This window comes from Halichoerus grypus, chromosome 10 (genome assembly GCF_964656455.1).
Source record: "Halichoerus grypus chromosome 10, mHalGry1.hap1.1, whole genome shotgun sequence".
Lineage (NCBI taxonomy): Eukaryota > Metazoa > Chordata > Mammalia > Carnivora > Phocidae > Halichoerus > Halichoerus grypus.
Window position 1 is genome coordinate 65,908,335 of NC_135721.1, and position 288,358 is coordinate 66,196,692.

The 288,358-nt window shown below is 37.4% G+C and overlaps 1 pseudogene; it reads left to right on the forward strand.

Annotated features, from left to right (window-relative positions):
- Positions 1–3,095: 3,095 nt before the first annotated feature.
- LOC118548211 (large ribosomal subunit protein uL24 pseudogene) lies at positions 3,096–3,598 on the forward strand (annotated as a pseudogene).
- The last annotated feature ends 284,760 nt before the right edge of the window (positions 3,599–288,358 follow it).

A 288,358-nucleotide genomic window follows, 5' to 3' on the forward strand; every position in this document is an offset into this window, starting at 1 on the left:
GGGTCTCTTTAAAATATGGATATTCATACCTTGCTCATGGGTTATTGTGCAGCTTACCTAAGATAATGTGTGTCAGGTGCTTTATGAGTCTCTGGTATATAACAAGGGACACAAAAAATTTTAACCTTGACTTTTTCTAATCTGTGTTAGTATTTCTCGACATAGTAATACTATGGCATGTTGTTTGTTGGTTCCACTTAGCACATTTATTTTTCTGCCTTTCATGATTAACTATTTTTTCCTCTGCATAAACTTTATTATGCCTAGTTTGTAAATTTCATAAGGCCTGTTTTATACTGTGTTTCTCTCATTGTCTAGAACAGTGCTTTGCAGTACACTGATTTATTTCCTTCCTTTCTTTTCCCTGAGTTTGTCATCCATGTTTATGCTGCTGTGACTGAGTACTTTTCTGTCAGTTTTTCATTTCATTCTGAACCTATTAATTTTTTAATTCTTTTTGGCTCAGCCCTGAGCATCTCAGTTATTCATTCAACAGATATTTATTGAGAGCCTACAATATGCTAGGCACAGTGCCGTGCTCTGAGGGTACATTGATGAGCTAAAATCAATATATTCTCTGACTCATGGAATATGCAGTCTAGTATAAGAAAATAGACATTTATTACATGCTTACAGAAATAAAATCACATGGCTTCATGAGAAAACTTGACATCAAATCCCACAAAGTTACATGACATAATGAGCAAGTATAATAGGGAAATTTGATAATTGATGGAAGAAATAAAGGTCATCTGGATGAAGAGATGATGGAGGGGCATGTTGTGGGAGGGAATATGATGACTAAAATCAAGGGCAGAGCTGGGCTCTAAAGTTAGGTGAATGAGCCTAGGGGTGGGCCAGGACAGGAGTGGGGAGGTGACATGTGAGATCCACTTTTTGTTTTTTAACACATATCATCATCTTGCTTTTATTCTGCTTTCTTTTATTAAAATCTTAATAATTGACCTATTACCTAAAAATAGTTGAGAAGGTACCTATTTTGGAGAATGTATTCAGGGGAGCAAGCACACAATCTGCTGCCTCCGGCTATAGTTAGGAACAACAGGAATTAAAAGACTCTAGTGTAGCTGGACCTGAGAGACTAGTGGAACCTTGGGAGTAAATGTGCTTGGAGAGGTACAAGGGACCAGATCACACAGGGAAATTATATACCAGGTTAAGGAGATTTATCCAATGGGAAACTGCAGGGTAGTTTTAAGCTGGGGAGTTATGGAATCAGATTTGTATTTTGAGTTATATTTTTGGCCATTATGGGGAGGCAGAGGACTTCCCTGAATCACATTTGTGTAACTCCATTTTGTGTGAATAAGATGTTGTTATATAACTAATGTTTATTTTAACCTACCTCATACTGTTGTATTATCCCCCATTCAACTATATGCTACATTAATTAGAATTTGATTTGCTATGAGGATCAGAGGTGTCTGAAAATAACAGCTTGAAACAAATAGAGGTTTGTTTTTCTCTTACATAGAGGAATCTGGAGGTAGGCATTTCAGGATTAGTATGAAAGCTTAAGAGTGATCAAGGAGGAGTGGTCTTCTTTCTTGCTGTTCTACCAGCTTTGTGTACATTGCCTCATGGCCTAAGAGGACCACTTGAATTCCAGACATCACATTGGTTTCCAGTGAACAAGAAGGAGAAGAGAATCATGAAGAGAATGTTTCTCCCTTTAAGGACACTTCCTGGAAATTACACAGGATGTTTCCATGTTCTGGAACTTGATTACATACCAACACTCAGAAAATGGATGCTGGGTTATATAGTCAATTTTCTGTGGGGCCATGGGCTTAGCTAAAAGTGGAATATGCCATTCCTTTGAAAAAGAGGAACATGAATATTGAGGACAAATTTGGTCAAACTCTATTCCTTCTTAGAAAGGCAGCCCTGAATCCCATTAAATTATTAATTCCATTTCAAAGTCCAGGATCTTTGAGAGAGAGGCAAATCTCTCCAGCAGATCTAGATATGACTCCTCTGTTCTGGTGATCAATAAACTAAAAGACAAGTTGTCGGCCAGAAACCTACCCAACATAAAATAGTAGAGAAGGAACAGTCTATTTTCAGTAAAAATCTGACTCAGAAATGGGGAGAATGGGAAACATCAGTCACTGGACCCTAGAAATTCTAAATTCCCTATAGTAGGAACAGTATAGGATAAGTTCCTTGATTAGCCACCTGGATACCTAGGTCTTTGGGAGGAACTCCCTTAGCCATTATCCTCTCTGGTTCTGGCTTTGCTTCCGGAAAGTTTTTTCATTTCCGTTTTCTTCCTAGGATACCTCTAAGGGCAATGGATAGCAAACCCTTCTTGAAGGCTTTGGAACTTTTGAGCGTCACTTAATATTTCTGCTGTTTTGGGGGGCCCAGGAATTGTATTTTGAAGACCAGTTACAGATTTGTATTTTCCAAAGATGGCTGTAACAATATCTCCCGTATCACCAGTTCTCACAATGTGACCTGGCTATTTACCCATCAAGAGGTAGAGTCTATGTCCCCTCTACTTGAAACTTGGACCTTTTTGATTTCCTCAACCATTAGAGTATGGCAGAATGGCACCATGTGACTTCCAAGCCTAGGTCCTAAAAGGTGATACAGCTTCTACCTGACCCTGTAGGGTGCTGGCTCATTGGAAACTGTGTTATGAGGAAGTTGACGCCACATGGAGAAGTCATGCATAGTGTTCTGGGTCATAGACATAGCTGAGGTCATAGCCAGTTGCCGGTATCAATCACCAGACATGTGAATGAGGAGTTGTTAAAATGATTCCAATACCAGTCGTTGATTGCAACTGTGTAAGTGTGAACCACCTAATTAAGCACAGTCACCTCCCAGAACTGTGAAGGATGATGATGATGATGATACAGGATTGTCCCACTTTCATACCACTAAGTTGGGAGTGGTTCGTTATGCAGCAAATGATAACACAAGGCTTTTTTAGGTGCAGCAGGAAGGTTTTGGCAATACAATTCACTAAAAACAAAACAAAAACGGGCTTTCACTTCACTTCTGGTCAGTTCCATGTATAAGTAACTGCAATCAAAATTCTTGAAAAAACATAGGTTTTAGGTCAGCGGTCAAAATGAAGTTCAATCCCTTTGTGACTTCTGACCGGAGCAAGAACCGAAAACGGCATTTCAATGCACCTTCCCACATTTGCAGGAAGATCATGTCTTCCCCTCTTTCCAAAGAGCTGAGACAGAAGTACAACGTTTGATCCATGCCCATCCAAAAGGATGATGAAGTGCAGGTTGTGCGAGGACACTACAAAGGTCAGCAGATTGGCAAAATAGTCCAGGTTTACAGGAAAAAGTATGTCATCTACACTGAATGAGTGCAGCGAGAGAAGGCAAACGGCACAACCGTCCATGTGGGCATTCACCCTAGCAAGGCGGTTATCACCAGACTAAAACTGGACAATGACTGCAAAAAGATCCTTGAACGTAAAGCCAAATCTCACCAAGTAGGAAAGGAAAAGGACAAATATAAGGAAGAAACAATTGAGAAGATGCAGGAGTAAAGTAATCTTAGATGCGACTTGAAATAAAAACTGTTAAAATGAAAAAACAAAACAAAACATAGGTTTTAAGATTGTAAAAACATAGTTTTTAAGCCTGTAATCTTTTATTTATTCGTTTCTTTGATCTTCCCATACTCCTTTCTCTCATGTTATTGGTGACTGTCTTGTGACTATCTACATAATGCATTTGGGGGTGAAGGAAACACCCTTAAACACCATCTTTGCGAGTATGTTCAGTCTTTGTATGGTAAGGCATAAACGTAATCTCCTGCTAGAGTTTTTACATGTCAGCCCCTGCGCCACCCCCAGCCTCACCCTGCTGCTTCAGAATGAGATAGTGATGCTGTGAACTTGTTCAACCTAGAAATGTTCTGAATCATCAGATTCTAAATAAACCTGGATTTTAGGCGTTAGGCAGCAGGTACCTCCCTTAGTATAGTTGAATTCCCTTCTACCTCTGCTTGCAGACTGGGTAGTTCTGGCCAGAGTTTAACTATTTCTTAGAGAGTCTTGCTGAAAGTGGGAAGAAGCCAACAATCACCAACCAGCATTCTGAATCTTTCCCACCATCTTCTCTAGAGCTACAGCCTTGTTGGTCATGTGGTTTGCTTTGCAAGGTAAACCAACTTTAGCTGGATCAAGAATTTTGCCCAAAAGCTGTGCCATCATGTAACAAGGTTCACTAGATTTACTCTGCAATAAGTAGATCCTTGTCACTAGATGCCTATCACAGGCACTAAGTCACTACCTAGGGTTTTTTTGTTTTTTTTTTGTTTGTTTGTTTTTTTAAGTTTTATCATTTGCAGCACCCACTTCCAGGTACATACATTCTGAATCACTTTGGATTAAGTTCTGCTATGGGTAATAGATAAATCAAAGTAACATGACTTAAATAAGGTAGAAGTATATTTTTATCTAACATGGAATAGTCTAGAGGTAGGCAACCCAGTGTTGGAATGGTAGTTGCCTGGTTATCTAGATTCAGATCTTTTTATCTTGTTGCTCCAACAGTTTTAACCTGCTGTCTCATGGTCTAAGATAGCTGCTTGAGCTATAAGAATTGTGCTCACTTTGTAGCCAGTCATAGGAGAAAGGGAGCAAGGAAGAGCATGCCTACTTCATTTAAAGGTGTATATTAGAAGTTGCACACAGAGCTTCCATTTATATTCCATTTTCCAGTAATTAGTCACCTGGCTACACTTAACTGGGAGGGAAAGTGGAAATGTCTTTATTGTGGGTGGTCATGTGCCCATTGAAGCCCTTATTTCCATTTTCTTTAAAATCACTTAGCTCTGTTTTATATTACATAGTTTTCTCATAAATTTAAGCTTTTAAATGAACTGTGCTATATGAAGAAAACATGAGAGGACTTAATCAGAAAGGGAGTATTTAGGGATGATAAAGCTAAGAAAATCAAGCCTTGCATGTGTCCTTGGGATCTGGACTCCTAGGACTTCATTCACCCCTGGAAACTACATCCCCCATACTGACCCTCATTAACCATTCTCACAGAAAGCACTGGTCCTCCCAGAAGGATTTATTATTTGAGTTTTGGGGAAGCAATTAAGAGTTTATAGTGAGATTTAAATTTGATAAGAACCCCAGTGGCCTATTCTGTATTTCAGCTCAATAACCAGACCAAACCCCCCCACCCCCCCACCCAGTTTAACAAACTTTGACAAATTTGACACTAGAAAAATAAGCTCTGTTTGCTCAAATGAAAACTTTTTGTTTATCAACACTAAGGTTTATGGGAGGTAATGATTTTTCTCTCATATCTAACAGGAGGATTAATGAGGTATTCAGGTGATAAAAAGTCACCAAAATCATTTATTCACAATATTAACTGAGAACCTACACAATAGACACAGCACTGGTTTTTGGAATATGGTGATGAACAAAAGTAGTTACGGTATTTACTGTGGTAGGCTGACTAATGACTTGCAAAGAGAGCTAGTCCTAAGCCATGGAGCCTGTGACTATGTCACCTTACAAGGCCCATGTGATGAAGTTAAGGAGCTTGAACTAAGGAGATTATGTTAAACCTGTCTGGGTGGGCTCTAAATGCATTCACAAGTGTCCTTACAAGGGGGAAGGCAGAGGGAGTTTGAGAGAAGAGGAAGGAGGCAATGGGATGATGGAAGCAGGTGTGGAAAAGATGATGTGATGCACAGCCATGATCCAAAGAGGGAGGACAGCCTCCAGAAGGGGAAAAGGCCATGAGAACTATTCTTCCCAGAACCTCTAGAGGAAGTAGGTCCCTATCAACACCTTGATGGCAGCCCAGTGAAGCTGATGGCTGACTTCTGATCTCCAGACCTGTGGGAAAATAAATTTCTGTTGTAAACCATCGTGTTTGTGGTACTTTGTTACAGCCACAAGAAACAAATACACTGCCTCCTACAGAGTTTATAATCTAGTGGGTTAAAAGGCAATTAGAATGAAGTATGAAATGATATATAATCAGAAACTTGAAAAAGCAATTCAGGGTAATTTGGGTAAGACAGTGGGGAAGGGAAACCAGATAGCTGCGAACACCAGGTTTTAAAAAATCATTCTGTCTCTTTCAGGTGGAGAATGCTTTAATGGAGGTGAGGGAGTAGTGGGAATGTTGTGGCAAGAAATGAGGCTGAATGAACCATTAAGCAAGTGCTAGGTGATGAAGGCACAAGTCATGCTAAGGAGTGTGGGCTTCATTCCTATAGTCTGGGGAGCCATTTAAGAGTTTTGAGTACGGTTGTGGCATAATTAGATCTGCATTTTAGAAAAACTTCTCAGTACCTAAGGTAGGTTAGTGACAATTCTTAAGTACTCATCACTCGTTTCAGGACCCTTTCTTAGACTTCATGGATTTACATATATTTAGACATTTTGTATTATTACTTTGTTTCTTTTCCTAAAAATCAACTTTTAATTGCAAGATTCTTTTGGTTTCAGGGGTGACTGGGTGGCTCAGTCGGTTGAGCATCTGACTTCGGCTCAGGTCATGATCTCGGGGTCCTGGAATTGAGTCCTGTGTTGTGCTCTGCACTCAGCTGGGAGTCTGTTTCACCCTCTGCCCTTCCCCTTGCTAGTGCTCTCTCTCTCTCTCAAATAAATAAATAAAATCTTGAAAAAAAAAGATTCTCTTGGTTTCATACATTGATACTTCTTCAGCTCTCTCTCCTCTTCCTAAACTCTATCTAGATACATATGTCTACTTAACATTTCCACTTGGATAGTAATGTTTCTCAAATTTAACATTCCAAAACTGATCTCCACATCAGTTCCATAGATCTGTTCTGCATCTCAATAAATGAAGACTCCTTTTTTCAATTTTAAGGTCTTACTTTTTTAGAGCAGATATAGGTTTACAATAAAATTAAGAGGGAGGTACAGAGATTCCCATATACTCCCTATCCCCTTACATGCATGGCATCTCCTATTACCATCACTTACCAGAATTACACATTTTTTACTAAAGAATAAACCTATATTGACATGTCAAAATCATCTAAGTCTATAAGATTTCATTCTTGGTGCTGTATATTCAATGGCTTTAGACAAATGCATATCAGCATATATCCATCATTATAATATCACAGAATATTTTAATTGCCCTAAAAACTCTGTGTTCTGCCTTTTCATCTTTTCCTCCCTCTCCTCTGCCCCTTCCCCAGCACCCACTGATCCTTTTACTGTTTTTGTAGTTTTGCCTAGCTAGAATGTCATATAGTTGGAATTCTACAGTGTCTAGCCTTTCAGGTGGGCTTCTTTAACTTAGTAATATACACTGAAGGTTTCTCTATATCTTTTCATAGCTTGATATTTCTTTTTAGCACTGAATAATATTCTGTTGTCTTGATGTATCACAGTTTACTTATCCGTTCACCTACTGAAAGACATCTTGGTTGCTTCCAACTTTTGGCAATTATGAATAGGCTGCTATAAATATCTATGTACAGATTTTTTTGTGTGGATATAAGCATTTTTTAAAAAAACTTTAAAGATTTTAATTATTTATTAGAGAGGGAGGGAGCACGAGCAGGGGGAGGGGCAGAGGGAGAAGCAGACTCCCCACTGAGCAGGGAGCCTGATGTGGGGCTCAATCCCGGGACTGTGGGATCATGACCTGAGCCAAACGCTGATGCTTAACCAACTGAGTGAGCCACCCAGGCGCCCCTGGAAATAAATTTTTGATGCCTTGGGCAAATACCAAAGAGCACAGTTGCTGGATCATATGATAAAAGTATGTTTAGTTTTGTAAGCAATCACTAAACTGTCTTCCAAAGTAGCTATACCATTTTGAATTTCCAGCCAATTTAGGAAAGTTCCTATTGTTCTACAACCTCATCAGCATTTGGTGGTGTCAGTGTTCTAGATTTTAGCCTTTGTAACAGGTGTGTAGTGGTATCTCCTTGTCTTTTTTTTTTTTTTTTTTAAAGATTTTATTTATTTACTTGACAGAGAGAGACACAGCGAGAGAGGGAACACAAGTAGGGGAGTGAGAGAAGCAGGCCTCCCGCTGAACAGGGAGCCCGACTCAGGGCTGGATCCATCATGACCCGAGCCAAAGGCAGACGCCTAACAACTGAGCCACCCAGGTGCCCCTCATTGTCATTTTAATTTGAAATTCCCTGATGATGTATTATGTTGAACATGTTTTCATATGCTTGTCTGCTATCTGTATGTCTTCTTTGGTGAAGTGTCTGTTAGGGTCTTTGGCCCATTTTTTAATTGGTTTGTTTGTTTCCTTATTGTTGAATGTTAAGAGTTCTTTGTATATTTTAGGTAACAGCCCTTTATCAGATGTGTTTTACACAAATATTTACTCCTGGTCTGTGGCTTGACTTCTATTTGTTTTAATATTGTCTTTACAGAGCAGAAGTCCTTAATTTCATTTTCTAGTTTATAGATCATTTCCTTGATGGGTCATGTCATTGGTGTTGTATCTAAAAATTCATCGCCATACCCTAGGTCATCTAGATTTTCTCCAATGTTATCTTCTAGGAGTTTTGTACTTCTGAGCTTTACACTTAGGTCTGCGATCCATTTTGAGTTATTTTTGTGCAGGGTTTAACGTCTGTGTCTAGATTCATGTTTTTGCCTGTGAATGTCCAGTTGTTCTGGCACCATTTGCTGAAGGGAGTGTCTTTGCTTTATCATATTGCCTTTGTTCCTTTGCCAAAGGTCACTTGACTGCATTGATAGGGGTCTATTTCTGGGCTCTCTATACTGCTGTGCTGATCTGTCTATTTTTTATCAATACCATACTTGTTGGGTTATTATAGTTTTATATAGTAAGTCTTGAGTTGGACATCATCTGTCCTCCAGCTTTGCTCTGTTTCAGTAGGTGGCTCTCATTTTAATCGTTGAAGTCAGACACCTTGGAGTTGCCCTTCACTCCTGTCTTTATCTCATACCCTATATCCAATCTAATAGAAAATTTTGGATAGGAAACAGATTCAGAATCTGATCACTTCATGCCCTCTACACTGCTATTTCCATGGTCCAGGCCATCATTACTTTTGAGCTATATTATTGCAGCTGCCTCTGAATTAAATGGTCTCTCTGATGCTACTCTGCCTCCTTATGGTTTATTCTCAATGCAAATAAGCGGAATGATCTTAAGACTTAACTCATGTCTCTTTTCCTCTTTTTACTTCCAGTGGATGCCTATTTCATGTAGAGCAGAAGCCAGTGTCCTCTAAGGCTCCACTGGATATACTCCCTGCACCCTATGTGGAGATGTAACTTCATCCTTGATTGCTTTCTCTCTTATCCATTCTGCTTCAGTAACAGTGGCCCCTTGCAGTTACTTGAAAATGCCCTGTATACTTTCACCCCAGAGTCCTATGGTTTCTCTCTCTGTAAGCATCTCCTGGATATTCACAAAGCTGTTTTCCTCAGGCCCTTCAAGTCTTTGCGCAAACATCACCTTCTCAGTGAGGCCTATTCTGACCACTGTATTTAAAATTGCAAACTCCCCCAACTTTGCTCCACTCTAGGGCTCTTTATCCTTCTTAATCCTTTTTCTCCATAACACATATTATACTTCAATACTGTATAATTTCTTTATTATTTAAACAAAATTTCTTTCTCCGTGGAAGTTAAATTCTGTGAGGGAAGAAATTTTATTGGTTTTTGTTCATTGTTTTATTCCTAGTGCCTAAAACATGTTCTGGCACATAGTAGGTACTTAAGAAATACCACTTGAATGAGTGAGTGAGTGAATGCTGTGTTGATGAGTTTCATTTGGAGACCTTTCTGTATTTCACGCTCAGGTTTGGAAGCTCATTGGACATTCACACCATGCCTACTGAGAACCATTTAGGTCTGCTGCCCTGTTCCATTTTAGCCATGAGAAAGGTGAGACACTGAAAGGCCAGTGGATAAGCAATGCACATCAGTACACGTAAACATACACTGAAAGAATAAACTTAGACCTGTTTAAAATTTTGTTTACCCCATATCCTAGAACATCTTACCAGGTTCCCTGTGCATGATAAGATATTCATCGTCTCATCCCTCAGGAAGCTGGGGTGAATGGAAACTCTTCAGGCAGCTGTCTCTGGAGGGAGCAGTCTTGTTTAGGGCTTCTCAGAGGGTGGCCAGGAGCAGATGATCTGTCAGCATATTCCCCACATACGCCGAGGGTGGTGAAGGACTTCAGTACTCATTTGGTCTGGCTGCTCTACCCGGGCATGCCTACCTTTTCCAGATCTCCTCCAGCAGCCTACTGCAGAGTGTTCTGCTGCCCATTATGCATATGAGGTCCATGCACTCTTGGATGATCTCATACTGTAGATGCACAGGCCAAGGGTACAGATAAACATGATGCCAGCTAGGGATGGGGATGGGACTGGGAGCCTGAGCAGGGGTTCCTTGTGACAGAAATCCAGGAACTTTCTTGTCATCTACCACATACTTCTGTCTATTTTCTATGGATGGGTCTTATTACCTGTGTCCAAACTAACTGCCGCGTTCTGTTTTACTAATACATGTGTTCTACAAGTCAGAGCTTCATCATTATTTTGAAATAGTTTATAGGAAAGGTTCAATTGGATTTTAAATTTCTTCATGTTATTATAAGAAATTGCACAGTAACACTTGTCACAGGAAGAGCTCTTAAATTCTTTAATTTCAACTGTTTAAAATTTTGAATGGTTGCATAAAAGGATTCACATTTTAAAAAATCGTCTAGTAAAATTGTCTGCATATAAAACAATGATCTACTAATAAAGTCTCTCACTGATGGTACCCATCAAAAATTTATAGAGATCATCATTAAAATGTCTTGAACAGGAATTGAATAAAACTATTCAAACTACCACATGTATATAACATGTTAATTCAAGTTTTTTTTTAATAGTTAAAATGGCTTCCTTAAAAATATTGAAAGGTTTATAATTGGAAGTTTTATAAAAATTCTATGTATAATACCTTCTCTAACTCTGTATTTTATTTTTCTTATCTTAATTATATAAGGAAGGGGTAATGATTTTTTGGGGGGGTTCCCTTTTTTTTAATTTTAAGTTCAATTAATTAACAATAGAGTGTATTATTAGTTTCAGAGGTAGAGTTCAGTGATTCATCAGTTGCATACAACACCCAGTGCTCATTCCATCACGTGCCCTCCTTCATGCCCACCACCCAGTTACCCCATCCTCCCCCCCTCCTCCCCGCTCCAGCAAGCCTCAGTTTCTTTCCTATGCTTTAGAAGTCTCTTATGGTTTGTCTCCCTCTCTGGTTTTGTCTTGTTTTATTCTTCCCAGGTTTGGTTTTTTTTTTTTTTTTTTTTTTTTTTACTAACCAGAATCATACTGTATGTATTGTTCTTTGATGTGCTTGTTGGAGATGTTCTCAGCCTAGCACACTCCTTTTATCCATTCTATATTCCACAGAAATAGTTAGATGTTTGGGTTGCTTCATTCTGCTGTTATAATTATGCCCACTTTTGTGCACAAACTTGAGCACAGGGGCTGGAATTTGAGGGGAAGAGTGTCAATTTGAGACCTTAGCAATCTGAGGTGAAGGCGTGTTGACTTGGCATTTAGCAGGTGGCAGGCCGTGCATGCTGACTCGGGCAGGAGGGGGCTGGACTGTGAATTTGGGACCCACAGGCCGATGGCATCATGTGTGACAGGGACGTGGCTGGTTTTGCTTTTTTGTTTTTCTGGGAAACTCGATCTCTCCCTCTATTCTAAATGAAACCCTTGCTGGATAGAGTATTCTTGGCTGTAGATTTTTTCCTTTTAGCAGTTGGAATTTATCATGCCACTTTCTTCTGGCCTGCGGAGTTTCTGCTGAAAAACCCACTGATAGCTGTATGGGGTTTCCCTTGTATGTACCTGCTTTCCTTTCTCTTGCTGCTTTTAAAATTCTCTCTTTATCACTACTTTTGGCCATCTTATTTACTTTGTGTCTTGGTGCAGACCTCTTTGGGTTGGTTGTGTTGGGGACTCTCTGTGCCTCCTGGATCTGGATTTCTCTTTCCTTCACCAGATTCAGGAAGTTTTCAGCTATTATTTCTTCAGACAAATCTTCTGTTCCCTTTTCTCGCTTTTCTACTTCTGGGATCACTATCATGCGACTGTTATGCCTGACAGTGTTGCTGAGTTCCCTGGGTCTGTTTTCATTTTGCGTATTTTTTCCCCGTCTCATCGGCTCGGCTTGATTGCTTTCCATGACTCTGTCCTCCAGGTGGCTGATCCTTTCTTCTACTTCCTCTTGCTTGCTATTTATTCCAGATGGTCTATTTTTATTTCCATTTAGTGAGTCCAATAGCTCTAACTGGTTCTTTTTTATGTCTCTATCTCTTGGTGGAGGGTCTCATGGAGGTCCTGCACTCCTTCCTCAATTCTAGGGAGTATCTTTATGAGTGTTACTTTAAATTTGCTATCAGACATATTACTTACCTCCATTTTGCTTAGGTCTCCTGCTCTGATTTTGTCCTATTCTTTGATTTGGGACATATTCCTCTGTCTCCTCATTCTGTCTCTTGCATTGTCTGTGTTTCTGTGTTAATTAAGTCAGCTATGTCTCCTGCACTTGAAAGTAGTGGCTTTATGAAGAAGAGGTCCTGCAGTGCAATGTCTGTTCCCCAGAACCTGGTGCTTCAGGGGGTGTCTCCTATGTGTGTTGCTCCAGGGGTGTCCTACCATTGTGGCTGGGATGTGTTTGCCTTCAGTCCTGTTGTCTGCGATGGCTCTCTGCCTGTTGTGGGCAGAGTCTGGTGCCCGTGGTGTTAGTGGGCTGCTCCAGGGCTGCCTTGGGCTTGAGTTGAGTCAGACCAGGCATTTGCCAGAGATGCAGTAGCACCAAACTGCAGGCACTGTGCTTGTGTAGTCCCCTGAGAAGCTTTTGTTGGTGGGTGGGGCCTGCAGTCAGACCCACTGCCTGCCCCAGCCCACTGCTGGGGTCACAGTCAGACTGGTATGTGGTTATCTTCCCCTCTCCCTGGGGCAGGACTCACTTTGGAGTGGTGCTGGCCCTTGTCTGGGCTGCATGCACGCTGCCAGGCTTATGGCACTGCTTTGATGGGATCTTGCCAAGAGCGATTGGAGGGGGTGGATCTGCTTCACTGTGGCCTCTTGTCTATGCCAGGCTGTGGAGAGTTTGTTCTGCCAGTTTTTGGGCTGCTTTCTGGGTTATTTATGCCAACGTGGGTGCTCTCTAGGCGGCCACGTGGCAAGAGGTGAGCCCAGGGACGTCTTACTCCGCCATCTTCCCAGCAGCCTCCGGGGTAATGATTTTTTAACCAGGCCCCTTATTGAGGCTCCTCAGTCTCCTTCACATTACCTCAGTGTGCTATATAAATATTAGCATTCTCTCAGTGTCCTTTGGCATGAAAAAAGTTGGGCAGCATTACCCCATGCTATCTGTTCCCTCTTTTCTTGGCCAGATATATCTCTGATGTCAGCAAGGAGCAACTGAACTCAGCCCATGAAAACTGACAGGACAGTTGGCTCTGCCATCTCTAGGTAGGAGATGTTGCCAGGCAGGACAGACAAAGCCATTTCGACTCATGACATGTTGGCTTATTCATACTATTTACAGCCTGGCTAATGAAAAGCAGACACCATGCCCTCCAAATTCTCAAAATTCATGGATATAACCTATCTGAAAAAAAAAAAAAATTCTAGCCTATAATGCAAACCTTTTATTACATGATCTTGGTAATTGTCCTCCATATTAACTTATCCCCAGTGCCTCTTCTTCACTTGTGATTATAAGGATATTGAAGCTGAACACTTGCTTCCTTTTTATCATGCCTCATTCTCTTTAATGTCTGATTGACCAACACATGTTCTTCTTCATGGCTGAAGCATGCTTGTCTAATTCTACTGATAAAACACATTATAATTTTATAAAAGAAAAATGCAAACCATCCCCAAATATGCTTTGTCTTACGGCTCTGCCTTTTCTTTTAAAAAAATCTCTAACAAAAAGCATTTTGTATATTCATTACTTAATGTAATACATTCACTTCTCTTGATCAGTCCATTTTCCTTTGATTAGTGCTGCCAATTTTAGGCCTGGGGAAGGAGAAATCTGGATCCTGGTAGTATTCAGAAGTCTAGTATAATATCCATCATTTTTTCCTAGAGTTGTATTCTGAACTTGGTAATTACAATATAAAGAGAATCCAAAGCAAAAGATAGGCAAATAACTTGGTGTGTAGCTACTAATTTTTTTTTTTAAATCCAAGGATAATCTCTATTATTCTCATTTGAGTCTCGTTTTTTCTATCTACATAGACCTTGTTCCTCTATATCAGACTGACATCAGTTTCATAAAGTAGCCTGTCTCTAATTACACCTAAATGTTTGACAAGATTAGAATATGTTCTCTCTTCTCATTACCCATGTCTGAAAGGAAAATTCACTTTATGAAATATGTAGTTTTATTTTTTCCTTTGAAGGAGCAGGTGAAAATTCACTGAAATGTGGGAGTGACAACATAATTTTCTGTTATGTTACCTAGACAGCATTTGTAGCTAAATTACAATTCTGGATAGTTTTACTCACAAAGGAGACCATGGGTTGCTTTTCACATTTTCAGCACCTGGTAAGCTGTGGTGTTCCCCAATGCATTGCTAAGAGAATGAGTACAAGATCCAGTCCCTTTAGGCAGCACCCCACCCGCAGAGCAGTTCTCTGTGGAGGAAGCCCTTTGTTATGTGGTGTGGACATTGGAAAGCAATTGATTGGTGACAGCAGAGCCTGGACATGGAGATCTGATTCCTAATGGTTTGTTTGGCTTTCTTCCAACTAATAGGAGCAGCGCTGACTTACAGAAAGCAGTTTAGTTGGAGGCTTATTATATCACATCTGAGGGTGACCTCTCCACCGTTCCTCTCACTGGGGTCCATGGACCATGCTATCCCAATCACCGGGAAGTGTTTGTTAAACACACAGATTACCAAATCCCATTCCAGACTGAGTGAATGAGCCCCTTTGGGGGTGGGTCTCGAGAATCTGCACTTTTAAAAGCATTTCAGGGGATTCTTTTAAAAAATGGTGACTTTTTATTTTGAGATAATCTTAGATTGACATGCATTTATAAGAAATAATAAAGAGACCCTCTGTATATTTTCCCAGTTTTGCAGAACATTTTGCAAAACGATATGACGACTGGGGTGTTGACACCGATACAGTCAAGACACAGCACTTTTCCATCCCCACAGGGATTCCTCACGGTTCCCCTTTAAAGCCACATGTACTTGGCTCCCAAACCCTCCTTAACCTCTAGGATCCACTAACCTGTTTTCCCTTCTTAAAGTCTCATCATTTCAAGAATGTTCTATAAAGAAACCACATACTGTGTATCCTTTTGAGTTTGGATTTTTAAAAAACTCGTTGTAATTCTCTGGAGATTCATCCATGCCTTGCATATAACAATATTTGTTCCTTTTTATTGGGAAGTAAGTGTTCCATGGTATAGATGTACCACAATTTGTTTAATTATTCATCCACTGAAGGGCATCTGGATTGTTTTTAGGTTTTAACTATTAGGAGTAAAGCTGCTATAAACATTAGTATAAGTTTTTTGTGTGAACATAAATCTTCATTTCTCTGGAATGAATGCCTAGGAGTGCAGTTGCTTTGTAGTATGGTATTTGCAAGTATAGTCAGGTTTGTTTTGTTGGTTTTGTTTTTAAAAGAAACTATGAAATGTTGCCAGAGTGGTTGTATAATTTTATATTCCCACCAGCAATGTATGAATGACCCAGTTTCTTTGCATCTTTGCCAGCATAGAGTATTGTCATTATTTTTTATTTTAGCCATTTGGTGTGTAGTGACATATCCCTGTGGTTTTAATTTTGCATTTTTCTAATAGCTAGATGTTGAATCCCTTTTCTTGTGTTAATTTATCATCTGCATATTCTCTTTGGTGAAATATCTCTTCATGTCTTTTGCCCATTTTCCAATTGGAATTTTGATGACATTATTATTTTTTAGAGCAGTTTAAGGTTACCAAAAAATTGAAGGAAAGGCACAGAGATTTCCTGTAAATTCCCTGCTACCACACATCTCAGCCTCCCCTAATCAACATACTCAACCAGGGTGGTACATTTATTACAACTGATGAAACTACATTGACACATCATCATCCAAAGTCCATAGTTTACATTATTATTCACTCTTGGTATTATACATTCTATGTGTTTGGACAAATATATAATGACATGTATCTATCATTATAATATCACAAAATATTTTTACTGTCCTAAAAATTCCTCCGTGTGCTGCCTATTCATCCCTCTCCTTATCCTCCTACACTCAGCAGTCACTGATCTTTTTACTGTCAATAGTCTTGCCTTTTTCAGAATGTTATACAGTTGGAATCACAGGGTATGTAGACTTTTCAGATCGGCTTCTTTCACTTAGTAATAAGAATTTCAGGTAATAGCTCATTTTATTTTTTTAGCACTGAATAGCATGTCATTGTCTGGATGTATCACAGTTTATCCATTCACTAACTGAAGAATATCTTGTTTGCTTCCAACTTTTGGCAATTATGAATGAAGTTGCTATAAACATCTATGTACAAGTTTTTGTGTGGATATAAGTTTTTATCTCCTTGGGTAAATACCATGGAGCACAATCTCTGGATCATATGATAAGAGTATGTTTAGTTTTGTAAGAAGCCACCAAATTATCTTCCAAAGTGGCCATACCATTTTGTATTCCCATCAGCAAGATAAGAGAGTTTTAGTTGCTTCATCTCCTCACCAGCATTTGGTGTTGGTAGTGTTCCAGATTTTTGCCTTTCTAATAAATGTGTAGTTGCATCTCATTTTAATTTGCATTTCCCTGATGACATGCAATGTAGAGCATTTTTTCATATGCTTATTTGACACCTGTGTATTTTCTTTATTGAGACATTTTTGGATTGTTCTTTTCCTGTTGAATTTTGAAAGTTCTTTATATGTTTTATATAGTAGTCTTTTGGTTTGCACATATTTTCTCCCAGGCTGTATCTTGTTTTTCTTTCATCCTCTTTCTAGGATCTTTCACAAAACAAATGTTTTTAATTTTGATGAAGTCAAACTTTTCAACTTTTTCTTTTATTGATCTTGCTTTTGGCATTAAATTTAATAACTGCTTAACACTAGATTCTGAACATTTTCTTCTATGTTTTTCCTAAATGTTTTATAGTCATGCTTTTGATGTTTGTCTCCAGTCCATTTTGAGTTAATTTTTGTATAAGGGGTGAGACTTAGGTCAAGATGCTTTCGGGGATGTGGGGCCTATGTATGCATCATTTGTGGAAAAGACTATCTTTCCTCCATTAAATTGCTATTGAACTTTGGTCATTCAGTTGAATATGTTTGTGTGGGTCTGTTTCTGGGTTTTCTATTTTATTCTAATGACCTATCCCTGTCCCTCTGACAATCTCACACAGTCTGGATTGCTATAATTATATGTCTTGAAATCAGACAGATTACTTCCATTTTAGTCTTTCAGAATTGTTTTAGTAGTTGCAATTTTTTGGCCTTGATATATAAATTTAGTCTATATTTATAAAAATATCTTGCTGTAAATATATATTAATTTGGGGAAAATTGACATTTTTACTGTTCTTTTTTTTTTTTTTTAAAGATTTTATTTATTTATTTGAGAGAGAGAGAATGAGAGACAGAGAGCATGAGAGGGAGGAGGGTCAGAGGGAGAAGCAGACTCCCTGCCGAGCAGGGAGCCTGATGCGGGACTCGATCCCGGGACTCCAGGATCATGACCTGAGCCGAAGGCAGTCGCTTAACCAACTGAGCCACCCAGGCGCCCAACATTTTTACTGTTCTGAGTCTTGCAATCCATGACCACATTATGTCTCTCTATTTATATATTCATTGAGTTCTTTCAACAGCATTTAGTAGTTTTCAGTGTGCAAGACTGTATGTGTTTAGTTAGATCTATACAGTTTTTTTTTTTTTAGTGATTGTAGATGGTATTGAAGTTTTGACTTTGTTGCCTACCTGTTCATTGCTAGTATGTAGACATGCTACTGAATTTTTTTTTAAATTTTTTATTGTTATGTTAATCCGCATACATTACATCATTAGTTTTAGATGTAGTGTTCCATGATTCATTGTTTGTGCATAACACCCAGTGCTCCATGCCGAACATGCCCTCCTCAATACCCATCACCAGGCTAACCCATCCTCCCACCCCCCTCCCCTCTAGAACCCTCAGTTCGTTTTTCAGAGTCCATCGTCTCTCATGGTTCGTCTACCCCTCTGATTTCCCCCCTTTCATTCCTCCCTTCCTGCTATCCTCTTCTTTTTTTTTTTTTTCCTTAACATATATTGCATTATTTGTTTCAGAGGTACAGATCTGAGATTCAACAGTCTTGCACAATTCACAGCACTTACCAGAGCACATACCCTCCCCAGTGTCTATCACCCAGTCACCCCATTCCTCCCACCCCACCCCCCACTCCAGCAACCCTCAGTTTGTTTCCCGAGATTAAGAATTCCTCATATCAGTGAGGTCATATGATACATGTCTTTCTCTGTTTGACTTATTTCGCTCAGCATAATACCCTCCAGTTCCACCCACGTCATTGCAAATGGCAAGATCTCATTCCTTTTGATGGCTGCCTAATATTCCATTGTATATATATACCACTTCTTCTTTATCCATTCATCTGTCGATGGACATCTTGGCTCTTTCCATAGTTTGGCTATTGTGGACATTGCTGCTATAAACATCGGGGTGCACGTACCCTTTCGGATCCCTACTTTTGTATCTTTGGGGTAAATACCCAGTAGTGCAATTGCTGGATAATATGGTAGCTCTATTTTCAACTTTTTGAGGAACCTCCATACTGTTTTCCAGAGTGGCTGCACCAGCTTGCATTCTCACCAACAGTGTAGGAGGGTTCCCCCTTCTCCGCATCCCCGCCAACATCTGTCATTTCCTGACTTGTTAATTTTGGCCATTCTGACTGGTGTGAGGTGGTATCTCATTGAGGTTTTGATTTGGATTTCCCTGATGCCGAGCGATATTGAGCACTTTTTCATGTGTCTGTTGGCCATTTGGATGTCTTCTTTGGAAAAATGTCTGTTCATGTCTTCTGCCCATTTCTTGATTGGATTCTTTGTTCTTTGGGTGTTGAGTTTGATAAGTTCTTTATAGATTTTGGATACTAGCCCTTTATCTGATATGTCATTTGCAAATATCTTCTCCCATTCTGTTGGTTGTCTTTGTTTTTGTTGACTGTTTCCTTTGCTTTGCAAAAGCTTTTTATCTTGATGAAGTCCCAATAGTTCATTTTTGCCTTTGCTTCCCTTGCCTTTGGCGATGTTTCTAGGAAGAAGTTGCTGCAGCTGAGGTCGAAGAGGTTGCTGCCTGTGTTCTCCTTTAGGATTTTGATGGACTCCTGTCTCACATTGAGGTCTTTCAACCATTTGGAATCTATTTTTGTGTGTGGTGTAAGGAAATGGTCCAGTTTCATTGTTCTGCATGTGGCTGTCCAATTTTCCCAACACCATTTGTTGAAGAGACTCTTTTTTCCATTGGACATTCTTTCCTGCTTTGTCAAAGATTAGTTGACAATAGAGTTGAGGGTCCATTTCTGGGCTCTCTATTCTGTTCCATTGATCTATGTGTCTGTTTTTGTGCCAGTACCATACTGTCTTGATGATGACAGCTTTGTAATAGAGCTTGAAGTCCGGAATTGTGATGTCGCCAGCTTTGCTTTTCTTTTTCAACATTCCTCTGGCTATTCAGGGTCTTTTCTGGTTCCATACAAATTTTAGGATTATTTGTTGCATTTCTTTGAAAAAAGTGGATGGTATTTTGATAGGGATTGCATTGAATGTGTAGATTGCTCTAGGTAGCATTGACATCTTCACAATATTTGTTCTTCCAATCCATGAGCATGGAACGTTTTTCCATTTCTTTGTGTCTTCCTCAATTTCTTTCATGAGTATTTTATAGTTTTCTGAGTACAGATCCTTTGGCTCTTTGGTTAGATTTATTCCTAGGTGTCTTATGGTTTTGGGTGCAATTGTAAATGGGATCAACTCCTTAATTTCTCTTTCTTCTGTCTTGTTGGTGTATAGGAATGCCACTGACTTCTGTGCATTGATTTTATATCCTGCCACTTGACTGAATTCCTGTATGAGTTCTAGCAGTTTTGGGGTGGAGTCTTTTGGGTTTTCCACATAAAGTATCATATCATCTGCAAAGAGTGAGAGTTTGACTTCTTCTTTGCCGATTTGGATGCCTTTGATTTCTTTTTGTTGTCTGATTGCTGTGGCTAGGACTTCTAATACTATGTTGAATAGCAGTGGTGATAGTGGACATCCCTGCCGCGTTCCTGACCTTAGGGGGAAAGCTCTCAGTTTTTCCCCATTGAGAATGATATTCGCTGTAGGTTTTTCATAGATGGCTTTTATGATATTGCGGTATGTACCCTCTATTCCTATACTCTGAAGAGTTTTGATCAAGAAAGGATGCTGTACTTTGTCAAATGCTTTTTCTGCATCTATTGAGAGGATCATATGATTCTTGTTCTTTCTTTTGTTAATGTATTGTATCACGTTGATAGATTTGCGGATGTTGAACCAACCTTGCAGCCCAGGGATAAATCTCACTTGGTCGTGGTGAATAATCCTTTTAATGGACTGTTGGATCCTATTGGCTAGTATTTTGGTGAGAATTTTTGCATCCATGTTCATCAGGGATATTGGTCTGTAGTTCTCCTTTTTGATGGGGTCTTTGTCTGGGTTTGGGATCAAGGTAATGGTGGCCTCATAAATGAGTTTGGAAGTTTTCCTTCCATTTCTATTTTTTGGAACAGTTTCAGAGAACAGGTATTAATTCTTCTTTAAATGTTTGATAGAATTCCCCTGGGAAGCCATCTGGCCCTGGGCTTTTGTTTTTTGGGAGATTTTTGGGAGATTTTTGATGACTGCTTCAATTTCCTTAGTGGTATAGGTCTGTTCAGGTTTTCTATTTCTTCCTGGTTCAGTTTTGGTAGTTCATACATCTCTAGGAATGTATTTCTTCCAGGTTATCTAATTTGCTGGCATAGAGTTGCTCATAATATGTTCTTATAGTTGTTTGTATTTCTTTGGTGTTGGTTGTGATCTTTCTCTTTCATTCATAATTTTGTTGATTTGGGTCATTTCTCTTTTCTTTTTGATAAGTCTGGCCTAGGGTTTATCAATCTTGTTAATTCTTTCAAAGAACCAGCTCCTAGTTTCGTTGATCTGTTCTACTGTTCTTTTAGTTTCTATTTCATTGATTTCTTCTCTGATCTTTATTATTTCTCTTCTCCTGCTGGGTTTAGGCTTTATTTGCTCTTTTTTTCTGTAGCTCCTTTAGGTGTAGGGTTAGGCTGTGTACTTGAGACCTTTCTTGTTTCTTGAGAAAGGCTTGTATTGCTAGATACTTTCCTCTTAGGACTGCCTTTGCTGCATCCCAAAGATTTTGAATAGTTGTGTTTTCATTATCATTGGTTTCCATGAATTTTTTAAATTCTTCTTTAATTTCCTGGTTGACCCATTCATTCTTTAGTAGGATGCTCTTTAGCCTCCATGTATTTGAGTTCTTTCCGACTTTCCTCTTGTGATTGAGTTCTAGTTTCAAAGCATTGTGGTCTGAAAATAGGCAGGGAATGATCCCAATCTTTTGGTACCGGTTGAGACCTGATTTATGACCTAGGATGTGATCGATTCTGGGGAATGTTCCATGGGCATTAGAGAAGAATGTGTATTCTGTTGCTTTGGGATGGAATGTTCTGAATATGTCTGTGAAGTCCATTTGGCCCAGTGTGTCATTTAAGGTCTTTATTTCCTTGTTGATCTTTTGCTTAGATGATCTGTCCATTTCAGTGAGAGGGGTGTTAAAGTCCCCCACTATTATTGTATTGTTGTTGATGTGTTTCTTTGCTTTTGTTATTAATTGCCTTATATAATTGGATGCTCCCATGTTAGGGGCATAGATATTTACAATTGTTAGATCTTCTTGTTGGATAGACCCTTTAAGTATGATATAGTGTCCTTTCTCATCTCTTATTACAGTCTTTGGTTTAAAATCTAATTTGTCTGATATAAGGATTGTCACCCCAGCTTTCTTTTGGTGTCCATTAGCATGGTAGATGGTTTTCCACCCCCTCACTTTCAATCTGGGGGTGTCTTTGGGTCTAAAATGAGTCTCTTGCAGACAGCATATCGATGGGTCTTATTTTTTAATCCAATCTGATAGCCTGTGTCTTTTGATTGGGGCATTTAGCCCATTTACATTCAGGGTAACTATTGAAAGATATGAATTTAGTGCCATTGTATTGCCTATAAGGTGACTGTTACTGTATATTGTCTGTGTTCCTTTCTGGTCTATGTTGCTTTTAGGCTCTCTCTTTGCTTAGAGGACCCCTTTCAAGATTTCTTGTAGGGCTGGTTTCGTGTTTGCAAATTCCTTTAGTTTTTGTTTGTCCTGGAAGCTTTTTATCTCCTTCTATTTTCAATGACAGCCTAGCTGGATATAGTATTCTTGGCTGCATATTTTTCTCATTTAGTGCTCTGAATATATCCTGCCAGTCCTTTCTGGCCTGCCAGGTCTCTGTGGATTGGTCTGTTGCCAATCTAATGTTTCTACCATTTTAGGTTACAGATCTCTTCTCCCAAGCTGCTTTCAGGATTTTCTCTTTGTCTCTGAAAATCATAAGTTTTACTATTAGATGTCGGGGTGTTGACCTATTTTTATTGATTTTTGAGGGGGGTTCTCTGTACTTCCTGGATTTTGATGCCTGTTTCCTTCCCCAAATTAGGGAAGTTCTCTGCTATAATTTGCTCCATTATACCTTCTGCCCCTTTCTCTCTTTCTTCTTCGTCTGAGATCCCAATTATTCTAATGTTGTTTCATCTTATGGTATCGCTTATCTCTCGAATTCTGCCCTCGTGATCCAGTAGTTGTTTATCTCTCTTTTTCTCAGCTTCTTTATTTTCCATCATTTGGTCTTCTATCTCACTGATTCTTTCTTCTGTCTCATTTATCCTAGCAGTTAGCACCCCCATATTTGATTGCACCTCATTAATATCCTTTTTGATTTCTACTTGGTTAGATTTTAGTTCTTTTACATCTCCAGAAAGGGTTTCTCTAATAACTTCCATGCTTTTTTCAAGCCCAGCTAGTATCTTTAAAGTGATGATTCTGAACTCTAGATCCGACATCGTACTAATGTCCGTATTGAGTAGGTTCCTGGCAGTTGGTACTACCTCTTGTTCTTTTTGTTGAGGTGATTTTTTCCGTCTTGTCATTTTGTGCAGAGGAGAATAGATTAATGAGAGAACAAAATGCTAACAGGGTAACAGCGTTCCCAGAAAATACACTCTAAACAAATCAGAAAAGACCTGAAGCAGTGGGAAAAGAAAGGGAAAGAAAGAAAAAAGAAAAAGAAAAAAAAAGAAAAAGAAAAAGATAAAGATATAAACAAACAAAAACAGAACAAAACAAAAAAAACCCAGAATGTAATCAAATATGATCAGGCTGGTATATAGATCAGTGCCACACACTAAATTTTGGGTGTATTTTGGTCTGTTAGAAGAAAGTGCCTCCCAAAATTTTAAAGAAAGAAAAACTTATATATGTACAAAAATAAGGGTTGATATGATGAAGGGATGGAATATGACTGTAAAGATGGAAATTATAAAAAATTTTATAAAAGGAGATGATAAGTTGTTTGAAAAAAGAAAGAAGAGGATTTAAAAAAGAAAAAAAAGAAAAAAAAAGGGAGAGAATGTGATCAGGCAGGGGAGTAGAAAAAAACCATACACTAGAGATTTAGGGTATATTTTGATCTGTTAGAAGAAACTATCTCAAAATTTTAAAGAGAGAACAACTTATATATATATGCCCAAAATACGGGTAACTACTATGAAGGGATAGAATATGACTCTAAAAATGAAAAATAAAAATGAAAAATAAATTTTTTTTTTTTTTTAAAAGGGATTGATAAGATGTTGGTTGAAAAAGGGAAAAAGAAAAATTCAAAAAAAAAAAAAAGAAAAGAAAAAGATAGTTAAAAAAAAATTAACTTTGAAAGACTAAAGAATCATGGTAAAAAAGCCATGGATTCTATGTGCATTTCCCCTAGCCCTGGAGTTCTGCCGTTCTCATTGATCAGTAAACTTGGTCTTGGCTGGCTGTTCTTGCTGATCTTCTGGGGGAGGGGCCTGTTGCCGTGGTTTCCAAAAGTCTTTGCCAGAGGCGGAATTGCCCCGCCCTTGCCCCTTCCGGGCTAAGTAATCTGTTCGGGTTTGCTCTCCGGAGCTTTTGTTCCCTGCAAGCTTTCCGTACAGCTTTGGAGGCGGAGAGTGAAAATGGCGGCCTCCCAATCTCCACCTCGGAGGAGCCAAGAACTCGGGCCCCGCTCCTCAGCGAGCCCCCAGAGAAAAGCAGTCAGTCACTCCTGTCTCCCCTGTCTCCGGCCGCACTCCGTGCTCACCCGGCCTGTGACCGAGGGTTTCTATCTCTGGCACCCGACCCCGGGTGGAGTCTCCAAACCCAGCAGATCCCCGCGGTGCGCTCCCGCACCTCTCCTCCCAGGGGAAGAAGGTGAGTCTCCCCGGATCTGCCGCTTGTTGGGTCCCTGCTGGAGGAGCAGTGGCCCGACTGTGCCGCGGATCACGGTTTATGGCAACCCCGAGCTGAGAGCCCACTCCTCGGCTCCATCTGTGCAGCCGGCTTCCCTGCTCCGATACCTGGGAGCTCTGCCGCACTCAGGCACCCCCGGTCTTTCTGTGACCCCGAGGGTCCTGAGACCACACTGTCCCACGAGGGTTCCACCCCCCGCTTAGCCACTGGAGCGACGTCCCTCAGTGGAGCAGACTTCTAAAAGTTCCGATTTTGTGCTCCGTGGCTCTATCACTTGCCAGAAGCGGCTGACGGAGGCCCCTCCCCCGCCGTCTATCCTCCCGAGTATCGCCTCGGATTCACTTCTCCGCACGTCCTACCTTTCCGAAAGTGGTCGCTTTTCTGTTCAGAGAGTTGCTGCTCTTCTTTTCTTCCATCTCCTGTTGAGTTTGTAGGTGTTCAGAATGGTTTGATCCCTATCCAGCTGAATTCCTGAGAGGAGACGAAATCCAGGTCTCCTACTCCTCCGCCATCTTGCTCCGCCCTCTGGTACTGAATTTTGTATGCTGATCTTGTATCCTGTGATCTTACTGAACTCATTTGTTCTAAGAGATTTTGTAGATTTCTTAATATTTTCTCTATATACAATCATGTCATCTTCAGATAGGCACAGTTTTATTTTCTTCCTTTCCTTTTTTTTTTTTTTTTTAAGATTTTATTTGTTTAGTTGAGAGAGACAGAGAGAGAGCATGAGCTGAGAGAGGGAGAAGCACACTCCCTTCTGAGCAGGGAGCCTAACTAGGGGCTTGATCCCAGGACCCTGGGATCATGACCTGAGCCAAAGGCAGATGCTTAACCGACTGAGCCACACAGGCGCCCCTATTTTTTACTTTCCAATCTGTATGCCTTTTATTTACTTAATTCATTGGCTAGACTTTCCAGTATTATGGTGAAGAAGAGTGGTGAGAGTGGACATCCTTATGTTGTTCTGCATCTTAGGAGAAAGCATTTAGTATAGCACTATTAAATATAATGTTTATTAAAGGCTTTTTGTACATGCTCTTTATCAAGTTGAAGAATTCCCTTTTATTCCTATTTCTTTGAAAGCTTTTATTATTAATGGATGTTGAGTTTTTCCAAATGCTTTTCTTTCTTTTTAAGAACTGATATCTAATTGACATAAAACACTGTAATCAAATGCTATTCTTCATTGATTTATAGGATCATTGGGATTTTTCTTCTTTAGCTTGTTTAAATGTTAAATTATATTGATTAGTTTTCAAATATTGAATCAGCCTTACATCTTGTTATAAACTCCAGTTGGTCTTGGTGTTTAATTCTTTTTATATTGTGTTACCTTCTATTTGCTAATATTATGTTAAGGGGTTTTGCATTTATGTCCATGAGAGATACTGGTCTTTAGTGTATTTTTTCTTTTTTGTATCCTCTTTGTCTTGTATTGGTATAATGGTAATACCAGTTTCCTAAAGTGAATTGGGAAGTGTTACCTTCTCTTCGACTATCTGAAAGAGATTGTGTAGAATTGTTGTTAATTCTTCTTTAAACATCTGGTACAATTCTCCAGTGAAAACACCTAGTCCTGGAGATTTCTTTTTTATGAGTATTTGAATTCTGAATTCAATTTCTGAAGTTGTTACAGAGCTAGTCAAATGATCTCTTTCGTATCAGATATGTTGTGGTAGTTTGTATTTTTAAGGAAATCAGTCCATTTCATTTAAGTTGCCAAATTTACATGTATAGAGTTGTGTGTAGTATTTCCTTAACATCCTTTTTGATGTCTTCAAGGTCTACAGTGATACTCCCTGTTTCATTCCTCACATTCATAATTTGTATCTTCACTTTGATTTATCAGTCAGTCTTGCTAGAGGTTTGTCAATTTTATTGATCTTTTTCAAGGAACCAATTCTTTGTTTCATTAATTTTCTCTGCTTTTTAAGATTTCATTGCTTTCTGCTCTTCATCATTACCTTCTTCCTGCTTGCTCTGCATTTATTTTGCTTGTTTTTTCCTAAGTTCTTAAGGTAGGAGTTTAGATTGTTGATATTAGACTTGTTTCATTTTCTAATCGATGCATTTAATTTATAAATTTGACTTTCAGTTCTACTTTGATTACTGGTGCCCCACAAAGTTTGATATGTTGTATTTTCATTAAGTTCAATGTATATTTTTAGTTTCTTTGAGACTTCCTCTTTACTTACGGATTATTTATAAATGCATTCATTAGTTTCCAAGCATTTCAAGGTTTTCCTGTTGTCTTTCTGTTAGTGATTTCTAATTTGATATCATTGTGGTCAAAGAGCATACGTTGTTTGATTTCAACCCTTTTAAATTTGCTGAGGGTTACTCTATGTCTGGTTACAGGGTCTATCTTGGACCATGGTCACTGAAAAATAGTGTGTATTTTGTTTTGGTCGGGTGGAATGTTCTGTAAATGTTCATTAGATACTGCTGGTTGATGATGGTGTTGAGGTTTTCCATATCCTTGCAAATTTTATGTCTAGTTTTTTTTTTCTTCCACTGTTAAGACACAATGTTGACATCTCCAACTATAATTGTGAATTTATCTCTTTTTCCTTTCAGTTCTACTTGTTTTTGTTTCACATATTTCACAGCTTTATTCTTTGATGCATATAATTTAGGATTGCTATGTCTTCTTGGTGGACTGACACTTTATCATTATGTAACGTCACTCTCTTTGGTAATTTGCTTTGGAGTCTACTTTATTTGACATTAATATAGCCACTTGTGCTTTCTTTTGATTAATATTTTCATTTTACATATTTTTCCATTTTTTCTACTTTAACTTTGCCTATATACATATATTTAAAGTGAATTCCTGCAGAAATTTACAGCAGTTCAGAGATTCACAACATATAGTTGGGTCATGTTTTTAATCCACTTTGTCAATTTCTGTCTTTAATTAGTATATTTACATAATTTACATTTAACATAATTATTCATGTGTTAGGGCTCAAGTATGCTATTTTAATTTTTGTTTTTTTCTTTATTCTTTATAGTTTCTTTCTCATTTTCTATTCCTTCATGTAGTATTTGAGCATTTTTTAGAATTCCATTTTGATTTATCTATAGTGTTTTTGAGTTTATTTATATAGCTCTTTTAGTGGTTGCTTTGGTATAAGATTATATATATGTAGCTCATCAGAGTCTACCTGTCATTTTACCACTTCTAGTGCAGTTTAGAAACCTTACTTTCCTTTATATTTTTTAGCCTCCCTTGTTTATAATAACCTGAAAAAATTAATATACATTGAAAACCACATCAGGCAGTGTTATAATTTTTATTTCATCCATCAAACATAATTTGGAACTTTAGAAGAGAAAGAATATCTATTATATGTAGCCATATTTTTGCTTCTCACATTATTTCTTCCTGATTGTTTTAGTTTCCTGTTGCTGTTGTAATAAATCACAAATTTACCAAAAGAAAACAGCACAAATTTATTAACTTATAGTTCTGGAGGTCAGAGGTTTGAAATCAATTTCACTGGGCTAAAAACCCTGAGGTATTAATAAGGCTGCATTTTTTCTGGAGGTTCTTTTCCATCTTTTAGAAGTCACTTGCATTTCTTGGCTTAGGACCCATTCCTTCACAGGAATTGTCTGTTCCCTGGCCTCCATATCCAAATGATTCATATCGTCCCATATCCAAAATACATTCATCCTATCCTAGCATACTCAAAAGTCTCAACCCATTACATCATCCATTCCAAGTCCAAAGTGTCATCTAAATCTCATCAGCTCAAAAGCCCCAGACCTCATCATTTAAGTCAATTCAGTTAGGTATAGATGAGACTCTAAGTGTTACGCTCCTAGGGGCAGAATTCCTCTCCACCTGTGGAGAGGACCTGTGGACCTGTGAAACTAGAAAGCAAGTTATCTGCATCCAAAATATAATGGTGGGACAAGTATACAACACCAATTATAAAAAACACCCATTAAAAAAGGGAGAAAATGGAAGGAAAAAAGGAGTCACCAGCCAAAGTAATTTTATTCAGCAGGGCAAACTCCATTAGGTTTCAAGACCTGGCAATAATACTTTATGGCTCTCACCTCTACCCTCTGGGCCGTTCTTCTCTTTATGTACAGAAATTCTGAGATTTCTTCTTGTTTCCTTCCTGTTCAGAGAACTTCTTTGAGCCATTCTTTTAGGGTGTGTCTGCTGCCAAAAATTCTTAGTTTTCATTTATTGCAGAATGTCTTGATTTCCCCTTCATTCCTAAAGGAAGTTTTTGCTAGATAATGGGATTTTGAGTTGACAGTTATTTTCTTTCAGCACTTGAAAATGCTGTGCTACTTTCTTCTGGCCTCCATGGTTTCTGGTAGGAAATCTGAAAATCTCTTTTCCCTTCTAGGTAGAACTATGTTTCTAACACCTTTCAAGGCTTTCTCTTTGTTTTTAGTTTTCAGAAGCTTTACTATGATGTGTCTTGGTGTGGATTTCTTGGACTTTATCCTGTTTGGTGTTTACTCGCTTGAATTGGTCTTCTTGAATCTCTAGGCTTGTGTCTTTTGCCAAATTTGAGTTTTCTGTCATTAGTTCTTCAACTACTTGTTCAGTCCTGCATTTTTCTCTTTTTTTTCTGCTACTTTGTTTATATGAATGCAGAGATCTTTTGGTATGGTCCCATAGGTCCGCAAGGCTGCATTCGCTTCTCTCAGCCTGTTTTTTCTGTATTCAGAATGAGTAATTTTTATTAATCTACCTTCTAGCTTCTTCTTTTCTCTGGCCTCACCATTCTGCTGTTGAGCCTATCCATTGAAATTTTTTTGCTATTGTATTTTTCAGTTCTAAAATTTCCATTAGGTACTTCTTTATGTCTTCTGTTTCTTTATTTTATAATTTTCTATTTCTTTGCTGAGACTTTCATTTGTTTCAAATATATTTCACAATTACTCATTGAGTCATTTTTATAATAGTTGCTTTATGTTATTTTTATTTTTTTATTATGTTCAATTAGCCAACATATCATTAGTTTTTGATGTAGTGTTCAGCGATTCATTAGTTGCATATAACACCCCATGTTCATCACAACATGTGCCCTCCTTACTACCCATCACCAGATTATCCCATCACCCCATCCTCCTCCACTCTGTAACTCTCAGTTTGTTTCCCAGAGTCCAGAGTCTCTCATGATTTGTCTTCCTCTCTGATTTCTTCCCATTCAGTTTTCCCTCCTTTACCCTATGGTCCTCTGTGCTATTCCTTATATTCCACATATGAGTTGCACATAATAGTTGCTTTAAAATGTGTTTCAGATAATTCTAACTTCTCTTTCACCTTGGTATTGGCATCTGCTGATTGTCTTTTTTTTGTTTTTCATTCAGTTTGAGATCTTCTTGGTTGTTGGTATGAGAAATGATTTTTCAGTTAAAACCTGTGTAGTTTAGGTATTTTATTTTGAGGCTCTAGATTTTATTTACACCTGTCTTGTCTGGCTTCTTCTCATACTGTTCTAACAGGAAAAGTGAGTGCACTGTCTCGTTATTGCCAGGCAAGGTAGAAGTATGGGTTCCTATTTGGCTTCCATTGGCACCCACCTTAGAGGACATTTTATTACTTCTGGGTTGAGGTAGGATTCTGCTTATTCATGTGATTGCCACTGACGTTGCAGGAGGAGGGGGCTTCTTATTGCTTGGAAGGGATGAAAATCTTAGCTTTCTCCTCAGCTTCCTGTGACACCACCCTGAAGGAGGTGGAGGGGTTGGTGATGGTTGGGATGCCTTGTTACAGTGCAGTGAAGGTATAAATCTAGGGTCCCTGCTTGGCCTTCTCACTATCCCAATGAGTATGGTGGAGGTGTCTCCTCTCAGCCTCACAAGGGATGAAGTCTAGGCTACCCACTTAGTCTTTGTTGGTGGGGGTGGGAATGGGGCAGAATCTTTTTCTGTTATATTTTGCTGTAGTGGAGTGGTTATTGCTAAAAGATTGAAAAATTTTGCTAGACCTCTCTTGGTCCTTTGACTGGATAGAACAGACTTTCATTGTAGGTTTTTTTGAGGGAGTGAGTTCTGTCTATTGGTACTTCTGGGTTGCCAGCTTTAGATCCAAATCTGGTAAATAAGAGAAACAAAGAAAACCCAGGAAACATAGTGTAGTCTTGTTCCTTGGGATCCAAAAGTCACTAGCCATTCTGCCTTCTTCTTCTTTTTTTTTTTAATTTTAAAAAATATTTTATTTATTTATTTCACAGAGAGACACAGCGAGAGAGGGAACACAAGCAGGGGGAGTGGAAGAGGGAGAAGCAGGCTTCCCGCCAAGCCGGGAGTCTGATGTGCGGCTCAATCCCAGGATCCTGGGATCATGACCTGAGCCGAAAGCAGACGCTTAATGACTGAGCCACCCAGGTGCCCCACATCATTAGTTTTTGATGTAGTGTTCCATGATTCATTGTTTGCGTAGAACACCCAGTGTTCCGTTCAGTATGTACCCTCCTAAATACCCATCACTGGGCTAACACATCTCCCCACCCCCCTCCCCTCTAAAACCCTCAGTTTGTTTCTCAGAGTCCATGGTCACTCATAGTTCGTCTCCCCTTCAGATGTCCCCACCTTCATTTTTCCTACTATCTTTTTTTTTTTTTTTTTTTTTTAACATATAACGTATTATTTGTTTCAGAGGTACAGGTCTGTGATTCATCAGTCTTACACAATTATCAGTGCTCACCATAGCACATACCCTCCCCAGTGTCTATCACCCAGCCACTCCATCCCTCCCACTCCCCACCACTCCAGCAACCCTCAGTTTGTTTCCTGAGATTAAGAATTCCTCATATCAGTGAGGTCATATGATACCTGTCTTTCTCTGATTGACTTATTTTGCTTAGCATAATTACCTCTAGTTCCAACCACGTCATTGCAAATGGCCAGATTTAGTTTTTTTTTTTGGATGGCTGCATAATATTCCATTGTATGTATATACACCACATCTTCTTTATTCATCTGTTGATGGACATCTTGGCTCTTTCCATAGTTTGGCTATTGTGGACATTGCTGCTATAAACATCGGGGTGCACGTGCCCCTTCGGATCACTACATTTGTATCTTTGAGGTAAATACCCAGTAGTGCAATTGCTGGGTTGTAGGGGAGCTCTATTTTCAATTTTTTGAGGAACCTCCATACTGTTTTCCAGAGTGGCTGCACCAGCTTGCATTCCCTACAACAGTGTAGGAGGGTTCCCCTTTCTCGGCATCCTTGCCAACATCTATCATTTCCTGACTTGTTAATTTTAGCCATTCTGACTAGTGTGAGGTGGTCTCTCATTGAGGTTTTGATTTGGATTTCCCTGATACTGTCAACTCAACTAATTCTGATTATGAATCACAGAGTAGGAGACCCTGAAGCCCCGACAATCTGAATTCTACCTCCTACCCCAACATTTGCCAAGATCTCCCAGCTGTGCTTCCACATCATGCTTGTGTCATAATTCTGACCATGCTGTGTTACAATGATACACTGACCATATTATAAAACACTCGAGTGCTGGGAATATGTCTTATTTATTTCTCTATTTTCAGTGTCTAGTATAGGGTCTGCACATTTTACATGTCCAGCCAGCGCTTGTTGGCCTGAGCTGTTGCCTGGTTTCTGTGAATTATGTTTTAGATTATCCTTACTTATGTGTTGTTATGATCTTTCCCAAGTCTAATACTTTCAGACCCTAATGCCCACGACTCAAATTTTATTTCTACAAGTAGCTACAAAATTGGGAGTTAGAGTCTAGAGACCTGAGTTCTCCAGCTTGGCCACTTGAAGTTATGTGCATATAGAAAACTTATGTGGTCTCAGTACCTCAGTTTCTTAAATTATTTTTGTTGTGGTAAAAAATAACACACATGCAGAAAAATGCATTGACACATAGATTTACCCTTATCAAAACAAAAATTCTTTTGTCTCCACCACAAATGCGGGGAAATAGAGCATCACCAGAAGCTACTCTTCTGTCCTGTCCTGATCACAGCCCTGCTGAAGATGTCAACAGGAGGATGTGACCACTGGTTGATTTTTGAGCTAAACCTGGGCAGTCAGAGGCTCTTTACCCATTTCTGCTGTCCTTGGAATGTATGTTCTCTTCACTGTTCCCCATTTTCAAGGACATGGCCTTGAGAGAACAGTGTGTTACATGAATGAATGCCATTAAGGCCTTTCTATAAACTCTTAAGTTTCTGGTAGATGGATACAGAAATCTATCATCCTTGTAGCTGCCCAAGATAAGCCTCATAGGTAAGTTCTCTTTTATTAAACCTGCCACCAACCATTATGGAATGGTCTGCTTTTTTGTTTGGTCTCTCCTTGCTCTCTGTGCATGGGGGTCAGTTTCAAATTTTACCAGAGAAACTCCTGAGTTTGTGAACCAGTAAACCCCTCTCTCTACACTTAAAGTAACCTTGATTCTGACCTTATTGATAATCACTTCTGTACTTTGATTTATAATTTTATAAATATAATTTTAGAAATGTTCATAAACATAGATATATTTTATAAATATAAAATTATAAATATAAAAGAAGTGTACATTCTTACAGACTTTAGATCAGTTTACCCTCCTTTAGTACTTGATGCAAATGGAAACATACACTGCACGTTATTGTGTGTATGGCTGGTATACAGAAGTAGACTTAATTTTTTTTTTATAGTGGTAAAAATATCTAAAAGTTACCATCTAAACCATTTTTTAGTGTACAGTTTAATACTATAAAGTATTCTCACAATGTGGTGAAACAGATCTCTAGAACTTTTTCATCTTATAAATCTGAAACTTTTTAATTTTAATTTTTTAATTTAGGTTCAATTAATTAGCATATAATGTATTATTAGTTTTAGAGGTAGAGGTCAGTGATTCATCAGTTTTTTTTTTTATTTTATTATGTTATGTTAGTCACCATACAGTACATCATTAGTGTTTTTTTTTTTAAAGATGTTATTTATTTATTTGACAGAGAGTTTCTGATGTAGTCTTCCATGATTCATTGTTTTCATATAACACCCAGTGCTCCATGCAATACCTGCCCTCCTTAACACCCATCCCTGGGCTAACCCATCAGCCCCAAACCCCCTTCCCCTCTAAAACTCTGTTTGTTTCTCAGAGTCCAAGGTCTCTCATGGTTTATCTCCTCCTCCAATTTCCCCCCCTTTATTTTTCCCTTCCTTCTCCTAATGTCCTCCATGCTATTCCTTATGTTCCACAAATAAGTGAAACCATATGATAATTGACTTTCTCTGCTTGACTTATTTCACTTAGCATAATCTCCTCCAGTCCCAACCATGTTGATGTAAAAGTTGGGTATTCATCCTTTCTGATGGCTGAGTAATATTCCATTGTATATATGGATCACATCTTCTTTATCCATTCATCTGTTGAAGGGCATCGTGGCTCTTTCCACAGTTTGGCTAAGCAGACATCGCTGCTATGAACATTGGGGTGCATATGGCCCTTCTTTTCACTACATCTGTGTCTTTGGGGTAAATACCCAGGAATGCAATTGCTGGGTCATAGGGTAGCTCTATTTTTAATTTTTTGAGGAACCTCCACACTGTTTTCCAAAGTGGCTGTACCAACTTGCATTCCCACCAACAGTGTAAGAGGGTTCCCCTTTGTCCACAACCTCTCCAACATTTGTTGTTTCTTGCCTTGTTAATTTTTGCCATTCTAACTGGTGTAAGGTGGTATCTCAATGTGGTTTTGATTTGAATTTCCCTGATGGCTAATGATGATGAACATTTTTTCATATGTATGTTAGCCATTTGTATGTCTTCTTTTGAAAAGTGTCTGTTCATGTCTTCTGCCCATTTTTTGAGTTGATTATTTGTTTTCTGGGTGTTGATTTGAGAAGTTCTTTATAGATCGTGGAAATCAGTGCTTTGTCTGTAGTGTCATTTGCAAATATCTTCTCCCATTCTGTGGGTTGCCTCTTTGTTTTGTTGACTGTCTTTTTACTGTGCAAAAGCTTTTTATCTTGATGAAGTTCTAAAAGTTCATTATTACTTTTGTTTCCCTTGCCTTTGGAGATGTATCTTGAAAGAAGTTGCTGTGGCCAATATTGAAAAGGTTACTGCCTATGTTCTCTAGGATTTTGATGGATTTCTGTCTCACATTGAGATCTTAGTCCATTTTGAGTTTATCTTTGTGTATGGTGTTAGAGAATGGTTGAGTTTCATTCTCCTGTATATAGCTGTCCAATTTTCCCAGCACCATTTATTGAAGACACTGCCTTTTTCCCATTGCATATTTTTTCCTGCTTTGTCGAAGATTATTTGACCATAGAGTTGAGGGACCATATCTGGGCTCTCTATTCTGTTCCATTGGTCTATATGTCTGTTTTTGTGCCAGTACCATGCTGTCTTGGTGATCACTGCTTTGTAATATAGCTTGAAATCAGGCAGCGTGATGCCCCCAGCTTTTTCTTTTTCAACATTCCCTTGGTGATTCAGGGTCTTTTCTGATTCCATACAAATTTTAGGATTGTTTGTTCCAGCACTTTGAAAAATGTCATTGGAATTTTGATCGGGATGGCATTGAAGGTATAGATTGCTCTGGGTAGCATAGACATTTTAACAATGTTTATTCTTCCGATCCATGAGCATGGAATATTTTTCCATCTTTTTGTGTCTTCTTCAATTTCTTTCATGAGTGTTCTGTAGTTCCTAGAGTATAGATCCTTTACCTCTTTGGTTAGGTTTATTCTGAGGTATTTTATGGTTTTTGGTGCTATTGTAAATGGAATCGATTCTCTAATTTCTCTTTCTACAGTTGCATTGTTAGTGTATAAGAAAGCAACTGATTTCTGTGCATTGATTTTGTATCCTGCTACATTACTGAATTGTTGTATGAGTTCTAGTAATTTGGGGGTGGAGTCTTTTGGGTTTTCCACATAAAGTATCATGTCATCTGCGAAGAGAGAGAGTTTGACTTCTTCTTTGCCAATTTGAATACCTTTTATTTCTTTTTGTTGTCTGATTGCCATTGCTAGGACTTCTAGTATTATGCTGAAACAATAGTGGTGAGAGTGGACATCCTTGTCGTGTTCCTGATCTTAAGGGAAAGGCTCTCAGCTTTTCCCCATTGAGGATGATATTCGCTGTGGGTTTTTCATAGATGGATTTTATGAAATTAGGGAATGTTCCCTCTATCCCTATACTCTGAAGAGTTTTAATGAGGAAAGGATGTTGTATTTTGTCAAATGCTTTTTCTGCATCAATTGAGAGGACCATATGGTTCTTCTCCTTCCTCTTATTAATGTGTTCTATCACACTGATTGATTTGTGAATGTTGAACCACCTTGCATCCCGGGATAAATCCCACTTGGTCGTGGTGGATGATCCTTTTAAGGTATTGTTGGATCCTATTAGCTAGGATTTTGTTGAGGATTTTGGAATCCATATTCATTGGGGATATCGGTCTGAAATTCTCCTTTTTGATGGGGTCTTTGCCTGTTTTGGGGATTAAGGTAATGCTGGCCTCATAGAATGAGTCTGGAAGCTTTCCTTCTGTTTCTATTTTTTGAAACAGCTTCAGTAGAATAGGTATTATTTCTTCTTTGAATGTTTGGTAGAATTCCTCAGGGAATCCGTCAGGTCCTGGACTCTTGTTTTTTGGGAGGTTTTTGATCACTGCTTCAATCTCGTTACTGGTTATTGACCTATTCAGGTTGTCAATATCTTCCTGTTTCAGTCTTGGTAGTTTATAGGTTTCCAGGAAGGCATCCATTTCTTCCAGGTTGCTTAATTTATTGGCATATAGTTGTTGATAATAATTTCTAATAATTGTTTCTATTTCCTTGGTGTTAGTCGTGATCTCTTCAACAACTTCAACAACTGTATGCCAACTATTCTCCCTAGGGTAAACGAGTTCTTCTGCCTCATTTACCCTAGCTGTTAGAGTATCTAGATTAGATTGGATCTCATTGATAGCATTTTTAAGTTCTGCCAGTTCAGCTTTCATTTCTGCCCTTAGAGACTCTATGTTGCCATTAATCGATTTCTCCATTCTAGCTATCGTCTTCATAACTGTTACCCTGAAGTCCGTTTCCAATATCTTGGTTATATCTGTATCCATTTGTAAATCTGTGGAATAAGTCACAGTCTCTGAGTCTTTCCTATTTTGGGGTTCCTCCTCCTAGTCATTCTGTTGAGGGGTGGTTGAGGGAGTGTACAGAGTCCAAATTATTGACCACAACCCAAGCAAGATGCACCTGTTTTATAGGACCATAAGGCTGCTAGCCTCTTGTTCTCCCATCCTGTCTTCTGGGGGAGGGGCCTGCCGAGCTATCACTCATGCAACCCTGTTTGGGTAGAGTTGTCCTGCCCCCTGTGGGCGGGGGGGAATGGGCTCAGTGAAAACTGTTTTTTGGGTACTTTTGTTCTCTGGCAGCTTTCCCTGGTGGCTTTCCACGTTTCTTCCGAGAGTCAGAGCAGAAGAGACCATTTCCAACCCTCTGCCTCAGAACAGGGAGATTGCAGTCTGTTCTTTAGTGAGCTCTCCAGGCCACACTATCTCTGTTTCTGTCTGTGCTGCTGTAGACTGCAGTGTTCTGGGTTGTGCCCCCCTCAGCAATGCTCACAGTCCTCGCCTCCCTGTCGGGGCATGTCTCTGCCCTTTGTGCTTCTAAAACTGCCAGCTGCCCCCAGTTCACAGGCACAGCCCCGCCACTCTGGGTTTCAGTCCAGGGGGCTGCCCTAAAGCCCTTTCCCCTTCGCTACTGGTCTGCAAGTCTGTGCCCCGTCCCCAGCATGGGAGGCTATTGCTCACCAGTGGTGCAGAATCCCCATGGCTCCCTCCCCCTTCCGTTTCTCTTCCAATATCTGCCCGCAGAATCACGGTTCCCCGCTTCATACCTCAAAACCAACCAGCTGCGATATTCTGTTTGTAGAGATCCAGATCTATCTTCTTACATCTCAGGCTGATTCTGTGGGTGTTCAGAGTGGTCTGGTAGATATCCAGCTCAATTCAGGGGACCAGTTGAAATAAGGTCCCCTGCTCCTCTGCCATCTTTTTTATCTCCCCAATTCATCAGTCTTATATAATACACAGTGCTCAGTACATCACATGCCCTCCTTAATGTCCATCACCCAGTTACCCCATCCCCCACCCACCTCCCCTCCAGCAACCCTTAGTTTGTTTCCTATGATTAAGAGTCTCTTATGGTTTGTTTCCCCTCTCTGATTTCATCTTGTTTTATTTTTTCCTCTCTTCCCCTATGATCCTTGGCACTGTTTCTTCTATTCCACATATAAGTGAGACCATATCATAATTGTCTTTCTCTGTTTGACTTATTTCGCTTAGCATAATACTCTCTAGTTCCATCGACATCATTGCAAATGGCAAGATTTCATTTTTTTGATGGCTGAGTAGTATTCCGTTGTATATATATACCACCTCTTTATCCATTCATCTGTCGAGGACATCAGGGCTCTTTCCATAGTTTGGCTATTGTGGACATTGCTGCTATAAACTTTGGGGTGCTTGTGCCCCTTTGGATCACTACATTTGTATCTTTGGAGTAAATACCCAGTAGTGCAATTGTTGGGTCATAGGGGAGCTCTATTCTCAACTTTTTGAGGAACCTCCGTACTGTTTTCCAGAGTGGCTGCACCAGTTTGCATTCCCAACAACAGTGTAATAGGGTACCCCTTTCTCTGCATCCTTGCTAACATCTGTTGTTTCCTGACTTGTTAATTTTAGCCATTCTGACTGGTGTGAGGTGGTATCTCATTGAGGTTTTGATTTGTATTTCCCTGATGCTGAGTGATGTGGAGCATTTTTTTCATGTATCTGTTGGCCACAAATGTGAAACTTTATATTCACCAAACAACTTCCCATTCCTCTTTCTCCTGGCTCCTGGCAACCACCATTTTACTTTCTATTTAGATGAATTGGACTACTTTTAGATGCCTCTCATAAGTGGAATCATACAGTATTTAATTTTTTTGTGTGTGCATCAGTATTCTGTTTTTCATTTTACTTTGAATGGTGTCTTCAAGGTTTATCCATGTTGTAGCATATGATAGGATTTCCTTCCTTGTGAAGGCTGATTAATATTTCATTGTATGTATATAGCTCATTGTGTTTATCCATTCTTCAGTGCATGGACATGTGGGTTGCTTTCACCTCCTGGCTATTATGAATATAGTGCTGCCATGAATATGGGTATGCAAATAGTTCTTCGAGATTCTGCTTTCAGTTCCTTCAGATATATACCACAAGTAGAAATTTTCATCATTTTCTTGGTATGGTTTAGTTTTATAGTTTCTGTACAAGTAAGTGTGTTACAGAACAAAATAGCCTGACCACTAATTTATTGATCAGTTTAATGGTCTACTTGCTAGCAATTAGAGTGGGGTACAGTCAACTATTAGCTGGATTTCAGGCAGCAGAGATAGCTAGGATTGGCTGTTCTCATTTTCAAGTTTGATGGGTTTTGTAAGTAGACAGGAGACATACTGGGAAACACTAGGAGAGATTTAAGGTCATGTGAATCATGCAAAGAATAGGAGGGTAGGTCTGCTGTTCCTAAATTGTAGTCTGTGGACTCTTTGGGGTTACTGAGACCTTTTTCAAAGGTTTGTGAGGTTAAGCCTACTTAGTACTAACAATACTAAGATATTATTTGCCGTTTTCACTGCACTTCTGGTGCAAAAGGAACAATAAAACTACTGGTAGTGAACTGTATTTTCCACTACCGTACATATGTTATTAAAAGGAAAAATGAAGCAGTAAAAAAAACACTAATTTTATTAAATTTTGATTCATGAGTACATGTTTGTTTAAAAAATTTTGTGTTAAAAATGAATGGATGTATGAAGCATTTCTGTTGCCTACTGAAGTATGATGGTTGTCTGAAGAAAAGCATTTGTGTGATTGAGTTGCAAGCTGAACTATCCACTTATCAAGGATCACCATTTTTACTTGAATGAACTACAAAGTATGGTTATTCATACTCATGCATTTGGTAGATAGCCATTTTCATGAAAATGAATGAAGTATGTTTCTTAAGTAAATAACTCATGGCAATTGTTGCCAATGATGAAATTTGAGATTTCAAGTGAAAATTAGAATTTGGAAAAACTGTATTTGCCAATGTGAGCTTCAAAGTTTCCCAATACTTGAAAAGCTTTTTTGATGAGTGGTAATACATAATTAAAGTTTTAATTTTAATTCTAATTCCAGTTAGTTAACATATAGTGTTGTATTAGTTTCAGGTGTACAATATAGTGATTCCACACTTCGATACAACAGCCAGTGCTCATCACAAGTGCACTCTTTAATCCCCATCACCTATTTAACCCATCCCCTCACCACCCACTTCCTCTCTGGTAACTATCAGTTTGTTCTCTATAGTTAAGAGTCTGTTTCTTGATTTGTCACTCTCCTTTTTTCCCCTTTGTTCATTTATTTCTTAAATTCCACATATGAGTAAAATCAGATGGTATTTGTCTTTCTCTGACTGATTTACTTCTCTTACCACAATACTCTCCAGCTCCATCCATGTTGTTAACAAATGGCAAGGTTTTCTTCCTTTTTTTTTTTACTGAATATTCCATTGTGTGTATATATATATATATAAATATATACACCATAGATCTGTGGTAATATTAACAAAATTGATTTTTTGATATTGTATAATGAAAGGTGTCAACTTTTGAAAGATAGGCATAACTCAATGAACCAACATTTTCCGAATAACCAAAGCATGATACACAAAATCATGTGTGCATGAAAGATCCATTCAAAACACAAGACAGATTAACAATTTTAATGTAACAGAGTATGAAAAGGTCATTGATAAGGTTCTAAATTTGAAATTGCAACTAAACTTTAAGAAACTATAGATAAGTTGGGATATAGTATAAAAAAGTAATATTCACGTATGTCTGAAATGGCTATTAAAATACTCCTCCTCGTTTCAGCTAAGTATCTGTCTAAGGTTTTCTCAATATCTTTCAACAAAGAGAGCATACTTTAGTAGATATGATGAGAAACCAATAGTCTTCTGTTAAGCCTTTTATTTAAAATACATTTGCAAAAATGTATGAATGTCACCCTTCTCATTATTTCTGTGTTTTGAAAATAAAGCTATTTTCATAAAAATATCTCTGGTAACATGTTAAGGGCTACTACTGTTTCTGAAAAAAATATTAAATAAGTATATTTAAAACTTTGAATATGGTAAATATCCTAGATATAACCCACAAAACCAAAGCTTTTTGTGGTCTTTAATGATTATTAAGAAAGTATAGTTGTCCTGAGATGAATGTATTTGAGAACCACTGGTCTGGGGCTTATTTCTTATTTCTTTTCAGACATCTCCCTGTAATCTCAGAAATTCTGAGAACTGTATCTAGCCCAGGACAAAGGTTGTGTGAACATACAACCTAGGGCATTTAGAATGATAAATAGCAAGCAGTTTTTTTGTGAATGCAGTAAACATGTAAAAGAGATATTTTTGCCACTGTAGACCTTTTATCAACTGTGGATTTTCTGGAGCCTGTTGGTAAATGGGACCCTGCTTTCTGGCAAAGTATGTGGTGAAGGGCAATAGACTCAATGAATTTTCCAAGTGATGTAATATATCAACAGGGATTTTATACATTTATACCAACATACAACATCTGTTTTCAAGTATTTTTTTAATGGGGGGACTTCTTTGCAGCTTGCTAACAAGATTCTCAGTTTTTATCAACTAGGTAGCATCATCTCAAATATTCAAGAAAATTTTATTACTTAATCTTTCTTCTTGGCCTTCAGATTCCAAAGCACTTGGACAGAGATTTGACTTTTACTCTTTTCCCTAGAATACTGATTTTGTGTTTAACCACCTTTCAAGTAAGGTTTATTTTTATTTATGGCTTGAAGATTTTTTAGATGCATCACAAGAATTCCTGGAATATTTCATGAGTATTAGAGAGGTGCTTTTATTTCTTCACTAAATAAAAATCTGGTAAAATTCACTGTGATCTAGTCCTACCCTAAATGTGAAGTATTGCTAACTAGCACATTAGAGAATGAATCTCACAATTCTACCCCAAAATCCACAGTTTTTTTTTCTTTAGAAAGAGAGAGAACAAGAGAGCCCAGGCATGTACTTGCAAGTAGGGGGAGGGGCAGAGGAAGTGGGAGAGAGAATCCTGAGCACGCTCCATGCTGAGCGGGAGTTGGGGCTCCATCTCCCACAACCCCAAGATCATGACCCTGTAATCAACACCTGAGCAGAAACCAAGTCGGATGCTTAAACAACTGAGCCACCTAGGTGCCCCCCAAAACCACAGTTCTTAGAGGGCTTATATCTAGATCATTATTTAATATCTGTGTTAAGTTTAAATTCTTCCTATTACCATTTTTGAGAGGTTTTGTGATACCAAGGTATGTATTTCTGTAGCTAACATATGCACTCTCATAGAAAGAAACTTAAAGAAATGAATAGGAAATAAAAGTGGTATATGAATGAAATATTTGTGCAAATGAATGCAGGATATATCTATTGTTTACAATTTTATTTTCTGAGATTTAAAACAGAAACCTTGAAGCAATACTAAAATATAAAGTTTATCATTTAGGTTTTACTGTTTGAGAAAACAGAAACCACCAATCTAACCATGTGCTTATCAGTGCAAGCTATTGAAATTACTACCTACTTCTAAGTTTAAAACATAAATTAAAAAAATTCCTTTATCTAAAAACTATATTTTTTACACCTATAAGAACTGTCCCAGGAACTTAGATAAATATTTTCTGTCTTTTAAAATTTTCAATTGCAAGTGCTCAAAACACTGTTGCCTAAAGTCTTCATGAAATTGTCCTGGCTTCATCTTTCCCCACTCCTCCAGGTATACCCAATATTCTAGATATATTAAACTCTTCGATATTTCCTGAATGCACCATTCTTTTTCTTTATATAAAAACCCACTTTATATATATTGCTCTCTCTGCCCAAAATACCCCTTATACTTTTCTTTCTACCAACAGCCAATCATTTTTCAAAATAATAATAATATGACCTAATGCTTATATGTGCTTAGTATGAACAAGGTACTGTTCTAAGCACTTAAACGTATTTTTATTCATTTAATTGTCACAGCTACTCTGAGATAAGTACTATTATTGCCTCCATTTTACAGAAGAGGAAACTGAAGCACAAAGAGGTTAAATAACTAATCCAGTGTCACCCAGCGTATAAATAGTAGGCTGTGATTTGAACCCAACTTGTCCAGCTCCAGAGTCCATTATTACATAATACTGTCAATTTTTCTAGGAAGCCTTCCATGTTGTCTCTGGGAAGAGAAATGGTTTCATCTCTGTTCCTGGTTCATACTTTGGTTACAGCACTTTATCATACTGTTGCCATAATTTGTTTTTCATTTCTGTTTCCCTTACAGTAGACAGTGACACAATGAAGAGCAGGAATTGTGTTTTACTCAACTTGGTAGCTTCACTAGATTACCTGGAGGAGTGTTTGCAGAATAAATGAAATGGCCAGTTGGAAGAAAACAATATTAAACATGTCTTCCCTACTTTGAAATTTGTCCCTAGAGCTCTAAACGCTTTTTACAGACTGTCTTTTTAAAAATTTTTTAAAAGTAGAACTTCAGTTATCTAATCTGGTAGACTTATTAGAACTGAAGACAATTGGACATCTATCACAATTTATGAATATCAGAATGAATAGCGTCAGAAGCAACCATATAAAGCAGAATGTCTGCCATTTTTTTTTTTTTTTTTTTTGTAAAGAAACTGAGCCACCTGAATGAAGAGAGTTGCCCAGTGTCAGAGATTTTTTAGCAAAGTAGGGATGGGAATAGATCTTCCTGACCCCCAGAGTGAATTTTTTAACAGAAAAATATGAAACTTCATCCATAAGCTTTACAGCTGTAAGTTAGTATTCTCAGTCTCTGAGCTCAGGTCTTGTTTGAGCTCTATGGTTAATGCAATATGTGCATTTTTAGAAAATAGTTCTGAAGGATTGGGTGTTTGTTTTTTGTTTTGTTTTGTTTTTTTTTTTTACAGGTCAAACCTGCTTTGTTAAAATTTTCCCTTTTGTCAAGCAAGTTCTACATTTACAAATGAATTCCTTTTTGATTACACAGAAGTGCTTCCATGCTATCTCATTAAAGATGAATATTTCTCCCTTTAAGTTTTAAATGCAACTGGAAGGTGAACTTCCAAAATTCTGAAATGCTGTTACAGGAGTGGATTTTCTTTAAATTCGGGCTAAAATAGAAAATGCTACCTTTTTTGAAAAAAGGTTTTTTTTCAAGTTACCATTTATAATTAATTTCATTAAAGTCTTTACTAATGGGGATACTTTGGGCAACTAAAATATTTCAGTAAGAATGTGTAAAGACTAGAAGGAAAATGGGAGGGGGTGGTAAGAGAGAGAAAGCTGGAGAGTTTTCTGTCTATACTAAAAGGAGAACTATTGGAACAGATTGTAAATTAAATAATGGCATAGATTAGAAGGTATTATTTGAAAAGCTACAGCTGCCTTGCTGTCTATGAAGGCCACGGTTAATTCAGTGGCTATAGTCGCTCAAGGTAACTTGATTAGAATGGGCAAATATATGATTTAAAAGAACTAAAATACTAAGGTGCCATTAAAATGTTCATGAGAGTTTGCTCATGGTACAAATCCTCCTCCCTACCACTTTAAGTGATCCAAAAGCCTTAAATTCACCTTAAAAATCTGATAGGTTTTGATGTAGTAAGAGGACTGTTTCTCTATATATCTAAGAAATCTGAAGAGTGTTTAGGTTCTTTATTAAAGAAGGAGAGAATAAAGTCAATTGCAATGTAAATCCCCAATTTTTACGTGCATATGCATATTTTCCAGTTTTAGTACCCCCCCCCCCCCCCCCCAGTCAGCTCTTCTCAACTAAATGTTTTCAGCTCCTGGGTATAAGAAGAGGTAAAACATTTTCCTTTTGTGTTCATTCAAATAACACCTTTGTTTGAAGACACAATCATTCCAAGTGGAAATCCATGTGTGTAATTGGGATTTGCAGTAGATAAGATCTCTTTCACTTGAATTATTTAATCTTGTGGCTTTTTAAAAGCTGCTTTCTCTTTAACTTCTTTTTCTCAAGATAATAGTGGAGTCCCTTTAGGGACAAGTCTGGTCTATATTTCCATGGAGAGTCTGCTATGGAAAGTCAACAATGTATTTTCAGTGCAATCTCATTACCTATGGACAAGAAATAACATTTTCAAAAATTTTTTTGAAAGATACTTTTTGAAGGAGGGATTGGGATTTTCTCTACATACTGTATTTTGTAAAAAGGCACAGGTTCTTGCTGTTAGAGATGGAAACTCCTACAACAGGCAGAAAAATACAGATATACAGCCAAGAAAAAAAGTGAATGAATCTTGCTGGTTGTGTAAATAATTCAGTCAAAATTCATCTGTACTTACTGAGTGCTTTCTATTGAAACAAGGAATTCCTCATTTTAACCCTGCATGGTCTGCACTGAGCTGTAGAAATATGGGAACCAAAACAAGGAGTTGTAATATGGGAATAAAAAAGAAATAGTGAAGAGGAAAAGAAATGAGAAGACCGGGGCTTACCCCTTCTTTCACCATTCATGTAACTTTAGGCCTGTCTGTGAAGTATATAGATAGTCGTATTTACTATACTCATGTCATGGATTATGGTAAGGATAATATAAAGAGATACTGTGTATTGAAAAAGAAACAACAGTCCTCAAATGGAGTCATTTGTGCTAAGTCCCACATCAGCATACCAAGACTTAATACCTAACCTAATTGCAGTTTCAGTGCCTCCCAGGAATGTAATCTTAACTAGGCAGTCTGTACTTTCCTGGTTGGCACTAGTGAGGTAATCCACGAGATAGGCCCTGTCCATCCTCCAGAGGTGAGATAATCTACTTTTTCTTTGTCACTGCCACCCTTCTGCCTATAGAGGACTTGTATTTTGTACAGCTTATTGAAGCTCCTTTCTATTTGCTAGATGGGATGCTGCCTGATTCACAAATCCTTGAATAAAGTCAATTTGATCTTTAAATTTACTCAATTGATTATTTTTTAACACCTGAAAAATTAGTGATAGAGTATAATACTCTTAATTATTATTTGTTAGCTATACTTTGTCCATTACCTTTCAGTGATTTGAAGAACATAAAGTCAGATCCCGTTTCAGGAAATCTTGTGTATAACCAAAGATTTCCAATGCCCAGATAATGATCACCACAACCTGATTCCAGGAAAACCTAATTCTGGCAGGATTTGAGCTGTAAAAGCAAAAGTATATAGCACTCAAGAGCGGGCAACTTTTGCTGACTTCAATTCTGAAGTGGACATGGACATGTCTCCTAAGCTTTCTCTGTACTATGCTGATCTATTTCAGGACAGGGTAAGTGTGCTCAAGATTTCAGCAGCTTTAGTCTCTTATCCTTATGGCATTGTTTCTAGTTGCCCCTGTTGTTTAGTCAAAACTGTCGATTAAAGTCACTTCTGGAAGATAGGCGGATAAGGCAGTAAAAGCCAGGACCATTATTTTTCAGAGACTCTAGACTGTTAGAAAAAAGGGTAAAATGGGTAACCCAATGTGCTTTTTTATAGCCCAAAGCTAGATGGTTTCTTCTTGATCTGATAGGAAACAATGTTTTCTGCCTTTGAATTTCTTTAGAGTTTTAAGCATTTTAAACAATTGTAGAATTACGAAGAAAAGATTTTTTTTTTTAATACATAAGAACTTGAAAGAAGAAAAATGGAAAAAAAAAAAAAACATGCTTGAGGGACTTTTGTATATATCCACTTATGAGCAAACTTGTCCTTTCTGATAGGGCACCATAAGTCAAATTATCTAGCAGGGCAAGTAGATCATTTCCAAGAACTGAAGACAAAGTTACGAGGGAGGGGAGGAAATGCATCATACTTTTAGATGAAAGGAAAGTTAATGTAATCTTTGTAATAGTCTTAATCTTATAGATTTCTCTTAAGAGAAATAAACATAGAAGATACAGGCTCAGGACGAGTTACATGAACTCTAGGTTCAGGGATTTGAGAAGACTGGACAGGGAGAATTCTGATTGTTAAAATTAATTCAAATAGATGGTACTGAATGCCTGTCTCTATGTGCTATCTCATTATTAACTAATTTTATTAATGCTTTTATGAGCTAAAGTAGGACAGCCAAGGAACATTATTACCATAGAATGAATTAGGAAACAGAATATATAACACGGTAGACTGGAGGAATTGGTGCTCTTATATAAAGACTAGGTTTTCAGACTAATTTTTCTATGTAATTTCTTCTTTCAGCTCAAGTTGCTTCATCTTTAAAATGGGATTGAAAATGTTTTTCTTAATGCAGAAGGCTCCCTCGGAAGTGTTCAGGATTATAACTTTCATTTCTATGATCTATTTCATGTCTGAATCTGAGCAAAAGGTCATTTTCATTATGCTACAATTAAATGAGATATATTAAGAACTTTTTCCCAGACCACAGTCTGAGTAGAACTCAAGTTAATATAGGCCCACTTCAGGGATATTGCAGGTTGGGTTTCAGACCACTGCAATGAAGTGAATATTGGAATAAAGTGAGTCAGATGAATTTTCTGGTTTCCTAGTGCACATAAAGTTTATGTTTATACTTGGACTCTAGTCTGTTAAGTGTGTAATAGCATTATATCTAAAAATGTACATACCTTGATTAAAAAATACTTTATTGCCGAAGTATTGCTAGTGGAGGGTCTTGGCTAATGCTGATGGCTGCTGAGTGATCTGGGTGGTGATTACTGAAGGCTGGGGTGGCTGTGGCAATTTCTTAAAATAAGATAACTGTGAAATTAGCTGCGCCAATGGACTCTTTCACTTGAACACGTAGAAGCTATTGTAGGGATATTGATTGGCTGAATCTCAATATCATGAAGATATTGAAAGGAGAGGCCAGAGGAGAGGTAGAGAGATGGAGAACAGCTGGTCAGTGGAGCAGTCAGAATACAAACATTGATCAATGAAGTTCACCACCTTCTATGAGATGGTTTGTGATGCTCCAACAACAATTACTGTAGGAAAGTCAAACATCACTGATCACAGATGATCATAATAAATACAATAATAATGGAAAAGTTTGAAATATTGTGAGAATGACTCAAATGTGACACAGAGACACAAAGTAAATAAATGCCACTGGAGAAATGGTGCCAATAGACTTGTTTGATGCAAGGTTGCCATAAACCTTCAATTTGTGGAAAATGCATTATCTACGAGGTGCAATAAAATGAGTAATGTCCTTAGTCTCAGCTGGAATAAAACTGTAGATCTTTGGAGTCATCTGCCCTAAGTACATCAGGCTTCTCTGGCTGATGCAGGACTTGTCTTTAATTATATACTGGTGGAATATGATTCTTTAAGTCCATTTCCAGACAGCTTGTGGTTAAAACCTATTATAGTTAGGCATTGTTTTAAAAACTGCCAGTTACAGATTTGTCCATTTGTTTATAATTCTTTGATATACTTGAACTCCTTGAAACTTTAGAAAACACAGAGAAGGTGACAGTTCTGTGTGGAAGTGTGCTCACTGCACTTGTAAAGCACAGTTAGCTGGTTCGTTATTAAATGAACTATGCACAAAATATTCAAAAGTCTTGTTCAAGCTCAACAATTAACAAAGAAAATTGTGTAACATTTTATTTTAACCATTTGATAAAATCTATTTCTTGGTTACTATGCTTTTTATTGTAGTATTTTCCTTTGGTGATTTAGTGTTTCAATATCATTTTTTTACTGGTAATAATTGACAGTTTTGAGTTGAAGCAGGATCCTTACCTTTATTTCTTCATTAAGTGATACATTCTACTGTACCAAGTAATACTTCTACCAATAGCTCATGAGGGGTCTTTTTTCTCTACATCCTCGCCAACACTAGTTATTTCTTAGCTATTTGAGTCCAGACATTCTGACAGGTGTAAAGTGATCTCATTGTAGTTCTAATTTGCAGTTCCCTGATGATTAGCCACATTGAACATCTTTTCATGTATCTATTGGCCATCTATATGTCTTCTTGGAAAAAATGTCTATTTGGATCCTTTGCCCATTTTTTAATCAGATTTTTTTTGGGTGTTGTATGAATTCTTCATATATTTTAGATTAATCCTTTATCAAATATATTATTTGCAAATATCTTCTCCCATTCAGTAGGTTGCCTTTTGTTTTGTTCATGGTTTCCTTTGCTGTACAAAAGCTTTTTATTTTGAAGTAGTCTCCGTAATTTATTTTTGCTTTTGTTTCCCTTGTGTTGGGAAATGTACCTAGAGAAATGTTGCTATGGCCAAAGTCAAAGAAATTACTGCCTATTTTCTCTTGAAGGATTTTTATGGTTTCAGGTCTCAGATTCTTAATCCATTTTGAGTTTATCTTTGTGCATGGTGTAAGAAAGTGGTCTAGTTTCATTCTTTTCCATGTAGCTATCTAGTTCACCCAGCACCATTTATTGAAGAAACTCATTTCCCCATTTTATATTCTTGCCTCCTTTGGCATAGATTAATTGAGCATATAAGGGTGCATTTATTTCTGGGCTCTTTCATGTTCCATTGATCTATGTGTGTATTTTTGTTTCAGTACCATACTATTTTGATTAGTATAGGTTTGTGGTATATCTTGAAATCTGGAGTTGTGCTACCTCTAGCTTTGTTCTTTCTCAAGATGGCTTTGGCTATTCTGGGTCTTTTGTGGTTCCATGAAACTTTTAGTATTATTTGTTTTAGTTCTGTGAAAAATCTTACTGGTATTTTGTTAGGGATTGCATTGAATCTCTAGATTGCTTTGGATAGAATGGGTATTTTAACTATATTAATTGTTCCAATCCATGAGCATAGAATATCTTTCTATTTGTGTCATCCTCAATTTCTTTCATCAGTGTTATATAGTTTTCAGAGTACAGGTCTTTCATCTCCTTGGTTAAGGGAGATTCCTCAAAAAAAAAAAAATAAAAAGAGAAATACTGTATAACTCAATAGTTCTACTAACAGGTATTTACCCCCCAAACATGAAAGCATGAATTTGAAAAGATATGTACCGCTATGTTTATTGCAGCATTAGTTTTATATATATATATATGGCCAAGACATGAAAGCAATCTAAGTATCCATTGATAGACAGATGAAGATGTGGTATATATGTGTGTACATGGATATGTATATACATACAATGGAATATTATGCAGCTATATAAAGATCAGATCTTGCCATCTGTGACAATGTGGATGGACCTAGAGGGTATTACGCTAAGTGGAATAAGTTAAACTGAGAAAGACAAATAACATGATTTTACTCATATGTGGAATCTAAAAAACACATGAATAAACAAAGAAAAAGCAGAATCAGACCTATAAATACAGAGAACAAACTGATGATTGGCAAAGGGAAGGGAGGTAGGGGATGGGCAAAATGGATGAAGGGGAGATACAAGCTTCCAGTTGTGGAATGAAAAGCCACAGGAATAAAAGGCACAGCCTAAAGAATATAGTCAATTATATTTTAATAGTGTTGCATGGTGACACATGGTAACTACACATACATTACATGGTAACTACGTAAGCATAGCATAACATATAGAGATGTATCACCATTGTATACCTGACACTAAGATTCATTCTGCCTTTTACTTATTAATTCACTTATTATAGTGAAGACATTCTTATTAAAAACTATGATCCTCCATTGTGCTTTCCTTACTGACCTAGAGTAACCCTGGATGGGGTGGGGGAGCATTCCAGTTTATATACAAATGTGCACCCACACACATACATACATATGTATATATGTGTATATTTTTAAAAAAGAAATGCTTATGATTTGCATTTTTAAATGATGACTAGGGCTTGGAAACATTGCTATTTTAGAATATACATACAGATGTTCAGTTCTTAAAGAACAATCCTATTATATATTGCACCGTTAGACTGTTACTGTTTTCAAGAATATTTCAGGCATCTCTCTTCAGGTTAATGCATACAAAATGAATGCCTCATAACTGATGTAGTCATTCACCTGTTTAAGGGATAGTTAAGGTTTTTCCAATTTTTACTGTTATGAAATCTTTTTATATGCTTCTTTTTTTACCAGGTGGAATAATATTTGGGATAGATTACTACATGTAAAAATAAAAGATAAAAGGCATGAGCATTCTAAATTATGTTAGATAGCGCTGTGTTGTTATGGGAAGGGCTTTATTAATTTACATGCCCACCCATAGTGTGTGAGAATGCCTGATCCCCACATCCTTCCTTTATACTAGACATCATTGGTCATCTTAATTTTTGTCAACCTGCTACAACAAAAATGATGCCTTATTGTAGTTTTAATTTACCTTTCCATAATTACCAATAAATTTGAGAATCTTTACCTTTTTTATTCTGTATATTACCTTTTCATAACATTTGTTTATCTTTTCTATTCAATTATCTTTTTGATTTAGAAGTTCTTAATATAATTCACATCAGTTTGATACTTGTTTTTAATTTTATAAATGGTGTCTTTTAAATCTCAAGTAATCAGCTCTTCTCTGGAGTTTGTTTTTGAGCATGGTATTAGAGGTCTAGGTATAGTTAGTATTTTCAGATGTGGTTATTAAGTGTGCTGTGTTTTGTCCACAGATTGATTCTAAAAACGAAAATCCAGTAAGCACGTTTTACAGTATTAGGAATATGTAGGTGTTGGTTCACTGTCAAATGAGTATATTTGGGCTCTTAGGAAAAGAAATGGAATCTGTTGATACTAACCTCATACCTCTCAAAGGAATGTGATATCAAGCACAAAGAATTCTGTCTCTCTTGCTCCCTCTTTCTTTATAATATTCCAACACTTGCTCAAGAGTGATACTACATTTTTGTTTGCTTCATAACCTTTAGTTTTTGTATAATTCTTTATTTTTCTTGATGTTTTTAATTGTCTCTCACATGAAAACATTACTCTGGTTATCAGTAGAATAGAAAGGAAGACAAGTAGTCAAAATTAAAGCAAATTTAACTTTGAGATACCTGACTTTAATCTTTATATGCCTATCATCAGGACTCAATTGGTAGATGTATATGAAGTATTTTATTTGCTAAGATGTTAAAGATTTTGGATCTGGAGGTACACGTTGGAGCTAGTGTTGTTAAAAGCAAGTCAGGGGGGGCCTGGGTGGCTCAGTTGGTTAAGCAACTGCCTTCGGCTCAGGTCATGATCCTGGAGTCCCAGAATCGAGTCCCGAGTCAGGCTCCCTGCTCAGCGAGGAGTCTGCTTCTCCCTCTGACCCTCCCTGCTCTCGTGTTCTCTCTCTCAAATGAATCAATAAAATCTTAAAAACAAAAACAAACAAAAAAAACCAAGTCAGGGTCCTCAGTTCATCTTAATCTCATCTTAAGAACTTTTTTTTAACTTTTGGATCTTTGCATGTGAGCCCATTGTCAGTAATTCCTTCTGAAACGGGGTTCAGGTAGAAACTGTCTTGCATTCTCACTGAAAGGTGAGCTCTAAATTGGGTGGGATCCTACAGAAGCTGTTTGTTTCTTGGTGGGGCATAAGGAGAGGCACTGGGAAAAGTAATTCTCCCCAGGTGGCTCAGAAAAATGAGGAGGACATTTTTGAAAAAGCCATTAAATCTTTGAAAAGGCTTATCAATACAACAACGTGACTTTTATGTGTGGCACAGAATAATGTATAGTAAGGCCTTTCAAAATCAGGCAATTGCCACAGTTAGAGTTATTTTAAGATACTGGAGACTTTCTTAGGTTTCTCAATGCAGCATTATTTTTAAAATGATAGATTACACGTTTTTAGAATTGGGGCAGGTGGGGAGAGAAATGGAGCATATATTGAGTAGAAAAGTATTTATAAAAGGTCTGCCCTGAAAGATGAAATGAACTAACATGCTAGTTGGGGTCATTTGCTGCAATTTTCTCCCTTGGTTTCCTGTTACTGAAGGGTCTACGAAGCCTCTTTCCCACCTGTGGATTGGAGATCTTTGCCAATATTCCAACACAGGGGTCAGCCCTCACCTCATTTACATCTCTTTCTTGCTTAAAACAAACCAACAAGCCACAAACCCTGAATTGAAATTCATTTTATTTTGGATGGGTTGTGAATTCTATGTCCAGTATCCATGACAGAAATCCACACATCTTGGCATTAATGACTACTAAGAATAAAGCCTGGATCCTAAGCTTAATTTCAGTATGTTATAACTCAGCATGATTGTTATCATTCTCTGTTAAATAAATCTGCAAGCCATGCTGAGGGCCGGGTGCACTTGAATAGCAGTCATAAAAATTAGACTTTATGAAGCTAGAGTGATGGTCATGGTTATCTCTGTTCATGTATTTATTAAGTACTGGACAAGCCACCAATAACTGTGTGCCTCTGCCATTTGAAGTAATGCCAAATTAATAATCTAGGGGAGGAGTAGATAAGGTTGATAATACACTTTAGTTAATAAATAGTTCATTTCAGCATGTCCTCTGAGTTTAAATACTTGGGTTTGGCTATGATTGAAATTACATATCAGCAGGAATGAAAATATTTTCTGTAAAAAAATGATTTGCTGTGACCATTACACTAGTTTTTATGAGAGAAAATGTGTATTCTCTCACAGAGACCACGGTTGATCATTTTAAGAACAACCTGAATAATGGAGTAACTTGTCAAATTTTTATAAGTTGACATTTAGGGGTATTTTTGATTTAAGGGTGACAATTGAAAGGTGGTTTAATGCCATGTTAGGAAAAAATGGAGCCTCTGAACTTATGCTATGAAGGATTACAGTTATGGAAAAGAAGATGACTTGAAATTATACAACTAATTATGTTCACTTTCAGACACTCTCTGGGGACAAAAAAAATGTAAGCACTGGAATTCTTGGGTTTGAATAACTGAGAACCAATATGTGAAAATTAAAATGACCAATTACCGTATATTTTTCTCATCCAGATACTAACCGGCCCAACCCTGCTTAGCTTCTGAGATCAGATGGGATCAGGCATGTTTAGGGTGGTATGGCCATAGACTTACCCTATATTTCTACTTACAACTTCTACACATGATTTTTACCCCTTTAAAAATACTTAAAGTTACCTGCAAACTTAGCATTGCAGAAGAATTTATTTAGCCTCACATAATTAAATATTATTGGAGCTGTTTACAGTATTATTATAGCTGCTTACAAACGATGATTGTCTGTACAAGGTACCTACTCATTATGGTTTACTTGACTGCCTCTCTCAGGTTGTGAGATAGAACCTGTGCAGTCATATATGGAAGCCGTGGTCTTCCCTCCACAGTAGACATTTGTGTGAAATCACCTACCTTTTGGGCTTTGGATATGGTTGGTTGTTGGGTTGATGTCTAGAGTGATGGTAGCCATCTTATGATCTTGATGTGACAAACTTGCAGATTAAAGCAACATTCTGAAAATGGCAAAGTAGAGAGCACTCAGGTCCTTCATGATGTGATTATGTTACTAAATTAACCAACTCTGGACCAATCTCTCTACAGATTCTTGTTATGTGACATAATAAGTGCTTTTAGCTTTTTAAAAATTTAAGAGTTGACATTCAATGTTATATTAGTTTCAGGTGTACAAAATAGTGATTTGATAATTCTGTACATTATACCATGATAAGCTTTTTATTTTGATGCAATCCCAGTTGTTTATTTTTGCTTTTGTTTCCCTTACCTCAGGAGACATCTCTAGAAAAATATTACTAAGGTTGATGTCTAAGAGATTACAGTCTACTTTTTTTTTAAAGATTTTATTTATGTATTTGACAGAGAGAGAGCACAAGTAGGTAGAGAGGCAGGCAGAGGGAGAGGGAGAAGCAGGCTCCCCACTGAGCAGGGAGCCCGGCGTGGGGCTCGATCCCAGGACCCTGGGATTAATGACCTGAGCCCAAGGCTGCTGCTTAACCAACTGAGCTACCCAGGTGCCCCACTGCCATTTTATTGTTTCAGGTTTCATATTCAGGTTTTTAATCCATTTTGAATTTATTTTCATGAAAGTGTTAGATGGTGGTCCACTTTAATTCTTTTCCTTGTAGTTGTCCAGTTTCCCTAGCGCCATTTATTAGAAGAGACTGTCTTTTTCTCATTGTATATTCTTGGCCCTTGTATTATAGATTAATTGACCACACAAGTATGCATTTATTTCTGAGTTCTCTATCCTGTTCCATTGATCTATGTGTCTATTTTTGTGCCAGTACCAAACTGTTTTGATAGCTTTGTATCTTGAAATTGATATCTTGTGATACCTTTGTTTTTCTTAAGATGGCTTTGGCTATTCAGTCTTTTGTGGTTCCATATAAATTTTAGTATTATTCTAGTTCTGTGACAAATACTATTGTCATTTTTGATAGGGAGTGTAATTGCTGTTAAAATTTAAATTCTGTTGCTTGTTACAGTGAGCATTTTCTTTGTCTGTGGACTTTTCCCTCTACCTATGCTAATTTTGTCCTATACATGATGATAGCACAGTGTTGTTTACTACCAGGTAGTGGCATGCCTTGGAACTCATCTCATTTGGAATTGGTTTCATACATTTGAGATGAGAGGGTAGTATCACTGATAGCCCTTGAAAACATTGCATCATGAATTTCAAGTCTTGTGAAACATGTGTTCTATTAGCTTTTACCAAAGGCAGATTTGGTGTAAATGCCAGGTTGCAGGATCCACTTTTCTTCCATGAGGTGCCATGGGAGATATGGCAAAGACATCTGGATTTTGAAATCTTACTTGCAACTCCCACATTAAGTCTTTCCAGCTCTATGAGGTCAAAGAGCTTCTTTAAGCTGTTCTTCCAGTTGGGTGATGTCCTCATTAACCAGAGCAGCTCAGATTGTGTGTGATGGAAGGTCAAAACCAAGCTGATTTTCTAATTTTTCTTCCTCCCACATTATTTTTCAAACAAAATTGGATCTAATCATTTTAAGGAGTTTAATATGTTTTAGTAAGAGTTTTGACTCACCAGAAGTAATCAGGGATTCATACACTGACAAACTCCAAAGTTGACTATGATTATACAGCATAACTAACACAGTCAGTCATCATCTCCTAATTATTTAACTTTTAAGTTCATGTAATAATGACAAAGTTATCTTTGTTCTTTTTTTAAATTGTTATGTTAATCACCATACATTACATCATTAGTTTTTGATGTAGTGTTCCATGATTCATTGTTTGCATATAACACCCAGTGCTCCATTCAGTACATGCCCTCTTTAATACCCATCACCAGGCTAACGCATCTCCCCACACCCCTCCCCTCTGGAACCCTCAGTTTGTTTTTCAGAGTCCATCGTCTCTCATGGTTCATCTACCCCTCCGATTTCCCCCCCTTCATTTTTCCCTTCCTACTATCTTCTTCTTTTTTTAACATATAATGTATTATTTTTTTCAGAGGTACAGGTCTGTGATTCAACAGTCTTACACAATTCACAGCACTCACCATAGAACATACCCTCCCCAATGTCTATCACCCAGCCACTGCATCCCTCCCACCCCCCCCACTCCAGCAACCCTCAGTTTGTTTCCTGAGATTAAGAATTCCTCATATCAGTGAGGTCATATGATACATGTCTTTCTCTGATCGACTTATTTCGCTCAGCATAATACCCTCCAGTTCCATCCACGTCATTGCAAATGGCCAGATTTCATTCCTTTTGATGGGTGCATTAATTTCCATTGTATATATATACCACATATTCTTTTTAAATTAATTTATTTATAAATTAATTTATTTTTATTATGTTAATCACCATACATTACATCATTAGTTTTTGATGTAGTGTTCCATGATTCATTGTTTGCATAGAACACCCAGTGCTCCATGCAGTACGTGCCCTCTTTAATACCCATCACCAGGCTAACCATCCCCTACCCCCCGCCCCTCTAGAACCCTCAGTTTGTTTATCAGAGTCCATAGTCTCTCATGGTTCGACTCCCCCTCCGATTTCCCCCCTTCATTCTTCCCTTCCTGCTATCTTCTTTTTTTTTTTTTTTAACATATAATGTATTATTTGTTTCAGAGGTACAGGTCTGTGATTCAACAGTCTTACACAATTCACAGCGCTCACCATAACACATACCCTCCCCAATGTTATCACCCAGCCACCCCTTCCCTCCCTTTCCTGGAAACAAACTGAGGGTTGCTGGAGTGGGAGGTGGGGTGGGAGGGATGGGGTGACTGGGTGATGGACACTGGGGAGGGTATGTGCTCTGGTGAGCGCTGTGAATTGTGCAAGACTGTTGAATCTCAGATCTGTACCTCTGAAACAAATAATGCAATACATGTTAAGAAAGAAAAAAAAAAAAGAAGAAGAATGTAGCAGGAGGGGAAGAATGAAGGGGGGGAAATCGGAGGGGTAGACGACCCATGAGAGATGATGGACTCTGAAAAACAAACTGAGGGTTCTAGAGGGGAGGGGGGTGGGAGGATGGGTTAGCCTGGTGATGGATATTGAGGAGGGCACGTTCTGCATGGAGCACTGGATGTTATGCACAAACAATGAATCATGGAACACTATATCTAAAACTAATGATGTAATGTATGGGGATTAACATAACAATAAAAAAATTAAAAAAAAAAAGAATTCCTCATATCAGTGAGATCATATGATACATGTCTTTCTCTGATTGACTTATTTTGCTCAGCATAGTACCCTCCAGTTCCAACCTTGTCGTTGCAAATGGCAAGATCTCATTCCTTTTCATGGCTGCAAAATATTCCATTGTATATATATACCACATCTTCTTTATCCATTCATCTGTTGATGGACATCTTGGCTCTTTCCATAGTTTGGCTATTGTGGACATTTCTCCTATAAACATTGGGGTGCACGTACCCCTTCAGATCCCTACATTTTTATCTTTGGGGTAAATACCCAGTAGTGCAATTGCTGGGTCATATGGTAGCTCTATTTTCAACTTTTTGAGGAACCTCCATACTGTTTTCCAGAGTGGCTGCACCAGCTTGCACTCCCTACAACAGTGTAGGAGAGTTCCCCTTTCTCCACATCCCCACCAACATCTGTCGTTTCCTGAATTGTTAATTTTAGCCATTCTGACTGGTGTGAGGTGGTATCTTATTGAGGTTTTGATTTGGATTTCCCTGATGCGGAGCGATGTTGAGCACTTTTTCATGTGTCTGTTGGCCATTTGGATGTTTTCTTTGCAGAAATGTCTGTTCATGTCTTCTGCCCATTTCTTTCTTTCTTTTTTTTTTAAATTTTATTATGTTATGTTAGTCACCATACAATACATCATTGGTTTTTGATGTGATCCATGATCCATTGTTTTCATATAACACCCAGTGCTCCATGCAGTACGTGCCCTCCTTAACATCCATCACCGGGCTAACCAATCCCCCCTCCCACTTCCCCTCTAAAACCCTATTTGTTTCTCAGAGTCCATAGTCTCTCATGGTTCATCTCTCCCTCCGATTCCCCCTCCCTTCATTTTTCCCTTCCTTCTCCTAATGTCCTCCATGCTATTCCTTATGTTCCACAAATAAATGAAACCATATGATAATTGACTTTCTCTGCTTGACTTAATTCACTTAGCATAATCTCCTCCAGTCCCATCCATGTTGATGTAAAAGTTGGGTATTCATCCTTTCTGATGGCTGAGTAATATTCCATTGTATATATGGACCACATCTTCTTTATCCATTCATCTGTTGAAGGGCATCGTGGCTCTTTCCACAGTTTGGCTAAGCAGACATTGCTGCTATGAACATTGGGGTGCATATGGCCCTTCTTTTCACTACATCTGTGTCTTTGGGGTAAATACCCGGGAGTGCAATTGCTGGGTCATAGGGTAGCTTTTTTTAAAAATATTTTTGAGGAACCTCCACGCTGTTTTCCAAAGTGGCTGTACCAACTTGCATTCCCACCAACAGTGTAAGAGGGTTCCCTTTTCTCCACAACCTCTCCAACATTTGTTGTTTCTTTCCCTGTCCATTTTTGCCATTCTAACTGCTGTAAGGTGGTATCTCATTGTGGTTTTGATTTGAATTTCCCTGATGGCTAATGACGAACATTTTTTCATGTGTCTGTTAGCCATTTGTATGTCTTCTTCAGAGAAGTGTCTTTTCATATCTTCTGCCCACTTTTTGACTTGATTATTTGTTTTTTGGGTGTTGAGTTTGAGAAGTTCTTTATAGATCTTGGATACCAGCCCTTTATCTGTAGTGTCATTTGCAAATATCTTCTCCCATTCTGTGGGTTGCCTCTTTGTTTTGTTGACTGTTTCCTTTGCAGGGCAGAAGCTTTTTATCTTGATGAAGTCCCAAAAGTTCATTTTTGCTTTTGTTTCACTAGCTTTTGGAGATGTATCTTGAAAGAAGTTGCTGTGGCCGATGTCAAAGAGGTTACTGCCTATGTTCTCCTCTAGGATTTTGATGGATTCCTGTCTCACATTGAGGTCTTTCATCCATTTTGAGTTTATCTTTGTGAATGGTGTTAGAGAATGGTCGAGTTTCATTCTTCTGCATGTGGCTGTCCAATTTTCCCAGCACCATTTATTGAAGAGACTGTCTTTTTTCCATTACATATTTTTTCCTGCTTTGTCAAAGATTATTTGACCCTAGAGTTGAGGGTCCATATCTGGGCTCTCTGTTCTATTCCATTGGTGTATATGTCTGTTTTTTTGCCAGTACCATGCTGTCTTGGTGATCACAGCTTTGTACTATAGCTTGAAATCGGGCAACGTGATGCCCCCAGCTTTGTTTTTCTTTTTCAACATTTCCTTGGCAATTCAGGGTCTTTTCTGATTCCATACAAATTTTAGGATTGTTTGTTCCAGCACTTTGAAAAATGTCATTGGAATTTTGATCGGGATGGCACTGAAGGTATAGATTGCTCTGGGTAGCATAGACATTTTAACAATGTTTATTCTTCCGATCCATGAGCATGGAATATTTTTCCATCTTTTTGTGTCTTCTTCAATTTCTTTCATGAGTGTTCTGTAGTTCTTAGAGTATAAATCCTTTACTTCTTTGGTTAGGTTTATTCCGAGGTATCTTATGATTTTTAGTGCTATTGTAAATGGGTTGCAGATTGGATAAAAAGACAGGACCAATCCATATGCTGCCTATAAGAGACTCCTTTTGAACCTAAAGATACATCCAGACTGAAAGTGAAGGGATGGAGATCCATCTTCCATGCCAGTGGACCTCAAAAGAAAGCTGGGGTAGCAATTCTTATATCAGAAATATTAGATTTTAAACTAAAGTCTGTAATTAGAGACACAGAAGTACACTATATCATTCTTAAAGGGTCTATCCAAGAAGAAGATCTAATAATTGTAAATATCTATGCCCCCAACATGGGAGCATCCATCTACATAAGCCAACTGTTAACCAAAATAAAGAGTCATATTGATAACAATACATTAATTGTAGGAGACCTCAATACTCCACTCTCAGCAATGGACAGATCATCTAAGCAGAAAATCAACAAGGAACAAGAGCTTTGAATGATACACTGGATCAGATGGACCTCATAGATATATACAGAACATTCCACCCTAAAACAACAGAATACTCATTCTTCTTGAGCGCACATGGAACTTTCTCCAGAATAGACTACATACTGGGTCTCAACTGATACCAAAAGGTTGAGATTATTTCCTGCGTATTCTCAGACCACAGTGCTTTAAAACTGGAACTCAATCACAAGAAAAAATATGGCAGAAATTCAAACACTTGGAAGCTAAAGACCACTCTGCTCAAGAATGTTTGGGTCAACCAGGAAATCAAAGAAGAACTTAAACAATTCATGGAAATCAATGAGAATGAAAACACATCGGTCCAAAACCTATGGGATACTGCAAAGCAGTCCTAAGGGGGAAATACATAGCCATCCAAGCCTCACTCAAAAAAATAGAAAAATCCCTAATTCACCAACTAACTCTACCCCTTAAAGAACTAGAGAAAAAGCAACAAACGATGCCTAAGCCATGCATTAGAAGAGAAATAATTTTTTTTTTAAGATTTTATTTATTTGACACAGAGAGAGAGACAGCTAGAGAGGGAACACAAGCAGCGGGAGCGGGAGAGGGAGAAGCAGGCTCCTGGCTGAGCAGGAAGCCCGATGCAGGGCTCGATCCCAGGACCATGGGATCATGACCTGAGCTGAAGGCAGATGCTTAACGACTGAGCCGCCCAGGTGCCCCTAGAAGAGAAATAATTGAAATTAGAGCAGAGATCAATGAATTAGAAACTAGAAACACAGTAGATCAGGTTAACGAAACTAGAAGTTAGTTCTTTGAAAGAATTAATAAGATCGATAAACCACTGGCCAGACTTATCCAAAAGAAAAGAGAAAAGACCCAAATTAATAAAATTATGAATGAAAGGGGAGAGATCATGACTAACACCAAGGAAATAGAAACAATTATTAGAAATTATTATCAACAACTGTATGCCAATAAACTGAGCAATCTGGATGAAATCGAGGCCTTCCTGGAAACCTATAAGATGCCAAGACTGAAACAGGAAGAAATTGACAACCTGAATAGGCCAATAACCAGTAATGAGATTGAAGCAGTGATCAAAAACCTCCCAAAAAACAGGAGTCCAGGGCCTGATGGATTCCCTGGGGAATTCTACCAAACATTCAAAGAAGAAATAATACCTATTCTACTGAAGCTGTTTCAAAAAACAGAAACAGAAGGAAAGCTTCCAGACTCATTCTATGAGGCCAGCATTACCTTAATCCCCAAACCAGGCAAAGACCCCATCAAAAAGGAGAATTTCAGACCGATATCCCCAATGAATATGGATTCCAAAATCCTCAACAAAATCCTAGCTAATAGGATCCAACAATACCTTAAAAGGATCATCCACCACGACCAAGTGGGATTTATCCCTGGGATGCAAGGGTGGTTCAACATTCGCAAATCAATCAATGTGATAGAACACATTAAAAAGAGGAGGGAGAAGAACCATATGGTCCTCTCAATTGATGCAGAAAAAGCATTTGACAAAATACAACATCCTTTCCTGATTAAAACTCTTCAGAGTATAAGGATAGAGGGAACATTCCTCAAGTTCATAAAATCCATCTGAAAAACCCACAGTGAATATCATCCTCAATGGGGAAAAGCTGAGAGCCTTTCCCTTAAGATCAGGAACACGTCAAGGATGCCCACTCTCGCCACTATTGTTCAACATGGTACTAGAAGTCCTAGCGACAGCAATCAGACAACAAAAAGAAATAAAAGGTATTCAAATTGGCAAAGAAGAAGTCAAACTCTCTTTTTGCAGATGACATGATACTTTATGTGGAAAACCCAAAAGACTCCACCCCCAAATTACTAGAACTCATCCAGCAATTCAGTAATGTGGCAGGATACAAAATCAATGCACAGAAATCAGTTGCTTTCTTATACACTAACAATGCAAGTGTAGAAAGAGAAATTAGAGAAATGATTCTTCTGCCCATTTCTTGATTGGATCATTTGTTCTTTGGGTGTTGAGTTTAATAAGTTCTTTATAGAGTTTGGATACTAGCCTTTTATCTGATATGTCATTTGAAAATATTTTCTCCCATTCTGTTGGTTGTCTTTTTTGTCTTTTGGTTTTGTTGACTGTTTCTTTGGCTGTGCAAAAGCTTCTTACCTTGATGAAGTGCCAATAGTTCATTTTTGCCCTTGCTTTCCTTGCCTTTGGCGATGTTTCTAGGAAGAAGTTGCTGCGGCTGAGGTCGAAGAGGTTGCTGCCTGTGTTCTCCTTTAGGATTTTGATGGACTCTTGTCTCACATTGAGGTCTTTCAACCATTTTGAGTCTATTTTTATGTGTGGTGTAAGGAAATGGTCCAGTTTCATTCTTCTGCATGTGGCTGTCCAATTTTCCCAACACCATTTGTTGAAGAGACTGTCTTTTTTCCATTGGACATTCTTTCCTGGTTTGTCGAAGATTAGTTGACCATAGAGTTGAGGGTCCATTTCTGGGCTCTCTATTCTGTTCCATTGATCTATGTGTCTGTTTTTGTGCCAGTACCATACTGTCTTGATGATGACAGCTTTGTAATAGAGCTGGAAGTCCGGAATTGTGATGCCACCGGCTTTGGTTTTCTTTTTCAACATTCCTCTGGCTATTCGGGGTCTTTTCTGGTTCCATACAAATTTTAGGATTATTTGTTCCATTTCTTTGAAAAAAGTGGATGGTATTTTGATAGGGATTGCATTGAATGTGTAGATTGCTCTAGGTGCATTGACATCTTCACAATATTTGTTCTTCCAATCCATGAGCATGGAATGTTTTTCCATTTCTTTGTGTCTTCCTCAATTTCTTTCATGAGTATTTTTAGTTTTTTGAGTACAGATTCTTTGCCTCTTTGGTTAGATTTATTCCTAGGTATCTTATGGTTTTGGGTGCAATTGTAAATGGGATCGACTCCTTAATTTCTCTTTCTTCTGTCTTGTTGTTGGTGTATAGGAATGCCACTGACTTCTGTGCATTGATTTCATATCCTGCCACTTTACTGAATTCTTGTATGAGTTCTCGCAGTTTTGGGGTGGAGTCTTTTGGGTTTTTCACATAAAGTATCATATCATCTGCAAAGGGTGAGAGTTTGACTTCTTCTTTGCCGATTTGGATGCATTGTATTTCTTTCTGTTGTCTGATTGCTGTGGCTAGGACTTCTAATACTATGTTGAATAGCATTGGTGATAGTGGACATCCCTGCCATGTTCCTGACCTTAGGGGGAAAGCTCTCAGTTTTTCCCCATTGAGAATGATATTCGCTGTGGGTTTTTCATAGATGACTTTTATGATATTGAGGTATGTACCCTCTATTCCTATACTCTGAAGAGTTTTGATCAAGAAAGGATGCTGTACTTTGTCAAATGCTTTTTCTGCATCTATTGAGAGGATCATATAGTTCTTGTTCTTTCTTTGATTAATGTATTGTATCACATTGATTGATTTGCGGATGTTGAACCAAACTTGCAGCCCAGGGATAAATCCTACTTGGTCGTGGTGAATAATCCTTTTAATGTACTGTTGGATCCTATTGGCTAGTATTTTGGTGAGAATTTTTGCATCCATGTTCATCAAGGATATTGGTCTGTAATTTTCCTTTTTGATGGGGTCTTGTCTGGTTTTGGGATCAAGGTAATGGTGACCTCATAAAACGAGTTTGGAAGTTTTCCTTCCATTTCTATTTTTTGGAACAGTTTCAGAAGAATAGGTATTAATTCTTCTTTAAATGTTTGGTAGAATTCCCCTGGGAAGCCATCTGGCCCTGGGTTCTTGTTTGTTGGGAGATTTTTGATGACTGCTTCTATTTCCTTAGTGGTTATAGGTCTGTTCAGGTTTTCTATTTCTTCCTGGTTCAGTTTTGGTAGTTGATACATCTCTAGGAATGCATCCATTTCTTCCAGATTGTCTAATTTGCTGGCATATAGTTGCTCATAATATGTTCTTGTAATTGTTTGTATTTCTTTGGTGTTGGTTGTGATCTCTCCTCTTTCATTCATGATTTTGTTGATTTGGGTCATTTCTCTTTTCTTTTTGATAAGTCTGGCCAGGGTTTTATCAATCTTGTTAATTCTTTCAAAGAACCAGCTCCTAGTTTCGTTGATCTGTTCTACTGTTCTTTTGGTTTCTATTTCATTGATTTCTGCTCTGATCTTTATTATTTCTCTTCTCCTGCTGGGTTTAGGCTTTATTTGCTGTTCTTTCTCCAGCTTCTTTAGGTGTAGGGTTAGGTTGTATATTTGAGACCTTTCTTGTTTCTTGAGAAAGGCTTGTATTGCTATATACTTTCCTCTCAGGACTGCCTTTGCTGCATCCCAAAGATTTTGAACAGTTGTGTTTTCATTTTCATCGGTTTCCATGAATTTTTTAAATTCTTCTTTAATTTCCTGGTTGACCCATTCATTCTTTAGTAGGATGCTCTTTAGCCTCCATGTATTTGAGTTCTTTCCAACGTTCCTCTTGTGATTGAGTTCTAGTTTCAAAGCATTGTGGTCCAAAAATATGCAGGGAATGATCCCAATCTTTTGGTACCAGTTGAGACCTGATTTGTGACCTAGGATGTGATCTATTCTGGAGAATGTTCTTTGTTTCCTTCAGTTATATGAAGACTTTCTTATCAGGGATTAAAATATTGGTCAAGTAGAGATTTAGTTATTCAGTTTTTTAAAAAGATATTGATTCCTGATTGTGTTGGGTTGGGTTACACTGAATAGTCAGGAATCATCAGACCTTTAACAGTGATCATTTATTGAACATGATCTTTCATTCTCTAAAACTCCCTGTTCTTTTTACCAAGGAATGTTCTCCTACAGTGGGTCCAATTAGAAATGTCTTATTTATCCTTCACAACTTAAAGTTAGGGTGTTGTCTTTTAGATGGAGATTATACCATTTCCCCACACTATGTTATGATATCATATGACATATGATATGACACACAATATGACATACAATACGACATATGATATGACACATGACATATGACATGATATCATATGACATATGATATGACTAATAATAGTGATAAATGGTATATGCTCAACAGCAGCTACTTCCTCTGCTCCAAGTAGACCTGACCCTTGTTGAGTGTGGGAGTATGGTCTTATTTCTTGATGTTTAGTAGATACTTTACAAATATTTGTTGAATGAGTTAAGAAAAACGGCCCTGTATACACATCCACTTTGAATTCCTGTAACGTACTACACAAAGTGATTGTGATGAATCAAAACAACTGTCACGTTTTCAGTTGTGCGCACACCATCCTCTTAAGTCAGGCAGTAGTATGTGGGTGGGTTTTAACTTCTGGATTGGTGGAGAGTCAACCAATTGATGACCTTAATGAACTCAGTCTCCCACAAAAATAAGGAAAATATGTGAAAACAACAAAAACAACCATTTCAGAACTCTGGAAATTAACCAAAGACATAAAACAAACTGGCAGGCATATATTTAAGAGAAAATACCGGTTTTAGGTAAAAAAAAAGGAGGGTCCTTGATATTTTAACCTGAAGCTATTTCCATCCTCTCCCCTTTCTTAGCTTAGTGGCATGGTAGTTGCCAGCAACCATGCAACCAATGAGGATTGATATCTTTTGGAGCTCTGTTAAATGTTTTATCCCCAGAACACAGTAAATATTTCCCCCCCCCCAAATTTGTGGTTTCCTGGAAAACCTCTTTTTCCAGGGTATTATGGCTGTTTGATTTAACTTAGAGCTCAGTTTGATGGAAATGCTCTGTTCCCAAGATTTCACTGAAAATAGTAGCAATCTGCTAGTAACATCACAGTTATATAAGGCTGTGGTTTTAGCAGATATAAATGAGATCTTGAGTGGAAAATTAAAAAGATTATAAACTATGACCTACTGGGATTTATTCCAATAATGCAAGGCTGGTTTAACATAAAATCAACATATAAATAGAAAAAAGGACAGAAACTACATGGTCATCTCAATTCATGAAAAAAAAACATTTGATAAAACCTAACATTCTTTCATAAAACACTGAGTAAAGTAGATACAGAAGGTGAGTTCCTTAATCCGATAAAGGATGTCTTCAATAAACCCCAAATTAAGATCACACTTCCTGTTGAAACCCTGAATTCTTTCCCACTAGGATCAGGAACAAGATAAGGATGTTTGCTCCCACCACTTCTAATCAATATTATACCATAGGTTCTAGCCAGGGAAATTTGGCAACACAGGAAATAAAAGCCATCCAGACTGGAAAGGAAGAAGCAAAATTATTTCTATTTGAAAATGACATAATATTGTATATAGAAACTCCTAGGGAACCCACTAAAAATTGAACTTACTTACAAGCTACAATCAAACAAACAAAAAATAGTAAACGTTGGCAAGCATGTAGAGAAATTGGGACTCTCTTTATTGCTGTTGGAAATGTAAAGGGGTATAGCTATGTTGGAAATTATCCTGTCAGTTCTTGAAAATTTTAAACATAGAGTCACCCTATGTCCCAGCAATTCTACTTCTATGTACATACTCAGGACAAATGAAAACCTATATCTATTCAAAAACTTGTACAAACATGTCCATAGCAGTATTATCTATAGTCATTAAGAAATGGAATTATCCCGATTGTCTATGAAGTAGTGAATGGATGAAGAAAATCAAATATATCCATATAATGGAATATTATTCAGTCAAAGCAAGGAAGGAAGTATCTTCCTTAATACATGCTACAAAATGGATAAACCTCGAAAACAGGTTAAGTAAAAGAAGTCTATTATAGAAGACCACATATTATATGATTACATGTCTGCAAAATGCCCAGAGTAGGCAAAGTCTTTGTTTTAAAGTCTATTTTGTCTGATAAAAGTGTTGTCCATCCAACTTTTATTTATTATATTACTTCCAATTACATGGTGTATCTTTTTCCTTCCCTTTCAGTCTGTATCTTTAGTTCTGAAGTGAGTTTCATAGTTAAGTCTTGTTTTTTTAATCTATTCAGTCATCCCATGTCTTTTGTTTGGAGTATTTAGACCATTTACATTTAAAGCATTTGTTGATGGGTATATACTTATCACCATTTTGTTAATTGTTTTTTGTTTGGTTTTGTAGTTCTTCTCTGTTCCTTTCTTCTTTTTCTCTCTTCCCTTGTTATTAATAAACTTCCTTTAGTGTTATGCTTCGATTCCTTTCTCTTTATTTTTTATCTATTAAAAGTTTTTGGTTTGAGGTTACATAGGGTTTATATATAATATCCTGAATATAAAACTGTCTATCTTAAGTTGATAGTCACTTAAGTTAGAACACATTCTAAAAACACTACATTTTTTACTACACCCTCTCCATGTTTCATGTATATGATGTCATATTTTACACCTTTTAATTTTGTTAGTCTCAACTAATTTTTAGATGAAACTGACTTTATTTTTTTTGTCTTTTGACCTTCCTACTAGCTTTATAAATGATTGATTTATGACCTTTATGTTTGTTTTTACTGGTGACATTTTTTTCCTTTCATATGTATATATTTTTTACTCTCATTATGGCTTTTTTTTTTTTGCTTACAGAAATCCCTTTGGCATTTCTTGTAAGTCAGGATTAGTGGTGATGAACTTCTTTAATTTTTGTATGTTTGGGAAACTTTTTAGTTCTTCAATTCTAAACTATAAACTTGCCAATTAGAGTATTCTTTATTATAGGCTTTTTTTTTTTTCTGAACCCAGTGCGTTTTTATTAGAAATAAAGAAAGAAAGAAAGAAAACCAAAGGAAGACCTCATAATTTTATAAATTTGAATATAGTCCTCAATAATACGGATTTATATTCCACAAAGCTGAACTGATGGCAAACACTGCTAAGGGCCCTCTCTACCAAAGTAAAGACAGACACCAAGCCCCAGATATGGAATCACTGCTTTGAGGGCCACAAACTAGCTGGTGGCAGGTTGACTCCATGGGCCATTTCCATTATAGTGGGGCCCGTATACTTACTTTCAATATGGGTTTGACTTCCATGCCTGCTATATCTCTTCCAGGATTACCACTGTAAACTTATGAAATGGATTATAGACTTTTTTTTTTCAGTACTTGGAATACATCATGCTACTTATTTCTGGCCTGTAAAACTTCTGCTGCAAAATCTGCTTATAGCCTTATGGGGCTTCCCTTGTATGTAACTAGTTGCTTTTCTATTGCTACTTTAAGATTCTCTCTTTATCTTTGATGTTTGGCATTTTAATTGTTTTGTGTCTTGTTTTGGACCTCCTTGAGTTCATCTTATTTTAGGCTCTCTGTGCTTTATGGACTAAAATATCCATTTCCTGCCTCAAGTTGGAGAAGTTTTCAGCTATTATTTTTTCAAATAAGTTTTCTGCCCCTTTCTCTCTTTCTTCTCTTTTTGGGACCCCCCCCCAAAATGCCAGCGTGAGTCCACATGATGTTCCAGACACCTCTTAACCTATCCTCATTTAAATTTTTTTGCTTTTTAGCTTGAACACTTTCCATACCCTGTCTTCCAGATCACTGATTTGTTTTATTTCTAAACTGCTGTTGATTCCCTCTAGCTTATTTTTTTATTTCAGTAATTGTATTGTTCACCTCTGATGGTTCTTTTTAAATATTTTCTACCTCTTTGTTGAAATTCTCACTGAGTTCATCCTTTCTTAAGTCCATTGAGCATCTTTATGGCCTTGGTTTGAACTCTTTATCAGGTGGATTGCACATCTCTGTTTTGTTTAGTTCTTTTTCTCAAATTTTGTCTTATTCTTTTGTTTGGAGTATATTTCTCTGTTTCCTCATTTTTTTTTTTTTAACTTACTGTGTTTGTTTTTATCAATTAGGCAGAAGAGCTACTTCTCCTAGTTCTGAAGGAATGGCTTTGTGTAGTAATATCCTCCATGTAGACTGCATGTACTTGGCAGCTTTGGCTGGCTGGCTGGAGCTATAGGGTGGAGCAGGCTGGGTTTTCTGGGGTACTTTGTACTGGGGCTACCCTGGTAGGATGGCTGGAAGTGAAGGCATGGGCCATGGGATTCCAGGGTTCCCCACACAGAGTGCAACCTGGCAGATCAGCTGAAGCTTAATAAGGTGCAGGCTGGGGTTCTTGGAAAACTCAAAGGGGGCACCCTGGCAGGATACCTGGAGGTGAAGCAGATGCTTGCTAGGGGTCCTGGCATGGTCTGCTCAGGAGGCACTCTGGTGGGGAGGCTGGAGATGAAGCAGGCACTGGCTGGGTGATCCTGGTGTGATCCATGTAGGGGGCTCCCTGGTGGGACAGAAAGAGCTGAAGCAGGAGCAGATCACGTGGTCCAATGGCACTCCATACAGGGGTACCCTGATGAGTCACCTGTAGCTGATATGGATGTGGGCCTGGGGTGTTCTGGGGTGTTTTGTCCCTGTGCCATCTTGGCAAGATGACTGGAGCTGTAGTGAGTGCTGTCGGGGGGGGGGGGGAAGTCCTGGTGTGTGCTGCACTGGGTCTGCCTTTATGAGATGGCTTAAGCTCTAGTGGGTGCACATGGCAGGGCTACCTTGGGGAGTTGGCTAGGGCTGGTGTGGCCTAGGGGCCTGTGGCTCGCTGAGGTAGCAGGCTGGTTAGGGCACTCAGACCTTGCTTCCATTTGCTTTATCAAGGTGGAGTGGGGGTCATAGACAATGGTGCTTGCCTGCCCCTCTGACCTCACAGCTACCTCACCCTTTGGCAGATGCTCTGGATCTTTTCCTTTATATTCTAGTTTCCCTTTTACACTGTGGCTTTTTTTATGTGCTCCAGGGCAGGTGAATCAGCTCAGCATCTCTTAGAACCATCCCTCCTCACTGCAGTTCCCAGAACTGGGGGTGGGTTTCCTATGGTTACCATACCTCTGTCTCTCCTGCCATTCTCTTTGTGGTCCCTCTATCCTTTGTTGCATAGAAGTTGTTCAGTCAGCCCTCAGTTCTTCTTCAGGGGGGAATTGCTCTATATGTAGGTGTAGATTCAGTGTGTCCATGGAGGAGGGAAGTTCAGGGTCTTCCTACATTGTCATCTTACACACTCTCTAAGTTCTTATTTATTTTTCTTAGCTTTGTGCTCCTATTATATTATGCTGATCATTGTAGTTTTATAATGTCTTGATATCATTACAGCAAGTCATCGAGTTTTTGAATTTTAACTATTATGTTTGGCATTTCTGCAAGTACTTTGGACTTTTTATTCAAATTTGCTAGTCATTCCTTTGGTCTTTTGGTATTTGTTCATATTTTTCATAATTTTAATGAACATACTAATTATATTTCATAATCTATTTTTGATAATTATAATGTTAGATGACTTTTGGGTCTGATTCTGCTGTTGTTTCTGTTGGCTTTCACTCATGGTACCTTGTTTCCTTGCATGTTGTATGATTTTTGACTTTGTTCTCATGTTTCTGAGAAGTTGATCTGTGGAAATCTTTTGAGGTTTGTTTCAGGGTGGGTTTCTCTAAAGATTTGTACCATTTTTCTCATTTCTCTACTTTGTGATCACCCTTTTTTTTTTTTTAAGGTGGTATGAATTCAGGCTGGAAAATCATAGGGAGGGGTGCCTGGGTGGCTCAGTCGTTAAGTGTCTGCCTTCAGCTCAGGTCATGATCCCAGGGTCCTGGGATTGAGCCCTGCATTAGGCTCCCTGCTCAGCGGGAAGCCTACTTCTCCCACTCCCACTCCCCCTGCTTGTGTTCCCTTTCTCGCTGTCTCTCTCTCTGTCAAATAAATAAATAAAATCTTTAAAAAAAAATCATAGGGAGATCTCTTTGGGGTAAAAAATACTCAGTACCAACTTTCTTTTAGGGTTTCCTTACACTCCCTGGTGGAGCAGTTAATTTCTACTCAGTATTGAATAAAGTACAGCTTTTGGGGATGTCTCATTCTATTAAATTTTATATTTGGGCTTTGTCTCCATTCCTTTGATATCTGTGAGATGTTGAAAATCCAAGTTCACTTAGGTTCACTATTGCCTTCAAGGCAAAGACTAAAAACTTTTGTGAAGGAAAACTTTAAAACTATTTTTATCTTTTTTTTTTGTCAAGTGAGTCAGGGTATCTGATCTGCCTTGCTACATGAAACAGAACCCCCCCGCCCCCATATACAGATTTACCAACATCTTTGTGAAAATAACTTATTTTTTGATAAGTTTTTATTTAAATTCCAGTTAGTTAACAAACAGTATAATATTAGTTTCAGGTGTACAATTTAGTGATTCAACACTTCCGTACAATACCTAGTGCTCATCACAAGTGCACTCCTTAATCCTGATCCCCTATTCACCCATTCCCCTGATCACCACCCCTCTGGTAACCATCGGTTCTCTGTTACAGTTAAGGGTTTGTTTCTTGGTTTGCCTTTCTCTTTTTTTCCCTATGATTTTTTATTTTTATTTTTTGATTATACATACGAGTGAAATCATATGGTATTTGTCTTTCTCTGACTGACTGATTTTGCTTAGCATAATACTCTCTAGCTCCATCCATGTCATTGCAAATGGCACAATTTCATTCTTTTTTATGGCTGAGTAATATTTCATTGTGTATGTATATATGACTTCTTTATCCATTCATTAGTTAAGGGACACTTGGGCTCTATCCATAATTTTGAAATTGTTGATCATGCTGCTACAAACATCAAAATGCATGTATCCCTTCAAATTAGTATTTTTGTATTCTTTGGGTAAATGCCTAGTAGTACAATTGCTGGGTTGTAGGGTATTAATTTTAATTAATTAATTAATTTTAATGTTATTAATTTTAGCCATTCTGACTGGTGTGAGGTGATATCTCACTGTAGTTTTGATTTGTTTTTCCCTGATGATGAGTGATGTTGAGCATCTTTTCATGTGTCTGCTGGCCATCTCTATGTCTTCTTTGGAGAAATGTCTATTCATGTCTTCTGCCCATTTTTTAACTGGAGTATTTGTTTTTTGGGTTTTGAGTTTGAGAAGTTCTTTATAGATTTTGGATACTAACCCTTTATCAAATATGTCATTTGCAAATATCTTCTCCCATTCCATAGGCTACCTTTTAGTTTTGTTGATTGTTTCCTTTGCTTTGCAGAAGCTTTTATCTCAATGAAGTCCCAATAGTTTGTTTTTGCTTTTATTTCCCTTGCCTCAGGAGACATATCTAGTAAGAAGTTGCTATGGCTGATGTCAAAGAGGTTACTGCCTACATTCTCCTCTAGGATTTTAATGGTTTCCTAGTTCACATTTAGGTCTCTAATCGATTTAAAATTTGTTTTTGTGTAAGGTAGAAGAAAGTAGTCCTGTATCATTCTTCTGGATGTGGCTGTCCAGTTTTCCCAACACCATTTGTTGAAGAGACTGTCTCTTTTCCATTGGATATTCTTCCCCGCTTTGTTGAAGATTAGTTGACCATATAGTTGTGGGTGATTTCTGGGTTTTCTATTCTGTTCTATTGATCTATGTGTCTATTTTTGTGCCCGTACATACCGTCCTGATCACTACCACTTTTTTTGTAATATAACTTGAAATCTGGAATCATGATGTCTCCAGCTTTACTTTTCTTTTTCAAGATTGCTTTGGCTAATCAGGGTCTTTTGTAGTTCCATACAAATTTTAGGATTGTTCTAGCTCTGTGAAAAATGCTGTTGGTATTTTGATAGGATTTCATTAAATGTGTAGATTGCTTTGGGCAATATAGACATTTTAACAATATCTGTTCTACCATGAGCATAGAATGTTTTTCTGTGAAATTAATTTCTACTAGGCTGCACACAGTTATCGAAACATAAAAAATAGCTCTCATGAGTAGAGTGACCATTAACTTTTTTACCTTAACTAGGATACTCTTTAGAGTGAAAGAAGCCATGAGAGGAACTATAGGCATAATATGGGACTATCCTAGGCCACCAAGACATAGTTCATCCCCTTTATTGGTAGAAGTCAAATCAGGGGATCATGGGTGAATTAATTTCTTCAACTGTGTAATTTAATGCAGAATCTGTGGACTTGAACTTTGTAAAGAGATTGGAGGTTGTCCAAAGGAGGTGATAGAGCATAATTAATCTAGAGTTATATTTGGTTTAAATTCTGGTTTTGCCATTGACAACTTGTTTGTTTTTAGATGAATTATTTTACTTTTGAGATCTAATTTTCATGTACATCATATATATATAATGTGAGAATAATAACATGTCTCATGATGTTTTATGAGGATTATGTGACATGCCTGATAGAGTACTTCTCAGCCTCTTAAGATAGTAGCTATTTCTTTATAAACATGATTTTTCTTTTCCTTTTTTTTTTTTTTTTTTTTTTTTACAAGATATGGCTTATAGACTCAATATTCAATATTATAATTTCAAACCTTACAGGTAATGTGGAGCAAATGTCTCAGGAACTTAAATGTGACATAATTAAGAAAGAACATACAACTGTTTAAAGCGAGGCTTGTGATCAGTATTATTAAAGTACGGGTAGAAGTAATTATAAAACTTCTGATTCTTGTAATAAAAACTGCCCATTTATGGGGTGCCTGGGTGGCTCAGTGTGTTGAGTGTCCAACCCTTGATTTTGGCTCAGGTCATGATCTCAGGGTTGTGGGATCAGAGCCCTGCACTGCGGAGAGTCTGCTGAAGATTCTCTCTCTCCCCTGCTCTTCCTCTGCCCACCCCCAATGCGTGCTCCCATGCGCGTGCTCTCTCTCAAATAAATAAATAAATCTTAAAAAAAAAAAAAAAAAAAAAAAACCCTGTCCATTTATAGAGTCCATTTATAAGAAGTCATTCGTTTCTGTAGATCATTGCTTTATAAACTACTGCTGGGTCTTAGAAGGAATATTATAGTCTTTTTTTTTTTTTTAAGATTTTTTATTCATCTATTTGACAGAGAGAGACACAGTGAGAGAGGGAACACAAGCAGGGGGAGTGGGAGAGAGAGAAACAGGCTTCCCGCCGAGCAGGGAGCCCAATGCGGGGCTCCATCCCAGGACCCTGGGATCATGACCTGAGCCAAGGGCAGAGGCTTAACGACTGAGCCACCCAGGCACCGCAAGGAATATTATAGTCTTGAGGCAGCAGAAGTTTTCATTAAAAAAAAAATGGTGCCCTCATCAAGCTGCTAATCTGATTTGAAAAATTTACATGTCTTTTCCCTGAATCCTGAATATTCATGACTTTTACTAGACCTAGATGAAGTGAGTGCTTAGAGAAACTTACTGTAGCACATATTCAGGCCCTTTGGATTTTCAAAGCTTCTTTATCTCTTTGCTTCAGGATATAATAAAAGCATAAGAATATCAGGAAGAGGTTAATACCAAGCTCTACAGTATGTCTCAAAGCAGTAATTTGATAAAGTTGTAATTAACAATAGTTAATTTAAGTATTTAAGAGTGTACTGATGTCATTGGGTACTTCAAAAAAATTTTTTTAAAGAAAATATATATTGTATGAACACAAAAACAGTAATAAGAATTTTAAAATGAATTTATTCACTAATAGATTAACATATTAATGTTTTTAATAATATTTGCAGCCTTTTTACACCCCTGTGTAATCTTTAGATGATGTAATTAAAGAAAGGGTAGACAGTTATGTATTTCACACTGTGACACAGTATAATTTCTAATTACCATGTGACCCTTTCTCTATTGTGAAAGGAGCTTTATCACGAAAAGTGTCTCATCCTCACTAGCAGAAGATGTCATGTGTCATTTCAGGGATCAACTAAACTTTAAACAACCAACACTGCCTTAAAAATGGAAATGATTGGGGTTAATCCCATCAGTCTCTGTAAAATAAATTACTAGCTCTCTCTCTCAAACACAAATGACAAAACAAAACATGCTAAATGGCTCTTGCAAGGAATAAAAATAACTTTGCAATACGGTGTATTTTGCATACATACTATGCTTCCCAGCATCTCTGTTGCAGAATCAGGAAAAAGAAAACTCACTAAATCATTTAATTTTTTTAAACAATAAGCTGGTTGCTAGGATCTTGATTGAATAGTAATGTGATTCAAAGTGACCATAGGGGAGGAGAAATGGCTTGCTTTTCCCATCTAGTTTCCTATCCCAACTGGCAGTGTTGAATGCCAGATGCATCTAGGAAAGGATTAAAATTCCATCAGTATACCCACTTGTCCAATCCTATACAACAGTAATGGCTGGAGTATGTAGTGGTAATAATAAAAATAAAAAAACAAGCTAGTAATCTCTGTGTGAAACCTGAGGCTGAGAAACAGTGCTCTTCTCAGTAATGAACCCTTTGAGCCCGTAGCAGTTGAGGCAAACCCAGTGCATGTGGTTGCTACATCCTCTTCTCCACCACCTCCTTTTAATATCTAAGGATTTTACCCTTATGATTTTATCTTCTTTAACCTCTCAAATACATTGTTCTAATTTGTACTGAAAGGCTATTCAGTACTTCTGGGATTCTTGTGAAGGCTCTGTAATACCCAGTGGGTGTAGTAAGGCTCTCACATTAATTACTATGCCTTGCATTAAAAAGAAAGGTTCTTTTTATTGGCTTTACATTTAGTATCATCTCTGTTCTTCTCAATGTAGAGACAACCAGGAAAAATCTTAATAAATTCCTTGCCCATCATTTTGAGATGAACTTTTTCATGTCACCAAAGATTGAGCTTTTGTGATTAAACAATCATTAGTTGTTTTCTAATAAATAATTTATTGCCTTATTTTCTCAAAAATAATACATTTCTCGATTAAGTATATCTCTTGCTACATCACAAACCACTCAAAACTTAGTAGCTTCAAACAATGATGATTGTGTGAGTTGACAGTCTAGCTAGGCTGAGTTGGTCATGGTTCTTTTCTGAGCCTTGTATTTCATACTGTGCACAGCTGGTCTGGCTCATGAGTCTAAATTCAGCTCTTGTGGCTGGGACTAGCTGGTTTCCTCAGCTTGGTTGGCTGGGATGACTGGGGCTTTCTCCATGTGATATTGTTCTCCAGCAAGCTAGCCCAGGCTTGTTCCGATGGTGACCAGCAGCAAGCATGAGACAGTAGGAAAGAGAGAGGAGAAGCTCACAGTCTCTCGAGGCTGAAGAGACCCCAACACACCAGAATGGTATAAAGATTATTTAAAACTGAAGAAACCTGAGGTACAGCATATATATAAAGAAGCTTCCTAAGCCTGCCTTATCTGATTAAATACAGAATTTTCTGAAAATGAAACTGCCATAAATCTCTCTGAGGGAGCTTCCAGCCAGGAAGGAGACTGACCATTAGCACTGGGATGAGAAATTGAATAAACAAACATTATCAGAAGCTTCCACGTCTTCCATTTGGTCCCCCTAGAAGTGTATGTTTCTCAAAGAAGCCCCATCTCTCCCACCTTCCCCTATTAAGCTGGTATCTAAACCTTTACTCCTAGCTGTTAGGTAATCCATTCCTTATCAAGTGATCCAACATGCATGTGAATTAAATTTTTCTCTTGTTAATATGTATGTTGTCAATTAATTCACAGGCCCCCAAGCACCTTAAATTGGTAGAGAAGGTTTTCCTCCCAATGAGGCCTAGGTTTATGCCTTTGTTTTAAGTGGGAAAAGAGGTAAACTGGTACAGAAATTTCCCTCCTGGGGTGCCGGGTGGCTCAGTCGGTTAAGCATCTGCCTTTGGCTCGGGACATGATCCCAGGGTCCTAGGATCGAGCCCCATATTGGGTTCCCTGCTCAGTAGAGAGCCTGCTTCTCCCGCTCCCTCTGCTGCTCCCCCTGCTTGTGTGCACACTCTTTCTCTGTCAAATAAATAAATAAGAATCTTAAAAAAAAAAAGATATTTCCCTCCTACTTTGATTTCTACTTCACATGTAAATGAGCCCTCACATAAAATGTAAAATTTTATGTAATATATGTGACCATATTCAAAGGTGATAGAATGTGCATAATCTAAATTTAGAAAATCTGTCACTGTCCAAACATCAAACCATAATAGGACCCTGATAACTGATAATGTACCCCCTAAAAATATATTTCCTTTATGTGGCTGACCTCAATATCTTGCATGAGAAGTTCATGCATGCAACAATTCTTTGGAATCCTCACACCAAAAAGGTACCTCCAGCTTAAAAAATAATGTGAACATTCCAATGCAGTGTTACAGAGGGATTGAACCTCAGGTCTCTGGGCTGGATGACAATGAATACAGCTGGGTATAAAAATTAGGTCCTTTACTGAGAAAAGGATAATCACAAATCTGCATTTAGAACAGTGCACCCTCTAGTACCCTGACTCCTTTGAATCCTAGAAAATGGTCTCCAAGTTTACTGTCCCAGAAAGAGATTGAGGAGTCTTCCCTGGGGAAATGCCTGACCTCAAGAAAAATAGATTGATATTAAATTTTGGAGATCCTCTAACAAAATAACCTAGTTACTCGGCTTCACAAGACTCACCCTAGAAGAAATATATCTATCATCCAGCCCTGTCTGAACAGTGAGCTTTCCATTATTTTTTTTTTTTAAGAGATGGATGGGGGCAGGAGCAGAGGGAGAGGGACAAAGAGTATTTTGGGCAGGCTCCATGTCCAGCACAGAACCCAACACAGGGCTCGATCTTCTGTCCCTGAGATCATAACCTGAGCTGAAATCAAGAGTCAGACACTTAACCAACTGAGCCATCCAGGCACCTCAAGCTTTCCATTCTTAAATATCAATGGAGACTAGAATCAGGAGATATTTGAGATGCACCTCTCACATAAAGCAGAGACTAAAACAAACAAAAAAGGAACAGCAATGACAGTGGCATTGAAAACAGAAAAAAACTTCAAAAACAAAACTAGTGTTATAGTTGGAAAGGGAATGCAATATCACTAAATGAGAGAGAGAAAGAAAGAGGAGATTTAGAAATGCAAAGAAAGCCCTGAGAAATTTCAAAATATGATGCTAGATAATTACACAACAAAATTAAGATTTAAATATAACACTGAGAAAATCTCCAATAAAGACAAAATGAAGACAGAGTATTCAGAAATAATATCTTTTCACCTAAGATATGAATACCAAAGGATATTGCAAGGTAGTACAGTATTTGAATAACAAGAGTTATAGAAAGAGAGAACAGAAAAAATAAGAGAACTTTTCATGGAAGCAATTCAAGAAAGTTTCCCAGGTCACAAAGTCGTGAATTTCAGATTGAAAGGGCTGACAGAGTGACCCAAAGTATAAATTTTAAAAGACCTATATCAGGGCATGTAATCATGAAATACCAAGGCACCAGGAAAAAGGGAATATTCTAAAAGGTTGTAAAGAGAATTTAAAAAGCATAAACAAAGGATTAGGAATCAAAATGGGAAGAGAAATTTTGGCAACAAAACCAGAAGCTAGAAAACAATGAAAAAACAACTTTAAGCTCTGAAGAAAAAATTATTTCCAACACATTTCCATAACAAATCAAGCAGGCTATCAAATTTGAGCACAGAATATAAACATTTTCAATTATTCTTTTTTAAAAAATCTTTATTGTTATGTTAATCACCATACATTACATCATTAGTTTTTGATATAGTGTTCCATGATTCATTGTTTGTGCATAACACCCACTGCTCCATGCAGAACTTGCCCTCTTTAATACCCATCACCCAGGCTAACCCATCCTCCCACCCCCCTCCCATCTAGAACCCTCACTTTGTTTTTCAGAGTCCGTCGTCTCTCATGGTTCATCACCCCCTCCGATTTCCCCCCTTCATTCTTCCCCTCCTGCTATCTTCTTTTTTTTTCCTTAACATATATTGCATTATTTGTTTCAGAGGTACAGATCTGTGATTCAACAGTCTTACACAATTCACAGCGCTCACCATGGCACATACCCTCCCCAATGTCTATCACCCAGCCCCCCCATCCCTCCCAGCCCCCCACTCCAGCAACCCTCAGTTTGTTTCCCGAGATTAAGAATTCCTCATATCAGTGAGATCATATGATACATGTCTTTCTCTGATTGACTTATTTTGCTCAGCATAACACCCTCCAGTTCTATCCACGTCATTGCAAATGGCAAGATCTCATTCCTTTTGATGGCTGTATATTTTTCCATTGTATATATATACCACATCTTCTTTATCCACTCATCTGTCGATGGACATCTTGGCCCCTTCCACAGTTTGGCCATTGTGGACATTTCTGCTATAAACATCGGGGTGCATGTACCCCTTCAGATCCCTACATTTGTATCTTTGGGGTAAATACCCAGTAGTGCAATTGCTGGATCGTATGGTAGCTCTATTACTAACTTTTTGAGGAACCTCCATACTGTTTTTCAGAGTGGCTGCATCAGCTTGCATTCCCACCAACAGTGTAAAAGGGTTCCCCTTTCTCTGCATCCCAGCAACATCTGTCGTTTCCCGACTTGTTAATTTTAGCCATTCTGACTGGTGTGAGGTGGTATCTTATTGAGGTTTTGATTTGGATTTCCCTGATGCTGAGCGATGTTGAGCACTTTTTCATGTGTCTGTTGGCCATTTGGATGTCTTCTTTGGAAAAATGTCTGTTCATGTCTTCTGCCTATTTCTTGATTGGATTCTTTGTTCTTTGGGTGTTGAGTTTGATAAGTTCTTTATAGATTTTGGATACTAGCCCTTTATCTGATATGTCATTTGCAAATATGTTCTCCCATTCTGTCGGTTGGCTTTTGGTTTTGTTGACTGTTTCTTTGGCTGTGCAAAAGCTTTTTATCTTGATGAAGTCCCAATAGTTCATTTTTGCCCTTGCTTCCCTAGCCTTTGGTGTTGTTTCTAGGAAGAAGTTGCTGCGGCTGAGGTCGAAGAGGTTGCTGCCTGTGTTCTCCTTTAGGATTTTCATGGACTCCTGTCTCACATTGAGGTCTTTCAACCATTTGGAGTCTATTTTTGTGTGTGGTGTAAGGAAATGGTCCAGTTTCATTCTTCTGCATGTGGCTGTCCAATTTTCCCAACACCATTTGTTGAAGAGACTGTCTTTTTTCCATTGGACATTCTTTCCTGGTTTGTCAAAGATTAGTTGACCATAGAGTTGAGGGTCCATTTCTGGGTTCGTTGATCTATGTGTCTGTTTTTGTGCCAGTACCATACTGTCTTGATGATGACAGCTTTGTAATAGAGCTGGAAGTCCGGAATTGTGATGCCGCCAGCTTTGCTTTTCTTTTTCCACATTCCTCTGGCTATGCGGGGTCTTTTCTGGTTCCATACAAATTTTAGGATTATTTGTTCCATTTCTTTGAAAAAAGTGGATGGTATTTTGATAGGGATTGCATTGAATGTGTAGATTGCTCTAGGTGCATTGACATCTTCACAATATTTGTTCTTCCAATCCATGAGCATGGAACGTTTTTCCATTTCTTTGTGTCTTCCTCCATTTCTTTCATGAGTATTTTATAGTTTTCTGAGTACAGATCCTTTGCCTCTTTGGTTAGATTTATTCCTAGGTATCTTATGGTTTTGGGTGCAATTGTAAATGGGATCGACTCCTTAATTTCTCTTTCTTCTGTCTTGTTGGTGTATAGGAATGCCACTGACTTCTGTGCATTGATTTTATATCCTGCCACTTGACTGAATTCCTGTATGAGTTCTAGCAGTTTTGGGGTGGAGTCTTTTGGGTTTTCCACATAAAGTATCATATCATCTGCAAAGAGTGAGAGTTTGACTTCTTCTTTGCCAATTTGGATGCCTTTGATTTCTTTTTGTTGTCTGATTGCTGTGGCTAGGACTTCTAATACTATGTTGAATAGCAGTGGTGATAGTGGACATCCCTGCCGTGTTCCTGACCTTAGGGGGAAAGCTCTCAGTTTTTCCACATTGAGAATGATATGCGCTATAGATTTTTCATAGATGGCTTTTATGAACTTGAGGAATGTTCCCTCTATCCCTATACTCTGAAGAGTTTTGATCAAGAAAGGATGCTGTACTTTGTCAAATGCTTTTTTCTGCATCTATTGAGAGAATCATATGATTCTTGTTCCTTCTTTTGTTAATGTATTGTATCACGTTGATTGATTTGTGGATGTTGAACCAACCTTGCAGCCCAGGGATAAAAATCACTTGGTCGTGGTAAATAATCCTTTTAATGAACTGTTGGATCCTATTGGCTAGTATTTTGGTGAGAATTTTTGCATCCATGTTCATCAGGGATGTTGGTCTGTAGTTCTCCTTTTTGATGGGGTCTTTGTCTGGTTTTGGGATCAAGGTAATGGTGGCCTCATAAAACGAGTTTGGAAGTTTTCCTTCCATTTCTATTTTTTGGAACAGTTTCAGAAGAATAGGTATTAATTCTTCTTTAAAGGTTTGATAGAATTCCCCTGGGAAGCCATCTGGCCCTGGGCTTTTGTTGGGAGATTTTTGATGACTGCTTCAATTTCCTTAGTGGTTAAGGTCTGTTCAGGTTTTCTATTTCTTCCTGGCTCAGTTTTGGTAGTTGATACATCTCTAGGAATGCGTCCATTTCTTCCAGGTTATCTAATTTGCTGGCATATAGTTGCGCATAATATGTTCTTGTAATTGTATTTCTTTGGTGTTGGTTGTGATCTCTCCTCTTTCATTCATGATTTTGTTGATTTGGGTCATTTCTCTTTTCTTTTTGATAAGTCTGGCCAGGGTTTTATCAATCTTGTTAATTCTTTCAAAGAACGAGCTCCTAGTTTTGTTGATATGTTCTACTGTTCTTTTGGTTTCTATTTCATTGATTTCTGCTCTGATCTTTATGATTTCTCTTCTCCTGCTGGGTTTAGGCTTTATTTGCTGTTCTTTCTCCAGCTCCTTTAGGTGTAGGGTTAGGTTGTGTATTTGAGACCTTTCTTGTTTCTTGAGAAAGGCTTGTATTGCTATATACTTTTCTCTCAGGACTGCCTTTGCTGCATCCCAAAGATTTTGAACAGTTGTGTTTTCATTTTCTTTGGTTTCCATGAATTTTTTAAATTCTTCTTTAATTTCCTGGTTGACCTATTCATTCTTTAGTAGGATGCTCTTTAGCCTCCATGTATTTGAGTTCTTTCCAACGTTCCTCTTGTGATTGAGTTCTAGTTTCAAAGCATTGTGGTCTGAAAATATGCAGGGAATGATCCCAATCTTTTGGTACCGGTTGAGACCTAATTTGTGACCTAGGATGTGATCAATTCTGGAGAATGTTCCATGGGCACTAGAGAAGAATGTGTATTCTGTTACTTTGGGATAGAATGTTCTGAATATGTCTGTGAAGTCCATTTGGTCTAGTGTGTCATTTAAGGTCTTTATTTCCTTGTTGATCTTTTGCTTAGATGATCTGTCCATTTCAGTGAGGGGAGTGTTAAAGTCCTCCACTATTATTGTATTGTTGTCGATGTGTTTCTTTGCTTTTGTTATTAATTGCCTTATATAATTGGCTGCTCCCATGTTAGGGGCATAGATATTTACAGTTGTTGGATCTTCTTGTTGGATAGACCCTTTAAGTATGATATAGTGTCCTTCCTCATCTCTTATTATAGTCTTTGGTTTAAAATCTAATTTGTCTGATATAAGGATTGCCACCCCAGCTTTCTTTTGGTGTCCATCAGCATGGTAAATGGTTTTCCACCCCCTCACTTTAAATCTGGAGGTGTCTTTGGGTCTTAAATGAGTCTCTTGCAGACAGCATATCGATGGGTCTTGTGTTTTTAATCCAATCTGATAGCCTGTGTCTTTTGATTGGAGCATTTAGCCCATTTACATTCAGGGTAACTATTGAAAGATATGAATTTAGTGCCATTGTATTGCCTGTACGGTGACTGTTACTGTATATTGTCTGTGTTCCTTTCTGGTCTATGTTGCTTTTAGGCTCTCTCTTTGCTTAGAGGACCCCTTTCAAGATTTCTTGTAGGGCTGGTTTCGTGTTTGCAAATTCCTTTAGTTTTTGTTTGTCCTGGAAGCTTTTTATCTCTCCTTCAATTTTCAGTGACAGCCTAGCTGGATATAGTATTCTTGGCTGCATATTTTTCTCATTTAGTGCTCTGAATATATCCTGCCAGTCCTTTCTGGCCTGCCAGGTCTCTGTGGATAGGTCTGTTGCCAATCTAATGTTTCTACCATTGTAGGTTACAGATCTCTTCTCCCGAGCTGCTTTCAGGATTTTCTCTTTGTCTCTGAGACTCATAAGTTTTACTATTAGATGTTGGGGTGTTGACCTATTTTCATTGATTTTGAGAGGGGTTCTCTGTGCTTCCTGGATTTTGATGCCTGTTTCCTTCCCCAAATTAGGGAAGTTCTGTGCTATAATTTGCTCCAATATACCTTCTGCCCCTCTCTCTCTTTCTTCTTCTGGGATCTCAATTATTCTAATGTTGTTTCGTCTTATGGTATCACTTATCTCTTGAATTCTGCCCTTGTGATCCAGTAGTTGTTTATCTCTCTTTTTCTCAGCTTCTTTATTTTCCATCATTTGGTCTTCTATCTCACTGATTCTTTCTTCTGCCTCATTTATCCTAGCAGTTAGTGCCCCCATTTTTTATTGCACCTCATTAATAGCCTTTTTGATTTTGACTTGGTTAGATTTTAGTTCTTTTATTTCTCCAGAAAGGGTTTCTCTAATAACTTCCATGCTTTTTTCAAGCCCAGCTTGTATCTTTAAAGTGATGATTCTGAACTCTAGATCCGACATCGTACTAGTGTCCATATTGAGTAGGTTCCTGGCAGTTGGTACTACCTCTTGTTCTTTTTGTTGAGGTGATTTTTCCGTCTTGTCATTTTGTCCAGAGGAGAATAGATTAATGAGAGAATAAAATGCTAGCAGGGTAACAACGTCCCCAGAAAATATACTCTAAACAAATTAGAAAAGACCTGAAGCTGGGGGAAAAGAAAGGGAAAGAAAGGAAAAAGAAAAAGAAAAAAAAAGAAAAAGAAAAAAAAGAAAAAGATAAAAACAAACAAAAACAGAACAAAACCAAAAAAAACAGAATATGATCAAATATGATGAGGCTGGTGCATAGATCAGTGCCACACACTAGATTTTGGGTGTATTTTGGTTTGTTGAAAGAAAGTGCCTCCCAAAATTTTAAAGAAAGAAAAACTTATATATGTACAAAAATAAGGGTTGATATGATGAAGGGATGGCATATGACTGTAAAGATGAAAATTATAAAAAATTTTATAAAAGGAATTAAGAAGTTGTTTGAAAAAAGAGGATTTAAAAAAAAAAGAAAAAAAAAGGGAGAGAATGTGATCAGGCAGGAGAGTAGAACAAAACCATACACTAGAGATTTAGGGTATATTTTGATCTGTTAGAAGAAACTGTCTCAAAATTTTAAAGAGAGAACTACTTATATATATATGCCAAAAATAAGGGTAACTACTATGAAGGGATAGAATATGACTCTAAAAATGAAAAATAAAAATGTTTTTTAAAAAAGGGATTGATAAGATGTTGATTGAAAAAGGGAAAAAGAAAAATTAAAAAAAAAAGACAGTTAAAAAAAAATTAACTTTGAAAGACTAAAGAATCATGGTAAAAAAGCCATGGATTCTCTGTGCATTATTCCCCTAGCACTGGAGTTCTGCCATTCTCATTGATGGGTAAACTTGGTTTTGGCTGGCTGTTCTCACTGATCTTCTGGGGGAGGGGCCTGTTGCTGTGGTTCCCAAATGTCTTTGCTGGAGGCAGAATTGCCCCGCCCTTGCCTGGTCCGGGCTCAGTAATCTGGTTGGGTTTGCTCTCGGGAGCTTTTGTTCCCTGCAAGCTTTCTGTACAGCTTTGGAGGCCGAGAGTGAAAATGGCGGCCTCTCAATCTCTGCCCCGGAGGAGCCGAGAACTCAGCGCCTCGCTCCTCAGTGCGCCCCCAGAGAAAAGCAGTCAGTCACTCCTGTCTCCCTGGTCTCTGGCCGCACTCTGTGCTCACCCGGCGTGTGACCCAGTGTTTCCATCTCTGGCACCCGACCCCATGTGGAGTCTCCAAACACAGCAGATCCCTGTGGTGTGCTCCTGTGCCGCTCCTCCCGGGGGAGGAAGGGGAGTCTCCCTGGATCTGCCACTTGTTGGGTCCCTGCTGGAAGACCAGTGCCTGACTGTGCTGTGGATCACGGTTTATGGCAACCCCGAGCTGAGAGCCCGCGCCTGGGCTCTGTCTCTGCAGCCAGCTTCCCCGCTCCAATACCTGGGAGCTCTGCACTCAGGCACCCCCGGTCTTCCTGTGGCTCCGAGGGTCCTGAGACCACACTGTCCCGCCAGGGTTCCATCCCCTGCTTAGCCACTGGAGCGATGTCCCTCAGTGGAGCAGACTTCTAGAAGTTCTGATTTTGTGCTCCGCCGCTCTATCACTTGCCAGAAGCAGCTGACAGAGGCCCCCTCCCCCGCCATCTATCCTCCCGAATATTGCCTCAGATTCACTTCTCCGCACGTCCTACCTTCCAGAAAGTGGTCGCTTTTCTGTTCAGAGAGTTGTTGCTATTCTTTTCTTTGATCTCCTGTTGAGTTTGTAGGTGTTCAGGATGGTTTGATCCCTATCCAGCTGAATTCCTGAGACCAGAGGACATCCAGGTCTCCTACTCCTCCACCATCTTGCTCTGCCAACATTTTCAATTATTGAGAGGCTTTCAACGATTTATCTTCTCGGAATTTCCTGGGAAATTATTGGAGAATATGTTCTACTCAAAAAAGTTATAAATCAGTCCTGGTAAAATCATAAGATATATGAAACCAGGAATCTAACTCAAGTTCAGGGCAAAGGGGGTTTCTAGAATAATGAATGACAGTGGTGTACAGACAACCTAAAGAGCTCCAGGAAGAATGTATTCAAGAAGAAAGTTCTAACTGATAGATGTTTATTTATATATTTATTTATTTAAGAGAGAGGGAGAAAGCAGAGGAAGGGCAGAAGAGGAGGGAGAGGATCTCAAGCAGACTCCATGTTGAGTGTAGAGCCTGATGTGGGGCTCAGTCCCACCACCCTGACATCACACCCTGAGCCGAAACCAAGAGTCACATGCTCAACTGACCAAGCCACCCAGGCACCCTTGATAGATATTCTGATGTATCTGACCACAATAAAAGTGCTGTAAAGTTCTTTCCAGGAATTTATAATAAATAATAAAATAATGATGACTTCATAGACATCTAATCCAAATAATTTAAAAAATCAAGAAATAGGAATAAGAACATATTATCTAATAGAGGCATCTTAAGAAGAAATATATATAGCAGACCAAACATCTAAAACTGTTATAAGTAATTACTTCTGTGGAATGAGCTGTAAGAGAAGAATTCTATAATTGTTTAGCTTTTAAACTGTATACATTGGTAACCTAGTAAAAGGAGTATTAATGTACATAATCTTTAAGTGTACTTCCTTAAAGTTATCTTAGGGGAAAAAGTCAAAGGCAAACATGAAAGTAAACCTACAGTCATGTTCATTGTAGCATTATTTATTATAGGAGAAAGCAAAAATAATCAAAATATCCAGAAATAGGACACAGTTCAAGTGATTCTAGTGTTTATTATTGAATACCCATATTAAATGTGAAGCTGCAGATACATTTTGTTATTAAAAAGCTTTCATAATGTTTTAAGTAAAGATGCTATGGACATGATCCTATCTTTTTTTTTTTTTTTAAAGATTTTATTTATTTATTTGACAGAGAGAGACACAGCGAGAGAGGGAACACAAGCAGGGGGAGTGGGAGAGGGAGAAGCAGGCTTCCCGCCGAGCAGGGAGCCCGATGCGGGGCTCGATCCCAGGACCCTGGGATCATGACCTGAGCCGAAGGCAGACGCTTAACGACTGAGCCACCCAGGCGCCCTGGACATGATCCTATCTTTTATAAATAAGAGAAAGACAAAGAAAAATCTGGTAGGAACTTAATGAGCAATAACATTAATCATCATTAACTGTGAATAGAAGTGTAGACTTCTTTTTCTTTTTTTTCAAACAATTTTGTTTTTCTTTATCCTCATACTAGAAATATGGTGATAGATTGGAAAATAGAAATATTTTACAGCTCTTGTTGTCAAGAGATGATGTCTATTTCCTTATCCCTTGAATCCAAGCTGGCCTGTGACTTGCTTTCACCAAGAGAATGTGGTGTAAAAATCAAAGTAGGAGGGAAATTTCTTTGAGTTTCCCACTTTTTCCACTTAAAACAAGAGCAGTTATTCTATCAATGCATTTCTAACTGTAATGCTATTATCAGATTCTCATTTGGTTGAGCTCATTACAAGTGTGAGTTCTAGTTTGAATATGAATGGAACATTTACCTTGAAACAATACATTTAAGTAATCCAGATGAATTTGGACCAAAGTTAGCAGTCTAACTGGAACATCGTGGAGGTGCATGCTTCACCCTACACTGCCTGGGCCATGGGTACAGACTCATCCATTTTCTTTCTTTCTTTCTTTTCTTTTTTTAAGATTTTATTTATTTATTTGACAGAGAGAGACACAGAGAGAGAGGGAACACAAGCAGGGGGAGTGGGAGAGGGAGAACAGGCTTCCCGTGGAGCAGGGAGACCAATGCAGGGCTCGATCCCAGGACTCTGGGATCATGACCTGAGCCTAAGGCAGACGCTTAACAGCTGAGCCACCCAGGCACCCCAGACCCATCCATTTTCTTTTTTCTTTTTCTTTTTTTAAAGATTTTATTTATTTATTTGACAGAGAGATAGAGAGCATAAGTAGGCAGAGAGGCAGGCAGAGGGAGAGGGAGAAGCAGGCTCCCCGCCGAGCAGGGAGCCTCATGTGGGACTCGATCCCAGGACCCTGGGATCATGACCTGAGCTGAAGGCAGCCGCTTAACTGACTGAGCCACCCAGGTGCCCCCAGACTCATCCATTTTCTAAGGGGATAGTGGCCTGAGGCAGGCTGAGGAAGAAGTTGAGTTCCCGTTCCCTTTCAGTTATGAGCAGAGTTAGAAGAACACACCTGAAAGGTTCATGATTTTGTTCAGATTATTTAACTTATTTTGTTAGGATCTACTATGTTTTGATCAACATTAACAATAATTTGGTACTATTCCACATTTAAATCTGTGGATTTTTATTTATATTTGTCTGATTTTGAAATGAGAGTTGAGTGCCAGTTTTGTGAGAAGCTTGCTTTACTGAAGGTCCACTCTTGGGGAGCATAGTCAAGTTAATAATAGGATATAACTATGGTTAAATAATGCTTTAAATAATATAATGAGCAGGATAACACTTTAGATCCAATGTTCTGGACCAACTCAGCCCAGTTTGGAAATGTGGGCTGTTTGTAGTCAGACAATACCACTTGGCTGAGACATATCAGGAGAGGTGTTAGGAAACAAAGACTATAATCGAAGCTAATTAGGATAATATGTGTAAATGCAACATTACACATATTAACATATAAACATTAAACTTTTAACTAACATAGATTAACTCAGCATTGTTTGGTTGATCCTGCATACAATGTGTTTGGACTGCACCATTATGCTATTTTTCAGGTTTCTGTTGTCTGGTTTTCATTCAATTAAAAAACATCTTAATCCTAAAGGACAAGTATAGTATGAAAAGATGTTGGATACAAGAAACTTCATGGGTCTGCTCTATTTTATAAGTACAGTTTAACTTTCCAATTTGATGTGGCCCTTTCATCATTAAATTTGTGTGAATCGAACCTTTAGACCAAGCTAAACTTGTCAGAAATTTTAGTTTTTTCATTAAAATCCATTTCCCCCCCCTCAACTGTTCTTGCAATGTGAGGATGATGTGTGTCATACAGGAATTTTTGTATATTAAAGAATTGGCTCATTTGTTTTCTAACCTGATCTGTGGGATGGTTCAGAATAATAGAAACAGAAACAAGAGATCATTTTGTCACTGCAATAAAATCAACTCTTCTGTGAGATTTGGCTTCTATAAATCCAGAAATTAGATATGCCATCACTAAATAATCATCATAACAGTTTCCCTTGGAATATTAAATTAGGCCTATTTGTAAATTTAGGAAAGGTCTCACTTACTTAGACTTGTCGTAATTCATCTTACTGTTTATTTCTATATCATGAGCTTGACAGATCATGCTTATGAAATGATAGTATTTAGCAATTTTCATGAAATTGGGGGCAAATATGTATTTCTTACCTCATCTATTATCTCCTTTGCCTATGTGAGACACACAGTGCATGAACAAGATGTAGAAAAATAACCTGAGGAGAAATCAGGCTATCATTTGGGGTTTCCTGCAGATTATTAACATTTAAAAAAACACTTTGGTGGACTCTAGGGTGGACCTCAAGAAGAAACTCCCAGAACAGCACTAAGACTACTGACAGAAATGTTACATCTTTCTCTGTCAGGAAACTGGGGAATCAGAAAACTGCTCATTTAACTTCTGGTTCTAGAATCAAACCAGTTTGGTTTCAATCCACAAATCAGAAAGTGATAGACAAACTGCTGGCTATAAGGAAAACCTTGCCTTAGCTACAATCTAGGAATGAGCCACTACCATTTTCATCAGGAAAATTCCCATGCTATCTCTCTGCCCACATATCATAGGCATTTTTCCATAAAAGTAGATCTGATTGGTAGAATGTAATTCACATATACAGCCCAAGCTTCAAGTGTATATTCAAATATAGTCTTAAGTTTTCTGTCCTCTGCTGTATAGAAGGTTGGCATACATGCTGAACAAGCCAGGCTATTGAGATTGAAACCCTTTATGACATTTTCAACAATTATATTGAATTAATTACTAAAAATAACAACAAAAGAATTAGTTACTTAAAAATTTAAATAAAATTAAAATAAAAAAACAACTTGATGGATTTCTACTACTGGCCATGATAAAGAAACTAGTGCTAAACCTAGCCCTACTGTCATTACAACTATAAGATTGGATAAAGTATATGAAATAACCGTTTTCAGATACTGATCACCAGGCAGTGAAGGACTTTGGCTCCTGAAGGAACATAATCACATAAGATGAGACCAACTTTTGCTTGGAGTCACTTTCCAGACTGTGGCATAGGGCAGTACAGTCCAAACAGAAGTCAGTAGTCTCAATAAGCTAAAGAGACAAAAATCAGAGTCAGGGCTGCTAAGGCATTTGGAATTTATGAGAGAGTAGGGAGGGTGTTACTTAGTAAAGAAACTGGAAATATGCACTGAATACTTTTGGGTCTTTAGGAAAGAAATCATACTAATAAAAATAATAAAAATAAATTTAGGGATAAATTTAATTAAAAATGTACAAGACTTTTACCCTGAAAATGACAAAAGACTGTTGAAGGAAATTAAAGACCTAAATAAATGGAAATAAATACCATATTTATGGTGTGGAAAATTCAATATTGTTAAGATGTCAATTATCTACAAATTGATCTATAGACTTAATACAATATCAGTCAAAATCTGAGCAGGTGTTTTGTTGCTGAAATGGACAAGTAAACTCTAAAATTTATTTGGAAATGCATAAAACCAAGAATATATAAAACTATTAAAAAAACCAAGTTTGGGTATTTTCCACTATCTTATTGTAGTTTTTAAAGTTACACTGATCAAGACAGTGTTGACATGAAAACTATCAAACAGATCATTGAAAATGAGAGAGTCTGGAATCTATGCTAAAATGACTATTAACAAAGGTCTGTGGGGAAAGGATAAGTTATTAACAAATAACGAGGAAACAACTAGATATCCATAGGGAAAAATATAAACCACAATCTCAATCTCATATAAGAATTAGTGTGATATGGGGGCACCTGTGTGGCTTAGTCAGTTAGGTGCCTGCCTTTGGCTCAGGTTGTGATCTTGGGATCCTGGGATTGAGCCCCACATTGGGCTCCCTACTCAGCAGGGAGTCTGCTTCTGCCTCTCCCCCTGTTTTGTGCTCTCTCTCTGTCCCTCACTCTCTCTCTCTCAAATAAATAAAATCTTTAAAAAAAAATAGATTTAAAAAAGAGTTAGTGTGATATGAATCGTAAATCTAAACATGAAGTGCAAAACTATAAAGCTTATAAAATGAAACATAGGAGAATATTTAAAGGACCTTAGAAATTTCCTGGACAGGGCTCAGAAAGCACTAATATTTAAAAGTAAAAGTGATAAACTGGACTTTATCATTATTAAAAAAGTTTGCTCATCAAAGTCCTCATTAAGAAAATGAACATGAAAGCCAAAAGTTAGGAGACTGTATCCACAACATATAAATATGGCCAAGAATATATATCATGAATATGTAAAAAATTCCTATAATGCAATAATAAAAAAATTTACAACATAATTAAAAATGAACAAAAGACTTGAACAGGTATCTCACAAAGGATGCTGTAAAAATGGCAATGAGTCCATTTAAAAAAAATTGACCATTGTTGATCATCAGGGAAATTAAGATTTAAATTACAATGAGATATCAGTAAAAACAGCCATTGGAATGACAAACAGCAACAAAACAACAATGTCAAATATTGGTGAATATATGGAGCAACTAGAAATAATACACATTGCCAGTATAGAATTTTAAAATAATGTTGGGGAATTAGTTTGCAAATATCTTAGAAACAAATTCATCTTGTAAATTAGCAATCAGCTTTTAAGTATCTAAAAGAAATGAAAGCATATGCTTACAAACAAACTTGTACAAATATGTGTCCAGTATCCAAATTATAAGGGAAATAAAATTATCTCTATTTGCAAATAACTTGGTAGTATAACATGATAGTACATACTAAAAACCTCACCAAAAACTATTAGAACTAATCAATGAGTGCACCAAGTTTGCAAGATACACATTCAATATACACAAAAAAGTTCTGTTTTTATAGTTTAGCAGTGAACAATGTGAAAATGAAATAAAGAGAACAATTCCATTCATAATGTCAAAAATAATAAAATGCTTAGAAATAAATTTAACAAAAGACATGCAAGACTTATATTTTAATAAACTCCTAAACATTCTTGAAAGAAATTAAAGACCCAAATAAATGGAAAGACATCCCATGATCATGAATTGGAAGACTTAATGTTGCTAAGATGGCCGGGGGCAGGGGTAGCATATAAATTGACAAGCTGATCCTAATATTCATATGGAAACTCAAAGACCCAGATTAGTCAAAACAGTCTTGGAAAAGAAGAACAAAGTGGGCCTACTCACATTTCCTGATTTCAAAACTTATTATAGAGCTACAGTAATTAAGACAGTATGGCACTATCAATATGGTACTGTCAGTACAGTATGGTATTTTATGATCCAAGGTAAATAGACCTATAGATCAATGAACTAGATTAAGAGTCCAGAGATAAATCCTTACATTTAGGGTCAATTAATTTCAACAAAGGTACCAAGATCATTCAATGGGAAAAGAATAATCTTTACAACAAATGATGCTGGAATAGCTGGAAATCCGCATGTAAAAGAGTTTGGTTGGCCCCCTCATCCCATACACAAAAATTAACTCAAAATGGAACACTGGCCTAAATATTAGAGTTTAAACTATAAAACTTGTAGAAGAAAGGCTGGAAGTATTTGCCTTCAGTTAGGAAATGATCTTTTAGATATGACATCAAAAGCACAAGCAACAAAAGAAAAATGGATAAATTGGCCTTTATCAAAATGCAACAGTTTTGTGTTCAAATGCTACCATGAAAGTAAAAAGACACCCCAGAGAATATGAAAAGATACTTTCAAATTGTATATCTGATAAGGCATTTTTATACAGAATATATAAAGAACAGTTTTACTTTTTTCTTACCAATTTTGATAGCTTTTATTTCTTTTTTCTTATCTAATTGATGAAGCTAGTACTACCAGTACTAGGTTGAATAAAAATGGTGAGAAGGGACATCCTTGTTTCTGATCTTAGAGAAAAACCTCTTCTTTTTTTTTTTTTTTTTTTTTTTTTTAACTATTATGAGGTTAGCTATGGGATTTTCATATATGGTCTTTATTATTTGAAGTACATTTCCTCTAAACCCACTATGTTGAGAGATTTTGTCATTAATGGGTGTATTTTATCAGATGCTTTTTCTGCAACTGTTGAGATGTTCATTCAGTTTTTATCCTTTCTTTTGTTAATGTGATGTATCATATTGATCGATATATGAATATTGAACCATCCTTGCATCCCTGGAATAAATCCCACTTAACTGTGGTGAATGATTACTTTGATGTATTGTTGAATTTTTTTGCTAATATTGTGTTGAAGGTTTTTTGCATATATATTTATCAGAGATACTGGCTTGTAGTTGTCTTTTTTTTTGTAGCGTTTTTATCTGGTTTTGGTATCAGGGTAATTCTGGCCTTGTAGAATAAATTTGGAATTTTCCCTCCCTCTTCTATTTTCTGGAATAGTTTGAGAAGAAAGATATTAACTCTTACTAAAATGTTTTGTGGAATTCACACGTGAAGCCATCTGGTTCTGGAGTTCTATTTGTTGGGAATTTTTTGATTACTGAATCAACTTTGTTACTAGTAATTGGTATGTTGAAATTTTCTTTCTCTTCCTGATTCAGTAATGGGAGATTGTATGTTTCTAGCGAATTTATCCATTTCTAGGTTGTCCAATTTGTTGCCTTATAATTTGTCATAGTATTGTTATAATTCTTCATATTTCTGTGGTGTCAGTTGTTTCTTCTTCATTTCTGATTTTGAATCCTCTTTTTCTGCATGAGTGTGGATAAAGGTTTATCATTTTTGTTAATCTTTTCAAAGAACTAGATGTTAATTACGTTGATCTTTTATATCTATCGATCTATCTATCTATCTATATATATATATATGGTTTTTTTTTTTTTTTTTGGTCTGTATTTTATTTATTTCCTCCCTAATCTTTATTTTCTTCCTTCTACTAGCTTTGGCTCCCCCCCACACACTTTTTCTAGTTCCTTTACGTGTAAGGTGAGATTGTTTATTTGAAGCTTTTCTTGTTTCTTGAGGTAGGCCTATATCAGTAAAAACTTCCCTCTAGAACTGCTTTTGCTGCATCCCAAAGTTTTTGGAACATTGTGTTTTCATTTTCATTTGTCTCTATGTATTTTTTAAATTTCCTCTTTGATATCTTAGTTGACCCATCTGTTGTTTAGTAGTATATGTTTAGCCTCCATATGTTTGTATTTTTCCTGGATTTTTTCTTGTAATTGATTTCTTGTATCATACCATTGTAGTTGGAAAAGATGTTTGATATGGTTTCAGTCTTCTTAAATTTATTGAGACTTGTCCTGTGACCTCACATGTGATCTATTCTGAAGAATGTTCCAGGTACACTTGAAAAGAATGTGCATCTGCTATTTTTGGGCAGCCTGTTCTTGTATATATGCATTAAGTCCATCAGATCTAAAGTGTTGTTCAGAGTAATGATTTCCTTGTGACTTTCTGTTTGGATGGTCTATCCATTGATGTAAGTAGTGTGTTAAAGTCCCCTACTATTACTATATTACTGTCACTTTTTCCTTATATGTCTGTTAATATTTGCTTTATGTATTTAGGTGCTCCTATGGTGGATGGATGCATAGATATTTACAACTGTTAGATCCTTTTGTTGCATTAATCCCTTTATCATTATGTAAGGCCCTTCTTTGTTTCTTGTTACAGTCTTTGTTTTAAAGACTATTTTGCCTGATAAAAGTGTTACTATCCTGTCTGGATTTTTGTTTGTTTGTTTGTTTTGCTTTCATTTGCATGGAATATCTTTTTCCACACCTACACTTGCAGTATATATATGTATTTAGGTCTGAAGTGAGTCTCTTGCAGGCAGAAAGATGTCACAAAAATGGGTCTTAGTTTTTTTTTTTTTAATTCATTCAGACACGTATGTCTTTTGTTTGGAGCACTTAGTTCATTTGCATTTAAAGTAATTATTAATAGATATGTACTTATTGACATTTTGTGTATTTTTTGTTGTTGTTGTTGTATTTGTATTTCTCTGTTTCTTTCTTGTGTTTTTCTCTCCCCGTGTGGTTTGACAGCTTTCTTTAATGTTATGCTTGGATTCCTTTCTTTTTATTTTTTGTGCATCTATTACAAACTTTTGATTTGTGGTTACCATTGGGTTCATTTAAAAGAGCTTATGTGATAACAGTGTATACAGGTTGATGGTCACTTAAGTTCAAACATATCCTGAAATTACTAAGTTTTTCCTCTGCTGTCAATGTTTTATGTATATGATGTCATATTTTTTGTCTTTTTATTCTGTGTATCTCTTGACTAATTTTTGTATAAAATTTGTTTTTACTAATTTTGTGTTTTAACCTCTATACTGGCTTTATAAGTAATTAATCTACTACCTTTACTATATTTTAGCTTCCATCTGTGAAATTTTTTCTTTTCATAATATTCTTACATCGAGTTATGGCCTTTTCTTTGTGGTTAAAAAAAAATTCCTTTTAACGTTTTTTTCTTTTTTTTGGTAAGGTTGATTTAGTGGTAATGAACTTCAACTTTTATTTGTCTGGGCAAGTGTTTATCTCTAATTCAATTCTTAAATGACAACCTTGCTAGTATAATTATCAGTTTTTTCCTTTCAGCACCTTGAATATATCATGCTGCTGACTTCTGGCCTGCAAAATTTCTGCCAAAAAATCAACTGCTAGTCTTATTGGTTTTCCTTGAATATAACTGTTGTCTTTTCTCTTGTGCTTTTAAAATTCTCTCTTTATTGTTACTTATCATTTTAATAATTATGTGTCTTGGTGAGGACTTCCTTGAGTTCATCTTGTTATGGGCTCTCTGTGTTTTCTGGACCTGGATGTCTGTTCACTTCCTCAGATTAGGGAAGTTTTCAGCTCTTATTTCTTCAGATAAATTTTCTGCCCCCTTCTTTGTTTCTTCTCCTTCTGGGATCTCTATAATATGAATGTTACTATACTTGATGATGTCACAGAATTCCCATAACCCATGCTCATTTTTATTATTCTTTTTTTGTTTTGTTGTTCATCTTGGTTGCCTTCTATTGTCTTGTCTTCCTGGTTACTGATTTGTTTTTCTGTATCCTCTAATCTGCTGCTGATTCTCTCTAGTGTATTTTTTTAAAGACTTATTTATTTTAGATAGAGCACAAGTGGGGGGCAGGAGTAGAGGGAGAGAGCAAGTGAGAGAAGCAGACTACTCATTGAGTGTGAATCCCAATGCAGGGCTTGATCCCATGACCCTGAGATTGTGACCTGAGCCAAGAGTTGGATGCTTAACAAACTGAGCCACCAGGCACCCTGTCTCTAGTGTATTTTTCATTTCAGTTATGTATTCTTCAGCTCTGACTGGTTCTTTTTTATATTTTCTATCTCTTTGTTGAATTCTCACTGAATTCATCCACTCTTTTCAAGTCACATGAGTATCTTTATGAACATTATGTTGAGGTCTTTATCAGGCATATTGCTTATTTCTGATTTATTCATTTATTTATTTATTTATTTATTTATTTAAAAGATTTTATTTATTTAAGAGAGAGCACGCATGAGAGAGAGCATGAGCAGGGGGATAAGCAGACTCCTTGCTGAGCAGGGAGCCCAATGTGGGGCTTGATCCTGGGACTGCAGGATCATGACCGAAGCCAAAGGCAGATGCTTAACCAACTGAGCCACCCAGGCACCCTATTTCTTTAATTTAGGTTTTTTGGTGTGTGATTTTGTATTGTTCCTTCATTTAGGACATATTCCTCTACTTCTCATTTTGTCTAACCTGAGTTTTTAAATTTTGGATTTGTCATATTCATATATGCAATAGTTGGTATTGACATTTACTTCATATTGGAGAAAGTTTTCCTGTGTTTTCTGTGTGTGTGTGTGTGCATGAGTGTGAATGGGTTAACAATAGTCTTGATCATTTTCCTCCCTAGATCCAGGAATGCCTTAGAAGATGAACTTATTGCAACATTGTTCTAGGAATTGTAAAAAGTTAATAAAAATGTGAAGTGTTAACAGTATCAGCATCTGGTTGTTGCCTTAACTTAATTTACAATACCTGATTTATGGACTGCAATTGTGTGAATTGACACACAGACCCAACTAGTCCACATGATTAGGGTTGTGTAAAAACAGTTGGGAAAAGTGTTGGCAGATTTTCTTTGTGGGGCTTGTCTACCCACATCAACCATATCTCTTGCAACCAACTGTGCCCATCCAGGAATAGAGTCAAAGACTTCTGGATGAAAATGCCAATGATTTATATGACACACTCAGTGCTTAGGTAAACCAATTTTACCTTGTGAATTTTCTTTTTATGTCAAATCTAAGACAAGTTGATTGTCATGCATGGAGTATTTTTATTACATCAAATGTTTTAATTCCTATTTTTTAATATTAACCATGCATGAATGTTAGATGTCTTTTTCTGCTTATCATGCAGAGTGTTGTGCTTTCAGTACCAGCAATAACAGTTCTATTTTAGATTGGTAAAGCTTTGGGTTTACTAAGTTTCTTAGTTCAAGTTATCCCTTGGTTGTGTTCCAGATATTATGGCTGCATAACAAACCACCCCAAACTTAGTGACTTCAAACAGTGACAGCATTTATTTTGCTCATAAGACTGCAGTTTATGCAAGGCTTCATGCGGATAGTTAATTTCTGTTTTACTCTATGTCAATTGGGGTAGCTCAAAAGCTAAGGCCTACAGTCATCTAATAAGTTGCTCCATCTCATGTTTCATGTTTGATGGTAACTATTGCCTGGGGGTTCAAATGTTTCCCATGTGGGTTTTTGTTTGTTTTTTTTGTTTTGTTTTTTTGTGTGTGATCTCCCTGCATGAACTAGTTTGGGTTTTTTCAGAGGATGGTGAATGAGTTCTAAAGCAAGCATCCCCAAAGCAAGAGGCAGGTGGAAACCAAATAGTCTTTTATGACTTAGCCTTGGAAGTCATGCAGCATTTTTTATGGCACATTTTATTCAATGAGGTAATAATAAAATCCTAGCCAGTTTTAAGGAGAGAGAAATAAACTATAACTCTAGATGAGGAGAGGCAAGTTTCTGAAAGGCATGTGGGACTAGAAACATTGCTATGGCCATTTTGGGAAAATACATGAGAGGAAGACCATCTGGAATTGAGAGAATACAGAGGTAAGAAGTTGGACAGGTAACTGGTGCTTCAAATGAATGAGAAGTTATAGAACTAATATCTCAGAGAGAATATATGGCAGGAAACCATGAAAAACTAAGGAAAAAGTAAGAGAAATGTGAGATTTTGGATAAATTTTTATAAACGTTCAGTGTTCTCCAGGCGTTCATTTTTTTAATTTTATTATGTTATGTTAACCACCATACATTACATCATTAGTTTTTGATGTAGTGTTGCATGATTCATTGTTTGCTTATAAGACCCAGTGCTCCATTCAGTATGTGCCCTCTTTAATACCCATCACCAGGCTAACCCATCTCCCCAATCCCCTCCCCTCTAGAACCCTCAGTTTGTTTCTCAGTGTCCATAGTCTCTCATGGTTCGTCTCCCCCTCCGATTTCCCCCCTTTCATTTTTCCCTTCCTACTATCTTCTTCTTCTTCTTCTTCTTTTTTTTTTTTAACATATAATGAATTATTTGTTTCAGAGGTACAGGTCTGTGATTCAACAGTCTTACACAATTCACAGCGCTCACCATAGCCCATACCCTCCCCAATGTCTATCACCCAGCCACTGCGTCCCTCCCACCCCCCACCACTCCAGCAACCCTCAGTTTGTTTCCTGAGATTAAGAATTCCTCATATCAGTGAGATCATATGATACATGTCTTTCTCTGATTGACTTATTTTGCTCAGCAAATACCTTCCAGTTCCATCCTCGTCGTTGCAAATGGCAAGATTTCATTCGTTTTGATGGCTGCGTAATATTCCATTGTACACATATACCACATCTTCTTTATCCATTCATCTGTCGATGGACATCTTGGCTCTTTCCCTGGTTTGGCTATTGTGGACATTGCTGCTATAAACTTCGGGCTGCACGTACCCCTTCGGATCCCTACATTTGTATCTCTGGGGTAAATACCCAATAGTGCAATTGCTGGGTCGTATGGTAGCTCTATTTTTGAGGAACCTCCATACTGTTTTCAGAGTGGTTGCACCAGCTTTCATTCCCACCAGCAGTGTAGGAGGGTTCCCCTTTCTCCGCATCCCTGCCAACATCTGTCATTTCCTGACTTGTTAATTTTAGCCATTCTGACTGGTGTGAGGTGGTATCTCATTGAGGTTTTGATTTGGATTTCCTTGATGCCGAGCAATGTTGAGCACTTTTTCATGTGTCTGTTGGCCATTTGGATGTCTTCTTTGGAAAAATGTCTGTTAATGTCTTCTCAGGCATTCATTTTTTTGAGCAGTCACTTTACTGTGCTGAAAATTACTGTGCTGGTAAGTCCTTCCAAAAGGAATTAACCAGTTTGGATGGAATCACAAAATTGGCTTAGAGTCTAGAAAAATATTTCTTAAACTTCTGTTATCTACAGAGTATATAATGGTCATAATGTATGTTTTAATATACAACTAAATCACCAATTTTGAATAAATTAAAAAACAAGTTTGGAACAATAAAAATACAGGCATGATATTTATAAAATGAAAATAATTTTGATTTATTTAGTTACTGGGATGATATTTAAGTCTTTGAATAACGTATATATTATTAAATTATAGCTACCTGAAGCCATAGATCACATCTCACATCCAGATATTTTTTTCTCTTACTCCTTTTGTTCTTTTACATTAGAAAACACTATTACAGATCATTGAAAAAGGTGACTGTCATAAGGTGGCACTGTCAGATCAAATTTTAGGATAGAGTATAAATCTAGAAATTACAGGGAGATCTCTTAGCGAAGACTTCAGCTTTGGGTTAAATGCTCAAAATGAACATACCACCCTTGAAAGCAGAAGGATTGAATGTTTCTTAGAATAGATGGTCAATGATACTCAGCTTTGGAAAATTTCACACATTTGAAATGCTTGGTTTTACCTAAAAAATATATCCAATAATGCATTATCATCTTTTCCCAATGGGTGAAGAAAATCAAGTGTTAGGAAAGAATAAAATTATCTTAGATTGATACATTCATGTTGCAGTTTTGTCTTTTTAAGAAAGTATCTTATCTTCAACATATAAAAAAATCATAGTGTTTTAGAAATCTTAGGTTCAAGCTACTAAATATTCTGAATATATTACTGAAGTAGGCTACTTAAGTCACATAAAATAATAGAATTTTTATTTATCTAATTATCACTGTCACGAAGGAATACTATTTTTTCTCTAATTTAAAAAACTCATATAAGTACATTTCCACTCAACAGGGAGCATAATCCAGTGTTGATCAGCAGGGTTGTGCATTCATGTTTATTTTTTTGCCAAAGCCCCCTGAAATGTCATGTACTCTGTGGCTTCAATTTAATAGTATTTGTATCTGTGCTATTTCCTTTAACACTGAATGAAGTACAATGGACCAAAACCTGTTCTTTGAAAAGGCTTTGTGTGGAATGACATTCAGGAGAAACTATTTATTCCCTTAGTAATGTTGTTCCATGCTGTGTACGTAGCGGATGCTGATCAGTACTGATTCCAATGTCTCTTTCCTTAGTCTTCATTTCAGCTCCTGAGTTTTTAGCATTAAAACAAAAAATTATGTGGCACATCTCCCTTATATATGAATAACATCTATATCAACATCCTCTGATGTTGATTCATCCTCTGAACATAAATGGTTTTGTTCAACTCTAAATTCACATGTCTCATGGTATACCCTTGTGATAATAATACAGTTCTCACATTGTATATATGCTGTCTTAATTTCCTTTGGCCACTGTAATGTATTATCACAAATGTGATGCATTAAAATAGCATACATTTATTCTCTTACAGAGGTCACAATTCTAAAATCAGCCTCAATGGGTTGACATCAAAGTGTTGGCAAGGAGTTTGTTTCCCTTAGAGGCTCTCTGCCAGAATCCATTTCCTTGCCTTTCTAGCTTCTGGAGATAGACTCTTTGGCTTGTGGCCCTTTTCTCCATTTTGAAAACCAGTAGTGAAGCATTTTGATTTAAGCTCACATTGTTTTATTCTGTGTCAAATTTCCCTCTGATCCCTCTTACAAGAACATTTATGATTACATTTAAGTCTCACTCATAATCTTGGATGATCTCCCTGTCTCAAGATCCTTAATTAATCATGTCTGCAAATTCTCTTTTGCCTATAAGGGTACATTCCCTGATTCCATGGATTAGGACCTGGATATGTTAGAAGGCCATTATTCAGCCTACTATGTATATGTGTTTTGTGGGATATTTTACTAGATTATTTGATAACACTGATTTCTCTTTTGTTTCCATGCATAATACTTAACAATAACTTTTGGATTACTTTTAAAAGCCTCTTGGAAATTATGTAACTGGTACCTGTTTTTGCTCTAAGGATCACATCTTTGAATAATATCTCCAGAGTTTTGGTGTATTTTCTGACTTAACCTCATTAATCAGTTTCTTACTGGAGAGCATTTTTGAAGTAACCATCTGCTGCTTTTAGCTAAAGCACTCCCCATTTTGCTGGTCTTAGTTTTGGAGGTTCTTCCATTTTATACAGACTTTACAGTAGATAGTTTCACACCTTCCTCCAAGGGGATCACGTATTCACAGATACCATGCCAGCATACTTAGGACTAGGCACAGGAGTCTCTCAACCCGTCAGGTGTTGTCTCTTGGAACTTTGCATTTTTAGTGAGCCATATTCTCTTCATTTATCCAAAAACTTTTGGAGTACTATATATTGTTCCAGGCTTTGGGGATGCAAGAATAAACAAAACAAAGTCCTTGTTCTTATTATGTTTACGTTCTAGTAGGTGGATACAGGTAATAAAAAGTAAGTGAACATATTATATGTCACATGGTGATAAATGCTATGAAGAAACATAAAAGAAGTTAGAGTGATTTCTGGAAGGTAGTTTTCTAGATAAGATAGACAGGGAAGTCCTCTCTTATAAGTGATAATTAGCAGAGATCTAAAGCAAGTGAAGGACCAGAGCATTCACATATTTGGAGGAAGAGCAGAGGAAATAATCAGAACAAAGACTCTAAATGGGTATATGGTTGACTTGTTTATGGGACAGCAATGGGCTCAGAGTAGATTAAAGGGAAGGGTAGGAGATCAGGTCAGAGAAGTAACAGGGGGCAGATTATTTCTGGGTTCCTATTTTCTAAGTATGAAGGGAAACTTAATGGAGGAGGGGCTTGAAGAGGAGTCACATAATGTCTTATATTTTCAAAAGATAACTTGAGCTGTTGAGTGAATAATCTGTAGGAGCCATGGGTAGAAGCTGTGTGGTGTCTTATAGGTCTCTTGGGCATAGTCTAGATTAAAGTTGATGATGGCTTGGTCTAGGGTGGTGTTTTCTAACTTCAGCTTCAGAATCACCAAGGGGGCCTGTTAAAACAGTTTACTGGGCTCCATCCTCACAGTTTTGATTTGATGAGTCTGGAGGGGCATAAGAATTAAAATTTCTAACAAATTGCCAGGTAATGTAAATACTGTATCTGGGGATTGCACTTTGAGAACTTTTCATTGATAGTGGAGGAGGTGTTGAGAAATGTTAGATTCCAGACGTATTTTAATGGTAGAGCTGGAAGTATTGAATAATTGTTGGAATGTAGAGTGTGAGATAAAAGAATGAAAGATGATTGCAACGTTTTTGTTGTTGTTGTTGTTTGTTTGTTTGTTCTTTTGCCTGAGAAACTGAAGGGAAATGAGTTGAGAGAGCAGATTTTATTTTGAACATTGATTCAAAGAGTCTGGTTTTGATATGTGAAGGTTTGAGAATTCCCCCCCAGACTTCCAAACTGGGGAATTAAATAGGGACTTGGAAAATATGTCTGATATTTAGTTGAGAGGTTAGGATACAAGGAGTCTGTAGCAGATGAACAGCATTTAAAGTCATGGGATTGCACGAGATTCACGAGGGACTGAGTGAAGAAGAGCATGAAGAGAAGAAGGTTGAAAATGAGACCTGCAACATGCTCATATCTGGAGATCAGGAAGATGAGGAAGATACAGTAAGTAGTGAGTGACCAGTGAAGCAGAATAAAAAATGAGAGAGTGATATCCTGGAAGCCAAAAGGTGAAAGTAAGAAGAAAAAGTGGAGAAAAAAGTAGGATGTTAGCAACTGTGTCAATCCTATTGATAGGTCAAATAAGATGAGAACCTAGAATTGACAAGTGGATTAGGCAAGATGAAGGTCACTGGTGGCTTTCATAGATGTAATTATTATTATTATTATTTTTTAAATATTTTATTTATTTATTTGACAGAGACACAGCGAGAGAGGGAATACAAGCAGGGGGAGTGGGAGAGGGAGAAGCAGGCTTCCCGCCGAGCAGGGAGCCCGATGCGGGGCTCGATCCCAGGACCTGGTATCATGACCTGAGCCGAAGGTAGACGCTTAACGACTGAGCCACCCAGGCACCCCTAGATGTAATTATTTTGGAGTGAAGGAACAAAAGCCTGTTTGGGGAATAGAGAGAAGAGTGAAAACAGCAAATGTGGATAGTATCTTCAAGTTTTACTATAAAAGAGAAAAGAGAAATAATAGACTTGGAGAGGAATGTGGGTCAAGGGAGAGTGTTTTAAATATGAGGGCTATTACACCACATTTTACTGATGAATCTTCCTTTGTAATAGGTAAGAAGGCCAAGAATATGCATTTTTAAAGCAGATAAGATGACATATTAAGTCATGAAAACCTAAACAATTTTCCTTTTCATTCTTTTTTTTTTTACTGAAGAAGCAAGGTTGTTTGTAGAGGACAGATGGGAAAAACAAATGACTAGGAAAATACAACAGGACTGTCATGCAGCACAGAGGCTTGTTGGTTTGTGGTGATGAATTCTGGGTGAGTCCAGTCAACATAGTTCTGTGTTTTTCTTAAGTTACATACAATTCATTGCGCAGGGATGAAGAGTACAAAGAGTTGGAGTTGGCCAGGGTTGGGATTTGCCTATGTTCTAGGATGAAAGGAGGGAATGAGCATTGAGGTATATACAAAGAGTGGTTATAATGATAGGCCATGGAATCCAAGCCAATTTAGGAGGGAAGTGGGGACCTTCATGTGTGGACAGCAAAAAGGTAGTAGCATCAATGGATTGTCATTCTCAATGTGGGTGGTTTTGGCCCTTGAGGGAATGAGGTGGATTGATAGAAACCATGTGGGATTTTGAAATTGACATTGTCAAATCTATTTAGTTATGAGTTTAACAAGGTTCAAGATATAGTCACGGAATAGGTGACTAAGGTGGGATGGGAGATAAGATTACTGAAATAAGGTTAGTGAATTAGAGGGCAGGGTATTATTAGGATAACTTATGTGGATACAGAAATAAAAAATTAGGACAGGAGTACTGATAGAGAGTGGGAGCTGAGAGCTGAAACCTTTAGGATAGGAGGGAGAGTGACTCTGATGTCTGTAGTTAACAGCAATAATGAAGGGTCAATAGTGATCTGATGGCATGAGCTTCAAGGAAGATTAATGAAGATTTTAGGAAATTATAAGGCCTCATGTTGAATTTGGAAAAAATAGTAACCACTAAATTAAGTTGTTGGGGGACAGCAAGATTTTGTTTGGAGCAAGAAGGTGAAGCAAATTTTTGGAGTGAAGGGTTATGAAGAAGGCATTTTGCTGATGGCATCTGATTTCCCAGAAGGTCAAGGGTTTGTAGAGTGTGTGGGTTGGGTGGCTGATCCATATTAGGCAGTGTACAGAACTGTATGCAGGTGAGAGTTCAGGTGAAGAGGGATGGCGTGGGAGTCCAGGGCTTCTTATGGTAAGGAGTGAAGTAAATAGGGACATAAGGCATGCTGTTAGGGGGGATGGTACGATTCATGGCTGTGGCTTCGGCAGCATCAGCAAGAGCTAAGACTCTTGTGTAATTTGACTTGTAATGGGGAATACTCTGTTCCATATCTCATTTTTCGATGTGGTAAAAGCTTTCTGGCCTTTCTCATTGCACTGTAATGACTCCCACTCCTCTTAGGAAGGAGAGGACTGTGTGATTTGTGAGTTTGAAGAAGGAAGTGGGTATGCTTACATCAGCCCTGCTTAGGGTTCTTCTCAGGAACTGAGCTGCCCTCGGCTCTGCTCCTGCCTCATAGGAATGGCCTTGCCTTTGTCTAGGGAGATCTTTGGTTGTACAGCTTTGGAGTAAGAGAGGTGATAAGTCTAATCTGGGAAGACTGCTTGTCTAAAGTCACAATCTCCAACACAGCTTTTTTAGTAATAAGTTTGATAATTTTCTCCCTAGGTCTCCTACTCAGGAAAGGAGAGTGTTGTTCTTGCCTTAGCATCTAATGCAGAATCCTCAGGGATATTTTTGTTTCTACCCTTTTCAAGTCTTGTTCCTCAGGCTTGTGCTGATTCTTTACTAAGTTCTTAATCGTCTTTCAAAAAAACCCCATTTGCTTATTATGTTAGAGTCTGTTTCAGTTGCTTTAAACCAAGCACCCATAACCAGTACAATCATTTAGTCCTTGTTCTGGACAGAGTTAATTTATTTGCTGGAAAGGTTGTTGTGCTTTGCTTGAAAATGGCTAAAATGGCTACATGTCACTCTTTGCTATTTTAATACAGACAGTGCACAGAGGAATGAATCATCAGTCCAGGAAAACCCAATTTTTCGATAATTATCATTGTACTTTGTATTCCCACTCTGCTGTTTGGACTGTTTATGCTAAATCCTCATACTTACAGATTCACTTGACTGAGCATGTACAGATTCCCTTTCTGTGGTCTTTCTGAAGTCAAGTTCAACTATGTTTATGGTATTCTTACGGGTTGTGCTTTTTATGTTATAGTTTTCAAACTTAAATTTATTCACCCATGCACGATATTAGAGCCATTGTTTTATTTGGGGGAATTGGTGGCATAATGATGGACTACAGTACCAACAGAAGAATAAATATAACAACTGAAAACAATTACAGAGAAATGTGAATGTCTTGGCTCAGACTGACTGACTGCATGGTGTCAACAAATATCAGCCAAAATAAACTGACCACTGCTGTCTTTGAAGCCCTTCTGTGACCTTTACAGACTTAATGACTGGTAAGAATCTCACAGGGATTTTGTAAAAATCGTTATTAATTTTATTGTTCTGGATATCTAGTGCTGTGTAACAAACTATCCCAAAACTCAGTGCCTTAAAACAACCTCAAACTACATCTCACAGTTCTGTGAGTCAGAATTTGAACAGAGTTTGGCTGGTTGATTTTTCTGCTTCCCATGGCACTGACTGGGTTTATGCCCTGGCATTCAGGGTTGATGGCTGGGCTGGGGACTCCAAAATGTTTTACTGATATGCCTGGTACTTTAGTGGGAGTGACTAGAAAATTGAGATCAGCTGGGACCTCCTTACTTTCCAGGTAGTCATAATGTCTCTCCTTGTGGTGTGTAAAACAGGGTAGGTGGGCCTCTAATACAGTGGTTTAGGGATCCAAGAGTGACTGTCTCAAGAAATACAGGTGGAACTTTTGAGACTTTTAGTAACACAGACTTAAAGGTCCCAGATAGTCAATTTTACATTCTGTTGATGAAATAAGTCACTAAGACCAGGCTGGTTTCAAGGGCAGTACAATTATACTAACTCTCAATGACAAAAATGTCAAATAGGTTATGGCCATCTTTTATGCACATTGTGAAAGTAATTAAATGAATGTGAACAACATTGTTCCATGCTTTTGTCTCTGAAATAAATTGCCTGAGGACTGCTTGACCCTTGGAACCATCACTGCTCTATGGACCGTATTTTGAGAAAAGATTTGTTCAGAGAATGAAGGTGTCCAAAAAAACCCTAGAACTCCTGAGTATAAGTGATTAGAAACATATGATATGATCTTTAGCCCCATTAGGGAGGCAGTGTAGTGTAGGGGTTATATAGTGGTCTTGAGGCAAGTTGCCTGGAATTCAAAGCCAGGTACTAAGATTTTTTTTTTTTTTTAAGATTTTATTTATTTCTTTGACAGAGAGAGAGTTAGTGAGAGCAGGAACACAAGCAGGGGGAGTGGGAGAGGGAGAAGCAGGCTTCCCGCTGGGCAGGGAGCCCGATGTGGGGCTCGATCCCAGGACCCTGGGATCATGACCTGAGCCGAAGGCAGACACTTAACGGCTGAGCCACCCAGGCACCCCATAAGACTTTTTTTTTTTAATTTAAGATTTATTTATTTATTTCAGAGAGAGAGAGAGAGCAGGGAGGGGGGAGAGAAGCAGACTCCCCACTGAGCAGAGAGCCTGACAGTAGTAAGACTTATTAGCTGTGTCATGTGGACAAATGTCTTCATTTGTCTTTTTTCTGTAGCTCATTTTCTTTCTTTCTGTCTGGAGATAATAATATCTCCCATTTCACTAGGTTGTTTTGAGAATTAAATGAGAAAATGAAAATAAATAATTAAGTGCCATGCGCAGCACATGGCATCACTCAATCTGTGCTAATTATAGTTTATTAATATTGATAAATTTATTTAAGTTCCTGAGTCTCACTGAGTATTTCCTTAAGAAAAAGATGTTTAGGGGATGAGCTATTGAAAATACATGAGTCTGTGCTTTTCAATGATTCTTTTATGCTGCTAGTTTTGTTCTCCTAACTTTTGTATCAGAAAATTGAAGACCAAGAAAGAGTTGGGCTATAGGGACTCTTGGGCTGATAGAATACAATGGAGAAATGGAAATAATGGGTCAGTATATTAAGGAACAAATACCTTAATTAAAAATTTTTTTTGTTTGTTTTAAGTAAGCTCTACACCCAACATGGGGCTTGAACTCATGACCCCAAGATCAAGAGTCACATGCTCTGCTGCCTGAGCCAGTGAAGTGCCCCAAGAAACAAAAACCAACCAAACCAAAATCAAATTAAAAAAAAAGCACACTCTAGTATTTCAGGCAGATTCTATGTGTGCTCTTGTTTTCTTCTAACTTGAATTTGTTCATGGAATTTTATCTAGACTGAATACTTGGAGCATAACATGGGTAGTAAAAAAAAAATCCCATATTCTTTCATTCCAGGGTTTGTTGTATCATTTGGTTTTAGATTTGGCTCTGTGTTTCACACAAATCTGTACCAATATTGGCTTAAGCAGGATAGAAAGTTTTTTCCATCTCATGTAGAATGTGGGAATAGGCAGTCCAGCTAGTACTAGTATGGCAGCTTGTAGTTTATATACCAGGTTCCTTTCATCCTGTGAGTCTGTAGTACGTAACTTCCATAGGAATGGACGGGGTACAGAATGACTTCTGGAGCTCCACACATTACGTTTACTTTCCTGGCATCAGAAAAGAAGAAAGGAGAAGGGTGTGTCTCCTTACTTTACGGATACTTCTGGAGGATTCAAAAGACACTTTTCTTTTTATAGTCTTCTGAGGTTCTTTCTGACACCAAATATGTGGTGTCTTTCTACACCAATTCTCAAATTCTTGGACATCAGGGTCTTAAAATTTAATTCACTTTAGACAGTGTCTATCTGGAATTAGCATCAAACCTCACAAGACTGCCCTCAACTTCAGATACCAGCTACAAATGGTGTGCCTAAGCTACCCAAACTTCTGTCTGGCTGACTACAAATTTGGAGTTTCCCACAGTCCGCACTGAGATTTGACAATTAGCTATAATGACTCACAGAACCCAAGAAAGAACTTTACTTAATATTTACTTGTTTATTACACAGGATACAAATGAACAGTTAGGTGAAGAGGCACTTAGGGTGGCCTCTGGAAGGGTATTGAATGCAGGAGCCTTTGTCTTCATGGATTTGGGGTACACCATCTTCCCAGAATGTGGATATGTCCCTAACCCAGAAGCTCCCCAGTCTCATTGTTTGAGAGTGTTTATAGAGCTCAGTCTTCACCCCTCACCCTGGAGGTCTCAATGATGCTGGCATTTCCAATATTCCTATCACGTTTGGTTTTTCTTGTGGTATTGAAGCTCAAATGGGATACAGAGAAATAATACTCAGAAAACAGAAACAACATGACTTTTAGGTCTTGGTTTTGGCAATATGTAAGAAATGAATTTTTGACATACTACCATAAAATTTTATTAATATATACTTCTAAAATGTATATATAGTAGTTCATTGTTCTAAGACATACCTCCCCCTTCCCCAATTTTGACATCACTAAAACTGGGCTTCATGTCATGTTGCAGTTAATTGAAAACGTTTTATTTCTCAGTGGTGCATAGAATAATGGTGCCCCTTACATATGATTGATTTTTAGATTTGATAAAATAATATATATGCACTTACAGATTTAAGTGTAGTAGTAGGGTAGCTGAAGACAATTCTAGCTGCCTAGTTCCCTGTATTACAAATTTCATTCCCAAATAGCACAGCATGGTAAGAAAAAAATAAAACTACACAAAAATCACTTAAAATAGCTTGAAGTCAGAGAATGCCCAAATTTCAAAAAAACTAAAAATAAAAAAAGAGAAAAAAAGAAAGATCAAATCTCAGTGAGTAATCTCTCATCTTCCTGCCCTCCTGCAAGGCTTTGTGGCATTAAAAGACAGGCTTTAAAAAACTGCAGGAAAGAGGAGAGAAGAGCTAGCAATTGGCTTAAGGTTGGTCTAAAATCACCTGCAAAAAGAAGAGCAAGTCCATGCTTAACCCTAAAATGAAGAAAGAATTTTGGCATGGTCTACAAAGGAAATGACTTAAAAATATATGTGATTTGTTTCCCTATTTCTTTTTTCTTTTTTTATTATTACTATTTTAAATTTTTTTTGTTTTTGCTTTTTTCTGGGTCATTGAAAAATGCAATTCTTTCTTATGTCCAAAATTGAGAAATGCTTTGGAAGACAGGTATTTTGCCCTTTGTTAAAACCCCTTCACTGATAAGGACAACTTAAAGTAAATGCTTTCATGTGTAGTAAGTGGCTCAGGAAAACAGACTAAGGGCATAACTCTTCTACAGATGGCTGATGAGCACGAAGTACTTAAAATTAAGTCTGGCGAGAAAGCAGCAAGTTTCAAAAAGAAATGTGGATGTGTCTTTTAACAAATTGAGGTACATTGAATCACACAATTAAAAAACTAAGTTTAAAAAAAAGCTAAGTTTTGATAGAATGTATATAGCTAAAAAAAAAAAAATCCTCTATCTTATATTAAAATGGCTGTGCCTATTCTAGACTTAAAGTAACCTTTGAGCCTCCAACATTATACAGGCAAGAAGCACTGCAGTACCCTTTATAGATGTGATCAAGAGAAAAAAGGAACTGGAAAGATACACAAAAGTGTAAAGGTGAGAGCCACAGAGCACAGTAGATTATAGTAGTAAGACCAGGGACAAATAGGGAACATATTTCTTACCCCTATAGAAGGATCTCTGAGGACGAAATTATTCCCACTCTGATTTCAAAACTGCTGTGATCAGGAACAGCTATGTGCCTTGTATTCTTTTCTTTTTTGAAAAAACTTATTTAAAATGTTTTTTCCTTGGCTTTTTTGAGATATAATTGACCTATAACATTGTTTAAGTTTAAGGTATACAACATGTTGATTTAATATATGTATATATTGAAAAGTGATTACCACAGTAAGGTTAATTAACACATTCATTACCTCACACAGTTACGTGTGTGTGTGTGTGTGTGTGTGTGTGTGTGTGTGTGTAGAGAACCTTGAAGATTTGCTCTTTTAGCAACTTTCAAACTTTATGGATGCTGAAGGGAAGTCTTCAAACATTGGTGTGTAAGATGATGGATTGTGGTGAACTGTATTTTTGACTCCAGTTATTTGCTGACTTTCTTGAGAAAGAATTATGCATATTCACTTATTTGCAGTGAAATTTGCAGTGCCTCAAATTTGTAGCACTTTCTATGGGAGGTGTATGATTTTCCATCCCACTGATGTGGTTTTTTCAATGAGGCTTTCTTTAGTTATGGAATGTAAAAACAGGAGAGCTTAGAATACAAAATAAATAAATAAATAAAGCCATGTAGAGGAGAGAAGTGCTACTTGTAGCTGACATATAATTGAGTGAGAAAATCTTTTTTGTTGCAAGCCACTGAAATTTTGTAATGTTACTTCAGCAAAACAGCAAAAGTTGACTAGCATATATGATCAGATTTATATTTTTGGAAGAATGCTCTGGTTGACATGTGGGAAATGAATTAAGGGGATAAAACACTGAAATTTGAAAATTTAGAAAAGCATTTTAATATTCTGAGAGATGATGGTGTCTTGGGTTTGGGTAGCAGTAATGGAATCAAAGAATGGGAATAAACAGGACTGGGTGATTGATTATATGTGATGATAGGAGAAATGTATCTGAAATTAATTTAGGTTTTTGGTGAGAATAACTAGATGGATAGTGGTAAGATAACAATAAAAGGATAGAAAAGGGACAGGAGAAGCAGTTATGAAGATATAAGTTTAGTTCTAGTTATATATGGGATATCTTAATGCAGAAGTTCAATAAGAAGTTAAGTACATAAGATGAATTCAAAAAAGAGGTCTTAAAGATACACAACTGGAATTCATTTAGATGGAAGTCATAGAAGTGGTTGAGACATCTAAGGAAGAGAATGTAGAATGAAAAGTTAAGATAGCCTATGAAAAGATCCCAAAAACTCCAGCATTTAAAGATCAGTGGATCAGTGGCTCCCCAAAAGTGAAGAGAATAAAAGGAATAAGTGTTCCTTGGAGAAGTGGCTGATTGTAGGAAATGTACACCATGAGCCTGGAGTATTTTGTAGTTCCATGAAGTAATTACCAAGCTGGACATTTGAACAATAAAATAAGTATGGTAGTATTAGATTATCATGCCCCCAAATAAAATAACCGTAAGTCCATAGTAAAATGAAGGAAGGGAAGGAAAGAAGAAAGAAAGAAAGAATGAATGAAAGAAAAGACAGCTCTCCTGTGCAAAAGAATTCCAAATAATTTCTGAAGGTACTCTACCGTCAGAGATGTAGAACATAATTCCTCACCCCATAACTGTGGGCTGTCCATAGTGTTTTCCTTCCAAAGATTGGAAGGAAAGAATTGGAAAGGGGTGGGGGGGGGGATGAGTAACTATACAATGTAGAAACTTGACAAACATTAATTTAGCCAGATGATAACGGTCAACATCAACAATGGTAAGTCATATTGATAGTACATTTAATATAATGAGATTAAAAAATCACTTAACCTCTTTATTACTCCTCCTTGAAACACAGAACCTGAGTCTAATCATGAGAAAAACATCAGCAAAATTCCAATAGAGAGGCATTCTAAATAAATATTCACCAGTAATCCTCAAAAGTTTCAAGGTATCAAAAACAGGGAAAGTCTGGTAAACTGTCCTCAGGTATAGGAGTTTAAGGAGGTGTGATGACCAAAATGTATGAGGTATCTTGGATGAGACTCTGGAACAGCAGGACATTAGGTAAAAGTGAAGGAAATCTGAATAAAGTATGAACTTTGAGTAATAATATATCAATATTGGTACAATGATTATAACAAATGTATCCTATTAATAGTAAGGGAAACTGGGTATGTAGTATATGGGAAATCTCAGTACTGTCTTTGCATCTATTATGCAAATCCAAAACCATATTAAAAAAGTTAATTTAAAAAAGTTACTCAGAGAATAAGCACATAGTGAATAAGAAAGATTAAAACCAAGATATGGAAGTCAAATGAATAGAGTGGTCCTGAATGTATCAAGTGATAAATTTTCTGCCTAACAATTATATAATTTGAAGCATCAAAGCATTTTGTGGAGACATTGTTAAGAAAGGTGGCAGAGAATTGGAGGAGAAGGACAATAGGAGGGCTGGAGGATTCAGGAAAGATGAAATTTTTCTCTTTGTAAACTCAAGATGGATGGGAAGGTATATGAGAAGTAGCCAATAAAAAGGCAAACAGTGAAAATAAAGGACAATGGAGGTTTAGTAAATGGATTAACGAAGGACAGGATCAAGAGCACACCTGAATGGATTAGTTTCTTTAGAAGGCTGGACATGTTCTCCATTATAGCAGTAGACAGGAAGGAAGAATAGATACTGAAAGATGGATGCTAGTAGAGTTGATAACTCCAGGTTAAGGGAGTTATGGGTTGAGTTGTATTTCCCACAAAAATGTTGAAGTCTTAATCTTCAGTCCTGGTGAATGAGACTTTATTTGAACATAAGGTCTTTGTAGATGATTAAGTAAAGATGAGATCATTAAGTGTGGGCTCTAATCCCAGATGACTATGTCCTTATAAGTAGGGGACATTTGGATGCAAAGACATATACACAAAAAAGAATGTCATTTCAAGATGAAGGCAGAGATTGAGGTGATTCCTCTACAAACCAAGGAATACTGCAGATTGCCAGCAAACCACCACAGATTAGGAAAGAGGCATGGGACAGATTGTTTCTCACAGGTCTCAAAGGAACCAACCTTCTCACACCTTGATCTCAGATTTCTGGCCTCTAGAACTGTGAGACAGTAAATTTTGTTACCCTACCCAATTGGTGGTACTTTGTTATGGCAGCCCTAGCAAACAAATACATTGTCTGATGGTTTTTGTTTTTCTCTACGAAATAGAGAAACCTCTGGAAGTAAAGGGAATAAAGATGGGTGTGGGAATGGAATTGGAGGTTTAAAGAGACAGGAGAAGGAATATAGGAAATTCAGTTTTGTAATTTTTTTAAGATTTTATTTATTTGACACAGAGAGCACAAGCAGAGGGAGAGAGAGGGAGAAGCAGGCTCCCTGCTGAGCAAGGAGCCCGATGTGGGACTCGATCCCAGGACGCTGGGATCATGACCTGGGCCGAAGGCAGCCGCTTAATCGACTATGCCACCCAGGCGTCCCTTGTAATTCTTTAATAATAAAATGTTTGAGTAAGACTTTAATTCAAACTGATACTTCTATGGATTTGCAGGATTGTGTAAAACTTTAAATTAATATTTTTATATCACTCACATTTATATCCCATTGGAACAATATAGGATTTAAACCAATGTGATGGTTAATTTTCTTGGCTAAGCTACATTGTCCAGATATTTGGGCAAACATTATTTTAGATGTTTCTGTGAAGGTGGTTTTTTTCTTTTCTTTCTTCTTTTCTTTTCTTTGGATAGATTAATACTCAAATTGTAGGGCACCTGGGTGGCTCAGTCGTTAAGTGTCTGCCTTCGGCTCAGGTCATGATCCCAGGGTCCTGGGATGGAGTCCCACATTGGGCTCCCTGCTCGGCGGGAAGCCTGCTTCTCCCTCTCCCACTCCCCCTGCTTGTGTTCCTGCTCTCGCTGTCTCTCTCTCTGTCAGATAAATAAATAAAATCTTAAAAAAAAAAAAAAAACTCAAATTGTGGCTTTGAGTAAAGCAGACAACTCTGCTTAATGTTGGTGGGCCTCAATTGATCAGTTGAAGGTCTTAGTAGAACAAATCCTGATTTCTCCAGAGAAAGAAAGAATTCTACCAACAGTGCTTTTGGACTTAATCTAAAACTCTTTCCTGGGTCTCCAGCCTGCTGGTCTACCTTGCAGATTTTAGGACTTACCAAGCCTCTACATTGCTTAAATTATGAGTCAGTTCCTCAAAATAAATCTCCTCTCTCTCCCATTTGTAAATACATTATTAAAATTATTGAAGAAAATAATTTATACTAGATGTAAAAATTCAAATAAAACAGGGTAAAAGCAAAGTATAAAAACTCCCCCAAATACCATACCCTTGTGTTAACCACTGTTACTATTTTGATGAACATCTTTTTGGAACCTTCTTTTTCTCTCTCTACACTCTTATGCCTTACTTTTTTTTTTTCCTTTAGTCAACAGTATGTCATGAGCTTCTTTTCTATGATAATACATAGAGGTAATTTAAAATGAAGCATAGCATTTCATGTACATATAGGTCCTCTCCAATTTTTGGTAGTGTATGCATGTGGGGCTACTATGAAATTGTACCCCTTAAAATTACATTTTCCTCTTATGTGTGTTTTTTTTTTCCTGCTGAAGTCTCTTAAGTGGAGTTTTAGATAAGGTTATTTTTGAAGTTAGAAAACTCAGGGTCAGAAAGATTTTTCAGGTGTCACTGAAGAGTATAAGTTTGGCAGAACTGATAGCCAAGGCCTCTCAGGTTTTTCGTCTAGACTACTAAGTAGTTTTTTTCTTAATACATGTCTCACTGGAAAAGTTCCATCCACCATAGCAAATTTATATAGTCTATTTAGGCCAAAGCTTTGACAGAGCTTTGAATTTTATTTAATCACCTTCTAGAAGTGAAAGGTAAATCATTTGGTGGAGTGCTTTCCTATAGGATTTTGTATTTATTTCAAAAGATGATAGAAATCCAGAAGGATTGCTTATAAGCCTCTTTTAGACTGAATAGATGTGGAGCTATTGGGTGGCTGCCTTTTGAACATTTTAATGGCAACCTACATGCAGAAACATAGATCTGATTACCAGTGCTTGCTGTTGGGAAGTAAAATTTTGTGAAACAGTAACATTCATAGGGAAAAAGTCCATGGAGTCTGTAAAGAGAACAATTTACATAAGTGGAACTAATAAATAACTTTTCTGTCTTACTCAGAATTTTGATGGTATTGAATAGAATATTTTGTATTTCATTCAACCAGTAACATGTCTTAAAAATTTAAATACTTTTACTTCCTTTAATAAAAAGAACTAATAACTCTGGTAAGGCTGAGTTACTTATACTAATCTATATTATTAACATGAAGGTATTGTTCTTTATTGTAATTGAGAGTTTAGTATTGATATATATGTTTATATTTCCCTTAGGAGATAAAACTAGAGTTGGTTTATAGGTTGGCACTATCCAATATGGTAGCCACTAGCCACATGTGCCTATTTAAATTTAAACTAATTAAAATTTAAAATTCAGGTTCTCAGTCATAGCAGCTACATTTTAAGGGCTCAGTAGCCCCATAGGGCCAGTGGTTACCATATTGGACAGCTGTTATGAGGCATTTCCATTACTTCAGAAAATTCTATTGGACTAGGATATTCTAGGCTACACTCAACCATTAAAAATTTCTTTATATATCAAATAGAAGGGAATCTTAAGCTATTTCAACACACTGAAAATGAGCTGTTTTTAATTAATTAAAAAATTAAGCTGCTTTTGTTGAGGCTGTAGATGTTTACACATGTGGTTTATCATTCTGAGATCTGGAAAATTTTTGTTTAATTTTTGTTTAATTTCCCCAATTTATACCATACCTAACTAGCCTGTCACTTGAGTGTGAGTCTACAGTGAATACCCTTCAAATTCTGCGCCCCAGCCCCCAACAGTCCAACACAATCACAGAAGAGGTTGAGCTCTTTAAATAGCATGGGAGTCCAGAATCTGAGTTCATGGGGTCCTTTCTAATCCTCTATTATAAGGTTCTTTTCATGTGGCCTTTTATGGTTACCCTGTTTGAAATGTGGTTTATTTATGCAAGTATAAAAAACATCTTCTTCACCCTGGATTAGACATTTTAAATGGAAGATTAAACTCATAATTGGCATAGTCAAAAAAGATCCAAAAGTTTGAGTTTATTTGGAAGAGATTTTCTTCCTAACTATAGATAATAAATACAAACAGTGGGTTTCTAACTAGACCCTGGCACTCTCAGTGCATCCAGGTAGACAGCTACTATCTTCTTTGTCTAAGATTGCATCTCCTTTATTTTTCTTTCTTATGTAAAGAAAAAGATTCAGTTGTAGTATTAAGGTGAGTTTATGAATACTCTGTTCATAAGTGAAAACAAAATTCAAAATGCCTTCTGAATTAATTTGGAGAAGAGTTCATGTTTTATAGCTGATGTGTTTTTGTCCTTCCTCTTCCCAAATTTTTAGTGCAATGTGTGAAGAGGAACAATTTTAAATCATTTATATACTTTATATTTTGTTTGGGCCCAAATGAAAAAGAAGCCATTTGTCAGGAAATAAAAAAGCAAGGAAATTAAAATGAGCTTGCCCTGTAAACAAGTAGTAATTAAAAAACTTCTTTGCTTGAGTTATTTGTACTTTCTTTTTTTTTAAATGTTGAAATCCTCTTTCAGTTATTTTCCTTCCTTTGTGGAGTTTTTCAGAAAGCAAGACTAAGAAAAGTGTTAATGAATTTAAGTAAGAAAGCTCAGCTTTTAGCGGGAACTCTTTTATTGTGTTGCCAGATTTATTTTCCAATTTTAGAGGTGACTAAAATGAATATTGATAGGGTTACTGATTCACTGATTTTGCCAAAGTCATTTGTTAGCATTACTTTCTTTTTGGGACCTGAGCTTATTCCCTGCACAAGGTCCCAAGTGAAATTCAGGAAAGAGTGAACATGTTATTTTTTTCATTCTAAATTTGTCTCTTTGCTTATATGAATAAGCACAAACGGACATTGGTATCCCAGAACACTCTTTGCAATGCTCTACCAGCTATAGTGGAAAGAGTGTAGTCTTTGAAATCATAGACTTGTTTTGCTTTTTACTGGATGTTCAACCTGGAAACATAATTTTCTCTCTTTTATCTCTAAAATAGGGATGGTATATTTACCTTGTAGGCCTGGTAAGAGGATTGTGCATAATAAATGAAACACATCTGAATGGCATTTGGCCAATAGTGTGTGCTCAGTAAAAAAAATATTGCTATTTTTAAAGAGATTAACTTTATACAGAAACATGGAACCTATAGCAGCACAAAAGATTAAATTCTGCCCCAAATATTATTTTTTAAAATATATTTATTTATTTACTCTTAAAAATTTCATTATGGTGGCAGAAAAATGTTTAAAGCACACAAAAACATCATTTTTCTTAGTCCTTTCCCTAGTATCTGAAACTAATATTTGAAGCTGGGAAGAATTATTAGTGACTTGATGCATCAGGATGCTATCTATACACTTATTGTGGAAAACAGCAATTTGTTAATTTAAATGAGATTGTGCGTAGTGATTACAATCATTCTTACGTGAAAAAATTGATTCTAGGTCCTGGCTGACAAGTGAAATTGAGGCAGATTAATATTAATTGATGACCACTGAGGATTGAATCAGAAGTACTGGAATATTACTTAATATAAATGATTAAAGTTGAACAAAGTATAAATAGGATACTAATTAATGTATTTATTGGTCTCTTAAACTTTTAGCTATTAGCTTTTAGCTATGTTATAGATCTTTGAGAAATATGTTTTAAGTACAGGTTAACAGTTTTGGAACAACTATGCATATATACTGCAACTGAACAATTAAGTAAGTGGCTTGTGGATGCTTGCTCTCTGTTGGAGTCGGGGACTGCAGACAAGCAACAGGAAAAAGGCTGGAATGCTGCAGGTGGTAATAGATGAGAGTTGGAGATATCAGAATGAACCTCTGTTTTGTTTACTCTAGATATTTATGGATAGGTATTGTAGATATGTGGATGTATATAGCTTAGTATATACACATTTATTTCCTAATTGTCAGCTAAGAGACCCTAGAAGCAATGACAGCTCATAAGTAATGAGCACACTCAGTGCCCAGACCTTGGTTTCAAATAGCATTATCCAATAAAGGGAATCAGAGCTCCTTGGAGAAATGGTTGATTCTAGAGTTGGAAAAGGGATATATAAGATGAACCTGGAGCATCTTATAATACCAGAAAGTAAGGAATGACCAAAAAATGAAGCAAAACAGATGAACAAACAGAAAACCAAGACCACATTGATGGAGGTATGTTAAAGGGTCATAGGAGCCAACTGAAAGAGCTCTCAAAGGCCAAATCTAAAAAAAAAAATTGAGCAACTAAATAAAGTAGTATTGGTTTATATCCTAAAGTATAAAATAAATATCCCTGAGTCTATACTGATACAAATAAAAGATTGAATTAATAAATGAATGAGTGAATAAATAAATAAATAAGGGAAAATCGACAAATCTCTGTGCAAGAATTCCAAGCAGTTATGTAGGTAACTCTGCCTTAAGATGTGGAGCATACCTTCTCAGGCTATGCTTAGTGACTTCCTCCCAAGGGTACAATAAGGAAGTAGGGGAGAGTAACTTTATAGTAGAGAAACATGACAAGCACTACCTTATCCAGGTACTCAAGGTCAACATCAACACTGGTTAAGTTCATGTTGATTGTATGTAATCTTGATATGATGTGATATAAATGACACTTTACCTCTGTGACTTTCCTCCCCCAAATGCATGACTGCAGTATAGGAGAAAAACATCAGTCAAATCCAAATAGAGGGATATTCTACAAAATACTCAGTAGCATTCTTCAGAACTGTCAAGGTCATCAAAAACTAAGTTTGAGAAATTGTTTCAGTCTAGAGGAGCTTAAAGAGTCATGATGACTAGGGGCGCCTGGGTGGCTCAGTCGTTAAGCGTCTGCCTTCGGCTCAGGTCATGATCCCAGGGTCCTGGGATCGAGCCCCGCATCGGGCTCCCTGCTTGGCGGGAGGCCTGCTTCTCCCTCTCCCACTCCCCCTGCTTGTGTTCCTTCTCTCGCTGTGTCTCTCGCTGTCAAATAAATAAATAAATAAATCTTTAAAAAAAAAAAAAAAAAAAAGAGTCATGATGACTAAATGTAATTTGGTATCCTGGAACAGAAAAGGGATATTAGGCAAAAACTGAGGAAATCTGAAAAAAGGACTTTAGCTAATGATAATAAATGGATTTAATTAATAATAACGTATCAGAGCCAGGTCACTACCACCCAGTAATATCAGATAACTGGTGGCCAGATGGAGAATGTAACTTGTGTACTTGAACTGATAACTTTTAATTGATATAAGGCATTTTGTAATTTTTTCCTTAAAGTATCTTATTTTCTTCAGATTTTTTCCAATTTTAAAAAGATGAATCTTTGTTAGGTTCTAAAAAATTTAAAATCATAATGACCTTCTTGATGTTTTTGTGAGTTTTTAATTCTGCAAAATGGATTAAAAAATATCTTAAAAACCCAAACATTTTAGAAACTTTCTTACCCTGTGTTTTCTTTAAAGTTAGTTATGTTACATATTTTTTGCAAGTTAAACACAGACTAAATGTTTATGCCTACCCTGCCCCCAAATTCTTATGTTGAAATCTAATCCTAATGTGATGGTATTTGGAAGTGGTGAGGCCTTTTGGAGATGATTAAGTCATGAGGGTGGTGCCTTCATGAAGGGACTTAGGCCCTTACAAAAGAGATCCCAGAGAGCTGCCTTACCCCTTACACCCTGTGAGGGCACAGGGAGATGGCAGTAGTCTGTGAACTAGGAAGTGATTTCTCACCAGACACCAAATACGCTGGTACCTTGATCTTGGGCTTCTCACCATCCAGAACTAGGAGAAATAAATTTCTGTTGTTTATAAGGCACCCAGGCTATGGTATTCTGTTATAAAGGCCTAAACAGTCTGACATCAACTATCTAGATGTTCCATTTCAATTTTTTTCCAGCCAATAAATCTTATTCTTTATGTTTTGCCTTATTTTGGCATTATTTAAAATATTCATTTATTTTAATTAGTCTAAATTTGCACTATATCAAATAGTGCAGGTAGAAGAAATCCAGCTGCACTATTGAAGTAAAAATCCTGAATTTAATTCAAGAAAATTTATGGAACATATATAATGCTAGGCATTTGATATGGCACAGTGAACAAGACAGTCCCTTTTCTCACGAACCTTCCGTCATAATTGAGAATAAATTTTTCAAAAGCCAATTACAGTTAAGGTAAGTTTTGTGGGTTAGAAAGACTGGATGTCAGAGGAACTTAACAACTGAGGGGTGAGGATGGGGGTCAGAATCTAAGACAGTCTACAGAATCTATCCTTAAGGAAGTTAAGTAGTGACACTCCATCTGAGGATGATAGGCATTAACTAGGTCAGTAGTTCTCACCAGGGTGTTTGGAAAATTTGTGAGAGTGTATTAGGTTGTCACAATAATGGGGGTTAATACTAGCATTTAGGGTGTGGGTTCAAAGATGATAGATGTACTGCAATATGAGGGATTGTCCCATACAACAAAAATGAATTCCTTTTCTATGTAACTTTCTAATATCCCACTGTATATTTTATATAGGTTGTACAGCTTGTTTTCAGGAATACCATATTACTTCATCTTTTTTACTTGGGTAATCTATAATTTGTCTTGACTTGTTATCCCTATTTTAATTATGTTCGTTTTGCTTTTTCTCTCATCGGGTATAAATAAGACCACTTGACTTACCCTAATGGAGATTTTTATTTGAGTGTCCACCCTTATCTTCCCTCTTTCATTTTCAATACTGTCCATATAAGTGAACTTTGAAGTTTAAACTTACTCATCAATGGCAGGAGTAAATATCAGCTTAGGTCATCATGACTTCTAACAAGGCCATGCTCAAGCATTTACATATAGAAATATGTAATATTTTATTATAAATTACTTTCCTTTTGTTTTTCCTTCATATTTGGCCCTGGATATAGATATTATATTGAACTTTAAAAAAATTTTTTTAAATTAAAAAATTTTTTTTTTATTAACATATAATGTATTATTTGTTTCAGGGGTACAGGTCTGTGATTCATCAGTCTTACACAATTAACAGCGCTCACCATAGTACATATCCTCCCCAATGTCCATCACCCAGCTACCCCATCCCTCCCACCCCCCTCCACTCCAGCAACTCTCAGTTTGTTTCCTGAGATTAAGAGTCTCTTATGGTTTATATCCCTCTCTGGTTTCGTCTTTTCTCTGGTTTCGTCTGTTTCATTTTTCCCTCCTTTCCCCTATGATCCTCTGTCTTGTTTCTCAAATTCGTCATATCAGTGAGATCATATGATACTTGTCTTTCTCTGATTGACTTATTTCACTTAGCATAATACCCTCTAGTTCCATGCACGTCATTGCAAATGGCAAGATTTCATTTTTTTGGTGGCTGCATAATATTCCATAATATATATATACAGCACATCTTCTTTATCCATTCATCTGTTGATGGACATCTAGGCTCTTTCCTTAGTTTGGCTATTGTGGACATTGCGCTATAAACATTCGGGTGCATGTGCCCCTTTGGATCACTACATTTGTATCTTTTGGGGTCAATACCCAGTAGTGCAATTGCTGGGTTGTAGGGGAACTCTATTTTCAACTTTTTGAGGAAACTCCATACTGTTTTCCAGAGTGGCTACACCAGCTTGCATTCCCTACAACAGTGTAGGAGAGCTCCCCTTTCTCCACATCCTCACCAACATCTGTCCTTTCCTGACTTGTTAATTTTAGCCATTCTGACTTATGTGAGGTGGTATCTCATTGAGGTTTTGATTTGGATTTCCCTGATGCCGAGCGATGTTGGACACTTTTTCATGTGTCTATTGGCCATTTGGATGTCTTCTTTGCAGAAATGTCTGTTCATGTCTTCTGCCCATTTCTTGATTGGACCATTTGTTCTTTGGGTGTTGAGTTTGATAAGTTCTTTATAGATTTTTGATACTAGCCCTTTATCTGATATGTCATTTGCAAATATCTTCTCCCATTCTGTCGGTTGTCTTTTGGTTTTGTTGACTGTTTCCTTTGCTGTGCAAAAGCATTTTATCTTGATGAAGTGCCAGTAGTTCATTTTTGCCCTTGCTTCCTTTGCCTTTGGCGATGTTTCTAGGAAGAAGTTGCTGTGGCCGAGGTCGAAGAGGTTGCTGCCTGTGTTCTCCTCAAGGATTTTGATGGATTCCTGTCTCACATTTAGGTCTTTCATCCATTTTGAGTGTATTTTTGTGTGTGGTGTGAAGAAATGGTCCAGTTTCATTCTTCTGCATGTGGCCATCCAATTTTCCCGACACCGTTTGTTGAAGAGACTGTCTTTTTTCCATTGGACATTCTTTCCTTCTTTGTCAAAGATTAGTTGACCATAGAGTTGAGGGTCCATTTCTGGGCTCTCTATTCTGTTCCATTGATCTATGTGTCTGTTTTTGTGCCAGTACCATACTGTCTTGATGATGATAGCTTTGTAATAGAGCTTGAAGTCCAGAATTGTGATGCCACCAGCTTTGCTTTTCTTTTTCAACATTCCTCTGGCTATTCAGGGTCTTTTCTGGTTCCATATGAATTTTAGGATTATTTGTTCCATTTCTTTGAAAAAAAGTTGATGGTCTTTTGATAGGAATTGCCTTAAATGTGTAGATTGCTCTAGGTAGCATAGACGTTTTCACAATATTTGTTTTTCCAATCCATGAGCATGGAACGTTTTTCCATTTCTTTGTGTCTTCCTCAATTTCTTTCATGAGTATTCTATAGTTTTCTAAGTAGAGATCCTTTGCCTCTTTGGTTAGGTTTATTCCTAGGTATCTTATGGTTTTGGGTGCAATTGTAAATGGGATCGACTCCTTAATTTCACTTTCCCTTCTGTCTTGTTGGTGTATAGAAATGTAACTGATTTCTGGGCATTGATTTTATATCCTGCCACTTTACTAAATTCCTTTATGAGTTCTAGCAGTTTTGGGGTGGAGTCTTTTGGGTTTTCCACATAAAGTATCATATTATCTGCAAAGAGTGAGAGTTTGACTTCTTCTTTGCCGATTTGGATGCCTTTTATTTCTTTTTGTTGTCTGATTGCTGAGGCTAAGACTTCTAGTACTATGTTGAACAGCAGTGGTGATAGTGGACATCCCTGCCGTGTTCCTGACCTTAGGGGAAAAGCTCTCAGTTTTTCCCTATTGAGTATGATATTCGCTGTGGGTTTTTCGTAGGTGGCTTTTATGATATTGAAGTATGTCCCCTCTATCCCTACACTCTGAAGAGTTTTGATCAAGAAAGGATGCTGTACTTTGTCAAAGGCTTTTTCTGCATCTATTGAGAGGATCATATGGTTCTTGTTCTTTCTTTTATTAATGTATTGTATCACGTTGATTGATTTGCGGATGTTGAACCAACCTTGCAGCCCAGGGATAAATCCCACCTGGTCATGGTGAATAATCCTTTTAATGAACTGTTGGATCCTATTGGCCAGTATTTTGGTGAGAATTTTTGCATCCATGTTCATCAGGGATATTGGTCTGTAGTTCTCCTTTTTGATGGGGTCTTTGTCTGGTTTTGGGATCAAGGTAATGGTGGCCTCATAAAATGAGTTTGGAAGTTTTCCTTCCATTTCTATGCTTTGAAACAGCTTCAGAACAGGTATTTATTCTTCTTTAAATGTTTGGTAGAATTCCCCTGGGAAGCCCTCTGGCCCTGGGCTCTTGTTTTTGGGAGATTTTTGATTACTGCTTCAATTTCCTTAGTGGTTATGGGTCTGTTCAGGGGTCTGTTTCTCCCTGGTTCAGTTTTGGTAGTTTATACATCTCTAGGAATGCATGCATTTTTTTCTAATGTATCTAATTTGCTGGCATATAGTTGCTCATAATATGTTCTTATAATTGTATTTCTTTGGTGTTGGTTGTGATCTCTCCTCTTTCATTCATGATTTTATTTATTTGGGTCCATTCTCTTTTCTTTTTGACAATTCTGGCCAGGGGTTTATCAATCTTATTAATTCTTTTGAAGAAACAGCTTCTAGTTTTGTTGATCTGTTCTACTGTTCTTTTGGTTTCTATTTCATTGATTTCTGCTCTGATCTTTATGATTTCTCTTCTCCTGCTGGGTTTAGGCTTTATTTGCTGTTCTTTCCCCAGGTCCTTTAGGCATAGGGTTAGGTTGTGTATTTGAGACCTTTCTTGTTTCTTGAGAAAGGCTTGTATTGCTATATACTTTCCTCTTAGGACTGCCTTTGCTGCATCCCAAAGATTTTGAACAGTTGTATTTTCATTTTCATTGGTTTCCATGAATTTTTTTAATTCTTCTTTAATTTCCTGGTTGACCCATTCATTCTTTTGTAGGATGCTCTTTAGCCTCCATGTATTTCTTTCCAACTTTCCTCTTGTGATTGAGTTCTAGTTTTAAAGCATTGTGGTCCATAAATATGCAGGGAATGATCCCAGTCTTTTGGTACCAGTTGAGACCTGATTTGTGACCTAGGATGTGATCTATTCTGGAGAATGTTTCATGTGCACTAGAGAAGAATGTGTATTTTGTTGCTTTGGGATGAAATGTTCTGAATATATCTATGAAGTCCATCTGGTCCAGTGTGTCATTTAAAGCCTTTATTTCTTTGTTGATCTTTTGTTTAGATGATCTGTCCATTTCAGTGAGGGGGGTGTTAAAGTCCCCTACTATTATTGTATCGCTGTCAATGTGTTTCTTTGCTTTTGTTATTAATCAGCTTATATAACTGGCTGCTCCCATGTTAGGGGCATAGATATTTACAACTGCTGGGTCTTCTTGTTGAATAGACCCTTTAAGTATGATGTAGTGTCCTTCCTCATCTCTTATTATAGTCTTTGGTTTAAAATCTAATTTGTCTGATACAAGGATTGCCACCCCAGCTTTCTTTTGATGTCCATTAGCATGGTAAATGGTTTTCCATCCCCTCACTTTAAATCTGGACGTGTCTTTGGGTCTAAAATGAGTCTCTTGCAGACAGCATATCGATGGGTCTTGTTTTTTTATCCAACCTGATAGCCTGTGTCTTTTAATTGGGGCATTTAGCCCATTTACATCGAGGGTAACTATTGAAAGATATGAATTCAGTGCCATTGTATTGCCTGTAAGGTGACTGTTACTGTATACTGTCTGTGTTCCTTTCTGGTCTATGTTACTTTTAGGCTCTCTCTTTGCTTAGAGGACCCCTTTCAAGATTTCCTGTAGTGCTGGTTTCGTGTTTGCAAATTGTTTTAGTTTTTGTTTGTCCTGGAAGGTTTTTATCTCTCCTTCTATTTTCAATGACATCCTAGCTGGATAAAGTATTCTTGGCTGCATATTTTTCTTGTTTAGTGCTCTGAATATATCATGCCAGTCTTTTCTGGCCTGCCAGGTCTCTGTGGATAGGTCTGCTGCCAATCTAATGTTTCTACTGTTGTAGATTACAGACCCCTTGTCCCGAGCTGCTTTCAGGACTTTCTCTTTGTCTCTGAGACTTGTGAGTTTTACTCTTAGATGTTGGGGTATTGACCTATTTTTATTGATGTTGAGGGGGGGGTTCTCTGTGCCTCCTGGATTTTGATGCCTGTTTCCTTCCCCAAATTAGGGAAGTTCTCTGCTACAGTTTGCTCCAATATATCTCCTGCCCCTCTCTTTCTTCTTCTTCTGGGATCCCGATTATTCTAATATTGTTTTACTTTATGGTATCACTTATCTCTCAAATTCTCCCCTTGTGATCCAGTAGTTGTTTATCTCTCTTTTTCTCCACTTCTTTATTCTCCATCATTTGGTCTTCTATATCACTAATTCTCTCTTCTGCCTCTTTTATCCTTGCAGTTAGCACCCCCATTTTTGATTGCACCTCATTAATAGCCTTTTTGATTTTGACTTGGTTAAATTTTAGTTCTTTTATTTCTCCAGAAAGGGTTTCTCTAGCGTCTTCTATACTTTTTTCAAGCCCAGCCAGTATCTTTATAATCATCATTCTGAACTCTAGTTCCAACATCTTACTAATGTCTGTATTGATTAGGTCCTGGGCAGTCGGTACTGCCTCTTGTTCTTTTTTTGAGGTGAGTTTTTCTGTCTTGTCATTTTTGTCCAGAGGAGAATAGATGAATGAGAGAAAAAAATGCTAAGAAAATGCTAAAAGGTAACAATGACTCCAGAAAAATATACACTAAAAAAATCAGAAGAGACCCGAAACTGGGGGCAATAGAAAAGGGGGAGGAAGAATATGATCAGGCTGGTGAATATAACAGAGCCACACACTAGATTTTGGGTGTATTTTGGTTTGTTAGAAGAAATTGCCTACCAAAATTTTAAAGAAAGAAAAATATATATATATAAAAATAAGGGTTAATACGATGAAAGGATGGAATATGACTGTAAAGATGACATTTAAAAAAAGATTTTAAAAAAGGAATTGATAAGAAGTTGGTTGAAAAAAGAATGAAAAAAATAAAAAAAAAGAGAGAATGTGATTAGGCAAGAGCCTAGGACAACGTCATATACTAGATTTAGGGTATATTTTGGTCTGTTAGAAGAAACTCTATCCCAAAATTTTAAAGAAAGAAAAACTTATATATATACAAAAAACAATGTTAAATACAATGAAGAGATAGAATTTGACTGTAAAATTGAAAAATTAGAAAAGATTTTAAAAAAGGAATTGATAAGATGTTGGTTGAAAAAGGAAAGAAGAAAAATTCAACTAAAAAAATAGAAAAAGAAAAAATAAAGAAAATTTAAAAAATTAACTTTGAAAGACTAAAGCATCATGGGAAAAAAGCCATGAATTCTGTGTGCTGTATTCCCCTAGCTCTGGGGTTTTGCCGTTCTCATTGATCGGTAAACTTGGTCTTGGCTGGCTGTTCTTGCTGATCTTCTGGGGGAGGGGCCTGTTGCCGTGGTTCCCAAATGTCTTTGCTGGAGGCGGAATTGCCCCGTCCTTGCCGGGGTCAGGCTACGTAATCTGCTCTGGTTTGCTCTCAGGAGCTTTTGTTCCAAGCTTTCCGTTCAGCCTCGGAGGATGAGAGTGAAAATGGCGGCCTCCCAATCTTCACCCCGGAGTAGCCAAGAACTGGGGGCCCCACTCCTCAGTGAGCCCCCAGAGAAAAGCAGTCAATCACTCCCATCTCCCTGGTCTCTGGCCGCACTCCATGCTCACCTGGCCTGTGACCAAGTGTTTCTTTCTCTGGCACCTGACCCCGTTTGGAGTCTCCAAACCCAGTAGATCACTGTGGTGTGCTCCTGCACCGCTCCTCCCAGGGGAGGAAGAGGAGTCTCCCCGGATCTGCTGCTTGTTGGGTCCCTGCTGGAGGAGAAGTGGCCCCACTGTGCTGCGGATCACAGTTTATGGCAACCCTGAGCTGAGAGCCCACTCCTCGGCTCCATCTTTGCAGCTGGCTTCCCCACTCCGATACCTGGGAACTCTGCACTCAGGCACCCCGGGTCTTTCTGTGACCCCGAGGGTCCTCAGACCACACTGTCCCAGTGAGGGCTCCAGCCCCGCCCCCCCCCCCCCACTTAGCCACTAGAGCGACTTCCCTCAGCGGAGCAGACTTCTCAAAGTTCCTACTTGTGCTCCGCATCTCTATCACTTGCCAGCAGTGGCTAATGGAGCCTCCCTCTCCCCGTGCTCTATCTTCCCGAATATCGCCTCGGATTCACTTCTCCGCATGTCCTACCTTCCAGAAAGTGGTTGCTTTTCTGTTCAGAGAGTTGCTGCTATTCTTTTCTTCAGTCTCCTGTTGAGTTTGTAGATGTTCTGAATGGTTTGATCCCTATCTAGCTGAATTCCTGAGACCAGATGAAATTTAGGTCTCCTACTCCTCCACCATGTTGCCCCTTCCTCTTATATTGAACTTTTAAAGTTCATATGTGCAAGAAACTTTATATGACCTTTATTTGAGAACAGCAATGGAGACAAAAATCCTTTTTATATAAAAGAAAGATTAGATCTGATTGAGGTTAGATTTGTCACTATAACCAGGGTTGCTTCTAGTATTTAGTGTGTGGGAGGCAGGAATGCTGAATACCTTGCCATACATGGGACAGTTTTGCACATCAAGACAAAATCCTGCATGCCACAGGAATATTAAAAATTTCATTGGTCATTCGTGTAGATCCTATGGTTTCGATTCAGGTATATTATACCTGCACATTGTCTCCTCATGACAATCTATCCTTTGCTTTGGTATATTACTCCTATTTCAATTAATTTTGCTCTTTTTAAAAGTTTGTGTTATTTTGCTCTTTTTTTAATCATATACAATTAAATCCGTTGTTATAACTTATTCTACCACTAGATTTTATTCTTACTCTTACTGGTACCTATGTGTTTTCTTTTTTCATTCTTCAGTGTGCAGAATAACTTTGATTTTCTTAAGTTCAAACTAGTAAGTTTAAGCATCTGAGATTACTTCATTATGTCTTCTAGTGGACATGCACATGCATTTGTATATATTGAAATATATTTTTTAATTTTTATTTTTTTAAAGATTTTGTTTATTTGAGAGAAAGTGAGTGAGAGAGAGAGAAAGCACAAGGGGTGGGGAGAGTCAGAGGGAGAAGCAGACTCCCCGTTGAGCAGGGAGCCTGATGTGGGGCTCGATCCTGGGACTCCAGGATCATGACCTGAGCCAAAGGCAGATGCTTAACTGACTGAGCCACTCAGGCGCCCCTGAAATAATTTTTTTAGTTGATTTATTTGTAGTTTATATTAATGTCCTTTCTGACTAGCATATTTTTGAAATAAAAATATACATTTTATGTTAAAAATGTCTCAACATCTTGGTGATAAGAACCAAAGAATCTTAGTGAATACTTGGGAACCTCAAATGAAAGGAAGAGCAAGTTGTTCAGTTTGTCTGAGTTCAAAGAACTTAAAAAGTCAACTTCTACAAACAAATAAATGAAAAAAATTATACTCTTAATTCAGAGTTCCCCTTGTCCATCTTAGGTTGTCTGAGGCCCAATCCTCAACTCTGTATCATTGATAAAAAAGGTCATGTCTACATGTCACATATAACAATTTATGGCAGTCCCTGGCCCAACATTCGGATGTCTGCCACCCTACTAAGAAAACCACTTTAACAATGGCTACCTGGACAGAATTATAGCAAGTCATCTTTAGCCCAGTGAAGCAGAATGTACGTGTGTGCATATAACATGTTGCAAGAGCCCTTATTTCATTTGCCCTGTGGAGTAAAGTTAGATTTGGAAAGGACCTTTGTATTCATACCATCTCTATATCCTGCATACGAGAAGTTGGAAGCCCAGCAAGGAAATCAGTTTTCCTGATTTACAAAAAGCTTAAACTTCCCACGCTTTTTGAAACCCATAGAAGTTTAAATTCCAATACTCTTTGGCAGTTTTAATAGGTTAACTGGAGATGGAAGGAATCATCTTTATAAGTTATACCTAATTTGGAATTGTCATATATTTTGCTAATGGTTTTGTTTGCTTTCTTATGCACATTTAAAAATCTCTGAATACGCAGGTACCCAGTGAGTAATAGATAAACTTAGACCCAGTTGATTTATAAAGTATGTGAATTGAGGGGCAACAGTGATACACATACTTTCAAACTATGCGCTGTTTATTTCTTGTGGTCGTGATGCTACCTTTTGATTTCTTTAGAGGATACTCAAATGTCTCTGGATAAGTTGCATTTTCTTCTCTACAGGTTTCTTTTATGGATCTTAAGATGCTTTAAATGTATTATTCATAAGCACAATTCAATATTTATGTGTCCTCCACATTATACAAGTCAGAGTGCGTATTCTTTTGTATTTTCAGTTTTATAGGAAACAATTTTAATTTTTCCACTTCACTTATCCTTTCTCAACCGCCCATTGAAAGTTCAGCCATTCTATTAAGCTTCATTCAATTTTCTATTATAAATTTCACTCTTCTTCAAAACCCTTCCTCCAAAGTCCATCATTTCTCATGTTATTGCTCTTTCTACAGACACTCATCAATATTTGAAAGCTGCTGTATTATGAATTTTGGCTGCCTGATCTCTCCAACTTAGATATCACATCTGGTCCATTTCTACTTATAATTGCGTCTGACCCTGCTGACTTTTCAACAGTCTGGGTAAAAAGAAATCTTGTATTAGTTTAATAAAAATGGTTTTGCTTTGTTTTTTTCTCATTAATAGATAGCTACAAAGTACATAATCATTTCTTATGGACTTTTAATGAGGAAACAGTTTTTAGAATTCTGGGTGATTTTTGATAGAGTATATAATGAAAATCTGGAAATTAATCTGGTTAAATTTAGAATGTTGTTAGATTAAAACCTCATTTTTATCTTTTGGTGGTAATGGTGAGGACGTTTTTTTCATACTGTATAAGCTACATTAATTTCTGGACAGCAGTCTTATTTTTTTTGAAAGGTTTTAAAATAGTTACTAATATATGTCCATTGTAGTGAAAGTAAGAAACAGAGAAAAACAAAACTAAGAAATAGTTTCCCTTCCAAATAAATAAGTTATTAAAATCTTGAAGTATAATCTTCCAAAATTTTATGGGCATAGATATTTTTCTTTAGAAAATTATATTGTGAAGAGCAGTCTTCTTTAATTTAGAAATCTGTCAGTATTTGAATTTGTAGCATAGGTGTTCCTTAAATTTCTAAGATGGAAATGGCATTAAACGAGTCAGTGAGGAATTCAATTAGGGACTAAATATATGTTGTTAATATGAGGTTAGAATGTATGGCAACTCCATTATGCTTCAAGGTGTCAAAAAGGAAGGCTCGCTATTTACTGGTGTCTTTGGTCCTAACGTAATCTGAAGTGAAACAATACCTAGAAAAGGTGATATATATAGAGAAGATGGACTGTGTGCCCATATGTCTGGCTATGCAGGCTTGAGCTAAATCCTTTGAAGGTGGCATGTAGGAAAGTCTATGGTGGTAATAACATCATAGGAGAAGGTATTGGGGCAATGGATAGAGTTACTATATTCTGTATTAATAGGTCTTTTAGGCTTTATTGAAAGGGATGTGCTCACCTTTATTCAGTGTAAACAATCCTATGTATCAATCTTATTAATATTGGAATTCCTTAGTTCTGAAGAACACTTTGTTCATACATACATTCATTATAGCAATCTAAATTGGTTTATATCATTTGCTTAGATTCTACTGATTAAGGGCATTATTACAAAACTTCATAAAAGATGAAGATTCTATTCTTTTCCATTAAAGATGTATTGTATGGAGAACAGAGGAAATGAACATGATCAAGCATATCTCATGTATGTAAATCCTTTTTCCATAGTAACATAAATAACTATACACATTTTTATTTTCATAGTTGTCATCTGATGTTTATTATATTATTTGAGTTGTGATGTTACTTATGGTGATGTTTTTTATGAATGCTTTTTAAAAATTTTAATTCCAGTATAGTTGACATATAGGCTATATTAGTTTCAGGTGTACAATATAGTGATTCAACAATTCCATACATCACCCGGTACTCATCATGACAAGTGTACTCCTTAATCCCCATCACTTATTTCACCCATTCCCCCCACCCACCTCCCCTCTGGTAACCATCACTTTGTTCTCTGTAGTTCAGAGTCTGTTTCTTGATTTCTCTCTCTCTCTTTTCTCCTTTACTCATTTGTCTTGTTTCTTAAATTCCACATATGAGTGAATTCATATGGTATTTGTATTTCTGTACTTATTTTACTTAGCATAATCCCTTTAGCTCCATCCATGTTACTGAAAGTGGCAAGATTTCATTCTTTTTTATGGCTGAATAATATTCCATTGTATATATAGATACCACACCTTCTTTATCCATTTCTCTATTGATAGACACTTGGGCTGCTTCCATAATTTGGCTATTGCAAGTAGTGCTGCAATAAATGTAGGGTTGCATGTATCCCTTTGAATTGATGTTTTTATATTCTTTGGGTAAATACCCAGTAGTATGATTGCTGGATCATAGGGTAGTTCTAGTTTTGATTTTTAGGAACCTCAATACTGTTTCCAAGAGTGGCTGCACCAGTTTGCATTCCCACAATAGTACTCCTTTTTCTCCACATCCTCATCAACATCTTTTTCTTGTGTTTTTGATTTTAGCCGTTCTGATAGGAGCGAGGTGATAGCTCATTGTGGTTTTGATTTGCATTTCCCTCATGATGAGTGATGTTGAGCATCTTTTCATGTGCCTATTGGCCATCTTTATGTCTTCTTTGGAGAAATGTCTGTTCATTTCTTCTGCCATTTTTAATTAATTAATTATTTTTATTTTTAAAAGATTTTTATTTATTTCAGAGAGAGAGAGAGAGAGTGCGCACAAGCTGGGGGTCAGGCAGAGGGAGAGGGAAAAGCAGACTCCCCGCTGAGCAGGGAACCCGATGTAGGGCTTGAACCCAGGACCCTGAGATCACGACTTGAGCCGAAGGCAGACACGTAACTGACTGAGCCACCCAGGCACCCCTCTTCTGCCATTTTTTAATTGATTGTTTTTGAGGTGTCCACTTATCAATTCCTAAAAACTGTGTGAGAAAAATTCTTCTGTTAGCAGATTTAGCCAGTTCTTTTACTAAATAAGAGTGGAGCTAACATGAGGTAAAATCCAGTTCCTAAAATCAGCTTTACATGATTCTACACAGCTGTAGTTAAATATCTCACAACAACTTTATAGATATAACTCTAGGGTGGTGATCGACTGAAATGAACTTAATTTCCACATGATATTTACCTTACAATTGTTCAACAGTTTGTCAGTAATATTCTTTACAAATGGCAGGATTTCTAGAAGAAGGTGCATGCCTCAATGTAGATTAGCTACCAGAATGTTTCAGCTAAAATGTTTTTGAAATATTTAAAAATGAGAAAATATTTTAAGAAATGCATCATAAAATTAGAAAGTATCAATAAATAACAAATGCATCAAATTAATAATGAAAATAGAAAATGGTTTAGAGAAAATGCATTTGAAGTATAAAACAAACCATTCCTTCCCTTGTTTTAATGTTTGAAAGTCAGGAAATATTTCCTGCTTTATTTTAATATCTGCAAGGGAAAAATGGACTATATCACTAATGTTATTTGTACCATTTTCATGATTAATGGAATTTGATTTTTCAAGAGAATACTAATTACTGAGATCTGTAATGACCTCAAATGGGCATGGCTTTCCTGTCTGTTCTTTAAGGTCATTGAATTTACTGGCACCTCTGAGCTTCTGTCCTGAGTACTTCCTGAGTACCTTGTAGTTGTCAAGTCAGGGCAGATTTCATATCTCCAAACCTTGCCTTGAATAAAGTAGGTCTGGATCCTTCAGGTTAGATGACTAGTTTTTGTAATCTTAAAAGATGTCTGGAAGAAGAGGAAGTCCTCAAGGTCAGGAGAGGGTCTAGAAAATTTCTTATGCTTTCACAGTCTTGAAATTTGTAGACAACATAGTTAAGACTTATTTGAGAATATATCATTAATAAATGTTTAATGGGCACACTGTATGCATTTACTTCCTCAAATATCATGGTGAGGTAAAGATTTTATAGAAGAGGAGACTGATGCTCATAGTAGTTATGTACTGTATTCATGGTTTCACAGCTAGAAAGTAGCAGGATTGGGGTCAAATCCAGACTGAACTAAGTTTAAAGCCTGTGTATATTTCCATGTACCTCTATTTATGAATGAATTCCAATTTGATACACAAATTGGAATAGTAAATGCTCAGGAGGGAGGTAATGATGCATATTATCAAAATAAAGAAAGATTTCTCTTTGGTGACTAGACTGACCTGAGTGTGTGTGAACCACCAAAGGTATAGTAAATTAAAAGCATGGGTTTGTGTGAAGAAGATCCTTAGAGACCAGCACATCTGCCAAGCAGGTTTTGGTTCATGAGTCAATGATGTTTCTATGTTGAGGCAGAGAGAGATACCATAACATGACAGTCTCACACTCAGATTATTTTATTCTAGAAAATGTGGCCTAATTTGTGTAATTTTCCCTAATACTTCCTGCCTTCTGTAAAGTGACTTTGGACTTCACAGATAAAACAGATGCCAAATGCTTTGAAGATGTCACTGTGAAAAACTCTTTTCTTCAGACTTTCCAACCACCAAAGGCTTATTATTCTAATCACACAATTGTACAATAGAAATTCTTCTGCAGAGACGGATAGACGTGTTTAGACATAGACAAGGTATTTTTTTTTTTTTTAATGTGAGACAGAAACTAAGACAGTTCCAAAAAAGAAGTTGACTCACGGGTTCACCTTTTGGTAATAGCACGGTCAGCATCTAGCTCTGCCATGCAGACTGAGAGCACAGTTCATCTTGTTGATGCTAGTTCTGCCTTAAAACTTCTGCTTGTGCTTTGAGATGAGCCTTACTGCTCAGATGGCAATTCAGTTAAATGAATTCAATTTGTTTCTCACTTTACAGGCCTTACCTAATTTCATTCTCCACAGAGAGGGAGTTCTGGTAGGGGTATTTTTGTAGCTTCACCAAAATGTCTGGCAGGAGAAATTTCCATCCCTAGACTGAGGAAGAAGGTCAAAAGGACAATGGTCAGTTATGTTCAGAAGAGATTAATGACTATGCACTTGGTTTGGTATAGAACAAATTCTCTCAGTGAATACCAAGATAAGAGGGTAAGCAGAGCCTCTGTCCTCTTGTGCATATCTGGAATAAGAATTCAGACATTATGCATAGTCTTTAATAAAGAATGATTTGCAAGTAACTCAAACTTTTCAGAAGTCTTGATTAACTTAAAACCCACCTGTCCAGAATGCTGGTAGTTTCAGTTATATTCCAAATAATAAACATCTGAAACCAAAAGAATAAATGGCTTTGTTAATGTAACAGAATTTTTAGGGGTACAGGCATTTTCCTATATATTATACATGACTGGTGTCTCCCGGAATTAAAAAGTACATTTCTTGGAAACTCTAGACTGTAATTTCTCTGTTCATTTTCCCATTTTACCCTGATTTGGGGTTTTGATATGTCAGGGATCAAATTGGATTTAGTTGAACTTATTACTGTAGCAATATCCAATAGATAGGTGAATGTCTGTGCATTTTCTTTTTCTTAAATATTTATTACATCTGTGCCTTAGCTTCCCAAACTGGGTGCCTGTGTACCCTGGTACGCTGCAGTAAATTCACAGGGGGTGCCTTAGTATATTTTAGATCTTTGAAGGAAACAGCAATACTCAACATCTGTTGGATACTTCACGAACTATTGAAACAAGGCAGTTCACAGTTTTAACTTTAGCTTGTACTCATTTTAAAAAATTAGATCCTATCTTTGTAAACCTGTAGTTGCTGTGATAAAAAATAAGCACCTTGGGGGGATATCACTGTGAAGCAGTATTGGAGGAGGTCATGAGGATTTGTGACTCCTAGTTGAGCTATGAGCGGGACCCAGGCAATTGGAGGCTTCTCATCCCATCTCCTGTCCTTGGAATGGACATTCCATCCAGCATTCCCACACTAGGAGCTGTTTTAAAGAGATAGCCTTGAGAGAGAGTGAAGTGTTGTTGAGACCATATGGACAGTATACGTGACTAAACCCACTTAAGGTCCCTAGATAAAATGTTAAGATTCTGGTAGGCGGTTGCAGAGATCAACTTGTTTTGAGGCTGTTCAAGACAAGCCGCATTAAGCTTCCTTGCTTATTAGACCTGACACCTACCCAGCTGGGGTGGTCTACCTCTTTCCTTGGTCTTGCCTTGTCCTCCATGTATGGGGACAAGTTTGTGAACCAACAAGCTGCAAATGAGGGTGGTAGGGTCTGACCTGACTTCAAAGTTAGAGAAGCTGTGTAATGCCAATGAAGTGCGTACCTCACATTAGGAAATGTGGAAATACTATTTTTTTAAATTTGAAGTTACATGTATTATTTTTTCAAATGTCTACTAAGTTGTTAGAACATAAATATTTGTTAAGTCCTCAGGACCTAACCTAAATAAATGGAATGGTTAGATAATTCTTTTGTTCTAGTGGTGCCATAAAATTACCGGGACATGAAGAGTGCTGTGAATCAAGCAAGTTTGGGGTCCTTTGATCTATGCCAACAATATGGTGACAGATGGGATCAAAATACCTTAAGGAGGAAAAATAGTTTGGAGTCTTGGTTTCTTATTAACCTTTTTAGCATAATTTTTTCTTGTAAGATTAGAAAATTCATTTTAATACTCTAATCAAAGATTGAATTAGGAAATTATACTCTACTTGTCTTTAAATGCTATTTAACTGATAGGAGTGATGCAATGTCAGGTATGTAATAAGCATTCAAAATATTTGTGGAATGAATTAACAAAAGTGTATGAATTATTTCTAATCACAAAATAATTGTTCCAAATCATCATCAAACTCTTTTCAGTTGTCATTAGATTAGCTTTTATAATCAGAATATCCCAAAGAATTTAGGCATTGTCCAAGTAACTGAGTTCAAACAAACAAACAACCTGTGTTCTCCATATATCATTAGCATATTGTTTGAATTGTGAAGAAACAAGTACCTTGTGTACGTCTTCACCTTATGCCAAAAGAAGTGATACCTTATGTCTGTGGAAAAGTGCCAGTTTCATCTGTTCCTGTCCAAGAGGGAACAATATGAAAATATACATTAAAAATAAAGAGTATTGCATACAAGGGATCAAAATGCAAATTACTCAGAAAGATGTAAATTAAATGGGAAAAGCTTTCTCCACCCAAAAGTATGCCCCATTAATAATTTTTTTGTTAGTTAGACCCTAAGATGGCTCCCAGGGATCTCCGCCTCCTGGTATTCATGTCCTTCTGTATTCTCCAACCATTGAGTGCGAGCCATATTTGTGACTAGCTTCTGAACAACACAATATGGCAAAGGTGGATGGGATGTTACTTTTGTGATACTTAAGGTTGTAACTTCTGTCTTGCTTGCAGACTCTCAATAGATTTTCTCCCTTGCTGGCTTTGATGAAGTAAGCTGTTGTATGGAGAGTCCCATGTGGAAGGAAATAAGGGTAACCTCTTACAAACAGTCAACAAGGAACTGTGTCCTAGAAACAGCCATGTGAACTTGGAAACAGATCTTACCCCAAGGAGCTTCAGGTAAGATCCCAGCCCTGACTGAAAGCTGATTGCAGCTTTGTAAAAGTCACTGAAGCCAAGGGCCTGGATAAGCCAAGCCAAGATTCCTGACACACAGAAACTGTGAGTTAATAAATGTGTGGTTTGAAACTGCTAGGCTTGTGACAATATTACTATATAGTAAAACAGAACTAACATATGTATTCTTCCAGGAATATTCACAAATCAAATCACATTATACAGATTCTAGCATTTTGCCTTTGTTATTCTTTGAAGGATGCATTTTAATGTAAAGTAACAAAAAAGAAGAATAAAAGTTCTTAGGAAATATGCTATTTTCCTTAATATTTTTGGACAACAATACTATTTACCAGTGGTATGGGAGAGAATGAGCTTTCACTCTGCTCTCCGATCATACAATGATCTCTAAATAATCCTTCTTCCATGTTTCTTGCTACAAGTGTATCTAATTAGTGATTTTCAGCTGGGCGAGATTTTGCAACCTCCACTCCCCACCCAGGGGGAGACGTTAGGTAATGTCTGGAGATATTTTTCGTTGTTACAACTGGATGGAGGGAGAGGTTGTTACTGGTATCTAGTGGGTAGAAGCCAGGGATGCTGCTAACCATCCTATAGTGCTCAGGACAATATCACCCCCCACCCCCCAAGAAGAATTATTTGACTCAACATGTCAGTCATGCTCAGGTTGAAAAACCCTGATCTAAATCATATTCTTCAACAGTGCATATTAATAATGTAATTTATTTATTTTTATTTTTTAAAAAAGATTTATTTATTTGAGAGAGAGAAAGTGCTGGAGCAGGAGGGGTAGAGACAGAGGGAGAGAGAATCTCAAGCAGACTCTTTGCTGAGGGCAGGTCCGATGTGGGGCTCGATCTCATGACCCTGAGATCACGACCTGAGCTGAAACCAAGAGTCGCACACTTAACTGACTGTGCCACCCAGGCACCCCAATAATAATTTTAAAAAAATTTTTAAGGAGGCTCCATGACCAATGTGGGTCTTGAACTCACAACCCAAAGATCAAGAGTTGCATGCTCTGCTGACTGAGCCAGTTAGGGACCCCCAACAATAAAGTAATATTTTTAATCTTCAGTTGTTCACCTCTTGAATTTGTTTATGGCTAGCTACAGGTTTTGGTGGGAAGAGAATGGAATTACATATCAGGGCCCCTAAAACACCATCAAGGAGTGACCAAAAGACCAGAGAAAAGCAGGAGAAAAGGTGTCAAGGAAACCAGGATGAGACTGTGCATAAGAGGGAGAGGCCATCATGATTAACTGCTTTCCAGAGGTCGAGTGAGGCAGGACCAGAAAAAAATTTTTCAGATTTAACATCTATGACTTCCCTAATGACCTTCAGAGACATCTGGGTTAGAAGATTACCTTGAGGAGCAAATGAATGTTGAAGAAATGGAAACAGTCAGATGGTCTCTGTGTCTGGCTGTTGAGGGGAAACATGAGAGCAGATGATAGCTAGAGGGAGGGGAACGGGCAAGGGGGAAGGATGAACAAGTGGATGTAATACATGGAGAGGCTAGTAGACAGGGGATGTCTGAAGAAGAAGCACAAAAGGGAAAATGTATGAAGTAACCTGAGGAGGTTGAAGGGAGAGAGAATCCAGAGCGCAAGTGAAAGTATTGAATTTCTCTTTGGAGTGAGGAGGTGTGGGGAAAAAGCAAGCAGATGCAAATGGTTTGTACAGCAGACGCCTCCTGGAGATGTGGGGAGAAGGGAGAGGCAGGGGCCACAGCTCTCCCTGGACAGCTTCTTCTCTGACTTGCTGGTGCCATTTCCTGAGACCTCAGAGGGAAAAGGTGGATGGAGTAGGGAAACTAAAGGCGCTGTGAAAGTTTGAAATCAAAATCCAGCGGGGGAGAATCAGGGAGGGGCCGTTCCATTAGCCTTCCTTTCTTTTCTTTTCTTTTTAAAATCAATTTGGCTTTACAGTTTTATTGAAATATATTTGACATACGATATTGTGTGAGTTTAAGGTGTCCCACATGTTGATTTGATATATTCATGCATTGCAATATGATTGCCATTGTAGTATTAACTAGTACCTCTATTACCTCACATAATTAGCATTTCCTTCTCATGGTGGTCGGGATAATTAAGATCTAATCTCTTAGTAAGTTTGATGCTTATGGATGCAATGTTGTCTATAATCACTATACTGTGTGTTAGATCTTCAGGACTTGACTTATCTACTAGTTGCAAGTTAGCCTTACCTTCTTTATAATGTTTCTGAGTAGTTTCTGGGAAGCTGGGAGGAAGAAATCTGGTCACACACATTTGCAACCAAGTCACACTAGAAATTTCAGGCTTTTGCATTCTGTTGCCCTAAATTGTCCTCCCAGATGTCAGGTAGAGGTCAGCAGGGAGGGATGGCAGCACTCTTGCTTCCTGCTTCTTTCTTGCCTCCCATGACCAAATTTCTGGAATCATTATCCTGCATATCTGGCTTTTCTCCAAAACTTAACATTTCCCATGTGTGATGTGACTTAAGCCTGCTGTCTTCCCATAGCTGCTGAGAGTTTGGTACCTTAGCAGAGAACCCATTTTAGACCCAGGTGCATCATATCTAGTGCTTAGATTTTGGCACACAGTATCTCTTTCACCAGTGCTTCAGAAAGTATGGTTACTAAATGAGATGTTATTTGCATCCCAACTTGTTGGAATTTCTATGAGTACTTTAATGGCCCATAGAGACAACAGGATGGAACATTTGAAATAGATATCATACTGGGAAGCCCAGGAAAAGGTGGCCCTAAAGGCAACGACCTGCTTTACCTCCTTCCAAGAATGACTTTAGAATACTTTGCTCCACTGACCTGAGTTTTTCTGAAAAGCTTAAAGTACTCACCTCTATCCACAAGCCCTACCACAAAGGAAGCTTGAATGTTTTATTTGCATCTCTAAATTCCTGCAAAGGTTTTAAAGTTATTTTACCCACTGGTAAATGTAATAAACAGTGATATTCAGATAGTGCACATTTAAGCTTGCCTTTCCTCTCTACATAAAAGCACATGCTAATGGTGGCTGGATAATCAAAATTAAACCACATTCAATAGATAAACAAATTAAAGCAGAGCAAATTGTGTGCATGCCTCCCTAAACAGCACACACATTATCAGAAAGGGCAACTCTAATTATTCAAGGATATAGCAGAGCTATTGAAGGAGCTATTGATTTTTTTTTAAGATAAGAAGCTGTCTTCAGTATTAATGGGTAGTATTTATGTACAGGCCAAATTCCTTGTAATACTATAGGAATTAAAAAGGAAATTGGATCAAAGCTATCTAAACTTTACACACTAATCAGGACTCACCAACCAATAGATCATGATTTGTCAGTATTATGGTTAACATTTAGTTTTAATTACAAACTAATACATGGATTTATTTCCTTTGTAAATATTACAATATTTCTAACCATTCCCAAATATCCACCCTTTCTTCAGAGGTAACAGCATTGGTGTGGACACTTCAAATTGTTTCTAATGAATTTTAAATACATTTACATATATTACCCACACCTGTTCTACAGTGTTCTGTTGTGGATTTTTTTGTTTGGTGGATTGTTTTTTCGTGTCTAACATAAATGGGATCGTTCTATACATACTTTTTTCTAAATGCATTTATCATTCAATAATATGCCTTAGTGATTTTTAGTAATGGCCCATAAATGTCTACCTCAGTATTTTCTCCCATTTCATTTCCTTTTCCTCTTAATATATTTGTATCAAAGCAATAAATGCCTTTATTAAAAAATTATAAGGGACAAGGAGGGTGGCCAGCATTCCCACTTGTCAGAGGCAACCACTCTGAGCAGTTGCCTGTGGTTATTAACTCCCGATGTCTAAATAATTTATGCCCATATCATTAGTAATCGGTTATTGGTTCAGACACTATACTGATTTCCTGCTTACACAAGTAATACCTTCTCTCTCCATCTTTCCCCAATATAGTCCTAACAGTACATTTAGTTTCTCTACTGGCTACCTGTATAATTAAAGTACTTAAGCCTTTATTTCTTGTCTTATAATTATATATATCACATTGGGATTCCTCACTCTATAATGATAATGCTACCTCTCCCTTCAGTTTTCCTTTCCACTCTTTCAACTTTATAATCCTGTCCTTTACAGTGTTAACTTCAATTACGTGCTTTGTTTGTAAGCTGAATCGAAAAGTTGAAAATCAACGAACAGCATTTATATTATTGTAACTATGCAAATGTGCCATGCAACAAGAGTACTCTATGATTTTCTTTTTGTATAGCTTTCAGTTTTTGCTTCTAATGGCATTTTATTTTCTTTCATTATTTGCTTTTACCATATCCCTTCCCCGCCCCCCCCCCCCCCGCCAAAAAAAAAAAACTCTTGTCAGTAAAGGATTTATGGATTCTTCCTTCCCAGAAATCTTCCTCTCAGGGCCATCCATTCTACTGTTCTAATAAGGACTATTGTTCTCTAGGCTTGGGGACCAGTTTTAACTTGGGACATCTCCTCAATGTTTCTCTAGAATGTTCCTCTCATTTCTTATTCCCATGTCTTTTTTTCTAGGATATTCTCAGGGAACTTACTAAGAAATGGTATATGAGGGGTAAATTTTCTGAACATGTCTGAAAATATTTTTTTCCACCATCAAACTTTATTGATAATTTGGTTGGATAAGAATTCAAGTCTCAAAATTATTTCCTCTTAAAATAATGAAGACATCTAGTATTATTGTGAGCACTCTGATGGCAATCAGCTTATTATTCCAGTGTTAGTGACAATGCCTGAGCTTTTTTATTTTTTTATTTTTATTTTTATTTATTTATTTATTTATTTGAGAGAGAGAGAATGAGAGAGCAAGCACATGAGAGGAGGGAGGGTCAGAGGGAGAAGCAGACTCCCTGCCGAGCAGGGAGCCCGATGCGGGACTCGATCCAGGGACTCCAGGATCATGACCTGAGCCGAAGGCAGTCGCTTAACCAACTGAGCCACCCAGGCGCCCTGCCTGAGCTTTTTTAAAATTTATTTTTAAATTTGAGTCGACACACAGTGTTACATTAGTTTCAAGTGTACAACACAATGATTCAACGTCTCTATATGTTATGCTGTGCTGACCACAAGCGTAGCTACCATCTGTCATCATACAGCACTATTATGCCCTGTGTTGTGCTTTTTATTCCTGTGACTTAATCATTCCATAAGTGGAAACCTGTATCTCCCACTCCCCTCCACCCATTTAGCCCATCAAGGCACCCCCTTCCCTGCTTTTAGCATCTTTATTCTTAGTATTGCAACACTGTACAGATATTTGCCTGAGCATGGGTCTTTTTCGTTCAGAGTGGGTTTTTAAATTTGGAGTCTCATGTCCTTCACTTATGGGAAATTTTCTTGTATTATTTCTTATATGTTTTTTTCTCTTTCTCTGTTCCCTCTGTTAATTCTTTCTAGATTTCCTATTAGATTGGAAAATCTGATGCTTAGTTCATATGAAATAATTCTTCATTTACATACTTTTTCATTTCTTTGCTTTTCATTCTCTTTTGGGGGATATTCTGTGACTTTATAAACTGTACATTGATTTTTTTAACTTAATATATTTTCAACACATAAGAATTTTTGGTTTTTCACTGACTTTTCCTTTTTCAGTAATCTCTTATTTTATGGATAAAATATCACATTGAGATTTCTGAGAATAATAACTGGAGGTTTTTAGAATTTTAATTCCCCTAAATTGTTCTTTGCCTGTGACATCATTTTTCTTTTCTTTTAAAATCTTTATCTGTGTCTTCCCTTTGGAAATTTTCTTCAAATGTTAGATAATCATAATGTTAAATTCTCCATTATTATTATTTTTTAAGATTTTATTCATTTCTTTCTTTTAGAGAGAGAGAGTGGGGGAGGGGCAGAGGGAGAGAGAGAATCCCAAGCAGACTCTGCATTGAGCATGGAGCCTGATGCAGGGCTTGAACCCATGACCCTGCAATCACGACCTGAGCTGAAACCAAGAATCAGGTGCTCAACCAACTGAACCACCCAGGCACCTGTCCCTTCATTATTGGAAGATGAGGATATAAAAAGTTGTTTGGGGAGCTCAGTGTTGGTGGGCTAGGCTTGTCCAGGGGAGGCCTCTGCTTAAGACCTGTTGCTCCGAGACTCTAAATTTCAGAATGTGGATGTCTTTCCTCTGTGGACATTCCATGAGGAGACATATGACTGGCTTTTCTGTGTGCAGTAAGACTGGTAGTTACCAGGGATGGCTTCACAGGACCCCTGGCTCAGAAGGGCCCCACCTTTGGTTTAATGTTCTGTGTCCCCTCTGTTGAAATGATTAATAATTTTTTCTTTGAAATTGTGTTTTGTAAGTCAAGTTCAGTGGGGCACTGGTGCATGTGTAGAGGTTTATAGCCTCAGTTCACGGAGTCCCACCTCCTTCCCAGGACAGGTTTTCTGAGTCTCAGCTTTATGTCCTGTGGACCCTCGGCTTTATCCACCTTGTCATGTCTGGGGACTTACACTCGTGACAGAGACTGGGTTGTATGTATGTATGGTATGCATGTGGAAGGTGGGGGTTGGATGGTGAGAAGAAGGAGGCATCTTTCATTGTTGCTCACTACCGTCAGAGGGGTCCTGGGCATAGATGTGGGGAGGGTTGGGGTTAGGCGTGTGCCCAACAGCTCCATAATGCCTGTGTGGGCAACTCTGTAGGGGGCAATTCAGCCAAGTGAGTTGGGGGGGGGGGTTTCTTGCCCACCTACCATCTGGGAATCTAGCACATCGTAGCATGGAGGTTACAATTTTTGGGGTCAAGTGTTCTTCCCTGCCCCTGGACTTGAATTTCAACTTGCACTAGGTGTCCCAAATTATATAGTCAGTTCTGGGTGTAAATAATTGGATAATAAGAAAAGGAATCACTATGTCTTTGTATGTGTGTGTTTAAAACTTAAATATATACCTTACTAGGCTCTCCAGAGTGGTTACTCTTACTTAAATTACTACTACACCTTCTACCCAGGTCTTCATTTTCAATGACTTGTTATGATTTCCACTACAAGCAGAAAACCCTTCTGAAATTTACTGTCACTAGAATTGCCTCTCAAGGACTTCACAGTCAACATGCCTGCCCTTACCCCTGAATTGGCATCAAATGTACTCTACTCAATGACTAGGTTTGTCAGTGTACTGATATGGTAAGAGTAATTCAATTCCTAAATTATATTCTGGAATGCTTAGTCATCCATCCTGCCAAAGATACTTGGGATAATGTTTTTTCATGGTGCTCAGCAAGTTCATTGACTAAATGTTTCTATTTAAATTTGGTTTACTTGGACTAAAGAACAGGCCCTAGTTTAGGGGGAGAGGGGAAATAACCTTTAAAATAGCTTCAGAAATATGACATGAAGTTAATTTAGGTCAGTTCTTCGATGACTTGGCTCTGGGAATAGAGTTACCCAATAAAATACAGGATGCCTAGTTAAATTTGAACATCAGATGAACAACAAAGTTTTAGTGTAAGTATGTCCTGTGCAACATTTGGAACATACCTATTCTAAGAAATTATTTGTTTATATAAATTTAAATTTAACTGGGTGTCTTGTATTTTTCTTTGCTGTATCTGGTGATCCTATCTGGGAAGGCATTGTGAGCAGACGTGGTGTAGAGACACCAGCAAGATCAGCGTGACCATCTGTTCTGATGAAGGAAGTAGCAGAAAACAGAAGAAAATCACTTTCAGACAAAAAGGTTTTCAAGACTTTATTTGTATACCTTACTCTGCTCAGGGTTTGAAATGATTAACTTTTCAGCTTCTCTCTTCAACTTAAACCCCTAGGAAAGTGTATATATATATACTTTCTGCCACTTTGGGGGTTAAATGTTTGCTTAGTTTCATTATAATTTTTAATATGGATAACAGAAGTAATGAAAAAACTAGAAATCATGGACCTGAATTTTAATATTACCTCGGTGACTATATAACTATGTGACTATGGTAGTCATTAAATTGGGGCTGTTCAAAAACATACAGGTTCTCCTTGTTCCAGGTATACGGTGGGATAGCACCTCTCAACCCAAAAGAGTCATGACTTGGTTGATTAATAAAATAAAATATGACTGGAAACTTTAAAAGCCAAGTTCCATTTGCTATGTCCCTACTTCTGCCACAGTGATCTTGGAAATGTGTTATGATGGAACGTTGGATATCTTGAGTCTCTGAATGACTATGAATAGAGGTGACCCTTCAGATCTACACTGAATATGTAGTGTGACTGAGAAATAAAATTTAAAACAGCAATTTTAAGGCTGTTTGTTACTGCTGCATAACATAGCCCATACTGACAGAAACAAATATTGGACATTGAAATGGGGATTGCTGCATTAAAGCCTATACTATGTGGCTTTAGCCTAGTGTTTGGGTGCTGGTTGGCAGAAAACTGTTACCAGAGGCTAGACAAATGGTAAACTGTCTCCTGTGATAATTTGGAAGGGAGTTAATGTAGCTACTTAATTTGTATCTCTAGAAGATGATGTATAAAATAGAATGTTAGTAATGTGTGTTGGTTGCTGTTTACTGTTTCAAGATACTTAAAAAAAGATGAATTCAGATATGAACTGACCAATTTGCAAGCAGGAATAATAGAGGAAGTCCATAAATTGAAGGAATTGTAGGATTGTAAGAGGCACATTTCCCCCAATATCAAAGAGTAAAAAATTAACATTATTTTTTTTCTAAGTCACTGAGCTCTTGGGCTTCCAAGACTGATATGTTGACTTTCACTTCTCCTTTACTTATTCTGTGAAATGGTATTAATTATACTTGCCCTGTGTACTGCACAAGAGAATTGTAAGAATCATGGATTTGTTCATTAGCATACATTTATTGAACATCTTTCATGTGCTAAGCTTGTGCTAGGCTTTAGGAAATTGAACCAGATCTTTTCTTATATACCGTATGATCATTGAACATAGTGGGCTTTGGCTCACAAAGGAAGCTCAACTTACCCAGCATTGAGAGGGAGGCTGTCAAAGAATTGCTAGAAGAGATGAGGTGCACTTGAATATCTGAGAGGTATGTCTAGTCAGGGACCATAATGAGAATAGTGGAAGAAGGAGTAAAACAGGGAATCCATAAGTGCTTGTGGGGTAGTGGTGGTGGGTATGATTGGAGGGGTCAGGGGAAGAGATTATTAGTCTCCTGTATGCTAAGTCAAGGAATTGACCTTTTAAAAAATCAAATCGTAAGTCATCAAAGGATTTTAAATATGGAGAGAAACAGAATAAATGTTGCCTTTTTAGAAATACCACTATGGCAATAATGGAGGGTAGTTGGGAGGGGGGAGAAATTACTAAATTTATTGAGGTAATACAGGGAAAATAATCTGGGGATGGAGAGAGAAGGAGAAACATTTGAGAGATATTTAGGAAACACATCACCAGGATTTGGGCACTGATTGACTCTGAGATCTTTGGTGTAGGTGGGGGTGGATGAGAGGTGGTGCTTCTGTGTACTGAGGATGGAATTTAAGAAGGGAATGATTATGAGGGAAATACAAGTGTGTTCAGTGTTGTTCATGTAGAGTTTGCTATTTGTGTTTGTCATACAAGAAGAAAAGTTCAATAAACAACTGGCTTTATAGAACTTGCACCTAGATCCAAGGTCTGGGTGAAAAACAGAGCTATCAGAGTTATTACCATCCAAGAAATAGATGAAGTCTGGGTTTTGTTGAGGTTATCTAGAGAGAGGGATAAGGGCACAGGGCCAAGGATGAAGCCATGGGGAACAGAAATAGGTAAACATACATAACAGCTTACTTTTATGGTGTACCTACCATGAACCAGGCACTGTGTAAAAGATTTACATGGACTATTTTACTTAATTTCAAGTATATCCTATGAGACAGTTGCTGCTCTCATATTTGTTTTATAGAGGAGAAAAGAGAACCTCAGAGAGGTAGCTTGCCCAAGGTCATGGAGCTGGTAAGGGGTAGACTAGGGATTTAAACTCAAGTGGTGTGATTCTAGAATCAGCAGGCCGAATCCCTGCATGTTGGGAGTGAGCCTTAAAAACAACCAGGAAGGTGTGACCCAGGGGTAGGCAGAAACTTGAATGGGGTGGGGGTTGGGGGGTGCAGGAGAAACAAAAGGAGAAAAAATTTAAGAAAACTCAGTGAGGGAAGGATTATGTGGTAAAAGACTGTGAATGCTATGGAGACATCAAGGAAAGAAATATACCTAAATGTTTCTGATGGCTGAGGCAATATTACTGAACACGCAAGAGTGGAAGATAGTAGTCAGTGAATTGAGTGGGGACAAGAGAGAACAGAGGACGGGTATGGAGTGTGAACTGCTTTTTAGAACACTTGAGGCCAAGATGACCCGAGATTTGGAGTGTATGTGAGTGGTGTTTTGTTTTGATTTTTATTTTTTTAATTTATTTTTTATTTTTTTAAAGATTTTATTTATTTATTTGACAAAGTCCTAGCGAGAGAGGGAACACAAGCAAGGGGAGTGGGAGAGGGAGAAGCAGGCTTCCCACTGAGTAGGGAGCCCGATGTGGGGCTTGATCCCAGGACCCTGGGATTATGACCTGAGCCAAAGGCAGACACTTAACCACTGAGCCACTCAGGCACCCCTTGTTTTGATTTTTAAAGGGAAAGATGTGATCATGTGTAGAAGCTAAACAGAGTCAGTAGGGGAAAGAGAGAGAAAGATGGTTGAAATGGGGAGAATGGGTCCAGGAAGCAGGTAGAAGATCAGCTTGGATCCAAGAAAAGGCACTTTGACTGAGAAAGGAGAGAAAGAATTAAGGAATTTCAGAGTCAGGAAAGCTTGCAGGGGAAGAATAGAAAGTTGAGCTCTTTCTCTTACAGACATAGAAACATTTTGAGAGAAGCAAACACTGTGCATATACAAATTAAACCTTTTAAGGATTGATAGTACAATTTTTTTTCAAGTTACCCGACAGAGTTAGAGCAAGTAAATCTTAAACATTTGTGAGTCTCTATCTAGAAAGGAGGTCCAGATTTTTCTTTTTCTTTTCAGTCTGTACATGGGTTTCTACATTATAACTGGAGCCCAGTCATTTGAATATAGACTATATGGTTATAGTCAAGAGGAATTGCATTGGCTGCTCATGCTATAGGTTTAAATGAAATCAACAAAAGATTTCAAAGAGTAAACCTTGTGTATCCCTTCTGGAAAGGGAAGTCATCCCCATGTCCCTCACTCAGTCTGCCCTGGGCCCTGTTAATGTTGCACCGATGACTGACATAGGAAATCCTGTGTCTTAGTCAGCTCAGGCTGCCATAACAAAATACCATAAACTGGATGGCTTAAATAACATTTATATCTTACCGTTCTGGAGTCTGGGAGATCCAAGCTCAGGGCTCTGGCAAGGTGGGATTCTGTTGACACCTTTCTTTCTGGTCTTGCCAATGGTCACCTTCTTGCTGTGTCCTCACATGGAAGGGAGAGGTAGGGAGGAGGGGGTAGGGGGAGGGTGAGAACATAAGCTCTCTGGTCTCTTCTTATAACAGCACTAATCTCATCACAAGACTTTACCCTCATGATGTCATCTAAACCTAATTACCTCCCAAAGTTGCTACCTCCAATTGCCATCACATTTGGGGTTAGGGTTTCAACGTGTGAATTTTAGGGGGACACAGATATTTAGTCCATAGCACCCTGTGATTCTGGAAGACTTGTTTCCCTTAGAATAACCCCTGTTCTTTTTGTTTTTATATTATCTTGTTAAATCAGAACCTTGGTGATTTATACCTACTCAAAAGGGTTTAGGTGGTTTTATACTAAAAAAAAAAATTACTGTATTTATGCACTAAGCCTATGTGAAAACCCATTTGTCTTTTTAAATTACAAAATCTCCTTTTTCTGACCTAAAAAGTTGTAAGATATGTCCTTGTCCAAGTTTAGCAGAACACATGACATAATGAACATATGTCTCTTTTTAACCTGTAAGTCTTCTCTAACCATTAACCCCTTGGGCAGGTTTTTTGTTAATGTGGTTAAAATTTTTGCTATGCCCTCACAGAGATTTTAATTTTCTTCAGGCAAATTTCCTAAAATCTGAAGCAGGGGCTTTATTGGATACTGCTTGCCTGTTATTTCTTTAGAAAGCTGTTTTTCAGTCTGCTGTTGTATGTCAAAATAGCACTCTCGACAGTTGAATTATCGAACAGTTTGGGGGTGACTAGGGAGCTGGACAAAGTCCCCCACAGAGGCTGGTTGGCATTTGGGAGAGTGGCGCCTCGGGCTACCTAGTGACAGACAGTGTCGCTCTAAATGAAGGCTGTTTTCCAAGCTTGTTGCTGGCACATCCATAATATCTGAGTGATCTGTGATGAGTATGTTCATGTCTTGAGACGACAAGGACAGGGTCTGAAAATGTGATTGTGCTATTTGATAGAAAAGGCCATTTTGGAAGAGGATTTTGAGCTGCCTTTTTACCCACAGAAGTAAATTACTGTATTTATTTCAGCAGAGAACCCTTCCTACCTCAACTGAGACTGTTTAATTTATTTTACTGTGATAAATACTTAAAAAGTTATGGCATGCCTTGCCCCTTCCTCTTGGACAAGCATGTTTTGTAGGCTCAGTAGTCCAATGTGCGCCTGGAAGCCACCTGTGACTTGGTGTGACGGTGTGAAAGGGCTGGCAGGACAAAGCTGCGACCCTGGGTTTTGAGTCCAGCTCTGCCACTAACTGGTAACACTGGAGAGCTGGCATGGGTCATTCAGCCTGCCTGGGCCTCAGTGTTTTCCTCTATGGCAAAAGGAATTGGATTAGGTGATAGTAAAAGTTGCCTTCTCAGCGCAGTTTCATGATTCCTGGATAGCTAGAAGACGTACTATTATGCATTTTGGCAAAAACCTGCAGGAAGCTAACAAAAGTGGTATTTGAGTTAATGGGGAGGTTAAATGTGGCTTCCAAAAGATTAATTATGGTGGGAGAACTCATTTGGGGGTCCTGGTATATTGATTTTCTTCTGGGATGACCTATATGGACAATGACTGGATCACATAAGAATGTATATAATGGAGTTAGTGTCACCAAGAAGTATCAATTTTATTTTTTTTCTGCTCTGAGACAAGTTTTTTGTTGTGTTTCTTTGTAAAGTTAAATTAGGGCAACTGAATGCCCCTAAATTACATTGGAATCTCCTTTCAAAAGATAGTCATGGCTCCATGTAGGATAATTCTTTTCAGATGGGGTAGACCTCTGTTGAGACAGGTGACCTGTTCATCTCCTCAGCTATTCCATGAAGATGCTGGCCATACATCAGCTGGTACGTATGGTCTCTGAACCCTTAGACAACTGGAAGCATTTAGTAGCTTTTCAAACTTATCATCGTCATATGAGATGAAGTATAATGTGGAGGTTAGTAGCACAAACCTGGAGTTAGTCTTCCTGAATCTATTTCTGGTGTTACCTTTACCAAGGGAGCGTCGATGAATCCCTTAGCTTCTCTCTTCCGTAGTTCCTTATGTGACAGAGATAATGGTGAGGATTAAATGAGTCAGTATATGGTAAGGATTATATGTGTTCATATATTGAAAGGGCTTAGAATAGATAACTCCTGGCACATAGCAAGTGATATTCAAGTGTTAGTTATTATTATGTTATTATTGTTAATGTCCTGTTGATAATGTCCTAATGTCCATCATCCCTATCACCATTAATCTTCAGATTTATTAACACCTAGTTGAGCAAAACAACACTGAGAGAGGACTATGTGACAGATTGAGAGTGTGTCCATTCTTTGAGATATTCTAAACTCTGCCCCATTGGTCAAATCACATCTATAGAGAACTGGAATTGTGTACCCTGTATTGATGGTGTTTGTTGTCTTAGGGAAATTACACAGTAAGGTTTTGTTTTTTGTTCCTATCATGGTCTGATTCAGGTTGAATAGCTCTCCTTGGAGATACTCGTCTGAGCTAAGGATAGAGGCTCCTTGCATTGTGTGGCACTGCCATTTTCAACATGAGCCTTCCTAGTCAGTGAAAGAACAAAGCAGGGTTTAGATGGGAGGTGCACTGCTTTGCACTGGCCAGAACATCGCCACGTGGCCCCAACCTAATTTCACATGGTTAGGAAATGTAGAGTTTCTGTGTATACAGGAAGAGGAAACGATGTTGTGGTGATCTGTTACATATGGTCCTGTGGACTCATTTTTACAGGGCTCTGATCAAGTCAATATAGGAAAGAGTTCAATGCCACATCATCTTATTTTTATCATATAAATGTTATTGATTAGTGTTTTCTTCATGTGAATCCCCGTGCTAAACCTGATCTTAGTTTAAGAATAGATATACCTCTCCTAGGAAAATGGTTAATTTTCTTATGGAAACAGAATTGAGACCAAATTGCCTTTTTAAGTTGTCAGGCCACTAGAACGTTAAAGGCCAAAATTGTTGCCCATTGTAACAACCACACTCCTTGTTTAGTTTCATGCCCCCATAGAATTAGTTTTCTTATATATTTTTCTTTCACAGTGGGTTCATGTTATTTTTGTTGTATTTTATAAGTCCTGATAAATCACAGCAAATATTCTTTCTTTCTTTCTTTCTTTCTTTCTTTCTTTCTTTCTTTCATTCTTTCATTCTTTCTTTCACAAGATGGGACATAAATAGGTAAGCACACTTCTTTATGTAGAGGTATTTCATGGAAATCGTTATCACAAAGATTGTCTTCCTTAAATCCTTTGAGAGGGAAGACACTCCCATCAGTAATAATGGCTTATAATAATTTGATAGTGATTGTCAACTCGGGAGGTAGGGATAGACCCCACAGGGAGGCTTATCAGAACACCTCCAGTAACACTGTGCAGACAGACATTTCAATAGTAATGTACTGCTTGACTGCAATATTATCATAGCTCTATCCTCTCTTTGTATTCTTATAGGGTGTTTGATATTTATCTCATATGTAAATATTTATCTAAGAAAAGGGAGAGTCCCTTCTCAGAGTATTGGTTTACCTTACTACAATTCAAGTTTCACACGTTGAAATGAAGAGTAGTTCTTGGGTTGAGCCAGGTACCTTCTTGGCCTGAGAGAAGCCAGGTACAAGCCTGCTATGGACAGTCTCTTTTCTTTTGGGAAAAACATTGATTGATTTATCCTAGGAAGATTTTATTGTCTTCTTTTTCTCCCCCCTCAAATTGTGTCTTGTCTTTTTCACCACACTGCATGTTTGGTGAATTTGAATTGGAAATTGGAAATGACTAACTGGCTTAGCTAATGCAGTTATGCAGGCTTCACAAGTAGAGAGAGGACACAGATTTATCTTAAAGATAAGAGAGAGAAACCTGGGTGAAAGACGGTGTATTTATAATTAGTTTCCCTTGTGCCCAGATCCCATCAGCTGAGCCTCCAGCCTTTTTGTGGCTCACTATAGTTTTCTTACAGATGTCTTGTAAGTTAGATGATGTGGGCCAGCCTCCAGGATGGCCCCCAGCATTCCCCACCTATGGTAGTCATCCTCTTGTATAGACCCCTCTCATGTAGTACCAGGGTTGGTCTATGTGGACAACAGCATAAGACAGAAATGATGGTAATTTACTTCTGAGATTCGATTATAAAAGACTGCAGCTTGCATCTTGGGTACTGTCTCTCTGTCTCTGTCTCCTTTCTATCTCTCTCGGATCTCTTGCTCTCAAGGAAGTAGGCTGCCACGTTGTTAGTAGCCCTCTCCAGAGACCCATATAGAAAGGAACTGAAGTCCGCAGCCAACCATCAGTGAGAGGGTAAGAGCTGCCAACAACCACATAGGAGAGGTTGGAAGCAGATTCTCCTGCCTCATTTGAGTCTTGACTATAGTTCTAGCTGAAAGTTTGATTGCAATCTGGTGAGAAAACTTGAACCAGAACCACCCAGCTAAGCTTCTCCCAGATTCTTGCTATCAGAAACTATTGGGATAATGAATGCTTGTTGTTTTAGTTTGCTAAATTTTGTGGTAATTTGTTACACAGAAATAGATAACAAATACAGATGAGATAGAAGGAATATAAATCTTTTCTCCCAAATACCAGAAAACAAATCACTGGGTTTTCTTAAACATCATAAGATACCTGACTTTTCTTTCTACTTCAATTTCTTTGCTCTTTTCTGCCTTAATAAATATACTTATCACCTGGCACAGTGAAGGAAATTAGATTCCCTACTAATGTTGAAAGCCATTTGATAGGATCGTTGGAGTGGTGATTGAAGAGATGAGATTGCTCCCAATGCTTAGTGTGGAAAGAATTTCCTCCAACAAATCTTGAAGTAATGGTCATTATTAATTATCATCTAGGCAGCTCCCTTCTCCGTCCCCCCCCCCCCCCGCCTTCTTTTGGAGATTGAGAGAGGAATCTCCTCAAGTAAAATAAGTATTAAGACAGAATCTGCTTCTGCCCTAAAGTTAGCTTTTTCTCTTCACATGTTTTATTTTCCTCTTTTAGTATTTAGGATAATGAACAGAGAATACCTTTCAGGGGCCAAGCATTCTGTCTTAAATTTTGCCAGGCGATGCTGCAAAGAATCAAGGAAAAGACTTAGTTTTACTTCCTCCTTTTTTGACATACAAGAGTTGAGTAGAAAACTCCCTTGAGACAACTGGAGCCCAGTGTCCATTTTAATATTCTATTTAAGTGAAAGCTCTTTAATATTTTACTAATGTTTTAATTCAGAATACAACTTCTTTTGTATAGCATGATAAACATAATTTTACTTCCATTATCTTAAAGACTCAGATGATATTACTCTAAATTAATAAAATGAGAAAGTACTAAAAGGATCTGTGATTTGTCCAAAGTCCCCCTCTATTTCCCACCTTCATTCTAGGACTTTTTTTTTTTTTCTTCCCACAAGAGTAGGCAGTAAGTTGAATTCAAATCAATTTCCTATGTATGCAGAGAGTGGCTTTCATACATTAAGGATGGTCCAAGATAAAGAGGTCCTGTGAAATTTCTTAAATGGGGGTCATTAATTCTCTGAAATAATGAGTATAGGTTTTAAATGGCACAAAACAATTTGGACAAGTCTATGCAATTCTATTACTATTTAATAAAATTTGTTTTACTTAAAATAACACTTCTGCTAAAACTGAATAGTTCCCCTTTATTTTGGACTACACAGTATTATCATATGATATGGCAAAAATATTCAGAATATGTTTGAGATTCAACAATGCTGTGTAAATGAAGCAGACCCAAGAAAATCATTTTTATTTGAATCTGCCTCAATTTGCTCAATCTGTCTTCATAGCACCTCTGCTGAAGTGTGTCTTTGTAAAGGGGCACAAATTTTTCACAGTGCTGCAGTGTACAAACGGGCTACCTCCCACCCTGAGCATTGTTAAAAGTAAAGTTAATCTTCATCAGGAATGTGCCTTGTTTCTGTTCTGTTTGTCCATGGAAGACATTAATCAGGGCTTCCTTGGAAACAATGTTCTGGTACATGAGTTAAAATTGTAATGAATCTAAAGAGAGGCAAATGAATAAGTCTAAAAATAGATTTCTGTTGAGCAAAATCCACACCCCTCTCCCTTAGACACAATTCTCTCCATTGAGAATGAACCAGCAGTCAAGGGCATGGAGCTTTGCAAGGGCTTTGCCCTTTGCTTGGAGCACACACAGGTATACCCAACACCCTGCAGGATCACTGGTCTCTTGTGCAGAGCTATTAAACTGCCAGATTCCAGCTGTGCTGCACCTTTCAGATTTTCCTAACATTAATTTCTACATAAGCCAACGCAAATGAGCGACTGGGAAACCTGATTAGTCTTCTCAAGATTGCCTCTGTGGACTATCTCATTTCTCCCCAGTGAAAGGAGTGTTCTACAGTTCTGCCGTGTGCATACTAAACATTCATTTATTATCTTAAAAGAAGGAAGTACTCCTAAATAACATACACAAAATTCCCAATTAGGTAATTTTACCTTTAATCATTATGCAAATCTAATGAGCCACCTTTAATTTTTGTTGCTTCCTAAGTTGGATATCTTTCAAAAATATTTAAGGAAATATCATTATTCCAGAATACCCACAACAATATAGAATATATTTCCTCATGAATGCTGACCAGATAGGTATTAAATAACTCCAGGGATTCCATCAGTTATGAATAAACACAATTTGGAAGTGTAATATTTTGAATTGAAAATCTACCAAGCTCATTACTGTCATCATTGATTTGGTCAGGATATGTTCTAACTAGGGGAATTCCGTGTCTGCTTCTATACTAGACGTATTGGAATTGATGCACCATGACTGCCCAGGTGCCTATACAACTCTTTTGTTGGTAAGGAAGTGGGATTACAGCCTCTCTGGTTGCTCTTCCTGGCAAGATGCCCTGGCCCATGTGATGGTCACAAGGAATCTGTCATTCAGAGGCAGTCAAGTCCTACCATTCCACTCCTTATGCATAGGTCTTGAGGGGCAGCAGGATGTGGAGGCTTGGAGTAGGAACCCAGTTTATCTTTGTTAAAGGAAGAACTGAGCCTTGCAGAAGGGAGTTCAAGAGAGAGAAGTGAATATTTCCCCAAATCTAATTGTCTTGATAACTGTTTTGTGTTTCTGCTAAAAGTTCTACCACTTAATGACTTGGGGTTTGTGTGTCGTCCTGAGGCCTCCATTGTGTCCTTGTCTTTCAGAGTGGTTCCTTCATAGAAAAGAACAGGGGAAGGAGAAAGTCTTGACTTTTTCTCATAGCATGGGTATTTAAAAGAACCATGAAGCAGGGGGGGCCCCTGAGTGGACTTTAGGACATATGTGACTCTCCTGAGATGTCATGCAAACTTGGGGTATTTATCCATGTATGTATAGTGTTTTTTGTTTTGTTTTGTTTTTTTGTTTTGTTTTGTTTTTAAGGAAGAAGATCCATAGCTCAGTTTCTCAGAAGGGTTTGGGTTCCCACACTGTCAAGAATCACTACCATAGATGTTATCAGCAGTATTTACACACAGACTTTGTAACAGAACTATTAATGCTACTGACATTTTGAAAATGCTGGGGTTTTGAAAATGGATTTCTGAAAATGATGTGTTAGAAATTGCTTGCTAGTGGACACACAATATGTTACTGGAGTAAAAAGTCATGTTATCCAAATAATCAAGACTGTGTGGAATGCCTCATGGTTTGAACTTTCTCTTAAACTCAGAGTTGACTGATTCTTTTTTTCAGATATGCAAGTTCTTTTCTTGTTCTGCTGTCACGAACTCTGGAACAGAAGTTCAGTGAAAATGGAGCATTTGCAAATTATGTCTTTCAGTACATTGGAAACGGAGGTTTCATTTTTATTCTTTTCAGTCTAATAGAGCTCTGGCCTCTCATGCCTGAAATATATTTTCTTTTGGAATCCATCTTTTTTACTGGCTAAGTATTCATGATAAAAAAGAACTTTCTAGAAAGCAGAATAAGTTGAGCACATTTGTGTTTCGTCTTTATGATGAAATGCAGACTTCCCATTAAAAGGCAAATCCTTTTGAAAAAATTGAATAGAAAGACACTTAAAAAGAGTCTTACAGATGAAAGTTGGAGGGCTAAGAAAAACTGATAAAATTAATTTGATGGTGAAGTGGAAAAATTTCCATTTATTTTTTAATTAGTACACATGCACACCCAGAGCACACAATATAGTAATAAACAGCACAGAATGCCAGGCCACCTAGTATTTGTATAGAACTTAATAAGCTTTGTCTTGTTTTTACCAAAAAAATTTAATTAATAAGTGGTTGAGCAAACACTCATTGATCCTGTTTATTCATCCATTCATTCACTCGTTCAGCAGTGACATTTGAGTGTCGACAAGGGGCTAGGGTCTTTGTTAATCTCTAATGTGAAAATATGAATGAGAAGTGATCCCTCTTCAAAAGCCTGCCTTTCAGTCCGGGAGACAGACTAAACACAACCCAATATGCTCAGGGTCAGGATTGTCCGTGGAAGCTGCGTAATAGGGAGGGAGATCTTCAGGTGCAAAGTTGGTGCCATTACATGTTAGCCTTGTGACCATGGCCAATCATGGCACCACACAGATCACAGATAATTTATTTTTAAACCAAATAGTATCATCTCTCAGCATTGTCATGAGTTTGTAAAAGACTAAGAATAAATCCTGCATAAATGTTAATTGTTATAATTAATTTTATTATTATGAAAAACATGGCATGAACAAAGTGGGAACACAGAGAAGGGAAACAAAGAAAAATGGCTAGAAAAGTTCTGGAAAGATAATATAGAAAATGTAGTATCTGAGCTAAGGGGTTTGGGGTGAGAAGGATGTTCAAAGGAACACAGATGGCCTGTGAAAGCATGGATGCTTCTGGTGGGGGTGGGTGGGTAGGATTAAGGCTATGGAGGAAAAAGTGCTCATATTGTTTTCCTTCATATATTGTCTTCCTTAATTTGCCTTTTAAAATCTTTGTTCTTGATATCAAAGAATACTTTAAGGAGTGATTGTCACTTTTAGGCCTCTTTATTTCTAGCTAGCTAGTCTCCCAATGTGGATTTATTAACTCCAAAATTTCTCTAATAAATACAGATTTTTTAATTGGAAATATATTCTAATTTACTCTTTTAATTACAATTATGTTCAAGGCTAAGGTTTTCTATTTTTCATCTTGATTTATTTCATAGCAAAATTCCAAAATAGTCCTACTTTCTGTTCCCCACCTTTTACTGAGCATTCTTTATTTTATACACAGTGTTGTTTCATATGTAATTTGGTACTAAGTGCTATTCCTTATTTTCTGTTTAGAGTAGTGTTATCTCAGTCTGCCACACCACCTCAAAGCAACAAGCTTGTGGAATTTGTATGTGAGCATGTGTGCTTGTTTGCATGTTATGTATCTTACCATTATGCAAATGTGAGACAGTTTTAAGCAAAAAAAAAAAAAAAAATTCCTAACTTCCTGAATCTTTGGTGAGTTACTAAAATAAGCAGGGTATGGAAGTAGCAATATGGTGGTACTGACTGGCAGCATGATTTGTAAGAAAAATCCTTGATCGCTTCACTTCACAAGTATGCGCTATCATTCCTATTAGAGTATATTTGCCTGTGACCTTTTTTCTTTGAAATTTGGCCTAAACATTCCAAGGACATGAACCTATGATACTTGAAATTTGAATAGATACAGGTAATGTATCTAGTATGGCAAATAACAGTTTCCTTGTTACTTTGAGGGGCACATTCATTTCGAATAGACTTAGGATTTAAAATAAAATCCTCATTAGTTAATGTTTTCAAAATCAATTCACATTGTCAATGCATTCAGATGCTTTTAGAGAATATAATACTCTCTGCACACCAGGGTACTCAGCAAGTGTTAGCCTTAATTTTCAGATATATTAGGAATCAGTGTACTTGAAATACGATTATTTTACCAATACCTTTTTCACGTTTAATAAAATTCTTATCTATGAAAATGCCTGCAAAGAATTCAGTGCTATTAATCTAATTGAAACTATTTGATTTCATGGAGATGAATGTTAAAATGACTAATATTTTTTGGAGATAAATTTAATTTGCTTTTAAGTGCTAGAGCAAATGACATTCTTCTAGATGGCTGAATGGTATTGATGTTTATTTGCACAAATTAAGGAGCTAAATCACTTCCAGAGGTAGTAGTTAAATGTGGTAGAGGAGTCATTAAAGTAATTTACAGCTGATGATATGTCAAAGCAGTTTCCTATGAAATCCTACAGAGATGGGAGGGAGTATGAATCATTGAGAATTAAAGATTTTTCATCTCTAATTACTTTAGGTCTCTTAGGAACCACTCATAAATTTTTAATGTAAAAATAAAAACAACAAACACCAGAGAGGGAGTATTACACTTGGTATTGGCTCACCCAGTTTTTGTTTCTCAAGACCCGAATTCTGGGATCAAGCTGAATTTGTGTATTTGACTTTTAATGCTTTCTCTCTTCATATTCCCTAGAACAACATCAGCCACAAATTTTTCATGAGGCCTGTGAAATTGCATTCCTTTGCCCTCTTCGTTTGATGAAAATGAATGGGGACCATCTAGAAAGCTTTCTGTCAATATAGGTTTTTCTTTTATCTTTAATGCAAGTTAAATAAGCCCTTAGAATAGAAAATGATTTGGGTATCCCTGAATTTGTATATGAAGCCCAAGTATGTTAATTTCTATTATTGTTTAACTTAATTGAGGGTTGCAGTGTTCATGTATTGTTCTGGTCACGTAGCATCTACTCACCATTTTCTGGATAAAATCACCCTATTTTTTTTTTTTTCCTCTGGGAAACCCTCTGTCACCTAGTCTTTCAGGGTGGCGACTGTGTGGCCCAGATGTGGCCAATCAGAGCATTATATTCCTAAAGCCACAGCGGTTGGCTTAGGGATGAATATATGAACACAGCTATTTTGTTGCTATAAGGACCTTGAGAATGAAGTTAACGTGGAGAAGAGTGGAATAAAAATGAGGGGGAAAGGCCCAGTTGCAGTGACTTTTTGAACCTCTGAGAAAAAGACCGAGATTTTTTAGTTATTTATTCCAAGAAATTTCCCTTTTCATTTCTGCCAGTTTGAATTGGGTTTTCTGTCACTCGCAACTGAAAGCATTCTAACCAAAATATGCACAGGTTTTTCGAGCTGGGAATCAGGGAGTTGCAAGAGTAGTGGGGTTAAAATGAAGTACAGCTTCATTCCTGTACCAATTTCAGAAGCAGAGTTTTTTTCCCGCCTCTCTCAATATCATTTCTTTCCAAATAAGATTGCTAAAAGTTATGCCTGGATGTAGGCATGTATAAAGAATCAATCTGGCAGTTTTGAAATAAAAATCCTGACAAAGTAATCCAACTTCTTTTATGTTTTCTGAGATAAATATTTTTTTTTTTCTTTATCGTGCCTCTGACGTAAAGGCAAACCTAGGTTTCTTTCTTTCTTTTTTTTTGAATTGTTGCAGGGGAACGTGGCAGTATCGATGCCTGCTGTACCCAGTGGCTGGAGCAATAGAGAATAGCCCGGAGGTTAGCCCTGAGGGGTCGCCCAGGCTTGGAGGCACAGAGCTGGGCAAGCTGTGGCCACGTGCATGTCCTGAACTCAGCACTGGGGCAGCCTGGCCCCAGAAGATGCCCAGATCTGTGGTGACATGGAAGTGTGCATGCAGGCCTTGCATAACCCGAGGAAGAAGAGGCCCTTGGCTGAACTGGCCACACAGAATCAGCTCTCTCGAGATTTTTGCAGCACCTTCCAACCTTGGGCGACCTTGCTCAGCCTGCTTAATGCTTTGGGGTCCCTCTTTATGTTATTACTTGTTTAGGCCATGCATTTAAGTATCTGTTCATTTTTTTTCCCCAGCATTTACTCATGGTTTTGGTAAGATCAAGGTTCTATGAACTCAGTCTACCAGACTCCGGTGTAATAGAAACTCTGCAATCAGGTTTTAAGAATTAATTTTCCCTAGTGGTTTTGGTTGTACTGTGGTTATTATAAGATTGTCAGGTGATTGTCAGACTATGTGCGAAATAATTAGCTCAGAGCCTGGCCCAGAGAAGTGGTTGTGTGCTTGTTGGTGTGGGAGAGGAAGGGATGGATGTGCATGCAGCCCAGCAAGTGTCCAGCTGGCCGAAAGTCACAAGCTTTCTGAAAAGGACAGCAATTCAGAGGCTAGCAAATCTTCTCCATATCCTGCTTGGAGGCAACTCTGTTGGCCACTGTCCCGAGGTCTCAGAATCTATTCATCACTGGGAAGCACTCCCAGAACACTTCAAGGAGCTAAGGGAAAATAACAGTCAGCCTGGACTTTCATACCTAGCCACATACTTTTTTAAGAATGAGGGCAACATGAAAAAATCAGACAAAGACTAGGAGAGCTTACTATCCACAGTGCTTTATAAAGGAAATAGATGTACTTTATCAAGAAGAAAAGTAAACCTAGAGGAAAGGCATAAGTTACAAATATAATAGACACTAAAAAAAAGTCATAAAATTTAACCATTGATGGTGCTTTTTTCCCCCCAGTACAAATAAGGTAAAATTAAATTTTAAGACTATAGCAAGAGAAGTTGTAAAGTTCAAGGGCAATTAAATCATATTTTTCAGGAGGAGTATATAAAATTGAAGAACTTATACTCTCACTTGTGAATTTTTCTAAGTCTATCTTAACACTTTAAGAGAGCCTTAAGAAAAAATTTCAATCTTTAGCTTTTCAACAAAGATAGAACAAGAGAAAAAAAAATTTTTATCAGTCTAATCAAGGTAGGAGGAGGGGAACAAAAGGAGCAGTGAAATAAATGGTAAGCAGAAACTACAAAATAAGGTGGAATGAAATAACTGCAAATGCCCCCATTCAGAACAAATATTGTCAAGTAACAAGTAAATACTGTCAAGTTACCTCATGTTGACTTCAGGTTGTATCAATCTGGTTGCCTGAGCTGGTAGACACCTTGGTCTTACCCAGAACACTAATAGATGCTGGAAAAAATAAAATACTTAAATGCATAACCCCAACAAATAATAATGGACCCCAAAGCCCTAAACAGTCTTTGTCAAGGAATAAGATATTCTTGTCTCCACCGACCTTACATATGGATATCTCTTACATGGTTTTGAACTCTGGTGGAGAAGAAAGGGTTACAATGTATGAGGTTTCCTCTGTCCCCAGCAGAACAGAATAGGAAACTTAGAGATACACACCCACATATATGAAAACTTGGGGTGTGACAACCATGTCGTTAATCAGTGGAGATGATCTATTTGGTAAATGGAGCAGGCATAGTTGGCTATCTAAATAGGAAAGAAAAGGTAAAATTAGATCCCTATCTCATATCGTACACAAAAATCTATTCCTGGTAGAACTGCAAAATATCAAACAGCACCATATAAAATTAAAAAAGGTAAAGGGAGAATATTTTATAATCTCAGAGGAGAGAGAAACATGTAAAACAGTGCACAAAAAAAGCACAAACCATAAAAGAAATAGCTACATTTCACTAAAATAAAATTCAAAACCTCTTTATAGCAATACACAAATAACATTAAAAGTCCATCTGGAAGAAGGTATTTGGTACACATAACTGTCCAAGAATGAGTAGCCCAAGAATGGCTAAAGTTCAGTAAAACTTACTGGATGAATGTGGCAAAGATGGGATAGATGATTCAGAGAAGAGGACACCTAAATGGCCTCCAGAGTTTAGCAATGATAGTCAACTGAAGTAATAATCAGGAAATGCAAATCAAAGCATGAAGTACAACTTTACACTAATATAATTGTGGAAATAAAAATGATGACAATGCCAAGTTGATCACACGTATCTATATGAAAATGAAGTACAACAGCCGAGGGCATGGGGAAATAGGGATCTCATCCACTGCTGAAGGGGATGGAAATTAAACCGACTTTGGAGAGAACCTGAGCAATAGCTACTAAACAAGAAGATTGCCTACGCCAGCTATATAAGTGCGCCAGGAAATCCAAACAAGAGTGTAAGTGCTACGCTGCTTACGATGGTGAAAAACTGACAACAGTCTAAATGTCCTTTAGAAGAAAATTAATACGCTATAACATAATTACATAATAGAGTATTTAAAAAATCAAAATGAGTGATTTTGTGTTCCACGTGTCAGCATGAGGTATAATATGAACTTTAAAAAAATAAAACAGAAGGAAAACTGTGAAGTGATACCCACAGAATGGTAAAATTTTTGTAAAGTTTAAGTATGCAACCTAGTTCCAATATGGAATGAAGAAGGCATACATGGGTATCAAGCTTATTTGGAATGATTTTATTTAAGAAAATATAAAACAAATGTACTAAAAAAAAAGAATTCTGATAATGTGGGGAGTAGATATATGATGAATATTTTGGTTTTATTTAAAATTCTTTTGTATGTATGAATATTGTAAAATAAAGAAAATAAAAAGCAGGGAGACAATGATATATAGTCAGGACAAAATAGAAAAAAAGGTAAAAGGTATCAGTAAGTAATGCATTAAAGAGGAAACCTGAATGACTAATAAATATACTCAGGCACAATTGTAACCGAGTAAACGAAATAAAAGCAAAAATAGGGGCGCCTGGGTGGCTCAGTTGGTTAAGTGACTGACTCTTGGTTTCAGCTCAGGTCAAGATCTCAGGGTTCTGGGATTGAGCCCTGCATCAGATCAGGCTCTGCATTCAGCGCAGAGTCTGCTAAAGTTTCTTTCTCCTTCTCCCTCTGGCCCATCCACCCCCACATCCCTGCCCAGGCCCGGCTCAAGTGCACTCTCTTTCTCAAATAAATAAATAAATACTAAAAAAAGAAAGAAAGAAAAGCAAAAATAAAATAGAAGTTCACTATATCAACTGGGCAAAAATGAAAAATTTTGAAAATACCAAACTGGTGAAGGTATAGACTAAGAGGACTTTGATGGGAGTGTAAATTACTATAATTCCTTTGTAAAATAACTTGGTGATGTATAACTTTGAAGATTACCATATCTTATATATAAACAATATTATCCTAAATATGCCTTCATGCAGGTGCACAAAGAGCAAGAATGTTCACTGCACTACTGTGTAAGTGGAAAACTGAAAACTAACCTAAATAAACATAAATAGAGGATTGGAAATATTAAGGTCTATTCACATCATGGAATACTACATAGATAAAAGAAAATTGCTAGGTCTGAATAATGAATCAAAATTGGTAAATATAAAAACTGCAAATGTTTAATAAAAATAAAATTTGTCCAATGTTATATGTAACATCATACTATTTATGTAAATTAAAAACATACAGACTCTCTATTCTGCTTTTTGATCTATTTATCATTAGACCAAGAACATGCTATCCTAATTACTATTGTTTTGTTATAGATCTGACATTGTGTGAGCACATCTCTCTACCTTGATCATCTTCAGTAATATTTTGTCTATTCCTGGTCTTTTTTTTTTCCTTCAAATTTTAAAAATAGCTTGTGAAAATTAATTAAAATGTGTTGATATTTTGTTTGAATTATACTGATTCTACTGCTGTGGTAATTTAAAGAGAATTGATACCTTTGTAATAGTGAACCTTCCTACCCATAAAGATGATACTTCCCTCTATTTTTAAATTGTCTTCGCCAGTGTCTTTCAGTAATGTCCAACTTTCTCCAAAAACATACTGTGCGTCTTTTGGTATCCTGGGCACCTTATATATTTGTTAGGTACCTAATATCTCTTTTTGCCCCCATATTTGCCAACTACCCAATTAAATATTGTGTTTTTGTTCTTTTTCTAAAAAGAAAACAGTTCTTATTTTGGAGATGAAAGAAATTCTATCTGCTAACTTTACCCAATTATTAATGAAGTTGTGGGTGAATAGAGGACCATTAATACATGCCAGATTCTACCATGAATGCTGGTCAGAAATTAAGGGAAAATTAATTGCAAAGAAAACACTTCTATGGTGAACATGTCAGAAGCCATGATTTACTAGCTGTGTCTAGACTGTCTGTTTCAAATAATGGTTGGCAGGACAGCCTGGGTTATGACAGATGTGGCTGACTGATCATCATTTAAAGGCAGCATTAATAACATACTTTCAGAGAAAGTAAACATAGTTAAATGGAGGGTTGCTTTTATAAGTAAAGGAGTTGGAGATAGTCCCCTGATTCTGCTCTTCTTCTTTCTCCCAAATCTGCTTGCATATAGGCCATTCTGATGTTATGATTCAGAATCTGCCAAGTTCTAGGAGTATTTTCATATTACTGACTTAACATTACCCTAAACAGCAGTAAAGACTTCTGTTCGTAAAACACATCCAGAGTGCTGATTTATTACAGATACCAGTGTGGCCTTTTCCATCACCTTTGAGTCTGCCAATGGGCTCAGAGTTTCCATCTAAAAATAACAGTTAGTGTTGTGCCTCATCTGGAGGTAAGGCCAGCCGTCCCTAACACTTAGCATTGTCTAGACACTTAACAAAGTCTGAGGAAAAAATAAGCAAATAGTAAATAAGAAGTAGTTTTAGGAAAGCTTTGAATCTGGATCTATTGGCTGTTTATCCATGTGGGGAAACTCATTTGGTACCTGGTGGCACATTTCCAAGAGTGTTTGTTTCTGCCCATTTGTACCACTAGGACTTTTGGGTGGTTTCAGGGCTAATGAAACAACACTCTATGTAGAAACCTTAAATCATCCTAGCTCATTGCTATATATTTCATATCAAACAGCAATGAGTTGGAGAGATTTCAGCTTCTGGTTACAAGTTGCGAAGTAAAGCTTGGTGGTTATATTTAAAAAATACATTGTCTTTTGGTTTTTCTCCTTGGAGAATTATAGTAAGCAAGGGCAAACAAATCATAAAGTATTCACCTACCTAGTATGAGTCTTATTCAACTATTATATATTGCCTTGCACATTCCTTTATGTTCCTTGAATGCATTTTATGGTTTACCTGTCTTGGGTTGTAATTTTCAAGAGGATAGCATCCACGGTGGTGAATTGTTTTGTGCTGTATTATAAGCAGGTGGTTGTATAACAAATGCTGTTTGAAGATGATAGTGGTAGTGGTGACTCTATATACATTTGTCTTCAGTATTAGCATAATTGACCTGATTTGGAGCTTGATGTGATTAGTTGGACTATAAACCTGGAAGTGTCTTAGCATCTTACCGTGAAATCAGAGAATTGGTTTCTGGCTTGAATGCCAAACAGGAAGTTCTTGGCAAAGAGGTGCAGGAAAAATCTCTGGCAGAGCTTTAGAGTTGTTAGAGGATACACATAAAGAACCACAGTCTCAAGATGTGGGATAGAGGTAAGGCTGCAACACCATGTGGTCATTGCTAGAGGAGGGAGCAAGGCCAGTGGCAGCAGAAAAGTTCTTCCCGGAGATAAGCCAAAGCTCCTTAGCCATTCCTTTGATGAAGTTTCTTACCTTAAAAGGAATTTTATTTTTTTAAAGATTTTATTTATTTGACAGAGAGAGACACAGCGAGAGAAGGAACCCAAGCAGGGGGTGTGGGAGAGGGAGAAGCAGGCTTCCCGTCATGCAGGGAGCCCGATGAGGGGCTGGATCCCAGGACCCTGGGATCATGACCTGAGCCGAAGGCAGACACTTAACAACTGAGCCACCCAGGCACCCCTAAAAGGAATTTTAAGTGGGAGAAATCTGAACAATGCATGGACTTGAGTTCATAATAATGTTATCAGTATTGGCTCATTAGTTGTGCCAAATGTATCCTACTAATGTAAACTGTTAATAGGGGAAACTGGGTGTGGGGTATATGGGAACCCTCTGGACCATCATCACAATTTTTCTGTAAATCCAAGCCTATTTTAAAATAAAAAAGTTTATTTTAAAAAAGGAATTTTAACCGGGGCGCCTGGGTGGCTCAGTCAGTTAAGTGTCCGATTCTTGATTTCAGGTCAGGTTATGATCTCGGAGTAGTGAGATCAAGCCCTACATCGGGCTCTGCACTGGGCACGGAGCCTGCTTAAGATTCTCTCTCTCCCTCTGTCCCTCCCCACTCCCTCTCTCAAAAAAAGAAAAAAAAAAAAAAGGAATTTTAAGCAAGAGCATATGACCAACAACCTTTCTGTAAATAGTATCTTGAAAGCTTTGTCTTAGCACACTAAAACAAAGGCTGTAAAACTTGCCAGATGTAAGTTTTCAAAAAAAGGGGACAGATCTGATGTGTTTGGAAGATGGGGAAAGTTAATTCATGAGAAAATAGCCTTGGCTTAGCGCACAGCGAGGATGGAATGGGCCTACCCGACACCTGGGTACCTCCATTCAGGGATTCCTGAAACTTTGGGTGTGTGGCAGCGTTCGAGGTGGAAATGGACGGAAATGGATCTATGAGAGTTTCAAGTGTCTGGTACAGGAGTGGGAAGGTACTCTGGTGCAAAGTTCACTGAGGTGGTTTTGACCGACAGGAAGCAGCAGAGGCAAGAACGGGTGTATTTGTCCACTTGCCATACAAGGTCTTCATTATTCTCCTTGCTCCATGGCTTTAGGTGTTTGAAGTTATCCTAGGCATATGTGGTAGCTTTGGCAGCAAGGGTAGCATCTCTTACTTTGGTGACAAGATCCTCTGTGCCTTCAGGAATGACCAGTTGGGGAGGGCAGTGACAGCCAGGTAAGAAGTAAAAGAACAGATGTGCGATACCTCAGACAGCTTTGTCTCACCACCTGACTCTGGGAAGGGGGAGATGGAAGTTGGAGGAACTTCCCAAGAAACTGTGATGACTGCCTGATCTGTAGCCCATATTCTCTCTGCCACAGATCAGAGCATCACTTGATTCTTCACCCGACGACCTCGCTCCACCTTTCTTTGTAGCTCTGACGTTTACTCTGTTTGGAATCTCCGTAGGATCTTGGTTTCACGCACAGAACAATGTAATGAAGATAATATTTACAAATATTTAACTCATGAACTTAAAACTTCTTGCTTACGTCACTGACTGAACTAAAGGGTTTATTCTCCAAGAACAGGTACCAGAGTAGGACAGAACAGTGTGACTAGAGTAGTGGTTTCCAAGCTTTTTTTGATGACCATGACTTGTAGGAAGAAATTTGTTACAGGTCACGACCCTGTTCACCAAACTCTACATATAAAAAGCTAAAATGTTTACTAAAATAATACTAATTCTAACAATGTGCTATATACCATGATTTTCCTGTCCTCTCCTATTCTAATACTTTGCTTTTGACAATGCCTTTTGTAATTCACAAAGCTTAATTTACCACACCCAGTGTGGAGCTATTTGCATTTAGAAAAACAATGGTCAAGAACAAAGGACAGCAAACTATGGCCAGAGCCAAGTATGCTGTCTTTATCAAGTTTTATTGGAACATAGTCACGCCCATTCATTTATATATTGGCTATGGTTGCTTTTGTGTAGTTGCCAGACTATATGACCTGAAAAGCCTGAAATACTTACTATCTGTTCTTTTACAAAATAGGTTTGTTGACCCCAAGTCTGGAACAAAGAAAGGTAGTTTAGGTATATAAATGAGTGTACATATAAAATATATATTCATATTTATAATTCACCTTCATATTTTGACACACATTTGTATCTGTATAGGTCTATTTATATTTAAGTATTCTCTAGTAATTTTTTAGTTGCAGTCAAAATATGCGATGGTCATGTGGAATGTAGTATCCCCTGAAGACATGTCTTGGGACTGTTTAGTGGCCTGCCGCTATTGAAGTGTGTGAATGGCATGGACATTTTAGGGTTGCCTGTTGAACAGGAGATGTGGATTCTGATAACAGTGCTGGACAATTCGAAGAAAGAATGATAATAAAGAATTCCTAAATCTTTGGCTCAAAAGATAGACTGTTCACAGGGACCTTCTATACCAGTTAAACAAAACAAAACAAAACAAGTCCTACATTTTAGAACTTTAGGACTAAGAGAAAACTGAGTAAGTTTGATCTTACAGGTTGCTGACATGTAATTTCAGTTGAGTTCATGGCTTCAACAAATCTATTAGGCAGTAAGAGCATTGGTTGTTGGAAATGTTGTAAGTTGAAACAAATGGTATTGAAGGCCCATTTGTGCTGGATACTGTGGAGAGAATCTGAGGATCCAAGTTGGGGTATTGGTCACAAATATGACCACAGGGTGAGAGGCGACTGACAGTGCATGGTGATTGTCAAACAAGTGTAATGGACATTCAAGGCCAGGAAAGATCAAGAAAAGAGGAGGTTACACTTGAGTTGGAGAAACCATAGGGTGTTACGGACTAGGAGTTAGGGAGATGTGGGCCTGGGAGCCAGTCTATACCTGCCTCTTATACTTGAGCAAGTTATGAAAACTTTCTGGAGTTCCTGAGTCTTCACCAATAAAAAAGGAGTTTGGTCACAAATGTTTTCAGAATCATTTTATTTATTTATTGTTTTACATTTTATAGTTTCACAGTCACACAAGAAATGGGAATCAAATAAACCCTTAAGGAATTTAGGATTTTGCTATGAGGATTTGGTGCAGGACATTTGAGAAGCTGGGAATCATATGTACCATAGTGTGCAACAGGAGAGTGCCAAGTTCCTGTTTGGGGACACACAGTGGTTTGTCCTAAATATTATAAATAAAATATCAGAAGACAGATATTTGGAATTGTAAGTAATCAGTACTACATGGTGGAGGAAGGGGACAGTGTAATTGGATTTGGCCTCATGGTGAAAGGTGTTGATTTCGATCTATCCTTTCTTAACTGTGGTTCACTTGAATCCTTAAAGTTTCTTCACTGTGGCCTTTGGTCAATATCATTCCTCAAACTCTAGCAAAAAAAGGCACAGTAGAGAATTATTGCATGTTCCTATATTTTTAGCCTTTGAGAAGATTTCCTATCCTAAAGACCTGTTGTCTATAAATAAGGTGTTATCACCCCCGTTATTTAGCCCCACAAGAACTTGTGCCAATGGAGTATGTGGGTCTATAGCATGAATTTTTTTGCATTTGTATATTTAGGAGAAACGTATTGATTATGTAATATTCGGTGTCCTGCCAAAGTGACAAAATATCATAAATTTTCTCAGTCTGAGGGAGATGTAGAGTGACATTTCAGTATTAGCAAATTTACACAATTCTAATTTAAGCAAATCAGCAGCAGCACTGTTTCAGGAGGTTAACAGCTTTTGTGCAGAAATGAGGTTAAGTAGTTTGTTTTGGTTTTGATAAATCATCCTCACAAGATTGCATTTTTCTTATTAGCTGCCTTTTCATTTCAAAGGCTATAAGATAGTATTAAAGGGATTATCTCAAATACTAGATAGTTGCTTTCTATTTACAGTTTTAATCAGGTTTTCAAATGTTTCGTCTTTGATATTAAATTCGATATAACACTGAGTACTGAATATTGCCATCTTGAAGCTACCAGCGTGGCTTTTCTTGCTGTTTGCTCTCACAGAAATACTTGCAAGGACGATAGGAATTGTGTATGAATAATCACACTGTATATATTGAAGTGTCATTCTCCTCTTTCAAATCGAAGACCTTATCGATGGAAATGAGATTAACTCTATAATATCAGTGCTTGAATAAACACCATTAGTAAAGAAAATATGATTTCTATTAAACTTCTCAAGAGACATAAGTAAAGAGGAGTATGAGTTATCAGGAGTAATTTGTTGTATCATGATGAAGTGACAAGCTAGCTTCATGTGCTTGCTTCATGATGGAGACAAGTTATTATAAAACAATGCCTAAGGTTTCATATTAACTCCTTAACCACTATTATTTATAATTGAGTAATAGGCTAGTTCTAGGGAATTTTGCAAAAAGGCCCACATAGTTTAGGTAGATTACATACATTTGGACTCTGTAGTAGTTAGATGTCTCTAAAGTCCTAATTAATATTAATATTCTCTGTTCCATTCATCCACCCACTTAGCACCCTGGCAATCTAGAATACAGGTGGTTTGTCATATAAGACAGAAGATTCATTTAGATGTTACAGTTAATGGGTATATAAACCATCTTGAAGTTATTATCCTTATAGACATAAAGGGTAATACTGTAATAATCAAGTACTTGTGAATCACAGCACCCTCTTTGCTGCCTCCCACACCTGGAGATATTAATTTTCTATTGTTGACTAGTGTGGTTGGGCATGATTTCTGATATTGTTTATAAGTTATGTTATGTGGATATGATTGAAGCACAAACAGTCATAATGTGAATTGGGTTTTGGGGACAGTATGAACTAAAAGGGAAATATATTGTGGATGATGCTTAGAAAAATGAGTGGTCCAGAAAACAGGTTTGCTTGTTGAGTCTGACATGCTACAGAGGCAGCTAAAAGGAAGATAATAAATGACTTTGGTTTAAGACATCTGAAGATAGTGTAGAAGTAGAGACAGAAGAGGGAACAGCCTGGCTGCCTATTGGTTGTTATTGGGGAGAAACTCATGAGGATTCCTTGAGCCTCACATGAAAGATTAATTAATTTACTCATTCAGTATTTCATTCATTCATCAACTGTTAATTGCATGCCTTCCATGTTCTGGGCACTAGATATATTTAAGGGAACAAAACAAACACATTCTTCCACTGGGAAATTTACATTCTAGTGAGGATGTGCAGATGAAAAATACATAGTTTTCTTTTCCCTAGTATAAGAAGCACTATTTAAAAAATGGAGGATAGATGGAATAGGGTGTGATGGGGCATGGGGAGAGGTTTTGTTGCCTTTTATAAAGCTGGTAGGGGTTGGGAGATTAAGAAGCTTCCTTTTTGAATGAGAGAGATTGCAGCATGTGAGTATAGATAGGAATGATGTAAAGGAGAAAGAAGAATGAAAGCTTCAGGGAAACACCCTGGGAAGAGTTTCTGATTAAGTGTGGAATGTGGATTTAGTACAAAAGTGAAGGCTTGGATTTAGATAGAAGCATGGATAAATGGAATGATTAAAGTTGAGACTAGTGGAGAGGCCCAGGTAGTGGTGATGCCTTGATTTGGCTATGGGGGTGGGTGCTGAGATTTAGGTTGAGGACAAGATCATTGGGGCAGAGAAGTTCATGGAATAAGGAAACAGGGCATTATTGGATAGTTATGTAGTGTTTACTGAAATCACCAAAAATCATGGCAGCAGGGTTGTTGGAGAGCATTACAGTGAACCAAATGTTGAATTGTACATGGAATAGGGGACATGATCTAGAGGTTTTATAGATGACTGCAACAATATTTACATAAACCTAAACCATTCACCATTTGGGAGATGGGTGCTCTTGTCTAAGACCTCTTCTCTGAGTGGAAAGGAAGAGTTTGCATTTGTCCAGTGGGATTATCCTTTATCTGAAGCTTCAGGGACATTGAAAACCAAAGCGTATACAAAATTGATAGGTGAGTGGGATGAGCTGAATCAGTCAACTGGAAAAACGGGTATGATTGGGTCATCAAAATGAGGCAGTGCTGGGGTAGGGTATGAGGCATACAGCCAAGAGATTGGAGGACTAGGAGGAGGGGAGGAGAGGAGAGTGTGGGAATCAGGTAACTGGAAGGCTACTTGGAGATAGAAAAGATCAGAGCAGGGCTACAGGAAGTTGCGAGAACATTTGGGCTTCTGAGGGGTCCCTAAAGTGAGTGTGGCAGTGGTTGTCAAGCTTTATTTACTTAAAGGGCTAGGACCAGAATAGACAACACTCAAGTGCCAAAGAATGTCTCTCCTATATAATGACTTTTTTTTTTTTTTTTTTTTTTTTTTACAATTATGAACACCCCAACCACTCCAGAATCCCATCTCTCCATTCCAACCATCTCTTATAAAAGCTTGTGCGTTTATCATTCCATCAGCTTGATTTGGGCATGTTGGGACAAGAAAGTTGAACATTTTTCTTGGATTAAGACTGTTAAATCAGTTTTAGTAGAAGGAGTGATGGTTCTTATTTGAGATGGCCCCATTTGAGGGCCCTGGGAAAAGCAAGGCAACATCTGCTTACCACTTCAGGGTGGATCAATGTTAATTAATGTAAGTAGGGAAGGGTGGGATGTAGAGGTCCTGTTTACCCTGCCGATGCTCTTGGACCCTAGAGGCTGCTCTCATTTGCACTGACATTTAAAATCCTCTCTGCTGGTTCCATCATGTGGTCTGCTTTCCTCATTGAGTCTCTTTATGTTTCTAGGCTGTGTAAGATTTTCTCCTGTCAAAAACAGCTGCTCAAAATGCAGAACCTTGCTTCTCTCCTCTTTTTACTTCCTGCTGCTCTTCTTAAAAATAATTGCTATATATAGTCAATCCACAAAACATGAGAATAAGTAGAACCTTTACAGATTCTACATTATAAATTTAAGATTGCAATCTCTTCATTTTCACAAATGCCGAAGATGAGGGTCTCTGCTTTCATTTCGTTCCTGTCAAAAGGACTAAATTTAGTTGGTTGACTTACTTTTTATCATCCAAATATTAATTTTGCAAAGCAAAGAAACTTTTCCAGATGGACTTTAAAAAGATAATATATCTGATCCCTAAAGCCCAAATCAGAGATAATAGGTTGGGGATTTTTTCTGGGAGTTTTTTTTTTTTTCCCAACGTTCCCATTTATCATGTAGTAGATTTCCTTTCTATATGCAGAAATAAGGTGTGTGAGTCTGCATTCATCTGTTTTTTATTCAAGTAAAACAAGGGTATATCTAAAATGTTCTACCCTACTGTGCAGACTATAAATGAATCCTTAGAACTTTGACTCTCAATCCTGACATGAAAGTATTAATTTATTTTCCTTAATTTTTGCTGCTTGTTTGTGAGATAAAGGAGATGATTGGACATAAGGACTCCTGAAGGTTGTATGTGTGGGGGTAGTCAAATAATTCTGAGTCGGTGCATTATGAAGCTCTTGTCACAGCCTTAAATTCACTGTCATTCATCTCCTTAATTCCCTAGGGAGTTTCCCAGTTACTGTTTCGAGCCTTCCTCACAAATATCCAGCTTTCATCCACCCATCATCCTTGCTTAGGTAACCTTGCTTCCTTCTCACTTGGGGAGATTTTAAAACCATCTTTGAAACCATTTGACTGCCTCAATTTCCTCCCACATTAAACCCCTTTCATCTTTCAAGGTAAACCACAGTGTTAAAACATGGTCACGGTCTTGGGACATTTCTAATTGACTGATGCCAAGATTTAAAATTAGAATTTTAAAAGTTCTTTTACAATCTGTAAAGTGGGTAGAACATTGAAGATGTATAACAGGAAAGAAGACAGGGTGAAATCTTAGCAGTATTAACTGGAAATTTAGTTCACAGTTGTCTTAGCAAAATACAGACTCATGTGTTAATTAATTTAACGAATATTTATTAAATACCTACCATGTGCCAAGCATTATTTTAGGCACTGAGGATAGAGCAGTGAAAAAAAAAAAGGTCAAAAATCTTTGTCCTCAATGAACTCATTATCCTTCACAATAAATCAGATTAATAAGTTAAAATGCAGAGGGCTAAGTGCCAAAGAGAAAGAAATTGAGGTGGAAAGGGGATAAAAGAATTGATTTACAGACTGAAAATTTGATGGGCTAGGGTAGTGTTCATTGAAGAGGTGATTCTTAAGACCTGGAGTATGAAGAAGGTAAATAATTTGATTTCTACAGTGAGGGCTAATGAAAAAGTAACACTCCCTGTGAATAGAGATGGGTACTTTATTTACTCTGTATTTTGCTGAGTTAGGGGTGGATACTAAAGCCAGGGAGGATATTCCTAGGAGGTTTTGAGCCAATGGGGTGTGTTCCTTGCATATGAATTTGTGTGTGTTTGGCTTAGATAACTGGTGACCTAGAAATTAACATTAAAGCTGGAAATGACCCTAGAAACAATATGGCTCAACCATCTCACTCTATAATGGGGAAATGAAATGGTCTCCAAAATGCTTGTTAAGTTGAATGGATCAAAATAGGATCTGTGAGGACCCAGCACTAAACCCACATATCTTTTTCCAGAAAGAGTGTTTATTCATAACACCTCAGTTCCCAGTTCTACCAGTGCAGTGGTGGTCATTAGAGAATTATTTTAAACTAACTCACGAGATTTAACTAGGGAATTTGGAAGAGAATACCCACACAACAGTTTCCTTTCTCTGTCATTCCTATTCTTTAAAATTGATAAACTTTGGCATGGCACTGATTTCTGAAGACATTGACAGTATCACAAAAATATCTATAATGAAAGCTCTGGGTCTCCCATTTCTTTTGACAATATTTTCTTCTAAGGTTTTTGTTTTGTTTCGGGTCATTTTTTCCCCTCCTTTCTCGAAGTGAACAGAACAATGGAATAACTCTGAGCTATTGATTGGGACTTGGCTGCGGTTAGTGTTTTATTCTTTGTGCATCATTCAACCCTAGTCTGCTCTGCTCCTCAAAAGACATTTGGGGGTGAATGAAGGTGTACATGTGCGTGTCAGCAATGACCTGTTTCAAGCACAAGGCATCCTGGAATCTCTTCTACTTAATGCAAAACACCCCCTAAACTTTGTAATTATGAATTTGGATTTTTAGTCTTTTGTACACCTAATTTCATGGTTCCATAGACACTGGGGTTGGGATTTGTAACATTTTGATTTGGTGAGCAAGTTAATTGTGCGTGAAGTAAGCCTTTATTAACACAATGAGCTGCTGCTTCTCTCTCCCATGCACAGTACAGTATGGAGGTGGTTTCTGCCATGTGTAGTCATAGAGGACATTTTCAGAGACTGCTTTCTGCCAGGCCTACTGAAAAATTGTCAGGATTTTGTAAGATCACAATCACAGGCGTCTAGAAGAGCATTTATGCTGTGATTCATGGCAGGCTATTTACCTTGTCTAAGTGAAGAGCTGTGTGTGTGTGAGTGTGTGCGCGCACGTGTGCACACAGGCGTGTATCCATGTGCATGTGTCTGAATAGTGTCGAATTACTTGGTTTTTCCTTCCTTTCTTTCATTTTTCTAGAACTATCTAATCTTCCATTACTATCCTAGGACTTGAATTTTTAGAGCCAAAAGGAGTACTTAAAAATATAAATACTCTTAAAGTCATCATGATTTTAGAGACTGACATTGATTTATTTTAACTTTTTGAGATATTTTTCACATGACCAACCTTAGGGAAAGAATTTTTTTTTTATTATGTTATGTTAATCACCATACATTACATCATTAGTTTTTGATGTAGTGTTCCATGATTCATTGTTTGCGTATAACACCTAGTGCTCCATGCAGAACGTGCCCTCTTTAATACCCTTCACCAGGCTAACCCATCCCCCCACCCCTCTCCCCTCTAGAACCCTCAGTTTGTTTTTCAGAGTCCATAGTCTCTCATGGTTTGTCTCCCCCTCCTATTTCCCCCCCTTCATTTTTCCCCTCCTGCTATCTTCTTCTTCTTTTTTTTTTTTTTTTTTAACATATAATGTATTATTTGCTTCAGAGGTACAGGTCTGTGATTCAACAGTCTTACACAATTCACAGCACTCACCATAGCACATACCCTCCCCAATGTCCATCACCCAGTCACCCCATCCCTCCCACCCCCCCCCCACTCTAGTAACCCTCAGTTTGTTTCCTGAGATTAAGAATTCCTCATATCAGTGAGGTCATATGATACATGTCTTTCTCTGATCGACTTATTTCGCTCAGCATAACACCCTCCAGTTCCATCCACATTGTTGCAAATGGCAAGATTTCATTCTTTTTGATGGCTGCATAATATTCCTGTATATATATACCACATCTTCTTTATCCATTCATCTGTGGATGGACATCTTGGCTACGGAAAGAATGTTTTTAATATGGCATCATCTTACATATGCAGATTGCGCCTTCTCTAGTTACTTGGTATGAAATTAGTAGCAGATACTTCTAGCAGTAGTGTTCTTCAAAAGGCTTAGCTACCATAGTGCTACCTATCTAGGAAGTGTTCAATATATAGGTGGGGATTAGTTGACTATGCATATTGTCACTTTCTTGTCATTCATTTTTTTAAAAGATTTTATTTATTTATTTGCCAGAGAGAGAGAGAGAGAGAACGCGAGTGCATAAGCAGGGGGAGTGGCAGGTAGAGGGAGAAGCAAGCAGAGGGAGACTTGGGCTCCCTTTGATGAGCAAGGAACCCCATGCAGGGCTCAATTCCAGGACCCTGGGATCATGATCTGAGCCGAAGGCCAACGCTTAACCGACTGAGCCACCCAGGCTCGTCATTTTTGCATTCATTTTTAAGACTTAACTGTGCAAGCATGCATGCCAGTAGAACATAAAAAATACTTATTATGGGTCCATTATGCATTAGTTTCTGAGGAATACAGTGGTGAACAAGAGATAGTTTTTGCCCTCAAGGGATTCAGTTATTGTAAGATGGTAAAGAAACTTCTAAGGCTGTTGGTTAAGTTATATACACTACATTAAGCATCCGGAATACATGGCCCTGTGGATGGTGCTGGAGATACAAAGACAATTGATACTGCACTTTTGCCCTCAGGGAACTTACAGACCAGTTAGAGGCAAGATGTACATACACAACTAGGTAACTAGCAAGGTAGGGCCTGGGAGCTGACAGGTGAGTGCTGCCCATCTTGTCCCTTCCTCTGTGTTCCAGACAAATGGATGTCACCCTCATACATTCCGTGGATGCAGCTCCTTAATTCTTCCAGGAACTTAGATTTCCACACTTAGAGTTCTCCCCTGCTTTCCTGTCATCATTTACCTTTCATTTTTAAACTTGTTTCTGATGTTCTCTGAAAGTTTCAGAGGGAGAATATGTGGTCCCTCTATTCTCAGACTCCTCTCTGCTTGGAAGAATAATCATTCAGCACAGAGGATGGATTTTTTCAGGTATATTATCTCCACTGAACCATTTAAGTTGCTTTTGCTCTCAATTTTTTGATCATTTCAGATTGCATCTGCAGAAGACCCCATTATTGCCACAAACTCTATAATCAACTCAGTGACCTTCATCACATTATAGGCAAAGGCCCATAGAGGTAATTTTAGCAGAAGTGAATTCCTCATATTTGATTTGATAAACGGATAAAATCACTCTATTCAACCTAAGTGACCTTATTTGGACTTTTTATTTAACAAAATCCTGGATTAGCTTAGATTGTCAGTGACCATCCTTGCATAAGATAAACTATAACTGCAGGGCAATGTTAACGTCTTGAATTTGGTTTTAGAGGGGAAAGAGATACAACTAGCTGGAATAAGTAAGAAAGGAAAGGAGGGAAAGCGAGTTTTAGAGTAGACTTTATTTTTAGTTTCTTTATTGCAGATGCTAAATTCAGATTTCTAAATGTGAAAACAGGATGTCAGCCTGCTTTGTCATGGCGCAGAGTGCATCATTTATTCCATAGATGACTGAGCAGGGGAATGGTCTTAGATCTTATGACTAAATCACAAATAAATTTCCTTTCTTGTAGATGACTGAGATAACATATACTCCATAAAGCCCTCTGATCAAACATTTTTTTTTTTCTATAAAAAAGAGGTATAATCTTGTAAAAAGATTGGTGGTTCTGGTTTTTGTTTATGTCCAGAGATACATTTTATCCTTTCTTGTCTGCACAATTGGAATTGCCTTTTAACTAGTTTTACTGCCTCCACTTTCTCCCTGTTCAGTCAATTTTGCTTTCTGCTATAGGAGTAATCTTTGGGAAACTCATCACTTTTATACTCAAAATATTGGATGGCCTCATGTTGTTTGTACAGATATTTTATCTTGTTCTAAAATATTCAGTTCACCTCTTAAAATATTATTTATGCGTAGTTAACGTGTTAGTTCTGTTTCACTGAAATGAAACCATTACTATTTGCCACACCCTACCCAAACTTTTATCTTTCTAAGCACTTTCTTTAAAGGCACTTTCAATTTCTTAAAATGCACCTCCTCCAATCTCCTTCACCTAAATCCTTTCTATAACTTTCAGACTGAAAGGCCGTTATTTTACAAAGGCTTCCCAGGATTGCCACTACTATAAATCATCTCTCTTTTGCTTAAGCCCTCAATGTACTCGGCACATTTTGATGGCAGATATGTATGTGTATCGGTATGCATATGCATGTATGCATATGTATGTAATGCATATGTATGTATGCATATGTATGTAATGCATATGTATGTATGCATATGTATGTAAATACACATGCATATACAGGTTGTGTCTGCGACTTGATTTACTAGACTGAACTCAGTGAAGGAAATAATGGTGAATCTTCATTGTACCACTTCTTTTAGTACTTTTCTCCATGCAGTAGATACCTAATAATCATTCCTAATTTAGGATTTGGTGTGAGGCTTATCTGTATTAACCTGTGGTCAAAGATGTAAAATTATGAAAATTCTGGAGCAAAGGGACCCTCAACATAAATAATTTTACTCTGGAGAATAACTCTATTGATTTTCATGTGTTTCATGATGAGACTACAGAAGTTGGTATGTGATAGCTATTGGTCCATCCATATCAGCCAGAATTTGGGGCAGGGAAAGAGAAAGACAGTCAAAATAGCTTTTGCCAGTCTATGGCAATCTGGAAAAACTAAAATGTGATTAAAATGTGATACAATTAAAATACTGTGGTTTAAATCCAAAAAAGGAAAAGAGTAATGGCATGTGATAGACTACAAAATGTGATCCTGATATTGAGGAGGGACAGTGGGGTCAGAAGCCAAAGGCTGCCAACAGCTCAGCCAGCTAGATGATTGGACCCCCAGAGAGGTGGCTCTCATTTTTCATGGCATTCAACTGTGTCCACTGTTCAAGACGCAGGGTTACACATATGTGGTTCCCCTGAAGAAGAAAAGAAAAAGTGGGACAGAATGAGTGTTGAAAGCATATTCAGGTAAATTTACTCAAATAAATGACAAAACCATTAATAAAATCAGTACATTGACATAAAATTTCTTAACAAATATTCAAAACAACAGATAAAGGAATAACATCTTTAAGGTACTCAAGAAAGGAGGTGAAGGATGTTATTCCATTCAAGCTGTCCTTCCAGTCGAAGGCTATAGGAAACGTGTGAAACATGCAAGAACTCAGGGGATAGTGTCCCCAGAAGCTCTTCCTAAGGAAACTACTAGAAGATGAGCTTTATAAAAAAGTGATAGGGCAGAATTTTTTTTTTTAATTTTTTTATTGTTATGTTAATCCCCATACATTACATCATTAGTTTTAGATATAGTGTTCCATGACTCATTGTTTGTGCATAACACCCAGTGCTCCATGCAGAACGTGCCCTCCTCAATACCCATCACCAGGCTAACCCATCCTCCCACCCCCCGATAGGGCAGAATTTGACAAAGAGATTGGTGGTGAGTATTTTATATATCTAACTATAGATTAAAGATCTCAAAGTTGTGGACAAGGGCTAAAGAAGAGCTCATTTAGTGTTAAATGTAATACCAAAGTAAGAGTACCACAACCAAAACACACGGAAAGATGGGAGGGAAGGAGATTAGATGATACTTTTTTTTTTTAAAGATTTCATTTATTTATTTGACAGAGAGAGACACAGCGAGAGAGGGAACACAAGCAGGGGGAGTGGGAGAAGCAGGCTCTCCCCTGAGCGGGGAGCCTGATGCGGGACTCGATCCCAGGACCCTGGGATTATGACCTGAGCCGAAGGCAGACGCTTAATGACTGAGCCACCCAGGCGCCCCAGATGATACTTTTAATATTATTTAAAGTCGAGACAGAGACATGAAAAGATGCTCAACATCACTCATCATCAGGGAAATACAAATCAAAACTACAGTGAGATCAACCTCAAACCTATCAGAATGGCTAAAATTAACAACACAGGAAAGAACAGATGTTGGCGAGGATGCAGAGGAGGAACCCTCTTGTACTGCTGGTGGGATGCAAACTGGGGCAGCCACTCTGGAAAACAGTATGGAGGTCCCTCAAAAGGTTAAAAAGTAGAGCTACCCTATAACCCAGCAATTGCACTAGTAGATATTTACCAAAAGGATACAAAAATACTGATTCGAACATACACATGCACCCCGATGTTTGTAGCAGCATTATCCACAAAAGCCAAATTATGGGAAGAGCCCATATGTCCATCAACTGAAGAATGGATAAAGAAGATGTGGTATAGATATACAATGGAATATTATTCAGCCACCAAACAGAATGAAATCTTGCCATTTGCAATGATGAGGTTGGAGTTAGAGTGTATGATGCTAAGCAAAACAAGCCAGCCAGAGAAAGACAAATACCATATGATTTCACGCATATGTGGAATTTAGGAAACAAAATAGGTGAACATAGGGGAAGTGGGAGAAAAGAGTGGGAGGCAAACCATAAGAGACTCTTAACTATAGAGAATAAACTGAGGGTTGCTGGAGGGAGATGGGTGGGGAGATAGGCTAAATGGGTGATGGGGATTAAGGAGGGCACTTGTTGTGATGAGCACTGGGTGTTATATGTAAGTGATGAATGACTAGATTCTACTCCTGAAACCAATATTGTATTAACTAACTAGAATTTAAATAAAAACTTGAAACAAACAAAAGAATAAAGCTGACAAATAACAGAAGCTTTAGTATATTTAAGAGGACAAAGATTAAACACTAAGAAACACTAATGTTGACTAAAGTACATGGCTGAGAAGGAAAAAGGGTGAAAAAGGTATTAGAATGGTAAAACATTATCATAGTAGTAAAACAATATGGTTTGTCTGAAGAAAAAGAGGTGTTACGGGCATTACCAAAAATACTAATAAAAAGACAATCAACAGAACAAAATTTAAACTTCCTTGATGCTAAAAGAACACAAACAAAACAAAAAGTGGCATATAGTCTAGAGATTAAAGGAATTGAGAGGAAATCTTAAACATGTTATTATTAGTAGTAATATTGATAGTGTTATTTTGTATTTTTTTACTATGTTGCAAAATAATTCAATAATTACACTGAGATTTTCAATGTATGAAAAAACAGAATTATTGAATCAAAAAATTACATGAAAATTCTGTTAAATTTGCCTTTGGAATATCAGTTTGATTCATAATGATAGGCTATATTTCCTATTTCTGTCCAGTGTAAGGGCATGGGAGCAATGGCGCTTTATCAGGAATCACCATTTTGCTGTCCAAATTTTGTTTTCTAAAAACCATTCATCACAGAAAGGAATTAGGGTTCCTTGGAGAAGTGGCTGATTATAGGCTGGAGGAAAGAAAAATACAAGGTGAACTTTAGGACACTGTGTTGTGCTAGAAATCAGGGAAACAAAGACTAATAGGTTGGGTCAAAGGGTCATGAGGGCAAGATTTAAGAAGTTCTCATTGGCCAAATTTGGAACATTTTGTTAATCTAAAAGGATACTGACTATATTGATTGAAACAGATAGTGTACATAAGTATCCAAGAGGCCATGAAGAAGAAAAAAGCTTTAAAAAATGAGTTAATTTGAATCAGTAGAGTAAGTAAAGCTGATTGCTCTCCCCAATGTGGGTGGACCACATCTAATCAGTTCAAGTTGTAAACAGGAGGAAAAGGTGGATGATCCTCCTGAGTAAGAGGGGAACTCCTTTAACCTGACTGCCTTGAGCTGAGACATTGGTCTTTTCCTGCATTCAGACTTGAATTGAAACATGGTATCTTCTTGGGTCTCCAGCCTGCTGGCTTTTGGACAGAACTTACACCATAGGCTCTCCCTATTCGTAGGCCCTCAGATTCGAACTGCAATTGTATCATTGGCTTTCTTGGGCCTCCAACTTTCTGACTCCAGATCCTGGAGCTTCTTAGCCTCCGTAATGCATAAGCCAATTCCTCATAATAAATCTTGTTCTTTCTTTCAGAAAAAAAATGAGTCGATACCATTGGAATTGACTATTAGGTGTACTCCTTCTGAAAGTTGGTATTAAAGAAAAATTATTATATATTTATCCTGGCTTTTCAGTGGGAACTATAGTCGTGGCATACTAAGTAGCCCAATTCATGAGTAAAAGTTTTCTCTACAGAAGCATGTTAGCTAATGTATATAGAATGAATGATTTAAAAATACACAAATGATAAATACATATTGATATATATTTCCTATATGTACATATATTTCTAGGGAAACCTATTATTATATAGGAAGGTTTCCCACTGTAAAAAAAAAAAAGGTTTTGCAAAGAAGCATTAATTTATTCAACGATCTTTTGAAGACCTAATATGTACCTTTGAAAAAAATGCTGAATGGTTAATGTTATCATATTTTGTGAAGCCAGGTCATTTAAAACAGTGATTATGAATGCCATTTAACTATATAATTTCAGAACTAGAAGGACACGGACAGGTCATTTGGTCACTCCCTTCTCCATGCCCCTTCTTCATTTATAAACAGGAATACTTTTTGGCCTTTCAATAAGTGAGGAAATAAAAAGAAATTTACAAATCTAAGAAACTAAAAAATCATTGCAGCATATAAAAATTTGGCTTATACTAAAAAAAAAAATGCTAGTCCCTTCTTTCACCTATTTGTTTTTAACCTTCAGAAAATTAAAACACACACATGGTCAATGTGGATCATTATAAATTTACTTTTCTTTCTTTGACCAAACTGATATTTCCTCTAGATTGCTCTTAGACTTGAGCTGTGGGGCTGCGGCAGCAGTTCAGGGACCAGGGCATACCTGTGCCCTCTCCACTCAATAACCAGCAAACTAATTTGATGTTCCTATTGACTTGAATCTGTCTGCTTTCTATCTTAAACCTATGAGTGTGTGACCTCTTCTGCAGAGATCTGCTGCTTCTGGGCATTTTGTAAAGAGCTGAAATTGTCTGGAAAACTGCTCTGAGTGCTTTGCAAAATAATGGAAAGACAGAGTATTTCCTCTCGGCTGCTTGTAGCAATTCCCCAATAATAAAGTTGAAAATGTATGTTTTAATTTTCAATCCATTTAGTTTTGGAGCACCATCTTGAGGTACTTGGGTTTCTCACTATTCCTCCTTATCTGCTATCTTTTATGATTCACTGTTTCTCTCAGCTGTAATTTCTCTTAGACTCTGCTTCATAACAAATAGCTCCATATTTTCCCAAGTCCTTCTATTTTTTTTTTGAAATAAAGTGGAAAAAGAAGATGATATTAGGCCCGAATCTCAATCTTGAAATTCCAACCATTTCCTAATGTGTTTAGCAATTAGGCAATTAAGAAACTGGCCTTCTCTCTCATCATCTCAGAAAAGTAGAGAGATTTTCTTTATGGCTAAATTGCATTTCTGAAAACAATTGAAAAGGCTTTTTGTAATTTATGCAGAAACTTATGTTTTCCTCGAGCTTTTGTATATAAGTAGTCATTAAGGAAATAAAGAACTTAATTTTCTCTTCATCCTCCCCTTCTTCCCCTCCCCTTTCCAATTGTCCTTTTGAAACCTGCCAGGGCCAAGGTGAGCTACTTTAGTGTTCGGGCAAATAGACCATTTAAAGAACAGCACATCTGTGTAAGGTTATGGAGTAGTTAGTAGGTTGTTCCCCCACTCCTAGCAGCAGGCTTTACCTGGAGGCCTTGAACCCCTTTCTGAATACATTTATTTCCCCAGGTCCTTGGTTTTTACAGACAGCAAGAATTCTAAGATGGTTTAGAGAAGAGATACTCTTTGTCCTGGGGTTTGCATTCATATCACTCTCTCCTCGCTAGGACTGTTATTTCTGATTCCCTGACTAGAGTCGGAGACCTCAGGGCTTACCCATGTGGATCGACTTGCTCCATCTGATGTCTTCTCTAACTGAACTCCTTCTCCTCACCCTGCCCTTGTGCTTTCTATGATGTTTTGCTAGGACCGTGATGTTACAGTCTGATGCTGTGTCATCTTTGTTCCAACATACTCAACATAGAATCTTGCCCAGAGTGGTGGGTCTCGGTAAGTATTTGCTGACAGATCGTGTTAGCTGTGGCACACAGTGAGCTGGTCAGAGCGAGCTGGAAGTGCTCGGTTGTTGAGAATTTGTAAGGAATCCTTGTGTGAAAAAACCAAGAAGGATAGAGTGGGTACCTGGGTTTTTTTCCTGTACCTTTCCTCTCCTCTTCAGTATGTATTCATAATGAGCTTAAGTGAGTGTTGGTCAGTGTAGGACTGGAAATAGACCATTTCTCTGAATCATACTTGCCTTGGCTACTGCACTTTTCCAGTTTCTACCTTTCAATCCTCTTACCAGAAAAACAGTGGAGATTCTCAATCTCCTTATTTTAAAGATATAGTGAAATGTCTACATGAGCTTTGGGTAGAGGGAGAAATTTGGATCATGAGAATTTAAGAGTGCAGTGAAGATGTATGAAATATTCAAATCTAAACTTCTTTCATGGGACAAAATGGTTTAGGGGGATCATGAGACAATAAGTGCAAGTCCTGCCATCAGTGCACAGGACTGAAGGGTCAGGGAAGCAAGGAGAGAGGTAAATGTGCTGAAGGTTGAGATGCCTCAGTACTGGGGTTCCTGGGTTCCTGACTATAGGCAGCTGTTCAGTTCTGTGTGCCTATGGGAAGGCCATAGGGGAGCTTGCTTTGAGACTTGAGTAACTGGTGGGCTTAGAAATGAGCTTTTGGGCGGCTGGGTGTCTCAGTTAAGCACCCATCCAGTTCTTGATTTCAGCTCAGGTCATGATCTTAGGGTTGTGAGATTGAGCCCCGCATCGGGCTCTGTGCTGGGCATGGAGCTTGCTTAAGATTGTCTCTCGCCTTCTCCCTCTGTCCCTCCCCCCCCCTCCATGTTTTTTCTCTCTCTTTCTCTCAAAAAAAGAGCTTTTGTGCCTGTTCTGCCATTGGCACAGGGGTCCCTATAAAAACATGTGTGCATTTCGCTGACTGCTCGGATGATGGACATAATTCTGCCCTTCTGTAACCACCAAGGATCCCTTCTGTGAGGCTCCTTCAGGAGCCAAGAAATGTCTTTCTCTTTCTACTTCCAACTTAAATGCATCTTGTGGATTCATGTGGCCGCTTTAAGATAGGGACTTGTTTTATTTTGCTCCTTTTCTTTCCTGTACCTTATCTTGTGTTAGGCTGAGATTGGGAAAATGAATACCCTGTGGGTGAGGGTGGGGTGGGGGGGAGTTGGGAGCTTCTGCAGCCCAGATAGCAGGGGCCTGAAGAGCGCTCTCCTCTCTGTGTTTTTATGTCCTTTCAAAATGTCAGTTAGCACCTTTAAAATAAAGTCTGCCATCAAAGACACACTCTTCTCCTCCCTGTCTGGTGTGCCAAAGATAGACATTACTCTGTCTGCTTCAGTTCTCAGCTTCCTGTCATGTTTGGCAAAAATTTAATTGCCTCTCCTTTCAGAACAACTTTTATTTGTTTTTCTTAGTCTCAACATCTCCTCTACAGGAGAGTTTTTGCAGCAGGGCAATGTAGATGGCCTTTGTTTCTGCCTCTTCATGATGGGCTTTCCTATGTCTTTTAAAATGAAATTTGTGCCCAGAAGAGATGCCACGGGAGCCAGGCAGGGTTGGTGCATTCAAGGGTGACCGTTCCCACAGCGAGGGAGCCAGGTTGACTCAGCTTCCACTCCAGGCTGGGCCTCTACTGCAGGCAGCAGCATCTCTCTCCTGCCTAGGAAGCCACGTCACAGGCTGCCTTTGCAAAGTGAATTAAATAATAATTCGAATCACAATAAGACTCCTCCATCGGTTTTTCTTATCTTAAATTTCACGTTTCTTCTCTTTCGAAGGTCCTTGCCCTTCAACCTGGTGATTTTATACTAATCCTTTGAAATCCGGCTCAGATGTCATAGGGAATGAATACGGCTTTCTTCTCTGTTGCCAGAGCCCTTGTCACACACACACACACTGATCCCAGAGCACTGCACTTGTGCATGGAAGGAGGACTGCTTGCACATGGCCCTGACAGCTCAGCACTCCCACTCCCCCTACCCCAGACTGTGAGATGCTTAAGGTTCATCAACATGTCTTTCACTTGATTCATTCTCAGATCCTCACCATCTAGCCAAGGGTTTGATACACAGTAACCATTTAAAAGATATTTATTAGCTGACTGAATAAAGGTGAATGGTACTTTGGCACATAGATACCACAGTTCATACTGTCCTCAAGTATTACACCGTGGGATGCAAGTTGATATCCCAACAGGAGCACAGATTGAAACTGTTCATGGATGAACTGAGTATGCAGATGTTTACATAGGACCAAAGAACGAAGCAAAAAAGAAAGTTTAATTATTAAGTAAAAGGGAATGACTAGCTGTCTCCTTTGGGGTTTTGTGAAAGAACTGAGAATTTCTTGAGATTGGCAAACAACAGGAATGGTAAGACTTTACAACTGAAGAAATGAGAGCACATATTCAGAAGGGTAACCTGATACACCAACATGAACAAAGGACCTTCCGGGAGGGTATGGAGTGTGCAGGCTTTCTGGGTGAGAGGTTCTGAAGCAGAGATGCCACTGGTTTTCAGTAGAAGGGAGCGATCCTGAGTGTAGAAGGCCACCTGGGGAGAAAACATCTGGAGAGGTTGCAGCTAGAACTGGGGATTCTGAAGTTTTGGAAGAAACTGCGGGAAATCCAAGTGAGGATGAACTACACATGAGCCATGTTGTTAACAGTCTGCCAGACCAAGCCAGCAAAAAAAACATCTCCAAGTTCATGACCCCAGCACATCTCTTTCACCATTACCCAGCGAGACAGTGTGTTGTGGCAAGAGACGCTCTTTCATGGCAAAGCAGACATCTCACCCATTAGCCAGATGACCTGCAGAAGTCACTAACCCTTGCTGGGTCTCAGGTGATTTATTTGTAATATGGTAATAATGGTATTTTATCTGCCTGAAGGGAAAGGATTGCACTGAATGATATATCAAGCTCTTCAGCTACTATAAAATCCATCACATCTCCCTGGAAATTCAACATTGTGTCACTGGGTTTTCTTAAGAGTCTACTGTTAAAATTATTTCATTATTGAGGTTCATGATAGACAGCTGTCAAGTAGCTCAGACAGATCATGTGACCCACCTTGGGTGACCTAGCATGACCACCTTGGAAAGGACTTTCTTGTTGGTAGTATTGAAAACCTGCATTTAAGCCAGATGAGCTTTATATTTTAATAAGAGGGTTGAATGTTAAAAGTTGGCTTCTTCTGAAGATCTGAAATGTATAGAGCTGGAATGATATCTGAATATTACATTGTAGTATGACTCTCACATAAACATAATTTTCCTTTAACTTGAGATCTTGGCACTTCGGAGTTCATCAAAGATATTTCTAGCTTTCTGAAGAATTAGATGTTCTAGAAGGTTAAATAAGAGTTGCTTAAAAGCATTTTAAAAATGTCTTAACAGAAGAAATTCCTTTTAATTAGATAAATACTGTCTTTCCATTTCTGTCCTTCTCAAATACTGTATAAACATAGCCACACTGTTTAAAAAATAGGTATTTCTTTTTTTTTTTTTTAAAGATTTTATTTATTTGTTAGAGAGCACAAGCAGGGAGTGTGGCAGGCAGAGGGAGAAGCAGGCTCCCCACTGAGCAAGGAGCCTGATGAGGGACTCCATCCCGCACTTAATGGACTGAGACACCCAGGCACCCCCCAAAATAGGTATTTTTAATGACAAGATAATGTACATATTTTAAGAAAAATATAAATGAAGAAAAGCCAAAGAAGAAAATTAAAATGGCCTCCTATAAATTACTGTAACATCTCTATTTCAGTGTATCTATATGTCTACATCTATCTTTTCTGTCTTGTGTGTGTGTATGGAATCACCTATATAGACATACACATATACACATATGAATCCATGTATATGTATGAATACCATTTTATAACTTGCTCTATCACTTAATAATTTAGCATTTGAGTCATTCAAATTATTTTGAAAATAATAAAATAATAAGAGCATATAAAAAAATAAGATGTTTCTTTACCTTCCCTTTCTCTTTCTAAGCTCCAATCTGCATAGGTAACTGCTTTCAACTCTTTAAGTTCTAGATTTTCTGATTAATATACTTAGGTTTATCTATATCTTAATTTTATTCTAATATGTATTACTCCTTTGCTATTGAAGATGAGAAATCAGCACAAAATTTCCACCTTTCTTTCTCTTCCCTCTATGTCCTCATTTTAAAAGTTGTATCATTACTTCCCTTAGTCTTACAATGAGTTCACTTATAACTAAAATTCATGTATTAAATCAGCTTTGGGCTATGTGCAGTCACTCTCTTCTATGTAGAATGAAGGAAGAACATACCTCATTTTCCTTCAGCCTTCTCCTGCACTCCCTTAATTTTACAGCATCAATGCATATAGCATTGTTCTTTTGACTTATAACCATAATTGTGTTTTCTGTGCTTGGTTTTTAAGTTTATTATAAAAATTAAAAACCAATGAAATAATGTAGTTAGTACAAGCACAGGCCCTGGAACTGTATCACTTGGCTTCAAAGTCTTCTACTTTCTGTCTGGGCTTCTATATATATATAGAATATTTAGAGAGATTGCACCTGTGTATGCACACAAGCTGGGGGGGGGGGGCAGAGGCAGTGGGAGAGAGAGAGAATCTCAAGCAGACTCCACCTCCAGTGCAGAGCCCAATGTGGGGCTTGATCTCACCACCCTGAGATCATGACCTGAGCCAAGATCAAGGGTCAGGTGCTTAACTGACTGAGCCACCCAGGTGCCCCTGAGTTTTTATAATTTTGGATAAGTTATTTAACTTCTCTGTGCCTTATTTTCCTAATATGTAAAATGGTCATAAAATAGTATCTACCTGATAGTGATATTGTGAGCATTAAATGAGTACTTGTTGAGTCCCTAGAAAGAACGGTGCATGGTACATAGTAAGTGTCCAGTAATATTATTTCTCAGAGAGTCCCAAACTATGAATGGGTCAGTTTCTCTAAACCTGTGCTGTTCAAACAAAGATGTTCTAGAAATTGAAGCCAAATGGTTTTTCATCTTGCTAGTTATTAGAAGAGAGAAATGCCCTCATGACATTGTTAATCTCTTTCAGGAACTTATTTATTAAATTAATTTAAATAGAGATTGAAAATAGAGCAACAGTGTAGAGAGACTCTTTCTTTCTATAGATTATTAAATTTGATTTAATGTCTGCTTAAGGTCTTTTCAGAACCAGATTTGATTCTCTGTCTGGCCTCAAAGACCAGCTCAACATGGCAATCACAAGTAGAATTGGTTGACGTTTTTTCTATGGTACACTCTCCATCTCTCATTATTCTGGTTTAATGCATCAGATTGGCTCACTGTGACCCTGACTTCTTAAGAGTTTTCTTCCTCTAGAAAAATTACTTGCAGAAGTGAACTAGGTGGAATTTTGCACCTTGAGGTTGGTGCTTCAACTTTTATTATTTATGCACTACCTCTCCATTACTTTACTCAAGGCCAAGGCTTCTAGACCAAATTTGGAGTTGTTCAAATAGCCTTAGTGACCTGCTTACCTGAAAACAGCTGTGCAGAAAACCCTATTTAGAGGCATCCATGTGTGGATAAGCACTTATGTTTGGGGAACAGTAAACCATTCAGCATGTTTACAATTAAGGGAGTTTTTCAGGGAGTAATGATAGATGAGGCTGGATAGGCACATGGGTAGGGGGGGAGATGATGAAGAATGTAGAAAAATTTGCCAATGAATTTTAAATTCATTCTGTGCTATAGAGAGGAAATGATGGAAACAATTGTAGTAGAAGAGTGCCATGATCAGATGTATGTTTCCGAAAAGAACTCTTTGGTGGAAGTTTTCAAGATGGTTACAACAATGAGACATTAGAGAGAAAAAGAACTGATTGGAGGCCATTTAAATTCTTTAAATTCTTGGCGGTGGAAACTTAACATCCAAACAATTTTTAATAGAATTAGTGGGACATACTATTCAGTGAGATATGACAGATTAAAAAAAAAGATTTGAAGACAAGGTTATAATGTGAGCATAATAGCAGGTTTTGGGGAAGAAGATAAAGAATATTTGCATTTGTATGCCTGTGAGATATTCAGATAGAGATTCTTAGTTGGTAGTTAGAAACAAGAATTGGAGATTAACAGAGGGGAGGCTTGGAGACCATGATGTAAGAGTCACTGATGTAGCGGTTGTAGCCAGTGATTCTGGATAAGCTCTTTTCAGAGAGACTCTATTGCATAAGAGGAGGTCTGAGGACAGGAAAAATCCATGGACCTCAAGTGTTAGACAGATGATTTGAGGAAGAGGAATTAGTGGTAGGGAGCTTATCTCGTTCACCTTTGTGTGCCCAGTGTCTAACATGACCTCTCGTACAAATGCTTATTGAGGGACTCCATGAGACTAAAAAGATAATTTAGGAATGAAGAAATGAAATCAAGAGTACTAGGGACCTGGAAAGCAAAAGCGAACAGAAATGCAAGCAAGAAGGAAACATTAAGTAAGATGAGAAGTGTCCTTTGGATGTGTGCTTTGGTCATTTCCTACCTTAGCAAGAGTTTGTGTTTTAGTGTGATGGTGGAGCCAGAACCATGTTGGAATGAGCTGAAGGATTCATGCTAGACAAGGAGGAGAATGAAGAAGTTAGACTGTGAAAGGGAGAAGGTGATATTTATAAGATAAAGGGTAAAAATCTTATCTATTAATAAACATTCTTATTTGATAATTTTGTGGGGGTTGGAGGGACCTGAGAAAGAAAAGACTACAGAATGGAGAGCAAAGGGAATAATCTCTCACTTGTTACTAAACATTCATTGCCTGGTCTTGGTTTGTGTGTGGATGTGATTTAGTACAAGAAGACCATCAGTTGTTAAGAGGCAAGGTCTCACCCCAGACTTCTATTTTTCCTCAGCCTATTTAATACATGACATGTATATGGTTATTATTGCTTGAGTCATAGCCATTTAATATCATTGTATAAGGATATATTTGGAGGCAGATCTCTGGATAATTCCTTAATTATTTGTTTTTAAAGTAGACTCAGTGTTGAAACGGTGCCACAGATCTCTTAGCAGTAGCTCCCGGCCTCTTGCTATGTAAGCTGCTATGTAGTTGTGCACTTGAATTGGTCCATTTAGTTTTCCTATTTGAACATTGTCTCCTCTCTTTAAATGGGAAAATTGGCTCCATTTTTGGTAAGATTAGGGAGTTTCTAACTCTACACTTTGGATTGGGAAAGCATGTTCTCTCTTCAAAAAGATAAAAGATAACATTATTCCCATTTCTCTCCATTTCACCTGTTCTAAGCCTTTTTTTCCTTCCAAAGGCCAAGGACTTTCCTGAAGCTCTGGGCCCACATAGGTTTGTATGACTGACTGGCTTTTCAGTCTCCTGCATATCTTTGCAAACTAGTTCTCTGCTTATATTTAAGGCAAAGGGGAGAAATGTTTTATAGTTATGCCTTGAACTTGATGATACCAGTAGATGTCACTCTGGACAGCAGAATAGAGTATCCCTATTCTTAGCTGTGGTTCAGAATGGGCTGTGATATTCCTGCTCCCAACCACTTTCGAACATCTCAGCACTGACACATCTGAATTATGACATTCTCTGCATTGCCAGTTTTACTTCTATGTTGTGAAATAAGAGGGCTGGGAGAACTGCCATTTCATCTCGTTCTCATTCAGCTGGAATGCCAAATGCTTACACAGTTACACCAATCAACTAGGCAAGAAAAAAATGGTTCAGGGAAGAATGGAGGAAATACATATTTTAAAGCAGCATATATGAATTCAGTGTTCAGGCACATTAAATTCTGCTGAGACTTAAGGCAGAGGAGAAGCAATAAATACTTTACTTACTATATGTGGCCAGATCCAGACTAAGCTGACCTCTCCCTACCTATATAATATAACTTTCCACTAGTGACCCAAATCAGTGATTCTCAAGCAAGGTCCTAAATTAGGGAAAAGAGGAATCTTCCTAAAATTTGCAGAAGTCAATAAAGTTAATAAATAAACTTTCCTCAAATTGATTTTTTTTCTTCCATGCTCAATTCCCTCTCCATAAACCTTTGGAGTCTGCTTTAACACATAACAAGATCAATGAGCAAATAGCAAACAGGAAATGTTGAGAAAAGGATGAGTCTAGCTGGATAGATTCATATTTTGTAGACATACGTTTGTGGTTGTCATTCTGCATATAATTTCATTTCATCATATTTTTTTTTCTGATTTTTAAAATTTTTTTATTGTTATGTTAATCACCATACATTACATCATTAGTTTTTGATGTAGTGTTCCATGATTCATTGCTTGTGCATAACACTCAGTGCTCCATGCAGAACGTGCCCTCTTTAATACCCATCACCAGGCTAACCCATCCTCCCACGCCCCTCCCCTCTAGAACACTCAGTTTGTTTTTCAGAGTCCATCGTCTCTCACAGTTCGTCTCCCCCTCCGATTTTCCCCCCTTCATTCTTCCCCTCTTGCTATCTTCTTCTTTTTTTTTTCTTAACATATATTACATTATTTGTTTCAGAGGTACAGATCTGTGATTCAACAGTCTTGCACAATTCACAGCACTCAGCATAGCACATACCCTCCCCAATGTCTATCACCCAGCCACCCCATCCCTCCCACCCCCCCCACTCCAGCAACCCTCAGTTTGTTTCCTGAGATTAAGAATTCCTCATATCAGTGAGGTCATATGATACATGTCTTTCTCTGACTGACTTATTTCGCTCAGCATAACACCCTCCAGTTCCATCCACGTCGTTGCAAATGGCAAGAGTTCATTCCTTTTGATGGCTGCATAATATTCCATTGTATTTATATACCCCATCTTCTTTATCCATTCATCTGTCGATGGACATCTTGGCTCTTTCCACACTTTGGCTATTGTGGACATTGGTGCTATAAACATCGGGGTGCACGTACCCCTTCGGATCCCTACATTTGTATCTTTGGGGTAAATACCCAGTAGTGCAATTGCTGAATTGTATGGTAGCTCTATTTTCAACTTCCTGAGGAACCTCCATACTGTTTTCCAGAGTGGTTGCACCAGCTTACATTCCCACCAACAGTGTAGGAGGGTTCCCCTTTCTCCACATCCCTGCCAACATCTGTCGTTTCCTGACTTGTTAATTTTAGCCATTCTGACTGGTGTGAGGTGGTATCTCATTGAGGTTTTGATTTGGATTTCCCTGATGCCGAGCAATGTTGAGCACTTTTTCATGTGTCTGTTGGCCATTTGGATGTCTTCTTTGGAGAAATGTCTGTTCATGTCTTCTGACCATTTCTTGATTGGATTATTTCTTCTTTGGGTGTTGAGTTTGATAAGTTCTTTATAGATTTTGGATACCAGCCCTTTATCTGATATGTCATTTGCAAATATCTTCTCCCATTCTGTCAGTTGTCTTTTGGTTTTGTTGACTGTTTCTTTTGCTATGCAAAAGCTTTTTATCTTGATGAAGTCCCAATAGTTCATTTTTGCCCTTGCTTCCCTTGCCTTTGGCGATGTTTCTAGGAAGAAGTTGCTGTGGCTGAGGTCGAAGAGGTTGCTGCCTGTGTTCTCCTTTAGGATTTTTTTTTTTTTTAAGATTTTATTTATTTATTTGAGAGAGAGAGAATGAGAGAGAGCACATGAGAGGGGTTAGGGTCAGAGAGAGAAGCAGACTCCCTGCCGAGCAGGGAGCCCGATGCGGGACTCGATCCAGGGACTCCAGGATCATGACCTGAGCTGAAGGCAGTCGCTTAACGAACTGAGCTACCCAGGCTCCCTCTCCTTTAGGATTTTGATGGACTCCTGTCTCCATCATATTTTCTTTTAAAAGTGTTTCCATTATGGGCAATGTATGCATTGTATATAAGATCGTATGTATCAGTTAATGACATTCTGTCATCTGAACATGAGTGAGGACAGTGCCCTGTGTGAACCACCCTCCACAATTAGTCTTGGATACTCATTTTACCCTGTGCAAGCCCTGCCCACATTAGGTCACAGTTCTTGGTGGAGCTTTAATCCTTGACTTGGAATTCCCTTCTGTCTTCCTTACCAAATGTATGCAATCCCACCAACACTCAGGACCCCTCTCCAGTGCCCCCCTTCTCCATAAGGAAATGTTGCTCAAGCAATAGGGATTATTAAGAAAGGGAGTAACAAGATGGTACATGCAGGAATAAAAGACTTTTCATTGGGAGGCAAACATATGACAGATTTGGAGGCTAGAGTTAATGGCTCTGAGAGCTCCTGGGAGGAAAGCTCACTTCCAGCAGGTGTGAGAGGACACATTTGTTGAGGAGGTAGAATTGATACTCAACTCCTTGAAAGCTTAGAAGTATGTGGTTAGCCAGCAAATAGGAGATAGGTCCTCTAGGAAGAGAAGATAAAAAGAAAAACACAGAGATGGGCAAGGTTCAAAGGAGGATGGGTGACAGTGAGGTCCAATTGTCTAGAACCCAGGATTTAGGACTCAGTATTATTAGGGACAAGGCTAATATGGCTTCCTACCGATTCCTCCTCTCTACAGAGACTGAAGACCAAAGGGATTATAATATTTTTTCCAAGCACATGTGATTCTCTTCCTCCTCTATGTCAGCTGTGAGTCCCTCCATCAATCCCATCCTCCATATGTTCTTTAGATTACCTTTTTGTGAATCAACAAGAAGATGCATGTTTAATAATAACAAAAAATAAAAGATAGTGCCTGGCTTTCCTATATATCTTGTCAAGTTTTGAGAGACTTGGACTACCACTGATCTTACTGGTATTGTGTCAGCTCAAAATATGTCATAAAAACAGGTATATAGAACTCAAAAGGAAAGAACTCTTAAGAGTTCTCCTTCTCCTTTGGAGAAGGAGAGACACAGATAATACCATTTTAATTAAGGTTTTCTTAGAATCCCCATTATAATTTCCTTCTTCAAAGGGTACACAGGTGTTAAATCTGTGACATTGTACTGAAAAAATGAATACCTTTCAATACTGGAAACAATTTTCTCACTAATAACTATATTCTCAAGATGTTATTTTAATACTTTTTTTTTTTTTTTCAGAACTTGAGGACACATTTCTGTTTTCCCATGTTAAGATGACCTCAGTGTTTTACAAAATGAGAATAGGTGTTGTTCCAGGGGCTTTCTTTTAAAATTAATATTATTTAATCCTCAGAAATTAATATATTTACTTGGGAAATATCCTACAGAGTAATCTACAATTTAGATCTGCAGAGAAAGAAAAGGATGACTTTCCCTTAGATGAAAAATTTAAAGCTAAATCTAAATCCTCTTTGTTGACTATCCAGTTAGATGATTCAGTGAAGTATTGGATTTTCTTATAAGTTATAAGATCCTTATTAATCAAAACAAGTTAGTGCAAAGCAGAGGATTGTTTGCTTTGAAAATTAAGGAAAGAACATACAGAAGAGAAAAGATATTAGATAGCATGATATTTCATTATGTTCAGAATTAAAGAGCATCCTGATCACCTTATTTGAATTTCTGACCTTTACCATATTATCAAAATTCATTATGTGCACAAAAATCTGTGGAGATTTCAGATCCATGTGTTACAGATCTAGAGGACTTGAGAAAATTGTGAACCTTTAGAAACTTTGTTATAAGGATTCTGTGATTTCATTTAAATTAAGGCACATGGGCAATATCTTTTAGTATTGAGTCCTGCAGTATTTACTTGGTTGTAATACAAAGTTGCAAAATGATTTAACTTCCAATATGGTCACCCTTTTTACAGAGGTTTTTATAGAAGTAGTCTCTTCTTTTAAACTCAAAGCACTTTGTACTTCTAATAAGTGACAAGTACCACCTAATATGTGAGAACAAAAACCATGATTTTTCCACCTTCCTGTCACCAACACAGTCAAGTAATTGAACTTAGAATTGGTAAATAAATGTTTGTGAAGTAAATGTCATGACCCACTTGACCGTCAAGTATTAAAAACCCAAGAGGCTAAATATCAAATTATATTTTGGTCAAAAGAAAACAGAATCACATTGCTATGACATCCTCTGTATTGTAAAGTAATCCTTTCGGCTCAAACTTTTATCTTTCAAAATTGAAACCAGCACTTGTGAGAATGCAGACAATTATCATTTCCATTCCTCTACATGTCAGTGTATCTCTTTCCTCCCTCTCTACATCCCTCCTACAAAAGTAGCACACGAGTACAAACTTTACTACTGTGCTTTTGATTCTAATCTGAAATAGTTTTCTAAGATCCAAGTATAAATGCATACGGAAATTCCAACTTTATAGTATAGATGTAGGAAGGGGAAAATCACTTATAAATTATCTCAACTAGATCTAAATTAGATTCAATATTGTCAAATGATTTTCTTCATGCAAGGCTTTAGATTGGGAACTTCTTGTCATGACTACCCAAGAGCAAAAATTCAGTCTTTGCAGACAAAGATCAATTTCTTAGGTAATTTTCTCTATAGAGCTCAGCAGTGTAAGTTAGAGAGGCCCTGGCCGTAACAATTTGAACCCTGATAATGCTCTTTAATGGAGCTACATCTGTCAAGAATATTAATATTTGCTCTGCTATTTTAGATGTACTTCTGAGGTACTCTCAGGACTATAATAATTCTAATAATCACTAATATTTGAATGTTACTTATGTGCAAGGCACTGTTTTAATCTCTTAATAGGTATTACATCATTATAGAAAACCAATGAGTTGAGTAATTGTATTATTTCATTCTTTGGATGAGAAAACCAAGGCGTATATCATCCAGTCTTATTGCTTCATGTTCTTTTAAAAAAGCATGTGTAGCAACTAATTATCCTGGCTAAGGCTAACAGGGCTTATGCATCAGGGCTTAGACTGATACTTTAATAGAATAGACATATTTTAGCTTGAGAAAAATGGGGAAATTTTAGTAGATTTTCTGAGGATACTGATTTAATAGTATGGGTTCTTAATAATACCTATTTTGCTCTTTGCCCCAAATTGTAAAATCAGTTTAGTGTTGTTAAATACTCCAGTCTTTAACTATAGGTTATAAACTAAAATGTTCTGTTTAGTACTTAGGTCTGCTCTTTTATATTTAATTTTTTAAAGAAATTTATTGCACAGTTGAGGTTATGGTGCATATTTTTTTAAACAATGCTGAATCTGTCTAGATAATGTAAACTTTCATTTTTTTTGAGGAAAATGTTAGATCCTAGTTTGAGCTTTGACCAATATATAGTAAATGCCAATCTATAAACTTGATGGAGATATTTTTGTAAGTGAGTTTTATAAGACTTTTCACATTTAACATGATGCTTTGGTTTTGCTTAACTCTTTGGCCACTGGAGTTGGTATAGAAACTTAAAGCTGTCGTGGTATGAACAACTGAGATGTTTCTCATTAAAATTTTTGAAAATTAGAATCTATCTGAATATAAGGAAAACTGAAATAGGAAAAAAATGTGACCCTGAGATTTTTTTGAAGATAGAGTTCGCATATGGCTAATTTCTGGGTAGACAATTGAATAAGGCCTCCTGACAGTTCTTTTTGAAAGGGAATTTCTGTTCTTAAAATTTTGGGAATCCAGAGTCCTGAGTTCCTATTTCGGTGTCTACCGTGACTTTGGGGGAAGTTACACTATCTGTGTTTCAAGTTCCTCGAAGCACAAAATGGAAGGGAGGAAGAATTGAATTGTATCATCGTCAAGGCCCTTTTCAACAACAAGTGGCCAATTTTATTCTATTCTAAGCCCCAAATGGCTCCGATAAGCTTTACCCCAGTTGGAAGGGGAGTTAAACCAATCTAAAATGATAGTAATGAAAAAATGGCTAAGATTTATTGAGCATTCAGTATGAGCCAAGTATTGTCCGTTTTAAGGGTTTAGTATATATTTACTGATTCATTCATTCCTTATACAACACTGAGTTTTTGAGAGCGTCCCTGTTTAAAATTTAGGAAGCTGAGGCACAGAGACATAGGGAAATTTGTGGAAGGTCTTGCAGCGTGTAAGGAAAGGGTAGAGCTGAGATCCCGATCCAGTGAGCAGGGTTCAAGAGGCCAGAGCCCAAGCCACAGCACTGCCATCCTGGAGGAATCAGAGCACTTCGGTGGAGAATGGTCCCTTCTCTGGGTTCTTATCTTTGGTAGGGATAATGGAAAATAAGAGAGAAATACTTAATAGCTGAAAAATCTACTCTAGATCTCTTTGGGGACTACTTTATCATTTTAAATGATTTCTGAAACATTCTTCTTTCATGCTTAAGCAAGATTCTGATATAGTATCATATTGGCAGAGGTTGTAAAGTGTCTGTCAGGTTGGCATTATAGTGCTACCCTGGGCTTTTCCACTGTCCAACTCAAAGCAATATTTATGTAAAAGATCACAGAGGCTGAACTGCAAAGCCTTTCTCATTCGGGCCTTGCTGGTGGCACTTAAATATATCAATTTCAAGCAGCCATGGGCCATGGCTAATAGGTGGGGAAACAAAAGAAAGGCTGCACAGATACGCTCCTCTTTGATGGAATTAAATGTACAAAAGCTGGGTTCTTCAAAACATTTTGGAGGAGGTGTGCTTGTGCCTTGTGAATGACGTCTTGGTTTTAAATTATTTGCTATATATTTTTTCACTGTAGAGATTTCTTGTTTACAGCTTATGAACTATATTTAGGATCACTTGGGTTAAAATTTGGAAGAGACCTATATGGCCAACTGGCTAGTCAAAATCCCTCAAAAGTGAAAGCTTGGCCCCACCTAATTTTAATGTAATGTATCATTTCATTTGGAGAACCTCCTTCCATGTGTGAAGGGAGGTCTACCTCCAACTGATTCATGCTACCTTTTCTAACACTCTGGCTGGAGAATCTGATTTTCTGGGACATTTTCAAAAAATATTCTAATCAGCCAGTGGTAAAAATTTGTTCTATTAAATCAGACCTTTTGAATATCTGTGGTGGGCAGATCCAGCCCTGTCACTGAGTTTTAATCTCCTCATCTTTATCCCCCCTAGTGAAAGAAGGATTCCCACCCTATGGCTGTGGGGATGGCTCAACACATGATGCCTGACACTGGACAGATGAGATCAAAGGGTTTTTTGATTGTATATTTACTGTCCAGGGGAGCAAGATACCATATGTCATGCAGGTGGAGGTTGTACTTGGGAATAAACAACCAGGGGCTGTTGAAAGCAGGTTGTCTAGTGTTTAGAGGTTGGAATGACCTTTGGTTTTTTTTTTTTTTTTAAAGATTTTATTTATTTATTTGACAGAGAGATAGAGAGCACAAGTAGGCAGAGAAGCAGGCAGATGGAGAGGGAGAAGCAGGCTCCCCGCAGAGCAGGGAGCCCGATGCGGGACTCGATCCCAGGACCCTGGGATCATGACCTGAGCCGAAGGCAGCTGCTTAACCGACTGAGCCACCCAGGCGCCCGGAATGACCTTTGGTTTTTATAGGAGGAAGTGAATGGCTTGAGAAAAATTCCTTGAGCTGGAAAGAAACAAACTCACTACTCAAGATAGGCCTGATTTGTTCTTGGTCTCTGGTAAAGAGGGTTGTGAGGCGAGGCTTCCTTATCTGTGGGAATGGAGGGCCATCCCTAAAATGGGCCATGGACTTAATGTTAGAAATTGTACTGAAACCTAAGCCTTCTGATCTTTATTCACACCTCACTGAATGAGGTGGGCTTGGGTACAAAATATATACCACCCATATGTGAAAAGGATGCTATTGTTACATGGCGTGAAAATGAATTTAAATGTGTTGGATCTTGTCAGTCAGCATCAAGGGTCGATGAGTTTCTCCACCCTCCCTAGTTGAATTTCTGGTATTCAGAAATTAGTGGTGGTGGGGGTGCGTGGTGAGAAAAGATTAGGCCACCCCACCTGGTGGGTGTGCTTCTCAGAATTGCAGCCCATGCTTGCTTCTTTGGTCAATTTCTGGAAACATGACTGATGAGAACTTTACAGGTTTCTGAGAACAGAAATAATGAAAAGGCTTCAAATTCTATTAGAGATTAATTTTATATAAGGGCCAAGAAGTATTTAGACACATTAATGGAATTTACTTTATGGAATCAACCAGATACATATAATGTTTTCTTGATGTGTATTCATGAAAAAACAATGTAGAACACTGAAGCACAGACAATTATTGTTTTGAGAGCTCTGGATAATAATTAAAGAGGAATCTCAGTTTATTAGCATAGAAGTCTTTCAATTAATTTTGTCTTGGTTACTGGCTATGCTAGATAATAAAACTTCTTTTAAAAAAGAGTAAGGGTTATCTTAAGTCATAGGATACTTCAAGAGACCCTTCAGGGGGAGAGGAGGTTAAGAGTATTGGAGAAAGGAGTTAAGTCAGTAACAAAATCTTTGCATTTTGATATTAGCAGTCACTCTGTCTAGGTATTCCTGGGTCCATAGTATTTGTTATGGCAGCCCAAGCAAACTAATACAATTACATATACACCAATGTGGCCTCTTCTTCCTACCTTGTAAGGATTTCAGAATCACTTGAAATGGTATGCAAAATATTTATAAGAGCGGGGCTGGCTACAAAATCTTGGGGTTTCAGTGTAAAATGAATATGTTGGGCCCTTTGTTCAAAAGTGTTTTCAGAAAAAAGTGCCATTTTTAGAAACTATAGTATCTTTTTTTAAAATTTTATTTTATTATGTTATGTTAATCACCATACATTACATCATTAGTTTTTGATGTAGTGTTCCATGATTCATTGTTTGCCTATAACACCCAGTGCTCCATGCAGTACGTGCCCTCTTTAATACCCATCACCAGGCTAACCCATCCCCCCACACCCCTCCCCTCTAGAACCCTCAGTTTCTTTCTCAGAGTCCATAGTCTCTCATGGTTCGTCTCCCCCTCCGATTTCCCCCCCTTCATTAGAAACTATAGTATCTTTAAAGTACTAAAATATACAGTTTTTCCTTTCTCCCATGGTTTGTCTTTTGACTTGGCATTTTTATTTCTAAGAAAAGAAAAATGAAATAATTTTAAATTATTGACATGTGAATCACTAAACTGTACACCTGAAACTAATATTACACTGTATGTTAACTAACTGGGATTTAAATAAAAACTGGGAGAAGCCTAGAATATTATTGGCATGTATTTTTATCATTCATATTTACAGTTGACACCTGAACATAGGTTTGAACTGCATAGGCTCACTTATAAACAGATTTTTTTTTTTCGATAACTGCAGCACAATACTATAAATATATTTGATTTTCTTTTTTGTTTATAATTTTTAATTGAAGTACAGTTGACTTATTAGTTTCAAGTGTACAACATAGTGATTTAACAGTTATTTATGTCATGAAATGTTTACCATGGTAAGTGCAGTTACCATCTGTCACCACATGAAGTTATTAAAATATTATTGACTATAGTCCCTATGCTGTCCTTTCAACCCCATGACTTATTTTTTTTTTAAAGATTTTATTTATTTATGTGAGAGAGAGAGAGAGCGAGCACGAGTAGGAGAGAGGGGCAGAGGGAGAGGGAGAAGCAGACTCCCCGCTGAGCAGGGAGCTGGATACGGGACTCAATCCCAGGACCCTGGGATCATGACCTGAGCCGAAGGCAGATGCTTAACCAACTGAGCCACCCAGGCACCCCAGACTTATTTATTTTATAACTGGAAGTTTGTAAACCTTAATCCTTCTCACCTATTTTGCCTATCGCCCTACTCACCTTACCACTGGCAACCACTAGTTTGTTCTCTGTGAGTCTGTTTCTCCTGTTGTTCATTTGCTTCTTAGATTCTACATAGGAGTGAAATCATATGGTATTTGTCTTTGTCTGACTTATTTCACTTAGCATAATGTCCTCTATGTCCATCCATGTTATTGCAAATGGCAGGATCTCATTCTTTTATTATATCTGGGTAATACTTTGTATACATATACCACATGTTCTTTATCCATTCGTCTATCAATGGACACTTAAGTTGCTTCTATATCTTGGCTATTGTAAAAAATGCTACATAAACATATGGTACATGTATCTTTTCAAATTAGTGTTTTTGTTTTTCTCAGGTAAATACCCAGAAGTGGAATTACTGAATCATATGGTATTTCTATTTTTAGTTTTTTTGAGGAATCTCCATACTTTTGTCAATAGTGGTTGTACCAATTTATATTCCTACCGACAGTGCACTGGGGTTCCCTTTTCTCCCCATCATCACCAACACTTGTTATCTCTCATCTTTATGATACTGGTCATTCTGACTAGTAAGAGGTGATATCTCATTGTTGATTTGCATTTCCGTAATGATTAGTGATGATGAGCATCTTTTTATGTGTCTGTTGGCCATCTGTATGTCTTCTTTGGAAAAATGCTTATTTCAGGTCCTCTGCTCATTTTTTTTTTTTTTTTTTTTTTTTTGGGAGAGAGAGAGAGAGAAAGAGCTTGAGTGGGGAGAGGGGCAGAGACAGAGAGGGAGAGCCCGATGTGGGGCTCAATTCCACCACCCTGAGATCATGACCTGAGCTGAAATCAAGAGTCAAATGCTTAAGTAACAGTCACCCACATGCTCCCCTCTGCTCATTTTTAATCAGATTATTATTATTTTTTGGGGTGTTGAGTTGTATAGGTTCTTTACCTATTTTGGATGTTAACTCTTTATTAGATATAGGATTTGCAAATATCTTCTCCCACTCAGTAGGTTGCCTTGTCATTTTGTTGGTCATTTCCTTTGCTATTCAAAGCTTTTCAGTTTGATGTAATCTCAATTGTTTGTTTTTGCTTTTGTTTCCTTTGCCTGAGAAGACAGATCCAAAGAAAAATTGTTAACATTGATGTCCAAAAGATGACTGCCTATTTTTCTTCTGGGAGTTTTATGGTTTCAGATCTTACATTTAGTTCTTTAATCCATTTTGAGTTTATTTTTGTATATCATGTAAAAAAGTGGTTCAGTTTTCCCATTACCATTTTTGAAGAGACTATATTTTCCTCATGGTATATTTTTGCCTCTATGACAAAAGAGGCAAAAATATAGTTGACCATATAAACACTGGTTTACTTCTGGGCTCTCAATTCTGTTCTATTGGTTTATATGTCTGGTTTTGTGCTGGTACCATACTGTTTTGATTACTCTAGCTTTGTAATATAGTTTGAAATCTGGATTGTGGTAACTGCAGCTTTGTTCGTTTTTTATCAAGATTGCTTTGGCTATTTGGGGTCATAGTGGTTCCATACAAATTTGTGGCATTTTTGTTCTAGTTCTGTAAAAAAAATGCTGTTGGTGTGTTGATAGGCATTGATTGATCTGTAGATTGCTTTGTGTAGTATGGACATTTTAATTCTTCCTCTCCATGAGCAGGGTATATCTTCCCACTTTTGTTGTCTTCAATTTCTTTTATCAGTATCTGTTTTGAGAGTACAGGTCTTTAGCCTCTTTGGCTAAATTTATTACTAGCATTTTAGTCTTTTTCATGCAATTATGAGATTGTTTTAATTTCTCTTTCAGCTATTTCATTATTAGTGTATAGGAATGCAACAGAGTTTTGTTGTTTTGACTTTGCATCTTGCAACATTACTGAATTCATTTATTTTAGATTTTTGATGGACTCTTTATGATTTTCTCTATTTTCTTGTCACCTGAAAATAGGGACAGTTTTACTTCCTCCTTACCAATTTGGATGCCTTTAATTTCTTTTTCTTAGCTGATTTCCATGGGTAGGATTTTCAGTACTATGCTGAATAAAAGTGGTGAGAGTAGATATACTTATTCTTGTTCCTGATCATAGGGGAAAAGCTTCCAGATTTTCATTATTGATATTTGCTGTGGGTTTGTCATATATGGGCTTTATTAGGTTTAGATGTGTTCTTTCTAAACCCATTTTCCTCAGAGTTTTAATCATGAACATATGTTGAATTTATAAAATGCCTTTTCTGCATCTGAGATGATAATATTTTTATCCTTTATTTTGTTAATGTGTATCATGTTGATTGATTTATGTACATTGAACTATTCTTGCATCTCTGGAATAAATCCCACTTGATTGTGGTGAATGATCTTTTTATGTATTGTTGAATTTTGTTTGCTAATATTTTACTGAGGACATTTGCATCTTATGTTCATCAGGGATATTGGTCTGTAATTTTTTTTTTTTTTTTTTTTGTAATGTCTTTGGTTTTGGTATCAGAGTAATGCTGGCTTCATAGAATTCATTTGGAAGCATTCCTCCCTTTTCTATTTTTTGGAACAGTTTAAGAGAGATAGGTATTAAATCTTTAACAGTTTGTTAGAATTCACCTGTGATGCATCTGGTCCTGGATTTCTATTTGTTGAGAATTTTAAAATTACCAATTCGATTCCATTACTAGTAATTGATCTGTTCAAATTTTTGTATTTCTATCTATTTCAGTTTTGGAAGACTGTATGTTTCTGGGAATTTATCCATTTCTTCTTGGTTGTCCAATTTGTTGGCATGTAATTTTCTGTATTTCTCTGGTGTCCGTTGTAACTTCTCTTTCATTTTTTTTTTTACTTTTCTGATCTTTTTTTTATTATTATTTTATGTTTCTCTTTCATTTCTGATTTTATTTCTTTGAGTCCTGTTTTTTTTCTTGATGAGTCTGGCTAAAGGTATATCAGTTTTGTTTATCTTTTCAAGGAACCAGGTCTTAGTCTCATTGATCTTTTCTATTGTTTTTTAAGTTTCTATTTTATTTATTTCTTCTCTGGCCTTTATTATTTCCTTCCTTCTACTAACTTTGGGCTTGCTTTGTTCTTCTTTTTCTAGTTTTTTTAGGTGTAAGGATAGATTGTTTGGTATTGTTTTTTCTTGAGGTAGGCCTGTAGTACTGTAAACTTCATTCTTATAACTACTTTTGCTCTGTCCCAAAGATTTTGAACTGTAGTATTTCTATTTTCATTTATTTCTGTGTAGTTTTTTATTTCCTCTTTGATTTTTTCATTGACCCACTGGTTATTTAGTAACATGTTATTTAGCTTCCACATGTCTGTGTTTCTTCCAGTTTTTTTCAATTGATTTCTAGTTTTATACCATTGAGGTTGGAAAAGATACCTGATGTATTTACAGTCTTCTTAAATTTATTGATCTATCCTAGAGAATGTTCTGTGTGGCCCTTGAAAAGAATGTGTGGCTCAAAGCCACTATTTTCTTGCTGGTTTTCTGTCTTAATGATCCATCCATTGATGTAAGTGGGGTATTAAAGTACCCTACTATTGTAGTATTACTATCAATTTCTCCTTTCAAGTCTGTTACTATTTATTCTATGTATTTAGGTGCTCCAGTGTTGGGTGCATAGATAATTACAATTGTTATATCTTCTTGTTGGATTGACCCATTTATCATCATGTAATGACCTTTTTTGTCTCTTGTTACAGTCATTGCTTTAGTCTATTTTACCTGATTTATGAGTATTTCTATTCCAGCTTTTTTTTTTTTTTTTTTTTTTGCTTCCATTTGCATCAAATAAATATTTCCATCCCATTCACTTTCAGTCTGTAAGTGTCTTTAGGTCTGAAAAATCTCCTGTAGGCAGCATATAGATGGGTCTTGTTTTTTTTTTTTAATCCAATTAATCATCCTATGTTTTTTGATTGGAGCATTTAGACCCTTTAATGTAAAGTAATTATTTATAGGTATGTATTTATTGCCATTGTGTTAATTGTTTGCTGGTTGTTTTTATAGTTCTTCTGTGTTCCTTTCTTCTTGTCTTGCTGTCTTGTGTTATGGTTTGATGGCTTTATTGTATGCTTGGATCATTTTTTTACCTTTTGTGTATCTATTACAGGTTTCTGGTTTGTGCTTACCATGAGGCTCATATATAACACCCTATGTGTATAGCAGTCTAATTGAGTTGATGGTTATTAAGTTTGAACATTCTAAAAGCACTAAATTTTTATTCTGTCCTCCATTTTTATATGTCATATTTTACATCTTTTTATGTATCCCTTGACTAAGTCCTGCATATATAATTGATGTTACTATTTTAAACTCCTTTCTAGCTTTGTAAGTTATTGATTACTACCATTACCGTATTTTTTTTTTAGTAATTTCTTTCTTTCCTAAGTTTCATCTACTTATGGCCTTTTCTTTCCACTAAAGAATTCTCTTTAACATTTCTTGTAATGCTGGTTTAGTGGTGATGAACTCCTTTAAATTTTCTTTGGGAAATGCTTTCTCTCTCCTTTAATTCTGAATGAGAAACCTGGTGAGTAGAGTATCCTTGGTTATAGGTTTTTTTCAAGATTTTGAATCTATCATGTCACTCTCTTCTGGCATGTAAAATTTTGCTGAAAAATTAGCTGACAGCTTTGTGGGGTTTTCCTTGTATGTAACTAACTGTTTGCTTTTGTCTTGCTGCATTTAAAACTCTTTTTTTCTTTTTGTTAATTGTTATGTATCTCATTGCTGGGCTCGTTGGGTTCATTTTGTTGGGGCTCTCTGTGCATGGATAGGTTTCTTCAAGTAAGTTTTCTGCCCCCTTGTCTTTCTGTTCTCCTTCTGGGATCCCTATAATGTGACTATTATGCTTGATAATGTTTGGGGGATCCCTTAATCCTCATTTGTTACTCTTTGTCTTTTTGCTGTTCAGCCAGGTTGCTTTCTATTACCTTTTTTTCTCAATCATTGATTCATTCTTCTGTACCCTCTAAAGTCTTGACTATTTTTATGACCATTACTTTGAACTCTTTATCAGTCATATTGCTTATTTCTGTTTCATGTAGCCTTTTTTTCTGTGATTTTGTCTTTTTTTTAATTTGGGACATACTCCTCTGTCTTCTATTTTGTCTAACTTTTTTGTTTGTTTTCTTATTAAGTAGGTCGGATCTATCTTCTGATCTTTAAAGCACTGGCCTTGTGTAAAAGGGTTCTTTTGGTGCCCTATAACATAATCACCTCTGGTCTCCAGAACTAGGTACTCCATCCATGTCCTCTCTGTGGCTGTGTGTGTTCTTTTTTGTGGCTGAGCTGTGACTGCTTGAGGCATACTGGTGTGCAGGGCTTGCTCTCTGTGAGGCCCAATTGCACAAACCCAGGGTGCATTGATGGGCAGGGTTTGCTCCCATCTTCCCCAAGTATTGTGTAGGAGCTTCTTTGGAGGGGCATCTGCTGGGGCAGGTGGGTTGGATCAGGTGGGAATGCCAGGAGAGTGCTCATGGTGGTAGCAAGGTATATGGAGAATGTCAGCACTGGCTCCTGAAAGTGCCTGGCTATCTAGGCTGGAAGAAGGCAAGACAAAGGACACCCATCAGCACTTTTGTTCCCAGAGAAAGCTCCTACCGATCCTGCCCCTACTGTACTTGTCCTGAAATTAGTTTATAAATCTCCTTGCATATCTCAGGGACTTTACAGATGACTGCTTTTATGCTATGTCTCAGGCCAAGTTAAATAAGAGCATGCCAGCTCTTTAAGTGTGGAGAGTCAGTTTCCTTTAGCCCTTTGGCTCTCCCAGAGTTAAGCCCTGATGATTTTCAAAGCTAGACATGGGAACTGGCTTTTCCAATGTGAGTCCCCAGAGCTAGGGATTTTAGGGGATGCCAGATGTGGGGCCTGATCCCCTCACTCCTTCTTGTTTATGATGACAACCCACACATAAGAGGGACATGTCAGGGAGTTGATTCCCAGTTACAACTGTGCCCTTCCTACCTTTTCTGATGTGGCCTTCTCTCTATGACCAGCCATGGAAGATCTGTTCAGCCAGTCTTCCAATCTTTTTCCGAGTGAGTTGCAATACTTGAAGTTGTTTCCTTGGTGTGTTCGTGGGAGGTGAGCTCACGATTCTCCTACTCTACCATCGTTCTCTGAACTCTCTCCCTTATGATTTTCTTTTCTCTAGCTTACTTTATTGTAAGAATACAGTATTTAATACTTATTTTGTATGTTATATGTGTTAATCAATTGTTGTTTATGTTATGGTAAGGCTTCTGGTAAACAGTAGGCTGTTAGTAGTTAAGTTTTTAGGGAGTTAAAAGTTTAATGTGGATTTTTTTTTTTTTTAGTGTGTTGGGGGGTTGGCATGCCTAACTCCCATACTGTTCAAGGGCCATCTCTATATTGTGCAATGCAAATTTTAAATGCAAATATTAAAGCATTTAACCTGTATGCAGAATTACCAAACTTGCACAATTCTTCCTTTGTAGTTTGTATATATGTATTTTGTTCTCACCAGAATAGCAAAAACACTGCACAAAACTAACACAACTGTTTTTACTTCACTTTTTGGTACAAATATACTCTATCCACACTCACTACTTATAGCTTTCTGATGTGTCAGGAAGAACTTAATGGAAAAAAAGGACTATGGGTTGCCCTGTCTTTCTATGTCATTGTTTTCAGTGTAGGTTATTGGCTAATACAGGGAAGTAGCAGAAACAAGTAAGGATACAGTAGGATTCTTTCTTTGGTTATGTGTTGTTCTTAGAACACCACGGTCACCTTTCTGTATTTGGAACAAGTTCTGGTTTGATCTGAAAGCCTGGCCTCTTGGTACCCTTGCGCATCTGTAGTAGATATACACATTTACCTTGTTCTTGCTTTGAATCTTGCTGCACCCCCACACATTGTGGGTCCACCGGCATTCTGTGGTCCTCAGGCATTGTGAATTCTATATGCAAATAAAATGGCAAGCACAGGGGACACACACCTATTTCCCATTCTCCTCTGCTCCTTTGCATTATCCCATTGGACTTCTCTTACAAAAGAAAAATTCAGAATTGTTAATAATTCAAGATAGTGACATCAAATAATAAAGTAACTGTGAGAATCTTCTAAGCAACAGACCCTTTATGACAGCACAAATCATATGCATCATGGGTATGTGTATACACATGAACATGTAATAAATTTTTTTGGCAAGAAGATGCAGAACCTTTTTAGATTTTCAAAAGAGTGACCACAAAAAATGAAAAAATATTATTTTTAGAAGAAGTATAGTTCAGAAAAAAACCACCACTCTTAGGGAAGGTGCTAATTCTTATTTTTTCTCCTCTCTGAACAACCTAAAGAGCTCGTACAAAGCCAGTGGATTGCTGATGCCACTAACAATGCATTTCACAGAGCCATCAAGTTTGGACTTTCCCCTCTGAAGGTTTTGCTGAAAGGAAATATGGATATTACAATATCATAAAATATCTGAATTAGAATATCAACTCCATCTTTATATATGAGGAAAAGGGACTCTAGAAAGGCTCATTGTTTGAGAGCTTATGACTGTTTAAAAGCATGTCCTGACCATTGTCCTTTAGGACTGTAAAGCTAGAGGAGAAGGGAGCTCTAGGATGGCCAAAGGAAAGCTGAGACTTTTAAATATTTGAAAATAATGCTTTTGGCAAAAGCAGTCACTGTTCAGTGATGAGTAACATCTCCGGTTACATGTGGCTGGCAAAATAAATTGCCTGCATCCTGCCTCATCACCTCTGTTAGGCATTGATATCACACAGTGTAAAAATGGAAAGGACACTAACATTTGTGTGCACCATTCCGGAGTCTTTGCTGCTGGTGGATGCTGTGATAATTACACACAAATATTCATTCAGTCTGCCAACTGTTTCTTTGTAATTGACAGTTTCTGACTCCTGGGCTCACTGGAGAATTGTACACTTGGTGCAGCCCAATAAAAGACAGGAACGGGTTTGTATACATTGCTCTGTCAGGCAGACACAGTTCTGGGATGTTGGAGTCGTCCATTTCAGCTTTTGCCACGTCATCCCACACAACTCCAGCTAGGATTCAGTTGCATGAAGAATTGCTTTTAAGTTTTTAAAGTAAGATGGTTTGTACTATGAGATTGAAAACTAGGAGGTTTATGATTGTAGCAATATTTTTCCTACCCACTTAGCAATGTGGAAATTTTTAAAAAATTTAAAGTCAATATTTACAGATTAAAAATTATGTCTTTGCCCAGTGGTGATTGAAACAAATTTGAGAAAGACACTATAGTAACAGTAGGTGGTAAAATGCAAACAGCTTTTATCTCTAAAACAGGGAAGGCAAGGTTGAGAATATTCAGAGGTTACTTTTTCCCTTTTAAGTTTCAAACTCAGTGTCAGAAACAGTCACCATAATGTATCATTGCTATTCAACAAATGAAGCAGTCCTTGTTTATAATAAAAGCATATGGTAATTTGGAAACATCAAAACACATGCTATAAACATTCTGGAACTAAAATATTTGTCTAAAGCAACTGATCACTTGCATTTTACATGCTTTACCAAATACTCCTTTTCCTTATGTGTCAGAAAATAGAGACAAATGCTACAAATGAGTGCATGTCTATAGTGGCGGGGGAAGAGAAAGATAACTGACATACTGAGATATATAATTCTGTGTATGCATTGTTTCCTGGCTTATTAAATATTCTGGTGAATGGAAACTCTAAGGTCCTTACAAGTGTCTAATGTTATGATAAGAGGTTTATTAATTTTTTTCTTTATTTACCTTTTCAATCCCATTTCTTAATCTGCATCTAGCTCAATTAAAAGGCCCAGGAACTACTAACAATAACTTTTTCCTTGTAGGGCTTGTCATTTCTATTCTTTGTCATATATTTTCAAGTACCTCTTTGAACAAGGAGGTACTATAGCGAAGTGGCTAAGAGCATTCACCATAGAGACTAGGAGGTCTGCATTGACTCCAGTATTCTCTTCCTTTTTCTGAGGACCAGGGTCTCATCTGTAAAAGGGTATTAATATTTCATACTTCACAAGATTACTATGAACATTACATGAATTAATACATCCTCTGGACCGTGCTTGCTTCACATTATCAGCAGCTAAAATTGTAGTATTAATAGGCAATTTTTTAAAAAATATTTATTTATTTGAAGGCAAGGGACAAGCAGACTCCACATGGAGCGCAGAGCCCAACATGGGGCTCAGTCTTAGGACCCTAAGATCATGACCTGAGCTGAAATCAAGAATCGGACACTCAGCCCACTGTGAGCCATTAAGGTGCCCCTAGAAGGGAAGGCAAGTTTTTTTTTTTTTAAAGATTTTTATTTATTTATTTGACAGAGTGAGCACAAGCAGGCAGAATGGCAGGGAGAGGGATAAACAGGCTCCCCGCTGAGAACCCAATATGGGGCTCGATCCCAGGACCCTGAGATCATGACCTGAGCCAAGGCAGACGCTTACCAACTGAGTCACCCAGGTGCCCCAGGAAGGCAAGTTTTATTTATTTATTTATTTGACAGAGAGGGACACAGCGAGAGAGGGAACACAAGCAGAGGTGTGGAAGAGGGAGAAGCAGGCTTCCTGCTGAGCAGGGATCCTGATGTGGGACTCGATCCCAGGACCCTGGGACCATGGCCTGAGCCGAAGGCAGATGCTTAATGACTGAGCCACCCAGGTGCCCAGGAAGGCAAGTTTTAATAAAAAAATAATTCTAAAGTGTTTAAAAAGTTTTCCAAAGCTGTCAATTTGGTCCACTCTGTATTTGGTTGCTTTACTTTACAATTTCAGTCTGTCTCTTGCTACTTCTGAAATTGCCCCTTGGCTTCTCTTCCCCCATTTAATATATTTCTGCTGCTTTTCCTCAATAGAGGAATCCTTTTCCCTTCTCCTCAGATATTAAATGATTTTGTTTAATGTAGTTCAAGATGGTCCCCTTCAATAAAAGTTTGTGGTGCTTGGCCCCAGTTGGCAGTGACCACATATGGCTTTTTGTTACCTTAACCCTTTCTTAGGTGCTTGGTTTAGCTTTCTGAGATTTGCTTATGTAGGGGTGCCAACCCCCCACATAGTCAAAAATCTGCATGTAACTTTGGCTATTCAAAAATGTAAATCACTTAGAGCTTCCTGTTGACCAGAAGCCTTATCCATAACATTAAATATCAACACATTTTATATATGTATTATATACCATATTCTTACAATAAGGCAACCTAGAGAAAGGAAAAATGTTATTAATAAAATCATAAGGGGTAACAAACTGGGAGTTACAGAAGGGAGGGGGGTGGGCGGATAGGGTGACCGGGTGATGGGTATTAAGGAGGGCATGTGTTGTGATGAACAGTACCTCAAAAACTGATGGTGTACTCTATGTTAGCTAACTGAACATAATAATAAAAAAAAAGAAAAGGGGTGCCTGGGTGGCTTGGTCAGCTAAGCATCCAACTCTTGATTTCGGCTCAGGTCATGATCTTAGGGTTGTGAGATTGAGCCCCCCTTCCGACTCCGTGCTGAGTGTGGAGCCTGCTTAAGATTCTCTCTCTCCTTCTCCCTCTGTCCCTCCTTGCTCACACACACTCTGTCTCTTTCTTTAAAAAAAAAAAAAAGAAAATATATTTACAGTACTATATTGTTTATCAGAAAAAAAATTCATGTACAACTGGACCTGCACAGCTCAAACCCATGTTGTTCAAGGGTCAATTGTACTTTGCAGAATTAGTGAAACCACTCCTGATTCTAAAGATATAACGGCAAAGCATCACCATCTTTTACAAGCATCTTAGCTTTCAGTTTGCTAAGAGACATTTACAGTTATGTGCTAACATTTGCTTTCCTGGGCTGTCTACATTTCTTTCCTAAACTTCACTATAGCCCTTTACCTTCTATTGAGGCTTCTTGACTAGTACCAACTTTCAGTTTCATTTTTCTAACTATTTGTATGGGATAATTCATTTCTGTACTGTTTATAGTTTTTATTTCCCATTCTTACGTTGTGACTTTTCTGGCTGGGGAGAGGTGCTAGCTGGTTCTTACAGATAGCAAAAGGCTCAGCCTAGAGCATGCCTTTGATAAGTAAACTAATGGATACAGAGCCTTATCTCCTTTACCTGGCTGGTACAGTCAGGAAGCATTATTCCTCCCTCTGCCTTAATCATCCCAGGGCTGGGTGCCAGGCAACTAGAGACTACGCATATGGATTAGAGCCTAGCCAATCCTGAACTATTTACTTTGTCTCAACTTTCCTATGGAAACCCCAATAAAAACAATGGCCTAGATTCTCCCCTTGATCCTGCTCCTTCTGCCTCTTGACTACCCTGCTGTTTTATGTGGCCATGCAGGGCATGCTCCTGTCTCTAGGACCTGTGGGTATAAGAAACTGTTTTTCCTCAGCCTCTCCTGTATCTTCTCTTGTGGCCATGGCTGATGAGCATTGCAAAAACATACACGAAACAATTTCTACTAGACCAAAGATTTCTTAATTGACATAAATGCTACTTAAAAACAGATATAGACTGTGCTTTAGGTAAATTTGACAGTGGGAAATAATGTTGTAGTTACAATATATGAGGATGAGTACCATAATACAAGTATATTCAAATGACGGAGATTCATTCAGGTCTGGGTTGTGTGTAAAGAAGGCTTCCTGGAAGAGGTGATATGCTGTGTTTACAAGTTGGAGAAAGGATAATTCAGATACAGACAGCATGGTATTCAAAGCAGGGAAATAGGAAAGAATGCTAGGGTTGTATAAAGTGATGGAGGAAGAGGATGTTAAGCATATATAGAGCAAAGGACTCATTCAAAACTTTACATTTTTTTTGTCACACTAAGAAAATGTATTTTTATATCATGATCCTCAATTTCCTTTCCCTGCCCTAACACACATGGAAGATAATGTTCATGTGGAAAGAAAAAAATATTCCCAAGGGATTTATCTAAAATGATTACTAATTCACTAGCTACATTTAGCCCTTTACCCTAGCTCTCAAAAAAAAAATAGTTTTGCTTAAGAAATTTTTATTTTAAAGAATTACTCTAGTATCTTCATTATATGAAGGATACAAATCACTCAAAAACTTTGCAGCTTTGTTAGTAGTAACAAAAAAAAAATGACAAGATGTAACTATATGATGATCAATATGATAGTTTGAGAATCCCTGGAAAAGAACATGCTTTGGGTGTGAGAGAACACTGGAGGTAGAATACCAGTGAGAAAATAGTTGAAATTGTCCAATGGTTTCTTATGAATGACAATGGGAATGGAAGCAGGGAAAGATCAAATATATCTGGGGACCAAACTGTTGTTCAGGTTGAAGAATTAAATCATAGTGGTTAAAAAGCTTTCACTATTGTTTGGATGGTGAAATCATTGTTATTAGAGAAATAAATATAAGGAACCGATTTAGTATATGTGCTGCCAAAGCGAGCACGTATAAGGAACAGATTTAGAGGTGGAAGGAAATGTTGGAGAGAAGGAAGATTAATGTATCATATACGAATGCATTCTGCTGTATATCACACATTTTCCACTAATATTAGCTTAAAGAGGGGCTTTTGTTACTTTCATAAATGAAGTCCAGATAGTGGTAGGTATTGGGATGAGTCCTGCTACTCAAAAACACCTTCAGGGGTGCAGACTCTTGTCATATTTTGAATCTACCATCCTTCCCATGTTTGTTTGCTTTCGGTTTCAAGATTATAACACAACTACTACAGCTTCATATAATATGTCCCTCTTCAAAGCAAGAAGGCAAAAATAAAAAGTTAGTTAGGACTGTGTATGTAGCAGCTTAAAGTAATATGTCTGAAAAAAATTATACATTGGGCACAGTGTATAGGAGTCATTCATTCAACATCCATGTGACTAACAGGTTTCTCAAGATAGTTTTGGGATAGAGAATATTAGTGATGAGAGGTAAGGGGGTAAATGCCATGAATCAGGGAAAGATTCTGGAGACAAAAAAGAGAAATGAGAGATCAACAGGGTATACCAGTGTACAAGGTGCTTGGTTAGCAAGAGAACCTAGGTTTGGAGATGAAGGAATAACAGTGAAAGAATTGGAAGAAGAACAGGAAGACAGTGCTATCAAGGACCTAAAGGAAAATTTCCTTAGAAGTATCACTGGCCACACAAAGGAGGAAAGCAGAAGAGTGAACAAGAGCTATGCGGTAGTAAGATAGACTTCAGTAGCTTCTGTAAGAACTGTTTTCACTAAGTCTGAAAATAGTTGCTAGTGTACTGAACCAGAACTGTTAAATAAACATGAATGTACACAACAATCTCTAAAAGTTTGGTAGTGAAGGGAAAAGAGGAGAAAATCAGAAGTACTGTGAAAGAGATGAAAATTGGGAGATTGGAGAACAACTGTAGAATGAGGGGAAAGAAGAGTGAAGAAAATAATTGAAACTAGAAATGAGAAAAATGAATCATTTTCTGTAAGAATTAGGAGCATTGGGGTCAAGAGCATAGGCAGGTTCTGGGTTTCAGAGAAAACTCTTGTTTTAAGTGATCACCAATGATCACATATTGCAACTATAATAGAAAGAAAAAAATTATCATTAAATTCAGCTCATGTTGACCTTGGAATCAAATATGGATCATACGTGGACAGAGCCCGCTGCACTGCCTGGCATGCATTCACAGAGTTCCTCTTCCACGGAGATAAAAGGGAAGAATATGATCTAGGTACTTTTAGAAATGGACAGGAGGGAAGACCATAGCCAGTAAATTCCTTTAATTCTCCATCTCTTAGAATACTGCTAGGCTTGGGGCGCCTGGGTGGCTCAGTCGTTAAGCGTATGCCTTCAGCTCAGGTCATGATCTCAGGGTCCTGGGATCGAGCCCCGCATCGGGCTCCCTGCTTGGCGGGAGGCCTGCTTCTCCCTCTCCCACTTCCCTTGCTGTGTCTCTCTCTGTCAAATAAATAATAAAATCTTTCTTTAAAAAAAAAAAAAGAATACTGCTAGGCTTAAAAGCAATAACAAATGAATATACTTTCTGATGCTGTTGAGGAAGGGAATCATCTGTACCTGGCAGAGTAGCTATTCAAGTAATGTTTATGATTAAGGTCTTGTGAGAGTACAGCTCAGTTCATTAACTGAAGGGTTGGAAGTTTTGGATACATGGATGAAAACCTGACCTTTTCATCGGAGCTGACCAGCCCCCAGGTTTAGAAGCTCAGATCTTACCACGTGAGAAAATACCAAAGGCAGAGACTACTTTATTTATTCTTTTTTATCCTGTAACTAAAAATAAACAAAATAATACTAACATGGTTTTTGTGAGAGATCTCCATGGAGTGATTTCTCTGGGAGTCAGAAAGAGGCCATCTTTGAATGTCCGAGAGAAATGTCCAAATTTTCTAACTCTAAGCTTATTAAATTCTAAAAGCAAACTTACTTACACAAAAGATTCCAGGCCATAAAGAATGTTATCACACATATAGTGCAAAACACAGCCCAACCACTTCAAAATGCCTCGAGAACCATCCATTATACTTTACACTTTGGACTCCAATTACCTTTTCGTAGCTGCATGGGATAAGGTAAGTGTCCATTTACTTGAGAGGTATGGGACTGGGAGCTGAAAAATAGCTTTCTTTTTTAGGGAAAGTCTTTCATTTTTCCATCTTGCAGGCATTTATTAAACAGACCAGGGAGGAAGATCCAAGCTTTGTCTTAGCCCTTTACTATATAAAATCTGTAGAGCACAAGCCCTCTATTGCTGGAGTGAGAGCCGTCATCATGATGAAAATCCAAATAGGATCCTGTTGCTCCCCCCACCCCCAGAGAAAATATTATGTATTTTCTGGACTAAACTATCCCATGCTACTCACTTGCCTTACATCTTTCTATATTTCATAACAGAAGAGCCTCCATCCTCTTACATTAAGACTAAATTAAGCAACTTTGCAAGACATTGTAAACTTTCAATACAGCTTATGTACATGATGAAATGAACAGAAAGACCTCATCTGTGGCACTCGTTCCAGCACTGTTCAAAACCAATTAGGAAATACGATAGCAGCAGGGGGATCTAGCTGACAGGATTCCTTGAGACATAAAACTTAAGAACCATCTCTAATAAAAACTACGCAACTTTTCTAATTGTAAATATAACCAATATATATTAGCCTGGACGCACATAAAAATAAGTAGGCAGGCCAACATACTTCCATTTTCATGTCAGCCACCCTGAGAAGAGTAGAAATAGCTACCTCTTCATACAATTAAGCTCTTCCACAGGTGCAAGTTGGGCCTTTTGGGAAGTAAGCACTAATGGAATCAAAATAATTGCAAAGGTATCAGGAAAAGATTCTTGGATAAAAAATGTGAACATGGTTCTTAGGACACATTTGTCATTTATGGAAGCCCCAAATCTTTTGAATATCTCTGCCCTGTTCTGGTGGTTCTCCGGTATCATGAATCTAGGCTTACCCTCGGTAGAATTATTAAATGATCATTCCCAGGTTTCCTTGGCGTTAGGTATAGACATTTGACCAGCTTCCATCAAGCAGACTCTTTTGCAGGAGACATAAAAGGTAAAAGCTAACATTCTGTGACAAAGGAGTCCTGGCAAGCATGGTCTCATGGAGTTGTAGGGTTTGTCGTATCAGTTAAGAAAAGTGCTGCCCTATCCTTCCTGTTTCCGTAGACTCAAGTTAACTAGCAGAAAAGCAGTGGGATTTCCACTGAAACAGCTTTGTGGTATGATAGGCATTTTCCCAATTTCAAGCTGTATAGTATCCAAGGTTGGTACATGGTCCTTGTAGACATTTTGTACGATATCAAATACCTCTGGATAAATCAATTTTTTACTTATCTAGAATGAATGCTCTTGTCTGAAACAAAACAAACACTGATAAATTGTTTGGTTTAGAAAAGGCTAACGTATGTCTAGGATTCTTAGATGAAAAAGCCCACACTAACCTTTAGAAGTGCTTGGTTGAGGAAGTAGTTCCATCTACAGCAGACCTTTACTATTTCAGAACCTACAGGTTTGACAGGCAGTTATGTTGTCAATCTCGTTTTGATGTCCATTTAGTTTACCAACGGTGAGGAGACATTTCCTTATCATTATTATTATTATTATTTTTAAAGATTTTATTTATTTATTTGACAGAGAGAGACACACAGCGAGAGCAGGAACACAAGCAGGGGGAGTGGGAGAGGGAGAAGCAGGCCTCCTGCCGAGCAGGGAGCCCGACAAGGGTCTCGATTCCAGGACCCTGGGATCATGACCTGAGCCGAAGGCAGATGCTTAACGAATGCCACCCAGGCGCCCCTATCATTAAATAGTGTATCAACATAAACATGATAAAAATAGGATAGGATTTTACATAGGTCAACCCATTTTTCCCAGAGGTATATTATGTTCAAAGTTTTTCAATGATTGCCATGTCCATTTCTATAGTCATTTTTACCAGACCATAAAATTCCCATATTCTGAGTCTGTATTAGTAGTTCCTTAGGACTTAATTTCTAACATCACACTACTACCAAGTGAAATTCACAGTGTCACAGGTGATACACCTCTCAGTAGCCCTAGAGCTCAAACAGAAAAATTCATGGGAAAAGACCAAACATGTCGAAATTATGTGCTATACTACTAATACCATATGATTTACTATTGATTAGGTTTAATATCTGCCACACTAGAATGTAAGTACTATGAGGGCAGGAGTTTGTTTTGTTTACTCATGTAACTTAAGCCTCTAAAGTACTTTGAATTCAAACCACATATGAATGAATATTTATTCAATGAAAACAGGTGCCTGCTTTGAGCCTTCAAATAAGTAGAGAGCTGCTATGACTGTGACTTCCAGTTCACAATTCTCCATGTGTAAAGTCTTACTCAAAAGTGATCCCTGATATATATTCCATGGGCAATAATGAGTTGTTTTTATTTAAATTCCAGTTAGTTAAAATAGAGTATAATATTTCAGGTGTACAATATAGTGATTAAACAATTCCCTGCATCACAATGCGGAGTTTTCTCGTATACTGGGCCAGTAGATAGTTCTATTTTGTACTTCACAATCTATCTACCTCTGCCCTTTTCTTCTCATCCCCCATACACCTATACTTGTGAAGGTAAGTCATAAGAAAGTTACACACTCTACCACTTACTGAGTGCTATTTATATGCCATGTGCTAGGAAATACTATCTAACTTAATGTCTACAACCACTGATGAAATAGGCATCATTTTCATTTTACAGATAAGAAAACTAAGAGCCATAAAGCCTAGATGTCCATCAATATCATACAGCTAGTGAGTGAAAAACTCGGATTTAATACAAATCTCTCTGAATTCAAAACTCAGGCCCTTAACCTCTTCTTTCTTTCTAAATCTCACCATTGATGTAATTTCCATATGTTGTTATTACATCTTACACACTGTAAGTATGATTCACGTCTCAATTCCATTTTGAGAAAAACTGCTTGTAATTATTGATTTCATTGGTAATAACTACACTGAGTTTAGAGTAATCCTCTATTTCTGACCCTTTGCATTATAGTTGGTGCTATAAAACATCATTACTTAAAAAGGAGAGGAAAAAAGAGCAATAAATCATTTGCTCATTTCACACAGTTATTTATTATGGAGTAAACTGTCAGTATGCCTCACCTCAATTCATTCGCTCTTTGGACTAAAGTATGCTGTCTCTTGATCCTATTTTCTTCGTTCCTGTGAAATGTCAGTGTGATTAAATGACATATGATAACTCTGGCAACTTTGACTTGTCACCTTCCAATCCATCCTTCATTCATTACCTCTTTAATTTGCTAAGCAATCACATATTTGCACTTACAATGTGGCAGCATAATTCATGCCAACTTCTCTCCTTAGGGCTGGTGTGACCTCAGTGCCTAATACAGCCTCCATCTGTTCCATTTCAGCCACTGTTCTCTAGTCTAAAACCTCCTTCCTCAGCTGTTGCTGGCTGACCTCAGGGCCCCCTGCATAGACCATTTACCATATGCAATGCCTTTCCGTTATCTGCAAAGTCAGGGTTTGAAATACATTGCCATTACCATCCCTCCCCTATACTCTATGACAGCATCACCACCTGCTTGCTAGTCAGAACCTCTTTTCTTATCTCTGAAATGTGAATGTCCTGGGGAGAGGGCAAACCGTACCTCTCCATTCTCGCCAGCCCTCTGGACCCAGTTTCCAGCCATCAGAAACTTCAGCTTTATTGAAGGCACAAGGCACTGTGGGAATCTTCAGAGACTATCTCACATTGACTCATTTGCTCCCCAGGTAGCCAAGTACCAGTGAAAAGTTTTGTCATGGCATTTATTGAGCCCAATTCTGTCCTCAGTTTGGAGGAGAGTATCATTTATGGTTAAGAATACCCCAAAGTTGCCATTTATCTTACCCTTTCTCTAAGACCTCTCATTGCTTCTTTGAGTTTTGTGGAATTGTTAGACTCTTTAAAAAATATTCTCCCCCCCCCAACACTTTTTATCCCTGTGTTCACTATCTATCTATTATTCACTGATTGTAACTGCACCCAGCACAATCAGGGCATCTAAGGAACATAGTCAATACCAAATGCTTCACCCTTCAGCTATCTGTGCAAGCCTGAAAGTCTGATTTATTGTCCTCTTATTTCTCTAGTCTCCAAACATATGGCTTCTTATTTTAGGATCATTGACTGTACCTGTACAGGTTAAAGCTTGTGTGGGTGCAGTTTTGGTTTTTATTTTTAAAGAACAGCTGTAAAAAGGCTGCATCGTTGCATTGCTCTTCTCTAGGACAATAAGCAGAAGATAAACACTTTCCTTAAGTTAAAAGGTTCTGTTTACCTATGTAAAGGAGAACACAATCCAGGGATTATATTTCTATCAGGCAAATCAAACTGCAATGTCTTTCTTAGGAACACCATCAAATAAGTTGGGGAATAGTAGATGTTTGACTCTCTTATGAGGAGTAACTTGTTCATGTTACTAACCACTATTAATCACTATCAAGTTTACCAATTGGATTTGCTTCATTTTCTCTTGATTTGTTGTCTTCTTATTGAGGATGTAATATTAATGAGTACAGACCAATGTAGTCCCTAGGAAGAAGAGCACATGGGCTAACACTGATGGGCTTCTATTTCTGGAATAGAATCTCTTGTTCACTGCTGGGGACCATGGGCAAGTTGAACACATTCTTCGAGCCTCCGTTTACTTGCATTAGAAACAAAAAGGAATAATCGTACATTCTTCACATTGTTGTTGTTAAGTAAGCTAAATTAAAGAAAGTGCCAAGTACAATCCCTATCACAAGCAAGTGTCCCAAATATATGACAGCTCTTATTGTTAATAAAGGAGAAGAGCGGAACAGTGGAAAGCTTTTCCTTCCCTAAAAATCTCTATCTGGGGTAAGTTACGGCCTCTGAGGAAATACCGGGAACATCTGTACTGGCCTGTACCTCCCTGATTGCACGAGGCCAAGCGGTACCTGTGTCCCTTTGCCTGCAGTGGTATCTGCCAGGGGGCACCCACTCCTAGTCTGCATAAAATTATTCTAACTGGAACTTTATATTATTGCTTTTCTTCCTAGAGCAGAATATCAGAAAAATGCGTCACTTTAAACAACCTACAAGTAAGTATGGCAAACCTCTTGACCAACTCCAGATGTGTACGATTCTTTATCTTGAGAGGCTCACTAGATAGACTTCATGAACTTATTTTTACTAGAGGGCTTGACAATCATTCCCCCTCCCCCGCCAAGAAGTCCTTCTGAAAACAGCTCAGGAAACAGGAGCTATGGATCACTTGAACTGAAATGAGACAGCAGGGTAGAATGGAAAGCACTGGACCAGGGCCCAGCTTAATCACTAATCATCTGTATGACCTTGACTAGACAAGGCCTCTGATCTCCAACTGCATGAGAGGACTATGCTAGATCAGTATTTTTCAAAGCATGTTCCATGGAATATCAGCCCAGAGAGATGGGCCATAGGAAGAGGGTTAAGTTAGTTTTGTAATTGCTGCATATCAAGTAATTTAGAAAAAAAACCTGTTTTTGGAAATCTATAGTGTTTGTTTATTAGGACACAGTCCTTAAAGCTGCTTAAGATGGTTTAACTTAGTTAGACTAACCTGTTTGACCACTTCTCCTTTTTGTTTTTCCTCCTATGTACTGCTGTCATTATTCCTCATACCAGGTTCCCACAGACCATTCTTTGAGGAACACCGGTCATCTCTCGAGTTATCATCCAATTGTTGACTCCAAATTAGTGTCTGTTTTATGAGATTTCTAATTCTGATTTAAACTAATCTTTGGACAGAAGGATATGCAATTGGGGCAGACCATTCAGTGCCTTGGCACTCATTTCAACCTACCTAAAAGTTACTTGCCAGGAACAACTCAGCCTCACTCTACCTGAAGGCTTTTTTTCAGCTATGAGATCAGACCTACAAGCACAGAGCAAGCCTGAAGTGGCAGAGTTAATGCCCCTGGAATCAGCTAAAGACAAAGGACAGAGGGGATTTGGTGGATAAATGTTCCAGTTTTATCATCTTTAGGGGAGATAACTCTGAGGCATGCTCTTTCCCGTGAGATGTCTTAAATTTCATTTGTCCTGAGTAATAACTTCGTGGGTGAGTAATGATGTCACCTTATGTTCTGTTTCACTTATTTACTCCCCATTGGTGTTTTCTGGAATCACCTCTCAAGTCAGCTATTATATTATAATCCCTGTCACAATGTCTGCTATTGGAAAAACCCCAATGAAGACAACCACCCTTCATGCTGTAAGGCTCCATTGACAAAAGTATGCAAAACAAGTCTTCAATAGCTTGACATTTTAAAACTCAGTTCAAAAGTCAGGTTCTACAAGCAACAAATATCATCAGCATTACACCAAATAGAAGTTGGTAGAGGGAAAAAGCATATTTTTAAACATCGTATTAAACTGATGGGCACCAAAAGAACATGCACCAGGGTCAATGGGACTGCAATATTTCCTTTCTGATACTTCCGCTTTTCAAAAATGTATACAGATAATGGAGGGGGGTTTGCTATAATGAATTACAAGAAAAGATTTAGTTATATAGGACATCTGATCAGAGTGGAAGTTAAAAAGAGTAGGAGGCAATGAAATAAAGATGAGAATGACAACTGTCCCATTTTTCCAAACTTACATCATCTCATTGAAGTCTCTAAAATCACTCTTATCCATTGATGTTAAAAATAATATATCAAGAAGCATTTATACTTAAGTAAGTATTATAAGCAAATATACATCAGTAATTATTGATCAGAAGGGAAGGTAGAAGGGGCATAACAGTTTCCTGGGTCATTAAGATTACTTAGCATGAAGGCAACAATACTGGTAACACAGTGTCATAGAGCTAAAAGGTCTAACCAAAGCTTTCACACTAGGACCTAACCTTTCTAAAGCTTTTTCAGAGAATATCTGGAGTGATGAGAAGTTCTCCATTTCACTAAGGCGACCATTTTCATTGTTGAGTGGCTTTTTCTTATACAGAGCCAAAAGCTATTTGATAGCAAATTTTTTTTCTGTATAAAGTGAGAGCTATTTTAATAATCTGAAAATTATATAGATCTAGTAAGTCTAATTCTTTTTTGATATTGAAAATACTATTCTCTCCTTTCTCCTGAGAGGTAATATTTTAATCCATGACTCCTGATAGTATCATTCTAAACTTATCAGAGTGACTTGCACCTAATTTTAGAGAATTCTGAGCAAAGATAAAGATATCCTACAACTTCATTGAGTTACAGAGTCCTGAGCTTAACTATATTATGGTGGTCTAACTTGTCTGTAATTGCCTAATTTGATGCTTTGAAACTTGGGATTCCAAATAGGATTTGGGAACCATTACTAAGAGCTTTGTAAAAATTGAATCTACAGAGTATTAACCAGGCATTTTAAACAGATGAGCTGACCCTCCACAACTTCTATATTTAATTATGAACTTGATTCTCTAAGCTTCAACATATTTGGAAATTTAGGAATTAAATGCCTGCTTGATAGTGTGGTACCTCCATGATAGATTATAGTCTGGATCATTGCCAGCAGGGTAGTTGGGAAGACCACCAGACATGGTGAGGAATTGATAAAAGGAGTCAATGTTTCTGACTGATGAATTTAAGTCAGTGTTACTTGATGGAAAAAGTATAGCATTTAAAGATAGAATGAATACTTGACTCTGAGTTATGATATTGCCCTTCAAAAATGTATGTAATCTTGGGAAAAAAAATGTGAGCCTTGGTTTCCAGATCTGTGGTATAAAAAGTACTTTAAAATTTTGTCCTTTTTATATCAAAGTGATTTTTAAAAAAGATTATTTTAGGGGGGGAGAGGCAGAGGGAGAGGGAAACTCTAAGCAGACTCCATGCTGAGCACAGAGCTTGATTTCACAACCCCAAGATCACAACCTGAACCAAAACCAAGAGTTGGAACTGACTGCACCATGCAAGCGCCCCTCAGAGTGATTTTAATGCTTAAATCAGGTGCTTCTATAAAAACCTTTCATTATGAAGTGCTATGCAAATACATAGTATTTTTCAACTTAAAAGCCTTTAATATCACATACCTCCCTATAACTGGTCCTTCCTTAAAGAAGGACAAAAAAATTGACCTGATCCTAGACAAGAACTCTTTTTATATTTGAAAATAGTTTTATATTTTGTACTCTCAGTTTTTGTATTCCTTTTATCACCTTTCCTGACAGATGTCCTTTACCCATCTCTGTATTCATACTGGCTCCCCAGCATGTTGTGGCTGGACATAGAGGTCAGGACACACTATGGTTTCAGAGATGGAATTTCCCTCTGGCACTTGAAGGGCAAAAATCCAAGTGAGTTAAAGAGAGATGGGTTCCTTTTGGGTTTATACCCTCTGAGAGGCCTTTGAGGAGAAATTAAAAAACAAAGACCTCTACACTCCTTGTTGAACAATTAAGTTTGGTAACATGTAAAATAATACTGACTTCTCTACCTGCTCATGTTTTATTTGGTCAAACACTGAAGATGTCACCTCCCTCTTGCATCTTCAAATACCTCTATTTACACTGAGCCAAGTACAATAAGCATGTGCCTAAGGAGCTAGCAGATTACAGTCACCAAAAATTATTTGGAAAGATACTGTATTTGACATTTTAAGGTGAGCATAAAAAAGACCAGGACCTTGGGCATTCTTTCTTAATAGGTATGGAATTATTTTTTAAAAACTCCTCTAGATGATCTTAAAGAATCACTGTTTTTGGTTAGCTACCACCATTTGTTTTGTTTTCTTTTATAATCAAGTTTAATTCTCCCTATAATTCAGATACTTTGTAACAAACTCTATTGCTTTTCATTACTAGCTAGAAGGGCAAGTTTTTGCACAGTTGAGATAGGCCACATTTCTCCCCTGCCTTTTAAACTTTATTAAATGAGAATTGATGATAGCAAAGGGACACACGTTATAACAATGGTATAGACAATGAAAAGGGAGCTATTAATGAAAGAGATTTCAACACATTTTTAGATAAATAAAAGATTAAAAGGGAGAAAGGTAAAGACTAAAGGAAGTAGAGGAAAATAAAGCCCAGACAATGGCCAGAGGAAGATTCACCTAGTGAGAGAGACAATCAGACTGCTAAAACCATGGAGATCATTGGCACTCCTAAGTGTAAGGTACTACGGAAGGCTGGAGTGAGAATTGATACTGAAGATAGGGCAGATATTAATTCAACCACAGTTAAATTGTTCAAGCCTCCAGGTATAATTTATCACAGCTATTTTCTACCAAGGCAAAGCAAACAAGAAACCCTCTAAGAAATTTCAGTCCTAGAGAGAAAAGAAAGACCTCTATAATAGAGCATTGTAGGTTTCCACAACATCATGAATAGCTTCTTGTCTATGTAATCTAAGACATGCCCATAAATGTACAAGCCCTGCAAGTGTATACAGATCCCCCAGTCAGCTTCTTTTTCATTGTCTCCTTCCTTCATATGAACAGATAAGCAAGTATCTTATTTGATGAAAGCCTACACATTAAAAAATATTTAAGATGTATGGGAAAGGAAAAAATGACCCCATAAAGCAGAAATACATCAAGGAATATAGAGAACTTAGGCATTAAAATATTAAATGCAGAACAGAGTGATCTAAGAAGACATTTTATCCATATGGCATTAAGATCCTACTGCCATCTGAAATAAACAAGAAGTGTCTCTGAAAAAGTAAAACTAATCACCAAAATAACAAATCCATTAGAACTGAAAGTTAAGATTATTACCTAAAAAATATGGAGATAGGGTTTTGAATAAAGGCATGAAGAAGCATAAACAGTTACAGCTAATACTAGGGATTCCAGTAAAGGAAAACAGAGAAGTGAAAGGAGAATTATATCACAGAAATAATGAAAGAGAGAACATTCTTCTCCAGATTAAAAGATTATACTAAGTGCCAAAATTATTAATATACTTACATGTATGACTACTATGTAATTTCAGGACACCCAAGAGGAGAATCTATGTTAAAGAAAATTCTTTGAGAGGGAAGAAATGTCTATAACTAGAAGAAAATTATGAAAGGAAAAAATTTTACAGGTAAAAGCAAACATATAGTACAGGTAGCAGATTAATCACTTATAAAGCCAAAAGCACAAAAGTGCTTCTAACACACAGAAGTAGTAAAAAATATATATCTATAAAAAACAGTCTCTAAAAATCAGATACACAAAATAAAAGAATGTGAAATATGACATCACATACATAAAACATGAAGGGGGGAGTAAAAATTTAGTGCCTTTACAATGTGTTTAAACTTAGGTGACAATCAGCTTAATATAGACTGCTATACACATAGGATGTTATATATGAAGCTCATGGTAACCACAAACAAAAACCCTATGATAGATATACAAAAAATAAAGAGGAAGGGATCCAAGCATAACACTAAAGAAAGCCATCAAACCACAAGAAAACAAGAGAAGAAGAAAGGAAAAAAGAATTACACAACCAAAAAACAACAAAATAAGTACATACCTACCAATAAAAAGACATAAGGTAACTGAATGGATTAAAAAAAACAAAAACAAAAACACACAAGGCATCTATATGCTGCCCATGAGGGACTCACTTCAGACCTAAAGACATGCAGCCTGAAAGTGAAAGGCTGGCGAAACATACACCATGCCAATTGAAATAAAAGCCAAGGTAGCAATACTTAGACAAAATAGACTTGAAAAGAAAGACTATAACAAGAGACAGAGAAGAATACTACATAATTATAAAGGGAATAATCCAATAGGCATATATAACAATTGTAAATATGCACCCAATGCAGGAGCACTTAAATATATAGAGCAAATATTAAAGGCATAAAGGGAGAAATTGACAGTAATACAATAACAGTAGAAGAATTTATAGCACCTGACTTACATCAAGGGTAGATAATCCACATAGAAAACAACAAGGAAAGAGTGCTTTGAACAACACAGTAGACCACATAGATCTAACACATATCTATCCCCATGCAGCAAAATAAACATTCTTTTCAAGTGCACATGGAACATTCTCTAGAATATATCACATGAGGTCACAAACAAGTCTCAATAAATTAAAGAAGACTGAAATCATACCAACTATCTTTCCTGACCACAGCAGTATGAAATTACAAATGAATTACAAAAAGAAAATCTGAAAAAAAAAAAAAATACATGGAGGCTAAACAACATGCTACTAAACAATGAATGGGTTAACCAAGAAATTAAAGAAGAAACAAATACATGGAGACAAATGAAAACAGAATGGCCCAAAAACCTTTGAGACACAGCTAAAGCAGTTCTAAGAGGGATGTTTATAGCAATGCAGGCCTACCTCAGGAAACAAGAAGAATCTAAAGAAGAATGTAAAACAACCAGTTTTACACCTAAAAGAGCTAGAAAAAGAATAGACAAAGCTCAAAGTGAGCTTTGAAGAAAGAAGAAAGAAAATAATAAAGATTAGAGCAGAAATAAATGTAATAGAGACCAAAAAACATAGAAAATATCAATGAAACCACATTCTGGTTCTTTGAAAAGATAAACAAAATTGATATACATTTAGCCAGACCCATCAAGAGAAAAGGGCTCAAATGAATACAATCAGAAATGAAAGAAGAGAAACAACTGACACCACAGAAATCCAAAGGATTAAGAGAATATAATGAAAATTACATTAAAAAAATTGGACAACCTATAAGAAATGGATAAATTCCTAGAAAGATACAGTCTTTGAAAAATTAACCAGGAATTGGCAGAAAATTTGAACAGACTACTAGTAATGAAATTGAATCAGTAATAAAAAAACTCTCAACAAATAAAAGTCCAGGACCAGATGGCTTCACAAGTGAATTCTACCAAATATTTCAAGAAGAGTTAATATCGATTCTTCTCAAACTATTAAAAAAAAAAGAAGAGGAAGGAAAATTTCCAAATTTATTCTAGGAGGCCAACATTACCCTGATGGCAAAACCAGACAAAGACATTACCAAAAAACTACAGACCAATATCCCCGATGAACACAGACGCAAAGATCCTCAGTAAAATATCAGCAAAACAAGTTCAACAATATGTTAAAAAAAATCATTCACCATGATCAAGTAGGATTTATTCAAGGATTCGAGGATAGTTCATTATTTGCAAATCAGTGTGATACTTCACATAAACAAGAGAAAGGATAAAAATCCTAAGATCATCTAATAGATGCCAAAAAAGCATTTCATAAAATACAACATCCATTCATGATAAAAACGCTCAACAAAGTGGGTTTAGTGATAACCTACCTCAATGTAATAAAGGTCGTATATGACAAACCTATAGCTAACATATTCAATGGTGAAAATCCGAAAGCTTTTCCTATAAGATTAGGAACAAGATAAGAATGTCCACTCTCACCACTCTTATTCAACATAGTACTAGAAGTCCTAGCCACAATAATGAGACAAGAAAGAGAAATAAAAGGCATCTAAAATGCTAAGGAAGAAGTAACACTGCCATTATATGTAGATGACATGATAGTACATATAAAAAATCCTAAAGAGGATACAAAATCAAAAAAGAAGTCTGTTGCATTTCTATACACTAATAATGAGAAATTAAGTAAACAATTCCATGTACAACTGTACCAAGTAGAATAATATACCTAGGAATGAAATTAACCAAGGAGTTCAAAGACCTATACTCTGAAAATTATTAAACACTGATGAAAGAAATTGAGGATAACACAAATAGAAATAAATTCTGTGTTCATGGATTAGAAGAATATTGTTAAAATGTCCATACTACTCAAAGCAATCTATAGATTTAATATACACTCCATCAAAATACCAAATGCATTTTTCACAGAACTAGAACAAATAATCCTAAAATTTGTATAGAATGACAAAACACCCCAAATAGTTAAATCCATTTTAAGAAAGAAGAACAAAGCTGGAAGTATCACAATCCCAGATTTTAGGATATACTACAAAACTGTAGTAATCACAAGGTATGGTGCTGGTAAAAAATAGACACCATAGATCAATAGAACAGAATAGAGAGCCCTGAAATAAATGCACATATATATTGTCAATTAATCTATGACAAAGGAGGCAAGAATATATAATGGGGAAAAGATAATCTCTTCAACAAATGGTGCTGGGAAAACTGGACAGCTACATGCAAAAGAATGAAACTAGAGTACTCCCTCACACCATCAAAATAAACTCCAAATGGATCAAAGATCTAAGTGTGAGATCTGAAACCATAAAACTCCTAGAAGAAACATAGATGGTAATTTCTTGGACAAATGTCTTGGCAACATTTTCTTAAGATATGTCTCCTCACGCAAAGGCAACAAAAGCAAAAATAAACCTTGGAACTACATCAAAATAAAAAGCACTTGCACGGTAAAGGAAAGCATCAACAAAACAAAAAACGCAACCCACTGAATGGGAGAAGATACTTGCAAATAATGTATCTAATAAGGGGTTAATATCCAAAATATAACAACAATAACAAAAAACTTATACAACTCAATACCAAGAACCAAGGATCTGAATATAGAGTTTTCCCAAAGAAGACACACAGATCGCCACAGACACAAGCAAAGATGATCAACATCACTAAACATCAGGGAAATGCCAATCAAAACCACAATGAGATATCAACTTAGACCTATCAGAATGGCTAGTAGCAAAAGACAAGAAATTACAAGTGTTGGTGAGGGGAACCTGGTGCACTCTTGGTAGGACTGTAAATTGGTGTAGGCACTGTGGAAAACAGTATTGAGTTTACTCAAAAAGAAAATAAAAGAAATAACATATGATCCAGTAATTCCACTATTGGTCATTTACCCAAGAAAAACCTAAACACTAATATGAAAAGATATATGCACCCCTCTGTTTATTGCAGCATTATTTACAATATTGAATATATGGAAGCAACCCAGTGTTCACTGACAGATGAATGGATAAAGATATATATATATAATGGAATATTATTCAGCTGTAAAAAAGAATAAGATTTGCCATTAGAGACAATATGGCTGGATCTAGAGACTATTATGCTAAGTAGTCAGAGAATGAAGTCAACATGATTTTACTTACATGTGGAACCTAAAAAACAAAACAAATGCACAAAGAAATAAAGAAACAAACAAACAGAAAATGGATTCTTAAATACAGATAACAACTGGTGATTACAAAGGGAGGTGGGTAGGTAGATGGGTAAAATAGATAAAGGAGATTAATAGGTATAAACTTCCAGTTATAAAATAAATCACAGATGAAAATTACAACAAGGGAATAGCTGATCATATTGTAATAATACTATGGTGACAGAGGGTGACTATATTTACTGTGGTGAGCACAGAAAAATGTATAGAATTGTTGAATCAATATGTTGTACATCTAAAACTAATAAAACATTGTATGTTAATTATACTTCAGTTTTTTTAAACTAAAATTAATCTATTATGGTAAGAGGGCAAGAAAATCTTGTCTAAAACCATTAAGATAAAAAATATTGTGAAGTACATAGTTCGTAGGGATAAGGGACTACCTGTAGTAAATGGTACAGGAGTTAAAATAATTGCATTTGGTGATGAAGTCTGGATGATGATGGAAGCTTACAGAAGGAAAACCACTTTTTATGAAAACTCTTTAGTAGTTTGGAAGGAATAGTTAAGATGTCAGAGCAGTAGGGGGACCCTATGCTTGTTCATCCCTTGAACACAGCTAGATAAATATAAAATCATTCTGAACACCCAAGAAATCGATCTGAATGCTGAGAGAACAAACTGCAGACCTAGAGGGAAAAAAGCCACATCATGGAAGGTAGGAAGTGCAGAGACGTGATTCCAAGGTGAAAAGAATTGGGGTGCTGCAGATGGGGGCCTTGATCTTGAAGAGAGGAGAGCAAGAGATAGAGAGGGAAAGCAGCATGCAGGGGATTGCGCAAGACAAACACTTCCCCAAAACCACTAACTAGGAACACTAGAGGGGCTGATTATCACAAGTTTTTATAAGCAGTGGAGCTCAGAGTCTGAAGTTTTAGAAGTCTGCACCACCACTGGATAGAGCGTGGTGGGTATAGAGATGCTCATGTGGGAAAGAAGGGGAGAGGCCTGGGAGCAGATGGCATGGTTCGAACATCCCTTGGGTAACAATGGGAGAGAGTTCTCCTTCTTGGAGTGCACTTGAGAGATGTGGCATGGCCTCTGAGGGGACACAAGAGCTGGTGGGCACCATCATGCTGCCTTGTTCATTAATATAAGAATAGAAACACCTGCTGAGGGCAGCAAACCTTGGTGCAGACTTTTTGCTGTGCTTTACCATAAATTCTGAGCCCTTGTATGGTCATGTGACTTCTTTTCCAAGACTAACTAGCACCAGCCACAGTGTGGTGAGACCTTCCCCCAGAGGATCAGCTCATGTGCCTGAGGTAAACCACAGAAGCACTGTGCCACCTGGTAGCCAGACAGCTCAGACACAGGGTGAAGGCAAGGATCTGATGGATGCTGGGACACAAGAGGGGAGATTGTACACTCTTCTGTGAGGGCTTCCTGAACAGTGGCGGGCAAGAACACCCCACTCTGGAAATGAGAGAGCTAGGAGGCACCATTTTCCCCTTGCCCATCATCACTGACAGACTTCAGTGAGCAACACAGTGCCCCCAGTGGAGGCTGGAGCCACTTATACCAAGTCCCACCCCCCTGCACTCTGCAGGTGTATCTTACTAGGGCAAGCCAGCCTGAAAACCAGCACAGCAGGCCCCTCCCCTAGAACACCAGCACAGACCCCTCAAATGCACCAAGTCTACTGATCATAGAGTGCGGCAAAGCTTCAGCTCTAGGGGAGAGAAGATCTAGCTGCTTTTAACAAGGAGACCAGAACATACCTAGTCAAAACTTGCCACACCGTAGACAAGGTCCAAACACTCCCCACTGCAGGCAAGGAGAAAATCTGCAGTGGGCTGACATGAGAGAAAGAGCAGTCAAAACACAACAGCAGAGTGCACACTCTGAAGCACTTACTGAAGCACCAGGCCCTCTTCTTAATATAGCCATTACTCTTAGGAGCAGGAGCTATAAGAAGCTTTCCTAATACACACACAAAAAAACAGTGACCTAAACAAAATGACAAGACAGAGGACTTCATCCCAAAAGAAAACACAGGAAGAGGTCATTGCCAGGGATCTAATCAAAACAGATACAAGTAATATACCTGAACCAGAATTTAAAACAATAATCATAATGATACTAGCTGGGCTTGAGAAAAGCATAGAAGATACTACAGGGATGCCCTAAAAAACTAGTCAAGCAGAAATAAAAAAATGCTATAACCAAGATACAAAACTGACTGGATGCCATGACAACAAGGATGGACGAGGGAGAGGAATGAATCAGTGATATAGAAGATAAAATTATGGAAAATAATGAAGCTAAAAAGAAGCAGGAAAGAAAAGTATTGGATCATAAAGGTAGACTTAGGGAACTCAGCGACTCCATAAAGCATAAAAACATTCATATCATAGGAGTCTCAGAAGAAGATGAGAGGGGAAAAAGGGACAGAAGGTTTATTTGAGCAAATTATAGCTGAAAACATCCCTAATCTGGGGAAAGAAAGAGTCATCCAAATCCAGGAAGCACAGAGAACTCCCATCAAATTCAACAAAAGCTGGCCAACACCAAGACATATTGTAGTAAAATTTGCAAAATACAGAGATAAGGAAAGAATCCTGAAAGCAGCAAGGGAAAAGAAATCCCTAACCTACAAGGGAAGACAAATCAGGCTAGCAGCAGATCTCTCCACAGAAACCTGGCAGGCCAAAAGAGTGGCATCATATATTCAATGTTCTGAATGGAAAAATATGCAGTCAAGAATATTTTATCCAACAAGGCTGTCATTCAGAATAGAAGGAGAGAAAACGAGTTTCCCGGACAAACAAAAACTAAAGGAGTTCGTGACCAATAAACCAGACCTGCAAGAAATATTAAAGGGGACCCTTGACTGGGAAAGAAAGACCAAAAACAACGAAGACTAAAAAGGAACAGAGAAAATCTCCGGAAACAGCAACTTTGCAGGTAATACAATGGCTCTGAATTCTTATCTGTCAATAATTACTTCAAATGTAAATGGACTAAATGCTCCAATCAAAAGATACAGGCTATCAGAATGGATTAAAAAAAAGGATTAAATGTGCTGCCTGCAAGAGACTCACTGTAGACCTAAAGACATCTCCAGATTGAAAGTGAGGGGATGGAGAACCATCTATCATGCTAATGGATGTTAAAAGAAAGCCAGAGTAGCCATACTTATATCAGACAAACTAGATTTTTAAATCAAAGACTGTAACAAGAGATGAAGAGGATACTATATCATAATTTAGAGGTCTCTCCAACAAGATCTGACAATTGTAAATATTTATGCCCCCAACTTGGGAGCATCCAAATACATAAATCATAAATACATAAATACATAACAAACATAAAGAAACTCACTGATAATAATACAATAATAGTAGGGGAGTTAACACCCCACTTACAGCAATGGACAGATCATCTAAGCAGAAGACAAGCAAGGAAACAATGGCTTTGAATGACACACTGGACCAGATGGATTTCAGAACATTTCATCCTAAAGCAGCAGAATACACATTCTCTTCAAGTGCACAAGGAACATTCTCCAGAATAGATCACATACTTGGTCACAAATCAGGCCCCAACAAGTACAAAAAGATTGAGATCATACCATGCATATTTTTAGATCACAACACTATGAAACTTATGGTTAACCACAAGAAAAAATTTGGAAAGACCACAAATACATGGAGTTAAAGAACATCTTACTAAAGAATGAATGGGTTAGAAAGAGGAGCAAGATGGCGGAGGAGTAGGAGACCTGGATTTCGTCTGGTCTCAGGAATTCAGCTGGATAGGGATCAAACCATTCTGAACACCTACGAACTCAACAGGAGATTGAAGAAAAGAATAGCAACAACTCTCTGAACAGAAAAGCGACGACTTTCTGGAAGGTAGGACGTAAGGAGAAGTGAATCCGAGGTGATGTTTGGGAGGATAGACGGCGGGGGAGGGGTCCTCCCTCGGCCGCTTCTGGCAAGTGATAGAGCCGCGGAGCACAAAATCGGAACTTTTAGAAGTCGGCTCCGCTGAGGGATGTCGCTCCAGTGGCTAAGTGGGGGGTGGAACCCTCGTGGGACAGAATGGTCTCAGGACCCTCGGGGTCACAGAAAGGTCAGGGGTGCCTGAGTGCAGCAGAGCTCCCAGGTATCGGAGCAGGGAAGCCGGCTGCAGAGACGGAGCCCAGGCGTGGGCTCTCAGCTCGGGGTTGCCAGAAACCGTGATCCCAGCAGGTCGGGCCACTGCTCCTCCAGCAGGGACCCAACAAGCAGCAGATCCGGGGAGACTCCCCTTCCTACCCCGGGAGGAGCAGCGCGGGAGCGCACCGCAGGGATCTGCTGGGTTTGGAGACTCCACATTGAGTCCGGTGCCAGACATAGAAACGCTCCCTCACAGGCTGGGTGAGCACGGAGTGCAGCCGGAGACCAGGGAGACGGGAGTGACTGACTGCTTTTCTCTGGGGGCGCACTGAGGAGAGGGGCCCCGAGTTCTCCGCTCCTCTGGGGCAGAGATTGGGAGGCTGCCATTTTCACTCTCGGCCTCCAAAGCTGTACGGAAAGCTTGCAGGGAACAAAAGCTCCGGAGAGCAGACCCGAGCAGATTACTTAGCCCGGACCAGGCAAGGGCGGGGCAATTCCACCTCCGGCAAAGACATTTGGGAACCACGGCAACAGGCCCCTCCCCTAGAAGATCAGCGAGAACAGCCAGCCAAGACCAAGTTTACCGATCAATGAGAACAGCAGAACTCCAGCGCTAGGGGAATACTGCACATAGAATCCATGGCTTTTTCACCATGACTCTTTAGTCTTTCAAAGTTAATTTTTTTTAACTTTTTTTTGTGAATTTTTCTTTTTCCCTTTTTCAACCAACATCTTATCATCCCTTTTTTAAAAAACATTTTTATTTTTCATTTTTAGAGTCATATTCTATCCCTTCATAGTAGTTACCCTTATTTTTGGCATATATATATGTTGTTCTCTCTTTAAAATTTTGAGATACAGTTTCTTCTAACAGGTAAAAATATACCCTAAATCTCTAGTGTATGGCTTTGTTCTAGTCTCCTGCCAATCACATTCTCTCCCTTTCTTTTTTTCTTTTTAAATCCTCTTCTTTATTCAAACTTATTTTTATCAATTCCTTTCATAAAATGTTTTATAAATTTCATCTTTACAGTCATATTCCATCCCTTCATCATATCAACCCTTATTTTTGTACATATATAAGTTTTTCTTTCTTTAAAATTTTGGGAGGCACTTTCTTCTAACAGACCAAAATACACCCAAAATTTAGTATGTGGCACTGATCTAGGCACCAGCCTGATCATATCTGATCATATTCTGTTTTTTTTGTTTTGTTGTTTTTGTTTGTTTTTATCTTTTTCTTTTTTCTTTCTTTCCCTTTCTTTTCCCCCAGTTTCAGGTCTTTTCTGATTTGTTTAGAGTCGTGCTCGCTTCGGCAGCACATATACTAAAATTGATTTGTTTAGAGTATATTTTCTGGGGACGTTGTTACCCTGTTAGCATTTTGTTGTCTCATTCATTGATTCTCCTCTGGACAAAATGACAAGACGGAAAAAATCACCTCAACAAAAAGAACAAGAGGTAGTACCGACTGCCAGGAACCTACTCAATTTGGACATTAGTAAGATGTTGGACCTAGAGTTCAGAATCATGACTTTAAAGATACTAGCTGGGCTTGAAAAAAGCATGGAAGTTATCAGAGAAACCCTTTCTGGAGAAATAAAGAACTGAAATTTAACCAAGTTGAAATCAAAAAGGCTATTAATGAGGTGCAATAAAAAATGGGGGCACTAACTGCTAGGATAAATGACGCAGAAGAGAGAATCAGTGATATAGAAGACCAAATGATGGAAAATAAAAAAGCTGAGAAAAAGAGAGATAAACAACTACTGGACCACGAGGGCAGAATTCGAGAGATAAGTGATACCATAAGATGAAACAACATTAGAATAATTGGGATCCCAGAAGAAGAAGAAAGAGAGAGAGGGGCAGAAGGTATAATGGAGCAAATTATAGCACAGAACTCCCCTAATTTGGGGAAGGAAAGAGGCATCAAAATCCAGGAGGCATGGAGAACACCCCTCAAAATCAATAAAAATAGGTCAACACCCCGACATCTAATAGTAAAACTTACGAGTCTCAGAGACAAAGAGAAAATCCTGAAAGCAGCTCGGGAGAAGAGATCTGTAACCTACAATGGTAGAAACATTAGATTGGCAACAGACCTATCCACAGAGACCTGGCAGGCCAGAAAGGACTGGCAGGATATATTCAGAGGACTAAATGAGAAAAATATGCAGCCAAGAATACTATATCCAGCTAGGCTGTCATTGAAAATAGAAGGAGAGATAAAAAGCTTCCAGGACAAACAAAAACTAAAGGAATTTGCAAACACGAAACCAGCCCTACAAGAAATCCTGAAAGGGGTCCTCTAAGCAAAGAGAGAGCCTAAAAGCAACATAGACCAGAAAGGAACACAGACAATATACAGTAACAGTCACCTTATAGGCAATACAATGGCACTAAATTCGTATCTTTCAATAGTTACCCTGAATGTAAATGGGCTAAATGCCCCAATCAAAAGACACAAGCTATCAGATTGGATAAGAAAACAAGACCCATCGATATGCTGTCTGCAAGAGACTCATTTTAGACCCAAAGACACCCCCAGATTGAAAGTGAGGGGGTGGAAAACCATTTACCATGCTAACAGACACCAAAAGAAAGCTGGGGTGGCAATCCTTATATCAGACAAATTAGATTTTAAATCAAAGACTGTAATAAGAGATGAAGAAGGACACTATATCCTACTTAAAGGGTCTATCCAACAAGAAGATCTAACAATGATAAATATCTATGCCCCTAACACGGGAGCATCCAATTATATAAGGCAATTAATAACAAAAGCAAAGAAACACATTGACAACAATACAATAATAGTGGGGGACTTTAACACCCCCCTCACTGAAATGGACAGATCGTCTAAGCAAAAGATCAACAAGGAAATAAAGACTTTAAATGACTCACTGGACCAGATGGACTTCACAGACATATTCAGAACATTCCATCCCAAAGCAATGGAATACACATTCTTCTCTAGTGCCCATGGAACATTCTCCAGAATCTATCACATCCTAGGTCACAAATCAGGTCTTAACTGGTACCAAAACTGGGATCATTCCCTGCCTATTTTCAGACCATAATGCTTTGAAACTAGAACTCAATCACAAGAGGAAAGTCGGAAAGAACTCAAATCCATGGAGGCTAAAGAGCGTCCTACTAAAGAATGAATGGGTCAGCCAGGAAATGAAAGAAGAATTAAAAAGATTCATGGAAACCAATGAAAATGAAAACACAACTGTTCAAAATCTTTGGGATGCAGCAAAGGCAGTCCTAAGAGGAAAGTATATAGCAATACAAGCCTTTCTCAAGAAACAAGAAAGGTCTCAAATACACAACCTAACCCTACACCTAAAGGAGCTAGAGAAAAAACAGCAAATAAAGCCTAAACCCAGCAGAAGAAGAGAAATCATAAAGATCAGAGCAGAAATCAATGAAATAGAAACCAAAAGAACAGTAGAACAGATCAACGAAACTAGGAGCTGGTTCTTTGAAAGAATTAACAGGATTGATAAACCCCTGGCCAGACTTATCAAAAAGAAAAGAGAAATGACCCAAATCAACAAAATCATGAATGAAAGAGGAAAGATCACAACCAACACCAAAGAAATACAAACAATTGTAAGAACATATTATGAGCAACTCTATGCCAGCAAATTAGATAACCTGGAAGAAATGGATGCATTCCTAGAGATGTATCAACTACCAAAACTGAACCAGGAAGAAATAGAAAACCTGAACAGACCTATAACCACTAAAGAAATTGAAGCAGTCATCAAAAATCTCCCAAAAAACAAAAGCCCAGGGCCAGATGGCTTCCCATGGGAATTCTACCAAACATTTAAAGAAGAATTAATACCTATTCTTCTGAAACTGTTCCAAAAAATAGAAATGGAAAGAAAACTTCCAAACTCGTTTTATGAGGCCACATTACCTTGATCCCAAAACCAGACAAAGACCCCATCAAAAAGGAGAACTACAGACCAATATCCTTGATGAACATGGATGCAAAAATTCTCACCAAAATACTAGCCAATAGGATCCAACGGTCCATTAAAAGGATTATTCACCACGACCAAGTGGGATTTATCCCTGGGCTGCAAGGTTAGTTCAACATCTGCAAATCAATCAACGTGATACAATACATTAACAAAAGAAAGAACAAGAATCATATGATCCTCTCAATAGATGTAGAAAAAGCATTTGACAAAGTACAGCATCCTTTCTTGATCAAAACTCTTCATAGTATAGGGATAGAGTGGACATTCCTCAATATCATAGAATCCATCTATGAAAAACCTACAGCGAATATCATTCTCAATGGGGAAAAACTGAAAGCTTTCCCCCAAAGGTCAGGAACGTGGCAGAGATGGCCACTATCACCACTGCTATTCAACATAGCACTAGAGGTCCTAGCCACAGCAACCAGACAACAAAAAGAAATCAAAGGCATCTGAATCGGCAAAGAAGAAGTCAAACTCTCACTCTTTGCAGATGATATGATACTTTATGTGGAAAACCCAAAAGACCCCACCCCAAAACTGCTAGAACTCATACAGGAGTTCAGTAAAGTGGCAGGATATAAAATCAATGCACAGAAGTCAGTGGCATTCTTATACACCAACAACAAGACAGAAGAAAGAGAAATTAAGGAGTCGATCCCATTTACAATTGCACCCAAAACCATAAGATACCTAGGAATAAATCTAACCAAAGAGCCAAAGGATTTGTACTCAGAGAACTATAAAATACTCATGAAAGAAATTGAGGAAGACACAAAGAAATGGAAAAACGTTCCATGCTCATGGATTGGAAGAACAAATATTGTGAAGATGTCAGTGCTACCTAGAGCAATCTACACATTCAATGCAATCCCCATCTAAATACCATCCACTTTTTTCAAAGAAATGCAACAAATAATCCTAAAATTTGTATGGAGCCAGGAAAGACCCTGAATAGCCAGAGGAATGTTGAAAAAGAAAGGTAAAGCTGGTGGCATCACAATTCCGGACTTCCAGCTCTGTTACAAAGCTGTCATCATCAAGACAGTATGGTACTGGCACAAAAACAGACACATAGATCAATGGAACAGAATAGAGAGCCCAGAAATGGACCCTCAACTCTATGGCCAACTGATCTTCGAGAAAGCAGGAAAGAATGTCCAATGGAAAAAAGACAGTCTCTTCAACAAATGGTGTTGGGAAAATTGGACAGCCACATGCAGAAGAATGAAACTGGACCATTTCTTTACACCACACACAAAAATAGACTCCAAATGGTTGAAAGACCTCAATGTGAGACAGGAGTCCATCAAAATCCTAAAGGAGAACACAGGCAGCAACCTCTTCGACCTCAGCTGCAGCAACTTCTTCCTAGAAACATTGCCAAAGGCAAGGGAAGCAAGGGCAAAAATGAACTATTGGGACTCCATCAAGATAAAAAGCTTTTGGTGCTCGCTTCAGCAGCACATATACTAAAGATAAAAAGCTTTTGCAAAGCAAAGGAAACAGTCAACAAAACCAAAAGACAACCGACAGAATGGGAGAAGATATTTGCAAATGACATATCAGATAAAGGGCTACTATCCAAAATCTTTAAAGAACTTATCAAACTCAACACCCAAAGAAGAAAGAATCCAATCAAGAAATGGGCAGAAGACATGAACAGACATTTTTCCAAAGAAGACATCCAAATGGCCAACAGACACATGAAAAAGTGCTCAACATCGCTCAGCATCAGGGAAATCCAAATCAAAACCTCAATGAGATACCACCTCACACCAGTCAGAATGGCTAAAATCAACAAATCAGGAAACGACAGATGTTGGCTGGGATGCGGAGAAAGGGGAACCCTCCTATACTGTTGGTGGGAATGCAAGCTGGTGTAGCCACTCTGGAAAACAGTATGGAGGTTCCTCAAAAAGTTGAAAATAGAGCTACCATACGATCCAGCAATTGCACTACTGGGTATTTACCCCAAAGATGCAAATGTAGGGATCCGAAAGGGTACGTGCACCCCGATGTTTATAGCAGCAATGTCCACAATAGCCAAAGTGTGGAAAGAGCCAAGATGTCCATCGACAGATGAATGGATAAAGAAGATGTGGTAAATAAATACAATCGAATATTATGCAGCCATCAAAAGGAATGATATCTTGCCATTTGCAACGACGTGGATGGAACTGTAGGGTGTTATGCTGAGCGAAATAAGTCAAACAGAGAAAGACATGTATCATATGACCTCACTGATATGAGGAATTCTTAATCTCGGGAAACAAACTGAGGGTTGCTGTAGTGGGGGGGTGGGTGGAGGGATGGGGTGGCTGGGTGATAGACAATGGGGAGGGTATGTGCTATGGTGAGTGCTGTGAATTGTGCAAGACTGTTGAATCACAGACCTGTTCCTCTGAAACAAATAATGCAATATATTTTAAGGAAAAAACAGAAAAAGAAGAAGATAGCAGGAGGGGAAGAATGAAGGGGGGGAAATCGGAGGGGGAGACGAACCATGAGAGACGATGGACTCTGAAAAAAAAAGTGAGGGTTCTAGAGGGGAGGGGGGTGGGAGGATGGGTTAGCCTGGTGATGGGTATTAAAGAGGGCATGTTCTGCATGGAACACTGGGTGTTATGCACAAACAATGAATCATGGAACACTACATCTAAAACTAATGATGTAATGTATGGTGATTAACATAACAATAAAAAATTAAAAAAAAAAAGAATGAATGGGTTAACCAGGAAATTAAAGAAGAAATAAAAAATACATGGAAGCAAATGAAAATGAAAACATGACAGTTCAAAACCTTTGGGACACAGCAAAGGTGGTCATAAGTGGGAAGTATATAGCAGTACAGGCCTCCCTCAAGAAGCGAGAAAAGTCTCAAGTACACAACCTAAACTTACAACAAAAGGAGCTAGAAAAGGAACAGCAAATAAGGCTAAAGCCAGCAGAAGGAGGGGAATAAGAAAGATTAGAGCAGAAATAAATGATACAGAAACAAAAAAAACCTAGTAAGTCAGATCAACAAAACTAAGGGCTGGTTGTTTGAAAGAATTAATAAAATAAACAAACCCCTAGTCAGACTTATCAAAAAGAAAGGAGGTAGGATCCAAATAAATAAAATCACCAATGAAATGGGAGAGATCACAACCAACACCACAGAAATACAAACAATGATAAGAGAATATTATGAGCAATTATATGCCAACAAACTGGGCAATCTGGAAGAAATGGATAAATTCCTAGAAACATACAAACTACCAAAACTAAAACAGGAAGAAATAGAAAATTTGAACAGACCAATAATAGCAAATTAATAATCAAAAATCTCCCAACAAATAAAAGTCCAGGGCCAGATGTCTTCCTAGGGTAATTCTACCAGACATTTAAAGAAGAGTTAATACCTGTTCTTCTCAAACTGTTCCAAAAAAATAGAAATGGCAGGAAAACTTCCAAAGTCATTCTCCAAGGCCAGCATGACCTTGATTCCAAAACCAAAGACCCCAGTAAAAAAGGAGAATTACAGACCAATATCCCTGATGAAGATGAATGCAAAAATTCTCAACAAGATAGTAGTAATTTGAATCCAACAGTACTTTAAAAGAATTATTTAGCACGATCTGGTGGGATTTATTCCTGAGTTGCAGGGTGGTTCATTATTCACAAATCAGTCAACATGATACACCACATTAATAAAAGAAAGGATAAGAACCATATGATCCTGTCAATAGATGCAGAAAAAGCATTTGACAAAATACAGCATCTATTCTTTTTAAAACCCTCAACGAAGTAGGGATAGATGGAACATACCTCAACATCATAAAGGCCATATATGAAAGACCCACAGGTAATATCATCCTCAATGGGGAAAAACTGGGAACTTTTCCTCTATGGTTAGGAACAAGACAGGGATGTCCATTCTTACCACTGTTATTTAACACAGTACTCGAAGTCCTAACCTCAGCAATCAGACAACAAAAAAAGATACAAACATCCAAACTGACAAGGAAGAAGTCAAACTTTCACTATTTGCAGATGACATGATACCTATGTAGAAAACCCAAGACTTCACCAAAAAATTACTAGAACTGATACACAAATAGAACAAAGTTGCAGGATATAAAATCAACATGTAGAAATCTGTTGCATTTCTATACACCAATCATGAAGCACCAGAAAGAGAAAACAAGGAATTGATCCCCTTTACAATTGCACCAAACCCCATAAGATACCTAGGAATAAACCCAACCAAAGCGGTAAAAGATCTGTACTCTGAAAACTATAGAATACTTATAAAAGAAATTGAAGAGGACACAATGAAATAGAAAAACATTCCATGCTCATGGATTGGAAGAACAAATGTTAAAATGTCTATACCACCCAAAGCAATCTACACATTCAATGCAATCCCTATCAAAATACCACCAACATTTTTCAGAGAGCTAGAACAAACAATCCTAAAATTTGTATGGAACCACAAAAGACCCCAAATAGCCAAAGCAATCTTGAAAAAGAAAAACAAAGCTGGAGGCATCACAATTCTGGACTTCAAGCTTTATTACAAAGCTGTAGTCATCAAGACAGTATGGCACTGGCACAAAAATAGACACATAGATCAATGGGACAGAATAGAGAACCCAGAAAAGGACCCACAACTATATGGCCAACTAATCTTCAACAAAGCAGAAAAGAATATCCAATGGAAAATAGTCTCTTCACCAATGGTGTTGGGAAAATTGGATGGCCACATGCAGAAGAATGAAACTGGAACACTTTCTTACACCATACACAAAAATAAATTCCAAATGGATGAAAGACCTAAATGTGAGACAGGAAACCATCAAAATCCTAGAAGAGAATGCAGGCAGCAACCTCTTTGACGGCTGCAGCAACTTCTTGCTAAACACATCTTCAAAGGCAAGGGAAACAGAAGCAAAAATGAACTTTTGGGACTCTATCAAGATAAAAAGCTTCTGCACAGTGAAAGAAACAATCAACAAAACTAAAAGGCAACCTATGGAATGGGAGAAGATATTTGCAAAAGAGATACCTGGTAAAGGGTTAGTATCCAAAATCTATAAAGGACTTATCAAACTCAACACCCAAAAAGCAAATAATCCAGTTAAGAAATGGGCAGAAGACATGGAAAGACATTTTTCCAAAGAAGACATCCAGATGGCCTACAAACACATGAAAATATGCTCAACATCACTAATCAACAGGGAAATACAAATCAAAACCATGATGAGATACTATCCCACACCTGTCAGAATGGCTAAAATTAATAACACAGGAAACAATCCATATTGGCGAGGATGTAGAGAAGGGGGAACCTTCTTGCACTATTGGTGGGGATGCAAACTGCTGCAGCCATTCCGGAAAATAGTATGGAGGTTCCTCAAAAAGTTAAAAATAGAGCTACCTATGACCCAGCAATTGTACTCCTAGGTATTTACCCAAAAGATAAAAAATATTGATTTGAAGGGATACACACACCCTGATGTTTACAGGAGCATTATCAACAATAGCCAAATTATGGAACGAGCCCAAATGTCCATGAATTGATGAATGGGTCTTCTTTACCCATATAACTATAGTGGAATATTACTCAGCCATCAAAAAGAATAAAATCTTGCCATTTTCAATGACTTGGATGGAGCTAGAGTGTATTGTGCTAAGTGAAACAGGTCAGCCAGAGAAAGACAAATACCATATGATTTCACTCATATGTGGAATTTAAGAAACAAAACAGATGAACATACAGGAAGGGGAAAAAAAGAGGGGGAGGCAAACCATAAGAGACTCTTAACTCTGGAGAACTGAGGGTTGATGGAGGGGAGGTGTGCAGGGGATGGGCTAGATGGATGATGGGTATTACGGAGAGCACTTGTTATGTTGAGCACTGGGTGTTATATGTAACTGATGAATCACTAAGTTCTACTCTTGAAACCAGTATTACACTACATGTTGACTAATTAGAATTTAAATAAAAACTTGAAATAATAAGAAAAGACACTATTTCCAAAAAAAACCCCTTAGTAGTTTGATTTAATAATGTGCATTTTAATCACAATTAGAAAAGTACATTTTGAAAAAATAAAGTATATATGACAAATCTGAAAGAATGGAGGTGGAGAAAGCTTTCAGAAGCTACTGCTTGTGTTGGGTAGAAAATAAACTCTTTGTCATTAGTGCATGATGGATTTTAAATATCATCTAGATATTATTTCCAAAAGAAGTTTTTAGATACATTTACTTCATGTATACGATACATAAATTTGTTTATCTATGAAATTTGTCTTATTCTCTTTTAACTTATTATTTTAAAATAATTTTATATTTACAGAGAAGTTACAGAAATAACACTGAGTTTCCACATATCACCCAGCTTCCCTAAATGTTAATATATCATATAACCATAGTACAATCATCAAAACCAGGACATTAACACTGATTCACTAAATCTAATCTACAAATCTTATTTGACTATCACCAAGTCTCCCACTAGTACCTCTCTTTCTAGCTCAGGATTCACCCAGGTTCCCATATTACATTTAGTTGTCATGGCTCCTTGGTCTTTTCTTGTTTTATTTTCTGTCAGTTCCTCAGTTTTCTTTTGTATTTCACGAACTTGATGCTTTTGAAGAGCCAGCTACTCTATAGAATGTCTCTTACACTGGGTGTGTCTGATGTATTCTCATGACTAGATTAAGATTATACATTTTGGGGGGCACTTGGGTGGCTCAGTCAGTTAAGTGGCTGCCTTTGGCTCAGGTCATGATCCCAGGGTCCTGGGATCAAGCCCCGAGTTGGGCTCTCTGCTCAGCAGGGAGCCTGCTTCTCCCTCTCCTCGCCACTTGTGCTCTTTCTATCTTTGTCTCTCTATCTCAAATAAATAAATATAATCAAATAAATAAATAAAATCTTTAAAAATAAGATTATGCATTTTTGGCAAGAGTACCACAAAAGTTATATTGTGCCCTTCTCATTGTATCATATCACATATGATATCTATGTGTCTCTTTTTTTTCTTTTAAGATTTTATTTATTTGACAGAGAGAGACACAGCGAGAGAGGGAACATAAGCAGGGAGAGTGGGAGAGGGAGAAGCAGGCTTCCTGCGGAGCAGGGAGCTTGATGCGGGCCTTGATCCCAGGACCCAGGGATCATGACCAGAGCTGAAGGGAGATGCTTAAGGGCTGAGCAACCCAGGCATCCCATGTGTCTCTTTACAGGTGACTTTACTTGGTTAGAGTGGTGTCTGCTAGATTTTCCCACACTAAAGTTATGATTATTCCCTGTGTAATTAATATCTTATGGAGACAGGTCCTCAGCCTTTCTTAAATCTAACATTTTATCTAAATTGTTAAATATGCAAAGCATAAAAAATGCTAGTTATTTAACTGTTCTTATTATTCGAAGACTTTAAAAATTTTTTTCTTAACATTCATTTATTTTTCATTCAATGAGTGTGTTTTTAATTATTTAGGACACTTCATAAAATCCTGCCTTCAGGATGGTGGTCATTTGTGATGTTGACTATGTTCTTGCATAGGCTAATATAAATTTGATCCTACCCTGCATAATATCTGTATAAAGGAATAGTTACCCTAAACAGGTCTTTTGGCCTTGGCTGTGCTATGGGGATATAGTTTATTTTCTCCCTTTTTAGTAGTGATTGTTATGGGGTAGGGGGAATTCACTGCCCTTTGAATGAGCTCTACATTATGAAATGCATGCACAATAGAGCAGATCAGAGATATGCAAACTCTTCTTAGACGGAATATTCTCAGATCAGCCTTCCTTGGCTCTAAATTGATTGAATACATTAACATACTTAAAGAAAGAATGTGTCAATCAGAAAAAGATGAATCAGGCTATGGAAGCATAGAGAAGAGTCACTTTGCAAACATTAGCAGCATCTACCTAAGCAGTGTCCAGAGCAGAGAGTTTTGGTCTGTTGCATCCATGCTTGTTGCAATCAAAACTCCAAGTACTAGAATTAGCTCTTCTTGTTTTGAGCCCAGCAGACCAATTGTGTATTTGAGGACACCAACAAACCAAGATCACAAAAAAATTAGTTTTGGTAAAATATATTTGATGTTTCAATGAGAATATGAAAGTATTTATCATGGGATAAATCAAAACTTCGTTGGAGATTTCACATTTTTGTAGTTTTGTGTTGTTTATATTTTGAATAACATAAGGGAAGTGGGGAGACATGCTAAAATGCTTATGGCCTCAAAAGGTCTTAGTCTTGCCCTGTTCTGATCTCATACTCACCAAATAATCTTCATGTTATAATTTAGCTTCCCAAGTAGGAGTTGTTTTATGGTTTTCTGGAATAGAATGTTGACATTAGTATTCTAGCCCATGTAACAGCTATTTTTCTCATTGTAAATCAATAAATAGGCATTCTGGTTTTATGCATTGGTCTGTGAACTTGTTTAATTTAAGTCTGCCCCTGAGATATGAAGTACTCTTAGTGAATGACATTATCATGTCTCTAGGTCTGTCAATGTAAAATCCAGAGTCAGGTCAATGTATCAAAGGGAGACCTTTTTAGAAGTTTCATCTAGTTAGTTCCTCCTAGAGACAACTTTTAATTAAATTTCTGTTTTTTTAAATATCCATCCATATTTGAGGATTAACTCTTCAAAATAAAAGCTCATTATCAAGAAAGCATCATATGTTCATGCTCAAGGAAATAGAAGAAATGTTAATGCCCAGCAAGACAAAATGATTTGGATTCTAAGTCTATACCTGCAGGGATGGAAGAAGTGTTAACTAACCTCTCAGTAGCAAGCTGAATTATGAAAATAGAAATAAACAACATAATGATTGAAGTTAAAACTCAAAGAAAATCATTCCCTGAATACCAGTATATAATAGTTTTAGTGGACTTAATAATTTCTTGTTCCAAGGGGTTCAAAATCTAATGAACAAGACAACTACATATGCAAAACTCGTTAGGCAGAGATGCTTTAATATCTATGATGAAATATAGACCGGGGGAGCTAGTTTTATGTAAAAGATACTTTTGAAAAGAACATAGATATAAAGGTGAGTCAAAGTTTTTAGAGGAGATTTTCAGTCAAGAAGAGTGATATGGGAAACTCAGAAGATGCTCTGGGCAGTTCAGAAACGGTGAGGTGTAAAAATAATTAGATGAAAGTCAATATGTGTGAAAGTAAGAGACCGCAAACCTGACACCTTACAAATGGGTAATGAATAGTTAAAACCATGTTTGTGTTCTTGATGTCTCACGGCAGAAGTAAGTTGGGGAGGGGCAACAATAGTTTTCTGGTGAATGGATTCTTGCATAAGTCCCCTGTCTTTTCCCTCCAAAAGACAATGGTTTCTGCTTAGTGTAGGAACAAAGACAAGGAGGTTCTAAAGGCAGAGAGGCAAGACTAAAGTTTGGTGAGTTTATTTTTTTTTAAAGATTTTATTTATTTATTTGTCAGAGAGAGAGAGAGAGAGGGAAAGGCCAAGTAGGGAGAGCAGCAGGCAGAGGGAGAGGGAGAAGCAGGCTCCCCACTGAGCAGGGAACCCGATGCGGGACTCGATCCCAGGACGCTGGGATCATGACCTGAGCCGAAGGCAGATGCTTAACGACTGAGCCACCCAGGTGTCCTGAGTTTCACTTTTTTAATAGTAAGTATTAGTTTATTTTTTCTGAGTGCCTAAAGCCCCCCTTCCTCACTTTTAAGAGAAATGTATCCAGAAAGCAAGTGCCCCTGCCCATCAATCTTCAAACTCATATTGACAACCTATCATCTGGGTAATTAGTCAAGATTGTAGAAGGGACAGTAGAAATTAATAGAATGGAAGTCAGCCCTTTACTATTTATAATTTGGTTGGAGAGACAAGATTTACACATGTAAAATGTTAACTTGAAATGTAAAGCAGAATATCAAAAACTCTCAGCAAGTGATTTCATCTGTCTAGGCTTTATTTTCTTGATCTGTAAGTTTAGAAGCTTGTTTAAAAGTACCAGGATGCTGAAGTATCAAAGGACTGTCTCAGACAATTAATGGTTCAGAGAAGAGAGCAAAGTGTGGGCTGGGATAGTTAGAACACTTTAGGAGTCTGAGTCCTTAATAGGTAGACTGGGATTGGGGAATATCAGGACAGAAGAGTGTTCAAGAGAATGTATGAAAATAAGCTTTTCTTTTCTAAAAGGAAAAATTCAACACTTTTTTCAAACATCCTGTATCTACCTTGATTCAAGTTTTCTCTTGAATACACTTTTTAAAAATAAACACATGTCTGCCACCTATTTTTCAAAACCAGACAAGCTTTTAAGGTCACCCTCTGTGATTTCTCCAACAGCCTGTCTACTATTTTCCCTGACTTCCTCTGCTCCTGCCATACTGCACTGCTCATTCTGCCTTGAACTCCAGATGTTCTCTCTTGTCTCGACTAGCTTTTTCTTTGTACTTCAAATGTTTCCCCGCTTCACCTTGTCTGTCTGGGAAACACCTTCCAAATCATCTTTCAGGGACCAGCAGAGGACGACACCTCCTTCTCTATCAAGTCATCCCTACCCTCCCGATTCCTCATGCCTTGGAAAGTAGATTACTTCTTCCTTTGGCCATCACTGCTGGTGCACATACCACATACTAGATCATGCTATATCCCAGTTGCTTGCTTACACAGCAGCTTCACTATTCATCTGTGAGTTCTCTTATATTAGGTGTCACATATCTCATTTGTCATTGTCACCTCAGTATATAACAAAGTACATAGAATATAACACACGCTGAGGTAAATATACACAATTGAAGAAGTTAGATGAATAAGTAAATCTCTGGAGTATCTGTTAATCATCTCTTTCCTTCTTAAGAATTTAGACCCCATGACAAGAAGGACAAGGTGTCACTCTCCTCTTTTTGCCATACTTAAGGGTTTTGATATTATGAGTCTTTGCCTTCAAAAGAATGTTTCAATAATAATTTGCTAACTAGGCATAAATGAAAGCAAAATGAGAACTCCACAAAACCATGGCCTTTTTATGAGAAAGAAATTTTACAAATCATTGCCATTTTAAATTTATACCCTAGTATTTTCTCCTAAGGGTTCTCACTCACTAATGACTTAGAAAAAAAAAAAAACAAAACCGCAAAAACAGTTAACAGATCTATCAGTCGTGCTTACCACTGAAGCTATTGTCACCCCCCAATGTGAAATAAAGACCAAGTCAGATTATAATTTAGCTAACATTTTTCCTTTCAGAATAAGTAAAATAGTTGCCAAGTAGAGCAGAAAGTATTGCTTTTCCTGTTGTCTAATGGCCTGGTGACTGCCTGGGAGGGACTAACTAGCTTTTTAGAAACGACAGCTTTCTCATTGCCCAGGACATGTTAGGCTTGATGCCATCCCTGCCACTTGAAGATAGTGAATCGTCATACTTTGTCAGAAATAAGAACTAACTTAATGAATAGTAAAGCTAGCAATCATAAGAAAAGTGCTTCGGTAGCATTTCACACCATTAAAATATATCTAACTTGATTTTTTTTGTTGTTTTGTTATATTGCTATTTTTCTGGGGCTCCTTCCTGATGCCTCTTATTTCATTAAGTTTCTTCTTTTGACCACTTCCATCATGTTCTCACCCATTCTAATTCTTTTAAATCCAACTTTCCCAATCCATATAATTCATAATTACATACATATGCATAGTAGTGTTCTAAACAAGGGACTAAGGAACATTTTGAGCTGCCTTAAGTTGTGTATCCAATGATCTAAAATGACTTTGAAAATAGTATTTTAAAACTGTTTTACACAGAAATTCCATCAAACTTAAAAAAACAATATTGTTCAGATATCACTGTGAAATACTACCCTATCTCATAACTATTTGCAGACACATTTTACCAGGGCCTATTCAAGTTCTGAAATAAAGCATAATTTGGGAGACAAAAAAGGGGAAGAAGTAGGTATAAAACAACTTAAGTGTTTTGAATGGCTAATTTAGTATTATTTTATGTAGTAATTTTTTTGCATAAACCAAATAGGCTCACTGTGACCCCTTATAAACCCTTAGATGAGCAATGTAATGGAGTACTCCTGGAAAATTGAAAGCACAGAAATCAAATCCTAATTTGCTACATCCTAGGAAGACTTTCCAGAGCTTAGTTTATTCATTCAAGGTAAGGTGCAAAACCTTTCAAGGCAGGCAGTCAAGGATTAACTCCCAGTTCTAATGTGGATGAACTCCTTTCTGTGCTTCAGTTTCATGCTCTGTAAGATGGAGATGATAACTGTACCTACATCATAAGTTTGTTGTGAAATAATACATATATAGTGCTTAGAACAGAACTTGGCACATGGTGAGCATATTATAAGCATTTGTTATGATTATCTGTGTAATGATCATATTAATTCTTACCACACACACAATTTTTATGTAGCATAAATTAAATTACAACTAGGATTTTCAATGTGATTTGGTTTTCAGAGCACATTTCACATGTCCACCAGGGATATATTTAACATGTTAATATTCCTCATAAATAGAATATTTCATTAATGCACAAATGGAAATAACTTAGATGTCTCACCCTTTTTAAAGAACCACCTATAAAAATCTATGCACTATAAAATGTGAATGAATACTGTTTAAAATACATTACAAAATAATACTCATGGTAATACTTAACATTTATTGAGTAGTCTCTGTATGCCAGACATTGTGATAAGTGTTCTATTTGCATTGCCACATCTAAATGACTACACAAGCCTCTGAGGAAAGTACTGTTAGTAGTTAAAGGCTAAGTAAATGACTCAAGGTTATGCAGTTATTTTGTTGTAAACAAGGCTTTGAACTTGGGCACTCTGACTCCAGTTCTTGTGTTAATATGCCAACTTTTCAGAGGCCATATGTTGTCTTTAAAACAAACCATATAAATGATCAAAACCATGTGTAGTAGAATGATAATTATGTACCTGAGTCAACTCCTTGTTACCTCTTATTTCTGTTATCTTTGATTTTCTGGTTTAAGATTATATTATTCTTTGTCTTTGGTTTTCTGCAGTTCTGTATTATGATATACCTAGGTATGAATTTGTTAACGTATCCTGATTAGGATTCTTTGGATTTCTTGAAGCCTTGGAATGGTGTCTTTCATTTCTTTTGTAAAATTTCAGCCATAGTCACCTTAAATAATGCATCTAACCTATACTTGGGGCAGCAAGGGTCTAGATAACGTCTTCTGACCTATCTTTCTAAACACGAATTCTTTTTTCAGCAGTGTTTAATTTGGAACTAAATCCATCGATTAAGTTCTTCATTTGGGTTATTGTGATTTTTAGTTCCAGAACTTCTATTTCATTATTTCTCAAACCTATTTTAATTTTTGTAACTTTTTGCAAATATTTTGAAGTGTGTCTTTGATTTCTTTAAAGACAGTATTATCATTTGTTTTTAATGTTTGTCTAATCATTCTAACCTGTTTCTCTTTTTTCTGCTGCTTTTCTTGCTTTTTGTTTCTGTATGTGCTCAGGTGCTCAGTAACCTTTTATTTGAAAAATTATTCATAGGAATACACTGAGGCTTATAATAAAGCTCCATTGTTACTGAGAAGATTGTTGTTTACTTCTGTTATCTGCCCAGGGCTCCTTACCAATGTATGGACATTTCCTAGTTCATCCAGAGTGTGAGCATGTACGCTTCAAGTTTATATAAGTTTATTTCTAGTTTAAGTTTCTCAATAGCCATTCAGAAGCTTAATATATCATGATGGACTCTCCAGCTAAGAAGACCCTGTGTTTCAAGTTATGTCTTTTTAGTCTGATTAGACCAGCAAAACAAAAGTTCAATTTCTTAGCCTTTTTTCCCCCCCAAATGGAAAAATGTCCTTGGGGAAAGGTCACTTGGCCTTGCTCTCTGGTTTCTCATCTATTCCAGGATTTTAGCCTGTTAATTCCTTGCTTTTTTTTTTTTTTTAAGATTTATTCATTTATTTGAGAGAGAGAGAGAGAGAACACACAGAAGCAGAGGGAAGGGCAGAGGGAGTCAAGCAGACTCCCTCCAAACCTGACACAGTGCTCTATCTCATGACCCCAAGATCATGACCTGAGCTAAAATCAAAGAGTTGGACATGTAATGGCCTGAGCCACCCAGGCACCCAATTCCTTGCTTTTAAAAAAGACTCTGGTGTTTTAATTTGTTCTAATTTGAATAATTGCTCCAAATTCTTTATTCTGCTATAACCAGAAGTTTCAGCTCCATACAATTGGTATCTACAAACTAATTTTTATCCTGAAATTCGAAGTTGTCTTCCCCTAAGACTGATATCAGATATTCCTTAAAAAGTGTCTATTACTGGTGCTAATACCCAGCCCCAACAACTTATTAGACATCATGGTTAAAATCTAGCTTTTGGCTTTGCACTCCAAAGTAGCAAACACCTGTTCAACATTTCAGCATCTTTTTCCTTTTCTAGCTGCACAGCTCCCAGGAAACTCCAATAAACCCAAGTTAGAGAATTTAAGACAGTGCCTTTAAGGTGAAAGGGGCCAGAGGATATGTGCTCTTTAAAATCCCTAGAGTGAGTACTGACACTTCAGGGGAACAGATAAAAGTCATCAGTGTGACAGCATGTACCCAAAGAGTGTGCCTATTCCGTTTCCTAGGAGCACTAGCACTGGATTAAAGCCAATCTGGTTTCTGACTCAGTTGCATTCTTTAGATATTTTCCTTTTTCCTCACTAATATGTTTCTCCTTATGTCTTTAGGTGAAGGAAAGTTACTATTAATCAGAGAAAATCCTGATACCAAAGAGTCTCTTTTATGATCATCGTAGCAAACACTCAGGCTTTGGCTCTGCCCCAAACCCCAGAACACAAGAACAATAGAAGAATTATTTTCACTTGCTTATTTCATCAAATAGTTTAGCCATTTTACCAAGGGTTTATCTCATATTGAAGAACTTAATTCCTGTTGGCATAGTTTTAAAAATAACATTTTTTATTTTGTCCACTACTGATTAATCAATGCTTTCCTAGGTATACTGCCTCATTAAAAAATAAAAAAGCAGTAAACATAGGATTTTTACCCTCACTCTTGTTAGAATGATAACATATCTTTTTAGATTTCATTTAGCAACTGTTCATACTTATAGAAAATTGCATATCACATTATATAATTAACACAGATTTCATCAATTGTCTGTTGATGAACCACAATTTGGTGGGTACTCAGATGGGTATAGATTTAATGAGTACCAAGACAAAGGAAGAATTAAATCAGTGTTTGAGAAATTGAGAATAATATAAAAGTACTCATTAGTCAAATCTACATGTTTTGACCTGACCACACTTTTAATCTGAGAGCATACCTATTATCATTTAACAAGGATTTACTGGACCATAACACTGTTCTCAGAATGGTGGGGATAAAGAAAGGTATACAATATGGTTCCTATCTTCAAAGGATAAAAAATGATTCATATCTTGCTGGAAGAAGAAGATATACACAGAGCTGAAGTGAGAAGCAGTGAGAGGAGGTAAGGAACACCGATAGGGACAACATATGGAGTAAATACATGAGGTAAGTATGAGTATATTAAAAGTGTATGCTGGAGAATAGTGGGACAAAAGTCTGGATGAAAAAGATCTGACATTACTAAGGAACAAAGAGCTTCAGCTATGGAATTCATAACTGATCATCTACTATGGAGCCATTCTAAAATTTCTGGACATGAAAAAGCATGGTGAGTAGGAGTTTATGGTCATCAGAGATTTTCCCAGTATTTCTGATAGAAAGTAAAGAATGAGTTGATTTGGGGCAAATCTTGGAAAAGAAAAAAACAATTTGGAGAACACTTTAATAATTACATGCTTTTACTTAAATACAGTCTGTCAAATGGCACAAAGATGTCAGAGAAAGAGATGACCAGGCTCAACCTGTGGATATTCAGATTTGCTAAGTCTGGTGTAGTCCCTGGGAATCAGGAAAACAAGTGTGGAAATCACTAGTTGTGATTTAAAAAATACCAGTTTAGTGTAAGGATAATAGAAATGGACAGGAAATTTATCAAAATTTATCAAAGTGTTTCTTAAAAGGAGCCTTAGTGGTATTTGGATTATGGACATGAAAAGCAAAAGAAAGATATTATATCAAAGATGATTCTGAAACTAGTACCTAATAGGTATAAAACAAATCTTGATTGCCTGAATCAATACCCTTAACATTTTATTTTATTTTTATTTTTTTAAAGATTTTATTTATTTGACACAGAGAGAGAGAGAGAGTGCACACAGGCAGGGGGAGCAGCAGAGCGCGAGAAACAGGCTTTCCACTGAGCAGGGAGCCTGATGTGGGGCTTGATCCCAGGACGCTGGGATCATGATCTGAGCCAAAGGCAGACGCCCAACCGACTGAGCCACCCAGGTGCCTCTAACCTTAACATTTTAAAGTTAGATTTCAGTATAATAACTGAAGGAAGAATTGAAGGACCTCAAGCTATTAGTCCCTAAATGTATAGTGAGATTGGGAAAAAGCAGAACTAGAGCAGAAAAGCAAACCCTCAACCTCCCCTGTGATAAGTGGTAATTTAATTATCACTAGCAATCAACTACATAGAAAAAGAAAAACCTATAATCAGGGAAAAACTGATTACATTTAATTTCCCTAGATGCACAGCTCAAAAAAAGCAGGACTACTCAGGTATTGGTATCAAGTGGAAATTATTCCTGGCCTGATTTTTTGGGAGAATTATTTTCTTTCTGGAGGCAGTCTTCAGTTATGTTAATCTTTAAAACGGCACGATCTGGAAGCGATGAAGATAAAAAGAAAAATCAGTTTATAGTACATAACCATGAGTCAGAACATTCAGGCTCTCTTCTTAACTCCAAAGTAGTGAACTACTTTTTTGAAACGAGGGAGCAATGTCCAAACAGTCTCACTGGATTACCCTAATCAAGTCTCTTAATCTCCCTCAGCTTATTTATCTAGAAAGTGGGGGAATTGGACTAAATACTCTCTAGATCTATTGTGGTTCTAACTTATTTCTGTGATGTCAGCTGGATAATTGATAATCTTAAATTATCAAATGTATTATTTATATTAGAATTAAATAAATGTGAGAGGCTCATAAAAGGCCCAGGAAAAAAATAATAGAATAACATCTATTAAAACTATTATCCAATTCTTATCTTTTCATAAACTAATGTTTATTATCTATTCCTAAAAAAAGCAGAGAGAAAGGATGTTATTATCATTATCATTATTAATATCACCATCATTTTTTAAAAGTGTGACAGGCAGCATTTTTAATTATTTTTAAAATTGCTATTATATAAATTTCATGAGCACAAACAAATCTTGAATTTCCTCAGGGATTCCCCAGATATAAATTAGAGTTTCCCTTTAGGATATCTGGTTAATCATTTGGTACAGCCACTGAAATGAGTAAATTCTATTTTTGAGAGGGCAAAGATGAAAAAATTTAATTAACGTGATATCCTCACTTAAACACATTAATTTCAGGGAACTATATATGAGAACATGCAGATTATAACTTATAAATATGCATATATCTTGCATTTAATGTTACTATTACATGACCATGCACAAAGGTGTCTCTACTGATGGAAAGAGATATAAATAGATACTCCACAGCTCCTGGTAGTTAGTTGCTTGTTCTCACAGATTTACCATTTCTTCCTCATTAGTCCTCCCCAGTGTCTTCCTTTCCAACAGTCACCTATATTCCATTCTTGCTATCTACCAGAGGGTGCATCACCACCAGCTTCCTTACATCTCTCTTTAGGCTGCATGTGTGCACCAGGAGACATCCAACTATGAGTGTTTGGCCTTCTGATCACTGGCCCAGGCAGTTCTCTTCAGTCATTTTGGATAACACAGAAAACATACAGCTATACCTACTGATGAAAACTCAGGGAACACACTTCATTTATACCAAATATTTAGGTTGAGCCAAAGGTTAGACTATCTGAGACAAGTGGAATTAGGCACTTAGTATTCTGTGTCCTCTATGTTGACCAACCCCCTAATTGCTAGAATCTCCAGGTTACTTGCTAGCATTATGAAATGGTAAGGGACACTGAAACACATGTCTGGGGTCCTAGGAGATCAGTTGGAAAGATTTTGAGACTGGTCCATAAATGTTTTTCAGAGATGCACAGACTAGTTTAATGAGCTGAAGGACCCCCAAAGGAGACTAGACTGAAAGAAAATACCCAAGAGTTTCTTGGACTAAAGTGAAGGAAGAAAAATAATGTTGTAGAGTGGGCCAGACAGATTATTAGGGCCTAGCTGGTCAGAGGGAGCAGGGAGAGTTCCAAGTACATTATGAGGTTGGGCTGTACTCAACTTGCCCTCAGCATGGGGTCTCTGGGGGAAAAACCCTTTGCCATAAAGGAAAGAACTGTGTCACTAGGATTCAACAGCTATGCTAGCAGAATACTCTTAGAAAGAGCAGGTGAAGAGAAGCTCACTCCTGGGAAACTAGGGAAAGATGCTGTGTTCAGGAATCAAGGAAACACAGGCAGGGATGGGCATAGGCAGTAGGCTTGGGCTCAGTGCAATAGAACCCCACAGAGAGCTCTGACTACACATCCTACACCCTTGAAAAAACCTTTAGTGTTAGAATTGTACAGTTATACATGTCTGATTCTCAGTATTCTCTCAAACAGAAATCACTGGAAAATATTACCTTGTTGATGTAAGTGAGGTAGGAAAGCTAAAGGGACTCCATTTTAGAAAGGCTCCATCTCTGCTGTTTTCTGCCATTTACTCATGTTCTATATTTTGCCTCTGAATAGGACAAATAAACTATGTTCCCACTTCAAGGGAAAAGCAAACAAAAGTTAATCATTCTCTGAGTTTGTCCTAGGTTCCAAACACCTGATACCATCTAAGAAGAGCCAGATCCCAAACATGTTCCAGGATGTTAGCTTTGAACAAACCTTGGCTGATGCTGGCTTCAGCACTCACTAGTGTGTTCAGTGATTGATGGAATGACACCTACTGTTCACCTGACACTCACTTTCAGTTGTACCCTACCCTGGATTCCTGAAGGAACACATACCCTAGACCCATTTCCAACAGAGACCCCTAACCTCTAACGATGACAGCAAGACTCATTCTCCTTTCCTTTCCGAGTGTCCCACACACTCCAACTGCTATTCCCTGTCTGTCACTCACACTATTGAATAAACTCTGCTTTCACTTTCTCTGGCTCACATTTGATTTCTACTCTGTGTGAAGCCAAGGACCCTCTTGGCTGATCCTGTGGGACCCCTCTCCAGGTCCTTGGACCTAGCCTGCCTGAATCATAAGGAGTTGGGGACTGGAAATATTGACCCTGGGACACTGTGACTTATCTGTACATACCAACAAGCAATATTGGTATTTTGGTTATGCTTAGTCTATAACCAGCTTAATCAAAATATCAAAAGTTAATTTTTGGAGATTTCATAACATGTCCTGTATGTTTCTAAGTGTTTTACATGGATTATCTAATGTAATACTCAAGATTAAATGTTTGCACCTCTTTGTAGTTAAGGTTATTTGCATTTTACAGGTAAGGAACCTGAGGTACAGTGAGTTGAAGCAATTTGCTGAAGATCAAACAGCTGCTAAGGGTGAATCAAAATATGTCTCAAAACAAAAGAAAAAGAAAACACAATATTCCAAAACCTATGGGATTCAGCAAAAGCCAATGTTAGAGTGAAATTTATGCTGTAAATGCTTGTATTAAGAAAAAAAGTTCAAATAAACATGATACCACAAGGAGACCTGCTGTTTGATTTCTTATTTGGCTCATTGCTTGCAAAGTAGTGTGTGGTTTAATTTTTATGTAATATTTAATATTAAATTGTTAAATATTTAATATTTACATTTTAGATTTTCCAGCTTTGTTTTATTGTTGATCTTTAGTTTTGTATCACTGTGGTTGGAAAATATACTTGGTATGATTTCAGTCTTCTTAAATTTGTAATATTTGTTATGTCTCTTTTATGTGATTTAACCAGAGGATTCTTCTTTGTGTACTTGAAGAAAATGTGTATTCTCTTTTTCTTGGATGGAATGTTTTATATATGCCTTTTAGAATCATGTATTCTGAAGTGTGCTTCAAGTAAAAAATGTTCTTGTTGAAAAAAATAACTTTAACTGAGGGTACTTATTTAAAATAAAACGTATCAGAGGGGAGGTTGGCGGGGGGGATGGGTTAAAAGGTGAAAGGGATTAAGAGTACACCTATCACGATGAGCACTGAGCAATGTATGGAATTTTTGAATCACTGTTTTGTACACGTGAAACTAATATAACACTGTATGTTAACTAACCTGGAATTTAAAAAAAATTAATAAAAAAAACAGGTGCTAAGAGTAGAGATGGAACATAAATCAGGACAGCCTAAATCCAAGCTTTTATTTATAAATCCATACTGCTTTGACAGTCAATTGATTATTGTTTCAACTGAGAGAAGAAATGGGAATTACTTCTCTAAGGCCACCATTTTTGTGTCTGCAGGTTGTATAGAGCAAACTATATGTGGTCATTTTTTCCTAAGATCTTTTCCTCACTGCCCCTGACTATTGTCTGCTTCTTTAATGTACAGTGAATACCATAGACCATCACACAATATAGCTGGCTTAGGCAACCAGTTCTCCAGTTCATGGAGAAAGTCCCTATATCATTATCTCATTGGAGATAGGGCTGCTCATATTTATAGAGTCCCTTCTTAGCCCACTGCCCACTGCTGTCCCAGGACATCTAACAGATACCTTTAATTTATAAATTGCTGTCTTAATGTCTTCTATAGGAGCTCTCAAAACCACGCCCGATAATTGTTTCTGTTTTAAATAGTTTAATTCTTTTCAAATAGCGGTTAATTTAAGAAGCAGTATGCTAGACACCTTTATTATACAAGACTCCTTAGTATGCATATTCCTTGGCACATCTGCACCGGTCACTGTTGCTCTCATTGCAGAGTACAGAGTGGAGCACAGGACTCCATGCAGCCTAAGCAACAACAGAACCCCCGAGCTTTCTCTGACACTATGTACCCAAAGTGCAAGGCCTTGTCAGTGAGGACCTCCATCACCACCTCGTGTCCCCTTTGCCGTACACGACTCTGCTGAGGCCCCGTTGTAGCTATCTTTACTGTTGTTAGGTAGCCAGTTTACTCTGCATTCACCAAGATTAGAAAGATAAACTGCTTTTTGCAGCATTTTAAGTCTTACTGACAAAAGGAATTGAAGAATTGCTAAGTAGACTGGGCAAGGAAATAATCAAGCCCCTATATAGCTGTTTTAATTTTACCTCCTCCATTTCTCTTTAGCTACCACTAATGCCTACGTCATGTATGAATTCTTAACCAAGGTAAATTAGTGAATTAGAGCTCTATCTGTCACTTCACCTTAAAAATCACCTCTCACTCAATGGACATATCAGCTATGTCTTTAATGAGAAGACTGAGCTCTCTTTTTACTTCTAAAAGGACAAAATCATATTGTCAATTTGCAATTCAGAGTTAGTTTTGCTGTTGCCTGCTGCTACATTCTTGACTGGCGTTGATGTATTAGAGAAGTTACTCAAGCCTTGTTGCAGGCACTTCTGCATACTTAGACTGTGAAATGAATATATGAATTAGAAAAAAATCTCTCCAATACAAGTTAATAAAAAATACAATTTAGTATTGTTTTACTTATGATCAGGCAAGGCAATAAGACTCTTGTTATTACATTCCTCCAAGTTCTGTGTTAACTTATTCCAAATGTGTGTGTTTTAGGTAAAAGACTGTTTTTTTATTTTCTATTGAAATGAAAAGCTCCGTGCAAGGGATCAAATAGACAGAGATTTACATTCACCCAAAGGGGAAGGCTTTAAGTACAATGGTGTTACTACAATCAGTAGAATGCAAATTGTGTACTCCAGGGACCAGAAGGTACAATTCTAACTTCAGAGGTTTCCAAGTAAAGGGATAGCCCTATTCATTTCCTAGGCTTTCAGATAATATTATGGCAAATTTGGGAGAGCCTGTGATAGCACCCGATCCAGATAGATGTAAACTTGTGAATTAATAACAAAAATATTGGTATGTTGCTTTGATTTTTAATATAAAAAGTGTTTCTATCCTGGAGGGGAAAGTATAGTTCAGCACTGTTCACAAAAATACATTTTACTCTTTTTAGTAAATTCACTCACATTTTATTGTATTTTGTTAGTGCGGTTTCCTTCTCTGTCTTTATTCTCTATTTTTTTTAAAGTTTTTATTTAAAATCTAGGTAATATAAAGTATAATATTAGTTTCAGGTGTACAATATAGGGACTCAACATTTCCATATATCACCGGGTGCTCATCACATGTGCACTCCTTAATCCCCATCACCTATTTAACCCATCCTACCACCTACCTCCCCTTTGGTAACCATCAGTTTGTTCTCTATAGTTAAGAGTCTTTTTCCTTGGTTTGCCTCTCCCTCTCTTTTCTCTTTGCTCATTTGTTTTGGTTCTTAAATTCCTCATATGAGTGAAATCATATGGTATTTGTCTTTCTCTGACTGACTTATTTCACTTAGCATAATACTCTCTAGCACCATCGGTGTCTTTGCAAATGGCATGATTTCATTCTTTTTTTATGGCTGAGTAATATACCACATCTTCCTTATCCATTCATCAGTCAGTGGACACTTGGTCTTTATTCTCTCTTTAAAAATTAATTTGGAATAAATCAATTTCATGCGGCAATAGAAACCTTTTTAATGAATGTGGCCTAGAAATTATATCTGTTGCATGTGGTATAGGACATTCTTTATTAGATATATGGCATTTGTTGAGTGCCAGGTACTATTCCAAGAGTTTTGCATACATTTAATTAACATAACCCTACTAGGTAGATGCTATGGCCATCCCCTTTTTATGAATTAGGAAACTGAGGTATAGAAAAGGTAAACTGTTTATCACATATGCAGACAATAAAGGAATATGAATTTGAATCCGCAAAGGCCAGTTTCAAAGACTGCTTTTTAATTAGGGTGACTATACATAATTTGTCACCCAAATTCAGATAATTTTGAGAGTTAAAGGGGGCCCTAGTAGTAATTACACTGGGACAGTAAGTGTAAATCGAAATATCTCAGGAACACTGGGATAAAGGTTACCCGACTCTTAATCTCCATTCTGTGCTGCCCCAAGTTTATTATCACACTTACTATGTTGCCAGATGGAGCCTGTATGTGGGCTAATGGTAGCCCTGTAGCAAGTATAGCCATTTTATCATTTATGGAGACAATATATAGATAACCAGTAAATACTTTAATCAGTAATGAATCCCTTTCTCAGTTGCCACTACCATGTGGAATATGAGCTACTATTAAGGGTGCCACTTCACATATTTTCAGGTGTACCCCAACTTCCTTGTTGGAGGAAATCAGTTACATCCCACTTACTTAAAAGAGATTTATTGCTGTGGGAATGAAGTCCAACTTCATAAATTTTGTCACAGTTTCCCACCACAAAATAAAGTGAATGGTGACAAATCACGACAAATTAATCAGTATGAGCTATGTTAGTCTTTTGCCGTAACAACATTGTTTCTGAATGCAGATCAGGCTAAGTAATCATTAAGGTAACCATACAATACTTTCTTTTGATGAAAGTGCATTAATTTATTTCTAACTCACTGAATAGAGTTACATGTTAAGAGACTGATGGAGTCTATCCTGAGGACAACGAGGATTTAACTCGAAAAATCTCATTTACAGAGAATAACTAAACCTAAAATGATGATGGGAGAATTCAACTACTCAGAGCATTTCTCATACATGGGAAATTTCCTTTAAAGAGAACATGTGAAGCAGCCATAAATCAAATGCAGGGTCATCATGTGCACAAATTAAAGACTGAGCATTAAGCAAGTCCATTGCAATCAATAGGAACATGAAGGACCTTAAAGACTAATCAGAATGTAGGTTCTACATTCCATTTACAGAAATGTCTCTGTAAAAGCCTGTGTTTACTCAACCATCATTTACTTTGAGCTTAGATGTCAAGATCTAGCATGTATCTTAGTTGAACTGTAAGAAATAGTCATTCCAGTTACATTGTCATTTAGTGGGGGAAGGAGAGAGAAATTTGCTATTTACCTAAGCAATTACATGGTACATAATCATTTGGTTATACATTAAAATATTGAATGTCAGAGAATTTCAACAGGAATGGTGGGGTAAAGATGACTGAAAACCTCTCTGTAAAGTCATGAGAACACTAGAAAAATTGTCATAACTATCTGGAGATAAAGATGTTCATAAGGTGGTTTAAAAGCTCTAGCACATAGTTGGGAATCTAGAAGTCCTTGCACATGGGCAGGGCTAAGTGTATGCCCTAGAAACACCTAAAAAGGCCCTAAACTCTCAACTCTGGCTAATGTTGAGGCTCTGTGTGAGCAGGCAGTGAAACCTAAGGGTGAACTGTCAAATGCCTGGTAGAGTGTAGAAGGCATACCCCAGCCATTGCACAGAGTTAGTTCCTGTATAGCTCTGACCTCTCCTTCTTTTATGCTGTTATTGTCACAAATTCTATCTATATAAATTGTGTGCCCATCTACAGAGATTTATAATAATTGCCTTATATAGTTGTCCTTTAAATTATATAGAAGAAAAAAAGTTTATAAAAAATACATATATATTGGGTTTTTTTTAAATTCTAAACTAAATTGGTATATGCTAGGTATTAATCAATCCTCTGGCATTCACAAAGAAAATAATTCTTAAAATACAGCAAATGAAAAACAAGAAAATTAAAATAATGCAATGAAATTCATCTCTTTAATATCAATAAAGGCATTAATAGAGGAATACAGAAACAAAAATCCATAAGACATATAGACAACAAATAGCAAAATGGATGATGTAAATTATGCCTTATCAATAATTCCTTTAAATGGAAATGGATTAAACACTGGAATCAAAAGGCAGAGATTAAAAGAATGGATTAAAAAAATACAACCGTAAAAGAATGAAACGTATTTACCAAACAGTAAACAAACAGATTTAGAATGACTATGCTAATACCAGACATCAAGTTTAAGACAAAAAAATGCTACCAGAGATAAAAAACATTTCCTAATAACTAAAGATCAATCCATCAAAAAGACATAACAAGTACAAGCATATATGAAACTAACAACACAGTTGCAAAATACATGTGGCAATATCCGACAGAATTGTAGAGAAAACAGGATTCAGTAGTTGTAGTGTCAATATCTCATTTTCAATAATAGAGGGTCTAGCTATAATAAGAGCCAGAGGGTCAACAACCTGAACACTGTAAACCAGCTGGACTTAGCAGACATCTACACAACACTCCACCTAACAATAGCAATATACATATTCTAAAGTGCACAATGAAACGCGGTCCAAAATAAACCATATATTATCCCATGAAACAAATCTTAATATGTTTAAAAGAATTGAAATCATACAAAGTATGTTCTCTGACCAAAATATAAATAAATTAGAAATCAATAATAGAGGGAAATTTGGACAAGTCACAAATATGTGGGAATTAAATAATACGCTTGACAAAAACCAAACTCTGCACACTGAATAAAACAAAGCAAAAAGATGAGTTTAATGCAAGGCATTTGACCTGCAAGCAGGGAAACTCAAGGCTATGGGAACATTGGACTCCCAGTTACTCACAGACTAAAGGATTTTTATGGAATCAATATGGAAGTTATTTCACTTTTCAACCGATTGGTTGCCCAGGGTTCTTCTTTCTCACTTGGATCAGGGTCACTGAGTCAGGGGAACAGGGAAGTCCAGATATGGCATGAATAGACTTGTCATGTGGGGACTGGCTAGTACCCTATGCTGATTTCTAAGAAGGGCTATAAATTCTCATAAGGAAAGATTTGTTCCCTTTATGTTCTTGCTTTGACCATTTCTATTTTGTTCCTGACACAAGTAACTCCATTTTAGTTAGGTTGTGTCCACTCTTCAATAACCATTGGATCAAGAGGGAATCACTAGGAAAATTAGAAAAGATTTTGAGATGAATGAAAATAAAAAGGCAATACACCTCACTTACGAGATTCAGTGAAATGATTACTGCCACATGGAGCTTTGAAGGCAGTAGGTGGAGACAAACAATAAATATAATAAAAAATTGACTTATCAGGTAGTTTCCTTAGAGGCCATGATCTGTCTCACAATGTCTTTCACCACAGTTCGGGACATTTTCTACTCTGTCACATGTTTGAGGAAAAGACTTTTTTTGGAAAGGAAATACTGACAAGATTTTGTTGGTAAAACAAGAAAAGCACTGGTTCTTCTTTCATCTTCCCTGCTTCCCAGAGAGGCAGGCTGGGGCTGAGGTAGTCAGCCTGACATACAAGACACACCCATATGCCAAGAGAGGGATTCCTCCCCCTTGCATTCTTCCTTTTCATGGTAAATGTGGAAAAAGCATTGTTTTTAGTGGAAGAATACTCAGAACCCTTTGATCTAAGACAGTCTGGCTTTTTGCGCCACCTGTTTAGTTACTGTCTGGGAAGCAGGAATTTGCATTTGGAACCCTTTCCTAGTGCTAGTGCCATGTGTCCAGACCGTGGGGATTATAGTCACCCACCTTCCATTCCCCCATGTCTTATCCGAGGAAGGGAGCCATTAAGCCATGGGAAAGAGACATGGGTACAAGGTCCAGGACTGCATTTGGCTGAAGGGATTTTGGCTATTAACTGAATCAATATCCTGAACTTCCTATTACTTCCTATTACTTGTTAGCATATCTCAAAGATCTTGAATATCATATATTATAAAAGGAAAAAATATAGAAAGTGAGTCATGGGGCTAAGGAAACCTTCCTTCCATCTTGAAATGAAGGGATTGCCCATGTCGACAACCCCATACTGACTAAAGAGATTTCAGCCTCAGACTCTCACTCTCTCTGGAAACACTATTTTCATGGTGCATTTAGCAAATGCTTTATTATAATTGAACTTCTATGAAACTACATATTATGCAAATAAATTAATTACCATTTGTAGCATTACAATGGCTAGTAAATCAATTCATAATTATATGACACTTAAAATAAATAGAATAACACTCTTTAAATTTCCCTGCTGAAGTGCTAATGCATAATATGCTCCGTAGCATAGCAATAAAACAGTAAAAGGCGAAGCAACACTGTACGCTGAATCATGGGTACTGAGCATAAAATAAAGCCACAGTGACTGCAAGCTTCGCTCTCTATCCCTCTGCACAGAAGCCTTTTGAACACTCCAAATACCCTGAAGAATGGCCTATACATATATCAATATACTTTTATTTTCACAAACAGTAGCTGACATCTAAGGCCAGAACAGAGTATTTGTTGAGATAAACTTAATTTTTATTGTTCTCTAATATGGAATATTGTTCCCAAATAGTCTCCTGTATCAAGAGCATTGCTTTGCCAAGCAAGAACAGATAAGGTAAAATTAAAAAATAATAAAGGAAAACTCCTATCCTAGCACTGTGCTTGCAAAACATATAGGGTGGATACAATACTGCTAGTGGTAATCTTTTAAGCATTTCAGTGGATAAAGTCTCTCCAGAAAATGAGATATAATTCAACTCTAAAGACAGGCAGCAGATGAATCTAAGGCTCTAGAGAGACAGCGAGAATAAAGCACCAATAAGGAACTATTCCTTATTTTGTGTTTATTTCCTCGTCAATATCTGAGGATCCTGTAATCCAAAGAATGGCTATAATCCAAAAGTCCAGGGAAGCATTTGATGTATCCCAGAGGTCGCATACATTTGAAGGCCTTCAATAGGTAAAAGAGCCAAATTGGCTTATTTTATTTTATTGCTACAATAGAAATTGCACATGTACGTATACACTAGGAGCCATGCTCTGAAGAGCAAATGGAATGTATAATGAGATGTGGCTTTGACATGCTTGGTTGGCAATGTTTTCTCCTTCCATAGTAAATCATAAGAATGGCAGCAACATGCTGTCAGAATGTATGATAAATAATAATTTCCTAAGTCCCAGTCACTCTGAACCTCTAGATGAGGAAGAAAACCAATTTTGAAGCAGTTTCGTTTTGTGGTATGTGGTCACAAGAGCACAGTTCTAACAGCAGGGGGCCTGGGCTCTCCAAAACACTTCTCTGTGGCCTTGGAAAATTCAGTTAAATCCTCCAGTTCTAAAATCTGTGAAACGTGAAGATTTGAAACCTTACCAATTCACCTCTGATAAAATGTTGTAAGCCTGAGATTAAATATTAAAGGAACAGTAATTATCATCAATTGCCAGATGCAATAAAATCCTAAGTAGAACTTTTGTTAATCAAATCTCATGTCTGTTGATTCATTACATAATTTTAGAAGCACTCAGTGGACAGTTGTTTCTAAGAGTTTTAATATCTGTCAAGTATTGATCAGTAAAACTACTCTGAAATGTGGTAGAAAAGATCTCTCTTGAGGGCAGTAAAGGGAAAAGAAAAACAAAAAACAAACCAAAAAAACCCCCAAAACACCTCCATCTCTGCAGGGTGCCCAGAAGCAGTTAGAGGCAGGGATTGGTGGAGTGCAGGAAACTGGGAGTGGTGAGCCTTCAGGGATGGTTAAAAACCTAGCTTGACTTTTAAAATTTGGGGGATAAGGAGTAGTTATGAGTGCGTGTTCATGTGTGTGTGTGGGATGGTGTGTGTGTATGTGTGTGTGTGTGTGTTTGAGAGAGAGAAAGAAAGAGAGAGAGAGAGAAAGCATTCTCCTCTGCTGGGTGACCCTAGTTGCATGGGGGTCACTACCAATTCAGAAGAGGTTGGAAGAGCTTCACAACTCAAACATTGAGGAAGCACCCGTGTGAAACTGAAGCTCAAGGTGTGATGAGACAGAGTGCTTGTAAAGTTGAGGAAGCCTAATGCTGACCTGTTGCACTGAAAGACATTAATGAAGTACAGTCATTGTCATCCCAATTCAGAAATCAAAACTGAGTTAAAGATGCTCCTTGCTCTTGCTAAAATTACTGAGCCCCTCTCCTTTCTCCTTCTAGAAAAAAAGAGAGGCTGTGGCAGAGAAAGTTTCTTGAATATACACAGAGACACCAAATGTCATCAAATTTGCTTTATTGACTCTTCTTATATTAGGTTTTTGTGGAATTTACTCAATTATTTCTTTATCTAAAGCAAAGTAAAGGTTTAAGGTAATAACCGTAAGAGCTATTTTACTAAAATCTCTGGAAGTGATTGGGCTTAAAGCAGTGTAACATAAAATCTGAGCAAGGCAGTCTCTACAGAAAAGCCAGTATGATCTTTAAAAAAAAGTTAAAACTGAGCACATTACTGCCATGCTTAAAATCCATCCGTGGCATCCCATTGCGTCCCACTTCTCTTAGGGGAACAGCCTAAGTCCTTGCCACAGCCCAGATGCATGGCCATATTTCTTCTACCTGCTTCTTCATGTCCATTTCCTGCTTCACTGTACCTGAGAGGCACCGCCCCCTTCCGTTTCTCAGACATGTGGGCACACTTAAGCCTTTGAGACACTGCACTTACTTCCTCTGCTTCGAATTTTCTTCCTTCATCTTACTCACATCCTTCAGATCCCGGATTAAAAGGCTCATCCTGTGAGATGCATTCTCACCGACCTTATCTAAAGTGATTTACCCCAGTTATTTTACTTGTTGCTCTGTTCACTTCATGGCACTTAACACAATCAATAATTAATTTCCTTATTATGTATTTACATGTTCATTATCTTTATTCCCCACTAAAATGTTACCTTCACGATCCAGGAATCTCATCCTTTTATTTACCATGTTATCTTTAGTGCCTAGAACAAAGTTTTGCACAAAGTACAGATCCAATATTTGGTGGCTGAATGGAGTTGCACTAAACTCTGCCATGTTTTTAGTGCTAAAATCCACTCAGCCAGAGAGCTATGCGTACTGTAGAATACTAGAGACAGAACACTTGTGAGAACTAGCCTACCATCCTTATTTTACTAGAGATGAAATGAGACATCATGTATTTATCCTTGGGCCAAAATACTATTACAACCATATTACTGAAGGAAACATGCCCCCATAGAATTCTCCTGAGAGAAGCATACATCTGGTCAATATAAGTCTTTTGGTAATTTAATACTATGTATTTATGAAGGTCATGCATGTTATCAACATTTATCATCTGAATGGAAAATCAGCCTTGATCCTATATTTTTCCTAGAAACTGAAGACATTTTTCTCAACTGGTATCAACAATTAACTAAGGAAGTCACATGCCTTTTCTTATCCCTATTCAAGACCCCCTCCCCCTTTTTCTTTTTAGAGAAAGAGAGAATGAGAGGTGGGAGGGGCAGAGGGAAATGGAGAGAGACCATCTTAAGCTGGTTCCACACCCAACATGGAGCCCGACGGGGGGCTCCATCTCAGGACCCTGAGATCATGACCTAGCCAAAATCAAGAGCTATTCGCTTAACCGACTGAGCCACCCACGCCTCTATCCTTTTTTTCTTTTTATTATGCTTTTATTCTGTATTTTTCAGATCACAACACTAGGAGAGATTTTGTTTATATTAACATACAACAGGGAAAATACTAGTATACCATCTAATATTTGGTTGAAATTAAATTTAATTACTTTCTTTATCAAAATAACTGTTCATTGCATAATGAAATTCTACTAATGCCATATCAGCTGAATTACAAAGACAAGCATAAATCACAAAATGAAATCAAATTTGTGTAGATTAAAATACTTTTTTGAGAAAATTCTGAAATATTTAAAGCTAGTATTTAGAATACTATCAAGTTTCTCTTTAGAACCTTATGTTTTCCACAGAATGAGATGTCAAGAGGTCAGCTAAAACATCTCTTTTCCTCCAGACAGAATTCTAAAAAAATACAATGGCCACATATAAATTGAACAAACATGTCTGGAAGCTCAAAGAGAAGACGAGGAAAAGGAACTTTACTAACTTACTCAGTTATGCTTTAGAATATTGAAGCTTCTTATTTCTAACTATAGAGACTCTCACTGAGGTCATGACTCTTTGGCTGCTGGTTATACTTAGAATCTTCCAATTACTAACATCACATCAAAACCGAAACCAAACATATGTAAAGAACTAAAACTTAAAAAATAGGGAACAGAATCACATACATATTTGAGAAATAAAATTAATTTGTGAAAGATAAATATATTTCATACAGTAAAGTTATACATTGATAAATCTAAGCAGAAAAAGCAAATAAATACACATGAATTCTATGCACTTGGCTAGCACTCAATAGTTGGTGTTTTCCTTCACTGTTTCATATTCTGTAAAACTGTCCCTACATGAATACATGAATAAATATGCTTAGTGACTATGTTTCATACAGAACAGGGCTTTTGTGAGGAATTAAGAGGCCAATTAAGAGCATCAGGCAATGCCATAAAACAGCTGATAGCCTTTCATATATACACACATTAACTGCACAAGACAAATAATCTTATTTTTAATTGCTTTTATTTCAACTTGTGGATCATTTTACAACATTAAAGAGATATAGAAGATGTGAGAAACAAATGAACTACCCATTGCTTACATTCTGTTTCTAGAAGCTTAGAAGGGAAACTCAAGTCAGAGGCTATTTTATTATTGAGATCACTCAGAAAATCAGTCTCTAAACAATGAAACCAAACTATATCCCTTACTGCTACTCAAGTACAGATTTTCTGGATTAAGATAGTCATGTCTGTGATAGCATCTTTACTTAGCATTACATTCAGGTTATGGAAGAACCCTGCAGTGCTATGCTACAAGGCCATCCTGAATCAGGAAGACTAATGGCTAGAATCTAGTTTTTCCCTTGATCATAAGGATAGCACTCTAACCCCTGGGTCTCCAATTTATCACAAGGTATTCTATTTTGATTCACCCCTCCACCGTAACGTAACAAATTAGTCTGAGTGGAACATTTGATGGTAGTGCTTTCACAAGAAGGCTGGATAAGATTCCTGTATGCCTAAACCTGTGCCATTTCCTACCTATTCTCCATAAGAATAATGATGGTAATGAAAGATTAGAGTAACTATCTACATTCCTCATGGGATAAGTCACGAAAAGATGCACAAAAAGTACAGTGTTGGCTTTCCACTTCAATGCCAAGGAAGTAACTAGTTTTCAGAGATAATATTTGAGAAAATTCAGCCAGGGCTAGCATTTTTCTCTTTCAATTTGGCTATCCAAATGAGATGAAAAGAACTATCTGCCTCAGGAGAGATCCTATGAGAGCAGAGAAGATATGGTTGTTACAAGTATATTTTCAGCTGCTAAACACACTATCACTCAGCCTCAATATATATGTATATATATAAAGTCTGTGGGGAAATGCAATTCCAGCAGTTGGCTGATGGACAGAAGAGAAGAACAAAACCAATTTTATATTTCAAAGGAAAAAAAATAAAAGCAGCTTAAAGTCAACAGCATTTATTGGTATAAAGTCACATGCATAAAGCTGGATTTCTGGAACTGATTTCAGGTCTTTCTCTTCTCTGGAGGCTCTTTATCTTCAATTCTTCACTTTCTGTCTCAAAAAAAAACTAGCTCCCAATAGTCAGCTGTGAGAAATTCTCACTAGCCCAGATTTCTACCTTTTTACCCCATTTTATTTTCACTTAATTCTCCTCTCTAAATAAATTCCTTTTATTGTTATTTCTGTAATTCAATAATGTCTGTGAGATGTTCTTTAGAATGCATATTACTTGAAGGAGGTAGAATTGGAATTAAATGTAATAATAGCATTAGCCGTCCTAGTGAATGATTATGCTTCCTGTATGACCAGTTCAGACGTGCAATTCAATTTAACAGTGCCAAAGGAACGTACTGTTTGTATAGATATTGAGTGAAGTGATTATTTGATTTTTACCAAAAAGCCTGAAATATTTCATCCCTGTGGATGATTTCTAATAAACCTAAATGTTCTGTACCATCTTCCTATTCCCAATAAAATGTAAAAATCTTCTAAAAGAAAAGGAACTTTTCCCTCTATCTCTTTGTGATTTTCTTTTGAATTCCAGCATCACTGGCAGATACCTTGTCTTACATAGTTCATTTTTAAATTGTTTTTAACTTACTTTTCAATTAAATCATAAACTACTTGTTGATAGAGATTTTTATGTACTCCTCACAGCACCTTTTGGTATAAACTAGATTAATAACTGTTAAGTGGATTATACCATTAAATTCTATTATCTTATTCTTCTTCCAACTTGGACTGAGGTTCTCTCTCAAGTTACTCATGTCCTCATTTCCATTGATAGTGCTTTACAAAAATCAGATGGGCGAATTTAGGGGGAATATGTATTTTCTTTCCCTCAATTATAATCCTGCTCTGTTATTATTAGGTCTGATTACATAAAATATAATTGACTGGTGGATCAATATTATATTTTTTGAATCTGTCAAATTATTTTATTTTCATAAGTAATAAACTTTGTACATAATGAGACTAAAATATATAAGGAATACTGTCTATAAAACCCATTATATCGTATAAAAAACATGAATGTTTTACTGACATGGAATTTCAACCTTGATATGTTCTTGTGCCAATTCATAGCCTTATCTTTTTATTCACAAAGTTTATAATAAAGATTATCTGTGTAAAATCCATGTATTACAGGATAAGAAATGATGAAAAAGTGGCTCAATAATAGTCCCAATGTCAGAAACAGCTTTTCAAACACTCAGAAGGAGTTCAGATATGTCATAGGAGATGTGATAATACAGTAGATATATAATTTAGCAATGTAAGATCACAAATCAACTAGTATTTCCCCATTACTACAAATAATAAGATGGGATGAGCTTGCATCAAACTTAGAATAAATGAGAAAGGACTACATATTCATTGAAGAAAATGTTCTGATGAGAATAGCATTTCTGTAAATAAATACTATTTAATTCTATGACTATGTGACCATTTAATTTGGACATCAAATTCAATTAGTCTATAATTTGTATTTTATTATTCTGATACCTTACCATGATAAAATAATAAGGATGCAAAGCACTAGTTTGGTTTGTGACATTTTGACAAAGATGTCCTGGAATAGAACAATTTGGTACAATTCTGTACAAATCTACTTCTACCATCCATTTCCCATTAATTCTATATAGGTCATATGAGTTCACAAGTATTCCAATAAAATACAGCACCCTATCCCCCAAAGAAAAATCCAATCCAAGAATTATTGGTATAACTGGAGCAATGAGAACCAGAGCCCATATTCCACCACTTACTAAAGCAAAAGCTTCTTGGAGATGGTAAAGAAAGAAGAAATTTCTGCCCTTCTAGCACACATCAGTGTCCATTAAAGAGTAGATGTATAAATTAAGGAATAATTGATCTCGGGAAAATAAATTTTCTTCCCAAGGTTTAATATAAGCTTAACTAGAAGAGTAAATATCAGAAAAGGCAAGAAGGATCATCCGTCTTCCATTTTTTTGGTATGACAAGAGGTCATAGAATAGATCCACAAAAATTAGAAGATGCTATGCTAGAAAAGCTTTATTTATTCTGTAAGCTCTGTTTTCCAAGGCAATTGCAAATCAAACTCTGATGCAAAATCACAAGACCTCACTCACAAAATTCAGCATCAAGTTACCAAATAAGCACAATATTTGTCCCTACATGAGCCTGGCTGACAATATGGCAAGAAGGAAACTGCCCATGGGGAAGATTCTGAGGTCTCTCCAAATGACATCAACACTAGACTGAATCACCACATCTATTATTGCTGATTAAATGACATGTAATGGTATAGGTTTTGCCTTCAGGTCTCTCTTAATTCAATAAACATTAATTGTATTTCTATGATGTTCTAACACATATGAAAACTGTAGAATTTCAAAGGTGACTAGGGCATGATTCCACTTTCACATAACTCAAAATACAGTGAAAAAGACATGCACACAACTATCTGTAATACAATGTGATCAGTTTATGAGGTTAACTGTCTCATGATTTGGTTCCCAAGACTGTGAAATACTAGCTAGGAACTGATTCAATGATCAAGGCAGGGCTGAGGGTGGTTGCCATGACTTAGCATCAACTGGCCATGGTGAAAAGTCCTGAGGGTGATAAACTGAAAGGCAAGTCAGAGGTAAGAAGGCTCTGCTGAGATAATCCAACAAATTTGTAATTTTGGCTGTGATGTTTCATACTTGTATTCTTACTGAAATTAAACTGCTAAAAGCTGTGAAATAAAAAGAAACCAAAAAGCTAAACTTCTTGAAAACATTTTGAAAGGTCAGACCTTGTTCTCAAAATTCAAAAAAATCAAGTTTGTTCTGGATCCTGAGGGGGAGGGCTTTAAGTAGCTGGCATAAGTTAAAGAAATTATCTGCTTTTTGTCCTGTTTATGGAAGTTCGAACGGGGTGTATTTTAAAGACAAAGGGACAAAAATTAGAGCAGTATATTCATCCTCTGAGTATAATGACCCCAAGATTTGAGAAGAGTCCATATTTGTATGCGACATTTGTCAGTCATTCGCATCCTAATGCAGACTAAAGAACAGTATCTTAAATTAGAAAATATAAGAGAGAAGCTCTTCCTGCGATAAAGACTGATTTTGTTGCATTTTATTATCAATTCAGAGGCAAAGAAATAAGAATGGCAGGCTACAGTTAATGAAATCAAGACCATGGTTTTGTTGGTTAATAAATAAGCAATTACAGAAAAAAAGACTACTATCTAAAGGAAATATATGTAGTGAGAGCTTATAGAACAATGTTATTTTGATATAGTGTTATTTAGTTTTAATACTTGATTTGTAAATTTTTAAGAGTTGCTTGGGAGATCATAAGAATCCCAGATACTTAGAATTTAAAAGCACTTGGACTTTATGACCCAGCTCAAAGTGACTGTGACAGAAGGGAATACTGTAGAGAAACTGCGGCAGGCCCTAAAAAGACAATCACAAGAGTAACCTTGAGGGTTTTAAAGCAAAGTCATGCCTGCTTCTTCAAGTAACTATTTGCTTTCAATAAATCACTCTTGACTTAGAAGTGAGGCCGCACAGTGCAAGGAGGAGTTAAATATGTAATCCTTGGAGCCAGATTCTCTGAGTTTGAATCCTAGATCTCTCCCTTAATAGCTTGTGACCATGGACATGATCCTTAAACCGTGCCATAATTTCTGTCTGAAAAATAGGGAAAATAATAGCACTAACTTCACTTTGCCACTGTGATGATTTAATACATATAAAGTGCTTGTGAAAGTGTCTGACAAATAGTATAGACCATATTCATGTTTTCTATTATTATTACAACTGGATCCTGGTAGAAACTCCGTGTCTGCGCTTGGGACATCAAATGCCCGTAAGACCTGAGCTCTCAGACATAAAGTGTGTTATTTGATTCTCCAAATGCTAAGACATGGTCAACCATACCCCATCGTCAAACGTCTGTGGTGCATACCCAGTCAGGTTCAGTTAAGGCCTCAAGAAGGCACCAGCAAGTGTTATGAACATGTCATTAATACTACCAGTGCACCTGCTCTTGCTTCATTGTCACTTCTTCCTCCACTCTTGTAAGTCCCTTAAAACCAGTGAACTAGCAAGAGCATATATGAACCTGGTTTAAAAATGATTCCACATGATATTCTGGCCTCCGCCTGAAGTGGAGGACTGTAACACAAAAGATTGTCTTCTTCGCCCAAGTTGGTCAGGGACTTGGAAATAATGAGATCGAAGCTTTGAAAAAAAGGATTCTTCAAAAGACACTTGTAGATAAGATTCTCATAATGGGTATAGAATATAAGGATATCTATATTCGATGTGAATGTTCATCAAAGAATACCAGCTGCAGAAGAGACTCTCAATAGTCAGGTAGATACATGATCGATTTCTGGATGTCAATCTCTTTACATGGACACTCCTGTTCTTGTTCAAAAGCTCATATACAAAGTGGTCATGATGATTGAAATCTAAGTTTTACAAGTGCTCAATAAATTGGACTTGTTTACAACACAACTGATCTGACTACTATTACTGTTCAATGCCCACTCTACCAAAGGTAGAGGTCAATGTAGAGTCCGACATGGCATCAAGACTCAAGGGAACCCGGTCATAAATTCATTAATTTTTGACTCTATCAAGAAAATTTGTTCTTCCTGGACCAGATACTTATTATGGATATGTATACACTTTTCTTGCCTATCATGCTCTGCCAGCAATGATTCTGCAGTGTTAGGGTATTCAAATAGCATCCTATAGCTAGCCAGGGAATTCCATAAGAAAAGAAGTAAGGAGTGGGTTTATACCCATGGCATTCACAGATCTTAGACTATACTCAATCATTCAGACATCATGGCCCTTATGAAAAGTGGAAATGGCTTATAGAAGATCCAGTCATGGTGCCAGCTATGAAATAGCAGCTTGAAAGGTTGAATTTGGTTCCTCTGAAACCAGTATATGCTGTTAATTAGGAATCAATATACATTTTTTGTTAACTCAATCTCTACCAAAAGAGACCACTGAAATGAGAAATTAGAAAGCTTTGATGCTAAGCAAATTCTTAATTCTGGTGACAATTACAACTATCTTTTTTATACTATACAACATTGTCTTTCAAAGTATGTTTCACTGATCACTATCTCAGGGTATGTTAGTAAACACTCTATTGTCAAATTATTTGGAAAATTTGAGACTTAATAAGGTTAAAAAGTTTCTTTATTATAAAACTTCTTAGCACTTATAATATGGTAGTACACTATGAATTTTCAAAGGTATAGTATGTATTAACAATATGCTTCAAATTTATTTGATCACGGAACCCTATTTTCTTCTGAACTTTTATTATTGTGTTACAGGGAAACATTCAGTGGAAAATTTGAGGAGATATTTTAAATAATGGTGCCTGGATAAGAATCAATCGAGTAAGTGGTGATGAGAAAATTATGGCTATTATGTTTACAGAGAAATTGTAAAAATTATAATTAAAAAAGCCCTGGAAAAAAAGGTTTGTTGGATTTGGTATAAACACACTGTTTGGCCAAATTCTTTAGCTTCCGGAAAGACAGTATCTGGACATGACAAATTATCAACCAAAGAGTATTTGTATTCCCGCATTCCCAGCACCTCCATTCACTAGTATTAAAATCAAAGCAGTGAGAAATATGCTATATGCTGGATTCATAGGCATTTACTCAAGGATACTTAACAGTTTATAAGAAATTACTGGAGGACTCTTCTCTCTTTTAGTCAAGCATAAATATATGCAATTAATTTTTCAAGAATTATAAAGTATTCGGTCAACAGATATGTCAAATACAGTAAAGATACGAACATCTGCAATGTAAAGGCACATTTGTTTTTATTTTCAGAACATTTTGAGATGAGGAGATGGCATTCAATTCTCAGAACCTGACAAGCTACCAGGTAAAGAAATAGAATTGTCAATCTTCAACCTGTGACAGAAGATACAAAAGCAACTAATTGAACAATCCTGCTTGATTGGCTTATTTTTGAATTTCTAGTGTTAGAGAAAAAACTAGGGGAAAGTAAGTGATAGGCATGAAATGTTACTTACAAACGAACAAGTACTTTCAAATCCATGTGTTGATGGGGCATTTGATTTTTGTCTTCAGTAGAAGAAAATCATTAAACACTTAATAGTGCTATTTTGGAACTCATAAAACCTGACATCTTGAACAAGTCATGCTTGTATAGCATGTGATGAAAGTATCACGTATTTTCTATTTCCATTCTCTCTCTTCTTTGCTTAGAAAAGTCTTTCTTTACAAGATCTGTTGGCACTGTTTTAAGAGATAAATTACATACTCCTTAGACTCAGTTTTCCCAATGAGACATGAATATAAACTTTCAAACAAGAAACTATGTCATTTAAGATAGGCCATCAGTTATTAGAAACAGTTATTTCACACACCAGTGTTGTTGCTGGGCATGGTCAGTCCCTTGGAATTTCTTGTGCCAATAATTTACTCAAACTTTCAGCCAATTTACAAAGTGACCATTTGTTAATGGTTAAGAACCATTTTGGATCACATTTAGTTAAAACTGATCAATTTGTTTCCTCGATGCATAGAGCGTAGTAAAAGGAGAAAACATATAGCTTCCTTCTAAAGCGTAGCGTTGTATGCTCCACCACAAAAAGCTATGCCATCACCTCTCCATTGAAGACATTGTAGTAGTCCAAGCCAGGAATTTTAGCTAGGAGAAAGTAACTCATTTAGCCCGACTATATTCAGCACTTTATAAATTAGGCTTTCACCCTCTCCGGTTTATATGAACACCATTTATTTAATTTGTTATAATTAAGAACCAAATAAAAAGAACTGAGTGAGGAAAGAATGAGAGATGAAAAATAAGTAAATGATACAAAATGATTTTTAACACATTAACTTATATTGTCTCTGCACACTTCTTTTATTTTATATTATTTCTATACTCTCACAGGTCTGGTAAAGTTAGTAAAAATTTTATTATTTCTTTCCCTCAGTACTATATAGCTCTGGGCTCCATTCTACGGTGCTTATCACACTGTAGTGGAGTCACCTGTATACTTTCCTGACTCTCCACTGGACTGTGAACTCTTTGAAAGGAGGACTCTATTGCATCTTTTTGTGTCTTCAGTGCAAAATGCTGAATGAATACATGAATGAATGAATAAGTGGAATTTTCCTTACTGTACTAGGTACTAAGAAAAATGGCTAAAAAACAAGCTCAGCTCTCCAAGACCTTATAATCTACTATGAAGGACAGATATTAAGAAATAATTACTAAAATATAATTGTATTAATACAGCTATGCACATAGAAGGACAGAAAAAGGATTCCTTGCAAAGTCTTTGGAGGGAGGGTATGGGGAAAGGCCCTATTAAAGACTGCCTGAGTGGGTCTTAAGGGATGAAGGGGAGACTTGGGAAGAAAGAACACCCTAATTAAAGGAGAAAACATGAACAAGGCCATGCAGATGAGAAGTGGTGTGCTGAATATGGCAAATAACAAGCAGTTCACATTTAATGGAACATAAGGGGAAGTGATGTTTAGAGATGAAGTTGGAGAGGTGGCCTGGGTTGAGATCCTGATCAGGAGGTTTAGGTGATGGGAAACCCTTGCAGGGTGTTAAGCTGGGTAGTGGCATGGTCAGATATATGTTTGAATGGGACAAAGTAAATAAGGGACAAGAAACTATTTTACTTGTTCAGGTAAGAGATACAGATGGGCTGAACTAGGATGGACATAGAAAAGAAGAAAGGGAAAGCCTTATAAAGGTAGAATGCTTTTCTTTCCTCTGTAACACATAGCCTTCTAGCTATTATTTATAAAACTTAGCACATTGCATCAGAATCAATCACATTTAATTGGAGTCAAATTTGAAATTCAATAAGGTGTGGGAGATATGTGAATGGTTGAGGTCAAGAATATATCCCAGGTCTCTAGCTTGATTAACTGGGAGGACAGTGATGTTGACATAGCAAATACAGAGAGATCAGTAGATTTGGATAAACGATAGGACTCAGGATGAGATAATGCTTACTGATTCATTTCTAGACATGCTGAGTTTGAGATTTCTTTAGTATATTAAATGTGTACCACGGGTAGTTGATTATGAAGCTGGGTATGAATGTGAGGTGCAACCAAGACATCTAGAATTAAGATAAAAATATTAGCAGTACCTGGATGTTGAAATTATAGCAGATGAGAAGATGCAAGAGGAGGGTATAGAACAAGGGGGTAAGTGGTCTGAGGAGGTAGTCTGGAGAAACAGCTCTAGTTAATGGTGGACTCAAGGACAGTTTGTGGAGAAGATACCTATGGTAGGGCATTGTAAGTAAATATACATGATATGGTAAGACATACATAGTTAAGATATGATATGGTAAGATAAACAATAGAATCAGAAGAGTTTGGTATCAAGGACCCAAAGAGATAGACAAGTTTAAGACTGAAGAGTAACAAATGATGTCAATGCAATACAATTCCAATAATGGCATCTTTAAACATGCCTTGGATTTGGCAGGTTGGGAACCATTTTTGTCCTTCCCCAAAAACAGTTTAAGTAGAGGCAAGGGCCAGGTTGCTGTGGTAAGACAAAGACTCTTAGAGGTCCTCATTATACTCTAGGATGTCAAAGCCTCAAGAAGGACTGCAGCAAAAATCCTGCTTACATTTATTTATTTTTTAATCTGGCTCTTCGCACTTCACTAACTTAACAATTCTTTTCCCCATGTAACATGAATTAATGTAACAATGGATCTGTGTTCATTAGAACATACTTTAAGAAAGATGGATTAAAAAAAGAAAATATAAAATCTGTAAATAAATTGATTTACAAATTATAAAAAAAGATAGATTGGAAGCTATATATATTTAACCATCTCTAAAACAGACAAAATGATGCATCGAAAGAAATAATCTGAAAGGGAGAATGATGTAGGTTTTCTAATAAGGAATAAATCATTTCTCCAAATTCAGAAGTGATTATTTCTAAATCTCCTCAATTTTTATGGGAATACAAGTGTGCCCTGATGTTTGTCTCAGCTGTATGTAGAAAACATATGCAACAAAGAGGTATAAAATAATTTTGCTTTGGGGGGAATTTTTAGATTTGCTTATCTAGATTTGAACAGAAATTAAGTAACTCCTTAGTATATTATTCTCAGCTAGAGACTAGTGAAAATGCAGATGTAAGAGGAGCAAAACCACTTGATCTATCATTCACAGCCTCCTGCAACTTGTCAGAAACAGCTATTTTTTAAATATATATAAAGTCTCTTCCACTGAATTGGCAAATACAGTACTACCCAGCAGCCAGGCACCTGTGTAGTTAGGGTCCATTACAGGGTATCACGGGACTTCTCACTGTAAGGTAAGTGGCTCAGAGGCACTTTCTTTATATCCCAATACATTAACAAATAAAATAAGCTAACAATAATATTGGCTGTTTCTCACATCTTCTCTTTCTTCTGTTTTCAATTATGAGTGTATTTATGTGTTTGTGAGAGAAGGGAAGTCATTTTTTGTTTTTCTTCTTCAGGAATAAAATAATTTGCTTACAAGCCAATAGGAAAATATATGAGAGACCAGAGCAAAATCAGTGATATTAGAAATGCCTACAGCACCATGAATTCACCATCAAATGAGATATTTTTAACATACACGGATATTACAGATTCTCCATACATCACCAATGCCCATTTTATTTCAAGGAACTTTGAATCTACATAATTTGCCATCAGTAGCCTAGAAGAACCTGAAGAACCTGTGAACAAAGACTGAGCAATTCTCCTCACTCAAATCCATTATCTGTTTTCTGAGGGCTGGTTGAACCCTTTCTCACTCACTGTTTTCATAAGTAAAACCAGGAACACAACTAAAATATCAGATAACCGCTGTGACACAATATTAACTCTAGAATGAAGAATGAGATTTTTAATGATTATGGAAAATCACCCGTACATTAATTATTTCTTTTTTTTTTTTTTTAAAGATTTTATTTATTTATTTGACAGAGAGAGACACAGCGAGAGAGGGAACACAAGCACGGGGAATGGGAAAGAGAGAAACAGGCTTCCCGCTGAGCAGGGAGCCCGATGCGGGGCTCTATCCCAGGACCCTGGGATTATGACCTGAGCCGAAGGCAGATGCTTAACAACTGAGCCACCCAGGCGCCCCACATTAATTATTTCTTTACCTAACACTACTAAAGAGTTCCTTCATAAAAAGCAAGAATGAGTAGCAATTAAAAATTAGTTAATACATCTATAAATATCTACTGATCACCTGACCTATGCTGATCACTCACTAGGTGTTATGGGGAATGAATAAATAATTTAATAGTCCTCACCATCAAGAACTAGAAATTAAATCAAGGCATTAATGCACAGATATGCATCTTAGAGTCAATTCTAAAACTGCATTTTCTCTGAAGCTCCATATATATCAAATATGACTAAATAACATTTAAGCTGTCATATTTTCTTTCTTCCTGCAATAGCTAGCTCTAACCTACGTCAAATTTTTTTCAGTGATACCATTAAATCATAATGGGATAAAGGGCAAGGGAGAAAACAAACAAAAATGCATTTACCTGAATGAAAAACAAAAGCCATGTTATTTTCTAAATGGTAATAGCAGTAGAAATGACAATGGTAATAAAAATGTTATCATTTCTTAAGCACTTATTACCAGCGAGGCAGGAGACTTGGTGCCTTACAAACTTGAATTCATTTAAGCCTGCCAAGAACTGTTTCAGACAGAAAAATTCCCCTTTTACTAACAAGAAAAGCAAAGATAATAATTGTCAGGCAACTAGTCCAAAGTTATACATTTGGGAAATAGGGAAGCTGGGGCCCGAACCCACATTTTTAAATATTACACTTCATTATATATACCTCTGTATGCCGCTGTACACTTCTTAAAAATCCAAGTAACATTTTTAAACAGACCTCTAAGCTGTCAACTGAATCCTATAGTGAGTGATCCCCTGTTAATGGTCAGTCATCTTCATCAGTAAAATTGGATATTACTCGTTGCAATGTTGCATTTCTCAAAGGTGGCCAAGCCCATATACCCCGCTGAACAAGCTCTTTTTAAAATGCAATGTTGACTATTTTTCAGTGAGGAGTGTGGTCTCTCTTTCCCTCCCTTGAATATGGCCAGGTCTGTAATTATGGCACAAGTGACCCTATATGACTTCTGAGGCTAAATGATAAAAGGTTATTAGGCTTCCACCTGGTTCTCCTGAGATACCCATCCTTGGAACACAGCTGCTGTACTGTGGAGAAATCGAGAAGCCACATGGAAAGGCCATGTGTAGATGGTCTGGACACAGCTCTAGCTGAGGTGACAGCTGTCTTCCAGGATCAACCATCAGACAAATGAATGAGAAAGCTTTTAGATGAATCCATTCCTTAGCGTTTGAGCTGCTCCCAGTGATGTCTTGTGGAGCGGAGACAAGCTGCGCCCACTGAGCCCTGTTCAAATGTCAAGTCAGTGAATGAAATAAATGTTGTCATTATTTTTAGTCACTAAATTTGGGTCAGGGTGTTACTAAACAGCAATATATAGCCATAGCATCTAATTTCACGGTACTGTGTTCTGCGATAACACATGAAAAATCCCATTTTAAAGAGCTAAACAAATCATACGATTATTACTGCTTTTATTTGTTGTTAAAATCACCCTGTGGGATCACTTCAAATGGTTAAACTTGTTCTAATACCTTCTACTCTTACTATTAAAAATATGGTCCACGGACCAGCAGCATCAGTGTCACTTGTCAAACAGAAATGCAGAAGCTGAGGTCCCACCCTAGACCTGCTGAATCAGAATCTGCACCTTAACAACATCCCCAGGAGATTCCTATGAGTATTAAAGCTTGAGAAGCACTAATACAGACCTCCTGAGCAGGTCCTTGATGGTGTAGGGTATGTCTCTGATCTATCATATGTACTGGTTAGCCTGAGGGAGTCACTACTCCTGTGGATAGACACTGGCTCCTCATCTTCTATAGAAAGACATGTTGAACCAGGAAGAGACCCTCTGCATTTTCATGGGGAAATTCATGAGAAATAAAAACCTTCAAAAGCTGTCTCTCTTTTAAGATGAGCGGAAGGCTGACAGAGGCGACCCAGCATGATCTGACAGATGGTGTATGTCAGATGGATGAGTGGAAAAGAAGAAAGAGAGCCTTTCAAAGTATCTGATTGTAGTTTTAGCTAAAAGCTGCCTTTAAGCCAATTTTCCAGAGTCCAGTAGCTTCCAAATGTTTTGGATCAAGGGTCCACTATTCCAGTATTTTGCAGGTAATTGGCTGGCTGCATTGCCAATTACCTGCATAGGTAAAAGTGAGCATCCCTGTCTGTGCTTTTTCCCTAATTAAAATCATTGGTTTGAGGAACAAATAGGAGTCATTAATATGGTACTGTGAGATCAGAGCATTTTCAATTTTAATTTAACCTGGTGTGTCCACCCCAAAATTTTCAATCAGATCTCAGTTTCTAATTCTGTTTGGCCTTCACCCTTAATCTAAATATTAGTTTATGTATTTTTATTCAGAAAAGAAATGGATGTACTTGCTTATCATTGCTTAGATACTCTTAACATTATTAAAAACAACAGAAAAGTACCTTGGACTCCAAAAATAGCAAATATTTTTGAAAGTGGAATAAAGAAAAGCCAAACCCACATGTTTTCTTTCAAATGGGTTTTAAAACATGACATCCTCTTTAATCATCATCATCATCATCACTATAGTAAAAAAAAAACTTCACTGTTATAGGATATTTTTCAGCTTTCTGGTTGATCCTTTCAACAGCCCTGTGAGAATAACAAGCACCTATTTTCTCTGTTTTACAGATGAGGAAGGTGAAACAGAAGAGATCAATACAGGTGACATCACTAGTCTATTGTTTTGTGGCAGAGGAGAAACTAATGTTTATGTTTCCGGACTCCTGTGGACAACTCTATGGAAAATAGAAAAGGTGCCTTAATTTTAGGTAAAAATTATGGCTAAAAGCCACACAGGCTGGAATACAACACAGTCGTTTGCACAATGCTATCTGATTCCAGCAGGACTTTCTGTGACAACAAGAATGCTCTTTGCACTGGCCAATATAGTAACCACTAGCCCTATACGGCTATTGGACATTTGAAATGTTGCTGTTATGACTAAGACACTGGATTTGGGGGTTTGTTCAATTTTAATTAAGTTAAAAAAGTTAAATTTAACTTTGCTCTGAAGGGTAGACGCATAAAGGGCTGAGGGACAGGCTTTGGAAAACCCATGTTTCTAACAATGATTTCTAGGCATCTTCTTCCACAAAGAACCCTATTATTACCTCTGCAGAGACCCCAGGATAGAAAGGAAAGGAAAGGAAAGGAAAGGAAAGGAAAAAGGAAAGGAAAAAGGAAAGGAAAAAGGAAAGGAAAAAGGAAAGGAAAAAGGAAAGGAAAAAGGAAAGGAAAAAGGAAAGGAAAAAGGAAAGGAAAAAGGAAAGGAAAGGAAAGGAAAGGAAAGGAAAGGAAAGGAAAGGAAAGGAGTCAAGTGGCCAGAGGCCAATGAGACGAGAGTCCAAGGAACCAGATTAGAGCTCTGAACTCTGCTCTCTCTTATAAACAATATGAAAATTGGAGTCCATAAGTTCTAAGTTACAAAACTATGTGATTTTTAGCAAGATATCAACTGCTCCTCCCTGTCCCCATTCTGTTTCTTATTTTCTTTCTGTAACATCATCTTGAAATTCCTTCTAACCTCACCAAATTTAAAAAAAAACTACTTCCAATCTCCAATTTCATGTTCCTTTCTCATAAGCCAATTAAGAATAATTTTCTTGTATCATTTTCCACTTTAAAAGAGCCAGGTAATGTACTTGTCCAGCTTCTGAGATATGGCAAAAGCAATTAATTCAAAGCATGACTTTGTTCTTCCTATTTTCTTGTCCTTTCAGAGTCATGAATCACAGTTATTTGGACTTGGTACTTACACTTGCTTTGCCTTAGGATGTTCCAATCTTTTTTTACAATGGTCTCTTCCACAGCTATGCTAAGAAATATGCTCTACGCCCTTGGCAGCTCTTTTTTTCTGACTTCGCATTAAATGCAAAAAGGAAATAGTGACATAAAATCCCCCATTTCCTGATAAATTCTCTTTAATTCTCCACTCTTCAATTTTACTAGGGCTATTTTTCTTTCATGTATGTTTCAAATATATTTGCAGTACCTTTTCCTTAGTAAGAACCTGGTCTGAATGACATATATTTCTTTTCCCATCCCTAATTATCCTTTTAACTTGTTTCTGTTCACTCTCAATCCATCTCTTTTCCTATCAGCCTTCTTAGATTGAAAATAAAACTGTTATTCATCAATTTCGATCAGATCATTTTACTTTCCTATGCTCTTCTGCTAGCATTCAGATTGAACCCAATTTGAGAAAATTTGCATCTCTTCCAGTTGAAGAAATGTGCTTGGGGGTTTAGAGTGATTTTGAAGATGTTTCACTTTTTGAAAACAGGTTTCCTACAAGATATCAAATCCTATGAAACATACTTAGGGGATTAATTTTCTGAAAGTCAATATCAATCCAATTCCTACAATTCTTGTTTTTTAGAATCTTGGTCTTTAAAAGCAGGAAATAGGTAATAATAAGAAACCAAGATTCAGTTCATATACTCTTGATGGTTAGGGAACAGAATAAAGAGCATCTAAATTTAATCCATGGAGTTTCAAAGGGTTCTAACTGGCTTTAATACATTTCCAGTTTGGATGACTCTTGGAGAGATCAGATGAGTTTCAGAGGTCTCCAGGTCAAGGTAGGCCTAGAAAGGATCTTCAGGAGAAATTCAGACTGATTCAGATCCCCAAGAATCTTGAACCCAGTCTAGAGCTGACTGAGGAAAACACTATCTCTACGGACTGAAACTGGTTCTGAAGAGAAAAGGATGGGGGAGACAGCTGTGCCCGAGCCTTTAGCTCTCTCAATATGCTTTACTTTACCTTCCCTTTTTCTTTATGAGAAGTTCAGTCCAAAGTGCTGGAAAGCTCAGAACTCCTATCAATACTGCTTTAAGTCTGAATAATCAACAGCTATGCTGCTATGCGACCCCCCTCCCCGTTTCAGCCTCACAGAATTCCAACTCTATCAGGGATTATCAGGGATTTTCTCCATTCTCACGTGTCACCTTCTCTCTTGTCCTTTCTGATTAAGAAACCCACCTAACCTTGTTTGCCCTCAGAGTTCATCACAAAAACATTTCCTTTCTGGCAACTATCTTACAACATTTTGAATATGAAAAGCCTCCAACTTATGAGGACAGCTCTTTTTATTGTTTTCCCTCCCAATTAGCTCTGCTCTGTCAGCCAAAGTATTTGTATCCTTTCATCCTGCCCTTTCAAGGTTGTGTTTCTCAAATGGTGTCACCTGTATCTTCTCCATCCTCCAGGCACAGCCTGAGGGAGCAGCTGGCCTTTCCCGCTGCATTCGGTCTAAGTGTCATCACTTCAGTGAACAAAGGATTCTGCATCCACACTCCAGATGTGACTGTCCATTCCTCTTATTCCTCTGAACCATTCCCCACAAGCCTCATCAACCTGTTTCCTCAATCACCACCCAGGGGCCAAGCTTCTCAGTCATCATTATCCCTGAAACACCCTGAAAAACTCCCTCCCTTTTTTTTAAAGATGTATTTATTTTAGAGAGAGAGCACATGTGGGGGTGGGGGGGAGAGGGAGAGAGAGAATCTCAAGCAGACTCCCCACTGAGTGGGGAGCCCGATGTGGGGCTCCATCCCACGCACCCGAGAGCATGACCTGAGCCAAAATCAAGAGTCAGACGCGAGCTGAGTCACCCAGGAGACGCCCATCATATCCTGCTTCTGATGTCTCCCAATCAGAGCCAATCCCTTATGCTACCCCACCTCACTCCCAAATACTTTATCTGGATCTCTGGTACTCTGTTCTATGATTACTGGATTTTAGTATATTTTCAAGAATTTTCCTGAATTTATTGTTCATCACCAACCCTCAACAGAAAACTTGTCTAACCTTTGGAAAACATTTCCTCTTTGAGTAGGTGAAAGCTGGTTTTCCTTTCAAGAGGCTGGCAAGGTTTCTTCCATTCTCCCATTTTGATACATAATTATTCTTCTTGTCTCTTGCCATATCTTCTGTGAAACATGGTGCTTATAGGCACAGGATTGAGTCCCACTGCTAGGTTTCAAGTCCCAATTCTCTGTTTACTAGCAACTGTGCCCTTTGACGATTATTTGCCTCATTCTGCCTCAGCCTTCTTGTTTTTAAGATGACATAAGTACCATACTCACAGGGACAATTAAGCCTTTTATTTTAAAGATTAAATAAACTAACTTGTGCAAAGAACTTAGAAGAGTTACTGATAGAAAGTAGATCAGATCCACTTTTGTTGCTCAATTAAAGGTTCTGAGGAGGCCTGAGATGAAATTAAAACATAATTTTTTTTTATTCATGCCTTCAAATGTGTTTGACCTCAGAACACTTCTTCTTCTGCTCCTCCTTCTAAATGTAACTCTTACTACATTTTCTTGAAATCCCTGTTGCTAAGAACTCATTTCGGGAAACCCTGATTTTCAGTTTTAAACAAAAACCAGCAAACAAGTTAAAGCCAAAGAAAAGTCAAATGACTTCAGTAATAATATGATGATTAATATAAACAAATCCTGAATTAGAACTCCAACCTCCTGGTACTTAAGAATGCTGAAATTTGATCCATAAAAAGGAACTTGTAAAACGGTTGTTTAAGGGTTACATAAGAGTTCTTTTTAAGTTAGTCAGTGCCACACAAATGCTATTTCATATCGTTTTCCAGGAAAGAAATCATTGAACATTGCCAGCTTTTCT